The sequence below is a fragment of the Eulemur rufifrons genome, chromosome 28 (assembly GCF_041146395.1).
Source record: "Eulemur rufifrons isolate Redbay chromosome 28, OSU_ERuf_1, whole genome shotgun sequence".
NCBI classification, from domain to species: domain Eukaryota; kingdom Metazoa; phylum Chordata; class Mammalia; order Primates; family Lemuridae; genus Eulemur; species Eulemur rufifrons.
Genome location: NC_091010.1, coordinates 33168657 through 33457014, shown reverse-complemented (window position 1 = coordinate 33457014; position 288358 = coordinate 33168657). Strand labels below are relative to the sequence as shown.

Below are 288358 nucleotides of genomic sequence, written 5' to 3'. Positions count from 1 at the left end.
ATATGTCTTTTAAATAATCAGTACATGTGCATGTGTGTGTTTGTGCGTGTGTTCGTGTACACGTGCATGTACATGCACTTCAGGTGTTGACTAGTGAGGCCCACTGGCCATAAGTCTGCTTGTAAATCCTGGATGCTTACTGCATCAGTTTTTTTTCCCCTACTAAAGAAGAGCCTAATATTCCCCTAAGATTCACATTCATCTTTGTTGGTAGAGCCTTAGAGAGGTTTAAGAATGTTATACAGGAAGCCTGATAGATGAAAGAAGTTAGAAGGGAGTTTTCCAAGCAATCCTCATCCTCTGGAGATTATTTTTCTGTGGAAGAGAGAGGATAGTCTATAATACCTCTCCATCTCTATATTTGCAGGATATTGGACAGTATCCATCTATTTGTACTCTAGATTTTATCCCCTCACTACCAAAAGGAATTGCTGCAAACATTTTCTACTCTCTTTCTTGTATATTATCCCTTCTCCTTCCATCAAATTATCCAAACAATGTACAAATACAGTTATTTTTCCTTAATAAAAAAGAAGGTAAAACACTCCCTTGACCCATCTTTGTCCATCAGTTGTCTTCCCATATCTCTGATCATGTTTTCTACAAAACCACTCAAGTGTCCTCAGTTCCTCAGCTCTCATTCTCTCTTACATTCCTCTCATCAGGCCTTCATTGCTATCCATGAAATCTTATCTTGTCAAGGTCATGAATGATCCACACTTTGAAAAATCCAATGGTCAACTTTCAGCTCTCAGCTTAGTTAACCTACAGGGAATATTTGGCATCATTTATCACTGCTTCCTTTTTTTAAAAAACATGTTTTCTTTACTTGCTTTATGTTTTTACCCTAATTCATCTGTCACTGTATCTCTTTTGCAGGAATCTCTTGTACCACTTTTTAATGTTGAAGTGTTCCAGGATACTGTCTGAGGTATTTCTCAATTATTTAACATACCTCAATCTCCTAGTAGTCTCATCCACTTCATGCATCTTTAGGTCACTGACTCCAAAATGCCTATGTCCATCTCAGACCCGTCTCCTAAACTCCACACATGAACATCCAAAGCCTACCCCACATCTCTACATGGATACCTAATAGATGCCTCAAATTTAACGTTGCCCTAGCTGCACTCCTAGTAAACCCATCAAATGTGCTACATCTGCTATTGTCTCCATGAAATCTGTCAGACTATGTCCAGATCTGGCCAATTTGTATCATTTTCACTAAAAAACCAGTTACAAGTGATGCTCCTTTGCCATGTGGATTATTTCAGTAGGCTTTTGAGTGGTTACCCTGCTTCTTCTCTACTAAACACAAAACCCAGAAATGTCTTTTATACAGTGGGTGCTCACATGGTAGATAACAATATCATTCAGCGGTTATAAAAAACAAAACAGATATTTATTCAGCATCATATCTTTAAAACATAGTCTTGAACAAAAAAAAAATGTGAAAGAAAAATCTATAATAGCAGTTGCAGAAAGTGAAAATATACACAGCTCTGAGGCTCTGAGTATTTAGCAAAGATATGTCAATATGTACTTATCTAGAGGCATATATTAACACATTAAAGTGCTAATCTGCCTGTGAAGAAGAGAATGAGCATGAAGATTGGGAATACAGCAGGAGAATATTAAGACATACACCTAATTAGTAAGTGACATTTTTGGAAAAAGGCCAATCATGACAATGTGCGAAGAACTGAAGACTATGATTAACTCAAACCTCCAAATGTGTGGTTTAAACAAAAATTGAAATGACATTTCCTATCTCTTAAGGTTGCTGTGAAGATTAATTCAGAAAATGTGTTTAAAGGTTTTATCACAGCTTGGTATATAGTGAGTATTAAATAAATGATAACTACTATGCTGTTGTCATTGTTGCTACTAATAATATATTACAGCTGATATTCTTTTTTTACTCTCCTCAATGCGCATTTCCAGAAATACTGTTTTTCCCCCCTAAAATTAAATATCACATAAAGTCATTAATATAAAGCTGTGATTCATGCTTAAAAACATAATATGAAGTGTCTTGATCAAATTTTAATATTTTATTGGCATTCCTAGGACTGAGAGGGAGGCCAGTTGGAATAGGTTCACTTTGGAATTAAGCAATATGAGTAACTCTTCCTTAATGTAAAGAAAAAAAATTATTCAGGTAAGTTTGGAAGCTGGAACTTAGGAGATATCGCATAATGTGATATCTTACTGGATTTTACTCTGGAGTTCCTAAAACCTGAGAATAAGATGAAGAATAAACAGCTTTGTAACTTCAATCCATAATCAAAGCTGATTTGCTGCAGGTTGATTTTCAGAAAAGCAAAACCTGCAGTCTTACTTCACTCAGTCAAAAATAATGTGATGAGGCAATTCTCTCTGATGGGATCCATGCTGGAAGAAATCCCAGATAATACAATGCAGTATTTCCCACAGCACAGTTTGGTTCATAGTGCCAAACAATGGCTGGATCACAGGCTCTTATTGGAAAGCAGCAGTGCCAGCTCTGCTTTTGGGAGGTTGTCTGCTGAGAAAACAACTGCTGCTCAGTAATTAACTCCTCCCAAATGTCAGACAAGGAAGCAGCAACAGTGACCTCTTGTGCCACTCCCAGTCCCATTTCCCCTTGTACAATCCTGTGTTTGATTTTTCTGGGGCTATTACTAGATATGTACACATTATTGCTTTTGGTCCCACAGGCCCTTCCAGTAGGCACCTTCCCAGCATTCAGTAATTATTTTGAATGTACCTAACAATTTTACTGAACAAAACACCAAACACTGAACAGAGTGAACACTTACTATTTTATACACAATTTTAATAAAATTGGGAGTAATGAAGGTTGAGTTGAAGAAATGGAGAAAATTAGATTAAAGCAATGAAGAAGAAAAATAAGAAAACAAGATTTAGCATTCTTGGTGTAGCAATTCTAGGTGGTTAATCACACAGGATTTGAATTTAGAGACACTAGTTAGAATCTTGCCTTTCCTCCTTCCTTGGTACTTGACACTACATAATTAAGTTAAAATCTCTACATCTTAGTTTACTCAGTTGCAAAATTGTGTCCAGTGCTTCTCAATGATTAAATAAAAGTAAATGATATTATCTTTGTAGACTGATTACAATACCCAGCACATGACAGGCTTAATAATTATATTTACTATAATTATGAGCTAAGTTTAAATATTATTACTATATGCAATTCACTGTTTTACTGAGTAATAAATGGTAAAACAACAACTATTCCTACCATTACTACTACTTGGGGACTATAATTAGGTTAGATTTTGTCCAAGGCATAGTTAAAAATTCTTCCCCCAAAATACTATCTGCCTCATCAAGGAATTTTTTTCCCCAGTGGATACAAAATCACATTAAGATGCCATTCAGAGGGAATTTTCTCTAAATTCTACACCCCCTATTTTGGTCAGTTTAAACTCTTTCAATATGTTGTACCACATTCTTATAGGTAAATTGACTAAGAGGAAATAGATTTTCTCCAGTTATTCACTGCATAAGTGAAACCTGGATGATAGCTTAGTCAAAGAGAAAGTAGAAAACTGTCATTGATTAATTCAGCAAATAAGTAATGAATTTACTATGTCTTAGGTACACTTTGCAGCGCCTTCCTTGATAATCTCATAATTATGTAAGAATCGAAAAATTTAATAATTATAGGATAGCATAACTTAGGATAGATACATAGATAATAGATAAATTAGGAATCCCAATGGGAATGATGGGCCAGTTAGTTAATATAGAGAACATTTCACAGCTTTTGATATTTGAGATTGGAGGGGATGGAAATGTTTACAAAGAAGAGAAAAAGATCAAAAGAATTATGCTCATAGGGGAAAATGTGAAATCATTGGAGCAGCATAAAAGAGTCAAACAGATGGTGCTTTACGAAATTTTTGGATGGGCTCTCTTATTTTGCAAATCCTATCCCACATCAACTAACTATTTCCATAAGACATTTGAGTTGCAATTGATGAGCTGGCATAACATTAAATTTTGTAATATTTATATAAACAAATATTGATTTTAATTTTCTTCTCATCACTACATGTGGTCAATAGCTTATTAAGGACTCACATATTTTATAGGCCTGAACAAGCCATTGTACCCAGAATGCTTGATAGGCAAAACCATGCTTTGCACTTGTGAAATAATGAGTGTTGGTGAGTGCAACTAGGTATCAGGAGGTATACAAAGAAGGGTTAACAGAGAAATCTGAAAAAAGAGATTGGGTTCAAATTATGAATGGCACAATAGAGTATTAAAGGAATAGAAAAGCAATTAAAGTATTTAGGGGGATCAAAGTATATAAAGAATGGCTTTGTAAGAGAGATGGATTGATAAAATGGAAAAACAACTGTAATATGAAAACATGAGAGATTAATATAAGAATCTAAGAAATATTTCATTATTGTTGAACTACTTCGATGCCTATGAGGATAAAAAAATGACAATAGATCCAGAAAATATGAGACTTTAGTCAAATTTTCACTATTTTTTGGTAAAATTTCAATCATATTTACTTTGGGAATACATTTTGCTACGTACTTCTCTCTAAACTTGATCCCTGCCACAAAATTTAGTCAGTAATAAAAATAAAACACACACACACACACACACACACACACACAGAGTAAATTTATGTGGGATAGTGCCAAGCGTAATTAAAATGAAAACAAACACTAATTACTCTGAAGCTGCAGGAGAAAGATTTATACATTATAAATGATGACCATCACATATTATATACATCATTAATAAATAAAAAGAACCTTTATGAAAATCTAGATGATTTAGTTTGCTAAACACATATAGTCTATGTTTTAATACCACTAAATTTATAATTCTTACCCAGAATAAGCTTTAAAATATGTATTAATTATAGAATATCAATACCTTCTATAAATTATTATAAATCTGATAGGAAATAAAATTAATTTACATTCATCAATCTATTCACATACATTTATTGGGAAGTTAGTGTTTGTCCCACATCTTTCAAGTCCTGAAAATACATAAATAAACAAAAGTAATTAATAAAAGTAATGTCTTCATGTACCTTATGTTCTAAAAAGGAAATATTTATCTGGTATCTTTGAAAGTGAAGGACTAGCCAAGTGTATTCTAAAAAGATGCTTCTATCATCCTAGTGTTGATAGATAGCCCTAGTTTATAACAGGGCTATCATATTCAGCCTTTACATTTCAAGGGAATAGATGAAGTCTGCTCCATAGTAGAAAGGGACCTAGGAGGTCTATCTGGAAAGTATCCAGCCATGCAATATAAAAATACTATTCTCATTATATTAACGATACCTGGATACTTTCAGAACAGATCTTGTATACTTGTACAAATTTCTATGTATTTATATTTATGTATCTACATCTATAGTTATATGTTTCTTTATTTTCAGATTTGAACAGCAGAGACTCCCTTTCTCAAATAGTATATTTTTATAGTATTTCCTTCTGTTTCTCACAAACAATGATCTAGACAAATTTTCATACTAACTGATAAAGAATATTTCAAGTTACAAGGTTTATTTTTTAATTTTTAATTATATTAATAGGTACATAATAGGTGTTATATTTATAGGGTAGATGTGATGTTTTGATATAGGCATACAATGTGTACTAATAAAATCAGGGTAATTGGGTATCCATCACCTCAAATGTTTATTATTTCTTTGTGTTAGGAACATTCTAATTCCACTCTTTTTAGTTACGTTAAAGTATACCATAACTTTATGTTGACTATAGTCACTTTTTGTGCTATCAAATATTGTTTATCCTACCTAACAAGCTATTTTAAAAAGGAAGTGTTGGAATTGCACTTTAATACCTCTTTTGGTCTCAGTAGTCTCTTCAATTTCTGAGTGAAAATTAGACCTGAAATATTGTTTTAGTGTATTAGATTAGAGCAAGTTGAATCTAATTGAAATAAAAAATTCCATGAAAGGTGGTCAAGTTTCTATCTTGCCTTAAGTTAACTCATATTGTAAAATGACTGTCAAGAACAACCATGTGTTTGTGTAGACATTTGTTAAAGACATGCAAAAGGAAAATATTGCATGGATTATCAGAGTAAGAAAATATAACAGTTTACTAGAAAATAAATGTGTTTTTAGCATATTTTCATCCCTGATAACATATTTTAAAATAGGAAAAAGATAAAAAATCCTAAATAAGAAATAACGGTTACATAGTATTTAATTTTAAAATAATAGCTTTTATAAAGAGTATTATATTGCCTCTTTAAAAAGAATGCCTTTATATTTAAGCACGCTTTGTCATTAAGAGGACAGAAAATGGATTAAAGTTAAAAGAGCCAGATCATATTGGCAAAGACCCAAATGTTTGATTTCACTGTAGTATCAGGGTGTTTAGGCTGGTATTCTTATACATGACTACTAAGCTGTAGTGCAACCTAATAAAGAGTAATTCTAAATCCCACTCATAATAATAAATGTAGTATAAGACAATGAAGCATACCTCTTGATATCATTAATAAATAAATCTATGTTTAGTGCCATTGGAATTTTGATAGGAAATGCATTGAATTTGTATATTGCTTTGGGTAGCACAGACATTTCAATGATATTAATTCTTCCATGAACACAGGATATCTTTTTATTTATTATTGTCTTCTTCAATTTCTTTTATCAATGTTTTATAGATCTCAGTGTACAGATGTTCACACTCTTGGTTAAATTTATTGCTAAGTATTTTTTATGTTATTGTAAATTGAATTTTTTATTGGATAGATCATTATTGGTATAAAGAAATGCAACAGATTTTTTTTCATCTTTTTAGCTCACAGGTCAAAGTGAAGCAGATGCAACAGATTTTTGTATGTTAATTTTGTATCCTTCAACTTCTCTGAATTCATGTGTTGATTCTAACAGTTGTGTGTGTGTGTGTGTATGTGTAGTCTTTGGGGATTTTCTACATATAGGATCATGTTACTTGCAAACAAGAGTAGTTTCACTGCTTTCTTTCTGATTTGCGTGCCTTTTATTTCTTTTTCTTATCTAATTGCTCTTGCTAGTATCTAGAACTATATTGAACAGAGGTGGTGAGACTTGGCATTCTTGCCCTGTACCAGATTACTTAGAGGAAAAGCTGTGTTTTCCCCCATTGATTATGATGTTAGCTTGTAGCTTTTTATTAATGACATTTATTATGTTAAGGAGGTTTCTTTTCATATCTAATTTAATGAGTTTTTATCATGAAATGATATGGAACTTTGTCAAATGCTTTTTGTGCATCCACTGAGATGATCATGTGGTTTTTAGCTTTCATTCTGTTAATGTGGTATATAACATTGATTTACGTATGTTACATAAACATTGTATACCAGGGATGACTCTCACTTGGTTGTAATATGTACTTTATATTCCAGAGAAGGAATCCTACAGACTGCCTACCACCATATAAATATCACAGCACTGCAAAAATACTTCTTTAATTTCTTTCCTTGATCATAAAATCAATAGAAGATTATATAGTATAGTCTATTTTAGGATTCATTAGAAAATGTATATTTTACATTGTAGGTGTAAGTATTTAAAACTAGAGAAGATAAAAGCAAGTTTTGGAATTGACCCCTTTTCCAAATGCTTCATTAATATCATTCCTCAAATTTCCATTTTTCTAAGTATGGTAAACAATAGTTTACCAATTGTACCTGATAAGATAATGAACTACTAATTTTCAAGTTAGATCAAGTCAGAGGATGGGAGAACAGTGTGGCATAAAAGCTATGTTCCTATGAAGTATAATGTTGGAGTTGCAAATTGGCTGTGATATATTTTTTTTATCATATACACCCTCAAGAGTATATATTTCCTCCAACAGAAGGAAATAGAAATGACTTTTGTTCCAGACCTTGGTTTAACATCTCAGTGGAAAGATTGATTTACATATTCATGAATAAATTGCTAATTTAATAATAAGTTGACCAATAAAGGGTATCAGGGAAATTCAAGGTTAACCTATACAAAGTTTGTCTCAGCAATATCTGTGAAAAGGAATCTATATTTTCTCACATCAATAGGAAATTTCAAGTAGGAAAAAGAGGCTGAACATTTCACAGTTGGAAGAATCCACACTGTTAAAAGTTTTTAAGATAATAAAATGATCTTAGGCCCCTAAAGAAATACATATATAATATGCAAATAAAAATTAATACTAAAAAGTAATTTTAATAGATTTTATGCAAGATTTTTCTCTCCTTGGTTTTTCCTTTAGTAACAACCTTCCCACTACCAAAAAAGCAGAATAACAAGAAAAATACCTGGATACTCCTTGTTATGGGAACTTTAGCCATTATAATACCTTGTCTCAATTCATATGGATAAACAATTATAACTATGTCAAGTAAGCTTGCTATCTATCATATTGTCGTGGAAGAATAAGTCTAATTTAAATGAAAGCTTGTGGATTTTTATTTAAGATGACTGTGTAATTATAAGTGTGTGCCTTCTATCCCTTCTACGACCCTGGTGAATTAAAATTATGAAAGCACAAAAAGGAATAAATCAACAATAGTAAAGAGAAGTAAATGAAATTCAGAGCCAAGAGGTTATAATCAACACAATAGAACATTCAACAAACTTGAGGAAGAAGAAAAGTGTATGAAGCAAGTTGGTGGATCAAGTTGGCAGGAAAAGCTAAGCTAAGAGGTTAACAGGAGGGCGCAGTGGCAGTGAGACTTAAGCCCCCTTCTAAGAGCTACGCTGCTAGGTTAAAGCTGACCCATGCCACAGACAGTTAAAATGAAAGTGGGGCTGAAAGCAAATGAGGAGGTTCCACTGAAATTTTGATATAAAGTTTTGAACATAGACATCTATGCTAGTGTCCCTTATATGCAATATCACCGTGAAAAACAAAACGTTCTGCATTTTTTTGAGGTCTTCATTTGTGGGTTTAATGATGTTTTCTACGAAAAATTTAGAAAGGCTCAATGGAGAGACATACTGACACAGCATTGTGACAACTTCTAACAAGGACCATAAAGAAACATAGACAGTCTCAAAACAGGGATCAGTAAACTACTTCCTATGAGTCAAATCCAGCCCCATGCTGGGTTGTTTTATGGCCCAATAGCTAAGAATATTTTTAAAATTTTTGGAAGAAAATTGAAAGAATGATATTTGTGATACTTGAAAATTATATGACATTCAAATTTATTCTCCATAAATTGCTTTATTAGAACACAGCCACATCTAGTTGTTTACATATTATTTATGGTTGTGTTAGGACTATAACTGTAACAGCAGAGATTGCCATTCTGTGGCCTGTGAAGCCTAAAATATTTACCTCTCCCCCCTTTGCAGAAGATATTTGCCAATGCTTGTTACATAGTCTAGAACAACCAAACAAATAAAGCATAATGGAGAAAAAAATCAGATTTATTCAGCAGCAATATTAAATTCAAGAAGATAGTGGAGAATTGTCTTTAAAGATTTAAGGAATAAAAATAATTTTAAACTAGAATTCTATAGCCAGAGACATATCACTCAAATAGAAGGTAGAATATATTTTAAAACATATAAGGGGCCGGGCGCGGTGGCTCACGCCTGTAATCCTAGCACTCTGGGAGGCCGAGGCGGGTGGATTGCTCAAGGTCAGGAGTTCGAGACCAGCCTGAGCGAGACCCCGTCTCTACTAAAAATAGAAAGACATTATATGGACACCTAAAAATCTATATAGAAAAAATTAGCCGGGCATAGTGGCGCATGCCTGTAGTCCCAGCTACTCGGGAGGCTGAGGCAGTAGGATCGCTTGAGCCCAGGAGTTTGAGGTTGCTGTGAGCTAAGCTGACGCCACGGCACTCACTCTAGCCTGGGCAACAAAGTGAGACTCTGTCTCAACAAAAAAAAAAAAAAAAAAAAAAAAAAAAAAAAAAAAAAAAAAAAACATATAAGGACTCAGAAAATTTATTTTCTGTAACCCATTCTTAAAGTCTTATTTGAGAATATATTCCACCAAACTGAAAGGAAAAAACAAGTAGGTCTAACCAAGAACACCACAAAAAGAATATTTAGGATTAGAGTTTGTGCATCACTTTTAAAGTCTTCTCATTATTTTTAGCAAGAGATGAGTTTATGTTTAACAAGGTAAAATTGTATTTAGCAATTCAATAAAAAAATAAAAATTCACTAACTCATAATGCAAATATAAAGAAAACTAGAATGAGTAACAAATTATAAACAAAGAATGCCCAGTAGGAAAAGAGAATTCTTTGGATCTGGATGTAGGAAAATTCCCTTTTGAAGTGAGTAAGAGACAGAAACGTTTAAATCACAAAAAAGGAAATATAATTATAGAACACTACATGGTCAAAAATAAAGGGTATATAATCATAATTATAGTTATAATAATGTGATTTTTCCCTGCTGTTCAACTTTTAGAGGCAGCCTATGAACAAAACAAGAATGTCTTGTTTTTATTTTCAGTATAAAATTTAACTGTTAATATTCAAAATATGAAAATAAAAGTGTTGCTCACTTAGGGAAATTGAAGTTAAAAAAGAAGAGCACGAAGCTGATATTCTCATTCTACCTAGAATAAAATTAAAATACTGCCTTATGTGCAGAATGGAATCAAGATATTGGCAAAAAGTTGAAAAACAGAGACAAAAGTATATAATTTAAAATGGAGATTGCAAACTACAGTGCCTAAGGCAGGCTTATGAATGAGTAACAGAAAACAAATGTAAGAAAATAAGAACTAGACTATTACTATTGCAACCAGCCACCCGCCTAATAGTTGTATCATTTTTTAATGCATCATATGGACCACACAGAACATGTAGGCAAGATGAGTGTAACTCTGGGATGCCATTTTGTAATCTCACATTTAAGGTTATAAAATAAACAAAAGAAGTGGTAAAAATGACAATTTAAGAGTTTAATATTATTAGGAGAAAAAAGAGGAAGAGAAGCAGTCACTAAATCAAATAAACCTTTATCTTTCATGGGAAGGATTTAACAAGTTCTCTTTATTGTCCACTAACTAAAGAAATATTTTTGGAATACCAGAGGCAAGTCTTAAAAAATATTAAAATAGAAATTATTATAAAGTTTACCTTTGTGGATAGGGCTAGAGAATGCTGCTTTTCCTCATGAGTTCTTTTATACATTACAACTTAAAAAAATAACAATAGCTCTGTGTTATATTTGTTTTATATGTTTGAATTATTTTTTTTAAAAAGTATTTGTTAGCAAAACAGCAAAATGATTATTTTTTTTCTAACACAAAGAAATTTTTACCCTCTATCTATACAGGAACCTTATATACCTGTAAGTGAGTTTGTAAATTAGAGTCCAGCATAATCAACTTCCTGTAATATTGAGAATGCAGACTTACAGCTATGAGATATGTGAACAAATCTGAGATGGGGAGGGCAGGGAGGAAGATGGGTAGGTAGGTCAGTTTGATAGAGCAAAAGCAGAAATTGCTGAAGGTCCAAGAATGAAATTTGTTCCTGGGTCACCAAATAAATTTTCTATCTGGAAAAATACCATGCTTAGTTGTTGATTGCAGGGATTTTGATAACAGTAGGTAATTAAGCTGTCCACAGATCTTCCAGCATTGCAAAACCCCACACAATAAGGTAAGCTGTGAAACCATTTTTTAAACAGCAATACTAGGTGATACGAACTGTAACACCAATAAAAAAGAAAACATCTGAGGATCATTTCCTGTATTTCATTCCAAAAGTCAATGTTAACAGTGACTGAGTATGGAGAAAGAATTGCACCAAAGGGATACTAACAGTTATCAATGGCAGAAAGTAAGGCATGAGGAGGGAGTAAAGTCATTCTAACAATAGTGGTTTAAAGGCCTAAAGTCATGTTCATTCAGAATGAGTCTTTTGAAACAGTGGTACAGTCAGAAATAACATTTTTTAAAAAATCACCAATAAAGAGTAGGAAAACAAAAACCAATGGGATGGCTAATCAGCCTAGATAATATCACTAATGAGAGGCCAGGACAAAAACTTCATATTATTTTCATAACATAAAATTATTCTCATTTGTGCAGCCCTTGTTGTAATAGAAGTCTACAAAATGAATTTAAATTTTTTTTCCTTTCAAAAATTCTCCTATGCCCATATTTATAAATTACTATAGTAAATATTCTCAGTGGGGGGTGGGGATAAAAAAAAAATCAACCAATGCTGAAAGACAAATTATGAGATTAAACAGACTTGACTCTTAAAACGGAGATCAAATCCAGTTTTCGTACGGTCCATGAGCTAAAATTAGTTTGTATTTAATAAGATTAATGAATATTTAGTTATATTACTAAATATTTAACTTGCAAATCTGCTGGTTAGATAAGGGTTGATGGATCTAGGCTTCTGGGCTTTCATCTGTTCTACGTGTTGCTCATATACCTCATAAGACAAGTGAGTTAGCCTAGGTATGTTCATTTTCTCCAAAAGAAGGTTTAGGAACATGTGACAATTAAGTGAAATTATTGCTTATTGGCTCTTCCTTAATCTTCACAGTGATACCTGCAGAATAGTAGCCTTATCTGTATATATAGAAGGAGGAAGACTAAGAGGAATCTCAAGACATGACCTTGCTTTTTTATTTTATTTTGTTTTTAGCCATCTTAGACTGGAGCATGGAGAGCAGGAATTATAACTCAAAAGTCTAATCATTAGCATAAAAAGAAATTCTTGCTATTTCATAATTATATCTTATGTGTTATGCCTCATTGCTTACTCAATATAATGCATCAAGTATGACAACGGCTTAATAGAAGAGGCTTATCTGAAAAATATTACATCAAAATTTCATCTAATGAACAACTACAGATATTTTAAACACTTACTATGTGTAAAGTATGGGGCTAATTCCCAGGAATAATGATCAAGGAACTTACCGTGTAGCAAATAAAAAGCCCAAAAAGATATCAAAGAGATAAATTAAAGAATTCTCTGAAAAAAAATTACTTAAAAATTATTAACAAGTGGAATAAAAGGCTGTTTAATTAAAAACATAATAGGCTACAAACTATCGTAGTCAGAAAAAGTGGCTGAGTTAAAAGTGAATTACAAAATGAGAAGATGTTCTACTACTGGCCTAAGATAGTTGAAAAGGTGAAAGGTGATCTGAACATAACTGAGTGGGAGGGGAATTATATCATGTAGGAGTCAAAAGAAATAAGATGCTTCCGAAAAGAATTCAGAAAGCATTTAATAGTATGGTGAGAAGGCAAGATGATGATTCATAGAAATTTTTGAGATAAAACTCAGATAAATCAGCGCAATAAGACTATGAGATTATATTGTGAATAAAAACACCATCACATCAATTTAAACTGGATTCCAATAAAAATTTAAAAAAATGAGACAATCTGAAATATCCATAGAAAAAAAATTGGGAAAATTTATAGATATAAATTTTAATAAATACATTCATGTATATTTTGTATAATATACTAGCTTTGAATCTATCCATTTTCTATGAACATATCTCAAATTCAAATATGAAATGTAGAAATGTAGAATCTTACCAGAAAACTAAAATAATCTCCTGAGACTCACTGAAGAGAAAAAGATGTATTGTCTAATGAATGTTATTTCAGTAAAATGTTTCAACTTAATCTTTTCATCATTCTAAGATGTTATAAAAAAAAAACTGCTTGATATTTACTAGCGATCGTTTGATAGATAATGTGCTTATGTGTTCTTTTTATTGTGAATCATGTTTTCAAGTAAATATTCTAAATTATCATCTTCAGAATATTTTCTTAATTCTTTAGTATCACACAACATTATGACTTGGGAGTTGTCCATTTGGGGATTTTTTCCAATAAGTATGGATGACAAGATAAAAATTATGGTAATTGTAATAGCACAAAAATTAAAAAAAAATGATTAATGGATTTTTATAATACTTTAGAGATTTACTTTACATGCCATAAATTTGCTCTTTTAAAGTATGTACTTGTTTTTGAGTATATTTACTGCAGCCTTCACATTATCAAATTTTAGACAATATGCTTTACTCTAAAAAGAATCCCCATGCCCATTAACAGTCACCCTTAATTCCTCACTCCCCTCACCCCATATCAACCACTAATCTAAAAACTGCTTTTATAGATTTGCCAATTTCAAGACATTTCCCGATTATTGGTTAGAGAGTAGATATTTATTTAGTGAGAAGAATCTTGTGACTAGAATTACTCAAGAACATCTTAAAGAACATTAAGCAGAATGTTTTACAAAATAGATCTTTGCACAATGCTAATACAATTAAGAGGGGAAGGCAGCATATTTAGAGCTCTGCATGAGAAATCATCAAGTATTATTCCTATATATTCTGATAATGATAAACCATGGATTGATCCATATAGGCATGGTTTTAACAAAATAATCAGGGGATTACAAAGTAGGCAGAATAGTCTCCTCTGGGATTACAATTTGTAGGTCAAATATAATAACCTTCCCCTAACCTGCAAAAGATGTCTCATAATTAATCTAGTATTAAAAATAACATCCTATTTTAAGTCATTATGAGCGGATTAGACTGTGAAAATAATTGACAGATCTTTTCCAACATGGCAGCCTATTGAGATCAGGTTTTGTTAGAAAAGAAAAGGCAGAGAATATGAAAACAACTCAGTAGTATGTTGTGCTGTGAGCAGGAGGAAGAGGGCAATAGAAAGTGAAGAAGGTAGGGAACTGGGCATATGTGTTCTGATACCCATAAAAAGTACATGAGTAAATTTTTTAGATAAGACACATTACCAAAGATAAAAACAAATGTCACATAGTTTACAATTTTGCCTAAGTCTATCTTTATAAATCAACAAAGGAAAAATAATGATATATTACTGCTACACTTGTCAAGAGACTTATTACTCTACATAAAGCATCAAAGCATTACAACAATGTAAACTACTAAAAATAAGAAACATAGAAATTATCATGTATCTTATCTATCCCCAACTGCAAACTGGACCTAGGCCTAAATGTGATCCCTAAGAGAAGATACATTAAGCTTCCTAAAGAGGCCACAGTGAAACCTATCCTAAATTTGTAAATTAATCATTTTTAAATCTGCATTTTATTTATTATGCTTCCCTGGGGACTAAGGGTGGACAATAGAGAAACTTATACTTTAAATGACTTCCTTGATTAAACAGTAAGTTAAAATTTCTTCTATAGCAATGTTTATTGTATTTAATAAAAAATGATTTTTTTAACGTTTACTGCACTGTATTGTTGTTTAAATACTACGGTTGAGGTTGAGGTGAAAGCTCTAGTTCAAAATTCAGAAAATACTACTGCTATGTATCCTTAGTGTTACTACATATATTTGGGCATAGATAAGTATAATTTCAGTTTCTTCTGGGGTATATGGAAGCAAAAACACCTGAAAACTTTTCTCACTCACTAAAAGAAAAAAAGTAAGGTGGAATGACCCCCTACCCTCTACCCCTACTTCCTTCTCCCACTGGATTCTACTGACTATTCCAACTATATTCTTAGAGCAGTTCTGGAAATGAAGCAGAATAATATAAAGGAATGCAAACTAAGAAGTGAAATGGGATTGTATCCATCTCCAATTTTGCTTTATATATCTTGTGTATGTCAGAAAAAAATTCTGTGGACCTCTTGTGTTTTCTTTAATAATGGCTATTTTTGTCAGACCCTGGTAAAAAGAACTTTTGCCTGGATTTCCCGCCCTGTGTCTTTTGGATTGCTAAATCCTCAGTTGGCTGATATTTTCACCTTTTACCTGCTTAGAAATAATCCATTTTGCCTTAGGTGACTCTGAATATCTGTGCATCTTGGTTAACTTAGCCATATTCTACAAACTCTTTTTTCAAATTTACTTATTTATTTATTTTGTCTTTCTGTGCCTGCTTTATTTCACTTAAAATAATGTCTTCCAGATCCATCCATGTTTCTGCAAATGACAAAATTTCCTTCTTTTTCATGGCTAAATAATATTCCATTGTTTTACATACACCACATCTTTTTTATCCATTCTTCCCTTGATAAACACTTAAGCTGATTCCACATTTTAGCCATTGTGAATAATGCTGCAATAAACACTGAAGTACAAATATCTTCTGGTTACATTTTATGTCTTTGCCTCATCCAAGCGGGGTTTAGAGGCATGCCCTTCCCCTCTACAATGCTCACCATGTCTGTGACCATTAGTTGTGAGTTTAGCCCCCCAACCCTCTAATCCCTGGAGAATATTACTACCGTGTGAGCACCATAGTGTTGATCAGTTAGTACCAATTTGATGGCAGTACATGTGGAGGCTATTCTCCGATCTTGTGATACCTCACTGCAGATAATGCAGATAACCTCACTGTTCAATCCAGGAAAATATAAGAGGTGCTAGATCACTGTCATTTCTTATAATTGAGTAATATTCCATTGTATACATATACCAAATTTTAGTAATCCACTCATGAATTGACGGGCACTTGGGTTGTTTCCACATCCTTGTAATAGAGAACTGTGCTGCCATAAACATTCAGGTGCAGGTGTCTTTATTATAGAATGTCTTCTGCTCTTTTGGGTAGATGCCTAATAGTGCTATTGCTGGATCAAACGGTATTTTCTATTTTTAGCTCTTTAAAGTATCTCCAGATTCTGTTCCACAGAGATTGCACCAATTTGCAGTCCCACCAGCAGTGTAAGAGTGTTCCTGTCTCTCCACATCCTCGCCAGCATTTGTTGTTTTGGGATTTTTTGATAGAGGTCAATCTCACTGGGGTTAGGTGATATCTCATTGTGGTTTTGATTTGCATTTCTCTAATGCTTAGAGATGTTCAGCATTTTTTTATGTTTGCTGGCCATTATTTTATCTCTTAGGCATGCTGGCACCTGTTGCTCTTCTCACCCCACCTAAAGTGGTAACAGGGCTCAAGTAATGTTTTCTCAAATTTAAATAAGATATATTTAGAGATCTTATATTTTTAACCTTAAAACTCAATTCTAACCCTCAGATTTCCTAGCTCTCTCACACACGTAACTCCTTGGGCTTGCACTTTCCTGATGCTTTCCAATGCTCAATGGGACAACAGGTAACAGTGGAGAGACTATAAGACTGGCCCAAGGGGAAGGATGAATAAAGAAAAAGCAATGGGCTTGCTAGAGGTAGGATGGCTTAGAGACATCTGCAGAGTATTAGATATCGTTGTATAGACAGAATGATATCTTATCATATTAATTAAAAAAATAAACTAGCATGCCAGGCTATAAGGTGCCTGGTGAGAAACAGGGAAAACTATGTATACATTTAGTCTTTGTGGGGATAGAATGAAATAAATGGTGGGTGCTAAGCCAAAAAACATTTACATGCACACATGCATATCCATGGCCACTGTAAGACAAGCACCCTATTTCCAGAGCTAATTACTTGACTTACAAGGCAAATGAGGAAACTCTAAGTAGAGTTAACTGCTTTCTAGGTAGGAGCTTTTTAATGGAGGGCTCATTCAAGGCTAGAAGCCTTACCACCTACCGGACTACAAACGATAGAAATTTTCTGATCTTTCTAATGTGCATCAGGGGCAGACACATCTGGACAGATAAGATTTTATTTAAACAAGAGATTTACTGCACATAGATGTTCTATATTGCCAAAAATGTTAATATTTAAGTGTTTTAAGGATAAAATTAGCTTTGTTTTAAACAGTTTTGGGAGAAGTGTTCCTTTTTTAAATGTAGGTTTAAATAGAAAACAAATGAGCTTTACGAGGTTATTAGCTACATCCGTTTGTGCTTCCTTTCTGTTTTCAAAGACCTTTATAATCCACAATAATTCTGATATATGACTACCAGAAACCAAGAAAGAAATGCAAACAGACAGATCGTAAACTATTTTGTCCAGATCTATTTTTGCATGGGGCGATTATGTTTTGCAGCTAATTGAAAAATTCTATTATGACAAGATGTCAAACTCTACAAGAAAATATAAGAAGATGTTGGAATTCCCCAAAGAGGAAACTAAAAGTGGTAAAAGAATGCTCCTTTTTAAAAGATACACAAGTTTATTATGAGATGTGGTTGCTATGGCTATGGTTGGGATAGAATTGATTCCCCTTTGTGCTGGATTCTAGGCACTGGACTATATGCGCCTGTGATGTGAGTGGGTGTCATGAGACCCAACCTGATTTTTCTTTCTTACACAATCAAGATCAGAAGTTGGAAAGTGGCCAATGGCTAGTACCGTCCTCAGACCTGAGAAAGGATGCTTCTGTCCTGGATCTTACAATGTGAAAGGCCTCACATATTATAAACCTAAGCAAACATTAATTCATCAAACAGTCCCAGGGCTTCTCTGCCCAGCTATCATTTCTGTCACAATGCAATCCCTAACTCTGAATATCCTGTCTGCTAATAAACACTTTTGAGGCTTCAGATAAATGCTGCTCTCACTTGCCCTCTGTCTTCAAAACTCAAGACAACTGCATGAATGCCTGTGGGTTGTGCTATTGTTGATGCTGGGTATTGCTTTGAAGTACAGGAAAGATTTGTATAGTAGAAATGCTTATATAAGAAAAAAGGCAAATTGATTCGTCAAACTCTCATTCTCAAAGAATAGTTTTCTGGAAGTGCCAGACATTAATTTCCAGGCCTCTACCTGTGCTCTAATTAAGGTTGGAGGATATTTCTGAATTAGCACAGTAATTGTAACAGTTGACGTGGTAATTTAAAAAACTGTGATGTCAGAGAATATGAGTACATAGATATAAACATAGACATAACATGGTTTGAGATTAGATGGAAAATGAATGTTATAATTACAAATACTTTTATTTTAAAAATATACACAACTCAAACTATAGAATAGCTCAAATTATAGAAAGTGTTGAATAGATCTGAACAAATTGAACAGATGATACTCTTTTAAATGCTCATATCTCTATGTAGAAAAAATTAGAAAGAAGGGTTTAAATATTTTAAGACAAAGAAAAATCCCAGTATATATAGCATTACTTTATAAAACAGAATTAAAATATTTTGTAATATTATAATTTATCATGTATCATTATCATTTTATATATGTTTCATTTTTAATCTAAGTATTGTTTTTAAAATTTTATTGACAATCCCATTTGCTAATGGTGTAGTAGAGAAAATATTGTTTAAATTGAAATGCATTGAAAAAAATATCAAAGAACTACAATGACTCAAAATTTTACCTAGCATTACTAACCTTAGAAGAAAATGTGAAAATCTTCATTAAATCAACATAAATGGAGATTAACTAAAATGAATACCATACATTAAACAGTTATACTCACAAAACATACTATCTAAGGAAAAATGCTGTACTCATACCTTTTGGAAATCACATAAAAATTTTCCACAAATTCTCAAGTGTATTTCTTTGATCACTAACCTTACATAAAATCTCTTTATGCCATTTTTTTTAAATATGATGTAGGTCTAAGGAATGTTAAATGCTACTAAATTTTCACAAAAAAGGACCCCCAAAATAGCATTATTCATTAAAACTTCTGATTTCAGAATCAGTAGCAGCATCTATCCCAAAACTTTTTCAAAGCAATCTTCTGAATATTTGTCTTATTTGCTATTGATATGTGCTGTGAAATGGATGTTCTTAGGCTACAAAATGTATATTTTCTCAAATTTAAATTTTAGATTATAAAAATCCCACATATTTGTTCTTATTAACTGAGAGATTAATTGTATATGCATGTATATGAAATAAAATAATATAGTCATAACAAAATACTCTTTCTCTTTAAAATATCTTGAAGAAAAGTGCTAATAAATCTAGGAATGGTAAGAATAATTCACTTTTTAAAGAAGTATACACAATGGCAAAATAAAACTTTTAAGGTAGACAATGTCAAAAAGATGAGTAAGAACTATTTTTAAAGCCATAATTAAACACATTCTGTCAAAGCCCTTGAAGTAAACGTTTGTACTTAGTTTCAAGAGTTAAGATCAAGCACAGTTTATTCAAAGTAATAATTCAAATATGGATATGCAAAGTATGTACCACAATATTTTTCTTCATGTTACAATATCCAATTTTTTCAGTAGTTGATAAGAACTTCAATCAAAATAACCTAAAGTATCTTTATCACTAGCACATCAATGTTAAAATGTTGGATATAAAGAACACAATGCTCCAAGGGTGTCATGTACTAAAATACTACATAGATTGTCTATTATGTGTAATAGATCTATGATATTAAGTTATAATATTACACTCTATGAAAAATACAAAACAGTTTTAGGCATGGGGTCTCCTTTCATTCAAGGGCATAGTTGAAACCTTAACACTCATGCAGACTAAATGACACTACCAAAGACCAGCACATATATACATACAAAGTTTAACTCAAGTTAAGAAAAGGGAAATTTTTTTCTGTTTTAGATTCAACGTGATAGAAGATTTCTTGGCATGGTAGAAAATTTTGTTTACAAATAGGTCTATACAATTGAGAAAAAATCCATTACTAAATCTTTAGCTGATATTTGAATACTTTAGATTTATAGCTCTATAATCCTATTCTGTAAAAATTCATGTATAACCTACACTGACTATCTGAACTACAATAGATTAATAAAATGCACATCATTAAATAGCACTTTTCTTAAATATCCATTTCACATTGTTTTATTGACTTAACTTCTGCAACTATCATATTTTAGCATCTCAAAATAGTGTTTTAAAGAATATTATCTTTGCAGCAAACAGTAAATGATCTATTTAAAAGTTAACAGACTTATTTGGGCTAGTATCCATAATGTATAGAAGAACAATATCTACTTTTGAATGGAGGCAGATTATATTCTTACTCTGGTGAAGACACAATGGATTAGGTTGAACTTGAGTTGTATTTTACATGACAAATTCATCTTTACCCATTAATTTAAAAATTATATGTATATTTTATACTTCTGGCACTGGGACAGATTCAAATGATATCTTAAGAGAAAGATAACAGTTTCTGTGTGTCAGTACACTGTGAATCAGCTGGAAGCCTGATGCATTTGATAAGAAAATGAGTGATTATAAGGGTTGACTAGAAGGGACTAATTAGATTGAGATAAGGCAAGGCTCCAGTGCACAGAAACTGGAAATAGAAGTGAAAAATTCTCAGCATCAGGGAGTTCAGGTCTCATACAAGATAGAAGACCCGTCCCTTATTATAATGCCAGAAAACATCATCCTCTTGTATCAATGGTGCAATGCAAAAGGGGGAAAAAATAAGATAGAAATTCTGTATTACATTCCATGATATCATGTAAATAATATATGATATAGTGAATGTCAGTAACCTAATATTAACATTAATGAGCATCTCATTAATTCTCATAGAATATAAGAAATAAGAAAAAACTGATTTTACTTTGTGATAAAATCTAGTAGATGGCAATGGTTGATAAAATTATTTTAAATCCAAAACCTGGAAAAATCTCATTTGTATCCCAGGATTATAAGTGAAATAAATTTTTCTCTATTCTCACACAACCAGTTGGATAGGAAACAATATTAGAAAGGAAAAAAATATTTGAATTTAGATATAATACAGATTTGGGCACTCAAATATATATTATTAAGTTAAGAAAATATTAATTTCTAATTTATTACGTTTAATTCTTAAAGATATATGATATAATTTTGATTCTTTCAAATTTGTTGAGACATGTTTTGTGATGTGACTTTTTGTTCTCATAACAGTGTTTCTCAAAAGGAAGTGTTTTTATTAAAATGAAGTGTACAAAAGCAATACATGTCACCAATACGTTTGTACCCTGTAATATTTTGAAAATTTTAAAAAATTTAAAATTTTAATGAAACAGCAATCTCAATGCTGCATTTTAAACATTTTAGGCACATTACTATAACTTATTTATAAATGTCTTGTATAAATAATGTCTAATAGGCTCTGTGTTTATATTTGCTTTTGTTTTGTTTTCTCTTAGCTTTAATTTGCTTACAGAGAATTTTTTTATTGATTTTTTAGGAAAATGAAATGAAATTACCCTTAGGAGATCCCAACTATCATCACTGAGAAGTCTAAATTCAGTTCATGAAGACCCGATGCTTTTAAATTATAATGTAAGTGTATAAATGTAAGTAAATTTGCAGATACTAATTGTCTCCAAGTTTGCATAAAGATAATGCATTTATTATGTACTTATGGAAAGTATAAAGTATTTAAATAACTGGAACTTCTGTTTAGATAAGTAAATTTAGGATCTGGTAATTGTGGAGATAGGTGGTTATAAGTGGGGATGTTTACTATGTTTGAAACATTCCATTGTATCCTTCAGAAAGAGAAAACTTCGCCACCATTGTAGCAAATGAACACCCTTTAAAGGGCCATCTTCTGTTAAAGACAAAATGTGCTAATTTCTATCACATCTTAATTTCTGAATTCGATATACATGTTATATTTTACCTGAGAAGGGTTATTTGTTCCAATATTTTTCGGGTGCTTTGCACATGTGATTTTGTTCTAGTTTTGGTTTCACAATAATATCAAAATTAATAAGGATAGTGGTGGCCATCGAATTTGAATCCTTGCACCTACTTTTTAAACACTGTACACATCAACAAGGAAATCAAACACCATCATTCATATCCCAAGTTTACAGAGTAACTAGGAGACAAAAGGTCCACAAGTTTCATTATACCTGTAATTGGAGAAATACACAAGCCCAGCTGAGTAAGCCCCTTAGCCTAGAATCAGACAGCGCCTAAACAAAAGAAAGGAATATGGCGGACCCCTCAAAGTGGTTAAACCCTGAAAATATACCTCTGGTTTACGCTCAGAAGTTTATTCCTCATACCTAAGTGGGAGATACTAAAAGGAAATTTGAGTTCTGGTTGTTCAGAATAATAGTTATGAGGAAGCCAAAAGGAAAGAGCTTGGAAAGTGTGTAGGCTCAAGTTGACAGTTTTGGAAATGAGTCAACTTGGAGGGTGGTATCTTTAGTTTGGATGATGAAGACTAACCAAGAAACAAAAGGTTCTAATTATACAAGTATTAAAGATTTAGAGGATGACTTACAACACTATTTATTGAAGAAACTGCAATTCTCTTTATGAACAAAAGTAGTAGTAATAGAACCAAGAAATTAAATTGCATATGCCATCTAATCCCTCACCCACAGGATTTCCCATGACAGCTGATCAAGAGAAAAACAACACAATGCATATAAAGTTCTGGAGTGGAGAGGGCATCAGAATCAAGCATTGTTAACAAGTACCTTAAGAGAACAAAAGACAAATGGACCAAATTCTTTTTCTTTTCTATTTCTAAGCAACTATGTTTAAGGGGAAAAAAATGAATTATACACACACATACCACCTACATGCTCATTAAATACCATTTTGCTGTGCCATTAAGCACATGTTACAATTCCTAATGCTATTATACATAAAATGCAAAATACATTTTCCTCTAGATTAAAAAACATTTAAATAAATATCATTAAAAATAGAAGAATTTTAATTAATAGGAAAGAAGTTAAAGTAGAAACAATCACCTCCCTATCTACAGTGTTTTATAACTTTATTAAATAAGAATCTGCTGATTAATTTGAAGTATAATGAATAAAGCAAAGTATTTTTAACTCATGCCATTAATCACAATACCTAAAGCAAACTAGTACAGGTTTTTGTCTCCACAAGTTAGCCAACAACAGAAAGAAGTATAATATAGGTGATAAAAATACAGGAAAAAAATAGGAGAAAGAAGTGCCTGAGAATAAATAGATGTAACTAAGACAAGGTCAAGAAATAGAAATAAAGGGACAGATTAAAAGTGATCACAGACAAAGAAAAATATTAGATACTGAAGACATGCAATAGAACAAAATCTAAGGACTTCCAAGTAAAAAACAAGTCACATACAAATGAAAGAAAATAAACTGTGAATCAGAATTCTGGACAGGAACATACAGGTTATGACCGCAGTGAAGTAATAAGAAGAAATCCAATATTTCTTTCATTGGACAAGTATATAACCATGCAAGTTTATATTTAAGTAGAAAGGCTACAGAAATAGTTTTAACTATGCCATGCCACAATTCAATTAATATTGTGCCTAAATGCCACTCTGATAAGTCTACTAGAGAATGATCCATAAATGATAAGTAGAGAAAAATAGAGGAAAAACAATTGCATGAATTCAGCTGAAGATTTTATTTTAGGTTAAAAAAAAAGGTGGGGGGACAGGAGTAAGAGGAAGTATGTGGTATGACAAAAATAGAAATATATAACTAAAACATGGATGAAGGAGAGAGAAGAGGAAAACAAAAATAGCTCATTGATTGCTTGATAGGTAACAGGGATATAATTTCAAGCTGACAAGATAGCAGAATTGAAATAAAGGAAAAAATAAGGCTACTATATAAAAGCTTTGGTATAAAGGTAATCACTAGAAAAAATAGACTATTTTAAGGAAAAAATGTACAATAACACTCCAAAATTTAAAATTGGAAAGAAACTGACAACACAGCGAATGATGTGGTGTATATGGACCACAGTATGTATAGTAACATAAAATATCTTATTAAAGAACTGAGACAAAAGTCTAGTTGTACTCATGAATGCAAATAGGCTTAGCTCACCTATTAAAAGAAAAATTTCTTATTAGCACATAGAGGAAAACTCAACTCAGTTATGTAAAAGAGTTATATTTTATTGTACTTGGAGTAGATAAAAATAAATGAATAGTCAATGTCATGGAAGGCAAATGTGAACAAAAAATAAATTGAGAGTGGTGATATGGATATCTGAGAAGTTAGACTTTACATCAAAGAATAAAATGGAACAAATGTAGGACACCAAACAACGCAGCAATGAACAACACTCTTTATAATGTAAAACAATTATAATAGATAAAAGGAGAACGGAAATGCACTAATTATTGGCAACTTTTATACATCTCTTAGTGCAAAATAGATCATGTGGATGAGAAATACATAAGGATACAGAACAGCCAAATGACATAATTAATGAAGTAGTTCTTGTGGGCACTTTATTAGACAAGTAACTCAAAATTTAGAAAGGTGGCAAAGCAAATAAACAGGAGAGGAAAAAATAAAGATACAAGCAAAAATAGTGTTTTACTAGAAAAAACAATAAAGCTAACACATATGCTGTATCTTTGAAAAAAATCTATAAAGTTTTAAAAAGGAGAAATCAGAAATGTACACACACCAAAAATAAGGGGAAATAAATATTGGTTCTTAAAAGTTGATCATATGAATTTGGGTCATTCGTGCCACATACAACTAAAACAGTCAAAAGGCCAGGGAAGACAAGCACTCAGTCCGCATAACATTGTTCCAAGAATTCCATTCTCTGCAAGCCTAGCTGCTGAAAGTGCCTATCATAACCTGAGACCAGTTTTATCTAACAGCTACTAAAACAACCTGCTGCAACACTAAGACTAGTTTTAGCAACCACTGTTGTTTATCAGAACTTGCCAGTCCGCCAAAACTTTACTAGTGCCAATGAAGTTTCTTTCAAAACAGTATGTAACATTTCTCCTTTTTATAAAACCTCTAAACTTCTCTTTGTTCTTCAGACATACCAAAGACCACTGGATATGTATATATGCCTCGAATTGCAATTTTTGCTTCCCAAATAAAAAACATTTAAATTTAGAGATCCATCTCTATAATTTACTGCTACAGTACACTGGAAATTCAAAACAATAAATTTGGAAAGACCAAAAGGAAAGAAAGAAGGAACCTAATTAAACTAACCACTTTTCTAAGATTATAATTCACTAAAACTTAATACAGTAGACAGAGAAGTTTTAAAATCCAGTTTCTGAAGAAGTAGAATTTATCTATGACCTGTATCTCACCCATACTGAAAAAAGACACAGTCTCATATTTTCACAGGGGAATTCTACCACACTTTCAGAAACCAGATAATCCCAATGATACTTTAAAAAGCACAGCAACAGCAAAAATAACAATGGTACCTGTAGGAGGCTGAGTGGTGGTTCAAAAAAGATATGACATTTTAATCCTGGAACCTATGAATGTGACCTTATTTGGAAAAAAAGTCCCTTGCAGATGTAATTAAGTTAAGGATCTTGAGATGAAGAAATTATTGTGAAATATTCAGGTGGTCCCTAAATGCCATCAAAGGTGTTCTTATAAGAAAGAGGGAGATGGAAATAAGACACATACACAGAGGAGAAGACAATGTGAAGATGGAGCAGAGACAGATGAGCCCACAAGGCAAGGAATGCTGACAGCCACCAAAAGATGGAAGAGGCAAGAAATGGATTGTCTCATAGAGCCACTGGAGGTAATGTGGCTCTGTTGAAAGCTGAATTTTGGAATTCAGGCCTCTAGGCCTGTGAGAAAATAAGTATCTGTTGTTTTAAGCCACCAAGTTTGCGATAATTCATTAGGAGCAACAGGAAACTAATGCGGTACCTAACTCTTATAAAAAATGGCAAGAAAAGAGGAAAACTGTAGAGAAATATCAATACAAAAATCTTAAAAAAATATGTTAAAAAGAACAATGTGTCAGCAGATTAAAAAAATCATGATTGAGATTTGTTCTTGGATTGCATCTAAAACTCAACATTAGGAAATCCATTAATATGATTATGAGATTTAGAAGAAAAATCATATGTAGTCTCATGTTCCTCTTCTTAAGTTGCTGAAAAGGCAATAGAAGTTTATTTCTAGTTTAGCAAACTTAATGAATTAGAAATTAATATTTTTTTAACTTGATAATATATATTTCAGTGCCCCAATCTGTATTATATCTAAATTCAAATTCAAGGCAATGATTAAGAAAATCTACAATCTCTACTATTTTAAATTACTTTTTGGGTATTATTTAACTTAATCTCAAAAGAGAAAACTATAAGAAATGTGAGTAATAGGAAGAGATAAAAATAATGTAATTTCAGATAATATGATAAGTTAGATGGAAAATCAAACACATTTAATCAAACATTATTTTGAAAAATGAAGTATTTCAATTTAGTACAAGGATATAAATTTATACAAAAATTAAAAATCATCATATAAAAACAACAACAAGATGACATAGTGGAAAGAGTAATCCAATTTATAACAGCAACCAAAAAATAATTACTAGTAAGATCAGTTTTAAAATGTTTCAAACCTATAAGGATAAAGAGGATGAAGAGACAATGATATTACAGGGCTAAAGAGAATTTAAAGTTCTGAATACTAATAGACTTTAACAAATGGAATGAGATTACTCACTTCTGTAGAAGAATAAAAAACATCATAAAGATTCCAGTTCTCACCAATGTGATGATGATTTTAAGAAGAATGCAATACCATTATCAACAATATTTTGTGTGCATAGGCACATGTGTGTCATTGCTATTATTTTTACTATTTTCTGAAGCTAGACAAGTTGATTTAAAATTAACATTGAAAAGAATAATCATGAAAGGGGAGGGAACAATGTTCAAAAAAATGGAACAAAGTGGAGAAATGGAGCATAGACGTACTACCCGAGAGTCTGTAAATAAACCTAAGTGCATCAAAATTCAGTATATGAAAATGAACCTTTTAATAAATGATTTTAAAAACTTGATAGCATCTTATAAAGAAGATCAATTTTAACCTATACTCCATATCATACCCAGAATAAACTTCAAATAGATCCAAAATATAAATGTACACATACAACTACTATAATATCATGAGTGAATTTGTGACAAATTCATTGTTATCATTTTTATCATCTACTAATGAGGATAGCCCTTGTAACTATGACTCAAAATCAACTTTCTGTAACTTTTAATTAATTTTGCCAAAACTCAATCCATCTATTTACGTAGATGATTGTGCAAATATAGCAAATGCAATGATAGTTAAAACTAAATTGTGACTGTAAAGATGTTCATTGTGGTATTCTTTCCACTTTTACCTATATTTGAGAAAATCAAATTTAAAAAGAGGCATACTTTGAGATTATTTTGGTATCCACTGAAAGTAAGTTTAATGTTAACCTTATATCACACTTTACCCCAAGTTTAAAAAGCAGAAAAATGGAACTAACATTACAGAACAGGAGAAAAACAGGCATTTTTATTAAAGTACAAAATCTAGGATAGAACAATTTCCCTTTTAGATTTCATTGACAACTGAGGATGGCAAGACTAAGCTCCAAGTTACAAAGAGTGGCTTATATCTTTGTCATGCTAACATCACTCCTTGCAATAAATTTATCACCTGTGCAAGATAATCAAAGTTCAACCGTATTTTCAAAGTACTATTCTTTAAAAATATTTTTTCCTCCCACATCCTGGGAAAATTCGTGTTATATGAACAGTTTATACCCAAAAAATAATTTTCTATGTATAAAGTATGAGGCCCACAAATAATTACTGCAGCAAATAAAAATAAAATTAAATATATCTTTTTTAACTGTGGAAAATTTGAGAATTTTAGCTTAAGTAAGCCTATTAAAGTTTAGAACTTATTATTATTGTTGACATTTGAACTGTGAAAGGGTAATGGCTGGTTTTACTACAAGAACTTGTTTATATCTTCAGTTTCTGTTTGATGCAAATCTGCCCAAACATATTATTGTTTATATAAGCATTATTACTAATGTCTAAAATATAATTCTGAAGGTCCCAAAATGTTTGGAAAGTAATTTTTAAGAAAACTACTATATTCAGACTTATTCATTATCTGAGGAGATCAAACTTTGAAATTGAAAGCAATCAATTTAGTAGCTGATATGCTTCCTAAAATTTCATTTTACTGAGATCAAGATGCTACTCTATTCAGGAATAGGTAAATCTAAATAATTGCAAAATTAAAGAGAATGGTCAATTCTTTGACTAGTTTGATTTTATAATTTTAAGTAGATAATCACATGCTAACTCCCGTATTTTATATTTAACTCCAGTGTGTATTAATGAATATACTTCATGTAATATTTGTAATCAAATATGCACCATACTGATCTAGGGTAATGATTCACATTAAAAATTTCCTTTAAAATGAATAAAAATAATTGTGAATATTTTTAAACATAAGAAAATCACAAATGTCACAAATCATCTTCTAATTATAAAACCTCATTTTAAATCCAAAGCTCTGCTTATTCCTCTTCTATCAATGTTTCTACACAGAATGGTACCACTACATTTCATTACAGGATTTCAGGATTCTCTCTACTAGTTTGTACTGCAAATGCCGATTTTCAAGTACCCCAGAAATCAAGGCAGTACAGAGTTTAACATAATAAATCATAGGAGACTTATGACAATAGGTAATAAAATCCAAAGTGTACATGTACAATGCAGTGTCTATTTACATGTATTGAAACTATTAGAAAGATTACCCTGTCTAAAATTAGGTAAAAGTATGGTGGTTAGGAAGATATATGCGAAATAGAGGAATGCAATTTTTAAAGAAATCAAATTAAAATTGGATGGAAACAGACATGAGAAGATAGAAAACTTTAGTAAAAATTTTCTATATATCACAGAATCTATAAACAGAACAATTTTATGGATTTCTATATTACTTTTAAGAACCTCAGATACCTCTAGGACTACTGGCACATACTTTATTCTTATTTGATGACAACATTTTATATGTCTTTTAGGCTTCTCATTTTAAATGAAGGTGAACATAACCACCCTTGGTTCACAAATTTTGTTTTCTCCCCCAATTTTTTCTTGAAGAGAGTGTTTAGTTGCACCAGGAAAAAATTTCAGTAGACTATTTCACTCCTAAACCCCCAATATATTAGTGAGAACATGACATCACTATATAAACCAATCTTTTTTGACCATAGGTATTTCTGAGGCCTTTGGGAAAATATAAACAAAAAAGATACATATGGCCCAGATCTAGCTTAAAACATTTTCCCCCTATTTTAACCTTTGCTTATCATGTAGAAATGATATCTATCCCTTCTAAGGAACTAAGGGGATATACAAGTGTTCCATTACATCAAGTTAAGTGGATAATGTAGATAATGACATCTAATGTAATCTGGAAAATCCAGTTAGGCTACCAGAAGCTAAGGAAGTTCATCTCCCTACAGGAATGAAACCTGAGACAAACTGGGAGTGAATGGACAGCTCAGCTCAATGTAATCATAAAATATATTTATTTCTCTGGCTCATTTATACGGAGGAAAAGGTTATATTCTTCAATTGTCTGAAGGAATAAAATAATGAGAGACACTGTCACTTTGGATAACAGATTGCAGTCAGTCTTAGGAGATGCTTTGAGACAACAAGAAGAGCAAAACTAGAAATAGCCTGCAGGCATCTGCTGAGTGTGACAGCCTGAAACCTTCAGGAAGCACTTAATAGTGCAATACTGGTGCAGTCCAGCCCTCTTGGGCATTTACCTACATAGTTAAATGATCAGATCTCTTTTGGAACTAAATGCAAATGATCAAATACACCAAGTGTTTTGGAATTATTTTCTTCAAACAAGAAAACTGTTCAAATTCACTGGAAATTTTAGTAATTAGTTGTTATTATGTAGATATGAGTCTTGATGTAGTCAGTTAAAAAAAGTATACATGTTCCCCTTCAAGATTTTCAAGTGCACGTTTTCCTACTTGTTTGCTAAGGCATATGTGTTACTGCAGAATCTATTTTTGCCTTGTTTGAGCTCATATCAATGTTATTAACACTAAAAGGAGACTGGTTCTCACAAACTAGGAAAGCAATCTCACATGTCCCCTCAATTCCCTTGGCATACAATTGTTCTTCCAGATCTCCTAAATATCAATGAAAAATAAGCGAAGATTATAATATTTTTAAGAAACAGGTAGATGGAAGAAAAGGCACTTACTATGTATCTGATGTGATCCTAACATTCTACATAAGGTAGCACTAATGTTTACATAGAGCTTTGCAAAGGAGATTTTAGAGAGCTACAGTGGTATCACAGGCCTGTCAGTTCTCAGAAATGAGCACAACTCAGATCCAAATATAGGATTTCTGAATCTGGTGACCTTTTATTATATCACACTGCCCTAGCCTATGTGTTGATTCTCATCCCCTCTTCATCTAAAAGAAAACAGTTTGGGGTCATGCTGTGGCCCCTTAAAATTTGAACAAATACTGGAAAAATGAACTTATTCACATGCTTACGAATTAGGTGAAGTCCTACCAAAGATTGGAGATTAAACATAAGTAGTGTGGTTCAGAGTGATTTTGACAGAGAAAACCTATATTATTTCTAGCTCTGATTCTGAGTTGACATGCGTTACATGAAAAGCCAAACAAAGCATGCTATACACTTAATGCATCTGTCTGTCTGTCCTTTGTTTAATAATTATCCCGTTGTTGCTAAACACTTGGAACTATATACCTTTAGCTATCTCTCCTGACATATGTCTCTATTTCCAATTATATGTCTTTATTTACAATAAAAGTAATGAGGGACCGGGATGCAAAAGAACAACCTCCATCTTGCTTCTTCCTGAGCACAGCCATTTTCAACATTCCCTCCCACAAGATAAGCAATCTGTTTCCCACGGAAAACAAAGAAAAACCGCCAAAAAGGTCTCCACCCACTCAAGCCCCATACCGCCCCTCCGGAAGCCCTTAAAAACCTGCAGCCTGTAAGAGCTGGAGTTTCTGCCCCTCTTGTCAGAGGCCCTTCTCAGGTTTCCTTATTAAAACCTGTCTTCGCCTGCCAAAGCCGTCTCTTGCCTTTTCTTTTCTCCCTTTACCTGACATTTTGGTGCCAAAACACGGCTGGGCATCGGGAGGGGACCTCTTTGCAACCCAGGAAGAAGTGGGCTGCGGGAGCTCGCCTGGGCTTATTCCTGGATTCTAGAGTGTTCGGCCACCCAGCCCGTCAGACCCTTGGCTTTTCCATGGCCAGACCCCCGGCCTCTGTAGGATAAGGCAGTCCCCCCAGCTCTCAGACCGGTTCCTTCGGGGTCAGGTCCAAGTCGAGGGTTTATACTGACCTGCCAGTTGCCATGAGGTTTCTGGATTCTTCTTGTCCCTCCTCTTTCGCTTTCCTGGCTTCCGCAGCGAGAGGCCACCTGCTGAATCCTTCTCGAACATCCAACAGCCAAATGATTCACCCGAGCGCGGGTAGGAAGTGGCCGTCTACCTCGTCCCTCACGGTGGCTGGGAGGCAGGGTTCGTCAGTCCTTATATTCCCGGGGAGTTTTCGGGACCCTCGTCGCGGCTTGAGAACTCGGGGATGCCTGGTTCTAAGCCACCTCCTCTCCCTCTTTTCTGGAGGTTCATTTCCGGCTCTCGCTCCTCTAAAGGAGATGCCTTTTGCAGTCAGCGAGAGACCCTCCGGCTAACTTCACCACGGGCTCGGGCGCCTCAGCCATTCCGCCATCTTCCCTTTTGGGGCCTCATCTTCTTAACCTTTAAAAGCTGGACCTAAAAGGCGACCTTAAAAAGACAGGCCTCATTTTCTTTTGTAATACGGCTTGGCCCCAATATAAATTGGATAACAACTTATGGCCAGAAAATGGCACATTTGATTATCAGATCCTTCGCAATCTAGACAGTTTCCTAAATAGGAATGGTAAATGGTCAGAAGTCCCCTATGTACAGGCTTTTTCCTGTCTCCGTTCACACCCATCCTTCTGCCAGGATTGTTCCCTCACCAAGATCTTTTATTGGGAGAAAACCCTCCTTCTACTCTGTCCTTTGATCCCCTTCCTTATGTACCAGGACGCTCTACTTCTTCCTCCGTGTCAGCTCCCCATGCCCCTCCTGAACCACCATCTCCTGACACCATGACACCCCCACTCCCTTCCCACCGGCGGCCCCCCATAACCTGATCTAAAACTGGGACTCAGCCCAGTCCGGGCCCTCGCATCTTTTTCTCTTCTGGGAAATAGTGCGCATAGAAGGCATTGCAAGAGTCCATGTCCCTTTTACCATGACTGACCTTTTCTAGATCAAAAAGCAACTGAGTTTCTTTTCAGACACCCCACACGATATAGGCAAGAGTTCTTGTATCTCACCCAAACCTTCAACTTAACTTGGCATGACTTATGTGTCACCCTAACTTCCAGTCTAACACCGGAAGAAAAGGAACCCATCTGGCGTTTGGCCGAGGCTCACACTGATGAACTACACGCTGGGTCCCGTAATCCGGTCGCAGCACAGGCCGTTTGCTCTCAAGAACGTAATTGGACTTAACCCCAGTGAGAATGGCCTTTATCAAAAAAACCCAAAACAACACATGTTGGCGTGGGTGTGGAGAGACAGGAACACTAATACACTGCTGGTGGGACTGCAAACTAGTGCAACCTCTGTGGAAAGCATTATGGAGGTATCTTAAACAGATTCAAGTAGACCTGCCATGTGACCCAGCAATCCCATTACTGGGCATATACCCAAAGGAAAAAAGGTCATTCTGTAACAAAGGCACGTGTACCCAAATGTTTATAGCAGCACAATTCACAATAGCAAAGATGTGGAAACAACCCAAATGCCCATCAATACATGATTGGATTAGTAAACTGTGGTATATGTATACCATGGAATACTACTCAGCTATAAGGAATGATGAAGATACAACATCTCTATGGTTCTCCTGGAGAGAGTTGGAACCCATTATATTAAGTGAAGTATCCCAAGAATGGAAAAACAAGCATCACATGTACTCACCAGAAAATTGGTTTCCTTGATCATCACCTAAATACAAATCTGGAAACGACACCAATTGGACATCAGACTGAGGTGGGGGGTGGGGGAGGGGATGGGGGTATGCCTAAACAATGAGTGCATTGCGCACCGTTTGGGGAATGGTAACACTTGAAGGTGCTGACTCGGGAAAGGGGGGGTGGGGAAAAAAATATGAAACTATTGTTTTTAACTTGCACTGTTTACTTAATAATTTATCATGAATATTTCCCATATTATTTCATATCATTGTACAAGAAATAATGTATACATTATGAGGACATACTGTATCTAACAAGATATACTGTTAGACTCTTTGATTCTGTAAAATTAAATTAAAAAAAAAACAAAACAAAAAAAAATAAAAAAAAAAAAAAAAGAAGAACGTAATTGGACCTATCAGCAGGGTGACCCCGGCCTCCGATCATGAGATCACATGGTGTCCTCCCTCTTAGTAGGCATGGCCTGGATATCTAAGAATGATGTTATATCTGTAAAGTTATATGGATTCTGAGAAATTGTATTAAAATATTATTACTAGCTTCTCATCTTCTTAAGAAACATGGAGTATTAAGAATAAAGAAGTAATCTCTCTTTCCATTTTTGCACACTCTTGTATTAGACAGAACACTGAGTTAGACAGATATATTCAAGGATGTCCTTGAAAGAGGGTAAGTTTGAAAAAATTATTACATGCCTATTTAAAGTACCTATGAAACTGCATTCTATGAGTGCCTCTTCAAACCCAAAGACTGAAGTGCAAATTGCCATTATGCTAGTTTTTCTCTGAAGTAAACCTAATTATCCACATGTTTGGCCATCATGTCATTTTGACTCATAGCCAGAAACTAATTCAGGAAAACTTCAGAGATTACAGGACCCCAGAGGGCAGATGCAGGCCCAGGTTAGAGCACGGAATTTTTTCCCTAGGACTGTTTGCTTTAATATACAACTATGTTCCAATTTTTCTACAGGAATCTAGATTCTGGTTTCCTTTCTTATCCTGACACTAAGCCCACAGTTGAAAGAGTGAATAATTCATCCTATCCTCAGAAAATATTTGAAATCCATTTTTTCTCATCAGTATATTTTGTTCCTTTGTGGTATAGATAACTCATAATCTAAAATACTACAATTTAAAGTTTTCTTATTTTGAGTTTAAGACAACAATATTGACTTAAAAATACAACAACAAAAACCCAAACAAAAAATTTCAATTGGCAACATTAATAGTATTAATAACCACAAAAACACCCTAGCAATTTGTGTGTTATGACTGAGTGAATTATTGAAATACAGAAGTGAGAAACCTTAGGAATAAAGAAAAATGTCAAACAATCAATCTTGATATCTGCAATATTTATATCTATCTTAAAGGTTTAGCTAGATAATCTAATATATTGTAATGGCAAGTAAAACATAAATAATGCTAGAACACTTTTCAAATCTGCAAAAGTTTTGCCTTTCCTGAGCTTGCTTGATTGTGGAATAGAGTGTACATATATAAATACCACAGACATATGCACATATATACAAATACATATATACACGCACATACATATATGTTGCCATCCCAAACTTTACATAGTACTTTCAAATTGTACGTAGGTTTTGTCCCGTACCCTCAGTCACTGTTGAGTGTTACATGGTATGTTACAGTAAAAATATAAGTGGTTTTTGAATGAGAAAAATGTGTGTTCCCCAAATCCAGTAGGCCATTTTCTGTCTTTAGTATTATAGCTAGGCGCAAACTGATTTGGTCTTAATTACTCATACATAAAATGAAGATAACAACCCCAATCTAGCAGAATTGTGGTTAGACTCCAGTATAACTGTGTCTTGTGAAGTATGGAGTCATTATGGATTGTAAATCATTATTGATAGCTTACTGACTACAATCTGAAATATCTATGGAAGATAAAATGTCCTACTATATGTTTATACTATATCTATTTCTAAGCTTATTTCAAACTTACTGTTCATTTCTTGTTATATCAAACAAATTCTAGCATTCAGATCTTTAAAATGACACTAGAAAATTGCCTGGAAAGTACTATACTATATTAACATTTACCACTTACAGAAACCATAGCATAATTATAGTATTTAAAAATCATTATCAGAGCTGTTATAAAACTTTAAATCTTTTAATAATGTATTCTTTCCTCATTATCATGATAGATATCAATTTAAAAAAAAGAAAATTAATACTTTTGCTTACTTTCTATTCAATATCAAAGTAAGGGTAACACACTCTAATTCATTGAGCATAAAAATTAGTATAAATCTTTTTGAAGACAGTTTACATACATAAAAATATGAGTATTTATTAATGACTACTAATGCCAAATTAACCTATGGATACATTTATTGATAAAATATCCCACATAAATGATTGGATATAACTCTCCATCAGTAAAGGATCTGTTTTAAGAAGTACGAGATATCTGTGACACGAGTATTAAACGAGCAGGAGGCCATTAGTCTCCATACACTGAGGCTGTCTCCACACATTTAGTTCTTACATAACAAACTGCAACCTAACTTCACACATAAATAAACCAAAACTGAATTTAGGAATATAACAGATAGCTAAGTTTCAGCCAATTTCAAACAGCTGAGTTTCAGTCAGTCACAAAGAGCCAACTCATTACACCAGGCCAAATAAGGCAAATGCCTAGTTGTAGTCAATCAGGTGATTTCTCTACTTTGCTTCTTTGTTTGGCCAGATTCATGAACAGTTCTTTCTCAAATAAACTCTACTAGATATAATTTGTCTAAAGTTTTTAACATGAGAAAGGCAAAATATAAAATAGCATTTGTGGATATCACGTATTTTCATAAACAAATCATGAAATATGCATGTGTCTGTAGCCTCATACTTTCATTTGCATAAGTATTTTGAAATAAAACACTGGAAAATGTTGATAGTGGTTAGCTATGGTCAGGACTAGCAAGGAGAACAAGATAAAGTTTCCTATTTTTCGTCTGCACGTGTGGCTTGAATTTTTAAAACACTTATTTTAATGGTCAAGAAAAGATATCAACAATAGCTTCATTTATTTTCTTCATACATTCTATTTTGTTTGTGGTATAAGTTGTCATTCCAAGGAAGCATGAATCAGTTTGTTTAAGCTTGGGTGCTTCTATTTAAACAGGTGAAAAGAATACCTTCTTGAATATGTTCAAACTATAACACTAATCATGCAATATTTTTAAAATACATTTTAGATGTGTTTTAAATCAAAATACAATTACTTGACATTTTTATCAAACAAGACCTGAAGTATGAGAAATCAGTAAATTTAGGTATGCCTAAGCAGAGTCTAGAGTAACAGATTTTTTTAATTCTGAGAACAATTTGCTCTAACTTATTTTTAGAATTTAGAGGAAAAACTGAAACCACTGCTGATAATGTTGTGGAGTCTAGTTCTGTTAACATTTTATCTTGTAAAAGTCCTGAGTAGTAAATTGGTAATTAATATTTAAGGCTTTATCATCCTTGTTGAGCAAAATATCAGAAAGCTAATTTTTCTGAATGAAATTACATATTTTCCATGCCACAGCACTTAACATGCCCTGGTGAAACCATAAGAAGATGGGGGAAAGATGTTTTTTAATACACCATTGGAGGGCAATATCCAGAATTATATTAACATACAATGTGATAGTAAAAAGATCTAAAAAGGCATATCACAAACTTCTATTCCTAGAGGGAAGGTGGTAGGAAGCGGATTTGTACTTGAATATCCTAAAAAAAAACAAAAATGAAGTCATTTACTTTGGGCAATCCAACATTTTAAAATAAATTAGGAATTAATAACTAACCTATGCATGGTACCAGTCAAAATAGTCAACTAAAATTCAATAATCTTTGAATATCTTGCACTCATCTACATTAATATGCAATTAGACATAAACATTAATGACATACAATGTTATATAAGTTTTTTATGTACTTAATCACATACTCTTAATTAGCATGGCCGTGTGTGATACCTGTAGAGACAGTTTGTGTTGATGCAAAGAAGCAGCACTTTTCACTAGGTGGCAGATTTTAGAAACAGGCACAAAGTTTTTAGAATTAAATTTTACTCAATGCTTTTTGCCATCTGCTCCAGGTATCCCAGAAGGACCAGGCCCTTCTTATGCTTTAAGGAAAGAAAAAGCCATTAATAGCAGTTCCAGCAGGTGTCAAAAACAAAAGCACGAATAGAGCGAATGACCTGGTACCAGGATGCTCCTGAAGGTCTGATGGCTTCCTTTTATAAGCCTAATGGGTTTCATTATGATTCTTACAGAAAAAGGGCAGACATTCCCAGGCTAGACTGCACATGCTAAGTCAAACTAGAAATCCTGTCTCCTATTTCCCATAAATAATTATGAAAGTAAAAGTTACATTTGGAGTCTTTATACTGAATGTCACTGTATGTGTCACTGCATCAGTAGATCACCTAAATAACTATTTTCTTAGATTAGTACTTATATAGTGGCAGTCTGTGTTTTAGGCTTTTTAGATGCTAATAAAGCACAGGTTTACTAGATTTCTAGTTATCTAATAAACTGAATAAAACAAAAAAAATTCAAACATGAATATATAAAGGCATGTACCACTTTAGACATTAGATAATGTATCTGGTTCATTGTAAGCATTTTAGGATTTTTTATTACTTAATGAAAAATGAAATTTTCCATATTTGTTTTCCAGCATTAGCTTGCTTTAAAAGACTCATGTACACGGTAAATTTTTAAATGGCTTGATTGCAAAACCTAAACATTATCATGAATCTCTGAATATCTTCTCTCTTTCAAAATAACATACCAAGAATTCAATAAAGTCATATACAATCCTCACTCAGAAGTTCTGCTCATGACTTGAATATAATACAAAAACATACTAATGATACAGTAAGAGAATTTACCTAGTTTTGTCTCTACTTAACACTAGCCATTTGATTTTGAAAAAGACAATGATCTTTCCTTATCTCTAAAATGTCTATAAAGAATCTTCCGAACTCAGTCATAACATTTACATTTATCTGTTTTAGAGAAAAATATGAATTTAGAGCATGGCCTTGAAAATAACCTAAGTTCTTCCTCCTTCCCATTCAATCTGTTCTTATTAGGGGCAGATAAATCAGAAATCCCAGTGTCTATAACATATCAGGGTCTGACCCTAAAAAACAAACATGGCATATTTAGGTAAATCAGTAAATACTAGAAGTAAAATCCCTGAGGAGTTAAACCAATAAGTCAAGAATCACAAATAAGTAACCAATAGGTAAGGGATAAAGTGAACATAAAGCAAAGAGTCCTTTTGCAGATAAAATCCTTAACAAATCAAATTTTTATCAAATGTTAATTGTTAAATAATAGACAATCTAATGGTTCTGTAAATAGTATGTAAAGACTAGTAAGATAAAAATACTAAAAAAGTAAATGCTTAGAAATGGCATGTGGAGTGCACACCTTCAAAAAGTTTATAAGAACATGCAATACAGTACTGCAGGCAATTTGGACTGTAACATTGGAAACAGAAATGCCTTTTGAGATCAGCTGTACAGCGCTTCTGCTTCTTTTTGCAGGATAAGGATGCAGAATTGTTGGGGCTAGGTTTGATTTAAGACAAGAGGAAGTACGGAGATTATTATTTTAAGTTCTTATGGAATGATGATAAAAACACAAGCACAAGAGAGCACTGTTAAGGCAAGAATTTATTTTCATTCTTAAAATCCAATGGACCCTACATGAAAAGAGAGGGCAATTAGCAGCTAAGTGCCCTTGGAGTCAAGGAAAGAACCTTGCAAAATCTTCACTATATATAACCCCAGTATGTGCAAGCAGTTTCATTTCTATGAAGTTCTGAATTCTTAAACCAGAAAAATGCAGCTTTCCCTCACTTATCTAAAATTCAATGCAGTGAATGATAGGATAGAGATAAGACTGGAGTATTAAGCAGAGGACAGTTACTGTTCTAAACTTCATACGTAGTTCTGAATTTTATCTGGAGAAAAATAAAGAATATTTTTAATCAGAAAAGTATTGTCTCATCTGAGGTCTGTGTGAGCCAGGCTTAAGCGAGAAGAGACTGGAGCATAGCATGACCAGAAGTGGAGACCAATGAGAAATTGTGGCCTTGAGCCTCATAATTGCTGGTGATTACAGGGTCAAAGAGAAATTGAGGAAATGAAGAGATATTTAATTGGTGACTAGAAGGACTCAATGACTAGCTGAAAGAGAGGAAAAAAGCCTGAGGTTTAAGCAAATGGTTGATGTCGGTAAGTTTTAGAAATCTGAAAGACTTAGGGAGCACAAGGCTATAAATTAAAATGTGGACATATTTATTTTGATATTCTAAAGTGGCTATACAAGCAGATATGTTGAAACTTCAATTGGAAATATAAGGAAAAAGAGAGGAAAGGACTGTAGAATCACTGAATGATTGTACTGATTTCATACTGAGATTATGAACATATGGATGGTAATTCAAACATGAAAATGGATAATGTAGTCCAGAGAGAGCTTGAGTCATGAGAAGACCACAACAGAACTCTGTGAAACACCAGTAATCATGGAATGTGAACAAAATAGGAACTAAAAAGAGAAATAAAAGAGTGCTACAGAGTTAGGAGTACAAATCAGGAGAATGGTGCTATTTGTAATCAAAGGAAGACATTATTTTTAAAAAGAATGGAAGAGTATTAACATTATTTTCTAAATGCTACAGAAGTGATATATATATATATATAGGGATGGCTAAAATAAGAAAATTATTGGTGACATTATGGAAACACATTAGTAGGGACTAGACTAGAGTGAGTTAAAATGTTGTAGGAGAGAGTGGAGAAAGCCATTGTAGGAATACCTCTCAAAAATCATGTTTCATTTTGTATAGATTCTATTGATCTGTCTTCAATTCATTAATTTTTTCTTTGGTTATATCTAATATGCTGTTAATTTTTCACCTATATATTTCTCACTGGGCACTTTGTTTTTCAAATCTGGAAGTTAAACTTGGGCCTTTTTAATATATTCCATGTCTCTACTTAACTTTTTGAACATATGTAACACAGCTATAATAACCATTTTAATATATTTGTTTCCTAATTATGTGTCAATGCTGGGCTAGTATGAATTGTGTAATATATCACCTCAGTATGGGTCATATTTTCCTGCCTGTTGGCATTCCTATCTTTGAAGGCCAGAAATTATAAATTTTATTTTGTTCAGTACTGGGTATTTTTGTATCCTAATAAACATTCTTATGCTTTGTTCTGCAACATAGTTCAGTTACTCAGAAACAATTTGATACCTTCAAGTGTTGATATTAAAATTTGGTAGGTTGGACCTATGCAGTATTCACCTAGGATCAATAATTCTGCACTGCTGAGACAAGAGCCTTCTGTGTATTCTGCTCAAAAACCACCTGAATCTTAAGGTTTCTGGGGTGGTAGATACGAACAGGCACCATCCGCAGCCTTGTTTGAGTTGCAGATGGTATTATTTCTAATCTTTTCAGTGGTTTGTTTCACATTTCAGGTCATTTCCTCAGTTATGCACACTGATCAGTACTCATCTGGATACTTCAGGTGGCTCTCTGAAGACCTCTGGAGTTTTCTCTCTGTGTAGCTCTTTTCTTCAGTATTCTACCTGGTGAAATCTATGCATGCACCTTGGTCTCCTCAGTCTGTCAAGTCAGGGAGCTTGCTCAACTCTGCCTTGGTTACTCCTCCCTGAACCACTGCCTAGAAACTCTCTTTAGGCAGTAAACTGACTATTCCAGCCAAGAAGGTAAATACAATCTCTACTACTGTTTTAGCCAGGGAGGATTTCACATCAACATCTTTTAAACTATTTCTCTATCCCTTATAATAATGTAAATTATGGTGAGATTTAGGGACTTGATTATATTTAAGCTTAACCCTTTAGGAAGAAATATTTTATAGAAAGTGCTATACATTGACCTAGTATATAACCTTAGGAGACACATGTTGATCTTATTCTTAAATGCTTTCTGTGGCTCATTTTAAAATCATATATAAATAACACTGATACAAAAGTGTCTTCCATTCACAAAATACTCCAAATATAAGATCAGGATTTTAGTTTCTTATTTACTTTGTCAGGCATCATTGGAGATACTGATAACCAAGGTTTTCTAATTTTTAATATGCTAACACAACAGCCAAATACTAATTTTCAATGACATCTAGAACTTATTTTTTACTATGTTTTAGTTTTCAATTAGATAACATAATAGAAAACATATCAGGCAATGCTAAAAATACAATCCAAATCATATTGTGATATCATCATATTGTGAAATTGTCTGTCTCTAACGAAGCATTCACTATCTTACCATGGAAACATCATCACTATGCCATTGCCACCTTTAGAAAATTCAGTCACGCTCATTAATGGCCAAGATTACCATCATTATGGCTATGAAAAAGACATGGCTTCTTTTTTTTTAAAATCTACTAAATATGAGACAAGGGTAAATAGATACTGGCTTACATAGATTCAGTTCCACAGGTAGAACAACTTACTAATTAATACAATTCATTCTTATGAACATAAAATACATATTGTATTATAGAGTTTTATATATTTCCAAATATAACTAAAGTTTGCATAATAATTTTAACATATGTGTTAATCTCCTTTGCATATATTCATTAACATGCCCAAACTTGTATCCCAATTCATATTCTGTTCTTCTTACTTCAAAGAGGTTGATATCCCTTTAGTCAAATCAACCAAAGGTCCTTCTGGATTTTTCCTATGATACATTTCACACATAAAATGGGCAAGTAAAAACTTGGAAATTCCCTTTGCTTATTCTATAAAAATAACAATTTAAGGATAGAGTATAAGAATTGTTACAGGCCAGGAAATCTTAGAACTTCCAAGTATGGCAAGGAGTGTCAGTATTTCCATTGTTGCTTTACAGCATTCATAGTTTATGTCAAGTAGTAATATTGTCATGTCAGGTTGCTAAATGATATGAATCCAAATAAAATGCACATAACACTGTAAGGTTAAACTGTTTCAGAAAACCACACTACTAAGCATGTTGTACTATTCAATCTTAACTCCACTATTACATTTTTTTTATTAGGTCAAACTCAATTACATCTGCAACCTTGTGTGATCGGTACAACGATATATTTGTTCTTTTCCCTAGGCTTCCACAAATTTAATAAGCCTTGAAGGTTGCTGAGTTTGCCAACTATATTAAAAGAATATAGAGTATACTAACTCCACTAATATTTCTAGAATCACAAGTGATCCAAAGTGTATATTATTTTTCCTCAATATAAGCTTGTTTTAAATAAAGAGAAATTTGGAGATAATTCTGACTGTTCATGAATGTTTGTGTACTATGTGTTGATATGAAGCAAAATCCTGACTGTACATCTGCCACCAATATTTGTCTGCATGTGAGAAAAGACTAGCAATCAAGTGGGTAAATACAATTGGAAACAAAATATAGGAAGGACTAGGATCTTGGGATCTTAGAAAAAAAAAAAGAAAGAAACAAACAAACAAACAAACAAAGAAACCACCAGAAAGAAGAAAACTGGCAGTGACTTGAAATACAATTTAATAATTTTAAACTGAATGAGATCATCACAATTTTCTAGAAAAATATAAAAAATTCAAGATGCTCAAATTTGTAACTCTATACGCTAGAATGAGTAGAGTTATATTGATAAGACGTTTATTATAACATGTATCATCCTGTAGATATTTTATTCCATGATGATTTATATTCTGGCCTACTTGGAGTTAGGAAGAGTGGGAGTACTGAGATATAAACAGAGACTTTCTTTATTGGGGGTTGTATCAATCAATGTCATTTTGTTTAAGCATCATTTTTCCACCTTAGTATGTGAATCACTAAGTGTATTAAGGAGATTACTCAGAATTCCCCAGAAGAACCACATAGAAATATGTGAGAGACTTTGCTTTTATGTGTGCATGCACAAAAGTTTTCATCTCATTCAAAAATCTAGGTAGAGACTAGAATATACATATTGTGTTCCTCATATTGCCACTAACTTTACCAATTCACTTTTAATGGAGAGCACTTTTTTTTTTAAGTTTTTCACTCCTTTTTGGAACAAGGAGTGAACTTGCAGTCAATAGCTTCAACTTGGAGACTCTCTTTATAGCCTTATAATTAATTACAAAGCAAGTATTCATTTGTTAATATAAACATACATTCAAACAATAATGCTGAGAAACCTCAGAGGATGAATTGAGATTGTGCAATACTGTTATGATTAAACATTTTTTTCTCTAAGGAGCTGTTTTGGTTTTTACTGTCATTTTGCAGTTTAATAAAAATGTAAATGCCCCTCTGAGTGAGAACAATAGGGAAAATAGTAAGAAAAAAAGAAGAAAGGTAGGTGCCCCAGAGAACCTAACAACAGATGGCAAGGAAGATGGCCTGGTTCCACCTAGGGGATTGTAGTGTTCATAGTGCATAGCGTGGGTGCCTGAAAGAGGAAATTAGCACCTCTACTGCACTGTCAGCTAAATACAAGGCAGATTCTTGTTGGCTCAAAAGCTGCAAAAAGAGCCTAAAACAGCAAGCAGGAACAACAATATATATGTAAGCAAGCATATATTGGGAGAAGTTATAGAAATTCCATTAGTTCCAAGGTAGTCATTTTGTACTTAAGCATTTTAGGTCATTTTAACCGGGGTCATACCCACTCTTTGAGTTTTTTACAATTGATAAATTGGTAATAGAGGTAATTAAGGTGCTATTGTTAAATTTTTAAAAAGAAAGCATAGAGTTTTCTAAGAATAGGGATACCTTGAAGGGTCTTTTCTTCTAAATTAGTCACTTGGGTAAATGCAAACTCTTTTGAGGACCTGAGAGAGAAACAGAGATTTATTTTAAAGAATTGACTCATGCAATTATGATGGCTGGCAAGTCTGAAATCTGCAGCGCATACCAACAGGCTGGAGTACCCTGGAAGAGCTGATGTTTCCATCTTGACTCCAAAGCAGTATGGAGGCAGAATTCCTTCCTCCTGTAATTGATTTTGAATGGGTCGATTTACTAGGGGCCTATTTAACAGTTTAAGGAGGTTCCCAGGACAATTGTGTAAATTACTTGCACAGGTGTATTGCACTGGGGGTTAGGCGGATGGGGTACTGGTGTGCAGTGCAGTGAGTCTCACACCTGGCTGCAACTAGCATCACCTGCAGAACTTTTAAGCACTACTAACGCCAGACCCTTTTCCTCCGTTCTTAATTTGAAAGCTCCCAGGTGATTCTTATGTGCACCCAGAGTTAGAAACCACTTTTGTAGGGGGGGGGGCGGGAAAAGCTGTTTAAAAATAATAAGGAGAATTATGCCATCTCCTATATGTCAGAGATACAAACTCAAGCACTGCTCAAGCTCACAATTTACTATATAGCATCACATTGCCTTCAGTATTGGCCCGGGGCTACCAGAAGCATTCCTACATATAGGTGGTGGTAAATTACCCAAAAATAATTCTCTTTCTGACATTGATTTGTTACCTTGTACACAGAACAGCTTGTCAAAGCACCTTTTAAGTACAAGTAAAATTAAGACAATGCCAAACCTATGATATTCAATGATATTTCATATTTAGAATAATGTAGTATGAGGAAATTCTAATATCTATAAATCAGCAACTTTATATTCCTGAAGGAAAAAAACTTACTGCTTTTATGGTATCAGTGTCACTGAAAGAACTTCATTACATAAATCTATTGCATGCCTGTTGTGAGCTCTGCTTTGCACTAGACAGTAGTGACCTCTAGAACACCTGCCCTCCGGAGCTCATCATTTAATGGGGACCCAGATAATATTAAAGTATTTACAGAGATGACTGTCGTTTATCATATAATTAGGTAAACTATGTACATGAATTAAATGACAAATACAACTTTAAAAATATACCACATATCAAAACTGAAAATCAAACTAGAGTCAGGTTAATTAACATAAATAAAATTTAACAATAATTTATCAAGTCTCTATTTTAGCCTGATTCTTACATTAAAATTCATAAAGTGTATAGAGGTAATCCATGTATTCAAGGTGCAAGGTGCTTAATATCTCTTTGGAGGTGGGTGAAATAGCATGTGATGATGCCTTATAAATAATAATAATAATGATAATAGCTGTCATTTTTTTAAGCAATTACTATGTATTAAGCACTGTTTAAGCACCTACAGCTATTGGCTCAATTCTCATAAAAATGTATGAAGTGGTAACTACCATTTTCCAGATGAGAAAACAGGTATAAAATTAATAAAAAAATTGCTTAAGTTATACAGCTAATCCTTAGTGGAATTAGGATAAACATAGAAAATAGGAGAAATTGGAATAGGGAACAAGGACTCAAGAAAAGTGTCTGACATTGAAACGCTGATTTCAAAATCATTCACATAAAGATGAACGTGGAAGATGGAGGAATTGAAATGACCCAGGAAAGAATATAACAGGGGAAAGAGTAAAACAGTTCCCATTCTCCCTACTTTCTCTACTGTTATTCCCCCTACTTCTTTCTAGCATCTCACACTATAGCAATCTCCATCAAGTCTATAACCCCAAACACAGCACACCTATGTATAACTGCCTGGCGTTCCACCCAAGATGCCTAGAGAGAAAAAAAATTATCTTTTTTCCCATCTGTGCTTTTCCCCTTTCTTGCCCATACTGGAAGTTTCCTGATCTATCCATTGGGAGATTTTTTCAGGCTGTCCTCTCAGAGTCAGCACTATCTGCTGGCTTTCACAGCATTTTTCACATGCCACTCCTGTGTCACTAGAGTTTAATTATTTATGGTCATACCTGTCTCCCTCAAGGACCGAGTACAACCTTGACAGACTTCCTGTCTTAGAGATACTCACTTCCCAAGTTGCTCAATAAAAGAATGAATTTCCAGCTAAGGCAATGCCCCAGTTATGTTTTTAAATCTAAACAAATAAAACAAAATCAAAACAGAAAAAGAGGGGGAACAGTAAGCTGAGGCTAGTACAGCAGGATTTGTGGGCCTGGCAGCAGGATTGGAACAGTGAGGGTTATTGACCACTCACTCTCATGGAAAAAGGGAGAAGGAAAGGAGGAGGGAAAGAAAAGCACCAAAGCTGGGAAGTCCAACATTCTCGGTCTTTACAAAGTAGCAGAGCTCTGGACACTAAGATGTCTAAGGAAAGTATCTATCTTACCTGAAATGTAAAACCTTTCATAAATCCAGGGTGTGATAAACTTGAAATCTGAAAACTCAGTTGAATACCAAAATTTACTTTAAAAGCTATGAAAAAAAATACCACTCACTTGTCTAGACTTTATACATTTTTCTAAGCAAATTGTATAAATATGTGTATTAATAGATATAAACTTACAAGTATTTTTTGAAAAAAATTCGTAGATTTATTTTACAAATAAACATATCCTCTTTCCATGGCATCTACAGGTCAGCTACCTTCCCTCTCTTCCAGTCCTGTTGCCAGCCCCAGAAATGCTGTTTCAATGGTTCCAGCCTGCCTTCTTCCCCCCCTTTTAATTTTTTTTCAAACTAGGGCATTTCTCTGTCTGAATATTCACAATTGTATTGACTGATTTGGGACATAAAGCTCTATAAGGTAAATATACTCTAAACCTTAACTCTCAACTGTTTTAAATATATATTTTAATGCTCGAAATTAGGTTTTAGTCATATTCCATTACTGTCAAGTAAACCATATTTAAATTCCTACAAGATAATTACAGAAATAAACAGGAAATTTTAAATTTGAATTGTTTCCACATATGAACAAAGTTAGCAGAGAAATAGCAAGAGGTTTCACTAGGAATGAAAAATGAATCAGTCTGCCAGATCCTCCTCTGTCTACCCAATGGTGGTTTCTTAACTGAGAAAATTATTTTTTCAAACTATAAGTTTGGATCTTTGTTAATTATCAGAAATCAGTTATTAAAGAAGCATTTCTCAAGCACAGGAGAAAAAATCAGTAATAAAATATGTGTAAACAGCATGAGTCTTAAGGATGAGTTTATCAAGAAAACATAAAAATCAATTCTAGAAGGTTCCCAAATATACAATTCAGGAAAGTCTGCCGAGTGATTTTTTAAAATAACATTAGACCACTAAAAGGAAAGAGGGAAGTGGACTTTAGAATACTTTGATTTCTTTTCAAGCATGATCTAAATTTTTATTGGAATTTTATGCTGAATAGTATTTAAGTTTTATCTTCCAGGGAAAGGCCACTATAACTTTACATTTTAAGCTGTGAACTAGAAATTGAAAAGTGAAAATTATTTCAAGGCCCATTTTCTGTTGTGAAACATAGATTGTAGAATTTATCTTAATTTTAAAATGAAAATGCATTTAATTTACCTATTAGAATGTAATTAAAGCAAATATTTATCTAAACATTATAAATCAAGCATTTTTCATAATTTGTTATTATCCTCTGCTACAGATTTTATCTACGGTTTAATATTTAGTGACAACATAATAAAATACCTACTTTTAAAAATATCTGGATTTCATTTGAGATTTATAAATGGAAATCAAGCCAATAAATGTACTACCAAATTGAAAAGGCCTTTTTACTTGCTTAAAATTAAGCAAAACATTCTAACCTGAACTCTATCTCTAGCTTTAAAGCAAGAAAAAAAATCATAATAGTTATCTCTTATAGTCACACACTGTCACTTAATTAATACTTGCGGAACTGTTCTTTGATCCTCTTCTTAAGGTATTAAAATCTTATTTATGTCCATCAACTACAAGCTGTTAAAACAACACTTGTCATAGTGAATCAAAGAAAACATTTATGAATTAAAAAAAAAATAAATAAACACCTGATATACTGGAACCAAATTAACTTTTTAAGCTGTCATCTCTGGAACCAAAGAAAATAGAAACAATGAAAGAGAAAAAATAAAATGAAACTATAGATCTATAAGGATCAAAATACAAAGTCAGAAGAAGAGTTACTTGTGAATGATGCAACAGAAGAAAGGAAACACAATACAAAGGCCTCAGATAGCTTGAAAGAAATATTAATAATCATGAAAACATCTGTATTGAAAATTTACATTCTCCCGGTTTTGCCATATTTAGGTATTAAAGTATATTTTTATCTTCTTGTGCATTAACTTGAAACAATTTGCTTTATGATTATTTTCCAAATTTTTTCAAAGGAAATTGTTTAGAAATATATGTGTATGTACACATATATGCATATATACTGATATGAGCACATAACTCCTATTTTTTTAAAAGTAAATTTATAATTTATTTTGAAAATTGCTATTTCCATTGCCAGTATGTTAGAGTCTTTTCCATTACAATCCATATGAGAATACTTTATTGTTTATGTTCCTATTAAATATTAGTGAACATTGCTTAATTATGTATAATTATTTCCCATGGATGAAATTTAACTTACATCCTGCTTTTCTCCTTATACTTCATACTGTGAATTTTATTATCTTTGTGAAGTCAATATTTTCAAGGTCTCTGCTTTTACATTTGTGGTTGTGTTTTTGCCATTTAATTTGCAAGAATATTATATATATCAGATATTAGCTCTTTTTCATATTGCAACAACTATGATTCCATAAGTTGTCAATTTTCATTTGTTCAAATTTTTAATTTTTATTAATGCCTTTTGCTATACTTACAAATGCCAAGATATTAATATTAAATTAAATGTTCAATTAAAATTTTAATTATGATATTAAGACATTATTTGTCTATCTCTTCTCCTGGTGTTTCATGATTTTATTTTTTCCAGTCTTTAAAAAAATTTTAGTTGCTTTTTTACATAAAATATATTATGTTTTAAGACACCAGGTTTGAATTAAGTTTCTTCTCTTTTCTCCAAATAGTTATTTTCTCTACCCCATTTATTAAATAATCCATTGTTAGTTTGATAAGTGAACAGATATCCATATTTTCTTGAATTATTAATTCCATTTTGTTTAAGTAATCTATTATTATGGTATTTTGATTACTATACTTTGACAATAGGCTTTTTAAATAGAGTATTTTTAGAACCGTTTTAGGGTCACAACAAATTCAAGCAAAAGCCACAGTAATTTTTCATACATCCCCTGCCCGGACACATGCACAGCCTACCACATTATCAACATTCCCTCAATAGAGTGGTGCATTTGTTATAATTGATGAACCTACAGTGACATATCATTTTCACCCAGAGTGTATAGTCTACATTAGAGTTGTTCGGGGTATTGTACATTTCATAGGTTTGGATGAAGGTTTAGCAATACTTACAGTATCTTACAGAGTTCTTTCACTGTCCTAAGAATCCTCTGTGTGCCACCTGCTAATCCCTCACTGCCCACTAACTACTGGTAACCTCTGATTTGTTTACTATTTCCATAGTTTTGCCTTTTCCAGAATGTAACATAGTAGTTGTACTCATACAGCATGTAGCTTTTCAGACAGGCTTCTTTTGCTTACTAATATGCATTTAAGTTTCCTCCATGAATTTTTATGGCTTGATAGCTAATTTCTTTTTCTGATAAATAATAGTCTATTGTATGGATGTACCACAGTGTATTTTTTCATTCAACTACTGAAGAATATCTTGATGGTTTCGAACTTTGGGCAACTATGAATAAAGCTGCTTAAACATCTGTGCAAGTTTATGTATGAACATAAGTTTTCAACTCAGTAATAGGTTTTTATTTTTTATTTATTTATTTATTTATTTTTATTTCATCTTATTGTTATGGGGGATACAGAATTGCAGGTTACATACGTTGCCCATGTACTGCCTTTCCCCCCAAGTCAGAGCTCCAGGCGTGTCTGTTCCCCAGGTAGTGCGCGTTGCACCCATCATGTAGGTATATATCCCTCCCTTCCCCACCCCCCCTTCCCAAGTCAGCACCTTCAAGTGTTACCATTCCCCAAACGGTGTGCAATGCACTCATTGTGTAGGCATACCCCCATCCCTTCCCCCACCCCCCACCTCAGTCTGATATCTGATTGGTGTCGTTCCCAGATGTGTATTTAGGTGATGTTCAGGGAAACCAATTTTCTGGTGAGTACATGTGATTCTTGTTTTTCCATTCTTGGGATACTTCACTTAATATAATGGGTTCCAACTCTCTCCAGGAGAACCATAGAGATGTCGTATCTTCATTATTCCTTATAGCTGAGTAATATTCCATGGTAAGTAATAGGTTTTTAAAGCTCATAATGTTGCTCTTTTTTTCTTCAAAAGTTTCTTGAGTTTATATATTCAAACAAATTTTAATTTAATTTTAATGCATATAAAAGTGGTATTACTGACCTCCTAATATGAATTTTGAAGTATTCCCTTCTCCTTAATTGTTTTGAATAATTTGAGTAGGATTGGAATTATTTGTATTAAATACCCAAACCAGACAAAGACGCAGCAATAAAAAAAAGTATGGACCAATGTCTCTGATGAACATAGATGCCAAAATTCTCAACAAAATACTAGCAAACCGAATTCAACAGCACATTAAAAAGATTATTCATCATGATCGAGTGGTATTCATCACCATTGAAACAATTAATCTCATGGAAATAAAGAGTAGAATGATAGTTACCAGAGGCTGGGAAGAATAACAGGCAGAGGGAGATAGAGTGGGTATGGTTAATGGGTGCAAAAATATAGTTAGATAAAATGAACAAGATCTAATATTTCATAATACAACAGAGTGACTGTAGTCAATAAAAAGTTATGATATACTTTAAAGTAACTGAAAGAGGGGAATTGAAATGTTCCTAACGCAAAGAAATGATAAATACCTGAGGTGATGGATAACCCAATTACTGTGATTTCATTATACACATTGTATGCCTGGATCAAAACATCATATGTACCCCATAAATATATACAACTATTATGTACCCATAATAATTAAAAATAAAAAAAATTAAAAGTATTATCATTAACATTTGTTAATATATATTGAATTTATTTTATACTTACCCAGAAAACATGGCTAGTTAAGTATATTCAATGATAGTTTACATTGATATTAATTGTTAAAAGGTTTTTCATTATGTTTCCAACTGATTATCTTTGTAAAGAATATGCATTTATATGTGAATGTTGCCAGTGAGCTTATTAAACTAATTATAAGGGCATTTTAATTGATTACTATATTTTAAGATATTCATATGAAAATAACATTAACTTTTCCCACTTTTAAAAATATGTATTCCTCTTAATTTGTTATTTTGTTTACTTTAACTATTATAAAAACAATATGAAATATAAGTAGAATATAAGTCATCTTTCTCTTCCCTTGGCTTTAATTATGTTTTGTAGGGTTTTGTTTTGCTTTGTTCCGGGGCCACATATTGACTTGAGACATAGCAGATAGCATGCATATACACATTTATCTTATCAATTAATTCGATAAATATTTATTGAGTACTTTCCATGTTACAGGTAGTTTTAGGTGTTTTCATCTGGAACATCATTGCCCTCATTTATTGCCATGACCCAATGAAATCATATTCTAGTTATATCCGTGCTTGTTCTTTTTCAGCTGAATGTGACTTAAAAATCAGATGACTGTTCTGATTCTAAATTCATGATCAATAATAATAAGAAAGCTCTTTTTACTGCCCAGTTATCATACTAAATTGTCCTAGTCCATTATCTCTTCCACTCTTTGTTTCTGTTTCCATTTCTCATACTGTCAGCACCTCTTTTTTAAAAAATATGCTGTTTTGTGCTATTGACTCCCAAGTGCATAATTTCAGCCTGGACCACACTGAATTCAGAACTGGAGAAATGACTGACTACTCAGTGGCTCCACTTGGATGTCTACTAGCCATGTCAAGTGAATATGTCCCAAACTCAGCTTCTGATATTCCCTCTGATATTCCCTTCTCATCCTATCTTCCCTATTTCATGTAATGGCAGCAGCATTCTATCCATAGCTTAGGCCAAACAGGTAATCATCTTTTTGTGGTCCGTCCTTCATCGAATCCACAGCAAATCCTGTCAACTCTCACTTCAAGATATAACATAATTCCATCATTTCACACCTTCCTCACTTATCACATGTGATATATATCAATGTCAAATATTTTACATGTAAGGATCACATACATATTTCAAAGATTTCTATGCATATATCATATATATCATATATATCATATATATATTAAAACTTACATTATAGCATATATATAGCATATATATGAATATCATAGCATCTATATGTATAGGTAAAAGAAGTATCCATCTATTTCTATTTTACAAAAATATTAATTGAGAATCTCTGTTATTCTTTTGGCCTAGCATGCCAACTAGGAAGAGATCTCATGATTTTTTTCTTCATTTTATCTATTAGTATATTTAACCCATTTATAGATTTTCTGATATCAAATTAGATTAAAATAATTGGCTGTGCTTCTCACTCTCTAACCAAATCTTGGTTATTTTAACATACAGCTACAGATAATATAAATACGATTGATTAGTTGTATGTGTGCGTGTTTCTAAATGATATTTGGAACATATACTATAAATTCTATGCTGCCCTTGTGAAAGAAAATGGACAGTATTTCTTCTTTTTACTATACATGGGGCATATTAAAGAGCAAATTTTTTCTGGCAATACTATCAAGGTCTGTTGTTTTTAAGGGATAGTTTGGCTCTTGGGTCATCTTTTTTCCTTTCCTTGTTATAGGCTTGTTAATACTATTCATTTCAGGTCAGTCTGGGAAAATGGAATTCCTAAAACTGCATTCACTTTGAGTAGATATTTTTTGGTGTTACTGACATAGAATTATCTCTGATTATTTCTACATTATTACATCCATATCTCATGATGTGCTTATGTTTTCTCATTTTAACTTTCATTAGGTTAAGTAGTTGTTTATTTCATATGGTTTTTGAAAAAGCTCTTAGATTTGTTTAGCAGGTGTATAGTTCTATTTAATATTTATTTTGTTTATATTTATTATATTCTACTTTTATTTCTATTGCTCATTTATTATATTTTTTCTTAGATTTTCTTGGTGGATGAATTTGTTCTAATTCTCTCAGTAGAATGCTAAATTCTCTCTTTTTCTCTTTTTTTAATAATGTGAATTTTTAAGACTATGCTTTGTGTATTACCTCAGCTGTACCATGTTTTCATTATCTGTCTAGAATTCAATGAAGAATCTTTAAATTGAGGGATGTTTCAAAAAAGATTTTTAGCTTGTTTTTTAACTTGATTCATTTTGTGTTTTGTTTTGAGGATTTTCTTTTGGTGTTTACTTTTTGTTAACTTGCACTGCATTCAGAAAATGTGATATATAACAAGTCTACTCAAAATGTGCTCTGTAACGCGCATCGTCGTCCTCATTACCTAGGAACTGGCCAATTCATGGGCCCCATACCAGGCCTACTGAATCAGAATTTCTGTGAGTGGGGTCCAGAAATCTGTGTTTTATTTGATTTCTAGCTGATTCCTATGCATGCCCTGAAGTTTTAAGAAGAGGTGATTTCTGTGGTTTCTATTTTTACTTCCTGAATTTATTTAGGTTTCCTTTTCCCACTGCTTAGTAATTAGTTTGTGAACACAGAAAGAATGTTTTTTTTTTTTTTTTTTTTTTTTTTTTTAGCTTGAATAATTTAATATTGTAGCAGAAGCTGCTGATGGTCTATCCCAGGTCTCCTTGCCCACTTCTCATTTTGGACTTTACTTGCGTCATGGAGAGACAATTTCCTCCAAGTTCACACATTTTACTTAAATCCTTTTTCTCTCCTCTTATCTACAGGGCTGACTATGCAGAATCTTGCTAGGCTTAAAAAAGCCAAACTAAAAGTTAGGTGTATTCATGCCCTAGTGGGGGTGGGATGTGACTCACAACCAATTTAGGAGGAGGTTGGTGGATTGATATCCAGTTTCCCCACCCTTGTGTGAGATACTCTGAAGCAGGCTACCACAGGGTTTTTCAGAGTGTCCTCCAGGCACTCAAATCCCAGCTACCCGTAGAGGTAACTTGCTCATTAGCGCAACCTCACTGTTTTTCACTATCTTACTTTCCCCTCTCCTTGTGCTTCCTGAGATCATCTCTGAAATAAACTGTTTCCAAGTGGTTATTTGAGTCTGTTTTGGAGGGAAGCCACTCTATCGCGAATAATGATTAAATTTGCTTATATTCCATTTTTCAGATTTCTCTGTAGTGATAATTATGCTTTCTATTTAATCAGGAACATGTTGAAAACAGTGAATTAAGTTTTTCTATTATGAATGTGTTTCTTCCTATTTTTCCTACAGTCTTTAACTACAATTTATATTATATGTATGTTAATGCTATGCTATTTGGAAGATATTTTTTCAGAAGTATAGTTTTGATTTAGTTCTTTATTATAAAATGAATATAAGAATATTGGCTAACAATATACACAATCCAACACATCCACGTAAAAAAGAGACAAAACACCTGCAAGAGTTTTTCAATTTAAGTTTTTATGAAGACAACAAAAGGTTATTGAGAAATCACCAGATTTTCTCTATTATTAATAAAAGATAAATTTACTATTCTGGAATGGATAAAATTATCTTGAAAAATGGTTAATCTCAGATATACTATTATGGGATTTCTCTTTTATATAGTTGCCCTGCTATTAGTGTTACAAAAAAAAATTATCTTATAATATTACAATGGAATGTCCTAATCCAGATGAATAAAATAGAAATACTAAAACATAAATTTGAAAAGTCTCGAGTTATAGAAATGAAGAACAAACTTACCAGTTGGGAGCTGTTTACTTTTTCTCATTTTAATATGCAAGCAGACTAGACTCTGTGTTAATTCAGGTTGGTGGAGTTGTTGTAATTCATATTTTCTGACCACCTTACAAAATGTAATTCTGATCTAATATACATCTTTAAAAAATACTCCCTTAAAGGAATGAATACAAAAGCTCAAAAGATAGCAACATAAATAAGGTAGATTTGAAAAAACAAAATACTCCTCAAACATATACTCTGTTCTCTAAAAGTACAGAGTTGCACAGACCACAACCTTGTACAATCTCAGCAATAAGAATTTTACCTTGAACAAAAGGTTGGAGTCATGGAACACTGGTGCTACTATAAAGTATCTAACATAATCATAAAACTCTACATGGAAGAAGTACTTTACAGATTGGAACACCTTGAAACAGAGAGTTTGGATGTATTTCATAAATGATCACAACTAAAATAATTTGAGCCACTATTCACATAGAACAGTTTTTTCACTCCTAACTGAACTATAATCCCATAGCGAAAACTCTGATTGGAGATGTACCTGAAAATAGATCTCCTATTATGCAGCAAAATTTCTGATTAGTGATTCTATGTCCATTATTATGTTTCCTCCACTAGCATTGAGGAAAATTTGATGTGCTTTTTCTCAAAGAAATTATCATTCATTAGTTGAACACTTTTTTCAAGTAAAACACACTAATAGCTGAATTTTTTAAGAGAGAATTGCATACCAGACTCTATTTTTAGTTATGCATTATTTAGTTTTGACAGTTATCTTACATTTTAGATATAATTGTTAAACACATGTAACTAATAACCAAAATTGGGCCTTGGGAAAGCTGTTTATGAACTAAATCATTTTAATGGACAACAGTGGACAACTAAGAAAACTTCAGCCTGCCTGGCACAAAGACCATGCTATTTACCACCCTCATGGGGATGGTGGATATATTAACTATGATACTGAGTACAAATAAATAAAAAAAACTGTATGAGATAATATAGGAAGTATTAATATTAGGAGCATCCAGACAAAAGAGGAACAAATAATGTTTCAGGAGGTCAGGAATTTTATTGCATCAGTTTACACTACATTGAATGGAAGAGTACTGACACACACAGTAGAAAGTAGCATATTAATAGCAATTAAAATATACTAATAAACCCAAATACATATATTTTGAAGCACTAAGTTCTAAAACTAGAGTCAGGGAAGAAAAAAAAAAACAATACAATTTTAGCAATTTTCTGAAGCGTATGTATTTGGCAGGATGTTAACATTTAAAATTTTTAAATACACTTTTCTAGTCCGCTAACAGGAAGTTTCAAAGGTAGGAATCTATCCCTATCCTTGACTTTGTATAGTCCAGCATGGCTTTAGCTATCAAATTCTCAAAATATATTGAAAATATTGCATATAATTACCTTCAGGCTATGCATACAATCTGAATAAAGTATATAAATAAATTTTGTGTTTAGACTTGCGTCTCATCCCCAAGATATCTCATTGTGTATATGCAAATATTCCAATATCTGAAAAAAATCCTAAATCAGAAACATTTCTGGTCCCAGGCATTTTGGATAAGAAATACTCAATCTATACTGAAATAATTGTGTGTCTCAAACAATTGCAAGGCAGTCACTTCCAAATTGCCCCCTACCTCACTTCCCATCAATTAGAAAATCAGAATTTTAGTTCTCCTGTAGTGGAGAACAGGAATGGGCACACTAGCAATCAAGTTCCAGTCACATTATATCTGAATAGCAGTTATCTCAGGTGCAGTATTTCAGAGATTTACTGCATTATACAGTTACACGTTTAATTATTTGTTGACTTTAACCCCCACTATAATGTAGGCGCCATGAGGACAAGAACTTTGCTTAGTTCGCTGTTTAATATCCAGTGCAATAACAGTAGGGGAGCACAACTATTGAATTAATTTGATTGCTATGGAACATGCTGGGTTGTGAATTATGTTTCCAAGAAGACTTCAGGGGAATCTATTTCCCAGGCTTTTAGATCTTCTTCAAGCCAAAAAAATACTTGCAGATTTTAGTGAGTGCTTTTGAGAACAGAAAAACAGAGTTTTCAGTCATGGCTGGAGTTTAAAAGAGAAGCCTCTGAAGCATCAGACAAAACAGCAGTCAAATGACTCATTTCTCGTATTCCATCTCTCACTTCATCATCACACAGCCAGCTAACAACACTAGACTTCAGAATCTTCCGAAAATGCCATCTCTTAATTGACAACAATTGAAAATGTTCCAGGAATATATTCTCATACTTAGGAAGTTAAAATGAAATGGGAGAATACTCCAAACTTTGCCCTGCATAGAAAATATATTCCAGCCACAGAAAGGCAATAGACTAACTTTTGATTAGTACATACTTGGAAAATCCAGTTCCAAAAGGGACAATAAAGAGACATACAAGGGAAAAAAACAGGGGACTTGGTATATTATTTGGCTTTCAAAATATTTAAACATAAAGAAAAGCAATCCCACCTTATTTGATATGCTTTATGCTTACTCATCATGGCAGTTTTAAACTCTGTATGATTTTCCTTCTAAGCTGTCTTGTATTCAATATGTAGATATAGAGCATTACCATTTCACCTATTCAAAGCAATAAAATATTCTGTAGCTTGTCTTTCCTCACTATTGAGCTGCCTCACCCTTCTTGCCTGTACAAACTAAAACAAATAAACAAAAATACCCCCAAATCAGTTCTGTTTTATATTCCTGACTTCCATGATGGTGTTGGTCCTATACTACAACACTTCCTTAACAAATAAAGTATGTGAAGTTTCAAGCTTATGTTATATTTTGGCCGGGCGCGGTGGCTCACGCCTGTAATCCTAGCACTCTGGGAGGCCGAGGTGGGCGGATCGTTTGAGCTCAGGAGTTCGAGACCAGCCTGAGCAAGAGCGAGACCCCATCTCTACTAAAAATAGAAAGAAATTATATGGACAGCTAAAAATATATATAGAAAAAAATTAGCCGGGCATGGTGGTGCATGCCTGTAGTCCCAGCTACTCGGGAGGCTGAGACAGGAGGATTGCTTGAGCCCAGGAGTTTGAGGTTGCTGTGAGCTAGGCTGACGCCACGGCACTCACTCTAGCCTGGGCAACAGAGTGAGACTCTGTCTCAAAAAAAAAAAAAAAAAAAAAAAAAAACAAAAACAAGCTTATGTTATATTTTAATGCAGTCAAATGTGAGCAATAATTAATTATTAATTATATGTACTAGTATTTCCTGATAATTTGAACAAGACTAGCTAGAACAGACAAGTCAGCTAGGATAGACATTCCTTCCTTCTCCCCAACAGATACCAAACATAAGAGTATAACTGCCATTCACTGTGGTGCATGAATATTGCTTTTTCTCCTAAATGAGAGAAAAGCATTTGGTTGTGAGAGAGGAGCAGAGGATGGAAGTTGAGACTTTAATGTATTTGATGGCTTCCTTTCAATATGACTCCTTGGACTGGGTTTAAGCAACTGTGTTTAAATAATAAAGGCCATAACTCAAGCACACTATTTGCATAAGAGACAGTATAGGATTAAGGATAAGGATTTGAGAATTAGAAGTCAAAAGACTGTTCTAAAGAAAATTTTTAGACTCTGTCCTAATAATCCTCTAGGACTGATTTGGTGTCTAGAGGGTATAGTCTGGCAGAGATGGGAAAGGACCATTCTCCCTCTGTCAGTCCAAGGCTGACCAATGCTCCAGATATCTGCAGATTTTATGTTTGGAGAGCATGGTGAAAAAGAACCTGGCACAGGCACTTCTGATTTCAGAGGAGATGATATTAGTAGGCCATCATTTAATGTTCTTGATGTGGATTTTTGGCTTCAGATGTTGATTCAAATGCAATATCTATGAGGGCAAGGGCTGTGCCTATTGTGTTCACTGCTCTACTCATGCCTAGAACCATGCTCAGTATAGAATAGGTCTCCAATAAATATAAGTTGAGTAGATGCATGAAATGCAAACCTTAAGGAAAAAGAGTATGAAACATACTACATGAATGCTCTTGCTGGTTCAACTGGTGGTATGCACTATAGACATATGAAAAAATCTCTTTGCTGATTCCCAGAAATCACCAAAAAAAAGGAGGATTATGTTGAAGCACACATGTCTTCCTTTAATCAAATTGAGCCTTAGAATACATGTAATTTGTGTATCATAATAAATATCATGTCATTGTTTATGTATATACTTGTGAGATCAGGTGTCATTTGGATTTTGTACATGAAAGAAATAATGCGCAGAGACTAATAGTAATGTGACAAAGATGATAAAATGATGCCTGACAATAAGTTAGGATTACTTCCCATTTGTATTTTATTTGCATTTCCCAAACACACAGTAAAGATAGATATAAAAGAATCTTTAAAACTCAGAAAATGTCTCCATTTAAGATAATATGGTAACACTGTGTGAAACTCTTCTGTACCACTACTCCTCAAAACACAGATATAAAACCTGGGAAAATATTAAGATGATAATTCTCTCCACATTGATCTATAGATGCCATGTATTCCCAGTGAAAATCACAAAAGGTCTTTTTGAATAAAATGACAAAATGACTCTAAAATTTATATGGAAAGGGAAAGAACTAGAATGGACAAAATAATTTTACAGAAATAAAAGGTCTAGAGCACTTACAATACCTTGTTTCAAGATTTACTATAATCAAAACAGTGCCTTGTCTGCATAAGGATAAGCATATAGATCAATACAATAGAAGGGGGTCAAGACATAGACCTTCACTTATAGAATCAATTGATTGTTGACAAAGGTTCCTGGGTAATTTAATGGGAGAAAGATAATATTTTCAATAAATGGTTCTGGAAAAGCTGGATATGTGTTTGGAAAAAGACTGAACCTTGACTTTTATCTCACACCACATTAAATACACATACTCAGATGCAATGGATTATAGATATAAATGTAGGCACTGCAACAATTAAAGCACTGGAAGAAAATAGAAGAAAATGTGACATTGCATAAAGTAAATATTTATTTTAAATAGATAAAAAGTACAGTCCATAAAAGAAAAACATTGATAAAATGGACTTCATCAAGATCAAAAACATTTGCTCTTTGGATGATGCAATTAAAAAAAAAAGTCCAACTACAGATTGGGAGAAAATATCTGTAAAACCTATGTCTAACAGTGGATTTTTATAATTATATATATTTTATATTTAAATATGTATTTAAAACTTTCTTACAAATCAGAAATACTAATAAAATATAACATGAAAATGAGAAAATATTTAGCGTGACATTTCACAATGAAAGATATATGACAGTAATCACAGGGAAAAAATGCAAACTGCCAATAAAAACTATAAGATACAACTATATAACAACACCAGCATGAGTAAAGTTAGAGAGACTGACATTGTCAAGTGTAAGCTGGAAGGTGGAATGACTTTAACTCAGATTTTGCTGGTAGGAATGCAAAATTGTGCAGTAATATGTTCCTACAGGACCAACCTCCAATAAAAATCTTGGATTTCTAGGCTAGGTTAGTTTCCCTGGCAGGCCAAGCTTTGCACATTTTCAAAATTCATTAATGGATAAATTAAGTGTGTCCTTTGCAATTTCACCAGGATAGAACTCTTGGAAACTTGTGCCTGGTCTCCTCCAGACATGTTCCCTGCACTCATTTTCTTTGCTAATTTTGCTTTCTACTTTTTCACTGTAATAAGTTGTAACTGTGAGTACAATGACTTCCAAACTCTGTGAGTTATTTTTTCAAATTACTAAACTTGGGGTTGATCCTGGGGACCACTTTCATAGTAGTTTTTAGTATCAACGATAAAGGAAGGGACCAAAAAATCAAAAACTAAAACAAAAATAATACAGTTACTCAATCAGTCGAAATAAAATAATAATCAACCAAATATACCTATTTATACCATTTTGCACATTTTTTCTATGCCTATGGTTTTAAGCATTTCTGATATAGAATACATTTAATATACAAATCAGAAATGCTTAAAACCATAGATATAGAGAAAATACAATAATTTATATTTTTCTAAATTTTTGTGTTAATAACCAAAATATATAGGTCATTCTTATTAAAACATAAAATAAAATTAAGATTATTTTTTTCTGGAGACATGAATCATTCTTGGTCCATATAGAGTTCCCAGAAGGAGGAAATGACAATTGATCACTTTCCTTTCATTTCAGGATACCATTAAAATGAAACTCCCTAGGCTTGTTTGTATATGCTTGCAGTCTTTCTGGATCTTACATTCTTATTAGTCTGTTCTTCCAAACTGAGGCATCTCCCTACTGCCAATTTTCCTTTTAAGCAGTTTTACTGTGTATCAAGAACCAGTGTATTACTGGGCAAAAAAGGCTCTCCTACCACCTAAAACGTCAACATTTCACAAGATATTTGCCCTTCATGCTTGACTTCAATGGAACATGACTTTTCTTTTCCACAGAAAATAAAAGCTCATCCTAAAACTTATTTTTAAAATCCATACAAAATGTGAAGACTGCAAAAAAACACAACGTTCTCTATCTGCTTACAGTCATTTTCAGCAATGCCCAACTTTTTGGCACCAGGGCTTGGTTTCATGGAAGACAACTTTTTTCCATGGGGCGGGGCAGTGCAGGGGACAGTGGACAACTCAGGTGATGATGCTGCCAAGTTGCTAACAGGCCACAGATCGGTTCTTGGGCAGCGGAGAGTTGGAGACTGCAGATTTAAATTATTTTATATTTATAAGCCATATCCCTTTTATATTTAGGGTCACATTGTTTGACCAATTATTCTGATAGCTATGGGTCTTCATTATTGTCTCAGTGAAATTCTGATTTACTCACCCACATTCAAACAGAGCATTGAAATTTGGTTCGCAGATTTTATCTTTAGCAGCTTTAATATCTTCCCCTTTCAACCACTTCAGGGAAAGACACAATTTCGTAACTACAACTACATTCGTAACTACTTCTTTCAATTCACTCACCATTTTCCTTTCTTACCATCGCCTTGAATTCTAAAACTCTAAAACTTTCTCACCCATTGTTCACGTATAAAATAACATTCAAAGAATCCACCTGTTTACTTTGTGTATTTATTTCCTCTCCTTCCTTCAATTCCTTCCTCTCATAGAATCTCCCTGAGGCACATTTATTTAATCATTTTATAGCCAGCACTCACACATTCTTCTTATTCTGTCTCGTTGTTGAATGCTCTCTGAAAATAAACTGGTTAAATCCAGTTGTCATATTTACCACTTTTGATTATTGCTAGAGTGCTGCTTTACATTGAATGCTATAATAATATATAATACTTAATTTCAGTTGGCTACTTATTATTTGATTTTCCTATACATCCCTAACAACATACATTTGGGAATTAAAAATACACATTACAGGGTCCATGGCTAGAGCCTAAATGTCTTCTAAGTCTGTTCTGTGAGACTGACTATCCCTAACACATTATTATTTTAATTACCATACTTACTCCCATAACTCTATATAACTAAACATGTGCTTATGTTTTGGGTAAACATAAAATTTTAATAAATTCAAAGTCATAACCAATGATAAGAAATTTAATTTTAGAAATGGAATAATTAGCATCCAGAATTATTTAAAATATAAGTAGGTATATGCAATTTATTTTACAGCAGTTAATATCAAATTTAAGGTAAAAGTTCCAAATACACTGCTGACAATTCATGTTTAAATTAATAAATATATTGTAATTTTATACAAATCAGAAACATTCCACCCAACATTTTTTAACTGAAAGTACAGTATATATGTTTTTTGAAAATTGAGAATTCAAAATGTAGTTTTATGCTTTTTCAACAAAACAAGATTATTTTGGCTAATATTTATTTATTTTAAAATATTCTTACAGGTGAGGTTTTCCCCTCCCAAGAAATAACAACTGATTCATACATATGAGAGTGTCTATGTTATAGTGCCTCATGGAATTATCTAAACAGAACAGCTGTTAAAATACATTAGCAGAACTTAGCCTAGTATAAATCAATGCATGGCAAGTTAGGTAGTTATGTCAGATTCCCTTTGTCATGAGTACTGAATTCACTGGACATTTTCATTAGAGTCAGAAGAAAGCTTATTGATTTTGAATTTAGACATTTCAAATAAATATCACACATTTCATTTCTCTTGATGAAACTATTTCAGACCATATTATGAATTAAATATTGAATTTCATATGTATCTCAGTTTGAATTATTTTCCTAGAACTTTCAGACCTAGGAAAAAACCCGAAAGGAACTTAGTTTAACTCATTATTGGAATAATTTTTAAATTAAGAAGAACAATATTAATAGAATCATCCTCACCAAATTAAAATTATCATGAGAAATACAGAACAATTTAGTCACAGGTATTCTAAATTACTAATGGAGAAAAAAAAAAATAACTTTAGTTTTTTTTTTTTTTTAAGCTAAAGTATTATTATCCAGGAATGAGTTAAGAAATATACTAAAATAATATTCAGAAAATAATGCAATAAAAATTTGGTAATCATTTTTTAAAAAGGGGATATTTTATATAGTTTAGAATCACAAAAGCAGAGGTGGTTATGAATGACAGCAGTAATACAGCCTAAACAAATTGATTCTTATAATTTAAATATAAAATAAATTATTTTCTATGTACTCAAGTCACTATAAATCAATCATTTCAACTGAGGAGCAGATATACATATATATAAAATAAGAAAAATTCAAATATAAGTTAAAAAAAGAAAAGACATATAGCCCTTGAGGTACTTAAATTACCATGACTTCTGTTTTCTTTTAAAAGAAAAATAATTGCCTACTGTTACAGTTTCATAAATTTAGTTATAAAACAAAAAGTCAATGTATTGCTTCTTTTCAACATTCACAAAATATTGCCATTTAAATAGTGATTGCAGAATTTTATTTCTGCCAGTGATAAATGTGGCAGAAAGAGAACAGGTTAGTTTTACCACACCAGCAGTTAGAAAACTATCTCTGTCTTGATCTACCATAAAATTTTATTTAAAAGCCATTGAGAAGGAATAAATATGGAATCCAATAATGTCAATTTTACATTCGCATTTTCAGAGAACTTCACTTTAAAATATGTGTTCTTACACTTTATAAGCAGTACTTAGCTTCCTAATGTAAAACTCACTTCCCACTGTTACCCCATGAATAATTCTGGAAAGCTATCTCAGTAAATCTCTCACAGATCTCAAGTAAGAAGCACTTCCATTTGCATCTGCTTATCCAAGAGAGATGAGTAGTTAACATGGAGTATTGCTTTGAAAATTCCTAAAGCTCATATTTAACCATAGCTGAGCAAAAACAGTGCTTCTATTTCTTCTGCCACCTCTTAAGTATCAAAATGCTACAGTGGCTTGGATAGCAAATATTATTCAATGTATCAGTTATTCTTATATCAATTGAAAGATATACATATAAAGACTGAAATTAAACTTTTTTTTTTAACTTCATCTGTAATGTAGAAAATCAATGACTCTCAAGTATAAAAGAAATTAAAGCAAAGGAATCTAGGAAGAAGTGTTCCTAGAACACCTAAGATTAAAAATAAAGGAAACTAAAAGTTTACTAACAATTTCAAAATTATTTTTCTACTGAATACATGCTTTTACCCATGAAGTTTTAACTGTTATAAAACTTGTCTTCCCAAAGTAGAAAGAAACTTAAAGAAAACAACAACAACAACAACAACCTCTTTACAGACACTGGATAATAGGCAGCAGAAGACTCTGATCCATGTGAAAAGGGAAATAAACATGCATCTTACAAGTTCCTAGAATTGTTTCAGGAGGCAGTTTACCAACTGTAATTCAGAAAAGAAACACAAACTGAATCAGAGGTTTTGCCACATTGAGGAGGCAGAGATGAGAGTTGATGGACACTAAGGTACCTTGAATCTTCAAGACAGAGAATTGAAGAAGGGTCTATAAATAGAAAGAACTCCAGAAAGAGCTTCAGACACATAGGGCTACCCAAGTGTCTATGGCTGATTAATAACCTTCACGTGAAACTCCACGAGACTGGGCAAGGAACAAGTGCCAAAGAAAGAAAAATCACAGTGAACTTAAAAGCTAAATAATTTCGGGATCTCACAAAGTGATAAAAATTTTTTGAGTACCACTAGCTAGTGAAGTGACATCATTGAATACATGGGGATTTTCCTAGGGACTTCAGAAAGGCCACACATTGGTATTGGTGTTACTTAGACTTAGAATAAAAGCTACTCTAAACTTTCCTTAAGAAAGGTAAAACCACACATCAAAAAAAAAAAAAAAAAATCAAGTTGATCTGGATAATATCAGCCTAACCTATGTACAAAAACAACTGTGTTACCTGGAAGACAGTGAGAGGGAGACAGAAAAAATATTTGATGAAATGACAGCTGAGAAATAAACACATTTAATATTAATAGAAAGTATAAAGCAATGGATACAAGAAGCTCAGTAAAGTTTATGGAGGATAAATACACACAAAAAAATCACATCAAAACATGTTATAATGAAGTTGCTATAAACTAGGATAAAAAGATAAAGTGTCCAGAATACACATGACATTCAGGGAATGAAAAATAAGAACAATTACGGTGACAGGGCTTCTGGAATGGCAAGTAAAGAGTTTGGCTGACCCTATTCTTAGTAAAACAACAATTTAACTGGTGAAATTATTTTTTAAAAATAATACGAATTATTTGGAAATTTTCCTAAGACCATTCACTATATGGAAAAAGGCTTGCTCAAAAGCCCACGGAACTGCAGTATGAACAGTGAGTCCTTAGTGTTTGAGCCACAAACTGCTTCCTTACAACCCCTCCTTTATATCAGTTTTGGAAGCTCTATCCTGTGTGTTCTACTACAGACATGTGACAAGAAAACAAGGGCTCCTCCTAGCCCCAGGTCTCAGTCTACATCTGATTTCATCCTGGGAAGGGAAGACTGCCAGCATTTTTGATCCTGCTTCCAGCCTTAGTCGTAAAACGTTATTTTTAGAAAGTTACAGTAGAGAGGTCTGGGTCTAACTTCTCCTGCCCAACCAGTGTACATAGGATTCAGATTTTAAATCAGGCACAGCATGCAGAGAATACTGAGGTGCCTATGTCCACTGCCCTAGCTTGCTTTTAGGAGGGAGGTTCCACCCTGGCTGGGGAAAGTCAGAACACGAGGGCTGTCACCCTCACGCAGTCCCCTGGGAGTGTCACTACTGAAAAAACGTCTGGCCTTCAGCTCTTATGCAATGATGCAGAGGTTTAAGCCAGAGAGAGAGAGAGAGAGAGAGATTAGGAGGATGAAGGAAACTGCAGTGCAGCCTAAGGGGCTAATTTGCTTTGGAACAGAATATGGAAAGCTCCATGTCTAAGGTTGTTGTTTAAAATAGTGAGAATCTTGGTGGAGAGCAATCAAGAGGAAATGTTAGCTTCATAACACAAACAAAAATGTCAGAGCAGCCATTTTGATGAAAAAGAATGAGGGAGACAGCCAAGGAGAGGTCTCCTGGGATCACATTGCACTCCAGTAGTTGAGCAGGCTGTGCACATTCACTAAGCTACACCTACTTGGGGGAAATTAGAGCAGAATATGGACATCCTTGAGAGCATTCTCCAAGCCATACACAAAACATTAATACAGAGCAAAAACTTCACTGGCTCAAGAAGTTTAAGCACTAGGTCTGACCACACACTGACTGAATAACAGTGTACTCTGACCTAGAGGTAAGTCCCAGGAAGATAGGCTTAAAAAAAACAATAAAAACAACCATCCCTGGCAGTCTGAAAAAATGTGGGGCAGGGCCAAAAGTGCAACATATCAAAAATTATAAGAAAGGGAACCTAGAAGCTTCTAATCCTGGGCGGGCAACACAGAAAAAAATAAAAAAATAAAAACACCAGTATATACATCATATATATGAGGTAAACTTTAACAGTTTGTTATAATTATTTCTTAATACAATTTTATGTGTATATGTATAATTTTTTTAAAAAGAAGAAAAAAAGTTGGAGAATTCTCACTTCCTGATTTTAAGACTTACTGCAATGCTATAATAATCAAGGGAATGATGTCCTGTCATCAGTATAGACGCATAGATTAATGAAATAAAATTGTGAATGCATAAATAAACCCTAGCATTGTGGTTGATTAATTTTTGATGAGGGTGTCAAGAATAGCTTTTCAACAAATGATGTTAGTACAACCAGACTGCCACATGTAAAAAAATGATAATGGATCCCTCCTCAAACCATACTGAGAAAGTTAGCTCAAAATGGATCATACAGCTAAATATAAGGGCTAAAAATACGACACTCTAAGAGGAAAACACAGATGTATATCTTCATGTCCTTAGATTACCAATTATTTCTTAGAACATCAAAATTATAATCAACAAAAGAAAAAACATATAAATTGTATTTCATAAAAATTGAAAAACATTTATGCTACAAATAGTAACATTAAATAAGTAAAAGGGAAACATAGAGAATGATAAAACTATTTGAAAGTCCTGTATCTGATAAAAGACTTCTGTCTAGAATTTATAAATAATGTTTACAATTTAATAATAAAAAGACAAATAACACAAAGTAAAATGGGAAAAGGGTTTGAATAGACATTTATCCAAAAGAAGATATACAATGGACAAAAGGAGAGCAAAGATTAGTCATTAGGGAATTGAAACTAAAGACCACAATGGAACATAGTGTCACACTCACTAGTATAGTTGTAGTAAATTAAAAAACATGTAATAACTTGTGTTGGTTCATGGGGAGAAATTAGAATATTCATACATTGTTGGTGGGGATTTAAAATGTTGCAGATGCTTTAAAAAACAGATTTTCATTTCCTCAAAATGTTCAACATATGATCCAACAATTTCATTCCTACTTATATATTCAAGAGATATGAAAACATACACCCACACAAAAACTTGTGTATGAATCTTCATAACAGCATTATTCCTATTCGGTGTTTATCAGCCAATGAATGGATAAATAAAATATGGAATATCCACATAATGGAATTTTATTCATTAATAAAAACAAGTGATTACTGATGCATGCCATGACATGGAGAATGTTAAAAATTTGCTAAGTGGAAGAAGCTAGTCATAAAAGATTGTAGTAGGATTCCAGACTGTATTGTAGGATTCCATTATTATAAAATGTCTAAAATAAGAAAACTATAAGACAGAAGGTAGGTTAGTGATTGCCTATGGCTGGGGGTAGGGTGAGTTTGGGAGGGGACAGGAAGTGGCTGCTAATGGTTTGAATATTTTTGGAAGAGAGGAAAAATATTCTAAATTAGCTTGTAGTGATGATTGCACAATAGTGTGAACTTACTAAAAACTTTGGATTGTACATTTAAGTGAATGCATAAAGCTTTATTAAAAAAAATCACAGACTTCTCCTCAGAAACTCTGTAAACCATAAGATAATAGAAAATACTTTTAAAGAACTGCAAGCCGGAAAAAAAAAATTAAAACACATACGCATATGGGTTAGACATTTAAATAAATAACTATAGAAAATAGTAAACAAGCTTTTAACTGTCAGAGAAAGACATTACAAATAAGCAAGTGAGGAGAGAAAAACAAACCCTGTGCTGCTGAATTTAATTGAAGATATCAGTTTGAACTCATTTTAAGTTTAACATAAAGGAAAAACTATGCAAATATTTATAAATAGATGTGTATATGCATGGCTATACATGCATATGAATACATACTATATGTTAGTTAGTATATGTGTGTGTGTATATATATATATATATATAAAAATCATACTCTGAAAAAGTGATACAAAAAAGCAAAAAGTAGAGCAAGTTCAATAATCCCAATAGATTGTTTTAAACTAAAGTTTCAATTATTATTAACCACATTCACAGTTGATTAATTTTGAAAAGTTCAGGTTAATAAAATTAAACAATTTATTCATGATTTCTATTGACTTTAATAAGCTAATTTGTTTTATGAATCTCCAGGAAATAGACAAAATATGTAGTTTACCTGGATTTATTTGAGCATAGAATACATTTTGGGCAATTTTTCATAGGAAAAATATTCTCCAGAAAATGGCAGGCTAAATTAATCCAAATAAATGGTGAAATAAAAAAATAAAAGACATAATAAATATCAGCATACATTTCTGTACATAAAATTATGCACAATTTTTAAAAAGCTTTTATTTTGATTGGGTTGGCTTAAAACGGAATATTTTTAAATCTAAAATCAACAGCATTTACATTAAGAGAGCAAATCAACACAGAATAAAAAGTGTTTCTGAATGTTGAATCAAAATTATTTCTGGAAAAAAACAGACTTACTTTAAGTTTTCTTAATTCTATTTTGTAAGAATTTTACTCTCTGAATGCTGTTCCATCTTTCATACTGCCTGAATTCATTTTATTTTTACATAAGCTTACATCAAATATCTGGCAGGATGATTCTATCTACATGTAGATAAATGTAAGTGGAAACACCTGAAATGAACAGAGTGAACTCTTAAAATTCTATTAAGTTCAAAACGTACAAGATTAGCTGGCAATTTCTGGAGACTCTTGATTTAAATTCACTTTTACCTATGGATAAGTATAAATCTGTTGGGTTTAGCCTATATCTACTCTTAAGTGCAGCTTCATCAATGCTTATACTTTTGAAGAAGAAATGGATTCTAAAGAGTCCATGATCCTTATTCAAATATAGAATGACTGAGCAAGTGCAGAATGCAATTATCTCTACCAAAATGTTTCTAAACAGATTTAGGTAGGTGGAATGATTATGTTTTAAAGTCAAGATTATACCTGAGGGTCTTCCTTCTGGGACTTACTGATTCACTGGAGATACGCAACTGGTAAACATTTCCAAAAAAACAGGGATTATTTAATTCTCCATCGTGATTCCTGAGTCTAGGTAGCTTCTGATAAACTGAAAGACCTCTGCAGAGTTTGAAATTATTGTGCTTTTAAAATGGCATAAAATCCCACAGTATAACTGTGCCCAACAAAAGCAAATCAAGAGATCTGCATTTTATAATGTATGTCTATTTATCCCAAATCAAAAAATAAACAAATAAACAAACAAAACCCCTGAAAGTCCAAGTGGTTTACTTTTCTATATCAGTACTTTAAAATGAGAATTGAAACGTGTAATTATGGCACCAAGTGTCTGATATCTCCTGAAGTGACAAATGAATTTTTGTTATACATAGTGTCACTGTTCAATACTGCATTGTATCCTAGTGCAATGAAAACTGAGTTACACTATGCTAAATATTGAATATACTCAGTACCATATAAATTACTGCTATAATAAATAATTGCTATCTGTGGAAGGAACTTGTCCCTGAGTCTCCTGAACCTTCAGACAGAATTACTTTTGTAGTACACAGAATTCTAAGATGACTCCCCAAATTCCTACCCCCAGTGTGCATGCCCATATAATGGTCTCCTTACAAGTGCAGGTAGGCTAATCTGATGAAAGAGAGTCTATATATTAGAGATCCAAGTCAGAGAGATTCAAATCTGCAACAAATACTGTCCTTTTGGCCTTGACAGAGCAAACTGCCATGTTGTCGACAGGGCCACATGGCAAGGAATGATAGGTAGTCTCTAGGATTTGAAAATGGACAGCCAGAAAGCCAATGAGGGCTTGGGTCCCACAACTACAAGTAAAATAGGGAACTGGCAGGTCCTGCTCCACGAGGAAGCATAAGACCAGAACCAAGTTCTCTGATACAAGAGGTGGTAGAAAAGCCGGCCCAAACCATCTAGAACCAAGATGGCCATGAAAAATGACCTCAGGTTACCCTCACTATTCATTATATCCTGCTTATAATGTATTAGCACCCTACAAGAAACTCCCACCAGCGCCATGACAATTTACAAATGCCATGGCAACTCCCAGAAGTTACTCTATATGGTTTAAAAAGAGGAGGAAACCTCAGTTCCAGGAACAACCACCTCTTTCCCAGAAATATTATGAATAATTCTCCCTCTGCTTAACATAAAATTAAATAGAAGGTATAAAATGAGACTCTGGAAACTCACAAGGTGCTATTCTCTGTTGCTTTGAGAAATAGCCATTGCTCTGCCTATGGAGCAAGGCTTCCTTCTGTTTCTTTCTTACTTTAATTAACTTGCTTTTGCTTTGCTCTGTCAGCTTGCCCTTGAATTCTTTCCTGTGTAAAGCCAAGAACCCACCTGGCCTTCAGGCTGGACTCCAGTTTTGGAATCCACTTTCCTGTATCACAAGGACCTGAATTTGACCAACTAGTGAGGTTGGAAGAGGACTGAATTTTCAGATGAGATCACAGCCATGGCTATATTGATTTCTTCTTGGTGAAACCCTGAACAGAGGTTTACCTCACCCAAGCCTGTACTCCTGAACCACAGAAATGGACACACAATAAATAGATGCTGTTTTAAGTTGCTAAGTTTATGATGATTTGTTTGACAGCAATAGAAAAATAATATAATTTTGATATCAGGTTTCAAATGATTTGAAGAAAAAAATTACATTTGAAAACAAGAGTAAAATGCTATCAATCATCCTGAAATAATCATAAAGGGGAAATTTATATTGTCTTCTTTTTTCTATTTTTTTTAGACTCTCCATCTACATATATAAGTAATGTTGCATCTGTCACCATCTCATTATTCCATGTTTATGATTATCCATTCTAAAAAAAATTAATAATTTTACTTACATTTCTTTACACATTCTTTTTCAGTTTAATTATCCATATCAAACCCTGACTCAGCTAAAATAGATGAACAGTTATCCAATTAAAATATCCTGTATAATTTCTAGGAAAATTGCCCCCCAAAAATTCCATGTAGAAATATATTTTGTATTTCTGTTTAATTTGAAATGTTTTAAAATGGCAAGTTAATATAAAAATCCTCTAAAGTTAGTGGCTGTACAATATTAAAATGTGTAATTCAAATGAATAAAAATTTGGTGATAGTTTCTTTTAGAATAAAAGATTTCAAATGTTACATATCTTTGAGTAAATATGAAAGGGGTTTTTAAAATATACTTAATGTATTGAAATAGGTAATTTTTATTGTGTATATATAAAAATGCACACATTTTTCAATTCATGAGAGATTCCTGTTCCATCAAATGAGAAAAAATATTAGAAAATATAATTCAGTAAAGATGTTCAAATGGCAAATAAGCATATGAAAAGATACACCATATTATATGTCACAAGGGAAATTCAGACTAAAATAACAATGAGAAACCACATACCTATTAAAATCATCAAAATCCAAAACAATGATACCGCCAAATGTTGTTGAGGAGTAACATTATCATTCATTGCAAAATGGTACAGCCACATTGGAAATTTTTTGGCAATGTCTTGTATAACTAAACATAGTCTTACCATATGATCCAGTAATCAATCATCTTGGTTTTGCCCAAAGATTTGAAATCTTATGACCACATGAAAATGTGTACATGGATGTTTACAGAAGCTTTATTCATAATTGCCAAAATTGGAGGTAACCATGATGTCCTTCAATAGGTGATTGGATAAATAATCTGTGGTACATCCAGCAATGGAATATTATTCAGCACTAAAAAGAAATGAATTATCAAGCCATTAAAAGACAGGGAGGAATCATAAATTGATATTATTAACTGAAAGGAACCAGTTTTAAAGGTCTACATACTTTATGATTCCAACTATATGACATTCTGGAAAAGAAAAAAACTATGAAAACTATAAAAAGATCAGTGGTTGTCAGGACTTAGAGGATAGCAAGGGATGACTAGGCAGAGCACACATAATTTTTAGGGTAGTGAAATAACTCTGAATGACACTATATGGTGAATTAATGTTGTTATTCATTTGTCCAAACCCATAGAATGTACAACATCAAGAGTCAATCCTAATGTAAGTTACAGATTCAGGATGATAATGACTTATTAATGTAGGTTCTTCAGTTCTAATAAATGTATCATTCTGGTGAAAAATATTGATAATAGAGGAGGCTATCTATTCATATGTGCGGAAGGTGTTATATGAGAAATCTCAATTTTGCTATGACATTAAAGAGGAAGAATACACAGGTGACTCAAAAATGTTTAGCTGGAGAGATTCACAATGATGGACAGTAGAGGGAAGGTGAGAATATATGGCTTATGGAGGAAGCCTATCTCTTGAGTTTAGACCTCAGGAGTTTGAGATGGCAGCAGAATTTGAATTCAATTTATTTATACACTTCTATTCATTCATTCAACAAACATTTATCTTGCAATGTTGTGTAAGATGCTGAGGATATGGCCCTGAACAAGACTGATATAATCTATTTCTTCATGAAGTTTCCATCATCTGGACAGGCAGATATTACATAAATAATTATGCAATTAGTTGAATTTCATAGAATAAACTTAGAAAAATTCTGTTATCGAAGAAGCCTTTTATGAGAAAGAGATATTTTAGCTGAACCTCCAAATGGCATTAAAGTAAGTAAAGAGGAGATTAAAAAATAAACATGACTATGAAAACAAGGAGGAAAGAGACATTAAATGAGTATTAGAATATAAATGGCCTAAGATTATATAGAACCCTTAGACCATGTTTAGATTCAGGGCATTAACATAAAAATATCGTGAATCCATTAAAAGAGCTTTAAACAGATGAATGGTACAAGAATATTTTGGTGACATTGACATCATATTTACTCCAGTAAATATGAAAGAGCAGATTGGAGGTGGAAAATGAATGTAGGAATACCACTGAATAGTCTATTTTATTCCTCCAGATGAAAGATGATGGTATCTTAGCCTAGATAACTAGGTGGATGGTGGCACAATTCTTTGATAGACAGATACTGGAGAAGACATGGTTTAGAAGACAAATCTACCTGTTGTAAGTGTGGAATGTGTTGAATACTATGTTCCTGTGAAGTACCAGGGAACATATTTAATAGTTTGATATGTGACATAAGATACAATGCAAGGCTTCCCATGTGTACAAAAATTATAAAGTACAGTTGGTACTGCTGACAACTCTGTCATTTATCTAGAAGAGACAAATGAAGCTGCTGAATGACCCTTGGGTCAATGACAAAATTAAGATGGAAATCAAAAAGTTTTTCAAACTGAACAGAAAACATGACACAAGCATCCAAAATCTATGGGCTACAGCAAAAGCAGTGTTAAGAAGAAAGTTTATAACCTTAAATGCTTACATCAAAAAGACAGGAAGATCACAAATTAATAACGTAATGTTACTCCTCAAGGAACTATAAAAAGAACAAATCAAACCCAAATTATCAGGAGAAAAGCTACACAAGCAGAAAATGAAATAACAAATCTCAGAGCAGAACTAAATGAAATGGAAACCAAAAAAGCATTACAAAGAATCAAGAAAACAAACAAACAAAAAAAAGGCATTTGAAAAGATAAACAAAATTGATAGGCCACTAGCTAGAATAAACAGAAATAGAAGAGAAAGAACGCAAATAAACTCTGTCAGAAGTGAAAAGGGAGACGTTACAACTGATACTACAGAAATACAAAATATCATCTGTGGCTACTATAAAAATCTCGGCACACATGAATTATTAATAGAAAATCTAAAGCAAATGAATAAATTTTTGGAAACATGCAACTTCCCAAGTTTGAACCAGGAAGAAATAGAAATTCTGAACAGACTAATAATGAGTAATGAGATCAAAACATTAATCAGTACTCTCCCAACAACAATACCATCAACAAAAACCCAAACCATATGGATTCACAGCTGAATTCTACCAGACATACAAAGAAGAATTGATACCCATTCTACTGAAACGGTTCCATACAAGGAGGGAATCTTCCCTAACTGATCCTACGAAGGTAGTATCACCCTCATACCAAATCCAGAAAAGGAAACAATACAAAAAGAAAACTACAGACCAATAGCCCTTATGAAAATAGATGCAAAAATCCACAATAAAATACTAGCAAACTGAATTCAAAAGCACATTAAAAACAAATTATCCTTGGCTAGGCACTGTGGCTCACACCTGTTATCCTAGCACATTGGGAGGCTGAGATGGCTCAGGAGTTCAAGAACAGCCTGAGCAAGAGCAAGACTGTCTCTATTAAAAACAGAAAAAAAATTAGCTGGGTGTGGTGGTGCATGCCTATAGTCCCAGCTACTTGGGAGGTTGAGGCAGGAAGACTGCTTGAGCCCAGGAGTTTGAGGTTGCTATGAGCTAGGCTGATGCCATGGCACTCTAGCCCAGGCAGCAGAGCGAGACTCTGTCTAAAATAATAATAATAATAATAATCCACCATGATCAGGAGGGAATAATCTTAGGAATAGAAGGATGATTCAATATATGCAAATCAATAAATGTGATTAACCACATAAACAGAATTAAAAACAAAGACCATATAATCACTCAAATGAAGCAGAAAAAACATCAATAAAATCCAACATCCCTTTCATGGTAAAAATTCTCAAGAAACTAGTCATAAAAGGAACATACCTCAAAATAATAATAAAAAAAATCAACAATGGTTTAAAAAAAAAAAAAAAAAGACAAATGAACAGCCCAACATCATACTGAATAGGGAAAAGCTGAAAGCATTCCTCCTAAGAACTAGAATAAGACAAGGATGCCCACAGTCTCCACTTCTATTCAACATAGTGCTGGAATTCCTATCCAGAGCAATCAGGCAAGAGAAATAAATAAAGAGCATCCAAAAAGGGAAAGAGAAGGTCAAACTATTGCTGATGATATGATTTTATATCTAGAAAACACTAAAAACTCCACCAAAAGACTCCTACAATTGATAAATAAATAAATAAAAAGAATTTATAAGTAAGATCCCAAAAGCAAATACAGCAACAGCAAAAATAAATAAATAATACTTGATTAAACTAAAAAAGTTTCTGCACAGCAAAGGAAATAATCAACATAATAAATATATAACCTACAGAGTAAGAGAAAATATTTGCAAACTACACATCTGACAAAGGGCTAATGTTGACAATCTACAAAGAACTCAAATAAATCAGCAAGTAAAAAAAAAAAACAAAAACATGAAAAAGTGGACAAAAGTCATGAATAGACTATTCTCAAAAGAAAATAGACAAGTAGTCAAAAATCATATAAAAATGCCCAACATCACTAATTATCAGGGAAAGAAAATTAAAACCACAATGAAATACCATCTTATCCCTGGCAGAATCCCATTATTAAAAAGTCAAAAAACAGTAGATGTTGGTGTGTACGTGGTGAAAAGGGAAAACTTAAGTACTGTTGGTGGGAATGCAAATTTGTTCAACCACTATGGAAAGCAGTATAGACATTCCTCAGAGAACTAAAGGGAGACCTATCATTTGATACAGCTATCCCACTACTGGATATCTACTCAAAGAAAGCAAGTCATTTTATCAAAAGGACAGCTGTATCCAAATGTTCATTGCAGCACAATTCACAATAGCAAAGATATGGAATCAACCTAAGTGCCCATCATCTGATGAGTGTATAAAGAAAATGTGGTGATGTGGTGTATAGTAGATATATATATAACACACACAACATGGAAGACTACTCAGCCATAAAAAGGAATGAAATAATGCCTTTTGGAACAACTTGGATGGAACTGGAGACCATTACCCTAAGAGAAGTATCTCAGGAATGGAAAAACAGATACCTCATGTTCTCACTCTTAAGTGGAAGATAAACAAAAGATATATATGTTCATAAAGAGCAGTAATGGACATTGGAAACTAAGAGGGACAAGGGTGGGGGGAAAGGGGAGTGAGGGATAAGAATGTACCTATCAAGTACAGGATACACTATCCTGGTGATGGGTACACTGTAAGCTCTGACTTAAGCATGGTACAATTTATCCACATAACAAAAATCACTAATACTCCCTAAATTGTTGGAAATAATAAAAGTTGACATAGGTATTTCCAAAGGCATGGGCTTTCTAAAATGGTTGTGGAAAATTATTATTTAGCTTTCATTCAAAAGTTCTTTTTACTTCTATACTTTAGTCCAAAAAGATGTTAGACACACAATGTAATATAATAAAAATTAATAATTAGAATATAGAAAGCAGGTAGAGTGGGAAATCAACTTGTATCGTGCAGTCAGAGAAAAAACTAGTAAGAAAAAAATGCATGTTGGCCGGGCGCGGTGGCTCACGCCTGTAATCCTAGCACTCTGGGAGGCCGAGGCGGGTGGATCGCTCGAGGTCAGGAGTTCAAGACCAGCCTGAGCAAGAGTGAGACCCCGTCTCTACTAAAAAAAATAGAAAGAAATTATATGGACAACTAAAATATATATATACAAAAAATTAGCCGGGCATGGTGGCGCATGCCTGTACTCCCAGCTACTCGGGAGGCTGAGGCAGTAGGATCGCTTAAGCCCAGGAGTTTGAGGTTGCTGTGAGCTAGGCTGACGCCACGGCACTCACTCTAGCCCGGGCAACAGAGTGAGACTCTGTCTAAAAAAAAAAAAAAAAAAAAAAAAAAAAAAAAAAAAAAATGCATGTCAAATTATCCTTCAGAAGGATAACTGAATCCTGCTAGATCATATGCTACGTCCAAATAACCAAAGCAAAACAAAACAAAACAAAAATATGATTTATATTTCAACAGATAAAAGTTGACAATATATAAAATGCATATATAAATTTAATATAATATTACCTTAGAAACCTTAGTGTAGGTATATGACAGAGAGAAAATTGAAGAAAGCGATTATTTAAGAAATTGGGGTAAATTGAGAAGAAGGCAGTCAAAACAATCTGTCAAAGTATATACACATCTAAACATCTGGCTTAATTCAGAAATAAAATCAAGGATCAAGAAAAATGGCCTATAATGGTCCGGAATGCATTCAAATATTTTCAGGATCCATCAAGCAGTAAATGTGTAAAATTTCCTGCTACAAAAAAAGTGTTGAAAGATGAAGACTGTGATCAATAGTAGAGTACATATTTTTACATTTAAAAATAATAAGCCCGGAGGAGATCAAAGATGGCGGAGTGGTGGTGACGGCCTGAATCTGCGCTCCCGGGAAGGAAGGCATCGATCCGGACCTGCCATAACGCTAGAAGACCGCTCCCACACAGGAACAGCGGTGTGAATCCACGGAGAATCAACGTGGGACAAACAGAGCGAGTGAGGTCTGAGGTGAACGAAAATTGGGAACGCGGGACAGACACTAGCCAGCGGAGCGCGGGTCGGATACACCGGCCCCCAGCCGGGGCGGGTGCAGCCTCTCGGGAAAGCGGCTAGCCCTCCACTCCCAATTGAACAGAGCCCTGACCCAGGCCAGCACAGAATCACTGAGGGATACGTGGCGCATTGGAGACAGGAGGCTTTTTTTGAGAAATTACCTTAGAACCTGGGGGATCTCAGCTGAGACAGCGCTTGGCGAGGAGGGACGGCTCTGCCCCAGGGCAGAAAAACACAAAAGACTCCCGGACAGCAAATAGCGTTGTACCCCGTGCTGCCTTTTTCGGCAGTTCTCCAGCCGGTCACCCCCGGTGCGTGTCCTTGCTGGCCAGCCCCTGGGCAGTGGCGGTCTCTGCCTGCCGGGGAGCCGGTCCCCTCCAGCCCCGGAGCACGGCAGGCGCCATCTTGAAAGCGAGAGCGAAACGGCTCGGGAGCCAAAAAGTGCCCAGCGGCTCTTTCTGCTCGTGCTGCCTTTTTCGGCGGTTCTCCAGCCGGTCACCCCCGGTGCGTGTCCTTGCTGGCCAGCCCCTGGGCAGTGGCGGTCTCTGCCTGCCGGGGAGCCGGTCCCCTCCAGCCCCGGAGCTTGGCAGGCGCCATCTTGAAAGCGAGAGCGAAACGGCTCGGGAGCCAAAAAGTGCCCAGCGGCTCTTTCTGCCCGTGCTGACTTTTTCGGCAGTTCTCCAGCCGGTCACCCCCGGTGCGCGTCCTTGCTGGCCAGCCCCTGGGCAGTGGTGGTCTCTGCCTGCCAGGGAGCCGGTCCCCTCCAGCCCCGGAGCTCGGCAGGCGCCATCTTGAAAGCGAAGGCAAAACCGATCGGGAGCCAAAAAGTGCCCAGCGGCTCTTTCTGCCCGTGCTGCCTTTTTCGGCGGTTCTCCAGCCGGTGACCCCCCGGTGCGCGTCCTTGCTCGCCAGCCCCCGGGCAGTGGCGGTCTCCGCCTGCCAGGGAGCCGGCCCCCTCCGGCCCGGAGCTCGGCAGGCGCCATCTTGAAAGCGAAGGCAAAACCGCTCGGGAGCCAAAAAGTGCCCAGCGGCTCTTTCTGCCCGTGCTGCCTTTTTCGGCGGTTCTCCAGCCGGTGACCCCCTGGTGCACGTTCTTGCTCGCCAGCCCCCGGGCAGTGGTGGTCTCTGCCTGCCGAGGAGCCGGTCTCCTCCAGCCCCGGAGCTCTGCAGGCGCCATCTTGAAAGTGAGGGCGAAACCGCTCGGGAGCCATAAAGTGCCGAGCGGCTCTCTCTGCCCGGCGCCCTCCGCTGGTCTCTGAACCAACGCCAGGAGTGCGGGATATGCCGGGGCCGCGCTCGGGGTGAAGGGGCAGAGCTGCGCTAAGGCAAAAAAAAAAAAAAACAACACGAACAAGAAGAATAGGCTCGCCGAACTGTATATTTTATTCTTGGTAAATTTCTTCTGGGTTTTGTTTGTTTGTGCTTGTGTTTGTTTTTGGTTTTTTTTGGGTTTTTTCTTTTTTTTCTTTCCTTTTCTTTTCTTTTTCTTTTTTTTTTCCGGCGGCGGACAGCCTCGGCGGGCACCTTTGCCCTCTGGGCCTCTGGCTGCCGCGCCTTTTTGAGCGCGGAGGTTGGATCCCCACCACCCTCGGAGCTGTGTGGGCGCGCAGACGCCATCTTGAAATCCACTGCGAAACCGCCCGGAACCCAGCCGGGCGGGCGTGAAGGGGCGGAGCTGTGCTAAGGCGTGAAAACAAAAACATCTAATGGCCGCTCCGGACCCAGCCGAGCGGAAGTGAAGGGGCAGAGCTGTGCTAAGGCGTAAAACAAACAAACAAACAAAAAAACATTGAGTCGCTGAATTATATACTTCAGATTTGTGTATCTTTCTGCCTTGCAGTGTGGTGAAGTGCTATGTAGTTTGTTTTTGTTCATTTTTGTTGGCGTTTTTGGTGTTTTTTGGTTTGGCTTTTTGCGTTTCTTTTCTTTTTTTTTTTTTTTTTCTTTTTTTTTTCTTTTTTTCTTTTTCTTTCTTTCTTTTTCTTCTTTTTTTTCTTTTCTCTTTCGTTTTCTCCTCTTTCTTTTCTTTCTTTCCTTTTCTTTTTTCTTTTTTTTCTCTTCTCTTTCTCCTCTCTTTTCGCCTTCTAACTGGGGACCCACGGTGAGCTTCGGAACGGGCCAGGTCCCTGGCTCTGGTACATACCGGATCCTGAGTAGTCACCCCCAGGGCCGGAGATCTGCGGGCACGCAATTGCCACTCTAGGGCCCACAGCCAAGTCACTGCGGAGCAATAGGGTACCAAGAGGCTCCCCGGACGGCCCTCTCCCCTGGTCCACGGACCTTATATAGGATCCCTGCCCAAGTGTAAACACTGAATACTTCTCCAGAAGCGAGAGTGTGGAACCTGATCCCTGGGGACATTGGGCCAAGACAGACTTTTGCCCGTGGGAGCTACAGCAACTGGGGCGCTGAGCAAGCAAAGTCACCGTCCTCTCCCCATAGCTAGTATCTTGCTGGCAGATAGAGTCAGAAACCTCCCCTATAGAGGAAGAACCAAAGGGAAACAAACAAACAAACAAACAAAGAGAATTTCGGTCTACTATTAGTGTGGACCCTGCCTGCCTTCTGAAAGACCACAACACAGTGTCCTAACTCACCAAAGCGGTCCTGGATCACTCCAATCCTCTAGGATTGGACCCATCGGAAGCAGTCCCCCAACGGAAACAGAAAAATCTCTGAACAATACACAACAGTCTCCCCCTCTTGCCAAAAGAAGCAACATACCTAGACTGTTTCACAGCCTAAGAATAGAGCACAAAGAGTCCTGTTAACCACACTAAACCTATAAGTAAAGATCCATCGACAAATCTAGATGGGAAGGACCCAGCGAAAAAACACGGAGAGCAAAAAGAATCAAATGGAAAGCTCATCCCCAAAGAGAAATACCAGCTCCCAACCATTTGACACAAACCAGACTCAAAACACCAACATGTCACAGGAAGAATTCCAATTATGGATTATAAACAAGCTGAATAATATACAAGAATCAATGGATAAACAACACAAGGAAAACACACAAAAAATACAGGATTTGGAGGAAAAATTCACTAAAGAAATTGAAATATTGAAGAAAAACCAAACTGAACTCCTAGAAGTGAAGAATTCACTCAGAGAGCTACAAAACACTGTGGTAAGTCTCAAGAGCAGGGTAGATCAAACAGAGGAAAGAATCTCAGAAATTGAAGATAACTCCTTCCAACTAAATAAGTCAGTCACAGAGATAGATCGAAAAAGTAAAAGAAATGATCTGAGACTTCAAGAAATGTGGGATTATGTGAAGAAACCTAACTTGAGAGTTATTGGCATTCCTGAGGGTGAAGAAGATAACAAGCAAGGGTTGGACAAGCTATTTGAAGACATAATCGAGGAAAATTTTCCAGGCCTTGCCAATACTCTAGACATACAGATTCAAGAAGCTCAAAGGACCCCTGGGAGATTCATAGCAAATAGGAAAACACCACGCCACGTAGTCATCAGGCTGACCAAAATATCCACTAAAGAGTCACTTCTCCGAGCTGTAAGGAGAAAGAAACAAGTAACTTACAAAGGAAAACCCATCAGAATTACGCCAGATTTCTCAGCTGAAACCTTACAAGCAAGAAGAGGTTGGGGCCCCATTTTCACGCTTCTGAAACAGAATAATGCCCAGCCTAGAATCTTGTACCCAGCTAAGCTAAGTTTTCTATACGAAGGAGAAATCAAGACATTCTCAGATAAACAAAGGTTGAGGGAATTCACCAAGACAAGACCAGCCCTCCAAGAAGTACTCAAAAGAGAATTATACACGGATCAGCACAAGAAAGATCCACGAATGTAAAACTACTCAAGAGCTAAAGATGAAATTCCAGATACCACAATGGCCCAGGAGAGAAAACATCACAATGAAGTTCTACCCAACAAGCTGAACAAAAAACTGTCTCACCTATCAGTTTTCTCAATAAATGTGAATGGCTTGAACTCCCCGCTCAAGAGACATAGACTGGCCCAATGGATAAAAAAATACAATCCAAGTATCTGCTGTCTTCAAGAAACTCACCTAACCTGCAAAGATGCATTTAGACTGAAAATAAAAGGATGGAAATCGATATTTCAAGCAAATGGTAACCAAAAGAAAGCTGGTGTGGCAATCTTAATTTCCAATAACTTAGCTTTCAAACCAACAAAAATAATAAAAGACAAAGATGGCTACTACATACTGATTAAAGGCACAATTCATCAAGAAGCCATGACTATACTCAATATATATGCACCCAACCTAGGTGCACCTAGATTCATAAAGCAAACCCTACTAGATCTCAACCAAATGATAGATAACAATACTGTAATAGCTGGAGACTTTAACACCCCACTGACAGTACAGGACAGATCCTCTAAACAGAAAATAAACAAAGACATAATGGACCTCAATAGAATGCTAGAACAAATGGGCATGGCTGACATCTATAGGACATTCTACCCAAAGTCCACAGAATATACATTCTTCTCATCAGCTCACGGGACATTCTCTAAGATTGACCATGTCCTAGGACATAAATCATGTCTTCAAAAATTCAAAAAAATAGAAATTATACCATGCATCTTCTCAGATCACAGCGGAATAAAAGTAACAATGATCACAAACAGAAACCCTCACTCTTACTCAAAGTCATGGAAGCTAAATAACCTTCTCCTGAATAATTATTCTATAAAAGAAGAAATCAAGATGGAAATCAAAAATTTCTTTGAATTAAATGACAATGGAGATACAACTTATCAAAATCTATGGGATGCAGCTAAAGCAGTCCTGAGAGGAAAATTCATATCCATAAATGCCTATATCAAAAAGACAGAAAACATGCAAATAGACAACCTAACGAATAGACTCAAAGAACTGGAGAAAGAAGAACAGAACGATCCCAAACCCAGCAGAAGGCGAGAAATTACTAAGATCAAATCAGAACTAAATGAAAAGGACAACAAAGAAACTATAAGGGAAATTAATAAAACAAAAAGTTGGTTCTTTGAAAAGATAAACAAAATAGACACACCTCTGGCTAGACTAACCAAGAGCACAAAAGTAAAATCTCTAATAACCTCCATTAGGAACATGAAAGGAGAAATCACAACCGATGCTACAGAGATACAAGATATCATCTATGAATTCTACAAAAATCTTTATGCACACAAACTGGAGAACGTGGAGGAAATGGACAAATTTTTAGAAACACATAGTCTTCCCAGGCTCAACCAGGAAGAAATAGAGTACCTGAACAGACCAATATCAAGAAATGAAATCGAAACAGCAATAAAAAACCTTCCCAAAAAGAAAAGCCCTGGTCCAGATGGGTTCACACCTGAATTTTACCATACATACAAAGAAGAACTGGTGCCCATCCTACATAAACTATTCTCCAATATTGAGAAGGATGGAGTTCTCCCCAACACGTTCTACCAAGCCAATATAACATTAATACCAAAACCTGGAAAGGACACAACAAAAATAGAGAACTACAGACCAATTTCCCTCATGAATATAGATGCAAAAATTTTCAATAAAATACTAGCAAATCGAATCCAAGTACTTATCAAAAAAGTAATCCACCACGACCAAGTGGGCTTCATCCCCGAGATGCAGGGGTGGTTCAACATACGTAAATCTATAAATGTAATTCACCACATAAATAGAAGCAAAACCAAAAACCATATGATACTCTCATTAGATGCAGAAAAAGCATTTGACAAAATTCAACACCCTTTTATGATAAAAACGCTTAACAAAATAGGCATTGATGGAACCTACCTAAAAATGATACAAGCCATATATGACAAACCCACAGCCAACATCATACTGAATGGGGAAAAACTGAAAGCACTCCCACTTAGAACTGGAACCAGACAGGGCTGCCCATTGTCTCCATTACTTTTCAACATAGTATTGGAAGTCCTTGCGAGAGCTATCAGGCAAGAGAGCAGAATCAAGGGAGTCCAAATAGGGAAGGAAGAGATCAAACTCTCACTTTTTGCTGATGATATGATGTTATATCTGGAAAACCCCCAGGATTCAACCAAGAGACTCCTGGAATTGATTAACGAATACAGCAAAGTCTCAGGCTACAAAATTAATATACACAAATCAGAGGCATTTATATATGCCAATAACAGTCAATCGGAAAACCAAATTAAAGACTCAATACCCTTCAAAATAGCAACAAAGAAAATAAAATATCTAGGTATATACCTAACTAAAGAGGTAAAGGACCTCTATAAGGAAAACTATGAAACACTGAGAAAAGAAATAGCAGAACTTGCAAATAGATGGAAAAATATACCATGCTCGTGGATCGGAAGAATCAACATTGTTAAAATGTCTATACTACCCAAAGTGATCTACAGATTCAATGCAATCCCTATTAAATTACCAACATCATTCTTTACAGACATAGAGAAAATAATTATACACTTTGTATGGAATCAAAGAAGACCCCGTATAGCAAAAGCAATTTTAAGCAACAAAAACAAAATGGGAGGTATTAATTTGCCAGACCTCAAACTATACTACAAGGCCGTGGTTCTTAAAACAGCCTGGTATTGGCACAAGTGCAGGGACACAGACCAGTGGAACACAACAGAAAATCCAAATATAGAATCATCCTCATATAGTCACCTAATTTTCGACAAAGCGGGAAAGAATATACTCTGGGGACAAGAATCCCTATTCAATAAATGGTGCTGGGAGAATTGGTTAGCCACTTGTAGAAGACTGAAACAGGACCCACAGCTTTCACCTCTCACAAAAATCAAATCACGGTGGATAACAGACTTAAACCTTAGGCGTGATACAATCAGAATTCTAGAAGAAAATGTAGGAAAGACTCTTACAGACATTGGCCTAGGCAAAGAATTTATGAAGAAGACCCCCAAGGCAATCACAGCAGCAACAAAAATAAATGAATGGGACATGATTAAATTAAAAAGCTTCTGCACAGCCAAAGAAACAGTCCAGAGAATAAACAGACCACCTACAGAATGGGAAAAAATTTTTGCATACTACACATCAGATAAAGGACTGATAACAAGAATCTATTTAGAACTCAGGAAAATCAGCAAGAAAAAATCAAGCAACCCTATCAAAAAGTGGGCAAAGGACATGAATAGAAATTTTTCAAAAGAAGATATAAAAATGGCTAACAAACATATGAAAAAGTGTTCAACATCTCTAATCATCAGGGAAATGCAAATCAAAACCACAATGAGATATCACTTAACCCCAGTGAGAATGGCCTTTATCAAAAAAACCCAAAACAACACATGTTGGCGTGGGTGTGGAGAGACAGGAACACTAATACACTGCTGGTGGGACTGCAAACTAGTGCAACCTCTGTGGAAAGCATTATGGAGGTATCTTAAACAGATTCAAGTAGACCTGCCATTTGACCCAGCAATCCCATTATTGGGCATATACCCAAAGGAAAAAAGGTCATTCTGTAACAAAGGCACGTGTACCCAAATGTTTATAGCAGCACAATTCACAATAGCAAAGATGTGGAAACAACCCAAATGCCCATCAATACATGATTGGATTAGTAAACTGTGGTATATGTATACCATGGAATACTACTCAGCTATAAGGAATGATGAAGATACAACATCTCTATGGTTCTCCTGGAGAGAGTTGGAACCCATTATATTAAGTGAAGTATCCCAAGAATGGAAAAACAAGCATCACATGTACTCACCAGAAAATTGGTTTCCTTGATCATCACCTAAATACAAATCTGGAAACGACACCAATTGGACATTAGACTGAGGTGGGGGGTGGGGGAGGGGATGGGGGTATGCCTACACAATGAGTGCATTGCGCACCGTTTGGGGAGTGGTAACATTTGAAGGTGCTGACTCGGGAAAGGGGGGGTGGGGAAAAAAATATGAAACTATTGTTTTTAACTTGCACTGTTCACTTAATAATTTATCATGAATATTTCCCATATTATTTCATATCATTGTACAAGAAATAATGTATACATTATGAGGACATACTGTATCTAACAAGATATACTGTTAGACTCTTTGATTCTGTAAAATTAAAAAAAAAAAAAAAAATTTTAAAAATAAAAAAAAAAAAAAAAACCCTTCTGAAAAAAAAAAAAAAAAAAAAAAAAAAAAAAAAAAAAAAAAAAAAAAATAATAAGCCCCGGATGACTAAAACCAAAATCAAACCTAAATATCAAAACAAATCCCAAAACAACAAACAGATCTGGAAGCCAAATGAGGCTGTCGGACTTATAACATCTCCTGCTTTAGAAATGAGGCATAGCTCAAAAAAGAATTCAAGGTTATATTTACTAATAACATTCTTTTGTCTATATATGTTCTGCTTTTCAATTAGGGAAGAATCTACCCTTTAGTAATGTGAAAGTGATTTATATAGTTGTCCCATTAAATTAATTACACCAATTGAGAACTCTTTATACAAATATTTGTTTTACAAAACCATCATCCAGATAATTATGGTAAAGTATGTATTACCTTTTCTTTTTCCCTACATAACTTTTCAAATTTTCCCATATTCGATTTGATAAGGACTTGGCAGATAACTACATTTAATTTTAAGCTTGCAGAAAATTGGGTTCTAAGTATGTAAGCCATCAGGCAGCAACAAAGCATTATTTATGATTCTTGAAAAACAGCTGTGCTTTTGAGTCACAAATCATAGAACTATTGAAACTCCCAGCTGGAACAAACCTTGGAGATAATCTAATCATTTTACAGATGAAGAAATAGCTACCTAGAAAGATCAAGAAATTGACGAATGGCTGTGCAGTTTAGTAGTGAAGGCAGGATTAGAATTTAAGTCTCCCAACTCCAGAATGAAAACTTCACCACTATCTTCCCATATGACTTATTGCTGCTCATAACATATAACAGGTTAACACCAAGACAATTTTTTGTATTATGTTCTGCTAGATATGTATTCAAAGATTCTACTGAACTGAATATCTTAATTCTAGGAAATGTAGTTGATTTTCTCTTATGGTAAATCATAGCAATGTTATTTGTAAAGCTTGTGTTTATTTCATTACAATATGTTTTTTTAAAAAATTGGAGGAGGAAAAAGCCAAATATTTTCTTCATATGATAGAATAACATATCAATTTGGGACAACACTCCTAAAGCCAAAAATAAATTATTGGTACTTTTGGTTACCCAAATTCAGCTTCTCTGAGTCACAATGTTTATGTGTTTATATTTCAGGTAAATTTATAAAGGCATTGTGAACATATGGAATGTAAGAGTATGAAATTTATAGAGAAAAATATCAGAAAAGCAATAATTTAAAATCACTAGTTAAATGATTTTTTCCTCCCTTTATTCTTTAAAAAAATTTCTAAGGTATAAGCATTTCGCTCCTAATCTTAAAAGTCTAACTTCTTACTGAAAGACTTGATCAGCTAATTTCTAATAAATCTAGATTTGGGGGGTTTGTTCTGGTTATTTACCTTTTAAAATTTATTTATACTTATAAGAAAATTGTTCAAAATTCAAAAGCATAAACAATGTAGAACAGGAGAAAATAAATTTTCCTTCCATTTGTACCCCAAACTATTTAATTTTCTTTCCTAAGTCAAACATTCATTTAGTATCTTGATTATTATTAGAGAGTTTTAATGCATTTGTAAGCATATATATTCATTTATTTTGTATGTTAATAGCAGCATAAATTGATATTTTTCCCCCTAATATTTATTGTCTCAAAAACTGTTTTGGGGAGAAAAACATCTGATACACCCTTTTCTATCTTAGACGTTAACAAAGTCAGTATGTGCTCCTGAATATCTCCCATGTGCAAGGTAATGTAGGATATGTACACACAAATCAGACACAATGTTCACATCAGTTCTTTCTTTCTCTTTATTTCAAAAGAGCATTATCAAAACACTGCTTTGATACTAAGAGACCATTTGTCCTTATACATTTTCATCTGATATTAAAATAAAAATGTCATTTGGGCAAAATTAATTAAATTTTTAGGGGTTTATCTACATGTTTCGAAAATTGTTCTTACATTCAGCAAAGATATAGTGGGACCTTAAAAACCAATTTTGGCCTTTTTATGGCAAATAAGCAGATTTGTTATATTTCTGTTTTCCTTAGTGCAAAGTTTTCATAAACCCATCTCTTTTATTAGGTTCAAATCCAAAACTTCACAAGATTCAGTTATGTATTTGCTACTTGCATGTTCATGAGAATTAGATGGAACCTTAGAAATGATGATATTATTAGAACCTAGAGGAGACTGAATATTAAATATTAATTCATTTACTCAAGGAAAGAATATAGGCCAGATAAATGCCACCCACACAGTTTTATTGGTGATTGAAAAATCTCTGAAACAGTGGCCATTCTTAAGGAGATTTGGAGATAGGGCTTACAACACACTAATCCAACAGCTAGTGTGCTTATGAATGCCTAATATCAGAACTCTCTTTGAGGGGGAAAACATTTTGAGAAGGGTTGAAAAATGTTTTCATCTACTTTGAGAAACTTAAAGAAGAGGCAATAAAAGGGGGTGCTGAAATGAGAGGAAATAATTTCACATAAGACTAGCCGTTGTCTTAAAGCAAAATGGTGTTTATGAGTACACTAGCTAGTAGAAATTTAAATGATATTTTCTTATAAAAGTCTTAGGAATTACTAATTAGACACTGTTAACCTGGCTACTTTATTTTAGTGTTTCTAATTTAACTTAATAAGATATTTTGCATTGTATTCTCTGTGATCGTGACCTAGAATACATTTGTCCTACAAATTCTTTTGTCATTATAGGCCATCCTTGTGGGATTAATGTGGGATTAATGTTCCTAGAATGGACTTCATGGACTTCATGAGATGTGGCTCAAGACAGTGTTTGAAACCTGGATTACAGCTATAGAATCATCCTACAGGCAGCTAACACATAGTACTCTAAGGGTTCCCACTTTGATTTTTGCGGACCATCTTTCTTCCCCTAGGTCGTGACTAACAGGCATTTGAGAATCCTTCCAATGAACATAGGGGAGAAAACTGCTGGTTTATCCTTGCCACAGAGAGCCTTTTATTTTAAGAACCTTGACACCTTTTGTAAATACAATTGACAGTTGGAAGAATGAAGTGTATTAAATTTAAAGATTGTTTTCTAACCACAGGGGTCCAGGCCAAGCCACTGGAAGAATTAGTATATCCCAGTTCTTCAGACTTTTGGTTCAGTGTTTTATCATCCTCAGTCACTTGCTTTCCCAAAGCAGAAAGAACAGGGGGAGAAGTAATTAAATACAATTTTTTCCTCCTCTGCAGGAAACCAATATGACAATAGTAATTTGTTAACTTCTGGAAATAAGGGAGCAATTAAGGGAAAAATAAATCTTTGAGGATTTTCCTAAATCTTTCATTCTTTTTACAGCAGCCTATTACCAAGTGCCGGTGTGTGTATACTGGCTTCATTTGGAAGGTTGTGTTACCCATATTTGACACATAATAACTTTGGTGATTAATTGATTGACTAAACAACATTGTCTAAAAGAGGAATAAGGAATAAAAATTAACAGTTGAGCAGATTCCAAGACAGTGTGATTGATGTTCTTTGCAGAAACTTAGAGAAGCCAATAGTCCACGTTCATAGAAATGTGAAAAACGAATAAAATAAATAAAAATATAAGAAAAGGCTTATGTTTGCTATAGTCAGGCTTTGACTCAGTTACCTAGGTGTGTATGTTGTGCATCTGCCTTACTGATGATTTCACATCCCTTGTACAAATTCTTGTAGTCGGCTCTGGGGTTCTGGTAATAAAACCTAAACTTGTTTCCCTCTGCTTGAAAACTGATCCTCTATCTGTCTAGTGTTCTCTAGTATCAATTATGACTTGTTTTTGCTATACACTTTTGCTTTCCATTCATGATTAGAATGTTATATCATATTAAAGATATTTTAAAAAACTGAAAGAAACAAATATCAGAAATGTTTGGAAATAAGCAAGCATAATTACATCCCAGTCTATAAAACAGATGGATAATGTTTGAGAAAGTAAATTGTATAATATTTGGATCTTTATATGTGGTGGAATTTAATGGTGAATAAGCATTCTATTATAACTGCAAACTTTTTATTAAAATGATATTTTACATTAATACATAGGTATGGAAATGATAGTAGCTATAAATGTTGCTATTTCTTGGCATTTTCTCTATTTACGAGTATGCTTTATATATTTGTATAAACAGAAGACATTTAGACTCTTTTATTATTAACTCTATATTATTACAAGACCATTATTTTGGGCAATACTTTATATATAGAGAATCCCACTGAAACGTCAGCTAATTTCCTCATCTCCCTCAATTATACTTTAAAAAATGTATTAAAACATTGAAATATTTACAATTCACATTTCACATGCAAAAGTTTATCTTATTTCCTTTAAACCAAGTGTACTCAAAGTGTAGATTGAAGACTCCTTGGGTTCCTTGATATTCTTTTAAGGGGTATTCAAAGGCAAAATAATTCCAAAATATTAATAAGATGATATTTTTCTTTTCTCACTACCATTCTTTCAAGAGTGACAATTTCCTGAGGATTCATAGTGTGTAATGATTTGGTATAATAAAATATTTCAACATATGAAATATCTGTGATTAATATTTTCCAAATGACTTATATATGATGTTATAAAAATCATTCAAGTTAAGAGATCCAGTCAAATTACAAGATTGATGGGTACATTTTAAGAAAACAATACAAAAAGTTTTTGTATGTAGTTTCATACATACTCATTGCAACTACCTTTAAGAAAACACCATTTGATGACTTTTGGTATAGTATCTAAGAATAATATTCTCTGTTATCCAAAAGGCTACTAAATATTCCTTTTGTTTTCAACTATAAATCTGTGGAAGGCTGAATTTATTTCATAGACCTCAAAAAAAAAGGAACAGACTGAATGCAGAAGCATATATGAGAATCTAGTTGTCTTCCCTGAAGTTAGATTTTCCCCACTATTGTTTTGAAAATATCATTTTTTCATTAAAGTATGTTATCTATATTAATAACAGGTTTAGTATTATCATTAAATTAATAGTTATAAAAGTTTGTGATTTAAATTTTTCATCTAGTTAATATAGATATGTATAGCCCTCATAAACAAAAGTTCTTTGGGTTCTTCAATAACTTTTAAGAATGTAAATGTCCTGAGACTAATAAGGTTGAGAACTGTCCCCTTAAAAAGAAAGTGGTCATGCAAATTAAGGGATTTCAGATGTGTATATCAGTATTCTAATGTGGTTATTTCCCTTGTGTTTAAAAAACACAATTGTTTACATCCAAAAATTTTTGAATTATTACTTTCTGTTAGGCATTTGTACAGGTTTCTTTCAAAAAGAATCTTCAAAAACATACCTATATCTTTTATTTGCTTGTATTGTCAGAATTCAGATTTACAAACTACTGAGCAACCTTCAAATTTTAAGCTACCTAAAAAGTATACTTTTTCATCTCATCCATGTAGATAATTATCTCTACTCTTTATACTACTTGCCTTCTGTAAGCCTTGCTTTATGCAGGCTTCTTTAACCACTCAACAATCAAAAATTAAAGGAAACAATTTCAAGTGGTCAGACTATTGCCTTTTTGCATAGCAACATCTGCCTGATTTTCCCTTGGATACTGCACAAGGCTATTAAAAGCATTTTTTTTTTCCTAGTAGCTTTACAGCATCTGTAAATCATACAGTTGTTAACTTTTTACCACTCAACTCTTCTCCATAAATTTTAGGATCTATTGGCAAAAAGAAGAATCAGAGGTAATAAGTTCTTTATGGTAACATTTGACCAGATGCCTTGGGATTCATAATATTTGATATTTAGTGCTTTGTGACAGCAAGTTAAGCTAAAATTTAAAATAATCAGCTAGATCATCCATTCTAGAGAATAATGACTTTAGAATTTTTTGTGAATTTGATCACATGGGCTATGTATTTCAATAACCGCTCCTGTGTAATTTCATATCAGCTAAGGGAGACTATATAAATTGTTACCAAGTACAATTACTCAAATTTAAAATGACACTAAAAAGTTGATGATTGTCTCCACAATGAGTACAGAATAGAAGAACAAATCCTGCGAAGACAAATGAAACTTAGAAAGAAATATTATAGAAATAAAGCTAAATTAACTTGCTAAAGAACTACTAAGGGTATGGGAAAGAGACAAAGGATATAAATAAAGAGGTTGAAGAAAAGTAGTTTAACATGATTTTAGAGGTAAGAAAGAGGTGAAGGTGAAAAATTCATAAAAACTAGCAAGTCAAATTTAATAGTCAAATGCCAGCAAACTCCTTCAGGTAACATTTTACTTGTGAATTGGTCAACATCAATCTTTGTTACTGTTTGCTTGTTTTACCTACAGAAGAAAGAAGAATATAAATTGACAAAATATTAACTATTTTTAGCATTTGGGTCCTAATAGCTTTTAGTACCTTAGGATCCATTATTCTGGCCCAACATTTTTGAGTTGAGAAGGGAATTTGATACATTTCTGTACATGTATTTAACTGAGTTCAAAATAAATATTACTCTTTCCATATGTGTTATGCCACATTCTGGTTACTTGGAACACTTGTTTAAATTAGCTCTATTTTTTAGAAAGTCAAACAACAAAGTTTGGTAATGTGAACAGAAAAGTAAAAGAGGCAAGGGATGGTTATAGTTAGGTAAATTATTCCTTCCTCTATAATTTCATAGTGCTGCACTCTCCAACAAAATGGCTACCAGTCACATGTGGCTACTGAGCTCTTGAAATGTGGTTGTAAGAATTTGAAAGTCATAGCATGTAAAAATAATGTAAAATATCTCAGTGATAGTGTTTATAATAATTACATGTTGAAATGATAATATTTTGGATATTCGAGTTATATACATCTGTTCTTAAAATGTATTTCACCTATTTATTTTACCTTTTTTTTAAAAAGGGACCCAATAGAAATTTTAAAATTACGTATATATCTCATAATAGATTTCTATTGGGCAGTGCTGTTGTAGTGCTTTATGCATATCCTTTGCAAATATTCATCTTATTGTAAGATGAAAAAGTGTATGTGTTTCTTCTAATACCTCAGAAAGCAATGAGTTTTTTGGAGTCATTGATTGCAGCTTATTTATTATTCCCAAAGCACAGCCATATGCCTGGCACAAAACGGACACTCAATAAATGCTCTTGAAGTGGTTTTTCATTAGCTTCTCTTTTAAGGTATCAAAATAAATATAAATACCCATCAAAGCAATTAGTTAATTTACATCAAAATTATTTCTAAAACATCTTTAAATTGATATCTTTAAACAAATAAAACTCAGAATTTTAAAGTTAATTGCAGACTTCCATTAAATAGTTGTTTTATGTTAAATGTCTCTACTTTTGCTAGATTGTACATATTAACTCCCATTGCCACTCTAATGTATTCCATTGGTTTGAAATTATAAAAACAATTTGGCCTAGATTTGGAGCCATCATTCACCCAGAGAAGAAGAATGCATTGCAGGACTCTGAAATGTAGAGTAGATTGATTTTAGAGGACAGTTTGCACTAAAATAGAAAGGCATAGGAAACAGTAAATATATTTGGATTTCTGTATTGTGAGTTTATGCAAGGAAAGTAAAATTATGATTCATATAGAATATTGTAAATATCTCATAATTCTGACAAATAAATAGATTTTACAAAAAGATTTTTATTATAAACCCTGAAGCCAACTATCTCATCTATGGACAATAAGTGAAGATATGTTTCATTTCCTAGGTAAGTTAGTCTCATTATAATTTTCATAATAGAAAAAATCACTAGATAGATAAATAATCTGAGGAAAAACATTTATTCAAGGTTCAGGCTTATACATTAATATATTAAAGACTTTAAATTGTTCATCTATCATATTAAATCATGTTATCAAAATATGCATTGTAATATCCTTCAATTTAAAACAAAATGGCCCATAAGGAAGTCTACTTTTAGCTTCCATGTATTTCTTATTGTAAATTAAATGACTTTTTATTTATGGCATATTAAAAAATGTCAAACCCGTCTAAACTTCCAAAGCCCAAAGAAATACAGCCTTTACAATTTGGCAGACAATATAATTTTTCCTGAATTAAAATACATTCAGGAATATAGCTTGCTCTTTTAAAATAGTTTTGTATTATGGAATCAAAGTAACTCCTAAATTTGTCTTCATAATTTCACTATTCATCACTGCAGAATTAAGGTGAAATCAATAACGTGGTGACAGCAAGCAGCACGGGAAATCAGAGAGAAAAGCAAACTAGAGGTGAGACCTTCATCATTTGTATGATTGACAGCGTTTTGCAAAATAGCTAATCATCCTGAGAAGACTCTATTTCGTGAAAACGTGTCTTTAGATTGAGAGCTGTCAGGATCAATGAATGTGATTTTAAATTTATAGTCAACCTAATTCCATGTGCAATTTATTTAGAATTATTTCCTTCTAAGATACTCAGTGTCCCTCACTTAATGGCATTACTAAGTTATAATGAATGGCTCTGGATTGATATATATTTTTGCTGCTAATCAACAAGACAGTGGTTGTATTCAACTAATAAATTAGCTATTAAACTTTCTAAGTATTTACTTATTAGGGATAATTAATATGGTTCTAATTTATTCATCTATTTTTATAAAAATTAGCATCATTATGAAATTTAAGACATTCATCTGTGTACGTTCAATACTTAGAAAATAGGATATGCTTGATAAATCTTTGTAGATTTAATGGATGACAAATCTCAAAATATTACTAGCATCTTTAATCAAATACTTACACAGTGATTTATTTTTCACTTGTCATTTAATTTGCAACTGGCCCTGGAATATGATAATTAATATTTATCTCTGCTTCCTCAATATTTGGCAAGGTCCTTTTTAAATATTTCTTTTTAGTACATATTACTGTGGGACTCTCCCTGAAATACAAAATCATGTTATACGTGAATGCTTTCCAACTAGCAGTGTTTTCTCATCTTCTACTCAAATACATCTTTCCACAACTCTGTTATTACTGATCCAGGCTCTTTGACAAACTATCATACTCAACACAATCAGGTTTATAATCTATAATTATATATATGATCTTTAATGTGTCATTAAAACCTGTTGCTAAATTTTTTCTAACTTGTCATTTTCTAATTAAAGTTTCATAAGGGAATACTTGTAGAGTTCAAAGGAAAGGACTTACAACTTCTCAAATTAGGTATTAAGCTACAAAGCAAGCCATATAATTCAAATGAATTAGATATTGCTAAAAATCTTCTACTATTACTGCTAGGTTATATTTCCAGGCACATGAAGTGGCAGGGCAAATTTGTAACACTTGCCTATACATTATCTACCTGGTTTTATGGTGTATGTAGAATAAATACTGCCATGGGCAAGCATTGCTTGAATTAGCATAAATGGTTTAGTTAATACAGGTTTTGATTCTGTTTTGATCTGTTTGCACTTCAATTGAGCCAAAAGAGCTAGATAGGAATTTTTCTACAAGTTAAAATTTGAAGCAGAAAGCAATTAAACATAGAATAGATTCATTTTAAAATGACATTGTGCATGTGTGTATTGGTTTCCTAGGACTGCCATAACAAAGTACGGAAAACTGGGTGGCTTAGAACCAGAGAAATGTATTGTCTCACAGTTCTGGAGGCTAGAAATCCAAGATCAAGGTGTCAGCAGGGTTGGTTCCTTCTGAAGGCTGTAACAGAGAATCAGTTCCATGCCTCTTTCTTAGATTTTGGTGATTTGCTGGTGGTTTTGATATTCTTTGGCTCGTAGGTGATGCATCATCCTGATTTCAGCCTTCACTTTCACAGAGCATTATTCCTGTGATGTGTCTAGGTCTAAATTAACTTTTTTAATAAAGACTCCAGTTATATGGTTTAGGGAGCCACCCTACTGCAGTATGACTTCGTCTTAATAACTAATTACATCTTCTATAACTTATTTCAAATAAGGTGACTTTCTGAGGTACTGATGGTAAGAGGGACACTATTCAACCCATAACAATATGAAAGTAAGAACATATCTGAATTTTCTCTGTTATTAAATCAAATTTATAAAGAGAAAGAGAAGAAAAGCAAACTAAAACAAAAAATTTTGCTTTTATGTATGACTTGAATTCAATGTTTTAGCATGCTAACAATCCTTCAACTACTGTAAATGTATTTTTCAAAGTGCACCCTTCATTGAAGAAAATCAAAATAAAATATTTGATATTTGGATAATAGATTTTTTCTTCTGACAATGAGATAGCCAATTTGCTTCTTTATACAAACAAGATACACTTCTTAGAGCTTAACAAGTGCCAAAAGGACTTAATAGCATTTTTGGAGGATTGAAGAGAGAGAAAACTATGCTAATATTGGTCTCAACTAGCTGCTAACTGGAGTGCTTGAGCTAATCCATATAAAAGATACAGTGATAAATTTTCTTTCAATGGATGCATTTTTGAATCATTTTACTTACAGGGTTACAGATATGGATACTAAAGTTGATCTTATAACTTCTCTTGCTGTTTTTTAGTAACATTGACACCTGGTCTCCCTTTTTGACTACTGCCTTATAAGCATCAAGGTATGTATTATCTATGTGAAAAGCCTACACATATTTTGATAATCACAGCCCCTAAAACTGTGCTGGAGATACCGTATTCATGATTAAAGATAAAGGGATTTGAGTTTTCAATTATGGATTTTCTATGTTAATAATGTTCCTCAGGTAATTATTCACATGATTAATATGAATAAATCAATCAACTTTAAAACTGACAAAAAATATTGTTCAGAGAATCCCAAAACATAAACTGGCCACTCCTTTGTGACTTCAATAGGGTTATAATAGGTGAAGGCATCTTTATTAAAATAAGCATGTCTTGTGACTTTTTATCTCTTTCAATCTAATTCATCTTATTTCATCATTTGTATATAATAATGACATTCTTTTTTATAATAAAGAGTCTGATTCCATTTTTTTTATGTTTGACTGTCATCAGTTTAGAAGCCTAATCCCTATATTTGGTATGGGCTAGAAGTTCAAATCATGTGTGTCTCTCATCCCTATACTATCCCCTGACTACCACTAAAAAAAAAAAAAGTCATTCTTTCCTACTCCTCTCAAGCTAATTTTGAACTCAGTTGAAATTCCTGCCATTCTTGCCTGAGAAAACTTCAAGTATGAGCAGTAAACATTTCCTCTTGTATGTGTGTATGTGGCATAGTTACTATGATATCTGAACCAAATCTTACCCTCTTGTGTGTGTATATGGCATCATTAGTATGAGATATGAGCTGAATCGTGAGTGAGGATACATCTAATTCTGCAATTTATCCTGATTCATTGAATTATTAGACATCTATGAGTGAATAACTATGCCTTTTTATGTTGAACTAAATTTTGATGCTCTAAACAATAACAATTATCAGCATATGGCCCTGAATTAATAGAATAAAGTATAAGGAAGTGGGAAACTGTTCCCAGTGATCCAAATTTTCTTTGCATACTATCTCTGGAAAATTAATTATTTTAAGCTAGCCAAAAATGTTTAATTCAATTCTATGCATGGAAGAAGTAAACATGTTTCTTTTAGAATATAATTCTATGTAAATTAGTTGTAGGTCTGGTGGTGGAGCTGCTGTCTCTTACAGTTTTCAATAGTTTGTGCAGTTATTTTCACCTACACATTCAGTGATGCCATGCTGGTAGCTTGTTATCAGCTGTGGTGGGAGTATTTGCACTGTCAAAATTGGAACTTCTACAAAGTAGAGGCTTTTTTTTGAAAGCACAGTTGGATTTTAAAAATGAAAAAATGATTTGATATTTGTCTCAACAATAATGTGTGTCTATTAGTTGCTAACTGGAGGGCTTTTAGCTATTTTTAAATCTACTAAATTACAATTTGCTCACAAATCCAAGAAAGAGAGGTAGTGACAAATTTTTTTTCAATGGATGCATTTGTTAATGCTAATATTAAGGTCCATTGGTGTGCAAGCAGAAAACAAAAGTAGACTGAGGACACATTAGAACCAAATGTTATCTTCCTAACATCAAATTGGCTTGAATTTATTAGCTAGAGAACAGTTTCCTTCAAATGTGTCTTTCACAATAAAAACGATGGATAATGTTTTATATAAGTGGCTCTTACTTATGGCTATATATTAAAATACTCTAAAGAGATATTTACCAGTCTGTGAGTACCATCTTAGAAAAAAAAAGGAAAAAGAAAAATAATCTCTGGAAGCAGAATCCCAAGAGATCTTAATTAGAAACAAATTCCAAAAAAACACATTTTTTTTTTCCTACAGGCAACATTACTGCCTTTTATTTCTTACAACTCAAACATAACCTTCTGAGTATCCTTCATTAGGAAAATCTTACCCTGATAAGAAAGGACAGCAACACCTGTGGAAGTTACTAAAGATATCGAAATCCAAAGAAATCATTTCTGGCTAGTAAGTGAGTAACAGATGCTGTAGCCAGATTGCCAGATCATTCTCACATTCGTGTAAATGAGAAACTACTAAACACCAGGCATTATTTTGCAAAATATGACATCACCTGATTAATCTTATGTATGTTAATTAATAGAGCAAGTAATAGCACTCCATAAAGTATTTATAGGAGAGCTGTAGAAGACATCCCTTAAAATGATTAGTATCCTGAGAGAAAAATGTTTATACCTAGGAAGGAAAAGTAACAGAAAAATTCCTGGAGGCTTTCAGTGAATATGAAGAAGTGAATAAACAGATACTTTTTGATCAAATTAAAGGTCTGTGTTTTTGCAATTCTGTTTTGGAACTTTATCAAATAAGAATATATACTAAAACTTAATGAAGAATCAAATATCCTGAATAACAGTTGCACATGGCTATTTATAATTTGCAAATTTATTATTTATCTTAAAGTGGTAAAAGAAAAATCCATAGAACACCTACTATATGACTCAAGGACTAGGACTACCTAAGATACATGACATATATTAATGGTACAAAGTAATTTCTTAAATACCTCATATTAGGAAACAGTCTCAGAAGGGTTAATGCAGCTGCTCATGTGACTCAGCTAGTAAGTGGCATACCCCTATTTAAATTTAAAGCTATCTGATTGCAAAGTGTATCTCTTTTCCTCTAAACTTTAGTACCTGGTGTAACTTGCATCACAGTCCTTTCTGCTTTTTTTTTTTTTCATAATTAGGAGTAGCTACACTCAGTGTCCTCATTAGTTCAAACATGAGGCAGAATTTGTATTCATTTATTTATTCAACAAATATTTTCCAAGTGACTTCTATGTACTATGATAGATGCTATGGATTCAAAGGTGAATAATATAAAATAGTTGTTCTTGTTGAAGCAGGAGACTAGTTAGTTATTGAAGCTATTGTTTTAATATTTTTAGACTTCCTAACGTCAAATGTAATTAAGGAAGAATATAAATCCAGACAGATTTGATGAAGTAGTTTTATCTTCTGGCTGCCCCTGAAGCTAGTGGGTAGTTGTGGTAGGGTAGGAGGTCATGGCTAGACTCATGTAGTCTTTGACAGATTGGTGTCAGGGTGGGAAGAGTTATTTGGCTGAACAATTCTTGCATATCAGGCTCTCTACAGTTCTTCTGGCAGGGCAAAACATCCTTCATAACCCTTCTTCACAACACCTATGACAGGAAGAACATAAACTAGACATCATCCTCATCAGTTTATATTCTTCCTGTCATTACTAGACTCATGATTGATCACGAGGCTTCAGGAAAACAGAATAAACCACCATTTGGAACTTTGTTTTTTTTTTAATAATTTCAGCACATTAAGATTACCAATTCGTACATATCTCTTTCTTTGTCAGTCATGGACCAAATCAACTCCTGTCAAAGTAGATTTTCAAAAAGTGTAAACATGATCTTGATATACATGTAGAATACACACAAGTGAAATATTAATAAAAGATCAGTAGTGACAGAAACAGTAAGATTATAAAGATGCTTTCTTTACCTCTCAGGAACTGGATATTTATAGGAATTTAAAAATTTATGTGAGAATAAGATTACTAGATTAGGTGCAGAACTAGATAATATTGTGGAAGGCAACAAAATCGTAACCTGTGGGATCAACTTTTCTACTAGGCAGAGATCTACATGTTAACATTTAACTTCACAGTGTCTGGGAAATAATCCATTAGAAGAAAGCAAAGTGAAAGTAAACATATTGTCCAAGAGAATTAAATAATCCTGGAGTAGAACTATTGAAATATGCTCCAGGGTGACAATCAAAGAATATTGTATTCTTTTTTTGCTGTATTTCCAAAATTTGGGTAATTTTTCTCAGTTCTTCACATCAAATTAATATCTATTTCTACTATATTCAGAAATATACCTAAATATAAACTGCCATCTTTAAAAAGTGTTGATGCTAAAATTTATTAGACCATACATTACCTATCATTTACATTGTGCCCAAAAAACTAAAATGTAATGCAGCCAAATATTTGGAATCTCAGCATTGTTTTTTGATATTGTTTGCATTATTTTTGTCTTCCTACACAGATAAACTGTAAACAACTGAGCTCATGTGCATTTTATAGAGATACAGGATATACACTAAAAATAGCTATATCACATTTCAATTGATTCTATTTTTCACCAATATTTCCTAAGGTTTCTAAGATGCTTAATGGGCATATTTATTTCATATCCAAGCATATGTCAAGAAACAAATTAAGAACTTTAAAACACCAAATATGAAACTATGTGTGCCATTAATCTTCTAATACTGTTTTATTTCTATATCACATAAATGATATTTTGCATAGTTTCCTTTTAAATGCTTACTACTAAATTTGCTGAAAAGCACACATTATGCCTCAGAACTTGTCAGTACCAGGATCCTACTGAATAGTTTTAATCTACTTAATTTGCCCTGCTCCAGCCCAAAGGATTCTTTCAATACATATTTGAAAGTGTTTCTATCTTTAAATTTGGAGGACCTTGAATTTCTTTGCTGAATAATTATATATTAAAAAATGCAAATGTCAGCACCATTTGTATATCTACTTTTCTCGCCATTTTTCTTAACCAGTGAGAATCTTCTTGAGCTCACGAATGGTAGAAACACACAAGCATTTGGAAAAAGCACTTCTCATTCACTTTCTTCCTCTTTTGCCTGGAGAGATTATGGTGAAGAAATCTGACATTGGCAATACCAGATATTTATATTTTCACTGCTTTCTATTTTTAAATATCCAGGTTTGAATCTCTAACTTTGAGGCCAAAGTCAACTTATCTAACACAAAATATGTCAGCTTCTCTCCATTTTTTAAAATTTACTGAAATTGTAGTTTCTTTCAACACAATTTCAACTTCTATCTCCATGTATCCCTTACTCTTGAATAAAAATTAAGTCTCTCTTTACAGTCATGAGCCTTTGTTGACATTATCCTTCCTCATTGTCATAAGCTGATGATCACTCTAAAGTTACAGCTATGTTATTTTTTATAAAAAATGAATTTTTTTTTCTGTCCTGTCCTTACCTAGGAGCTGCTGACTATCCTTATCATCTAAACCCAAATTCTCAGATGTTTTTCTTTTAATGGTACAGAATTTGCACCATTTTTTAGGTTAGGTTTAAGATCATTTTTGGAAAAATAAATAGTATTATTAACAGAGAGTAGAAATTGAATTATTAAAACAAATAACTTTATTGGTCTCAATGCAGACAGACCAGAAGGTAAAACTAGCAAAGAGAAGGATAGTGAAATATCTCAAGAAGTCTTAGATGGTAATAGATATACCTAATATGCTTCCGCATATAAGAAGAATATAGGTTTTCTGAATAATTTTATGGTTAACCAAATTGTGTGCCATTATTTTTGCTCTTGCTTAAATTATTTTCTACCTGGCTACATACCAATACTTAACATCTACTATTAATAATCACTATGTGTTTTTATTATTCTTGGCATCACTTCTTATCCTGTAATAAAATGATATGTAAAAATAAACTTTCAGAGATTCTACACCTGTAACATCACTGACCTCCAGCAGATGTGAAGATACCGCACACTTGTGTTTTATTTTCCTGTTTGTTCTATCTTTAAGAGATATGGTTCTCACTTTAAATACAAGTTAAAGCTATGTGGGTTTTAAGAAAACCAGAGACCTCAAGGCATCATAATTATCAAATCACAGTTGAATGAAGTATTAACACTGGAATTCAATATTAGAAAACATTACATAAAATCATGGTCTGAGAAATGCTTATCTGGGATCTGATAATACCCTCCTATCAAGAGCTGCACAGTTCAAAGCCCTATCATATCATTCTATAGGATCACATATGTCACTGTTTTTACCTTGTACGCTAGGATTCAACTCTATAGTTAAAAGCCTCTAAGTTAAGTCACAATACTTTTATCAGTTTTATTTGAATACTTAGTGATAGAACTATTGTCCTTATCAAAGAAGTATTTATTATATATGTACAGATTTACTGGAATCACACCCTTCCCTTCCAGGATAAAGACATTTTCATAGATAAAAATGCTCACATTAGGAATAGGAAAGCTCTTCCTTCCCTCCTTCCTCTTTCATTTAAAATGGACACTATTGTTTCCATTTTTATTTATTTGATATCTCATTTCCTTTAAAATCTAACTCATAATAAATATTAACCAAGTGATTCTGAAGTAATAGTCAATTTTTATTCCTTTCACCCACAGTAACCCTAATTGGAAATCTGAGATGCATCAGTTTCTTCTGCATCAAAATGGGATTTATTACGGTATCTATATCAATATCATCCTTATTATCGTCATTGTAATAATCATTATCCTCCTCCTGATCATCATGCCTAGAACATCCACTATGTAATTGTCTTAAGTTCATTGTAATGCTCTCATATTTTAGTCCAAAATATACTTCATGTTGGTAAAATTTTTCAAAATTATACATAAACCATCTTCAGGCAGTATCTCAAAAGGAAATAAAATGCTTTTGTAAGATTCCTCCAAATAAATTGAAACGTTCTCTTGTAGTTCATACAACTTCAAGCACTATATGCAAATAGGTATTCAATAATGTTTTTGACATTGGTCATTAAATACAATTTTATTTTCAAAGCTCATTTTCAATTGTGTCACTTTTCAGAAAGAATTTGATCTTTTAAAGACTAAATGAAGACATTTAGAGTTTTCGCATTACACATCTTAATTTTTAAATACTTTGTTACAAATGTATTTTAACATGTATAATTTTCAAATAATAACTTCAGTAATTTGGGATGATTTTTTTTCATATGTTGCATAATGAAAGCAAACCTATTTAGTACCAATTCTGACTCAGGTACTGCTGTATATTCCTTACAGAAATTAACTTTTTAAATCTTAACAATTCTTTGAGTTTAGGTTCTGTCATTATTCTCATTTTGTAAAACAGGAAACTGAGACTTCGAGAGGTTAAATATTAATACACAGGACAGGCTTTCCTGGAACAACTTAAACCACAAATTTATTTCAAGACCAAAATGACATATGAAATTTGAACTGAATTATCTTATTATTGCAACTCATGAATCAGAAAAATCATGCTTAATAATTTATGTAGAAGTCTAAGGATTAAGCTCCAAATTTTCAGACCAACAGAATTCTGTATTATACTTAAAATTCTAAATATGACATCTATAGAATTGCCACTATGGTTAATATAAAGCTTGCATTCAGTTTTTTCTGTGATAACATGTAATGTCCAACTGCCTATATTAGACCCAAACCCATTAATGAAATGAAATTTGCCTTATTTATTAATTTTTTTGTATGCCTCATCTAGGATTTTGTACAGGAGCTTGCACAGGGTGGGTATCTGATAAATATTTGTTAACTGATGAACAGTGAAAGGTTTATTACCATAAGTTATTACAACTTGCAAAAAAAAAGTTGTAATAGACAATTTTCCAAGTAAAGGCTAAGAATAATAGATATTCATTACTTTGTTTTTGAAAGTAATCTGAATGCAGCATATAATTTACACTAATAAGCCTCGAATCATTCTTTGTGGAAACCCCTGCTGTTCTAATCAAGAAAGCCAGCATTAAGAAGAAAAAAAATCAAAGATGTAGGTATATTGACTCTGGTGTAAACTATATCCCTGATGATTTCTTCTGTCATTTAATTTAATTGTATCCAGTAGTCTTATGATCATATTACAAGTTCCTTTAATGAAGACAGTAAAGTAATCTACATCTTATTATTTTTCCAAAAAATAAGAATGAAAAACAGTTTAAGGAAAACTAAGTAATCACTGAAATATCTGATCAAGTTATTATATTGTTTTTTATTTAACATCCTTCTAATCATTATATATATTTTATATATTTACTGTCCTTTAAATTTTCATGTAATTTACGTTTTTCTTCATAAAAATGTTTATTATACTAGGAAAATTACCAGCCATAGTTTTACTTTTAACCAATGTTGTTTACACTTTCTGAAACAACAGAAACTATCAAAAGATTTTTCAGTAATGCAAGGCTAAAATTAGATGCTCTAAAACAGCAAATTGACATTATTCATTTTTTATTTGTGCATTCATTCATTTACCAAATTTTTCTTTTTGCTAGATGTTCAGTAAGGATTTAAGATGGTTCAAAGCTAGTGCCAGGGTCTAGGATCTTATTACAGCCACTTCCCTCAAAAGTTAGAGCTTAAGAACGTGATTTCTCCAAACCACAGAGGGAGAAAAGTTTCCATTGTAGGATTGCAAATATCAAAATACAGATTAATTTATATGAACTATGCTACAATAAATGAGTCAGAAGAAAACAATATATAAAGTTGAGATGAAACAACACAACAGATCAAAAGTTGTGTTTAGAGAACTACAATTTTTTTAAAAGCATTGTCTTCAAAGAAATGCCTATTCAATTTCTCTAAACATGATTTATTAGTTAATAATCGCAAGAGTTGGTCAACATAAGTACGCTGTCATTTTTTCTCTTTACGTTTCAAATTTATTCAGCACAGCCTCTTAAGAATTCTAGATAGTACTCAAAAGAGGATGGCACAACGAATTTTAAATATTTTGATAACTACAAAGATTGAAATGCCAAAAGCAAAATGAAAAATAAAATAGTAGGAAAAATAAGGAGAGAAAAAACTAAAAATGAAGAATGCAATGGTCAAATTAGGAATATAATAATATTTAAACCATTTAAACCACCAATCATCAACAGTTTTACAGCAGCTCAAAGTGTGTCTAATTATCTTATTTTTTCTCAACATACATTTAATTTTAATTCATATTAATTTAACCCAGAAATCATCTAGCTTGGGAGGAAGTCATGGAGAAGGGAGAAGAGGATAGTGGGCCAAGGAATCATATGAACTGTTAAAGAAGACTATAGTGCCAGAAGTAGCATGGAGCCAAAAGTTTCATTCTGTCTAAATTTGGGTCACTCAAAGTCAAGACAGTTGGTTCATGTAAAAAGAGAACAGGGAGGTGGATACGAATTCCTACTAATGAAGAAAAATAATGAAGATGCCCAGTTTTAAGATCTAATTTCACCTATTGGGAGAGGTAAAATAAATATAATGGAGATTTTTATTTTGAATCTTTAAACAATATATTTTGCTAGGATTATGTGTAAGACTTTTATCTATATCTCTCATCCTCTCATTTTACCATATCATATCCTCTTCTGTCTAATGTTTCATATTTTATCATACTGGAAGGAAATGAAATTGATGTAAAGGGACATACATAAAGTTTACAGAAAGTTTTTAAATACAATTAATAAAATAAATGCCTGAAAAGAGAGTATCAATAATATTGTCTCTTCAGGCAAAGTTTCCACAGAAGATACTGAATGACTATTTTTAATTCTGAGTAGAAACATAGCAGATATGACATATCACTTACTTCAGCAACTAAAATGATAAATACACAAAATGTTTTATTAAGATTATATTTAGAAACAAAACTCATTTTGATATGGAAGAAAAATGTGCATGGAAGAAAAAAGTGTACAATTTATCTTACAAAATAAGGACCATTATTTTTTCACAATCTGATATTTCTGACTGCTAATGGTAATATTTTTTTCTGATATGAGTTAGTGAAAGAATACATTGTACTACTTATGGAGATACCATTTCTCATTGTCAGAATTTGATGAAGAATTACAAATTTATGTAAATAAAATGGAAGATGGACTTAGCTGCTATTTTTAAAGAATATGTATCTACCCAGATTATTAACTTTATTGTAAATTATAAACTATCATGAAGGGTATCATTTATCTTTTTATTATCTGTCTTAAAGAGAAGAGTTTCCAGGATGCGAATGTAAATTCAAAAAAACTTTAAATATATATGATATAAAACTAGAAGCTTTATTTACAAATATAGCACAAGTGTAAAAAAACGATCTGAACATGTTATCTGCCTCAACTTCCCTGTGGTTTAGGATATCAGAGTGCTTCCTCAGACTGGGCATCATGTAGATGGTGCAGGAGAGACATAGTCTTATCTGTTTGTGTATTCAATCATTCGTCTATTTTTATTGATAGCATTAATTGAACAGTACCGGGAACTAAGATACCGTTCTGGTCCTCTGAGATTCAGATGGCCAGATGGAATTAGAAGGACAAGGAATGCATTGAGAGCATTGAGAGAATCAAGGAAAGATGAAGGAGAAAGGAAATAAAAGGTAGAGAGAACTTTCAATCTGTGATACAGGTCTCATACCTGTGAAAGAACCAGAAAAAAAAAGGAAAATTGAATAGGAAAAGAATCAGAATGTAGAATAGTTCTGGGGGAAAAAAAATCCCAGAAAGGCTGATAGGGAGCTTCAGAACTAAGAATATCCATTAGAGGAATCTTGTTCAGGCAGCAATAGCCTGGCTCTCATACCCGCTGTGATCATGCACTGGCAAGGAGCAGCCCCAGGGATTTGGCAGGGAGGTTTGCTGCAGTGGATCCCAAAGTTACAGCAGCTGAAAGTTTTCTATTAACTACACAGCAGGTTCTTTCTTGAAGGCATATCAGAGAGGAGTCCCTCCATGCTTATCATAGATGCTAACCAAAAAGTTTCAACCCACTAGTTCACAGTGTAGTGAGGAGATCCTAGAAATAATTATATTATAAACATATATGAATTATGGTAAAATACTGTGGGGATCCATGAAATGGATGCCTCATCCAGATTAAAAAGAGGTAATAATTCAGAAAAGTCTTACTTTCTCTGAGTTGGGAAGGATGGGACAGACCTGTCCAGATTAGCAAAGGATAGGGAAACCTATCCTTTGGCAGACAGCACCAATAATATATCTAAAGACTGTAGCATGTAGAAAAGCAAGGCAAGTTCTAGGAATCACACAGTTTCCAATTCTTTATTGCAGAAGGAAAAACAAAAACAAAAACATTGTGCTATATTAAACATGGCTACAGATATATTGTTTCTCCTTCTACTGAGAGGGGAAACCTAATTCTCCTCTCTTTGAAGAGGGATCGGCCTTATTGATTTCTTTGACCAATAGAATGCAGCTGATGCAACGTTATGGGATTTTTGAGGCTAGGCTATCAACATCATTACAAATTCATCCAGCTCTCTTAAAATGAGGGAAGCCAACCATCTTGTGTGTGCAAGAGGTCCTGCTACCTTGCTGTAGCCATGCAGGAAGGAAGCCCAAGCTAACTATGTGGGAGGCAAGAAAGAGACACAGAGACCAAGACAGAAAAAGAGAGAGACCTGACTATTTCTAGCTACTCCAGCCATCCCAGGTTACTTGCCAGACATGTGAGGTGGGAAGTCAACTAGTCATTCCAGGGCCAGGATCACATGAAAAAGGATGAGAAAATCAGATGAAAGCCAGATGGAGAAATATCATACCAGCTATCTCCAGCTGTTTGAGGCACCTTAGCTGAGACTCTGGTCATCACGGAGCAGAAACAAACCTCCCATATTCCTGACACACACAAATGTGAGCCTATTAAAACAGTGGGGTTTTTTTTATGTCATAAAGTTTTGGAGTACTTTGTTACACAGCAATAGACAACTGAAGCAGACAAGATGGCAAGAAGAAAATGTCTCAAAGGTCACCTAAGGCTACATTGCTAATGCTTTGTTTCAAACCCAAAGAGTTTTGAGTTCCATATAGAAAGCAAGGGAGAGGTATTAAAGGATAAACTAAAGTATATAAATTTGAAAGTCCACTCTCTATATAATCCACCCATAATCAATTAGAAAGAAGTGAATTTGAAAGGGAGACTACTCAGGAGCCAGTTCTTGTTTTCATGTCTACTCTATGAACGGCAGTAAGTTTGGTGCCAGATGGAAAACAGAAATCAATTTTAAAAGCCTCTGCTTTCAAAAAGCGTACACTCTGACAGGAGTGCACAGCAAGTCTTTCGCAATGGTACTTCCTGCACAGCAAAGAAAGTCTTTGATTAAGTGGAATTTGTCGAGTAAAGATTGAAGAATATGTAGAATAAGGTGACAGCTGAATTTAGGGTAGCATTAAAAAGAGAAGGAAGATTTGATTAAAAGAGAGAAAATGGCTGGGCATGGTGGCACATGCCTGTAGTTCCATCTCCTTTGAGGTTAAGGCAGGAGGATCGCTTGAGCCCAGGAGTTTGAGACCAGCCTGGGCAACATAGGGAGATCATAGCTTTGAAACACAAAATTAATAATAATAATAATAAAAGAGATGAAATGGTTTTAAAAAAGAAGAATAAATTTTAGAATACTTATTCAAAAATTACTTTCAGTATTTTTAACCTATTTAACACATTGATTAGAAATGAAATGGTACCAGAGAAGCTAAAATATAAAATAAAAAACATATTATCTTAAAATAACATTGGATAACACACATTTCTGTCACATTGTTTTAATTTTAAAAATGAACATAGCTACCATTCAGTTTGCTGAAGAAGAATTGACATATTTGATGGGGGCAGAGAAGGTTTTTGTCCCAGCACACATTTGAATTATTTATAGTCCTGTTTTTCTGTGCTTAAATTACCAAAATATATTCTCTAGTAATATTGGTAAGAAACTGAAGTTCAATATGTTCTCATGTAGAAGGCAAATTAAGTTACTTTTTATATGTCTTTATATATAAGAACATTATTATAGAAAACAAAATATTGTAATTTTGCCTACATGAAAATCAATACAAAATTTCAGCTTCAAGATTATGTGGATGCATCGACTGAACATCACAGTATATTTTCTTTTTAACCACTGTAGTTCAGGCTCTGTGTTGGACTTATTACAGGGGAGAATTGTAGGTAGGAAGTTGAAGTTGGACACCACAAACAACAAAGGGAAAGAGAATGAAAGTGTGATAGAGGTGGGGTCTACAAAGTAGAAGCTCTTTTTCTTTCTTGTATGTATTTTTCTTTGCCTTTTAATTTAGGACAATTGTTTGTCTTTGGCTGGTACACTGACGTGGTGATGTTTCCTTATTACCTAAAATTGTCATAAAAAGAGAACACGTTTCCTACTTTAAATCTCTAATATTATTTAAGGGAAGGGACTTAGGTGCAAAATAGTCACCTCTATCATTATTAATGCTGTCAGTGAGGGAAAGACATGAAAAAAGGTCAGCTGTTGTGTTCTCTGTCATTGTCAATTGGTGTTGTAGGTAGAGGAGAAGAGAACAGAGAGTAGATAATAGAGAAATTCTATGTATCACTATGTATACATTTCTGGGAGTGTTTATGTGTGTGTGTGTGTGTGTGTGTGCACATGTGCATTTTAGTGGGCTCTGTATTTTTTTTCTCTCAAAGTCTCAATGAATTTGTATTTTTTCCTGTCTTCTCCGAGGTCTGGCCCATTATATCACTTGATATAAATTCCTATCTACTTTATTTTTCTTGTTTTGTATCACAATGTTTTTCTTAATCTCAATGTCTAGTATAATGTCTGATACATATGAGAGGGTGCGGAGGAAAAAATATTGCATATATAAATGTATGTCTTCTTATCTAATGTATTATTTCAATCATAGTTTCGTATTTCTGTCTTTGATTAATCTGATTTTAGTGTAAAAATGACAGATGGTGCAACTGACTCTACTATCTCTCATTTAAGGAGATGTTAGTGATACGTTAATAAAAGCTAGAATTCTTTTCTCTTCATAAAATCAATCACCATTATGACTTGTCCCTGGGGACAATAAAAAGATTTATGGTTTCATTGAAAATGGCTATACTGCGTGGGAGTATGAGTCAGAGTATGGGCTCGATGTTCTCTTGGAACATGGCCTCAGGACTGCAAACGTGCCTTTGAGCACACAGGTCTCTGACTAACAGCTTGAAACACTGGATGCAAGTATTGATTGGGTCACCAAGTGTCTAAATTTGAACATGTTAATTTTAAACACATCTATTTTTTCACAGTTTTAAAGACAAAAAATCTTTGGCCCTATTGTTTGAAATGGATAGTGTAAGAAATCTTAAAGTAGTTGTTTCACTAGATCTGTTCTCAATAAAGATAGATTATACATCCACTGTATATTCCAAGAAACAAACAAGAACAAACACACTTAAAAGAAAAAACATGCTATCCATAACACCCTAGAAATATTTACCATCTCTAAAACCTTTTCTTTTGCTTCATATGTTTCAAGAATAAGTGCCCCTCCTAAAATACATAACTTGATGTTCAATTTTGTAAATATAATAAAAAAGACATGATCTTTCTTCTAATATTTGAGATAAATGGTTTGTGACGTATTCTGCATTCTATAGAGGAGTATGTTAAAATATAATATTTTGTCACGTTTTGAGGGAAGGACAATCTTGGCACAAATCTTATTTCTGAAACAAAGAAACACAAAGCACACACCTATCTAATATTTGAAACAAAACAGTATATAATCCACAACTTACTATTAATATGTAAGAACATTACATATTACACTAATATTAGTGTCATTATAATGTAAAATGTCAAAATTCCTCTTTTTGTCTTTTAAGGTCATTATGAAAATAGAAGCTAGGTGTAGCAAGTAGTGGTTTTAACCACAAGATCTTTAGTTCATAAGAATGAATCACGTTGCTAAATTCAATTCAGGTGGTAATTCCGTAGTCAGTCAATTACTGTTGACAACAGCAAGTTTCTGGTTACCTAATCTAGCTTACAGTTACATGCATTCTATGTGAAGAGTTTACGAAAAGTTCTAGATAATCTATTACAATATTTTGTAATAGCAAAAAGTATAAATAATCTTTCATTCTAGCAAGAAGAGATTTATTTATTCTATAAATAATTTTACAATTTGAGGAAAAACTATATAGCCTTTAAAATCAGCTTGTAAAAAAAGTATTTAGTGATATGTTCCCCATCAAATTGGCAATATTGAGATGTGAGGAAAGCAGATTACAAAACAAATTAACCTCAATTTATAGAAATAATAAAAGGATATATGAATAGAAAAAAGACTGAAAGAGTAGACATTATCAAAGTAACTATGGTAATTTCTGAGAGCTACTATTATGGTTTACTTAATTATTATTTTTAATTTTCAATGTTTTCAAATTTTCTGTAATGAGTATATATATATTGTGAAATCAAAAAGGAATAGTGCTATTTTTAAAAGCAAAAAATAGGCCGGGCGCGGTGGCTCACGCCTGTAATCCTAGCACTCTGGGAGGCCGAGGTGGGCGGATCGTTTGAGCTCAGGAGTTCGAGACCAGCCTGAGCAAGAGCGAGACCCCACCTCTACTAAAAATAGAAAGAAATTATATGGACAGCTAAAAATATATATAGAAAAAATTAGCCGGGCATGGTGGCGCATGCCTGTAGTCCCAGCTACTCGGGAGGCTGAGACAGGAGGATCACTTGAGCTCAGGAGTTTGAGGTTGCTGTGAGCTAGGCTGACGCCACGGCACTCACTCTAGCCCGGGCAACAGAGTGAGACTCTGTCTCAAAAAAAAAAAAAAAAAAAAAAAAAAAAAAAATAAAAGCAAAAAATAGAAAAATTAGCCAGGCATGATGACACATGCCTGTAGTCCCAGCTAACAGGCAGGCTAAGGCAGGAAGATCGCTTGAGCCCAGGTATTTGAGGTTGCAGTGAGCGATGATGGCACCACTGCACTTTTCCTAGGGTGGCAGAGATCCTGTCTCAAAAAACAAACAAACAAACAAACAAACAAAACGATTCATTAACTTTGAATTTGAGTTAAACTTGTCCTTTAAAATTTGAAAATCCTTAGCAGTAATAAAATGTCCACTTTTTCTATACTTGTCTAAATGTAAAATTTAGCTTTCCTTTGTCCGTATGTCTTCTTTCAATATCTGAAAAGGTTTTCCTATTTAAATCTAAACCTCCTTTAAAAAGCAAGTAAAAATTAAAAAGTAGTTATCTAAATATGTAAATAACAGATTTCATGAAAATTTATTCCTTTTTTATCTTTGTTCTGCATACTGCATAGATTCATTCAAAGAAAGCTAAAATGCTTTAAAGTATCAAACAAGATTGCCTTCTTGAGGTGCTTAATTTCAAACTTCCTTCAATATATATTGATCATAGCAATATAATCCCATTTTTTTCTAACTAATAGAGAAGATTTGGTAGGTTTCAGTCCTAAGGTTTATGTCAATGAGAAAAATGTTTACATATTCTTTAATATAGTGAACCTATTTTCAGACTTTCTTGAGATAGAAACTTACTCCTTTAAAGATCTTAATGGTACTGCCAAGATTTGTGCAATAATAAAATCTTTTATTGTGCGGTAAAAATAAAACCACATTATTAGTTTAAGCTGTGCTATGTAAAGGTAAAACTGTATTATAAATATAAATATTTTACCATAATTGTAAGCTTAATTTATACATTTGTGCTCCTAATCAAAAGCTAAGAAAACTTTCAAAATAAGCAGTTAATTGATATTTCATAATTTTAAAAAATATTTAACATAATTGTGTCAGTCAATATTCTATTGGTGAAGAACATGGTTATAATAGTTTTCGAATGCATTCTTTGAGACTTAGTGAGGGAACTCTAATTCCAAATATGCTGTGAAAATATTAACTGATTCCTAATATACATAAACTATTAATATAAAATGTAATGACTTATACACTTTTATAAAGACATGCACTATGTTTTTACCCATAAAAAATGACTTTGGTTTTGTTTTGTTTTTTTTTTTTAAATCTAGGGAATACTGAGCAATGTTTATGTTTTTAGGAGTTATTTAAATTTAAATTTGTTAATCAATGTAATCTGGTGTAAAATTACACCAGTCACTTTGGTTTTTTCATTAAAAGCCTATTAGGGAGAGAAACAAAACAAAAGGTGAATAGCAAAGAAAGACACAGTCATTGAATTATCCATAGTGCATATGAAAGTTATAAAGATTTTAATTATATGACTATGTCCCTAAACTTTCCTTAAACTATCTCTTCTATAATTCAAATACAGATAATCATTGACCACAGAATAAGTTATGGTTAGACTCTTTAGGCAGCATAATTTCATTTACTCTTTTCTACCACTATGGTAATGATAAAACATTAAATACAAATTCATGGTGATTTGTATGGTTTGCCTCTGAATTTATAAACCTTAACTGATGCACAGTACATGTGAGCCATTCCATAAATAGCTATTGAATTATTAGGTAAATAGAATCCCTAAATTTCATTAAATTTAAACTTTATATATCATCCAGTAACTTAAATAAATCATTATAACCCACCAAAGGCTTTGAAATAGTTTGCTAATACTGTAAAAGTTTTTTTATTTATTCTTTAAGCAATAAGTTATTTTATCACAATGTTAAAAAGCCTATTTGTAATGAACATGCACTGACATTTTTTAATGTTTCCTTCTATTTTTTTCTCTTATGTAGTATCTAACACAGTGGTTACCACTAGGCTCTGAACTTCATTTTCTCAGCCTGAATTTTGATCGTGTCACACTAGCTGTGAGAACAAGGATAAATGACGTAAGTGTCTGTAGCTCAAATTTTTTCATCTTTAAAATGGAGATAAAACTGTTATTTACATCACAGAACTATTATAGGATTTCATAAGTTATATTATAGGATTTCATGAGTTAACTCATGTAACAAGTACATAGTTGAGTGTCTACTACAAAATAAGTGATCAATATATGTTCCTTGTAATTAAGATGATTACGATGATTATGATGATAATGATGACTTTGATGTCTACATGTCCTTAAAAAGCCTGACCATAAAAGACATTGGAAAACAGATTGAATTTGGAAAATTTAAATATAAGTTTTAAGACCTGGCTATGAAAACCAGAATTGAGTTTTAACATATGGTTCATACAAAGTACCATCTAAAATCTTTTGGGGATTAGAAGGAAGGCTGTGGACTCTGTACAAAGGAAAATTTTCATGTGCATAAAAAATGGTGCGTAAAACTTGTGCTGTTTCACACACTTCGATCCTGCCCACAAACTTTTTCAACTTTTGTTCAGAACCAGTGATCTAATAATTCTGAAGCAATTTTCAGGAAAACTGGGGTACATTCTCCACTGTCAACTTTAAATTAGGAAACTGGAAGCTGTTTTAGCTTTAAATTTCCCAATCTTTAAATTAGACATAGCTATGTTTTTCTTAGTTATTGCAAGTATGGAAGAATGCATGGTAAGTCATATATGAATACTCTAGAAATCTTTTTCAGCTTCTTAATAGGCTATATTAAGAGACAGTTTAAGATTTACAGAAAAATAAAGCAGAAAGTACAGATTTCTCATATCCCATTCTGCTCACTATTCCCTCCATTATTAACATCTTACCTTAGTGTAGTACAATTGTTACAATTAATAAACCAATATTGGTACATGTTACAATTGACCCTTAATGCAGGTTTGAACTGCTATGTCCTCTTATATGTTGATATTTTTTCACCAAACATGATCGAAAATAAAATATTCAAGGGCTGCAAAACTCATGTATACTGGAGTACTTTTCCTATGTGGGTTCCACAAGGCAGACTGCAGGGCTTGAGTATGCATGGATTTGAGTATACGTGGGCCGTCCTAAGATGTCCCTGTGTATACCAAGAGACAACCGTGTTAACTAAGTCCATAGTTAATTTAGATTTCTTTAGCTTTTACTTAATGTCCTTTTTATGTTTCAGGGACCCATCCAGAATATCATATTAAATTTACTTGTTTTGTCCCCTTAAGCCCTTCTTGGCACTCTTGTTTTTGATCACCTTGACAGTTTTGAGGCACACTGGAAAAGTGTGTTGTAGCATGCCCCTAAATTGATATTTGCTTGCTAGTTTTCTCATGAAAAGACTGGGATTATGGGTTGAAGTGAGTCTAGAAAAGTTAATTAACTCTTTTCTCAATACGAGATATTCATTACTGCTTCCTTATTATTTTCAGAAAAATCAGGGTTTTTATGATTAATAAAGTAATTTTCTATTTTAAGACAATATTTTAAAATGGTACATTAAAACAATCTTTAGGGACATAGTAGATATTTCTAAACTGAATTAAAAATAATAACTACTATTTTTAAGAATCTATTAATACTATGAACTTAGTGCTTCTGTTTCTAATACATTTAATCTTCATAATGATATAAAAAGATAAATAAATTTTTTCCTATTTTCAAAAAAGATGAGAAAATGGGAACTTCAATGTAGGTAGTTTCCTCTTGTTCATAAAGCTCGTAATTGATAGAGCTGAGACATAAAATAGTTTCCTTCTGTTTTCAAGTACATTACCCAAGCTTTCAATATAAGCAAGCTTTTTATTTCCACTCAAGGTTCTTCTGCTTCCTCAATATTTAAAACTCATTTAATCCTGAATTTATAAGGCTATCCTTCACAGGTAATGGGCAATGGTTATGTGGTATAGTTTTCCTCCTCAAGAAGAGTATTCCTACTCTCTAGAGATACTCCTTCTCAGTTTTTTATTTAATGGAAGAAGAACAAGTGAATGAAGACATGTACTAGATTGACATGTACTAGATTTGGAATTAATTATTAAGGAGAAATGGAAATATAAATGTAGAACTATCCTATTTTCAAGGTTCTGAAATCTTTGATAGACAGATTGGATGTAATAAGGGCGACTGATGGATTTGTTTTTTCCATTTGGATGATTTTCAAAGACTGTATCTAAAATGATGTAGATGCATAAAAAGGTATAAAAGTAATATAAAGAACACCAAAGTATCTACCAAATAATGATGAAAAAGTTATCAAAAATATACAGTTCAATGGTTTTCCATGGTTGTATTATTCTTCCTCCCCATGATTTGCCTTACTCCACCTAAAGAAATCACTTCCAGTATTTGTTATCTTTCAGATACCTTTCTTACTAAATGCGCTGTATGCTTATGTATCTCAAAATGTTTATTTTTTCATATTTTAACTTTTACAGGACTTCTACATCTGGTGCACTCGCTCTCTCTCTCTCATTCTCTCCATGTATATACACATCACGTAACTCTGGATCATTAATTTTCATCTGTTATTTATGATTATATTTAATTTATGCATTGCCTCGGTGGTGGACATTTAGGCTTTTACAAATTTTTGATATAAAACAATTTTGTAATAAAAAGGATTGCACATCATTTTGTTTTCATGGAATAGAGTTCCTCTAGGTTCTAGGATTTACACTGAAGAATGGAATTGCTAGGATATCTATTGCCTCATATCTTTGCATGTTTTTGGCTCTACCATATATTATAAAACTACTTTTCAAAATTCTTATTCAAATCCACTTCAAAATGCCAAATCGCAGTGCCAACGGAAGTGAGAATTACTGTTGGTTTCTGATAGTCTATGCTCTTTCCTAAACTTAGAAATATGAGGTAATTTTGATTTTATTTTTTATAAACTCAGTCTAAAAATTATATACATTGCATTTTTCTGATACCTAGTAAAGTTGAGTATTTCATCATATTTTATTAATCATGTGGATTTCCTATTTATTGAACTGTCTTTCATATTGCTTGGCCATTTGGCAGAAGGGAACTTTCTTTACATCATAGATTTTAAAGAGTTCTGTGTATACCCTGCTCACTAAATCTTTGTTGCTTACATTCTATGCAAGTAAAGTCTTCAGCATTTCTTTTCACAACTGTGTAATATCAGTTTTAATATAATCAAATTCATCCATCTTTTTATGGTTTGTTACTTTAATTTCCAATATTTGGTACTAAAACACAAATCTAGCCATAATATATTATTATACATCTTGGATTTGATTTGCTAAAATATTTGTCAGGTTTTTTGAGTCAATATTTATAAGTAGGTTGATCTGTAATATTTCTTTATCATATTTTCCTAATATAGAAACAATAGGCTCAGACAATGAATTTTAGAGTATTTCCTATTTTTTTTCTCTTCTGGAAAGCTTTGTGATAATATACCACGTGATCAGAACTGGCTATTGTAAACTGGATTTGGTCAAAGTCAACAAGTCAAATGTAGGCTTGGCCACAATAAACTGGAAATAGTGCATTCAAGATGAGGCAGAAGGCCGGGCACAGTGGCTCACACCTGTAATCCTACCATTCTGGGAGGCCAAGGTGAGAGGATGCTTGAGCTCAGAAGTTCGAGACCAGCCTGAGCAAGAACGAGACCCGTCTCTACTAAAAATAGAAAAAATTAGCAGGGCACCGTGGTAGGTGCCTGTAGTCCCAGCTACTCAAGAGGCTGAAGCACAAGGATCGCTTAATCCCAGGCATTTGACATTGTTGTGAGCTAGGCTGACAACATGGCTTTCTAGCCCAGGTGACAGAGTGAGACTCTCTCTAAAAAAAAAAAAAAAAAAAAAAAAAAAAAAAAGATCAGCTTACACAAGTAAAGTGTATGAGCAGATAGCCCCCATGACATCCACTATTATCACACTGTGGTTTTTGCCTCAGCTTAGGGTTATATTATGACCAAGTAATGGAGGAGAAAAAGGCCAAGTTAGCTTAATAGATATGTTTGCTCAGTATGTGATGCAGACTAATGAAAGACTGCTGCTGCACTAATGCCAAAATCAGTAGTAGTCCTTAAGGAAAGAAGTAAGGAAAATCCTCCCAATTAAATTCATCCACATTGTCTGGAAAGGAGAGTGGAACAAGATGTACTGACATATACGAGTGGTGAAGATCGTAGTGGCATAGATGGAAGCTATTCAAGGACCCGCCACAGGATGAGATTTTATTCACCAAGGCTGATCTCACTATAGCCACTACTGGTCACCTATTCCAACAGTCACAGAGACAAATGCAAAACTCCTCCCCTGGCACTATCCTTTGAGAGGACAAATCAGTTTTGTGGGGGCAAGTTGATGATACTGGGATCATTTCATTTTTGAAAAGGAAGTGATTTCTATGGATTGGAATTGACGCACATCATGGGTATGGATTTGCCTTTGTTGCTTGCAGGTTTTCAGCTAGAATTTCTATCCACGGCCTTCAGCGTGCTTGTTCTACTGTACAGGATCTTGCACAGTATTGCATTGAATCAAGGAACACATTTTACATTGAATCTTTATTCTACATAAGACAATCAAAAAAGGAACTGTATAAAATTAATTACAGACTATTTTATTTATAAAAATAATGTATAATGTTTATGCATACAATAAGTACACGTTATAAAAGTACATATTTGTTACCTTTGTACAGTTTTTAATCTAAAAACTATATATAATATCATTGAGCATTGTCATAAATTTATTTCAAATGTAGAAAGATTATATAGGTTATAACTCAATTGACCCAATAATGTCAAGCATTTCTGCTTTCAGAATCTCCTCTTAAACTCTTGGTACATTCTTCTTTCTATTTTACCTACTTTGAATATAAATAGTCTTTTAGTGTTGCTTGTAAGGTATTTGTTATTTTTGCTATTATTTAACATTTTATTAAAGTATAACATACACAAAAATAAAAAAAGTGATAGGTATATGGCAAATGAATTACCACATAGTAAAAACATTCATATAGCACACACACAGGTAAGGGAATAAAACATTAACAGTTCCCTAAAAGTCTCTCTAATGCTGCCTCCTTCAATGCCAGCTCCCTTTTCATACTCAAAGACCATAGATTTCCTATAAGTATTCAAGTGAAGAAACTATATTCATTCTCGATTGGGGCCCCTACCTCCACCTCACGGCTTACACAGCACTATGTAACACACATCACAGATATCCAAGTAGGACAAATACCACAACCTGAATAGAACTGAATGTATACCACTATAGCTGATGGGTCCCTATTTTTATTCTAAATTAACACTAAATATTTTCCTACCTTTATTCAAAGTTCACCTTGAATAATAGTATTTCAAATTTTGAAAAGAAATTCAGTATAGAAACTTTTATTATAATAATATAATTAAAGTGCAATGTAGCAAAATTTTATTTTTAAAGAGAAGTAGAATCTAAGATAAACTGTTTTCAACAGCAAAATCATACATGGCCATCACGAGTGACAAACACTATAAAGCTAGGTAAAGAATACTAATATCTCATATGTGAGACATGAATAAAATCATGTGTTACGGAGAATAATATCAGAGCATTATTTGCTTTATCACCCGTAAAAGTTGTGACAACGTATACCAAAGGACAGGCATTTTGAAAGACCTAAAACCTTTACCACTTATCAAAATGTAGTGAATTGTCAATTGTAAGTTAATGCAGTAATGAAAAAGAGTAATGCTGGTGTATAATGTCAATGATCCTCAAACTTTCCCTTTTGTTGATATTGTAGTCAGTACTCACATTCCCACTTTCAAGTACACTGACATATCTGCCAACTATACTCCATTGCCATCAATATATCTTTTCTAGACAATGACAATACAATTTCATGCTAATAAATATAAAATAAAATGTATATGTACAGGCTAACATGTGAATGTAGGTAAACACGTAGGAAGATACATGTAATTAACTGTAACATTAACTTTTTGCCACAATAATTAAAAATGCAAGTTTAATTTCATTTTAGTTTTAAATAATAAGACATACATCTTCTTTGTTGAGTTTTTTTTTTTTTTTTTAATTCAGTAATTCATTTAAGATACTTTCGGTAGATCATTTCAAAATGCCCTGAAATCATGAAATATATTTAAGAACAAACTCAGGTATTACTTAGGAAGTAATTTGAAAAGTTGAATAAAATACTTTCACAGAACAAAGCTAGGAAATTAATCTTTAAGAAGAAATCAAGGAAAAAGTATAAGTCTGTAATAACCATTGAAAATTTTGAAATTAACAAGGCTTCCCATGATTAAACATTTTATAAATTTTTTTTTTTATAGCTAGGTCAAGAATGTACATGCTACACATTTCAAAACTAGATTAATCTGAAACCCTTGGATGTTCTAGGCAAGTAACCCTCTTTTTCCCTACTATAACAACAAACAAAACTTTGTCATCATAATTGCTTAAGAAGTAATTAAAATAGCTAGACCATATTTATTCAAAAGCACTTCTATGTTTACACTTTTGAAAAGAACAGAACAATAATGAGTTTCATGAATGATAATCATGGTTTTTTCTTAAGTGTTTTAATGGTAGTGTTTGAAAAAGTGCAATTCTATATAGTGTGATTTCAGGGCTGCTGATAAGATATTTCTGTTCCCTAATATGCTTCTTAATCCACTTATTATATAAAGAAAATTCATAAACAGAGTATCATTTGTTTTCTTTAAGACAGAAATCTTACTAGGTACATTTTAAAATCAATTATATCATGGAAACACCAGAAACCTTATGGAAGGAGGAGAGAGATTTATGTTTTTCGAAGTGCCAATATCTGCCACTTTCAAATTCTTAAATTTTGGGGTTATTTTTGGAGAAAGAGAAAAAAAAAAGAAGCAGCATGGTTAACAAAATAAGAAAAAAGTCCATTATTATTAATAATACAATCAGAACATCTGCTTGTAATGGAGATTGCCCCAGTATAAAATTAATTTTGTCAATTAAAATATTAAATGTCATTTTGCAATTTTTTAGTCTGGATGGCATTTCAGGAGACTTTCCTTAATGGTCATTAATTGAAAAAGCTTCTACAGTTGTGTTTTTTATTTAATATTATAACACATTCCCCAGAGATACCCTTTGATTTTCTGTCATAGATTCAGTGCTCTGTTTCTACATACTAACAGTCTCAAGACTGGTAGCATTTGTGATTTTATTTTAACAATTTATGATTACTTCAGTATTTTAAGGATTTACTCTTCATTGGAGACATTATAACAAAGCACTGAAGAAAAATACTTCAGTTTAGTTGCAAATCTATATCCCAATGCCATTACTGCCCCTAATTTACTACATTATAACCTATTTATCAGTAAAATGAAACAAGATGAGCTATTTTATATAGTTGTTGTAAGGATCAAATTAAATATTTTCAAATATTAGAAATGTAAAGTTTGCAATAAAAATTTACATCATACTATCTTCTAAAACATATATTCAAAAAAGTTGCAAAACTTTTGCTCAGAATAATCTAGAAATAATTTTTCAAAAAAAAAAAATGTGAGGCATCATGACCAACAAAATCAGTGTAGAATGGAATAGACCTGGATTCAAACCCCAGTTTTGGCACTTAGTTGAGAAATACATCATACATCTATAAATTCCAGTGTCCCCAGGGGCATACGTGGGTATACCAGGTCACTGAAATATTTTATTAAGATAATATATATGAAATCCATGCTCAGCAGTAAGTAGGTACCCAAATACTGTGACATCAATAACTGAAAAAGGTGTGAATCGAGATATTATAGGAGAAGAGTTTTTGTATGTTATTCAAGTTAAGGTGGTCTAAATTCAAATTAGAGTATCATAATTTTGGAATGTTAAATATAATCCACATGGTAACCACAAAGAAAATAAGTACATATGTAAGAAGACATGAGAAAGGAATTTCAATGTTTCACGGTGAATTATCAACTCAATATTTAAAAAGACAGTAATACAGAAAATGAGGCATTAAAAATCTATAAGACGTAGAAAATAACAAAATGACAGTGGTAAGTCTCTCCTTATTAGCAATCACTTTAAATATAAATGGTTATTCTTAAAGCAAAAAAAAAAAAAAATACAATCCAACTATATACTGTCCACAAGAGACTCAATCTAGATTCAAACACACAAATGGGTTGAAAGTGAAAGGATGGGAAAAGATACTCCATATATAAAGTAACCAGAAGGAAGCAGTGGTGGTTATACTAATACTAGACAAAATAGACTTGAAATAATACAAAAAAGCATACAAGAGACAAAGGAAGGCATTATATACTAATAAAAGGTTCAATATTCCAAGAAGCTCTAACACATATAAGCATTTACATAATTAATAACAGACCATGAGTATATATGAAAAAATTGGTAGAATTGAAGGGAAAAATAGGTAGTTATACAATAATAATTGGAGACTTCAATATCCATTCTCAATTATGGATGGAACAACCAGACAGAAGATAAGTAAGAAAATAAATAAAAACGGAGGATTTAAACAGCACAATAAACCAACTAGGTTTAATAGATAATTATAGAACATTCTACCTAACAACAGAATAAACATTCTTCTCAAGTGCACATGAGACATTATGCAGGATAGACCATATGTTAGGCCACCAATTAAGTCTCAATAGATTTAAAAGATAGATATTATACAAAATATCTTCTCCAACAACAACAAATTAAGTCAGAAATCAAAAGAAAAGCTGGGAAATTCACAAATTTGTAGAAATTAAACACCTAAACTAACAATGTATCAAAGAAGAAATAACAAGACAAATTAAAAAGTACTTAGGGAAGAATTAAAAACAAAAACAAAACATATTCAAACTTAATTAAGCAACCCAGAAAAAGCAGTGCTAAGAGAGAAATTTATAGCTATAAATGCTTACATTAAAAAGCAAGAAAAAATTTTTTTAAAAATTTACAAGAGCAAGAAAGATTTTAAATCAACCACCTAAATGTACAACTTAGGCAATTAGAAAAACAAACTTATTGAAAATAAGCAGAAGAAAGGAGATAAAGACTAGAGCAGAGAAAAACAAAATAGAGGATAGAAAAATAGGGAAAAACAGTGAAACCAAAAGTTGGTTGTTTGAAAAGATCAACAAAACTAGTAAACCTTAAACTAGATGGATTAAGGAAAAAAAAGAGAAGACTCAAATTCCTAAAATGTGAAATGAAAATGAAGACATTGCTATCAATTTTATAGAAATAAAAAGGACTATAAGAGAATATTATGAAAAAATGTATGACAACAAATTTAATAACTTTGATGAAATGGACAAATTCCTAGAGACACAAAACCTACCAAGACTAAATCATGATAAAATATAAAATGTTAATAGACATAACTAGTAAGAATATTGAATCAATAATCAAAAATCTTCTGATAACCCATTATATTAAGTGAAGTATCCCAAGAATGGAAAAACAAGCATCACATGTATTCACCAGAAAATTGGTTTTCCTGATCATCACCTAAATACACATCTGGGAACGACACCAATCGGATATCAGACTGAGATGGGGGGTGGAGGAGGGGATGGGGGTATACCTACACAATGAGTGCACTGCGCACCGTTTGGGGAATGGTAACGCTTGAAGGTGCTGACTCGGGAAGGGGGGGTGCGGAAGGGAGGGATATATACCTACATGATTGGTGCAATGCGCACTATCTGGGGATCAGACATGCCTGGAGCTCTGACTTGGGGGGAAAGGCGGTACATGGGCAACGTATGTAACCTGCAATTCTGTATCCTCCATAACAATAAGATGAAATAAAAAAAAAAAGAAACAAAAACAAAAATCTTCTGACCAAAAAAAAAAAAAAAAAAAGGCCTGGACCTGATATCCTCACCAGTGAATTCTATCAAACATTTAAGAACTAACATCAATCCATTTCAAACTTTTTCAAAAATTTTAAGGGAACACTCCTAAAACACATTCTATAAGCCAGCATTACCCTAATACCATAGCAATATCCCTTATAAGCACTGATGCAAAAGTTATCAAAAAAAATACTTGCTAACCAAGTTAAGCACCATATTAAAGGATTATACACCATGGACACATGGGATTTACTCATGGATATCCAAGATGATTCAACATATGAAAATTGTTTAACACGATACAGATTATTAACAAAATGAAGTATAAAAAGCATTTGATATCTTAATTGATATGGAAATAGCATTTGACAAAATTCCACACCCTTTCATGATAAAAAAAAAAGAAACCCTCAATAAATGAGGAATAAAAGGAAACCACCTTAAAATAATAAAATATATATATATATATATAAATATAAATGACCACAGCAAACATTATACTCAATATTGAAAACCTGATAGCTTTTCCTCAAACATGATCAAGCACAAGGAAAAGATGCTTGATTTCACTACTCCTAATCAACACAACACTGGAAGATCTAGTCAGATCAATTAGGCAAGAAAAGGAAAAGGCATCCAAATTGGAAAGTAGGAAGTAAAATTATCTCTGCAGATGATATGATCTTATTTATATAAAACTCCAAAGATTCCACAAATATCAGAACTAATAAATGAATTTAGCAAAATCACCACACAAAAATCAGGTGCTTATCTACACACTAACAATGAACAACCTGAAAATGAAATTCATAAAATAATTATATTTGCAATGGCATCAAAAAAGGTAAAGTACTTAGGAATTAACTTAACCAACAAGGTGAAACACTTGTACAATGTAAACTACAGAACATTTATGAAAGGAATTAAAAAATACAAAAACAAATTGAAAGACATCCCATTTATGATTGGAAGATTCAACACTGTTATAATTTCAAGACTACAGATTCAATGCAAATCTACAAATTCAATACAATCCCTATCAAAATCCTAATGATTTCTTCCTGCAGAAATAGAAAAACCCATCTTAAAATTTGTATGGAATTTCAAAGGACTCAAATAGCCAAAACAATCCTGGAAAAGAACAAGCTGGAGAACTCACACTTCCTGATTTCTAAACTTACTATGAAACTACAAAACAAAACAGTGTGGTACTGGCATGCAGACAGACACATAGACCAATAGAATAGGTTAGATTGCCAGAAATAAATGCTCACATATATGGTCAAATGATTTTTGACTAGGGTGCCGAGACCATTTGGTGCGGAAAGCACAATATTTTCAATAAATGGTGCTGGGAAAATTTGATATCCATATGCAAAATAATGAAATTGGACCCTTATTTAAGGTCATATACAAAAATTTAGTCTAGGATGGGCAAGGTGGCTCACGCCTGTAATCCTAGCACTCTGGGAGGCTGAGGCAGGAGGATCGCTTGAGGTCAGGAGTTCGAGACCAGCCTGAGCAAGAGCAAGACCCTGTCTCTACTAAACATAGAAAAATTAGCTGGGTGTGGTGGTGCACACCTGTGGTCCCAGATACTTGGGAGGCTGAGGCAGGAGGATCACTTGAACCCAGGAGTTTGAGTTTGCTGTGAGGTAGGCTGATGCCATGACACTCTACTCAGGGAAACAGAGTGAAACTCTGTCTCAAAAAATAAAAATAAAAAAAAAGACCTTGTTTTTCTCTCTATTTTTTTTGATTTATAAAAAAAAAAAAAATTAGTCTAAATGGATCCATGAGCTAAATAGAAAATCTAAAACTATGAACTGTTAGAATATGGTAGGGAAACACTTAAACACTTCACTACTTTGGATTTGGCAATAATTTGTAATAGCAATAATTTATAATAAGCAAAATTAGATAAATGAATTTCATAAACAGTAAATAAAATAAAATGTCTACATCAGCAGCAAATATCAACATAAAATCTATTTACATAATGGGAACAAATATTTGCAAATCATATATTTGGTATGGTAAGGGATTGATGGCCAGAATATATAAAAAACTCCCAAAAGTCAATGACAAGAAACAGAACAACCTGATTCAAAAATCGTATTTCTCCACAGAAGGTATACGAATGACCAATAAGCACAAGAAAAGCTGTTCAATATCCCTAACTATTAACGAAATGCAAATCAAAACCACAAGGAGATACTACCTCATACCCATTAAGATGGCTGCTACCAAAATAACTCAGAAAAGAATAAGTTTGAGGAGGATGTAGAGAAATTAAAACCCCTGTGCACTGTTAGTGGAAATCTAAAATGGTAAAATTGCTGTGTAAATTAGTGCAGTGATTCCTCAAAAAATTAAACAAAATTACCATATGATCCAGAAATTCTACTTCTAGGTATATAGTCAAAAGAATTTAAAGGAAGTTCTCAAAGAGATATTTGTATATCCATGTTGTTAACAGCTTTATTCACAATAGCTAAAATGTGGAAGGAACCTAAGAGTCCACTGACAGTAGAATGGATAATCAAAATGTGTTACAAGCATTCAAAATTATTCATCTTTAAGAAGGAAAGAAATTCTAATATATGATACAATATGGATGAATTTTGAGGGCATTACACTAAGTGAAATAAACCAGTCACAGAAAGGCAAATACTGTATAATTTCACTTCTATGAAGTACTTAGAGTAGTTAAAATCCTACAGTCAGAAAGTGAAATGGTGGTTGCCAGAGGGGGACCACAGGTTGAGTGGTTGAGGGAAGGGGGACTTTTCAGTTTTTCAAGATGATAAGAGTTCTAGAGATGGACAGTAGTGTTGGTTGCACAACAATATTAATGTACTTATTGCCAATGAATTGTACACTTAAAAATAGTTAAGATGGTAAAATTTACATCATGGTTATTTTACTACAATAAAAAACTATGTAATATTAAAACATAAATATAAATAAATACAAAAGCAATCAAAATAAACTAAAGAGCCTGGTTTAAAATGGTAAAATTATGAGTTTGTCTTTGAACTAGCTAATTGGAGATGTTATTCAGACATCAAAAAAGGAGCTCAAGTATCTAATGGAAGACAATGAGTTTAATGGCACTTATTATTGTTGTCACTTACAGATTGCAAGGTCAGAAGAGAAGTTTAAATAGAAAATATAAATTTTTGAGTCATCTGCACTCAGCCTTGATCGCAAGGGATGCTCTGGAACTGAAACAACCTCATATCATCCAGCATTGGGCAAAGATGGCCAAGCCTTTAAAACATGGCCTCCTCCCATTAGCCATTGCATGTGGTTTTCCTGGGGTGGGGTAACTTTGAGCAAAGCACTCTCTGATGCTGATGGAAATCTCTGAGGGAGAGAAGGGTGGAGGTGGTGGTGGAGCTGACAGCTAAAAAATGTCTGCAGAGAGCATTCACTAATGTTAGAGCAATATGCCTCCCTTGAAGAGGCATGAAGGCAACAAATTACCTTGTGCACCACTTTCGTAGTGATGCATCACCATATCTACCATAGCCCCAGGTAATATGTTCAACTTGGTCCCTCCTAAGCTACTAATGACCTGGGTCTATGAGATGTTGAGATGTATCTTTGGGAGGCACTATCATAAACATTTATTTAAAATATGTATATGGTTTATGGATCATGAAGACAGTAAAATTACCTATGCAATAAGATGCTTCAATGCCTTCTAAAACTATCAAACGAGATGTGACAGATCTTTTATTGCAGATGGAAATGTAGCAAGATAAACCTTTAACTTCCCATGTCATGTATTACCATCCTTTTACGTTATTTAGTGTTATGTTCCTCCACACTCTGTCCACTTCCATGAAAACAAAGGCAAAAAGTGTTCATTTTTTCACTTGTGGAAATTTCCACCCTTCAAAAAATTGTTTTAAAAAACCCAAAACAAATAAATATTTCCAAATTATATCAAAGGCCAAAAAAATGATCATTTTTTTACATAATTTTAGCAAAAAAACCCAGAAACTCAAATGTAACACTGCCATCAGAATATCTTCAGAACATTTTACTCTGTTTCTGAGGAAATGAGTGAACTGTTCTGTTCTACATTTCTGAAAGTTGTCCTATTTTCCTCAAAATAATCTATTTACAGAAATAAGAAAACACAAACCTCAGAAAAACACAGTAATGATATTTAATGTAAACTCATTCAGAAGGGTCTTGTAAACATGGCCCTATTTCTGCTGATGTCTATGAATCATCACTCTAACACCAGTAAATGTATTTTAAACTAAATATTACACTCCGAGGCAGAGAAAAATACAGTAATCACTATTCAGAAAATAGCTACCTGTTAACACTGCTATTTTTATAATTAATAGTGCTAATTTTTTTCCTCCGTAGTGTTAAAGTACCAACAAAAACCAAAAAGCAGGTATTTGTTTCAAGTTGAGCAAAACAGTGTTGAGCCTAAGAATACTGAATTATAGAAATGCCCCCTGTATTTCTGGAGACAAGATTTGATTTCAGAAGTCAAATAAGGCTTTGCCTTAAGGAAAAGATAAATGTGTTAGTTCAAGAGCTGCCTCGTCTCAGGAGGGCGTCTTGCTGGTCAGTAGAAGCTGCATCTCAAGGAGACAGCTGTAAACTGGGCCTTTGGTTCTCACCTGTTTTGAAAGACAAGGCAGGCCTCCCTTAGGACCAAAAGTTGCCGGTGCTGCTGACAGGTGGACCCCCGGAGATGAGAGCTAATCAGATAGATATGCTATTGCCCAAGCCGGGCCCAGATGGAACCATGTGGTTAAAGTAATTAACACAAAGCACAGCCCATGTTGACTTCTGGGATCATCTCTGTCTCCAAGAACACAATCACCAGAGCCAAGATGTCTCTGTTTGTTGCTAAAGTAATAGCCTTATCATAAAACTTAGAAGTTTGCCCCAAGACGATTTTATAACCCATTGTTCCCCTAGTTAGAGTTAGTTAAAGGATCTGTAGTAGCCTTTTAGGAGACTTTGACCCTAAAGCAAACTGCCTGTTAGTATCAAAATCCCGTTGCCCTTGGCAACCAGAGCCTGTATGTACCCTATATAATACCTGTGTGGAGTTTCAGTCGGGGAAATATTTGATGCGGGTAAAATATTTCCATCCGGATACCCTCCTTTATCTATTTTCATAAACTTTTACTTTATAAACTATATCTTTGGCTCTGTGTATTATTATTGCCATTACTTTGTATTTTTATTTCTGTTTCCTACTATATTTTTCATCCTTTGCGATGACCCCTGCCTGAGAGACCTGATCGGAAGAAAAAAAACCTCTTTGCAGGGAGCCTAGCTAACTGCCTGCAAACTGGCGTAGTCAACTTAGAGATCTGATCAGAGCAAAGAGAAAAGGACCTCTTTGCGGGGAGCGTAGCTAACTCCCCGCAAAACAGAGCTCTTTTTTCTCCAACATGGGATAGTAGGAAGATTTTTCATCTTAATTTCTTACAGTTAGTTGAATTATTTATACCAATATTGCATTTATAAATAGTTTCAATTGTTTCTTAAAAATACTAGAATTATATATTGCATTTCTTTGACAGCTTTATCATCTGTAATAACTGTCTAGAAAAGACCTGGTTGTAATCAAATACAACTACTGTGCAAGAGAGAGACAAACACTGTTAAGAGGTTCTTTGATAATTTTTAGAAAGACAATAATTTTATAAGAGTTAATGCTGCTTTCTTCAAATTTTAGAACCAGTCTATTGGACTAGAGGCACAGTTTTTCATTTAAATGTTACTGTAAATAATTTATTATAAAAATATTTATTTATTTTTAAATTTAAGATTGTAAGAGGTTTGCTGTATTCTGATATGACATTTTATGAGGCTCAGGAGCCAATGTTTTTCTTTGGGAGCACATCTCTGAAATTACATTGTCAGTCAATGGGAAATATGGCTTGATATTCAAAGAGCATAAAATCTGATTTATATATGACTTTTAAGAATGCCTCTTTTGTATAAAGCAACATATATTTACTTATTCTGGGAATATAGTGATTTATAATATAATGTAGAATTTACTATGAGATACACAAACACCCAAATAAACATATTGGCAAAGTAAAAAAAAAATGTTTTCACATGCTATTGATTTCCATCTAGACTTAATACAAAGCCTGACTTTTTGAAAGCATAATTTTTGTCAATGCTTCTTTATCATTTGATATCAATTATTTCTTCTTTCAAAATGTTTTCATCTCTTTTCCTTGGCATTAGCAAAGGTAATAATCATTACTTTTAGTTGCCCCCCATGTTAAACTTTTTTTCAAAGGACACTATTATAAAAGTAATAACAAAAGCAAAATCCTCTAGATATTTTTTGTAAAAGAAAATGTAAATGAATTTACAAGTATGTTAGTTCTCATATAAACACTAAACATATATCTTTTTTTTTTTTTTTTTTTTTTTTTTTTTTTTTGAGACAGAGTCTCACTCTGTTGCCCAGGCTAGAGTGAGTGCCATGGCGTCAGCTTAGCTCACAGCAACCTCAAACTCCTGGGCTCAAGCAATCCTCCTGCCTCAGCCTCCCGAGTAGCTGGGACTACAGGCATGCGCCACCATGCCCGGCTAATTTTTTCTATATATATACTTAGCTGTCTGTATAATTTCTTTCTATTTTTAGTAGAGATGGGGTCTCGCTCTTGCTCAGGCTGGTCTCGAACTCCTGAGCTCAAACGATCCGCCCACCTCGGCCTCCCAGAGTGCTAGGATTACAGGCGTGAGCCACCGCGCCCGGCCTAAACATATATCTTAAACATAAAAAGGTAATAAGTAAATATTGTTATTAATAGAAAATACTTTGAGAAGTCCACATTGAAGAATTCTTTCTGCATAACACATCAATCTGCACCACAGAAGCCACTCATAAAATACTTACTAGAACAAGTCTCTTCAAATTAGTTACTAATTTTTCAAAATCAGTTATTAGGTTAAAAAATTATTTTTGAAGTAGTACTTTGCCTTTGCTTTAGACTGAAGTCATTGCACATATGTGACAACTGTATAATCTGAAATACAAATGTAGGAAGTAAGTATGAGCTACAACTCGATAAATACTAAGACTGAGAAAGTCAGGAATTGGACATAGACATTCCAATTTATACCAGCCTTAGATTAAATAATCTAGGCCAACTTGCCCTAGATTCTGGAAAATTTATACCCTATCATCTTATGAATTCTACTTTTGCAGATCAGTAAGAGTATATGCAGGGACCAAAAATGATACACATCTACTAGGGTATTCTTTATCTACCAATTGTTTTGCCATAAACCTCTTTAAAATAATTCTCATTGTAATTAAAATACCAGTTTAATTGTTTTCAATATTTTATTAAGTTATAAAATATTTCCAATGAATGATTATAAGAAAAATACTTGCTCTGTGCTCTCTTTAGAGCAGTATTCTATCTTAGGAAGATGATTTTGAGATCAGCAAAATACAACTGCTGGTATATTTAGAGACATAGAGTAATGTTTAGGGGATTTTGCTGGTTTCTTCTGGGCCACAGGGATTTTGGAGCTATTTAAAATTATATTCATAAAAGGAATTCCTTATAATATTTAATATGAAATGAGTGTAATTTGAATTAAAGTATATAATGCATGCCAGATACTTGAAAAGATCCAGTACATTCTATGTTCCTCACACTTGTTTTTAGTTCTGAAACTAATATACGAATTTAGAAGGTAGGACCTTTTTATGCAATATAAACCATATAAAGGCTAGTATATTAATCTATGATAAATTTTAAACATTAATTAAAAAAAAATTATTTAGTGCCTTCAATATGCCAGACACTGTTCTAGGTAGTCGAAAAATGCAGTGACCAAAACAGAATTCTGTTCTTTTGGAATTTATAGTCCATGTAGAGAGGATGAGGAGAGATAAACAACAAAGAAACACGCAAATACAGAATATGTCAGATAGGGATTTCCGCTGTGATGAAATATAAAGCACAGAAGGGAAAAAACAGTGATGCAGGTGATGAGAGCAATATATCACGTATTGTGAGCAGGCAAGTCTCCCTGTGAAGGTTCCATTTCAGCAGAGAGCTGAATGAAGTCGGGTGAAAGGCATGCTGATATTAGGGAAAAGAGTGTTCATGCAAAGGGCGATGATGAAATTGAAAAGGTCTAACATGGTGTGGCTAGGTGTGCTTGAAGAACAGAAAGACGACTAGTGTGGCTGATGCAGGAAAGGAGTGCATGGTAGGAAATGATATCAGAGAAGTAACTAAGGCAAACACATTGCTCTTCTGTGTGCAATGAAACCATTCTTAACGTTTTCGTAATTATAATATTATTTTTACTCTATTATACAACATCACAAGAAGAATGAATCATTAAACCATAAGAGGAAAACACCTGTTTCAAGACAGGTAGTTCTAATGATAGATAGCACCAAGGGAATACATTTTGAAAGCATTAATCTGCAGCTGCAGGAGTAATGAGTTTCTCTATTATTGCTTCTTCATAACTGAAAAGCAGCTGAGAAAAAGGAGATGATAAAAATTCCAAAAATTTTAAAGCAACAAAGGTAAAAGTAGTTAAATGGCAGGAGGATTCAGCTGCCAACTGGCAGTATAGGTGTACTTGAAAGAAACTGATAGACCGTCTACCAGATCTACTCCCTTATTTTGCAGCAGTGGCTGCCTGTTAAAACAGTCAGTTGAGTAGGAAGTGAGACACCTTGATCTGGCTTTCAAGATGAAGGTTATTATTGAACCCTCTGCTCTCAACGCTATTAGCTCAAAGGGAAGTTCCTTGTTTCCTTCAATAATTCATTATTTTTTTATTGTATATTAGGAAATTCTGTTATTTGTAACAACATGGATTCATTGAATTTTATGACCTTATTGAAAAGCTATGATATCTGAAAAACAATTAAATGTAAGAGTTTATTTGAATGTTGTTGACACTTTAAAGGTTTATACAAAAGACAATCATAATTAACATAATTGTCATATGCAATATCAAATTATGTAGTAACTTGAGTAGTATATATTTCAACAGTAAAGCCAATAAAACGCGCTTACTGTTTTTGAATACTTTTATTTAAAGGTGTAACCTGCTAATGGTAATAAAGTTTGACCCATTGTCTGTGCAAAACAACGTATGTGATATATCTACTGTGATGTTTCCATTTGTTGTCTGAAACCAATGATTTGTAACATTGTTTTAATTATTGCATATCATTAAGATACATATAAAATTGCTTTTAAATACATTAGTAAATAAGCTAATATTTCATATTAATATCATGATATGAAAAATATGTTAGGTCATACCAGGGTATCCTTATTAATAAGAGGTAACATTGCTGTGAAATTTGAAATTTATCCTTGATGTTAATGTTGCTTACAAAAAAGTAAATTTTCACCACTACACAGAAAAAGGGACAGATCTTGTTTTGAACGTTGGTTTGCCAATCAGCAAATACTAACCTTGAATAAGTTTCCTTAATTTTAAAATCAGGAGGTCGATTCCCTGTCTCATAGTGTAAACATCTGTACAAACTCAAACTCAATAATATTAGCTACTCTGAATAGGTAAAATAAATGAAGTGAAATGATTCCTCTTTATTTCTAACTCTAATAGACATTTCCACAACAAATTCAATAGCTGTATATTTAGATTTTGAAATGTTTGCTTTTCACATTTTTGTATTATTTGGAGAATTTTTATTACACACCTATAGCTTAAAATAGTTCTCCTGTTGATGCTTTACAGCTTAACTAAAATACAAGGAAGAATGAAACAACTGTATTCTGAGTTAATATATTTAATGCAGCATTTTCACTCTAAGATCCAATAAACATTCTTGGGCTAATATATGCTACTTTATGCACTGCCAAATGATTCCTTCATCATGAGCTTTGGCAAGATATGGATTGAATAGTTTTCTTTATTGCAGAACTTTTTTGAGTTTTACATATCATATTGTACAAGAAGACAATGCAGAAAGTGGTAAATGGACATAGAATACTTTTCTCTGAATGAACTTATTCATATCTCCCTGAAATACCATTCCACGGAGCAGGACAGGGAAAGAGATGTCTTAATGTACCACAAATGTCTAGAGACCACACCATAGATCTTACTCTCCTAACTTCTTCCTCCTTAGAACTGAACTTTCCCAGAGTAGGCAATGAACAAATTTGGAATAATCAATGAATATCAAAAAACAATGTCAGAGTTTCTTTCTAAGCCTTCTGCTACTGGTAACATGAAGGCTATTCTAGCTAGAAATTGGGAAAACCACTATTTTCCCCTTTATAATCTGAAGTCTATTATGAGACTCAAATATATAAAATTCCCAAACTTGAATTAAGTAACGACTTAATTTCATGGTACTTTATTACAAATTGTAAAACTAAGATTGTAATGAGAAAAGAAAGAAAAAGCATCGCAATGATAGTTTTGACAGCACCAACAATGTAATGGTCAATAAAAATGTTATGTCGCTGGGTCAAATGTAGCTGCTGCAAGAGGCAACCTGCAAACTCTCTGAGGGTAGGTACTATACAAACTTGGCTAGAGCAGTACCATTTCTTCTCATTGTTGTATTCCCAGCTTCCTTTATAGTACCTCACTTGTAATAGGCTTTTAGTAACATCTATGGAAGATTGAACCTAGAAAATGTATTATTTTCAAAGTAATTGTTTCCATATATACTTCCAAGGAGAAAACTCTGTAGTGATAAAAGGTATAATTTCTCCAAATTATACTCAACTCAAAGCTTTTACTCATGAAATCATTATTCTTTCTTTGCTCTCTGTTTTGACCTCTGGTTGTAAAGATTACAGTGGAAGCAGTTAACCACCATTTATTGTACATGATCTGAATTAGTCTAGTAATATAACTTCCTATAACTTCCCAGCTCATTAGTATATGAAAGAGTTGAACTCATATTGATCCACATTTGATATTTCCAAAGCAAACACTTCTAAATGGTTCTTCATTAATATGTTGGCTTTACAATCTTATAAGGACTTAAAACCAGAGGCAAAATAAGATTGATTATATTTTCATAGAAAATCATGCAGATTCAGTTATGTCAGAAACAGCTCAATATAGAATCTTTTGTCAAATAAAAGAAGATATTTGAAAAAAAATAAAGCTTATTCTCCCATGTTTGAGGTGGGGATGGTAAATTTGGTAGCCAAATGATACCATTAATTCACCCACATACTGGAAAAAACATAAAATACTTAAGCAATTTCCAGAGAAAAATTATGTCCATAATTTGAAGTGAAGCACCTATAAAGAGTACTCTCTCGGGAGTAGTCTTTTCCTAATTGAAAAGCTGAATTGTCAATAAATGTTCACATTTTCAAAGCTAGAATTGCCACTTTCTGTTCAGTTGTCAAGTGTGCATGACCATAGTGCAATTTCTCTTCAAGATGTGGTTGTCCTTTCCTAGTAGTATCAAAAACACATTGAACTTTAAAATTGTCAGACACTTGAAGGAACACATGTGAACAATTTCCTTTGGATTAGCAATGAACATACTTGAATATCAGCCTTACTTCTTCAAGGTATTTAGAAAAGGTTATCCATTCAAAAAGAACAAAACAACATCAGATTAGATACTCTCTGAGAAGAGATTGCTTTGCAAGTTACATTTGCATCTTCAACATTTAACATGCTCAAGAATGAGGCAATCCAAGATAGTGTGCTTCACACTGAATTATTCACTTTTATTCTACTAACAACCTCATTGAGTACTGTTAGTTTATTCAAATTGCATACATTTGAACAATGTGGGGATGGCCAACCCTCAGTGCAGTCCAAAATTTGCATACAACTTTTGACTTCCCCAAAATTTAGCTACTAATAACTTACTATAGACCAGGAGCCTTACAGATGATATAGTTGATTAACAAATATTGGGCATGTTATGTGCATTACATACTGCATTCTTACCAAAAGAAGGTAGAAGAAAATGTAATTAAGAAAATCGAAAGAAAGAAAAAATATATTTACTATTAATTAATGGAAGTGGATCATTATCAAGGTCTTCTTCCTTGTCTTCACATTGAGTAGGCTGAGGAAGAGAAGGAAGAGGATAGGTTGATCTTGCTGTTTTGGGGTGGCAGAGGCAGAAGAAAATCCTCTTATATGTGGACCCATGCAGTTTGAACCCATGTTGTTCAAGGGACAACTGTATTACAGTTTGTGATAAGGATGATGTGTGTTGTGCATTTGATACAATGCTACGTGCAAATTAATACATCAAAATGTGTTTGATGTTAAAGTCAGTAATGGAAACATTTTCTAGAAGATTTGTAATCAGATTAAGAAAATTCATCTACAAGATGTTTTTAGTTTCAAATCAATATGGACCATTAGAAAAAAGTAAATATGCCTGATAATAATATTAATTTTGTCATAATCTATCTTTGTATACCAAAACCAAAATAACAGACATCTAAAAAAATAATGCCTAAAAGTGAAAACATGCAGTTCAGCAAGAATAACAAAAGCACCATTATATGTTGTTGAATGTTTTACTAAAACTCTATTAAAATATGACTTATTCTCATCTCATCTCCAAAGCAATTAATTTTTTTAAATTCATCATAATATAAAACTATGTGTGTACATATTTCTAAGTATATTTTAGAACAAGAGTTCAAAAATTGTTTTAAAAGGATTTTAAAGTTCATGTTTAAATTTGGCCAAATTTATTCTTCAGATTTTATTTTTATATATACAAATATATTAAGGTCTAGAAATATTTGTAGGTCCTTACATTTATGCAGTAGGTATATATTTAACATCAGTCTTAATATAATATTATACTAAATTCTGTGGGAATACCTAAAAACAGTAAGAGTAATTATTTTAAGTCAATCATTATATAGTTATCCTACAAATATTTATTCTAGCCCTATCTCCTAGAAATTAGCACATAAATTACATGTAAATAAATAATTTTTAGGCACTTGGAAGTAATATTTTAAGTCATAAGCAGTTTTTTTACCCCTGGGAATTTTTGACATTATTAATTTGTTACAGAAATCCTTATTGCCTAGCAAGGAAAATTTTATCATGGTCTAGTCAGATGATGGATAATTATGCTATATTATTAATATTATTTATAAACTAACTTCTGTTATCTATATTTATGGAACTTTTGTAGACTTTTTTTTTCCTTCCTATGAGCATCTGGTGATAGTATCAGTAACTCTTTGTGACTAACTAAAAAAATAGTAATCATACAGCCTCACAGGACTACTGGAAGTGGTTTTGTTCACTCTTCCTGGGGGTAAATAATTATTTGGCTGACAGAAACCAAAATGTCCTTAATTAAATTTAAAGCTTTCTTGGCCTCTCAAAAATCAGATTCTCAGCTACCTCTTTCTTTACAGCCTCAGAATACGATAAACACGTTTTCACTAGATACCAAAATTCTATCACCACACTTCACTTCTCTAGGCATAATTTTTCTATTGGAAAAACTGTTCCATTGATTTTAAATAGAATACAAACATCATAATTGAGGAGAATTTGCTTGACAAATTATACATAGAAGTACTATTCTGTTAGTCAATCATTGATCTTAGTTTGCTATTCTCACCTATAAGGTTGCTATGTAGCATAGATCATCTCTACATTTTAGACTAAATGAAAAAGAATCTCTATCAAGGTCTTTTGGGCCTGAATTCAGTCCAATCTGGCTGGCGATCATCATCATCATCATCATCATCATCAAAATAGCAGTACTCAAATTTGACAACTGCTTTCTATATTCCAAGTCTTGTGAAGAAATGGTCATTTCATTAAATTCACACAGAAATGCCATGGCAGGGGTACTCTGATTATCCTCATGTAATAGATATAGAAAGAGACTCCAAAATAACTCACTCAAGATTATATGATTCATAAGTGGTGAAGCTGGTTTTTTGAACTTTCTGGTTTTTGAACTGCAAACTCCAGAACTCAAATATTATTTTATATTGCTTTTAAAATAAATTGATTATAGACAAAATGCCTTGCCGCCTTTCCTAGGATAAATGCAAGCTGCCAGTTTCTGACACTACCCTGGGCCAGTCTTCTAACTGAAACCCAGTGGACTCAAAATCTATTCTGAGCACTTGACTTTCTGGTGAAAATTCTCTCATCTATAAAATTGAAGGTCATGATAATTGCAGAGACGCCAGAAAAAAAATTATAATCATTAATGAGCTAAGCCATTTGAAAATATAAAGCAGCATTAAATGTTGATATTACTAATCTTCTTAATTAGATAAAGTAGCAAATGTATCCAGAAAAGTCTGTGACTAACTTCATTACTTTTTCATTTATTTGTAGAACTAAGCTTAAGTTTGACAAAATGTGTGTTTTAAGTTGATTAAACATATAGGTGGCTGCACTTACAAACACTCATTACTAATGTGCTATACTATGGTAAATATGATAATATTTTTGTGGTTATGACTAGAGAATGACATCCTTCGGTCAAAAAATTTACATCTCGATAATTATATGCTCTTCCTCTATTTTTATTTGTGATAAACATATTTATTCATGCATTTATATTGTTATTGAATAAAGAATATGAAGTGACTTATACTGAGAATATAGGGATCCCTTTTGACAAAATCTGAATCTAAACTACAGAATCAGGTTAAAGTGGGAGCAGAAGTACAATTATAATAAAGGCCAATGTTTTGCCACTGTTTAAAATAAAATTTATTTTTAATCTTTCTGTTATCTTAAAGATAAAGACTTCATTACGTAAATATGTCTTTGTTGTATTGTTAACAGAGAGGAAACATCCTAATATGAAAGTTTTTCATACATTATACATTTTATGCAAAAGAAGAAAATTATACGTTAGAGATAGACTTTATTTTAATCACAATTCTTCAGTATTAATATGCTCATATGGAGTATCCACAGAATGTATAATTTGTCAATTAAATTATTTTCAATTAAGATGTTTGTATTTTATTTAAAATCAACATTAATGGTGACAATGTTCATATTTAAGGTTTTTAAATTAAATGGGTTCTGGGTTGCTGTATTCAGTATTACTAGTAGCAGAAGTAGGCTCTGGTATTCAGATGTTTTTTAGCCCCTTTCCTTCAATGTTGCCATTAAATGCTATGATCTCAGAATTTACATACTTCTCACTATCCCACTGACCTTGTTGCCTATAATATTTCATTAGTTTAAGCCTTCAGACATAATTTTGGTCATTCAAATACCCATACACCAAAAATCTCATAGTGTGAACAAAGGAAAAATTATTTGTGAAGATTAAAAGAAAAAGGAGACTTCTCAGTTTTAACAGCTTTAAAGAATACATTTCACAATGGTGGTTTGATAAAAAGATAATTTATATCCACTTACTTTGAAAAGAAGCTTATTGATTGTTGAAGATTTTTCAACTATTTTAAGTATTCTCCTTAAGAATTTCTTGTTAAGAGGTCATTTGTTAGCTTTCAGGTTCCTCGAGGCCTGGATCTGACAGTACCTGAACAGTAGGTGCTCAGTGTATGTTTGTTGTATTGAACTGAAATAATGTCAATCATATCAAAAGAAGGATAAGGAAAGAAAAAGAAATAAAGCAGAGCAAAAGAACAGCTTTGATTTTGACACTTGTACAAGTGCTGAATCTACAGCATATTGTCAAGGTATAAGCTATTATGTGAGTGGGAAGGATAGATTAATCTGGGCTGACCTTTTCTAACGGGCAGAGGAAACTTGGACCCTCTATTTTAAAGCACTTAATACTTTTTATGTAGGAGGTGTTCTGTTACTTGGTCTTGCCTTGTCATAGGCCTCTGGCACCATTATTAGCAAATCAAAACTGGGGCTATATTTTTTGACTATCTGGTAGATATTTATGGCAAAGACAGCAATAAAGTAAGAATTCCAGAACAAAAACTGCTGGCAGCTAAGACTATTTTACTTTTCTGAGTAACCCCCTAACTCACAGATTTGTAAGTTGCTTATTCCTAAAGATTTTTACCATAGAAAGCTCATATTAATCCAGGATCACCAAGTATTATAAATGGCCCACCAAAATATTCTATGGATGGTGGTTTGTAAAAAAAAAAAATATAAAAAAAAATAAAAAAAAAATACACAGAACAAAGCCTGAAAAATGCAAGAGGCCCATGAGACTGTGTGTTTTAGTTCTGGTATAATACTAACAGTTCAGTTTAATATAAACTCATAACTTCATTAAGATAGGAGTCATCATCATCATGTGCCATGTGAGAGCATTTGAGGAAGATCAAATAAGGGAAACAAGACAAGACACCTAATATTACAAAACCGTGGCCACAGTATAATTTCTGAAAAAAATATTTTTGTAAAACTAAGGAAAATAGGAGCATTTTAAAGAAAACATGGGAAAGGTGAATAAAAAATTTTGCTCTAATAACATTATGAAAAACTGTTAGAAAGAAAGAAATAAAGTACTAAAATCTCACAAAGATGTTCCATTGCCTTGATTTATCTTATTACTAAACAGTAACATTTACTTTCCCATCAAAAACACAAGAGACAATTTACTTTTTAGAGATTTACTTGCCTGGAACTTACATACACTGCTTCAGAAAATCTTGAAAGTTATAATAGGCATTGACATTATCCACATTTTTCATTAAAGAAAAAAGCAAAGAATCAACAATTAAACTTGATTATAATAAAATCCAAGATTTAAAGGAATATCCTATTTTACCAAATTTTGCTTTTCCTTTCTTAAAAATTTCACCTGAAGAATGTGTGAGTTTGGGGGAAGGAGTAAACAGGAATAGGTAGGTAAGGCTGGCTGGATGAACTGATGTTACAATGTAATTTCATTTATTTTATAAATAATAAACATAATAATCCAGCAGAGTATGGTATTTAGCCTTCATTTAACAAAAATTGCCATCAAACTGAGTCCTTTTCCATTGCAAACAATTACATAATACATAATGAAAAAAATAAATGAAATTAGTACATGTATATCCTTAGTTTATATATTGATTGGATTATATGATGATTTAGATTATAATACTTAGATTATATAATGTATTAAATATGTAATACTCACATATTACATATAATATATAATGCATATATGCTAAATTTGTTTTCACAGATATTGAATTCTCTCCATATAAATTAAAGTGATTAGCATTTTTAAGACCTCTCGGAAAATAATATCCATGAATGTGAAGAACATATAAAAATATATGTAAAGTATTTCAAGTAGGAAAATGAATTCTCTATCAATTGAGAAGGAGTCATGAGAAAAAATAAAAGAGAGAAAATATTTACTGCAAGTCTAACCACTGTTCTTCTCAACCTACTCTGTGCACCCAGGAGGCTGAACATGTAAGGTACTACTTCCCATGTTCGCTTATTGTCTGATTTCACTTGGGTTCAGCCAATGCGAAGCCCTAGCAAGAGATGGGAGGGAGAGGTACAAGTGAAAGGGATAGTTACGTTGTTGGCTCTCTCCTCCTTCTGGGATTGATAACATTGACTATGTCCCTTGACCAAAAGTCACAGATTCTGTGAGGCAGACCTTTCCTCACAGCCCTCGCTGTCTATGGATTTTGGTTATTTCTTTATCTCTCCTCTGTAGGATTGGGTGCTACTAGTTCCCACCCGTTACTAATTCAGAGGTGCTAGACTATGTGGTTTCCTTATGTGATGCCCAAATCTTTATTTCATATTTTTTAAATTACTACATTTGATTGTATTAATAACATCAGTTTTCTGTTGGGAACCTGAGTGTACACCTACAATATCTGGAAATTTAAGTACTTTGTTTGCTGGATCTTTTTCAAGAATTAGTTTAGGTGCTGATGTGATAAGGATTTACCGCAGTATTTTTTGAAAATACCATTAAAACTATGTCAACCTGTTATTTAATTAGGTAATAAATTTGTTGCTTTATCTAATAACATTTGCATTCTTTGTATCTAGCATGCATATCAAAACATATTTGATACAAATTATAATACAAGACACACAAAAATTGGACCATTAGAACAACAAAACATTTTCTACAGAGGATTTTATTTTATTTTATTTTATTTATTTATTTTTTTTTTTTGAGACAGAGTCTCACTCTGTTGCCCAGGCTAGAGTGAGTGCCGTGGCGTCAGCCTAGCTCACAGCAACCTCAAACTCCTGGGCTCAAGCGATCCTACTGCCTCAGCCTCCCGAGTAGCTGGGACTACAGGCATGCGCCACCATGCCCGGCTAATTTTTTCTATATATATTTTTAGCTGTCCGTATAATTTCTTTCTATTTTTAGTAGAGGTGGGGTCTCGCTCTTGCTCAGGCTGGTCTTGAACTCCTGAGCTCCAACGATCCGCCCACCTCGGCCTCCCAGAGTGCTAGGATTACAGGCGTGAGCCACCGCGCCCGGCCTCTACAGAGGATTTTAAAAGCAAAAGTCAAATTCCTCAACATACCACTTCTGGAAATATATTCTAAAGAAGTAATCTTGGATGTGGTTAGATTTCACTACAAAGATATTCACTGTAACCATTCTTAAAAAGTGACCACTGAAAATTGAAATCAATCTAAACGTCTAACTTTATAATTGCTAGTAATGGAATACTAATGAATAAAATCTATACATTTAAAATAATGTTTAGTAACCCACATATATGTTCAAAATACATAAAATGGAAACAAAGCTATGCTGTTAAAGAGAATGGGATTTTTAAGAAAATTGTAATATTTAGGAAAACTAAAATATTAACATGCAATATTTTCACTATAATAAAATAAAATTTCCATTGGCTGAAATTGTATTTAACATTTTCCTATTGCTTATGTATGCTACATGCACTAAACATGTATAATTTATATACCAAGAAAAAATAAGTAAGTTCAATTTTTAAAACCAAAATGAAAAGTCACATTATAGAAGTGAGGAGATAAAGATGAGTTACACTTTTTTCATAATCTGATAAAAGAGAGTGCATGGTTTATAGAGAGAGACTTTTTTTCCCCTCTGATCCCAGATTTAAGATATAAAACGAATTTATTGCATAATTCTGGAAATAAATGGCACTGAATGCTATATATATATTAAGATAAATCATTATTTTAGCTTTTTGGACTAAATAGAAGTATTGTCTGATTACTTATCAACCACTGGGAAAGAAATTTTCAAATGATTGCTTAACATTGTAGCATTCCATGAAGACTTTTCACCTAAGCATTGAAAACTATTTAAGATTAAGCAAATAGTGTTCTACGCATCCTTATATGATGGCATTAGGATAAAGATCTGGATAACTGGATTGGTATTTGGAGATGATCATCATCAATCATACAGCTCAGTCTGTGTCAATTTCTATGCATATATTTAGTATTCATTGAACGAAACATACACATTAGATCCCAGACATGAGAACAATGTAAATATCTTTAGAGTGCTTGTGTCTGTCCTAGCCTGAATAATATGTGTTAGGAGTCTGGAATATAAAATCACCTCTTTTCCATTCTTGCCAAGCCCATGCCATTCCAGTCACTGCCTTAACTTCCATAATATATTAATCAATACGGATAGCAATGAGCAAATTTATATGAAAATATGATTCTAGCTTATAGATAGTATTAAATACTCTTTTCAGAAGAAATGTGTGTATAAATTTTCTAACTGTTGAAATGATTAAGCCAATTTACAGTTTTGTTAACAATGTTTTTTTCATGTAGCTAGTGTGATAACATATATTCTGTTTTAAAGTGGTTTTATAGCAGATAAGAATGAATTCAGATGTTTTGTTGAAGTGAAACCCTATAAAGATAAAAGAAAAATGAAACTATAAAGTAAAATGTAATTAAAACATTTCAACTAAGAGAAAATTTACCCTATCTCAGATAATGTTGGAGGGTGGGGCTGGCTAACTGCAATAGCAAAACTGCTAATTATTACAAATAGTAATTTGGAGACATCAATACTATACAGGTGTGGCTGTAGGAAGTTGAGATTAATCAATGCACTTGGAATTTTCAGTGCTGCAAAAATTACAACTGTAAGCATTTTCCTAGTGAATGGTAAATGAGTCTGAATAATTTATATGGTATCAAAACAGAATTTTTACTATGGATCATAATTGTTAATGTGTTTTACATTCAAGGTTGATATATAAATCAATTCTCTCTATTATTTGGTTTGGTAGTTTAAAAGGATAATTCATATTTCCCTTGAGATATAGTCTACCTCACTGGACTGATGATATGACAAGAAAGGTCTTCTGTAGAACTGAACTGCAATAATATAGAGATTATAAAAAATTATATATGCATATAACAATATTGGCTTTAACAGTCTTTTTCAGCTTGCAACATTGATTTGGAGTTCTGTTGGGAATTGGCTGCCTTACTTAATAAAACAGTGTTGGCAATAGAATAACCATATATATCATCCACAGATTATTGATTTTTAATCAGTAAAATTCACTGAAATATGTTGAACATAAAAATTATACAAATACAATTTTGTATGCTGGGATATCTTTCAGATTCTTTGGAACTTCACTTTAACCATGGAGTAAGATCATATAGCGTGGGAAAGGTGGAAGATAATTATAGATTCAGTATTCTGAAAAGTTTATTTTCTTTGCTTTCTGATTATCTTAAAATGATCTTGAGTTCTACAAAGTGTTAGTATATCTGCAAAGTAAGAGTCTATTTCCTTTTAAGCTTCTATTTCCCTTTAAATTGAATTTGTATTAATCAGCTTTAGGTGACCAAAATGCTCCCTCAAATTTAAAGCCTTGCATATTATTGCCTTATACTTACACCTGGCCTCATTAAACAAGACTAAAGCAGCTGTTCTCAAATTCAGCTGCACATTAAAATAAACTGGAAAACTTTTTAAACTCTGGATTACCAGCCCACATCTAAGACTAATCCATGCTGAATCATTGGCCCTAGGACTCAGGCATCAGTATTTTTTACAATTCTTGTAGGTAGAGCCAAAGTTGAGAACCACTGCACAAAATAGTAAATGCAACTTTTGTGTAAGCAAGTTAAAATAAAAAAAAAATGAGAAAAGAACATTGAATTGATACTGATCTTTGTTACATTTTAGTGTCAAGCCAGTAAACTACACTGCCCTTCTTTTTCCTTGGCCCCATCCTACAGACTAAGCCTGGGAGTTGTGGTAAAGATTTTTTTAGCCATATTTATGGTAGTTTCCCACCTCACCTGAAGTCTGTGTATAATACAAGAGAGATGTCCTTCTATTGCTTCACTAACCTATATTCAGTGAACTATTTAGGAGCTTTTACAATGCCTTACATTGTACCATGTGCAAGAACTTCACAGAGGAATTATACACAGCTGCTCCTTTCTGAGAGCACTCAGTATATTAGTGAGACCAGTTGAGCAAAGGGAATTTCAATGAAATGTTGAAGTACTATGATAGACTTGTGAGAGAAATGATATGAGAATACATAAACTTACATACTGAATCCTATTTAGAAAAATTAAGAAAGGTTTTTAGTAAGAGATGGCATTCAGATTGAATCTTATAGGAAGAGAAGTAAAATAAGAGAATTAGAAGAGGATTCTCTGAGAACAATGTAACCAAAGTCACATTAACAGTTGTGATTTTGATAAACAGTCAATCCTTAAAGAAAAGAGGTAGACAAAAATAATGAGAGACACGAGCTGGGAGAAGTGGGTTTGGGTTAGATCATGCAGACCCATATATGAGACTAGCATTTTTAAACAGTATGCTATGAACAATTAGAAGTAAATGGTGTTACTCAGGTTGATTGAAATAGCAATCAAGAAAGAGAGATGAGAGATACATGATAGATAAATTATCATGATGATATAAAGAATAAACTTTATGTTAGGAGACTTAGGAGGCTGTTAAACAGACCAAAGAAGAGATCATTAAGGGTGAATTAAGATAGCCGGGATAAAATGAAAACAGCATGGTATTGGAACAAAAATAGGGAAATAGAATAATGGAACAAAATAGAGAAGCCAGATATAAAACCACCTACCTATAGCCAATTGATCTTTGGCAAAGCAGACAACAACATACACTGGGGAAAAGAAGCACTATTCAATAAATGGTGCTGGGAAAATTGGATAACCACATGCAGAAGAATGGAATAGGACCCCTATCTCAACACTCACAAAAATTATTATAATTCAAGATGGATAAAAGGTTTAAATGTATGGCATGAAGCCATATGAATTCTAGAGGAAAATGTAGGAAAAACTCTTCTAGATGTTGACCTAAGCAAAGAATTTATAAAGATGACCACAGTGGCAATCACAGCAACAACAAAAATAAATAAATGGAATTTGATTAAACCAAAAAGCTTCTGCATAGCTAAGGAAACAATAAGCAGAGTAAATAGACAACCTACAGAATGGGAGAAAATATTCACAAGCTATCCATCTGATAAAGGGCTAGAAAAATACATATCAAAAATCTAAAAAAAAAAAAAACCCTTCATCGTGTAATGTCTTTAACAGTAAACATATGCTCAAGCATATATAGAAAATAAAAAATAATTCATGAAATAAACCAATACTTTATACTATAAGTAATCTTGCTATTGTATACAGAGATTTCATGTGTAGAATTGCTCTGAAAAAGCACTGCTCTGTAAAGGTAAGATTTAGAAAATAAGCACCCAATCATACATTGTTAACTGCAATACAGAAGCAAGTGGGAATAGCTCTGTAAACAATATCTAAATTGTCACAATAAGGAGCAAAAAATTCAAACTATTTTTTATTGGTATATGTCTTTATTACATTTTCATACTCAGTTTTGTATTTATTTTTTAGCTTATTAAAGCTATACATGAATATACACACAAATATGCACAAACACACCTGTGATATACAGGAAAATTAGTAACCATCACCCAAAGATAGCTAATGCCTTCTGTTCTTAGAGATACTATTAGGGAGTATTATTTTTACTATTATAACGAAATCATCAATCTTTTTTAACTGAAGGTGTCAATTAAGGTTAATAACCCAATAACCTACCGAGACAATTTGGAAATTCTAATCTAGAAGAGCCATGATGTGACCTTTATACAAACTCTCCTTATATAATAGGCAAAAGAGAATGTGCCTTTCAAACACTGTGCATTTTATACTGAAAACTTCTAGAGCTCTCTCTCAGGTAATTATAATACCAAGAACAACAACAACAAAATTCCTAACTTGAATTTATCACTTGGAAATTTCATGGCTGATTGTATGTCAAGAGGAAGTTGCAAGCTCTAAAAGCTGCAGGCCAGTCAATATCAGGGACTCCCCTGAAGTGAAGCAAACGCAGTTCGAATTTGTTTAACAAAACCATGTTTTTAAACTAAGTTTAATTTATGCAGGAGGGCCATTACACTTGTTCCTTTTTAAAGGAAACTTCTTAATTGGAACTAAATCATTCATTATTCACTGTGATACAAGTTTTATACCCTTAGGCCCCGTGTGATTATTCACATGTTCAGCTGACAGAAAGGAGAAAAAGCTATTCTAATGACTTAGCTTGGCTTTGACTCACTGGTTTTATCTCACTTTAACTTCCAATCTCAGTTACAGAGAGTGTTAAAGCTAGGGGAAATAACATTTTGGTAGATGGTAAAGGATAAGTACAAGTCATTTCAAGTTGTTGAAGCTTTCATTAAATACAGCAAGCTATTTCAAATTCTAAAGCTATTTAAATAAAAGGCTGAGACTTTTCTGTTGTATTTACTTAAGAGCTTAAAAGGTACTGTTGAGAATCCAACAGTCAACCTATTGAGTGGTGTGATTAGACATTTATTTTGACAGTACTCACTGAAAACTCAATTATGCCCCTGAGTCAAACTTGCATGTCATCAAAATGTCTAATGATCTGAGTGGGGTAACAACAACCCACCTACTGAATGGTTGCCAGAATTCTGTTACTGTGACATCAAAAGGGAACACTTGGGTAGTTGTCTAATGTACCTAAACTGTATGTGGAATTTTAGCTAAAAAAAGTGAAATTATACCTGAGCACTTCATGCAAGTTAACAAAAGAGAAGATAATCTTGAATAATAAAATGCATATTTGTCTCCCCATCCCCTTAAGTCTGAGGCATGGGCAATGTATATAGCCTGATGTTTTGTACCCCCTTAATGAGCTGAAAAACAAACAAACAAAAAAAAATGTGTATTTGTAAAATCAAAGAATATTAGTGCTGGAAAGAATGTTTGAGATCATTTAAATTAGGCTTCACATTTTTCTAAGTTTGGAAGTGAAATTGAGATTGAAAATCTAATAAAAAACAAATCTGATCCATGACATTGGTCTGGGCAATGATTTCATAGACATGACAAGAAAAGCACATGCAACAAGAGCAAAAATAGATACCTGGGATTTCATCAAACTAAAAAGTTTCTATACAGAGAAGAAAACAGCAGTGAAGAGACCACCCACAGACTAGGAGGAAATATTTGTAAATGATGCATTTGTTAAGGGGCTAATATCCAAAATATATTAATACAAGGAATTCAATTCAATAACAGGAAAACAAATAACCCTATTCAAAAACGGGCAAAGGTCCTGGATAGATATTTCTCCAAAGTAGACATGCAAATGGCCAATAGGGATATGAAAAGGTGTTTAATGTCACTAACCATCAAAGAAATACAAATTAAAATCACAATGACATATCACCTCACTACTGTTAGAATGGCTATTGTCAAAAACATGAAAGATAACAAGTGTTGATGAGGATTTGGAGAAAAGAGAACACATGTACATTGTTGGTGGGAATGTGGGGAATGTAAATTAGTGTAGCCATTTTGGAAAACAGTATGGAGGTTCCTCAAGTACTGAAAAGTAGAATTACCATATGATCTAGCAATCACACTTCTGGGTATATACACAAAAGAACTGAAATCAGTATGTTGAAAAGATATCTGCATTCTCATGTTCATTGCAGCATTATTTACAATAGCCATGATATAGAAATTACCTAAGTGCCTATCAAGGAATGAATGGATTAAAAAAATGGCACATATACACAATAGAATATTATTCAGCCTTAAAAAAGAAGGAAATTCTATTATGTATGACAACATGGTTCAATCTAGAGTATATTATGCTAAGTGAAATAAGCCAAACACAGAAAGACAAATACCTCATGATCTCACTTATATGTGAAATCTAGAAAAAGTCAAACTCATAGAAGTAGAGAGTAAAATGGTGATTACTAGAGGCTGGAATAGGAGGGGTAGATAGAAACAGGGAAGGTATTAGTCAAAGAGTACAAAGTTCACTTAGGAGAAATAAGTCCTAGAGATCTATTGTACCACATGGTAATTATAGCTAATAATAATGCATTATATTTTTCAAAATCACTAAGATAATAGATTTTTCTTTTTTTGAGACAGAGTCTCACTCTGTCACCCTGGCTAGAGGACAGTGGCATCATCATAGCTCACTGCAAGGTCAAACCCCTGGGCTCAAGCAATCCTACTGACTCAGCTTCTCAAGTAGCTGGGACTACAGGCCCACGCCACCACATCCAGCTAGTTTTTTTCTATTATTTTGTTGTTGTTGTTGTTGTTAGTTTTTTTTTTTTTTGTGGAATTGAGGTGTTACCCTTGCTCATGCTGGTCTCAAATTCCTGACCTCAAGCAATCCTCCAGCCTTGGGCTCTCAGAGTGCTAGGATTACAGGCGTGAGCTGCCACACTTGGCATTAAAAGAATAGATTTTAAATGTTCTCACCAAAAAGGAATGATAAATATGTGAGGAGATGGATGTGTTAATTATCCTGATTTAAATATTCCACAATGTATACATGTATCATAACATCACATTTTGCCTTAAATATATACAATTATTTTCAATTAAAATTTTTTAAAGATGGAATTGAGCCTGGAATCTAACACTCTGGAATCAGATTTTTAATTTTCTTTCTATCATGTCAAGATGCTTTCTGGAAATTAAAATTCAATGATATCCAAAAGAAAACATCATAAAAAAACAAGAATTTGAGGGACTGCTGAATATAATCTTATATTTTTAAGTCAATGTATAACATCTTATTAGAAGATGAAAATCCAGATATTCTAAGATGTTTCTTAAAATTCTCATAATACTGAACTTCCATGACTAAGCAAATACCCTCAAAGTATAGGGTTTGATTTAAAATGAATGAGATCCATACATAGGTTCTTATTGAAATTATAAAACCAAAAATCTGTCAAGCTAGCAAAACATAAGTATACCTTTTAGAATCTATTATGTAGAGTGGCAGAATGGTGGCAAAGGCAAAAAATTTTTAAAAAGAAGTGAGAAATCCTGAGGTCTCAGTCCAGCTCAACTAATTTATATCTTTGTAACCTTGTGTAATTCATATAAATTCTTTGAGCATTGCTTTTAATGTATCTTCATGATTTCCAAATGATTTCATAAAGTTCAGATATTCACACTTTATACATTGAAACAATGTATAAATTTCATTATTAATAAGCTATGGAATGATGCTCTCAAGCTACCCCATCAGGATACTGCCCTCTTGTTGGAAAACTCTCCAACACATATTCACTCCCAAGTTCTCCATCAGGGTTCTGAAATCCCCAGACTGTGTTGGGCCAGTAATCCCTGAATAGTTTTGCCTCATCTCATGTGTCCTAACCTCCTTCCCCTTACCTTCTATCTCAAGGCCCAAGTAAAGACTAGTATTGGCTCTATTACCCAAATCCTTTGAAGGAAACTGGTGACACCACAGCCTATTTTTGGCTACCACCTTAGAATCCAGTGTTCCTAAGTATCTGTGAATATTCCCGTCAGGTTATATGGCCTTCATAGAGGCAGTACCAACAAAAAGCCTAATTGGGATATATTATATGCTACTTTTATACTTTAGACTATATCCCCCATCTTACAATATGTGAATAGATTATTTGCTTCCAGAAATTCAACTTTCAAATAGGTACCCTCTATATTAAACAACAATATCCCCATCCCTTCCACTCAAAAGATTTGGAGAAAACCAAGATGTAATGCACAAGAGACACATAAAAATAATTATTTTTGATAATGGTGAAAATGAACTTTATTTCTCCTTCTGTTTTTCTGAACTTGCAGATATTCAACAAACTAAGTGTCTTGAATGAATCTACAGAAGTTCATCTATTAAGTCCCGAGTACTATTCTTTCCCACTCTTTAAAAAGTCTTACCAAGTAGCTCAAAGCAGAATATAAAAGACTAAAATCATTCACAGGACAAATGTTGATGCAAGTTTCAATTATTAGATATATTTTCATCCCTGTTTTGATATAAATGGCATGTAATCAAGGCCTAACATATATTTCATCCAATAGGAAAAGCAAATAAAAGGTAATTTTTTTTAATTTAATAATGTTTATTTTAATTTTGAAATGTCAGGTATATATCATTTAACAGTCACGAAGTGTAAACGGTAAACTCAATCTCTGAGCAGGCACCTAAAATAAGGATATTCATTTTTCTAAACTGATGTCTAAAATGGAGACCAGCAGACAGGGGGAGCCATTCATTTTAGAGATTGTAATAAATTCAATGCATTCCTTAGTTTTACAGCAGCTCTTTTGGTTTTACCTTATTGGAAAGAAAATTAAATAGCTGTCTAGGTACTTGATGAGAAGGAATTTGTTCTAGTGTTTTAAGTGCATGAGTGATAAAGCAAGACTTAGAAATATTTTTTAGACAACTTCATTCTAATAGTATCTTCTATAACAGAAATGACTTACAGTAAAGTAATTCAAAATACTTTCTTCTGAGTGTGATTTCCACATAAATTTAAACATAATTTTATATAGCACATTACTATGATATGAAATTTAAATGACCTTTCAAGGAATAATATTTTCTATTGATGTTAAAAGTTTGATAAAATATAGTTTGTTAAATTGATTTGGTCACCATTTGTGTATGGCTAACCTCAAACTATAGATGTTTAAATGAACCAAAGCGCTTGGTTTATTATTAAGCACTAAGAACCATTCTAGGAAAATTCTGCAGCTTTTTGTCAAATTTAATTTAACTGGTATAGTAGTCATACTAATAAATTAATATAACAACCAAGGTTATCTTGATAGGAGAGTGACATTTGCCCTTTAATACCACCTGATTAAAATATACAAGATGTCCTATTAATATATGAATAACAGCAAATTCTGCATTCCAAAGAAACATAAAATAATTTCCCTCTTATAGGAAGCCCTCAGCATTAATTTGGACCTATAGTTTAATATTATAATTTGAAGTGTTCAACAAATGGTCATTACATAATTATTTGAAAAATTATAAAAAATAAGACCCCTATCTATATCTACTAATATAATTAACTTGTTGGAAATAAATGTAAAACAAAACTTAAAAGTAGAAGACATAATGTGAATAGTCAAATGATTGTATGGTGGGAAAACTTTTTATGCAAATAATCAAGAGTAGTAACTATAATCAGAAAGATTCCAGCCTGAGCAAGAGCGAGACCCCATCTCTACTAATAAATAGAAAGAAATTATATGGACAGCTAAAAATATATATATAGAAAAAATTAGCCGGGCATGGTGGTGCATGCCTGTAGTCCCAGCTACTCGGGAGGCTGAGACAGGAGGATCGCTTGAGCTCAGGAGTTTGAGGTTGCTGTGAGCTAGGCTAACGCCACGGCACTCACTCTAGCCTGGGCAACAGAGTGAGACTCTGTCTCAAAAAAAAAAAAAAAAAAAAAATTAAAAAAAAAAAAAAGAAAGATTAATAGATTTGACATAAACATTTAAAGAATAAACATTTACATGTATTCAAATAACCCATCAAAAACTTGAAACTGACAAATTGTGAAAAATATTAGTAAACAATAAAAATCAATCACTCATTAGAAAAACAGCAAGATGGCATGAAGTAATTTCAGAAATGGAAGTACATTAATGAAAAATAATATTTTTGACATTAATATCACCTTAAAAAATAGAAAACAGCAATAAGATGGGAGAATATATTACTGCAATAAAATCGGAAGGTATATATTACATAATAGCTTACTGTCTTCATTGTATACTTTAACCTAATAATTTTCTAACACTATAAATTTATCATAAGAAAATAATTGAGGATGTAAACAAAGCTATATAAAGACATTTCTGGAAGCAATATTTATAATGCTACAAAATCGATGTCACATTAAGGCAAGAATACCAAGATTAAGGTGGAGTCACCTGTGAAATTGTAATTTGGAGTTACTATGCTATACTGAAGTGAAACAACTGTTTCTTTGCTATAGCCCACCATTACCATGCAGCAAAGGTGCTCTATTGTATCTGAATCTTCCACAGTTTCAAAGTAAAGCAGAAAATCCAGTTTTTAAGATAAAAAATATCCAAAGTATAATTATTGACAGAAAAAAACAATTGTGAACACTAACAAAATATATCTGTGGATCTAATCCATCTTAATACCAGGTTGTAACAATAGATACAATGAAACTGCATACTATTGTTAAAACCACTGTCTGGTAAAAAAAAAATATTGGCATAAAACTGTTGCTAGTAAATTTATAAATGACAAAAGTAATTTATTTTATTTAAATAAAAAGAAGGTAAGTGAAGAAGTACAGACAACTAAAAATTGGCAGAGATCTATTTTAATGGTAGAATTAATGACATAGTTATTTTTTATTTCTTAAAGAATATTATTATTATGCTGTGTTTTGCTGAAATTAGAAAAAAACAATACTCTTCTGAGTGCTATAGAAATTTGTGCTAAGAAGTGAGGTATGTTCTAACAAAATCTCAGCAATGAATTAGTTTGGTGGACTGCAAGGAAACTGTTATCAGTTTCTAGGAAAATGGTGACTTGTAATATTTGGCAGTGACACATTGATAACACTATGAGCTGAGGTGACATGGTGTGCCTAACGAAGGTCCTCGTGTTAGAAAATGTAGATGCAAATGCTACATATTAGTATTGTATGATAGTTTTTCTTTTCAGTGAATGTGCTGGTTAGGTGTCCTAAGGGATGCCTAAGGGATGCCCAGATAGTTGGTAAAATATGTTAAAGAAAATTATAATGATGACCAAGCCTGAAGAATCTCTGAGCAGATAAAGCCAGTCAAGTCTCATAAGTGACCACAACCTCGCTTGCTTTGCAAACATAAGCAAAACTTAATTTGAGGTATTTCTTGTAAATGCCTCTATTAAAAAAAAAAAAAAAAAAAAAAAACAGAATTTAAATTCAACCAATCAGAAGTAGCCAACAAACTTATAATTGTGTAATTAGGCACTTTTGAATCACATAGACCAGATAAGGAGACGGTACAACTGTAACTAATCAACAAAAATAAAAACAAAAACAAAAACAAACCTTCCCTCACTAATGTAGGCAAGTATCATCCAATCCATTGAGGAGTAGAATAGACCAAAAGAGGGGAGAAAAGATGAATTTGCTTTCTCCCTGAGCTGGACATCCATCTTCTCCTGCCCTTGGGGAATGGAGTTCCTGGTTCTTGGTCCTTCAGACCAAGACATCCACTCACAAACAATACTCCCTCTATTTCCTGGCCTTTGGCCTCAGACTGAACTATACCACAGGATTTCCTGAGTTTCCAGCTTATAGACTGCACATCATTGGAAATACTGGTCTCTATAATTTCATTAGCTAATTCCCATCATGAATTTCCTCTTATATTTCTACATAAAACCCTATCAGTTCTGTTTCTTTGGAGAGCCCTGACTGATACAGTGAGTTATTTCAAGGAAGAGATGAGCTTGGAAATAAATTATCAATTTGCAAGCAGGAATGCAATGGAATATATTTCACAGAGATCATAGTTTCATTCTTTGTCTCTCAAAAATCAGGATGTTTACTATAGTTTGCCTTCTCCTGTTTTACACTATACATTGAGCATGTGATAGAGCAGATGGATTTTATTTACAAGTTCTAGATTAAGAGAGTATAATGAGGTCCCTTGTAAAGACTTAGCACTACAGAATACTCATATTAATGACACTTTCTTGGCCAGGTGTAGTGTCTCATGCCTGTAATCCTACCACTTCCAGAGGCAAGGTTGGGGGATTACTTGAGGTCAGGAGTTCAAGACCAACCTTAGTAACATAGCAAGACCTCATCTCTACAAAGAATAGAAAAATCAGCCAAGTGTGGTGGTGTGTACTTGTAGTCCCAGCTTCTCAGGAGGCTGAGCCAGGAGGATTGCTTGAGCCCAGGAATTTGAGTTTGCAGCTAGCTATCCTGATGCCACTGCACTCTAGCCTGGGCAACAGAGTGAGACCCAGTCTCAAAAAAATTATATTTTTATAAAAATTTATAATTTTCACTATGATTACTGCAAACAATAAGTCTCTAAAATAAATAATAAATTTGTGAGTTCATGAAAGCCCAATATTTTGCTCATATTTTTGCTGTTGAAAAACTACATAAAAGCAAATGACTAGTTCAGTACATCAATGAGTATCAGCAGAATTATATCACCAAAAATTCCACTGGACTTGCATATCTAACATAACCAGATAATTCCATAGCAGGGCAATTTACTGCATTTACATTCTTTTTCTAACAATTAGTGTACACATATCCAGAGACACAGTATTGATTCCATATTGTTTTAGAGTAAAATCACCTAATAACTTCTCCAGTGCTCTTTCTTTTAATACTTATTCTCGTAATTATCTGTCTGATAAGGATCATTTAAATTGAGAAAACTGATTACACTGCATCCTTCAGTTCAGAGTGGCATCGGATAAGACATGTTGGCTTCAGTTGTAAGGCTGAAGACTGAACCTCACAGACAAATCTGTCTTTCATAGTCATCGGCTTTTAGAACTGAACACAATTCCAAGACTTTATTTTCCATGTAAACTTTTCAGTTAATTTTACTCTAATTTTTAAATGATGCTACTGAATAGTAGAGGAACCTGAAGGACACTGCTTTGTTCTAAAAAGCAAATGAAAAAAGAAAGACATGTCATTCCTATAAATGCGATTCTAATAAAATCAGGATAAAATATAGAATCTTTATCAAAATAAATGCAATTAGTTCTAATAACTGTGTTTTCATTTCAAAAACTTTTTCAATAAAAAGTGATGTAAAATAAATACAATTCCAGAAGAATTCCTACATTTCGTTTCATTATGTTACTGTTTTTTTGTTTGTTTTACTTGTAGATGTTCAAAGCCAAAGAAACACTGAACACAAGTAAAACTGCCTTCCTTTTGTTACCTATGTTTTGTTTTGTTTTCATTTTCAATTAAACTAGTCATTCACTAGGAAAATTTACTTAGGTGAAACTTTTTCAGTTATCCTTTCATAGGATTTAAGGCAGGTGCTATTTGTTTTAAAATCAAACTCTATAAAATAAAACACGGAGTCCACTTGCTCAAGGATTCTTGAGCGTGGCTCCAGTATGAAAAAAAAGAAAAAAAACCACAAATAATGATATCACCTCAAATTTATATATATGTCTTCACACCTAAAAACTTTTAAAACTAAAATTAAAAATCATTTTAAATATTCTTGAACACTTATGAAACCATTTAAAAGAACATCAAATGTTATGCAGATACTAATTTAATACATAATGCATTAACAAAAATTTTTCCGAATATATACATATATAAATTTTAGTAAACTATTTTTGAAATAGCAATTAGATTTTATTGATTCATCAAATAATTGAATCACAACATAGGTAAACTTAATTTTTACTATCTTAAGCAAATTGAAATCTATGAGAATATGAAATATAAATAATAATTTGAATAGCATTTGAATTACGTGTTTACTTTAGCAAAGAATAAGAACTGGAATATCATAGGTTTTTAATTATTGCCTATTTGATGGTTAGTTGACCTTTTAAAAATGTTCTTATAAAAGAATTTTTGGTAAAGTCCACAGGTCATATAATAATATCTTAGTTATTCAGAAAGGCTGGTCCTTGCTGAAAATGGGGAAAAGATAGGAAAAATGATAGAGGTAGCAATTACAATAAATAGTTTAATAAATCTCAAAGAAAACTCTAATATATATGCACATATATAGATATATACATATATTTATTATTATTTAAAGTATGCATAAAAATAATATGAGAGAATAATATAGAAAGTCCTTTTTTTACATTATTCATAGTTAAATATCTTAAGTTAAAACTGATAGTTGTACTTTCTTTCTCTTCCTTGCTTCACTCCTGAAAGGAATTCAACACTGAATAAAAGACGAGTATTTAAGTGAGTAGTTCACCAATAAGAATTGTAGGAAAGCAAGAAAACATCTAAAGTCACATAAATCATTGCTAGTGCTTTATTCATCTTTAAAACATAGGCCAATATTTCTATTTTACCCTATTTTATGCAGCTGTAGGATGTAGTCCAGAAATATCTCAGTGTAAGAATATTTTTGTTTAAGTTGTAAGGTACTTTAGTTAAATTATGTGGTTGACCAGCCACCAGATGCCTGACCAGCCACAGGCATCTTGCTGTCAAGTGATCAAGGAGATGCAATTCTTAGAAGACAAGTATGTACTAGTTTTAAGAATTAAAGGAAAAATAATTCACTTTTCAACAGGAGCCAAACTTTTTCTTAATATACTCTAAAACAATCTCTCAAGTTGTCTAACAAAAGAAGAATCTTGAGAAACAGGCAGACAAATATCCTCTCCCCCAACTCCCAAAGAAAATATGGACTGGACCCAGGCCCCGACGGTAATTTCTCCTGCCTCTTGGATTTGCTCTCTGTAAGACAGATCTGTCTTCTAGTCCCATCCCACTCAAACTTGGCCAAATGGGCATACCAAGAAAGACAGAAGATCTAACTTGTGGTCCACATTTATGATGTATCTTTAGTCCTTGGATTCTACCTCCTCTTCTCCAGATTCTAAAATGTTAATGCCCAGTTCTCGTTGCTCATATCTGAGTTTCTATACAAGTTCTTGTTTCTTGCTCATTCATACCTGAAGACGTTGAATAGGCTCTGGCACTCCAGACGTGGGATGTCAAATTGGCAGACCTCGACTAGGTCATAGAAACGTTCTTTACATTCAAGTAGTTGTGGTTTGTGAGACTAAGTTGCAGTGGTTTTTGTCTAAGGACATGACAATCTTCAGGGGGGACATGTGTTAAGATTTGCCTTCTCCTAGTGGTCCTCTTTTAAAGCGCAAAGCAATCCTGAATCCATTTAATCACTGACTATTAGTGTGAATGGAGTTTGTTTTGTTTTGTTTTAGGTAGCATGGATGAGTCCAATGTAAATGTAAATGGAATAAGTGGAAGAGGAGCTATTCTTATTTTATGAACATAGGACAGAGATGAGAATATATGTAACACTATAGTTGATGAAAAAAACATATATTTCTGATATATGTGAAATCGCCTTAAGAGATGGTATCTTCTATAGATATGATGTGATTGATATGAGAGCATAGAGGGGGAGAGGGGAAAAAATATAGAAGTAGTGGCTACCAGGTCCTCTTGGACAGAGATTGGGGAATTATTTTTTAAAAAGCAGTCTTTGGCAATAATGGGCATTCAGGCCTTCTAAGAGATATCTATTGGTTTTTGGGGAAAAAAAAACTGTCAGACAACTTATCATTAGAGAAAAGTCCAATGTGTCCATTAGTACAAATGTAGATAAAGATAGTTTAAGGGTAGAATTATTCAAAATATAATGCATCACAATAGTGCCACCATGTGGGCTACTTTCTCAACCCATGGGAGAGGGGTTATATGACAGAAAAAGGAGTTTCTAGAACTCCAAAACAAAATTCTTGATACTTTTATACATAGAAATGGATTGTGTTTGCTATCAGTAATGCAATTATTTTACACAAAAGTCCTTGAACTATGGCAGTAATTTTGGATGCTGTGGCACTAACTATGTCTCAATCTCAATATATCAATGGTAACATCTGTGATTTGGGGTTAATATTAAGCAAACACATACCTCTTACGTTAAGGATTATTTTGCTAGGATTAAGCTTATTTCATTATTTTCTTACCAAGTTTTCAACTTCTTAGGGTATCACCAACCAAATATCTAAAAAGATTGCTGGAGTTTCAACGAAAAACAGAAACGAAACTAAAAAAATATGTTTTTAATTCACATTAATCTGTGTCATGTATTACCTGAGAGGACATATTTCCTTAATGTATGCAAGTTGCATTTTTATTTTATTTTAACATGCACATAGTTTAAAATAGAAGCCAGCCAACACTTTGATATAGCATAAGACAACCTGGGAAAAGCCAAGTGACTAAAGTGATTGTTTTTAGAGAAAATAAGCAAATACAAGATTCTTTTTGTCTATCCAAATGTGATGTTGTACTGTTATGTACAAACTTTTTAAGTAATAGGAAATGCTAAATACTCACAATTGCAATAACATGTCCTGTATAAGTATGATTGTATAAGAAAATATACAAAAGAAAGAAATTAAACTTGGATACCACACTGCCATGAACACCACACAAATTGAAGAAGTTATGAATGAGCAACCTTCTTTGGCTGGAAAGAATAGGGAAAATTAAGAATTTCATGGATATGTCACTTTCAAAAAAAGTCCCAACAAAATGACCAATCTCACCATTGGGTTGAGAATTTCATCAATCATTTCCTTCACTTTAATGTTAGCTTTATGAAGTTTTACTAATGGAAATGAAGAGATTTACTAGAAAAAAATGGTTGTAGGGATTGCTAAATTTACTTTCTCTTTGTAATTTCATGGAAACTACCTGAATTGCTTTGCATTAGTAGGAAAAAAATGATAAATATGTAAATACATGAAATAAAACAGGTGAGCATTTAAAAAAAGTGTTCTCCTTTCAGTGAGGAAGTGATAATCAAAATGTTTGGCTAAAGCTATCATCTAACCAAACCCATCAGTACATTGATTTTTTTTTTTTTTTTACACTAAGATCTCAATATTGGTGAAGCATTTCTACCATCTCAGTATTAGTGTTTCCTGGTTTTAATCTCAAACTGCCATCATCCGAGGCTGCAAATACAAAAATGATGGCATTTGAGAATAGCCATCTTCTAACAGGACAGATATAACAATAATAGCATTGATACAATAAAACAAAGAAAATACAGGAAGATAAATACTAGGGGAAGTTTTCAGATTAACCTGCTAGTATGACATCCTACCTCACAAAAGCAAATTTATTAATACTGAGCCTATAATTTTCATAAGATAATTCTTGAACTAGGAGAATTGGAATCATCCATGGTATCAAAGGTCCAGTTAATTGGACCCCCCTGAACCGGTATCTTGTGTGTTGGGAGTTGTAAATCTCAATTGTTATGCATCTTCAGACATTAAAATTTGAGAAAACTCTTCTAGCCCCTGATACTAAAGAGTTTATTTGGAAGTCATTAACTACAAATGAGAGCTGTTTATTTTCTTGAGATTCTCAAGTTTTTCAAAGCAAACAATTTACCAGAGAATCTGTACTTTGAGATAAACTTGCTCATGCAGATCTAAGACAAAAGTTGATCCCGCTGAAGATAATCCATTTTCTACACACACACACACACACACACCCCTCTCAGATTTTGGCTTTATTTCCTTGTGTTCTACACTGCTCTAATTCTCCTTAAGTACAGTTCATGTTTCTTAGTATTACTACCTCACCACTTCCATCATAGTCTAGTATCCCTATATTCTCCTTGTCCCTCCACACACTTGGCCCAGCAGGAGGCCTCGGCAAATTCCATATCTACCCCACATCTGCATAAAATATACTGTCAGGGGACTAATGTATTCCAATTTAGGACAATCCCAACTCTGAGCTGCCCTGTGAGGAAGAACATGTGTAAAAAGGCCTGTTACACAGAGGGAGATTTAGGTCCAGATTGGAAGCTTTATGTGTAGAGGACTAAGAGAGAAGGGAGGAAGGATGGACCAGCAGTCCAAGTTTCGGATTCCACTAGTTGCAGTTCATGTAAAGGGTTCTTTGCAGAGGAGAGATGGCAATGTTTAATGAGGCCAGACCTTGGACCTTATCTCCTTTCGTTTTACAGGACATCCTGGAATCTATAGCACACGTATGTGAAAAAGTGGCCAAATCCATCCAACATTATTCTGTTTCCACAAATGATATCGGAAATGAAATGTAACAGCAATCTCTCTATGGAGCCAAGTATTGCAAGCTTAGAATACTAACTGGTTCATTTATTTCAGATTACCATATGTAGATATGAAATTCTAGGCACTGATTTTCAATAAACCACCCTTTTAAGGTTAACTTGCCTTTCTGTTTTCATACATGAATCCATATTCTTACCACCTAAGTTTTAATATTGATTTTTAGAATTTCCCCACAGTTCAATAATATTGTTTTCCGAAATATCAAGGGCTGTTTTTTTTTTTAAATGATCTCATGCAATTCCTTTTACTAATTTACGTGCAAGAGTAGGGATCAATTACACACACTGTATACAAAATCTTATGGTGCTGAATTGCACCCAAGACATTAGTTCATTCTTACTCCAAATTACCTCTCAACTAGGAAGGATCAGATATTTAAATAAAAAACTTCAGGCAAGCCTGGAAACAGAAGTCTTTTATCGTTCCCACACATTGTAAAAGTGTTCCATTCTTTCTACAATCACAGTGCGTTGCTAATTAGCAGCATAGGGGAAAAAAAAAAAAAAGAAAGAAAGAGAGAGCAAGGGAGGGAAGGAAGGGAAGGAAAAAGGAAGGAAGGAAGGAAGAAAGGGAAGGAAGAAAAGAACGAGAAGGAAAGAAGGTAGGAAGGCAAGAGATAGAGGGGAGAGGGAGGGGGAGATGGAGTGAGAGAGAAACTACAATGTCTTCAAAACAGAATGGGGAGACCACCCCTCCCGTTTACATATAATGGAACAAGCCAAGTCGCCATTGACTGTATCTGGACATTAAGAAAACTTGTATGGAGAAAACTTTTGGGGGGAAATGAAGGTGATTTCCGAGATGCTATTGCAGTTGCATATGACACTGACATTTATTTCCCATAATTCTTGCCCACAGGAAACACATCCTTCAAGAAACTGAATAAAATCAAGTTGGACATTCTCAAAATCTGTAAGCTATCAACTTCCCTGAGAAGCTCAGATTTCCCCCAACACGACCATATTGGTAAGGAGCAAGGCATTCAAGCAATGAGCTGTGAAAGGTAATCCACCTTGTCGGTGCCATGGATTTGATTAGTTCTGAGCCCGAATCCGAAAAGCGGGGGTGGGGAGGGTGCGATGACAAATGAGGGTGAAAAGAACGTCTGGGCTCCATGAAACCAGACACCCTTTTGGAATCTGAGCTGAGAATCAGGATCCCACCCCCTTGCCTACCTCCAGGCTCCAGTAAGCATCCGCTGGTGTCCTCCCCTCTGCTCCTTCCGCAGCAGCGGACGCAGGGATCCCAAGCAGCCGGGGAGCTTAGGTCCCGCAGAGCGCTCCTGCCAAGCGCTTCTCTCTTGACTAGTTACCAATTGAGAAAAAGGGACAGAGACGCGCAACAAGGATGGTGATTAAAATCCAGTGTTCAGGCACCAACGTCCCGGAAGGTTCCAGCTCCTCTTCAGCGCCCTTACCCAGCTCTTTCGCCCGGCTAAGGGTCATCCAGGGAGCCCCCAGCAGCAGCTCCTTCCCTTTTGCTCCTCTTTGATCGCGCCAATCTCCGCTGCCGCTGCCACACTGCGCGCCCGCTATCCACTCACCGCACAGCGAGAAGGCCTGGCGGAGACAGCGCGGGGGGAGGAGGATGGATTAAAAGGATAGATTTTTCGGGTAAGGTAGAAAAACTTTGATGTTGTAACCACACACACAGGACTAAGAAGAAACCAAAACAAGTTAAGGTTCAGGGGCAGGGAGGACGTTTTCACTGGCTCTGAGAAAAATCACCCCCCCCCCCCCCCACCAAAATCAGAGAGAGGAAGCTCCGTGCTCCTTGAGCGATCCCCGAGCGCACCTCGCAATTCCTGATCTTCCAGCCCACTAGAAAAGCACAGGGCATGGGGAGCCCTGTTAGTTCACTCCCGGGGTGCGAGTACCAAAGGCGCCTCCCGCTGGAGAGGCTGGCGGGAACCCGGTGCAAAGACAAACGCAGCGCGGAGAAGAGCAAGGGGAGTCGGAGCTGCGGTCTGCAAGAGCAGAGACGCTTCTCCCTTCGGGCAAAGTGACTGCTACACAGTCTGTTTCCTCCTGCGTAGAGACAGAGACATTTAAAGGCCTGAACGGACGTCAGCACCAGCCGAGCTCGCTGGGTGAGCGCCAGCTCTCCCCGCCCCACGGGTTGTAGAGCGCATAGGGCGATCTGCTGCTCGCGCGGTTGAGAGTGGCTGACTTGGGGAGAAGACAGCGCTGGTGGCGCTGCGGAGTGTCAAACCCCCGAGCCCATCATCGAGACGTTATTTTGGTGGCATTTCTACCTTGAGTGGCACTTGCCGAATTGCACAGAGCCACAGCAGCTTGGAGAGGGTTCTGGTCACTCTGCGCCCGCGCACCCAATATTGGGTCACCCAGGCGCTCAACACCTGGTTTTTAGAGAAATCGCTTTTCTCTTTGGCTCTGGTTTGAATCATCATTATGATTCATTCGCAAAGTTAGTTGAAATCCGCTGAGACATCTTTTACATAAAAGGGTAAAAAAGACTTTCCAATCTTGAAATTCCAATCAAGACAATATTCATCTTCCCGTAACCTCCACTGCCTGCTTCCTAATTCAGAGTCACAATGGAAGAAAGAATTCCACGTCTTCAAAGGACCCTTACCCTGTTTTCTAAGGTGATTTGCATACTTAACACATTAGTAACTTAAAAGCCTTTGCATAAGGAATTAGTATTTCTTAAAGTAATACATTACTATAAGTGATGTATTACTAAGGTTTACTAAGTGATGTTTTCTAAGGTTTTTATAACTATTTCCAAGTTGGGGGTGAGCAATTATATTCTCAATCTCAGAAAATGTAATGAAAAGTGGATTTTTAAAATGTTTCTGTGTAAAATGCCCAATTCTGTTTCCAACTGATTTTTGCATGATATAGCAGCTACATTTTTAAAGGTACAGAATCATATTAAACAGAGGTGCAAATTATTCAAAAAATACAATTCACATTATGGCGGTACTTTACTACAATTCCCTTAAGGGAAAAAAAAAAAAAAAAAAAAAAGACAAACCACAAAACACCAAACATCTTAGCTCACTTATTAGAAACCCTGACTGGGCACCTTGAGCTTGCATTTTAGAGAGTAGTTAAAAGGGAGAGTCTCATGACCAAAGGAACCTGTGGCTGTAAAGAGCAGATACCGCCATATATTTTTTTCCCTTCTGGAATTCCAACCTAACCAGAATAGAGTCCCCTTGATCAGTCACTTGAAGTCTTTTAAAAGTAACATTAGGTCAATTTAATCATTCTACTCTTTATACATATACAAGACATCACAGTGTACTCCATAAATGTATACAATTATGATTTGTCAAATAAAAATAATATTTAAAAAGTGACAAATTCCTCCAGAGAGCAGGCTCCATATTTATTCCGTCTTGCACAAACGCCCAGCGGTCCTCCCTCTAGCGGCGATCCAGGGGTCAGCCTCTCTCTTTTTGTGTGTGTATGTGCGTGCGAGGGTGTGTGCGCGCTCGCGCGTTTGCGTGTTGGGAAGGTTGACTACTAAGAGAGAACCTGCCAGTATCTGTCAGCTCTCCTGCGACACCCTACTCTTCCCAGCGAGGGCCATTCACTTGGAACCATCTTACGTGCTACTTCTGGAGCTTCCTGTGATAATTGGTCCTGAGCTGGGAGGCTCTGACCAAACTTTATGGAGAGACATTACGGTAAAAAGCCGTTGGAAACTTTGAAAACTGGCAACGTTTTTGCTCTGTGACAGCATTTTTGTTCTGTGCTGAGTACACTCAGAAAGATCAGAAAAAAGTGGGGAGGGGAGTAAAACACTGAAGGAAAAGCATCAATAACATAGGATCGACTTTCATTTTTCTTCATATGAATAGGTTTCCAGTGAAATTCCCTAAGAAATAAGGAGATAGTTAATCTGTTTGGCTGACACTACTTCTCTCCCTCACTAGGTTCCATGTCTTGCAAACTCAGTACTCCCTCAAAATGCTTTCGGGTTGAAGGAGAGGGCTTCACAGTAAAAGAGGGAACAAGGCAGACGTCCGCCGGACTTCTCTGGATTCCCCGACCACACCCCTCCCCCATCGGCCACCCCTCTCCCCCATCTCCCCGATTTTTGAGGCTTTCTGGTAGGTCATGACTTTAGGGAATATCATTGTTTGCCAGTGTAACCGGGGACTCTCCCAGCTGTAATCCTGACTCAGAGTCTGGGTGCAGAGCGAGGGGGAGCAGGAACGGAGGTGGAGACGCGGCCGCGTCCAGAGCAGCCGAGGAAGGCAAGCGTCAGGAATTCACTTCCTGCCTGGAGGCTGGGGCCCCAGGTGGGCTCAGGAGACGAGTCGGAGGTTGGTTAATCCGGATCATTCGGGCATCAGGAGGAAGGCGTCACCCTAACCCCCTGGGGACTAGATCCGCACAGGCTCTACGGCCGGACCCCAGAGGCGCCCTTTACAAGGTGGGCGGATAAGGGCTCCCTTGTCCGGGTTGACTTTGCCCAGCCCCGCAGGATCAGTCCCTCGCCCACTCGCACGTCCGGACGCTGAGAACCAAACCCGGCTCGCTCTCCGCCGAGCCATTGACTCGCTTTCCCAAAGGAGGAACACCCCTCGCATCGGGCAAATCGCTTGTGGGAAATTTTCTAGCAAGAAATGTTGCTTCCTTCTCTTCCCCTTCTCCCCCCGCCCCCAGGTGGGTCTCACTCAAAACGACGCAGAAAGGGCCACGCCTTCTGTCCCTTCTGACCGGCCCGGGACCGGGCGGAGCGCGGAGCTGCCCGGGAGGGGAGCCCCGGCGCCCCAGCCTCTGTGCGCCCTGTGCCCGTGGCGGCCTTGGTCACCGACTCCTGGGCAGAGGCGCGCGCCGCTGCAGCGCAAATGTCTTGGCGTCCGAAGCAAATGTTTCCGCTCAGTCTTGGGCAGCTTCCACAGTGGAACAGAGCGAGAGGGCGTTGGGCGACCCTGGGTCTTATAAAAGACCAGGAGCCGGGCGCACTGGGCGAGAGGGGTCGCCATACACAGGTGAAGGGCTCCCCCGGAGCTTCCGGGCGCGCCTGGAACTGCAGCTGGCGCGCCCCCGCCGGCCCCGCGCTTTATTCAGGAGCTCCTGGAGGAGGAGCTCGGCACACAGGCGTTTCGTGGCTCCCCCACCCCAGTTTCCGTTCCAAGAGAAGGATTCTCCCCATCCCAGCCCGGCTAACAGGCGACTTTAGAGACAGTGGCACAGCCGGATGGATACTTACTAACACGGTGTTTGCACGGACACTGACAATCCAATAGTCAATATTTATAGTGTAAGTTTTAAAATAAAAGAAAAGATAATATTCTTTCTGTTTTTCTCTTAAAAAATTCTGTTAGAGTTCAATGAGAGCAATTGATTAGAAACCATATGCAATATATTTATTCACAAGTAAACGCAGAAAAAAATTCTTGGTAGCTTAATAATTTATATTTCCTATAAATTTCATTTCTTACAGTAACTTTTTAAAAGTGCCATGACAAGCCAAATATGTTCTTGAATATTTGAGCAGCTTGTGTTAAAATGTAGATTTTTTTTATGCCATCTTCAGTGATTGTCATAGAAAACAGATGCAAATAGCATCTGCTATGAAGCAGATGCCAGGCTGGTATTGGCATCCTTAAAATGTCCACAGAGTTTGTCTGGACAGTGATTATCATTTTGTGGACCCATCCGTGCTGTGCCAAGCTCTACAGCAGTAGTAGAAATACTGTTAACCTAATGTTTTTATGATTATCAATTATGTCAACAGCAGTATAATGTAATAATGATCCTAATGGCATTCTTCTCTAAATTATATTTAAGCATTTTCTAAGTACATTTACACTATTTATAGCCAATCTATAAGTTATGAAAATTCAGGAGGAATAGATAAAAATATACCCTTAAGGATTTTTTTCCTGAGTCTATTCCTCTACATTTATTTATCATCGGAAATAATATAACTAGCTTTTTTTGACTAGTTCTTGTTTGCTTAGTACTACATTAAACTCTTTACATACATTACCACATTATCTCCTAACAACAAATCAGCAAAGCCAGGACAATTATCTTTACTTCATAAATAAGGAAACTCAAGCTTTTAAAGGTGTAATACTGTGGACAGATTCTAAGAACTGGAGAGGTAGTATGCTGATCCAAGTCTGGAGTCAGGATGTGACTGTGATAGGCAAAATAATGGTCACTCAAAGATGTCGATATATGAATCCCTGGAACCTGTAAATAGGTGAGATTATTAGGCAAAGAGTAATTAAAGTTGCCAATAGAATTAATGTTCCCAATAAACTGACCTTAAAATGGGGAGATTATCCTAGATTATTGGGATGGGCCTGAGAAGTAGAAGAGAAACGCTGAAGAGGAGGTCAGAGTGAGGACTCAACCCACTATTGCTATTGCTGGCTTTGAAGATGGAGGAAGGGTGTATAGGCCAAAGAATTGGGGCCTCTAGAAGTTAGAAAAGGTAAGGAAACAGATTTTGCATAAGAGAAGGTCAGCATCCTGTGGACAATTTTAGCCCAGTGAGATCTAAATCAGACCTCTGATGTACAGACTAAGATAAAAAATATGTGCTGTGTAAAGCCACTAGGTTTGTGGTAATTTGTCACAGCAGGATTAGGAAAGCAATACACTGAGACAAGTCTTTCTGATTCAGAACCCACACTCTTAACCTATGTACTTTTCAATCAATGACCAACTTCTGGATGAGAAGAGAGTTATCTACAAAGACTAAATAAGAAGCCCTTGGGTGTCAAAAGAAAATAATCCAGGGGAAGTTTGACACTGATTCTATTTCTTCTAAACTAATAAATACACTTACATCTTGCAGAGGAAACAGGTCAAAAATATACTTATATGCCCTCTGTGGTCACTTTGTAAAAAAAAAAAAAAAAATCATTTTAAGTAAATTCAAATGGCTTATTTACATATTTAATTTTCTAGTTAATTAATTATCAAATTGTCTTTTCCTTAAAAAATATATTTAAGCACAAAAGCTAACAAGCAAAACAAACTGCTAAAATGAGAGAGGTCAAGTGAAAGTAAGAATGCAAAAGTAAGGAGTCTGGAAATAAAGTATGTGCCACAAGACATTGGGAAGCAGTTGGCCACAAATAGTACTCATTTTTTTTTTTCTAGATAGCAACTTTAATAGAGAAATGTGATTACAGTACATAACAATATTTGTGTTTTCTGTACCATAACCCTGAATCTTCTTCTCTTGATAGGAAAGGAAGAAAAGGAAGAAGGAAAGGAGAGAAGGAAGGAAAGAAAAAATGAAGAAAAGAAGGAAGGAAGAAACAGAGGGAGGGAGGACCAAAGGAAAATAGCATACAATTTCTAACAACAAATTTGAGTCAAATATAACAAATGTTTCTTCTGTTAGACTAAAGCCCCTTTATAACTTACATTATTTTAGATGTCAAACTACTGAGCCACCAATTATAAACCCTTCTTGCTCATGAATAATACGATACTCAGAGGTGAAAAATTAAAGTGGTAATTATTTATCCTCACAGCTCATCCTAAGTTACCATTTTTTTCTTTTTCTTATCTTTTGGGTATATTATAATAATAGCACTCTAATCTTTGGACTAGGTGTTATGGACAAAATCTATATTGGAATATGATTGATTATAATCAATGGGAAAACAGAAACAATAGTCTTTTTTCCTTGAGAGTTTTTAATTCTAAACCTATTATTTTGAGAAAAATATACATGTAGTACAAACAATACAGTTCAAATATTTCTATGAGTACATGAGTATATAATAGAAACTTTGTTTTTCACAACCAGAGCTTTTCTCTACCATTACTTCATGTTATACACTTATCCTCTATTACAATGATACAGAGAGAATAGGTCCTACCAGTTTCAATGAATGTCACCTGTTTGACACTGGATCAGACATAGTACTGAAATGAGCTAGGTCAATTGGAGACTTTTCCTGGGACTTTTTAATGAAAGCAGTGAGATCAAAGGTCTATTTTTCTCTGATTGAGAATGTGAAGCCTTGCAGCCATAGGCTATTGTACTATATGGGGAATTCTTGTTTACAGGAGGTGATAATGAAGGCAAAGGTAGGTACAAAGTGGAAAAACAAACAAACAAACAAACAAAAAAATTAGGTCTTCTTGTAAGATTCCTGAGGCCTAATTGTATTCGTTTATATTATTCAATTTCATTTTATGAGCTAATAAATATTTAATACTATCCATCAATCTGTCTATTTATCTATCTGCCTTTCCTATTTTCTATTATCTATATTTCTATTTATTTTTTTACCAAATCAGTTCAAGTTGAATTTCTGCAATTTTCAAATGAAAGAGACAGTGGCTAATAGAATACCAACCACACAATTCCATCATTCAAAGATACCATGTGACAGAGAAAAAATCAGAGAATCTACTGATTCTAGAAGAAGCAGGTTGGAGTCTAGGAAGCTGAACAAGGTCTTTTGGCAGACACCTATAGGTAGTAGGGCAAAAATTGGATATCAGAGCCTACCAGAAAATGGGGCCATGGTAACCTTATAGATGTTGGTTTTGGAGCCCCATGGATTCTGGGAAACAGAAACATATTACTTATCACAGGGTCTAAAATTCAAGTATAAATCATCCACATATCTGACAAGCCACCTGCCAGTAGCAAATACAGTCTCTCTATGTATGCAATAACATCTCCTAGAGGCACCAGTGATTTCTGCATATTTATTGAAAATATGTATACTTCAGTCAAAAATAATATGGTCTATCTAGAATGAACATACCTCAAAATAATAAAAGCCATATATAACAAAGCCACAGGCAACATCATACTGAATGGGGAAAAGTTGAAAGCATTCCCCCTAAGAATTTGACCAAGACAAGGTTGCCCACTGTCACCACTTCTATTCAACATAGTACTGGAAGTCCTAGCCAGAGCAAACAGTCAAGAGAAGGAAATAAAGGGCATTCAAATTGGAAAGGAGGAGGTCAAACTATTTGTTTGCTGATGATATGATCTTATGTCTAGAAAACTCTAAAGACTCCACCAAAGGACTCCTAGAATTGATAAATGAATTCAGTAAAGTCTCAGGTTATAAAATTAATGTACACAAATCAATAGTATTTCTGTATACTAATAACATTCAAGCTAAAAGGCAAGTCAAGAACTCAATACCATTTACAATAGCTACAAATAAAATAAAATACCTAGAGATATACTTAACCAAAGAGATTAAAGATCTCTACAAGAAGTACAAAATATCAATGAAAGAAATCACAAATGACACAAACAAATGGAAAAATATCCCATGCTCATGGACTGGAAAAATCAACATTGTTAAAATGTCCATACTGTGCAAAAAATCATTTACAGATTTACCTCAATTCCTGTCAAAATATCAATGGCATTTGTAGACAGATCTACAAAAAAAAATCCTAAACTTTATATGCAACCAAAAAAAAAAAAAAAAAAAAAAAAAAAGAAAGCTTGAACAGCCAAAGCAGTCCTGAGTAAAAAAACCAACTCTGGAGACATCACATTACCTGACATCAAATTATACTACAAGGCTATATAACCAAAACAGCATAGTAGACTTGTATAAAGGTAAACACATAGACCAATGGAACAGAATAGAGAACTCAAAAATAAAGCCATATAGCTACAACCAACTGGTTTTTGACAAAGCAGACAAAAATGTATACTGGGGAAAGGATACCTTATTCAATAAATGGTGCTAGGAAAATTGGACAGCCACATGCAGAACAAAACAAGATACCTATCTCTCACCATATGTAAAAAATTATCTCAAGATAGATTAAAGACTTAATGTAAGACCTGAAGCCATAAAAAAATCCAGAAGAAAACACAGGAAAAACTCTTCTAGACACTGGCTTAGGCAAAGAATTTGCCTATGGTGTGAGGCAAATGCAGCAACAACAAAAATAAATAGATGAGACTTAATTAAACTAAAAAAGTTTCTGCACAATAAAGGAAACAATTAACAGAGTAATTATACAACCTACAGAATGGAAGAAAATGTTTGCAAACTACACATCTGACAAAGGGCTAATATCTAGAATCTAATAAAACTATTTCCATGAATACATGACTATATAATATAAACTTTGTTTTTCACAACCAGAGCTTATCTCTACCATTACTTCATGTTATACACTTATTCTCTATTATAATGATGCAAATAACCATATGTAAAAAATTATCTCAAGATAAGTATGCATATTCACCTCCTCTAGTAAGCACTAAAAATTAAGCCAAATTGGTCTAAATAAAAAGTCTACAGAGAACAAAAATTTGAATGATAAAAATCCTTAACCCAAAATAAGACACGAATGAAGAAACAAACTAAAATGGTACATAAATAGAGGCACAATAACTGGAAACACATAAAAGAAGGAAATAACTATTTTATTGGCCACAATACATATTAAATAATTAAATACTTTAATTAAAAGCATAGATTTTCAAATTAGATTTTAAAAAAGAAAAAGAACAGTTATATTCTGTCTATAAGAAAAACTATTTAAATATGAACACACAGGTAGAATTCAAAAGATTGGATAAAATATACTATGCAAACAGCAAGCATTAGTATGTTGATGTGACTATATTAATATCAGATGAAACAGTCATCAAGAAAAAGAATATTTTTGAGATGAAGAGGAATACTACTAAAAATAAAAGGGTCAATTCTTCAAGAGGGTATAACTATCTGGTATTATTATGAAACTATCAACAGGAATTCACAATATGTAAAGCAAATGTTGATTGAAATAAAACAATATGACAAATAATAAAACATAGCTGGAATTTTAACACCTTTCTCTTATAGTAATTGATTAAAGGAGACAATATGTAAGTAAAGATATAAACTATTTGAACATTATCAATTTTAGCTAATCGACATTTATAGAACCTATTCCCAACAACTGCATAGTTCGAATTTATTTCAGTTACTTATGAAACATTCACTATAGGTCATCTTCAGAGTTAAACGTGTGTCAAAATATTTCAACGTGTGTCAAAATATTTCAAAACAGACATGACATACAGTAAATTTTTTTATCGCAAAGCAATTAAGTTATAAATAATTTCAATAAGATACCTAAAACTCCAAAGAGAATAAAACTTCCATGAGGCTATTTAAAAGACACTCTTCTGAATAACTCATAGGTCAATGAACTAATTACCAGGAAAAATATATGCAGTATATACTTAGAATATACTAATACTAAAAACATAACATATAGAGTGAAAACATTTGTGAAAGTCTGCCCCCCAAAAAGTGATTAACTGATTAATGTGAACTTTAATGATTTTTCCAAAGTTTTTGTTCTTTCTCAGATCTCTTTTGCAGATGTAATTAGGTTATCTATCCTCAGATTCTACTCTTGGTCATTGCCTATTTAATCGCAGATATGTTTCCTATCTTCCCCCTGGTTATTACTTATATTGCAGGGTTGACTCTTGAAAATTACATTTTTCAAGCTCCTCTCCCAGCTGGCTTCAGATCATGTCCAGCCAATGGAAGCCATATGCAGGAAATTGGCAGATACAAAAGGAGCAAGAGCTTGGTTATTGCTACTCCCTCCCCTCTGTTACAGGTGGCATCTACACCATTACTTGTCTCCTATATGATTCTAACTCCCTGTTTCTGGTAGCATGAACCTCCCTTTTTATACCTTCAACCTCTTTCTGATTATGATTTGACTTCTCGGGCAGATTAATGAGGAGATAATTTACTACTTATAACCAATTAGTATTCTCCATAATACATTTTATTTATGTATCATACTATAAGTCTACATTTTATATATACTTTAAATCATGACTCAGCCACTCAGAATTTGACCAGAACCAGCATCTGTCTTCAGTGTGAAGAGTCAGATCCTGATGTGTGGTAAAGAAATTAAAATGAGATCTACCACCTATAGGCTTGGGGTCTTACATTGGTGGCTCTTATTTTTATAATTCTGAGCACCAGTGTTCAACATATTTGATGTCTACACTTATCAATCAAATGATACTCATTTATTCAGTCATTTATTTATTCTTTTAAAATATGTGTTGATATCTTCTGTATCCCTGTCTTCATACATCTTCCAATCTTGTTGCAACAGAGGGAAGCATATTGTGAAACAGGGAGTTAGACACCTCTTAACAACTCGTGCAGATACAAGGGCTTTGAAGAGGAAGAGACTGGGAATATAATCTTCTTAATGTGGTGAGCTATTCTGCAATACTATAACATATTCAATATTTAAAGAGCTATAATTCAAAATGAATAAGACAAATTGAAGTGTTATGATTTAGCCACAGTGGTAACATCTAGGAAAGTGATTTAAGTGTGAATTAAACTTTCAAAATTTCTAAAATAAAGGTTTTCCATGTAATTAATGAAGCAAAGACAGAGTGTAAATATTATGTGGTAATTAGATTGGTCTATGGTAAAACTGAGGTAGCAAGTGATTTATTTCTCCATTTCAGGCACAAATTTATAAACAAATGTAATAAACAGCAATTACTGTCTTATGATTTGTAAACAAAGTCATATATTTAAAATTTGAAGCCCACTTACCATTCTTAAAAAGCCATTGAAAACCTTGAAACTCTCAACAGTGCTTTAGCCTGAATTAGTAGAACTTTCCATTTTGACAGCATTTTCCATTTATTCAAGGTATAAGTTGTACAGTACCATATTTTCAGTAGCAATTACTTTGATTTTTATGTAAAATAAGTGTGGACAAAATATTAAATGATAATTTAAAAATATTATTATGACTAATACAAGGAAAATGATGATTATGTGCCAAGACAAAAGAGAAATGCCTGTTAAAATGATCATAAATCAATCAAATACCTTAACATCAAAATGTATAAAAAGTAGAGTGTGAATTTTTTCAATCAAATGACCTATTTCTACTTAAAAAAAGAGTCTTAAAACATTAAATTAGAAGCTAGGGATCATCAGTCAGACTTTTTTCTGTTTTTATGAGGAACATAAAACAAATACATTTAAAACCAAAACATGACGGACTCCTTATAATATATTCTCTACCTACTGATTCCATGTCACTTCTGATCTTTCCTTCCATGCACACTGTGCTCAAAACATTCTAAATCTTTGAGTTCTGGGTTTTTAACATACTGTATCATCTTTGCACTTGCCATTTTCTCTGCTAAAACAACTCATCTTCTTTCTTCCATTTTAAGGCTTAACTTCTCATCTTCTTTGGATTTTCTAAGGTTTGGCTTTTTCGTGTAAGTCTGCATTAGCTGCCTTTCCTAGATGTTACCACTGTGCCTCAAATTTTTCCCTCTGCACCTCTTACCCTATGCTGTATTGGCACACATACTAACATATCTAATCTATTGCAGAATAATATCTGTGAGGAGAGAATTAAGATAAAAAGAGTAAGGATAGAAGTAGATGTGAGACAGAGGATACTAAAAGCTGAAAGGGTAGGGGGAAGCGAAGAATAGGAAGAAATTTTTTACAGATACAAAATTATAGCTAGATAGGAGGAATAAGTTCTAGTGTTCTATAGCACTGTAGAATGACTATAGTTAACAATTATACATGTTTTCAAATAGCTAGATGAGAGGGAATTGACAGTTCCCAACATAAAGAAATGATACATTTTTAAGATGATGGATATACTAACTACTCTGATCTGATTACTACATTATATACATGGAAACATCACTATGTACCCCATGGGTATTTAAAATTATATGTCAATTAAAAAGTAAAATAAAAGAAAGAGTAAGGATAATAGGTAGAGTTCAGGTTTGGGTTAGAGTACCAGTTATATCTCAATTATCTAGCATAGTACACATACTAGGCACCATATATATATGTATATATATGTTTGAATACATGAATAAATAAATCAGTAATAACTTTCAAATTATAGATCTTTGGTTTGTGTCTTATAAATAAGCTTCCCTGTCTTATATCATAGTTCTAATAGACTGTATGAAGTATTCCTAACTCTGATTTCTTTGGTTTCTTAGACTATGCTTCTTAACATTCAAAGGTACCTGAAGGGTTCCATGAATCGTATTCTTAAAAAAATGTATATAGCACAGCTTTGCATGCAATTTGTACAGAATTTTGCAAAATGTATGGAAATCTCCAGGCTTTAAATCATTATTTGTGATTAACAACAGAAGTCTGTGTATTGCCAGTCATTCTTCTTGAAAGAAGCAACCCATAACACTGAGATAAATCTCTCCAGCAAGAATGGCCTTTATCAAAAAGTCCTAAAACAATAAATTTTGGTGTGGATTCAGAGAGATAAGGACACTCATACATTGCTGGTGAGAATGCAAACTAGTACAACCTCTGTGGAAAATAATATGGAGATACTTCAAAGAGCTACAAGTAGAACTACCATTTGATCCAGCAATCCCATTAGTGGGCATCTACCCAAAGGAAAAAAAAGACATTCTATAAAAAAGACATCTGCACTAGAATGTTTGTAGCAGCACAATTTGCAATTGCAAAAATGTGGAAACAACCCAAGGGCCCATCAATATATGAGTGGATTAATAAAATGTGGTATATGTAGTAGAACATGGAGTTCTACTCAGCCACAAAAAAATAGTGATCTAGCACCTCTTATATTATCCTGGATGGATCTGGAGCCCATTCTACTAAGTGAAGTATCACGAGAATGGAAAAAGAAGCACCACATGTACTCACCATCAAATTGGTATTAACTGATCAACACTTACCTGCACATATAGTAGTAACATTCACTGGGTGTCGGGCAGGTGGGAGTAGGGAGGAGGGGATGGGTACATTCACGCCTAATGGGTGCGGTGCACACCATCTGGGGATGGGCATCCTTGAAGCTCTGACCTGGGGGTGTGGGGAAAGGCAATATATATAACCTAAATATTTGTGCCCCTGTAAAATGCTGAAACAAACAAACAAACAAACAAATTACTACAAAAATGTAGTGCCTCCAAAGCAACAATCGTTATTATCTCAAAGTTTCTCAGTGTCAGGAATCTGAGCATGGCTTAGCTGGCTCTGCTACCCCGGCTCTCACAAGTTACAATCAAAGTGTTGGCTGAGCCTCTAGTCATCTCAAAGATCAACTGGGGAAGGATCTGCTTCCAAGCTCACTCACGTGCTTGTTGGTGGATTCAATTTCTTGCTGCTGTTGTCCAGAAGCTTCCCTGCTATCCAGTGTCTTGTAGGCCTCTCCAGCATGGTAGCTTTCTCCTTTAAAATGTACAAAGCCAAATAAGGCGATAAAAGAATGCAGCAAGACAGAAGTCACATCTTTTGTAACCTAATCAGAGAAGTAACATCTCATCATATTTGCTGTGAATATATTTTACAGAAGCAAGTCACTAGGTTCAGCTCATACTTACGGAGAGGATATTATACAAGGGTTGGAATCCCAGCAAATGGAGATCATTAGGAACTACATCAATCTGCCTATTGCAGTAGTGCAAATTAAGACTATTTGCAAAGAATACTAAGGTAATAATTCTGGGCTTATAAATTCTCATGGGGCACTAAGGCAGAATAATAAAGGAGCAGAAAGACAATACTATACTAATATTAATTATTACTAATATACTAACATACAAATATAGTATGCCAAATTTGAGGTCGTTTGTTACAGCAGAAATACAAACTAACAATAAATATTAAATATTAAACCATATTATAACTAAAGCATATTATGATAATTATCTATAATTTTAAAAGTCTAATGTAATCTACATAAGACATTTTTAAAAATAAAATTGATTTTTTATTTATTTTATTTTATTTTTATTTGTATCAAAATAAAGTCATCACAAATTAAATTAATGAAATATTTTGACCTAATGATTTCATTTTCAGTTTTTCACTAAGAGAAAATTTTAAGCTTATAAAAATGTTACATACCAAGAAGTTTATGACATGTAGTTGTAGTCAAGATAAATTTGAAATTGAAAAATTTGTAATAAATATCTGTGGAAACAAAAGAATACAGGCATCCAAATAGTCACATATGAAAAAGCAAATATAAAATCAGAAATTAGCATTAATTAAAGAGAAACTAAAGGATATCGCTTGATTCTAGATTTATTAATACTTAAGTTTTCTTTAGAAGAACATTAAAAATAATTTTATTTTCTAAGAAGAGAAGGCAGAAGATTATTTGAATATTTATTTTCAGAAGTGAAAGAAATAAAATATTAACTAAGTAATCAGGTTGAGACAAGGAAAAATAGCATTGAGTCAAACTGTCTATTTATATGCTTTTGGAGAAAAACAAAACAGGTATTTTTTTACAGAAAATAAATTCAGTAGGAATGGCATTGTTTTGTTACAAGTAGATTCATGTTACGTACTTCTTTCATAATTCTAATCTGGAGTTCAGATATGGTGATTGTATTAATCAGGGTTCTCCAGAGAAACAGAACCAATAGGAGATGATAGACAAGTAATAAGGAACTGGCTAGCATGATTATGGAGGAAGAGAAGTCCCAACTCTGCAGTCAGCAAGCTGGAGACCCAGGAGAGGTGATGATGTAGTTCTAGTTTGAAAGCTCCAGGTTTGAGCTGCAAGAAGAGCCAATGTTTCAGTTTGAGTCTGAAGTCAAGAAAAGACCAATGTCCCAGCTCAATGCAGCCAGCCAAGAGGAAATTCTCTCTTTTACTCTCAGGAGTAGAATAGAATTTTTGTTCTATTGTGGCCCTCAATTGATTGTTTAGGATCCACCCACACTAGGAAAAGCAATTTGCTTCACTCAGTCCACCAATTCAAATATACTATAGAAAAAAGATATATTAAATATATAAGATTTCATTTTAAATTCTTTTGTCATCATTTCTATTTAAAATACAGCATTTTGTTTTTGTATTAGGAGTTTTATAAATGTCCTTATTTTTCCAGCTTTATTCTAAAACACTCAATTTTATTTGCTTCAAAAAGTCCCTTTCTGAAAACGTTGAAAGTATTAAATGGTGCCCTATATAACTTCAGACTTTACATGTTTTTTGATGAATATAGCATTAAAAGTGGTATGTGTAGTAATTTAAAATATATATAAATGATGCATACATAATTACACACCTGAGGAAATAAAACCACCAAAAATCCTGTTTTAGTCAGCAATTTCCAGAGAGGTAAAACCAATAGGAGCTATATCCTATACACATCTGTATATAGAGAGAAAGAGAACGAGAGTGAGACAGTGAGGGAGTGAGAGAGAAAGGAGATGGGATTTACTAGGGGAATTGGCTTATTTGGTTATGAAGACTGAAAAGTCCCATGATAGGCTGTATCCAAGCTGGAGAACCAGGGAAGCTGGTAGAGTGACTCAGTCCAAGTCTGAAGACCTCAGAACCGAGGAAGCCCATGATGTAATTCTTACTTTGAGGAAGAAGGTTTGAGAGCCTGAGAAACTGCTAGTGCAAGTTCTATGTTCCAAAGCCTGGAAAACCTGGAGTTGTGATGTCCAAGTGTAGGAGAAGAAGGGTGTCCCTGCTCCAGAAGAGAGAACAAGAAATAATTATTCTTCCACCTTTTTGTTCCATCTTGGCCCCCAGTTCATTGGATGGTGTCCACTCACGTTGAGGACACATCTTCCCCACTCAGTTCACACACTGAAATGCTGATCTCCTCCAGAAACACAGTCACAGACACACCTGGGGCAGCCTGATCATTCTAATCAAATACCAAACTCAAACCACCTGATTTTCCCTTTAAGCAGAAAAAGGATGGGTTCAGGGAATATTTAAGCACTGAGATAATTAATGCTTTATTAGCTACCTTGGTATCCCTTAATCCAGTCATGTTGACACTCTAAATAAACCATTACAGACTTTATATAGTTTTTGATAAATGTATGTAGTAAAATAGAATGTGTAGTAATTTAACATACATATATGATGCATATATAATTATGCAACTGAGAAAATAAAACCATCAAGAAAATGTAAGAAACATAATATTGTTAGAGGATTTTTAGATTCACAAACATTGAATAATATGAAAGAAAAAATAAAGAAAAAGCATAAATAGAAATACATTTATTAATTTACTTTTTTACACTCATAAAACCTTAGGAAATTATGTGAATAATTGTAGTTTGTGTCTAGTACTCTAGGAGAATATATTTTTGCAAGACATACACATACTATATTATTAAATTAGTATATATTATATTTTCATGAGTTTATTTTTATAGTAGCTTTAACTTATATAATTATGTTTTTTTTTAACAAAGCTCTTTTCAATTAAAATGAAGACTTTTGTTAAAAAACAAACTACAGGGAACAATTGCATTCTTTGTATGTTTAACATCTTTTTCATTTCATTTGAGGTTTAAGTTTAGAGACACTTTGATAAAGAATTAACAAGAACAGGCCGGGCGCGGTGGCTCACGCCTGTAATCCTAGCACTCTGGGAGGCCGAGGCGGGTGGATCGCTCGAGGTCAGGAGTTCGAGACCAGCCTGAGCAAGAGTGAGACCCCCGTCTCTACTAAAAATAGAAAGAAATTATATGGACAACTAAAATATATATATACAAAAATTAAGCCGGGCATGGTGGTGCATGCCTGTAGTCCCAGCTACTCGGGAGGCTGAGGCAGTAGGATCGCTTAAGCCCAGGAGTTTGAGGTTGCTGTGAGCTAGGCTGATGCCACGGCACTCACTCTAGCCTGGGCAACAGAGTGAGACTCTGTCTCAAAAAAAAAAAAAAAAAAAGAATTAACAAGAACAAAACAAATGTCTTTCCAGACTTCACCACTGGGCGACACATTATATTATGTCTGGAAAGGTAACATCCATCAATTAAAATTCTATATTTTGGAAAATAAATGAAGGGAAAAGGGGCAAATTTTACAAATTTTATAAATATTGTGAAAAGAGATTGTAGAAAAAGATCCCACATGATACCAAAAAGAAGAAAGGACCATCCATCTAATGAGAGGGAATTAGGAGTGATATCTCTTGAAATATGGAAATAAATAATATCTATGTTTGAGTTCAGGGACTAAGACACGAAAGTCAAAATGTGAAATATCCTCTTTAGAATGTGTCTGCTTATTTATTTGAAATAAGTAGACTAATTTTCAGTACCTTATCAATAATCAAAGTTTTGCCAAATAATATAGTGAAGAAACTTGTTAAAATATTTGGAAAGGCCAGGCGTGGTGGCTCATGCCTATAATCTTAGCACTTGGGAGGCCGAGGCGGGCGGATTCTTTGAGCTCAGGATTTCGAGACCAGCCTGAGCAAGAGCAAGACCCTGTCTCTACTAAAAATAGAAAGATATTAGCTGGACAACTACAAATATATAGAAAAAATTATCTGGGCATGGTGGCACGTGCCTGTAGTCCCAGCTACTCGGGAGGCTGAGGCAGAAGGATCGCTTGAGCCCAGGAGTTTGAGGTTGCTGTGAGCTAGGCTGATGCCACGGCACTCTAGCCAGGGCAATAGAGGGAAACTCTGTCTCAAAAAAAAAAAAAAAAAAAATTGGAAAACAGACTTAGAGCATGAACTGTAGAGAAAAGACAAGCATTACCCTGAGAAGTGAATAACCCTTTTATTTCCTGTTGTGAGGTGTTCATAAGCACATCTATTTCAGTGAATTATGCCAGTTCTTGCCTCACTTTGTCAAACGAATTAGTAGATACCCCAAATTTAAATGAAACTTTTCTCCTTTAGATGAAAGAAAAAAGAAGAAATAATCTAATTAGGTTCACATAAAATATAGGTTTGAGAAAGAAGATTGGGATGTCAGGCAGAGTGCTATTCCCATGATCATCGCTGGCCTATGTATATGCTCACAAGTGGCCATTGAGCATTTGGAAAGTGGCAAGTGTAAAAGTGTAACAAATAAGTAACTGAAATTTTATTTCAATTTTAGTAAATTTATATTTAAAGGCCTTCATGTAGCTAGTGGCTACCATATTGGACAGAGCAGTTCTAAATGAACGAAAGTGTTGAACGTTCTGTCAGTTTCAGTGCCTTTGACTATTAGGGTAAACGTTCACTAGAGTTTTTCTTTTTCGGCCTGGAGGGTTACAGCTGCTGAAACAACATCGCCCTCTGCTGGAAATAATTCTGTCTGCTGCATAGAGAGTGCCATGGTCCAACAAGAGAAAAGTAAAATATTGTTCACCTTTGTATGAGAGTATGTTTATTCTCATCCATTGTCTTTTAAGGCATCGATTATATATGGTTTTGTCAAAGTCATTTGTGAATAGACTTGGATGGAATATCACTTCCTTTCTTCTTTGACAATCGCTGTTGTTTCAGTAATTGGCTTTCTATGCAGTGAGCAACTGAACTTAGGGAAAACCCTCCTTTGCTGGTTCCTTAACATTAACTAACTTAAAGCAAGAATTACAAAGGATACAATTAACATGTTTAAAAATATGTGTTTGTTTCTTGGTTAATTTGTGCATTGATCTCTTCTGCAAAATTGTATCTCCTGGAAAGCTTTGTTTCTTAGACAGTGGGAAGACTATCCCTTCCATTCTGAATTTATAAAGAGCTAATCTTTTGGAAGAGTTATGAAGAACGTTACTCTTGTGCCAATACTCAAAGAGAAAAAGGAAAGGAAAGTATAAGTTTTTTTATTAATAATCTAGGATAAAATAGAAAATGTATGTCATAAGCAAATAACTACAATGTTATAGTGAAATTATGTATAGCATAAAAATTTCTTTAAGTAAATTCCTTTAAAAAATAATGAATAGATGGATGAAACATCTATGGAATATCACTGTGTAAAAGGAAATCAAGGAATACTTTTGAAAAAGTGTGTTTTGTCATCAACTCTCCAACTATTAGATAATCACATAATTCTAATTCTTTGTATTATAAAATATATTGAAAAAATTATTTCCAAATTTACATATATTTCTGGACATTTTCAATTTCATTACCCACTGTCTTTGCTAACATTCTATAAAGTGAACTGCTTTTGTGGCTGACTTTAATGCTCTACTATTTTAGAAAATTGGACTTGACTCTCCTTTGAAACTATTTTGTCTACATAAGGCTCCTTTCTAGGCATAGCTTATTTATTGTGATTTCAAAGTTAGTTTTAAAGTTGCTATTAAAAAGCTATAGAAATAACTATCTCTGAATTGTGTGTTGCCTTCTGAAGTCATTTAAAGAATATTAAAGAAAAATAGCTTTATCAATTTCTTCTAAACCTAGTTTTGTAGCTGTGAATGCATTGCAAGACAAAACACTAAGAATAATGAACAAACCAGAAATAGAATCCCACATGGTCAGGCATGGATTAAAGTCTAGGATACTAGTGGTTTCTGCCTCTTTTACCTATTCATCTAAGATTTTTTAGTATACTTTCCACAATCAAATAAACAATAAAGCTCTACTCTTTCTCTTCTAGGGATAGGTATGTAGCCCAAATTCTTCCATTTTCAAATAATTCCTCTTTTAAGTGCCCAATTCATATAGTCTTGAAAGGTTAGTTCATTGTTTCAGCATACATTTATGACTATGTATTATAAATTTCTTTAGCACTGATTTAAAGTCACAAAATTGAATGAATAGAGATAGAAAAGCTTTTCTGCTTTTATGTATGCATTTAAACTCATATTTATTGAATACTAAGCTGTTTTCTTTCAAACAAGAACTACTATATTATAAGCAACAGAAAATGGATCTTTCAGTCAGAAGAATTGATTTATGCATTTTAAAATTGGGGAGTGCTTTGCAATATAACTTGATGGCCCTGATGAGATATAAACTTGTATAGTTAAATAACATTTCTCATGCACCTATGATACACTCTTCATCGGGCTTGTTAATGAGGATACCAAATGAATAAATAAATAATAACTTCATAAAGACTTCCAAGACCCTTGTTAGGAAGATGAAACAAAAATATAAAAAATAATTTTAAAATTGTAAAAGATATACACAGTTTGCATGGGAATTTAGAAGCAGAAAAAAAATGGCAAATGCTCTTTCTTTATATGTCTTGAGCCTATCACAAAAAATATTATATTATAACCATAAATATAAAATATATACAGCATATGATTTTTTAGCATATATATGTGTGTATACACATAGTAATATAGCACATATTCCTCTGTTAATCTGTATTTATGACTCTCATCCAGGTAAATCTACTGTTTTTTCATGGTACCTGTAACATTCAGCTACAACATCAATATCACACCTCTATTTACTAATATTCTTAGTTTAATGTTTTTTTCAATTTTAAAACCTTTATTGGGTCCAAATCTAATGTTCTAATTAAGTATATTTGGAAAATCCTACTCTAACATGTCTGGGAAAATACAAAATATTACTTATCAGAAAAATGCATAAAATTGACTAGAACTTTTATATACATATGTGTGGCCTTGAGGAAAAGTATCAAATGATCACTCTGCTTAGATATTTTATATTTCATATTTTTGTAATGTTTAAAAGATGTTAATTAAAAATAATTAGGAAACAAGTAATGATTACAATGCATTTTTTAACGTCAGGCAGAATTTGTGATTAAGATGTAAATAATCAATGTTGTGGGTTTAGGATCGAATACTATTTTTTGCCAAAAGCTTGAAACTTCTATTTTTTTTTCCTTTTGTCTTTGTGGAACATCAATATGGATAGGGATCAAAGAAAGGAAAATTCAGTGGAAATAAGAGTTGGCTCATGAATTTTAAAGTTCAGGTGCACCTTGCAAAATTAGAATACTGGTACTGCTGATAAAACTCAAGAAATACTTTCTGTTTTCAAACACAGGAAGACTTGCAATCTAGTATCTATTGCTCCTGTGCTACAGATAAATTAAAGACAAATAAACAAAACTTGAAGTCATCAAAATTGACATCGTTTTATAAACTCTCCACAGGTCACTTACATGGTTCAATGAGTTCCTATCCCCTCAAAGACTCAAGTGAATCAATTCACAAGAACTATCCTTAAAATACTCATCTCAATATCTTTGCTCCTGGGACTGACTACAGAATTTAAAAAATGATAAATAAAATGATACTTTCCAATAGTATCCAGAGTCATTGTTTGAGATCAAACATAATTTTATGACATTTTGTTACTTTTTCTGAACATATAGAGATTAAAAACATGCACACACATGTTTTCAAAGTGTATAATTGAATGATTGCTTAAATGTGGGTTTGTGGACATTCTTATTTCTTTTTTTTAAATGAGACTTATGGAAAGGAAAAAAAGGGGATATTTATTCATACCTACAGAATGCTTAAAATGATACAGGAGGAAAACAATAAATATTGATGATCACGTGAAACAACCAGATCTTTCATACACTGATGATTGGCAGTGTTAACTGGTATGGCTACTTTGCAAAACTGTTGAGCCATATCTACTACAGCTGAATATATATACTCTGAATGTACATACTCAATGTTTCTTCTATCCCTAAGTATATATTTGACAGATATGTATACAGATGATCAACAGGAACAACAAAAAAGGAACTGGAACAGTTGTACCAGCCTTATTTATAATATCCTAAAATGGAATATTACTAAATGCACATCAAATGCTTATATAAATTGTTTTAGATTCACACCACAGAACACTCTCCAGAAATGGAGATCAAGCAATCACCATTCGACACACACAAAAAAGAAATCTTACAAATATATCGTTGAGTGAAATAATTCAAATAACATGATTCCATGTGCATAAACTTTAAAATGAGATAAAGATTATAAAATAGCAATACAAGTCATAATAGTAGTTATCCTTGCATGGAGGCAGCTAGAGACTGGAAGGGAATTTTGAAGCAGCATCTTAGGTATAGAGCATTTTCTGTATCTTATATTCAATACACATTCTGTTGTTAAAAAAGTATTGAGCTGTACACTTACAATTTGTACATATTTCTCTTTTAAAGTAATTTTTTTACAAAAAGCTGAACATAAATATCCAGATTTTCTACAGTTGTTACAGGAACATGAGACTTGAAATGTGTCATTTCAAATAAAATATATTTTTTAATAAATTAACCACTGAAGACTCTTCTAGGAACAAAAGTGGGTGCCTTGCCTTGGTGCTGCCTTAAACAATTGCCCCACCGGGGAAGAAGGACAAGGGTGCCTCCCACCTTGGTGCTGCCCCCCCAATCCTGGCCTGAGCAATTGTCACACCTAGGCAGGGGAGGAACCCCTGCTAATCTGCAAAAGAATGCAGGGAATCCCCAGCCCTAAGGCCGGGCAGTCCAGCCACAATAAGATTTGGAAAGTGACCTAGAGTAACCTAAGGCTAATTATCATGTCCTTAACTGTCCATCAAAGTGATTCAGTGGTGACATCTGAACCATGAGGATGGCCCAATCCAGACAGTATAAAACAGGACCCCAGACCATAATCAAGGCCCTTTGTTACAACAGAGGGGTCTGTTCATCTTTCTGTGGTGAACGTGTATTGCTCTTACTCTGTAAACTCATGTCTTGCTCTTGCTCTGTAAATCTATCTCGTCCTTCCTCAATAAACTTGGTTTCATGCTTGCCTTGCTTGGTGTGTCTGGTCATTCTTCGGCCAAGAGCACACCAAGAACCAAGAACAGAACAGAAGGGACAACTATGACCCAATAGTTACATTAATTGTAGATGTCATATCTAGCCTAAATTTCTGGATTTAATACATTAAGCCTACATAGATGACTTCATAATGAGAATACGTGAAAATTCTTGTGTAGTATTTTCATAACTTTTCCTCAAAACACAAGTCTGGAAGAAAAACCCAATGAGAGTAACGCTGTGCTCTAGTATTAACCTTCACCTCTGTTCTCTGTCATCAAGATGCCAACTCAGCAGTGACTCACACCTGTAATCCCAGCACATTGGGAAGCCAAGGTGGGAGCATCACTTGACACCAGGACTTCAAGACAAAGCTGGGCAACATAGCAAAACCTCCCCGTCTCTTCAAAAAACTTTAAAATTAGCCAGGCTTGATAATGTGGGCCTATAATTCTAGCTCTTCAGGAGGATGAGGTGGAAGGATTGCTTCGAGGTTGTGTTGAGCCATGATCGTATCACTGCACTGCAGCCTGGGTGACAGAACAAGACCCTGTCTCAAAAAAACAAACAAACAAAAAAAGATACCAACTCAAGAGTAGATTTACATAGAAAACAGAAACCTCATATCACATCCTGGAATTTATATGCCACTTTTACATGAACAGTGGTTCACCATTACATTACTACTATTGGTTTCTGTGTGAGGAGTTTTTGGGTATCAGTAGAGATAAATTTAAAACTAAATTAGCTATTTCTTTCCTTCAGTTCTTTTGCTATGCCTATTTAAAAAGACAAACAAATGTAATATTATATTTTTTTCAAAATACTAAAAAGGACTTGATAGCTTTATGCCTCTTTCATAAGCTAACTCTATTAATTTGTCAAAAATATTGCAGTTCTGCATTTCTTATTGCAATTTTATGTATATTACATATATAGATAGATATGCATATATATAGTTACTAGAGCAGCACCACCAGATTTTAAAATGGAAATCAAACGACACTCTGTAGTACTACATGTAAAACATCTCTAAAATTATGATTGGGAGGTTTGTTTTCCCTTGACTAATGCTACTTTTTATTACCATGAAATATTTTCACTAGGAATTGCACGCTGGAGAGTTCTTTGACAGCAAGTCTCTTTAAGGCAACCCCTACGGGCTCTCCATCTTTTCAGGGCACTGGGCTGGGGCAGTGAGAATGTCCTTTCTCTCAGAAGCCACAAGATTTTACACCTTCATTTTATGAGAAAAAAGGCCCATTTATTTCCTTGTTCTCAAAAACATTTGTCATTTCTTCCCCTTCTAAGACATCTAAGATCATTGTTGCGGGTGATGGGTTTGTTTGTTTGTTTTGTTTTGTTTTTCAAAGAAAAGAAAAACCAGACACTTTAGTCTACTTACACTTCATCCCAGAAAAATAGGTTGGTTTTTTCTTTTTTACACAGAGTCTTGCTCTGTCACCTGGGCTAGAGTGTTGTGGCATCAGCCTAGTTCACAGCAACCTCAAACTCCTGGGCTCCAGCAATCCTCCTACCCCAGCTGGGACTACAGGCTTATGCCACCACGTCTGGCTAATTTTTTTCTATTTTTAGTAGAGACAAGGTCTCTCTCTTGCTCAGGCTAGTCTCGAACTCCTGAGCTCAAGTGATCCTCCTGCCTCGGCCTCCCAGAGTGCTAGGATTACAGACATGAGCCACCGTGCCCGGCCAAAAGTAAGCTTTTAATCAGGAAAGACTGAATATCCAAGGTATCATGAATCATGAATCTCATTACTGTTTTTTTGATTGTAATTTTCTAACTAGATAATTAGTTGGGTTTTTTGTTTTGTTTTGTTTTTTACCGTTGAAGTTTTAAAGATTTATGTATTCTAGGTTATTAGTCCTTTGCCATACAGCTTGTTTGCAAATATTTTCTCTCAGTCTGTAACTTACATTTTCATGCTCTTAGCAAAGTCCTTTGCAGAGCAAACATTTTAAATTTTGATGAAGTCAACATTATTGAGTTTTTTCTTTTATAAATCACACTTTTGATATAAAGTCGAAGTGTTTGCTGAACACTACATCCCAAAGATATTATCCTAAGGTTTTTCTGAAATATTTATATTACTATATTTTACATTTAAGTCTCTGTCCTATTTTAAGTTATTGTTTCACAGAGTTTGAGACATATGTATCTATCCCTCTGCCAGTACCACACAGTCTTGGTTACTGTATAAGTCTTAATACAAGATAGGTTAATTACTCTCCCTTTATTCTTCTATTTCAAGATTGTTCTGGCTAGTATAGTTCTTTTGCCTTTCTGCATAAGTTACAGAATAAGTTCATCTATATTTGCAACAAATATCACAGGGATCTAGATAGGAATTGCCTCATGCAAAGAATTAGGGGAGACTTAACATCTTCACTATGTTGAGTGTTCCTTTCCATGAACTTAGCTCGTCTCTAAACTCTTAAATTTTAACTCTCAAATATTTTTATTTCTTTCATTAGGTTATATAACATCTAGTATGCAAGTCCTGTACATACTTTGCCATATTTTAAAGCTAAGCATTTTGTTTATTTGAATCATTTTAAATAGAATTGTATGTTTAATTTTGGTGCCCATGTGTTCATCGTTAGGTTATAAAAAGACAATAATAGACTCTTTTATGTTTATCTTGTACATTTGACTTTGCTGAACTCCATTATTAGTTTTAGGAGGTTTTTTTTTTTTTGTTTTTTTTTTTATAGATTCCTTGGGACATGTGTACAACCATATTATATCCAAACAGGGACAGTTTTAGTTCTTTTAGTTTTTGCTCTGCTGCACACCTTTTATTTTTAAGCTTTCTAGTCTGAGTTTCAGATGTCTCACTGTTATATACAATGGATTTCACTTCATTAACAAATCTGAAAGTATTTTTGGTAAGTTAAGCTTTAAATTTATTAATATGAAAGTTATATTTGGATTCAATTATGTAATAGGTTTTATGCTTATGTAAATATATATGTGTGTATATACATATATACACTATATATATATGTATTCAAGTGATCCCTCTGTGATTTTTCCTTTTTTTCCTTTTTTCCTAGTTTTTCTTTTTCCTTATTATACTTAGAAAAGTAGTCTATTCTTTTATGATACTATGTGTTTCTTCCTATGAAGATAACCTGAAACATCTGCTGCCCATCCTCATTAACATTTTATAGTGATACCTATATTTCTCTCTCTTTATGAGCATGAAACTGTTAGCAAACTTATTCTAATTTCCATATAATCTCATTTTTCTCTCATCATTTTTAAATCATTCTGATCTTTATTTTAGAGCATGTATCATTTTTATATTATATTGACTCTTTTATTCTCATCTTTAACAGTTCTATTCAAATATATTCTTGCCCACCCCTAGCTATTATGTCAAGGCTTATCCTGCCATTTCTTATTCACATATGCTCATTATTTAGACTTCTCAAAAAGAGCTCATGGAAATAATATGCCCGTAATTGTTGCAGGTTTTTATAATCATTTGTCTGTGTACTTTATTTTTGGAATTCTGTTTGATTAGATAGCAACCTATCAGTATGTCTCACATCATATTTTTAAGTATGTTTGCTCCATTATCTTCAGCCATGAATTTCTATATGTCTGATGTTAATATGCTTTTTATTCTTATAATTGACTGTGTCTTTTTACCTAGCTGTTTCTCCTTTTTCCTTCCTTTCTATTTTTCTTTGTTTAAATTTTGAGTAATTTTATTGGAATATATATCAGTGATTTCTATTCTTCATTGTTTTTTCTAGTTGACCACTCTATAATTTCAATATTTAGGTTTATCTTCTATTATTTCAAAGAAGTTTTCTTGAATTGTATATTTCAGAATTTGTTATGCTTTATTACTTTGATTTTCTCCATTTAAATTCCAATTATATGTTCATTGTTCTAGGTTACCTATATTCTGTAGAAATTTTGAATCTTTTTAATTTTACTAAATTTTGGTTTGCTTGTTTGCTTCCATTTTCCTTCTTTATATTCTATCTTTAGCCTCTATTTTCCTTATTATTCATTTCATGATGAAATTAATTCTCATTTCTTCCTATTTTGGTTACCATTTCTGAAATGATTTTTTTCCTTTAGTTTCAAAATATTTCTTATGTTCTAACATTTCAATTTTCAAGCCCTCTATTTGTTTGGTTTTCTCATTTCTAATTTTTGCTGTCTTTAATTCATGTTTTTATGCATATGCCTACTATTTTACTCAGAAGGGAGCCCTCAATTTGGAAGTGAGTCTTTTATAGTGACTTGTTAGTCTGCTATAACTATCATAACTCCTGTTTCTTTCCTCTTGTTTAGCCACAGAGGAGACAAAGTCAATGTGATCCTACCCTGGTCCTGCCCAAAGTTAGCTGGGCACCATGGCTTGTGCCCATAGTCCCAGCTACACCAGAGGCTAAGGCAGGAGGATCGCTTGAGCCCAGGACTTTGAGGTTGCAGTGAGCTATGATGATGCCACTGCACTCTAGCCTGGGCAACAGAGTGAGACAGTCTCAAAAAAAAAAAAAAAAAAAAGGTTTTATTGTTTAAAATACCACCCAAAGCATAGTGCTAAAGTGCTGTCTAGTATTACTAAGTGCAAGAAGGTTATGACCCACCATAGGAAGAAAATACGAGTATTAGATGAGTATTGTTCAGGCATGAGTTATAATGATGTTGGTTGTGAATTCAATGTTATGAATCAATGATATATATTAAATAAGGTGCCTTTAAACAGAAATACACATAAAATAAGGTTATTTGTTGATTGGTTAACCAAAATGTATGACCAGACAGGCATAGGACACTAACACTGCATTTCCCTTAGTGGCTCAGTATTCCCTCATTCAGTACTTCTAATGACCTTATAGACTATAACTACTATGCATAATGAAACTCAATCGTGTGTGTATTTTTCATAATATATAGGTGTGTGTACATATATGAACATTTTGTATTTTATGCTTTGTAATTATATATAATTTATTTATTTATCTTTTTCATGAAATGTGTTAAATTTTGGGAAAAAGTTTATGTTAGTTTTTTGTTAAAGTATTCTCATATTTATGCAGCTTTTTTCTATTTAATTTTCATTTGTAGTTTTGACTAGATTGTTATAATTTAATTATATGGATTTTCTAAATTATTGCTGTAATGGTTTACATTTAAAGATTTTCTAAGATTGTAACATGTTTGAATTCTTAGAGTAAACACTAGTTGGAAATATATAAATTTTTTACATAAATGTTTATTAAAATAGAAATAAAAAAGAAATATATGGAAAGCATTATACAAATGGTTTAATTTATCACAGAATAAAAAAACACATAATCAATAATCAGATAAAGAAAAGCAATATTGGTGGGACAACAAAAAGCCCCTCTTATGCTGCTTCCCAGATGTTACTCCACACCCAAAATAACTACGATCTTGTCATCTAGGATCATAGTTTAATATTGCCTGTATTTAAATTTACGTAAATGGAATCATGTGCTATAAACTTTTTAATGTCTTTCTTTCTTTTTTTTTTTTCAGAATTACACTTCTGAGATTCACCCATGTGCTTTCAAGTAATTCATATATTTTTTTCAATTGTAGCTCATCAGGAAATTCTTGAATCTTTCCTAGAAGATAAATAAGAGCAAGTTGCCCATTTTTCTATTTCATTCTCTTATGTAACATTAAAATCTAATTTAATGAGAATGAATCTTAGTCCACAGATTCAGTTGTGCAATAACAGCAACATTAAAAATATAACATTTTCTACAAGAACACAAGTTCTAAATTTGTGCTCACTCTTCCTAGATCTGTTTTATTTCATTATCTTTGGTCAGTGCAGCAAATTATTTATGAGGAGAGTTATATCTGAGCCTTAGAGACACTTCAACAAAGGGTGGTTCAAATGTTCATTATCTATGCTCACATGGTATGCCTGCTCTGATGATAAACAGTAATGCCATAATAGCTGGGGATTTCAACACACCATTGACTGAATTGGACAGATCCTCCAAATAAAAAATAAGCAAAGATATAATGGACTTAAACAGAGCTCTAGAACAAATGGGTCTAACAGACATCTACAGAACATTCCACCCAAATAAAGCCAAATATATATTCTTCTCATCAGTTCATGCAACGTTCTCCAAGACCAATCACATCCTAGGCCACAAATCAGACCTTAACAAATTAAAAAAAATAGAAATTGTACCATGTATCTTCTTACACCACAGTGGTATAAAACTGGAGATCAATTCCAACAGAAACACTCACCACTTCATAAAGTCATGGAAATTAAACAATCTATTGCTGAATGACTACAGAGTCAAGGAGATACAGAAAGAAATCAAAAGACTCTTTGAACTAAATGATAATGGGGGCACAAGTTATCAAAATCTGTGGGATACAGCGAAAGCATTCCTGAGAGGAAAACTAATAGCATTAAATGCTCACATCCAAAAGACAGAAAGCTCACAAATCAACAAACTAATAAACTGTCTCAAGGAACTGGAAGAGGAAGAGCAAAGTAATTCTAAACCTAGCAGAAGAAAAGAAATAACTAAGATCAGAGCAGAACTAAATGAAATTGAGAATAAAAGAACTATACAGAAGATCAACAAAACCAAAAGTTGGTTTTTCGAAAAGATAAACAAAATGGATAGCCCTCATGTTAGATCGACAAGCACAAGAAAGGAAAGGACTTTAATAACCTCGATAAGAAATGAAAAAGGAGAGGTCACTACAGAAACCACAGAAATACAAAACATTATCTTTGAATACTATAAAAATCTATATGCCCCAAAACTACAAAATGTGGAGGAAATGGAGAAATTCTTGGAAACACACAACCTCCCTAAGCTCAATCAGGAAGAAATAGAATTCCTGAACAGACCAATATCAAGTGCAGAAACTGGAGCAGCAATAAAAAATCTTCCAAAAAAAAAAAAAAAAACGAACCTGACCAGATGGGTTCACACCTGAATTTTACCAAACCTACAAAGAAGAACTCATATCTATACTGTAGAAATTATTATATATTGGTTTTATAAAAGGTCAACAGTAAAAGAAGAACTAGAGTTTACTTAAGCTAACCCTTTCATTTAGAAGAAAACACTGGGATTCAGAATACATAGATGACAAAACTGAGTTGAAAGTATTAATATTAGCCTCAGTGGTATGTCTTTTTATACATTGACCTCTGTTTTGACACAAGGTATGTTGGAATTATATCAACTTAACTTTTAAAGAATGAATTCTTAATTCTGGATACATTTTTTTAAATCATATTTTATGATCTGGAGCTGAAGAAAATGTTATTCTCAAATATGTTAACCATATTTTTCAGAGAATAGAAATCTATTTCTTTCATTAATAAACAGTTATAATAGTTAATAAAGTAATAAATAAGTGACAATTAAATATTATAAATATGTCATTTTAATAGTATGCTCCTAAATTACATATCATAAAATTTTAACGAGTTATAGAAATAAAAATAGTATCATATCATTTCTTTATATCTCAGTTACCAAATGTCTTAGACAACCATATTATAAATATGCGATTTTATAACTAGCTTCCCTTAAGATACATATGCAAATGATACAGTTGCTAATCAAATAAAACTCCATCCTTTACTTCTTGTTGCATGACAATTTAAATGCAGGCATAATTTTGTTTTATATATCAACAAAATTGTCATTCTGGGAAATAGCATTCATAATATATACTAAGACCATATAAAATGAATTACTATTGCAACTAAGTATGCACTGTGAAATGGTTTAGCAAAACACTAAGTTGCATACCATATTCTTGTTCTGCTTAACAATTACAATAAAATAGAAATGATAGGGCTGTATAGAACTGTGTAGAATTAGAAACAGAAATTGCTGTGCATTACATTGCCATTTGGTATGATGAACTGTAGCTTGCTGACAGTAATCTTAATGAAGATTACACTATATATATTAAAAATATATGTGGCTATATAACAATCAGAGATTCAAATGCATTTATATTGTGTCTATATTTCCATGCTACTTTTCAAATGCTCTTATTTCAATTAACAGGACTTTGAAATTCAATTTAATAAGGAATTTGAATGCTTAATTAAACTACCAATAAAATTAATCAGAAACAACATACTGAGGAAATGCAGACAATTTGAATGGTTTTGAAATTTTGATTGTGAAGGACAAATTAAATTCAACTGGGCTGATGTATCATCTCGTGCTGACATTCAGAAAAGTATGCAAGATTTAGTCATTGGCTCACAAGCTGCATAACTTGCTTTTATGTTCATCTATGCCCACAAGATTAGCAGGACATGTAACTGTATTTAAATACCCCAGCAATCATATAATTAGTGCTATATATTTGCTGTATTACCACTGAAGAATCTAAATGTATCTTTCATTATTTAGGATTTTTTTTCAGTTAAATATGTCAGAAATACTAATCTAATTAAAGTAGGGCTAATGTTTAGGAGAAAGAGGTTGAGTTTTGGCTTAAAAATCCAAGAAATCAAACAAATCAACAAAAAGGCAGGGAGGAAGCTGGACCAAAAGTGCATTTGAATCTCATACACTGATTTGTGCATCTCATACATTTTTCTCTATTTATGCTGGTTTTATTATTTTTTTCACATTTGTTTTCCTACATGATAGAAAACTTGGCAAATACTAGCTTCAAAGTTTTTATATCTTACTTTCTCTGATTTCAAATTTTGACATCTGAGGTAAAGTTTCTAGTTTCCAGCTTGTGTTCAGTTCCTACATATGGCCCGAGTTTGGTTGAATAATTGAAGAATGAAGAATTTCTCCTGGTTGCAAAACTGTAGCAGGGAAAGTTTTATAAAAGGGGCTGTTCTGAGAAGGAGTGATAAGCAGAGAAAATAACTGTTGCCTTGCACACATTATTGTAATTGCATATGAAATGTAGCTCTCAGTTTAGGTTAATTCAATGAAAATTAGTTATTGAGTACCTACCATGTGCTAGAAGTTGTGCTAAGCACCTGGTGTTCCACAATGAAAAAGACTAACAGCTTCTTATACCTCACATAACACACATTCCTGTGTGAAGATAGTTAGGCTACAGGTTAGCAAATAGAAAAACTCAGTTGTCATAGGTATCACGTGTGAAATATACAAGGGACTGAGACAGAGAATGATATAGGGTGGCTATTTTAAATAATGCAGTCAATTAAAAACTTTCTGAAGAAGCCATCCTAGTCAGAGATAAAAAGTAGCATGTGCAAAATCACTGAGTTGGGAAAGATTGTGATCTATTCTAACTAATAGTCTGTCATTAGTGAAATGTAGAGTAGTCCTAGTAAAGGTTGGAGAAACAGATACAGAAACTCAAAGACCTGGAGTTTGGGTTTTATTTTAAATGCAATGAGAAGTTTTTTTGAAGCATTTCAAGATAGAGAGCAACAAGATTTCACTGATATTTTAAAATGATTCACTTGTTGTTATGTAGAAAACAAGTCGGGAGGCAGATGAAAAATCTTACTTTGTGATATACTAGATTTGGGTACGAAGAAAAGTGAAGATTGGAGGGTAGCGCAAAATTTTGGGACTTGAGTATTTAAATAGGTGTTGCTAGTAAGTACTAAAATGAAGAAGATTTGTGTATGCACAACCAACTATCACAGGAAGAAATCAAGAGATTATGGTAGTACCTAAAAGGGCTGAAGTGACAGAAAGCACACAAATGAAAAAGAAGAAATCACATAAGCAATGCCCTTGTTGAATGCCTGTGCATCCTCCCTCCAGAAACAATGCATTCAAACAGCATCAATCTTCTCCATAGCTCTCTGAAGCTGGGCCCCTTTATCTACCACTCTGTTGTTGCTGCTCATTATAAGTATTGTGGCCACCTGGCTTTTGACATTTAAGTGCCACCACCTGGCCTCTCACTGTACCAATTCCTTTACAGTATCATCACATATTATTGGCTCTGGCCTACAAAAGGGAGCCACCACTGAGGTTCCCAAAGATCATGGTGCCCCTCTCACCAGCACATTCCTTATCACTTCGGTAACTGAAGTGTCTTCTAGGCTCATCGATGATGAATAGAGTTGGTTGGTGGGTTTTCTAGCCTTATGTTGGATATGTACTTTCCAAGCCGTAGTTCTCTAAGCCTATGCTCCCTACCCTCACTACCACAGCATTTTTGGCATTGCTCCTTCACTTAAAATGAGTTATCACTTTATTCAAGCTTAAAAAAGAGATCCCAATAGTATGATAGCATCATCTCCTAGGATTCTTGTCACGGTATTAAATCTTGTATCATAGAAGGATTCTCTTACATCAACAAACTCTCCCTTCTTCAATTTTATGTTCTCTCTGCTATATCAAACAGCTTCTGATGATACCTGTTAATCAAATTCTAAAACTTCTTTGTTTTATATTACCTCCTCTCCCTTTAAAAACTCAGCTTCTATTCAGTTAGACTATGCTAGTTGAACTAGATTGAGGTTTATTGTTGGTCTGGTTGCTCAGAGGGCACATAAGAGCGAATCCTGAGAAAGACAAACTTTGATTTATAAAGCACGTACATGATCTTCAAACAAGAGGGGAAACTATCTTCCATCAAGGGTAATGTGCCACTTTTGTGGGGCCAGTTTAAAGAGGTCTTTATTTTTCCAGAGTGATAACAATACCTCATTGTCCATAGATTCCTTCCTGTACACTCAGAAAACAACGGCTTGTGTATAATATGTAATATCCAAATGAAATCCTGTAGAAAAAATGATCTTGCAAAGGTATATATAAAGAAAATAGAGAAAAGAGAAGTGTTCGCCTAATGTATAGCTAACTTGTGACATTATGGTGGTATTTAGAAAATTACTTCAATTCTCTGATTCTTTGTTCATTGACTGGAAAACAGCAATTAAAAAGAACATGACTGCATAGTGGTTTGTTAGGAATATTGGAAATAATATATGTTAGGCTCTCAGTATATGGCATACAGTACTTAACTACTTCTTGAATAAATAGATTCTAATCATTCTGTGCAAGATAACAACCATGTTTATGATAATTACACATGACATTGTGTCTGTCGGATTCTCAGAAAAATACATTTTGCTGATTATAGTGGGGGAAGGGATATAAAAAAAGACATGTCTTTTACATTACTACTGTAAATGTCTATTCCTAAAATGTCTAAAGTTTCTAAGATCTGAAATATATTCTGAGGAAAAAGAATTAGTGGTTTCAGACCTTCAGGCACTGAAAATTCAGTTGACATGTTTTATCGATTTCATAATAAAAAATGGATCTGCAAAGAAATAAGCCGCTTTAAATGTAAGTTTGAAATATTTTATTTATTTAACAAATTTATCAAATCCTATGCATGTGGATGACTCTTTTCTTTGCAATAACCTTGGTGCTGCACATTGCTTTGATGATATTTTCTTTGTTCCAAAATTTTTTAGAACCCTTCTTTGCATGTAAATTTAGAGCCCATATATGGAGTACACACTACATGTGGAAACATATGCAAATACATTATATTATTTGGTAATCAACCTTTATTTCTTAATAAAAACTTTAATGTCCCATTTAGTCATGTCACCCACTTTATTCACAGACACAGATTTGACAAGATTGGGTAGTCTCAAATAAAGGTGCTATAAAATTTGAGGGCAAAGCCAACAGGAGAACTTCAGAACTTACTTTGGGAAATGTGGTATCCCCAGAATAGATGTGTGATCAGCCAAGGCAATACCTTGAAAGCCATAATGACATTCATTTTCACACATAAAGTGCAATAACGTGAATGTTTGTGTCTCCTCCAATATTCTTGTTGAAGCATAATCTCCAATGCAACAGTATTAAGAGGTAGGAACATTAAGAAGTGATTGGGCCATGAGGGCTGTGCCCTCAAGAATGGATTAGTGCCTTATAAAAGGGATCAATGGGGTCAGTCCACCACTTGCATCCTTTCTGCCATGTGAGGATACAGTGTTCATCCCTTCTAGAGCATGCAGCAACAAGCTGTCACCTTGGAAGCAGAGAGCAGCCCTCACCAGGCACCAAACCTGCCTGTACCTTGATATTGGACTTTCCAACATCCAGAACCATGAAAAATAAATTTCTGTTGTTATAGAATTTCGATTGCTATGGTCTCAGGTATGTTCCTATAGCAGCAAAGCAGACTAAGACATAAAGTAAATACTTTTTTAGGTTAGTTTGTTCAAATATTCTATATACTCTTTAGATATCTACCATCTTGTTAATTTTCTTCAAGAGTGAGGAGCCCTTGAATGCTATATATTCTTTTAATATGCTATTTTAGGAATCACTGGTTTCTTAATGGATATTAATGCAATATTTTTCTTAATGTAATATAGATTTTGAACAATTAAATTGATATGATATATAGTATATTTTGTCAATAGCAAACTCAAAATATCCATGCTAAAATAAAAATCTATGTAATGATTTCATTATGGTAAAGAGAAATTTTATCTCAGGTCTTAAAGTGAGCAAAAGAAAACAAACAACCGCAGGACATCTTTACAATATTATGTCTTCCTATGGATGAATATAAAATGTAGTTTTATTTGATGAGTTCTTTGATTTTTTCATCAGATTTTTGTAATTTGTTTCATTTAGATTTTGTATATATTTTTGTTTGAGTTATGGTATTTCATTTTTTGGTGATAATTTAAATGGTATTGTGTTTTAATTTCAAATTTCAATTTTTCATTGCTGAATATATGGAAAAGCAATTAACCTTAGCATTATTATCATTGTTTATTAGTTGCAGGAGTGTTTTTCCTTGATTCTCTGGAATTTTTCTATGCATAGATAATCATATCATCTGCAAACAAAGTTTTTTTTTTTCTTTCTTCCCAATCTATATAACTTTTGTATTATTTTCTTATCTCGTTGAATTAGCTAGGACTTCTAGTACCATGTTGAATAGGCATGATGAGAAGGAATATGCTTGTTTTGTTCCTGATTTTAGGAGAAAGCAGCCAGTTTGTCACTTTTAAAAATAATGTTAGCTTTAGGTTTTTTGTAGATGTTCTTTATCAGGTTAAAGAAGTTCCACTTTATTCCTAGTTTGCTGAGAATTTTTCTTTTTGATCATAAATGAGTGTGAGGTTTTTTCAAATGCTTTTTCTGCATCTACATATATGGTCATAGTTTTTTTTATTTTTATTTAGCCTCTTGATGTTATGGACTACATTAAATGAATTCTGCATGTTGAACTAGTGTTACATATTTGTACTTTTAAAAATGACTTAAGAAATGTTTCCTTCACCTCTATGTCCTGGAACATATTGTAGAGGATTGGTATCATTTCTTCCTTATCCTCTATCTACAAGATCTATCCATTTCCAACAGAGGAGTGTCAAATTGTCCACCTATAATAGTGGATTTATCTATTTCTTCTTACAGTTCTATCAGATTTGCTTTCATATTTTGATGCTCTGTTGTTAGACACATACAAATTAAACATCTATGTCTTCTTGGACTATTGACCCTTTATTATTATGTAATGCTCATCTTTATTCCTGATAATTTTCCTTGCTCTAAAGTATATGATATCCTGAAACTGATATAGTGACTCTTGCTTTCTTTTGATTAGAGTTAGTATGGTATAACTTTCTGCATTTCTTTACTTTTAATCTATATATATATCTTTATATTTAAAATTGATTTCTTATAGACAACATATAGTTAGGTATTGGTTTTTGATCCACTGCAACAGTTTCTGTCTTTTAATTGGTATATTTAGTCCATTCACATTGAATGTAATTATTTATGTAAGTAGGCTGATATCTACCATGTTTGTGGATGCTTTCTGTTTCTTTATCATTTTGTTATTTCACTCTTTTTCTCTCTTCTCTGTTTTTATTTTATCTTATTTATTTTATTTTTTGAAACAGAGTCTTGCTGACAGTCTTAGTCACCCTGGCTAGAGTACAGTGGTGTCATCATAATTCACTGCAACCTCAAATTCCTGGGCTCAACTGATCCTCCTGCCTTAGCCTCCCAAGTAGATGGAAGTACAGGCCCATGTCACCATACCTGATTAATTGTTTGTATTTTTGATAGAGACGGGATCTCACTCTTGCTCAGGCTGATCTCAAGCTCCTGTCTCATGCAATCCTCTTGCCTTGGACTCCCAGCATGCTGCCTTCTCTGGTTTCATTAATAATTGAGCATTATTGTGATTCTATTTTCTTTTTCTATTGGCATATTAATTATACTTCTATTAATTTATTTATTTAGTGGTTGCCCTCAAACTTGCAATATATATTTATTATTAATTTATTTCATTTTCAAATGCAACTATACTGTTTGATGAGTAGTGCAAGTACCTTCTAAGAATGTATTCCCAATTCTTTCCTCTCAATCTGTATAGCATTTCATTCATTTGAACAAAATCACTTATTTATAAGTTATATGTACCCAGTGCATTGTTGCAATCATTAATTTGAACATACTGTTATCTGTTAGGTAAATCAAGATTGATAAAATATTTCATTTTACCTCATTTATTCCTATTAAAACACTTCTTCCTTTATGTAGACCTGAGTTTTTGATCCATATCATTTTCTTTCTTTCTGAAGAAGTTATTTTAACATTTCCTTCATAAAAGATCTGTTGTCAACAAATTTCATCAACTTGTGTTTGTCTGAGGAAGGCTTATTTCTACTTCACTTTTGTAGGATAATTTTACTTTATATAGAATTATAGGTTGTTGAGGGGTTTTCCCCCTTCTAATACTTTATATATTTCACGCCACTACCTTCTAGCTTGTGTGGTTTCTAAAGAGAAGTCTCATCCAATTCTTATTTTTTATCCTCTATAGGTAAGATGGTACCCCTAACCCCATGGTTTGTTTAAAGATTATTTCTTTGTCTTTCATTATCTACAGCTTGAATATGATATTCAGTTTGTTCACATTTTTCTTGTGTGGACGTTTATGATGTCTTCCAAGTTTTTACCTGTAAGATCAAAACTCAGAAGACATATTATCATGATTTTTGCTATAGTTGTATTATACATGCATGTTAATATAATTGTGTGTATGTGGGACTGTGTGTATATAATTAATATGTTGTATTTCAGTTAAGGTTTTGTTTATAAGTGATACTATGTAGGATGCATTTTATTCATTACATTTGTTAATTTTTATTATTCTTATCCGAAGTAATAGTTCATTCATTTGTACTATATCAACTCATAATATAAATATTTAAAAATTCATTAATTTTGTTGTAAAATATTATTATGTTTTCTATTTTAAAGAATTCCATTTCACTAACTGTATATGTGTCTATAAACTATATTTTCTAGCTTGTAGGATATGCTTAACAAGATAATGCCAACCTATTTTCCCAAGTGGTAATAACAATCTACATTGTACCTGGCAGTTTATAACACTCAGTATGATGGATATAAAATGGTATCTTGATGTGAAAAAATTGCATCTCCTTAACTAATAATAATATTGAATATGTTTTTCCTTCTTAGACACACATATAAAATTGTGTGTGTTTCCCCTTTTGTAAGTATTATTCCTCTCATCCACATTTAAATTGGGTTGCTTTTCATTGTTCTATTGCTAGGTGGTACTTCCTATATTCTGGAGACTTATCTTTTGTTTATGGTCACTGTAAGTACAGAAATATACAATTTTACATTTCCTTTTATTTTAGTTTTGTGTCAGGAGTCTCCTGTTAACGTATACCATTTTTTTTATAAGGGGCACACTCTCCCATTTTCTCATTGACATTAATCCACAATATCTGAGTAATTTTATTAGCTTTTGCCTCGAAGACGTCAATAATTTTAAAATTTGCACTTGTTTAACTTAACCCCACTTTCTTCTAAGAGTTTTTGTATACTTTCTTGAGAATCTACAATGAATTCAATTGTATGTGTGTTTGTGTATGTGTTGTATCTCTGGATGTTTGAAAGAGGCTAAGGGCTTTGAGAATTTTTATCTATACACCTGGAAAAGTAACATATAATATCATGGTATAGGTTTCCTTCATCTAAGTAATATACAATGTTGATTACTCATTTCTCTCACAACATTGTTGTTAAATATTCCAAATAACAACTTTAGACTAGGCCTCAGTATACTGCATTGTTTGATGATACCTTCCCCCATTCCAGATCACTTTTTTTTTTTAATTTCAAAATATTATTAAAGGGGTACAAATGTTTTTGTTACATGGATAGTTTTTGTAATGCTTGAGTCAGGGCTGTAAGTGTGCCCATCACCCAAATTGTGTTCATTTGTACCCGTTAGGTAGGTTTTTGAATACAGATTTTGCTGCACTTCACTATAAACACATTAACCTTTGCAGTAGCTGAAATATTCCTGACTCACACTGGTCTTGGATAATGTGTTTGTAGCCATGTCTGATTCTTTCATTGCAGTCATTATACTTTAATTTCTGACTTCTTATTCTTTTGGCAGGTACTAGTCTTGGGTTTGAACAGGAGAAAGTTAAAGGTAGTTGGAAAAGATAACCTTTCGCTTCTTATGTGACAACTCCCTGCTCCTATCAAATCTCATCCCCAACTCTATGGCTGCCATCATTTATCTTTTTCCAGGAAGAGTTCCAGACTAAAATGTTAGGGAATTTCCCTATAGCATCTACCACACTGGATCCCAGAACTTCTATATGAAGCAAGTAGTTTACTTATTTATTTTTGAGATTTATCTTATTGGATATAGCTTATTACTGCCTCTTATGAGACTGCACACAACCTACAAATACACATGGGAGTACACATGCAATCAATCAGAGTTGGCCATTATCACTATCTGTGGCCTCAACTGTGAAGCATTGCACTATAAGACATGATTATTATTATTTTTTTGTTGTTTAAGTTAACCCTTTATTGAATGAGAAAGTAGAATTAGCCCAGCAAAGCTTTTGATAGTAATTGTTTTTAATGACATATGTACTTTCATTCTGCTGTTTATATAGTTTGAAATTTGAGGAAATAAAATATTTTTTTCTATTACTGAGTTATAATATGATATGTTAAGCTTTATTACTAGTAAATATAATTATAGAATAAAGGTTAGATCTATGACTAAGCAGACTTCTTAAGACTTCCTCCAGAGTTAGACTTATCAAGTTACTATCAAGGTAAACACCCACAGATCTGTAGAACAGGGACAGATTAGCTAACATAGGTAACAGAGAAACATGGAGTCTGAAGATACAGTATTTATAAACAAGGAAAAAGAAGGCTGACCCATTCATTCTCATATTATCTTCCAAAATATCTAATTAGAAGTATCAATGAGTGAGGAGGAAAGACTAGAGTAGTTCCTTGCTTCATTTTTTTTCTTTCTAGAATATACAGTGAAGTTTCCATTGCTTACGGAATTTTGAGGTGTTAAGCTTTAACAATAGAGTATCTGACAGGTATTAGTATCAGCTCTGCAATTACTCTGTCACCTTCCATCTTCATGTCTCAGGATAGCATAGAAGTACTTGAATTCTCTAAAATATGCAGCAGTAATGAATCTACAGCCTCTGGTTAAATTTGCAGAGCAGATAATATTATTATGAATGTTTCTAATATTATTAGGGAGGAACTTTTGAGATTCTGCATGCTTCACTATTTTTGTGCTGGTGATTTTTAAAGACCAATAAAAATACTTACTCTTTTGAATATTGCAGGAAAAAATTCAACTACCACAAAATAACTTACCTAGTCTACTGTATATATAACCAAATAAATAGTAAATAACTTTATTATTTTAATATAACTAAGATTTTCTTATATAAAACTGTTACCCTCAAAGATGCTGTCAATAAAGTAGCAAGATTACCTTAAGTTAATTAGGTATTTTCAATGAATGCTTCATGGAATAGGGAAATTGTCATGATGTAATGTTAAATTCCTCAAAATACTTATTTATTTTGTCAATACTAATCCAACACAGACATGAAAACATACACATATGTGCTCAATAATACATTTTTAAGAAGGAAATACACTTGCATGTTAAAAATTATTCTTCTGTATGGTGAAATTATGGGTGAATTTTAGAGCTGTGTCATATCTCTCTAGATTTTTCGGTTTGCTCTATGTGTCTATCAATTTAACCTAAGCATTCTGAGGGGATTCTCTGTATAATTAACAATGAATCTCCTAGTTTCAACCACAACTCTAATTTTGTTTCAAGTGTCAAAATTATTTTTGCATGTAAGCAATCATAGAAGAAAATTTTAATTATTTTAGAGATAGTTTTAATTTTGTTCCAATATCTTTGATTCAAGTTAAAAGAAAATACCCCTTTTAAATTTGGAATAAAGGCATCCAATGGAGATTAACTGTATGTTTTCATTTATTCATTTAATTACAACAATTCATTTGTTGCAAATGACTTACAAAGGCAGTATGAGAAGAGTTTAACATGCCCATCTGGAATCAAAAAGATCCAGTCCAGAATCCTGATATTGCAGATTATAATTATGTGGCTCTGGGCAAATGACTTGATCCCACATATTGTTTTGGCGAACATTAATTAAGTCAATGTATTCAGACCAAGTTCTGAATCTTATTATCTTATTCTCATTAAAGAAAATTAAGATTAACTGAGAAATATTAGAAAGTTTCTTTAATAATACTTGTGTTCATCATGTAACATTTTCTCATCTACAGTAAAAAAAAAAAAAAATGTTTCCCAGTAAATGTACATGTTACAATATTATTTTTCAGGTAACTTGTATTATAATATATTAAATATTTATTTCCTCATTTTTTAGAATGTATAGTAGATTCTTAAAGACACGGTTGTTTGATTGCAATTTGTGGGGCTGACAATAGTTTTAAAATTGCTTTCAAAAGATTTTTATTTTTCTATCATCTCATTTTTGCAGATGTTATAATCAGGTTTCAACTATTTTGTTTAATTGCACCAGCAAATTACTTTATTACAGGTATTATCTGCAAAATTTGTGTTTGTACAACAAGCAAATATTACAGTCTAACATGTTAGAATGTTTTACAAAAGAGAATCTAGAAAAAAATTTATGCTGCAGTAAATGTTTGATTTTTTTAAATTATCAGTTTTATTTATATGCCTTGATAAATCCAAATATATAACTGATTTAAACTTGTGAAATTGTATATCTGAATAACAGAGAAGTGAATATACTTTAGATACTTAGAAATAAATTAAAAATATGCTATATTTTGAGGAACAAAGGATAGGAAAAAAGCCATGGTTTAAAAATTCGGGATACTAGTAAAAAGTTTTATTCTGATGTATTAAAAACTTACTCAGGCTAAATTTTCCATCCCATTATCCTAATAACATATGCATTTCACCTTGTGGATATTTGTAGAGGGAAGACAAATCTAACTTCTAGACGAGGTATTGCCCAATGATATGTACCCAACACCTCATACTATTTTAATCAATTTTAAGTTAAGTATTATTTATTTGCATTACAAATTGCCTAACTCATAGAAAAGCAGGATATTGTCTAGTTTTAATAACATTTGAGAATCTATTTATTTTACCTATATTGAAATCACTAAGCATCTCCAGAAATAAATTTCTCTATACTAATACTTCAATCAGTTAAAATTACTTTACAAACATGAAAAGAAAAAAATAAATTTTGGTATTCACACATTTTAGTTTAGAATTGAAAGCCAATAGTATATGAATATAGATGAAACCTTTTAAAAAGGTAAAATTTCTTTACAACATCTTTCCTTTACTGTGAAGGTATAATTTGGAGAAAATCTTTTTTATTAATGTAATATCCCTATATTTCTTAAATACTCAAAAAGATATTCAATTGTTAATTTCTATCTTCTTTAAGTCACTATGTCAATTGATTTTGATTTTTGTTTAAATTTTTTGTTGTTCCCACAAAAATGAATACATTTGGCTTTTCCTCGACTTAAATTTATTTTTCCTTTGAATTGACTACATTGATTGCAAGGTTTATTGTCACATACAGATAATGTCTCCTTATGAAAAAGTCATAGACATATCATCATTTAAATGATTTCTAGGTCATGATATATTACTGACAAGGGTGAGTTGCAGCTGCTAAGCTATGAAGCATGTACTTCCTAACCGCTTTCATTATTTTCCTGACCCCAGAGATCTCTTTGTTTACAACCAAGCCATGAGATATTATGCTACAAATGACTGAGAATAGTAAGAGGGACCAAAATTCTGGGTGTTTTGGATAGAATCTCAGAGTGCCCACATGCTTCTCATTCAACAATGTGAGGAGTTCAGGTTTATAAAATATGTTCAGCAGAGTTTCCACTCTGGAAATAGATTCATGTTCATTAACTCATAGTAGAATGGTTATATATATATAAAACAAAAATATACACTTTACAATGGAAGTTGTGCAAATTTGGAACATTAGTCTATGATTTAACCACCATCTTAACCATGGCAACCACCTGTTAAGCATTTAATAAGATTCAGTGAAACTTGGAGTCTGATTTCAGCATCTAGAGTTTGCTTGCCCAACAGAAAGAATTCATTGGAGCTAATGTGTTAGAAAATGAGATTTTAACCCAACGATACTTGATCATCTAAAAATAATGCCTTTAAAGAGAAGTGAATAATCATGTCTGTTCAAGAGAATCTCTCCCTTAATGAATGCTAGTTAAACAATGTTAAAGATCTATTCTTCAATATTCCCCAAAACTCCATACAAATGGCACTTTACCATTTGTGTCTTACATATTTTATAAAATTACATAATTTCTTTACATTAGAGATTGCTGACACCAATCTATTATTAACACTAATCTATTATTAGCAACACTTTTATAAACAATCTTCCACTTCATGGATGGTTAATTCTATCCCTGAAATATATCCTAGAAGTTTCTAGTTTCACAATTTTCCCAGAATCTGTCAATACAACCCATGTAGAACATATGGCACCTCTACACAGCCTAAAGTATTATTTTCTTATAATTTTACTCCAAATACTAATAATTCTTCTTCTGCTTTTTCCCCTCAAGTTCAGAAGTACATTATGAAGGGCCTAATAGAAGGTTTTACCCAGGGATATTGCAAGAAATTCAAATATAAATGTTCTAAACCAAGTTTTGCTTCTATTCCTCTAAACTTCTCTTCCCTACTTTCCTGGGATGGGGGTATGCCTACACAATGAGTGCATTGTGCACCGTTTGGGGAGTGGTAACACTTGAAGGTGCTGACTCGGGAAGCGGGGGTGGGGAAGGGAGGGATATATACCTACATGATGGGTGCAATGCGCACGACCTGCGGAACAGACACGCCTGGAGCTCTGGCTTGGGGGGAAAGGTGGAACAGGAGCAACGTATGTAACCTGAAATTCTGTATCCCCCATAACAAGATGAAATAAAAAAATATATATATATACATTTTAAAAAGCTATAACCATCAAAAAAAAAAAAAAACTTATCCATAATTCCACCATCCAAAGATAGCCAGTGTAAACATCCTAATCTAAAACCTTCCAATTATTTTTTTGTTTGCACACACAGACACACATATATTCACAAAATTGATTCATAATACTATTTTGTAACCTGATTTTATTCCTTAATGAATGATCATAAATATCTTTTCTTGCCAATAAAGGTGTCTTTTAATATGTGTAAAAAAAAAAAAAAGATTTTAACTTTATTGCATGTTATAAGAAATTTCCAAATTAATTACAGATATTGATATGCAACTGGTATTTAAAATTCACAATTCTATTCCTCTTTTTACTCTATTTTTGAATAAAACTGCAATAACCATTTTTCATAATCTTATTCAGATTTTATAATACCACAGTACCATTTTGTGCTAGATTTCACTAGAATAGAATTGCTTTTAAAAACAATTAATGAGGGTTGCAGTACTTACACTAGATGAGAGCACTTCACATGCTAGTAATTCTGAATTTTTATGCTCTCTGCACCAATCAAATTACATGCCAACTTCTAATCCTAGCATTCTATACCCTCTGTACTACGAAACATGGTTTCTTTTCTAAACTTACTTGACATGATTCATCTTTGGACAGTACATTATATGGAATCTAGATTACTTCCAGGCTGTCATTTTTGTTGTTGTTGTTTTAGTCTATCCCATAGTTACTAGCTTTTGTTCACATTTCACCTCCCTTTTATTATCTACCATTTTACATGTTATGAAGAAATTCTATATGTCCACAAATGTCCATCTGAAGTGATTTATTTTTTCCTAAAAATGTTTTTGTTTAAAGCAATTTCTCCTTCCTCTGAAACAACCACGGGCTCTGAATATTCTCTAATACATTTATTGCATTATATTTCATTCATTAACATCATCTCTACTAATTCTATGATCTTCATAATCATTCATAACTTGATCAACTGCCCATATTACTTCCAATATAGCTCCATATGACTTACATGGCTTCTGTATTTGATACAAGTTTGTTGAAATATTGACATTTGTAAGATGGTAATATTCTTTATATATTCTCACAGTAAAGCATTATTATTCATAACTTTTCTGAGATCAAAATTTTATTTTTTCAAAATATCACATGTAAATTAGAAGTCTGATTCTCCAACTATTTGAGTCCTTTGCTTTTTTCCTATCTCTTACCTGATTCTTTAACCCTCCTATAGTCAGATTAAGTGCTTTCTTCCCATAGCCTTCCAGTAACTTTTGACAACATTTTAAAATGACAAGACAATCATTGTCTTCTACAGTCTAAAATTCACTTGATAGGATGTTTTTATTATAGAAATAAAGGGGGAAGCATATCCAGAAAATGTTACATTAAAGAAATGCAGGCAAATTTGATGAGTATTTGACAGGTACTTGCAAGGAAATTTCGCTAAGATTCAGAGAAAACGTTTACTATTTGGAGGTAATTACCTTACTGAAATGTTCCCTTTTTTAAGATGCTTACTTATTACCAGATGTTATGCCCCCATTGTTATCAGACCAGCTCTTATTTATTGCTCATCTAAAAAAGCTACAATTAACATTGACTGTTGAAAATAGACTTCCTTCTATTTTGCACAATAAATTTTGTAAAATATGCATTACTCTTTTCCTACCAATGCTCTCTGAAAATCAAAATAGTAATCTCTCATTTTAATAACAGTTAAGATGTTACAATAATAAACATTTAATATAAATATTGAAGCCACTGCTGGAACCCTAAGACAATGAATTGCTATAGGAGGCAAAGTTTGAAAACTCAGATAATAAATATAACAACTTATGCAGACAAAAATCAACATTTGCAATTCTTGTCTTGGAAAAGCGGGAGGGTCGGTACATATATGTGAAAAAATATTATCAGAGGATAAATCCAAGGTTGCTAGTAATAAAGAAGGCTATATCAATAAATAACTTAGTATTGAAATTGAGGCTTTAGATGTTAAGTTGGAAAGCAGAGAGGAGAGTAATATAAAATTTATGACCATAATGCCAGCTGTATATGAAAGATAAAATTATTGTGTAGAAATTAAACTTTATGTGGGCACTTTTTAACTGAGATCACAATTTAGTAACCACTAATTTACTTTTTTTTTTTTTTTTGCAATGCAGAAAAGGATTAATACCACTCACACTGCCACTGTGTAGAAAGGTTGTACATTTCCAACTTAAAAAAATATATAGGGAAATGCTTTTAGGCTACATAAGTGTAAGATATTAAATTTTAGTTCTCAAATAATAAAATTCATATATAAATAATTGCTACAAGAACTCATTAGCAATTTCATAAAATTTCAAGCCCAGCTATGTATGTACTTTTTTCTTTTTGCTTATATTCTTTCAGATGGTCAGAGGTAATTTATTGTAGAGCATTTCATTTTCCTAATGGAAAATATTGAAAAGTTAGGAGAAGGAAGAGTGGGAAAATGGCACATGGCATGGATAGACCTATAAAATGAGGTGGAAAACATGAAGATCCTTGCATAGTAATGCCATCCAGAAGCATTCACCGTGAAGGGATATTAAACAATCAGGATTATTTGGCCAATATATCTAAACTACTTTCTGGCATAACTCATTATAGTACAGAACCCAGGAATAGTCATGGTGGCAGTAGGCATGAAGGCTATATGTGGGCCCAACATCATGGCTTCCCTTAATCAAGAAAAAACACCTGCTGATATCCAATCATTCCAGCAAGAGAGATCAATTCAACTCTTCACTAGTACAAGTTGTGTTTTCTTTCCACACAGACTGCTATTGTTCTTACCAAGGTTCAGTAATATTCTTTTAAATAAACACTATGCATTGGCTCAGTTTCCAGAAACTTAAGTGATGATTTTTGTCATATTTATTTTGAGTTTTATTATTGCTGTTTGGAGACAGAATTTTCCAAGTTCCTCACAGAAATCCTGCTCTGTTTTTACATTTCAGAAAAAAATATTATTTTGAAACTACATTTTTATAAATGGCCAAACTATCAATCAAGTGTGAAAGCAAAATAGATTTTTTTCAGGTATTAACAGAAGAAATATTTTATTCACAAACTCTTCCTAAGCAAATTATTTGATGATGGAATCAAGAAACAAGAAAGGATTACATTTAGAAAGAAGACATAAGATAACAGTGAATCCAATCCAAGAGAGTTGGAGAAAAATCCCAGGATGAATTTGTGAAAGGGCTGGGAGAGTAACAAATCTAGACCAGAAATGAATGTGAGAGGCAGTAGTGTTCATGATATAGGAAGTGCTCTAAGAATAAGAAAGATTTGTGCAGAGAATTTAATATGACACATACTTGTAAAAATTGAGAGTATGCCAAAGGAAAATAGCACAAGAAAAAGAAAAACAAAAGCTGGGCACGGTGGCTCACGCCTGTAATCCTAGCCCTCTGGGAGGCCGAGGCGGGAAGACTGCTTGAGCTCAGAAGTTCGAGACTAGCCTGAGCAAGAACAAGACCCCATCTCTACTAAAAATAATAATAAAAAAAATTAGCCAGACAACTAAAAATAGAAACAAAAAATTAGCCGGGCATGGTGGTGCATGCCTGTAGTCCCAGCTACTTGGAAGGCTGAGGCAGGAGGATCGCTTGAGCCCAGGAGTTTGAGGTTGCTGTGAGCTAGGCTGATGCCCCAGCACTTGCCCCGGGCAACACAGTGAGACTCTGTCTCCAAAAAAAAAAAGAAAAAGAAAAAAAGAGAAACATATTTACAAAGTTAAGGATCAACAAAATTAAAAAAGAAGAGTACATACTATGATGTGTCATTTCACATTATAATGAAAATTCTTATCACAATAATATAATAATTTGTTGATTTTCAGTTTTGATAGTTAAATTATACACAAAATTAGAAAAGATAACCATCTATGTGAGATTTGGGGCATAGTATTGCATGAGAGTTATGATCATTATTCTCATGAATTTACAAAATGAATAATGAAGAAATTTATTTTATAATTATTAGAACAAAATGAATGCTTCAGGTATATTGCTTAGCAAAGGAAGTAATTAAAAATAGTAATATTTTGGGTGGAAGGGAGAGGGAAGTCGTGTAGGGAAATACGTAACAGAATTAAATCTACATTATCATAGTTTATCCATGGATAGTGTCTAAAATTCATAGATCAACAATCAAAAAAATTGCAGAATATACATTTAAAAAACTAAATTCAGTGTTCTAAGGAGTGGAACTAGGGATCAGGTGAAGTGTGGCAAAGGATTTTACTTCTCATCATAAGATTTTTGGTATTTGATTTTAAAGTATTAAATTTTCAAAAATGTGCACATATGCTTTAATAAAGGCATGAAAAGAGCAACAAAAAAATTAACTAAATTAAGAAGATACAGATCAACCAAGAAATGTATCAATGAATGTGCAAATTATGTTTCAGCTTAGCCTAGTGGTTAAGGGCACCGTGTTTCAAACCATGCTACCTATGAGGAGTCCAGGCTCTGCCACTTAGCTGTATGACTATATTCACATTATGTTAAATAAATTATTTCAGTTAGTGAGCAAAGAAAAGCAAACATATATGATTTAGAAAGAGAGAGTGAATAATTTAAAAGTAAAAGCTATTCAAACAAAGTATTATCACTAAAGAATTATTTTCCTTTCCTATGGTGATGTGTGCATAATCATTTACCCTATTTCTTCTACGAAGAGTTTTTGTGTCTATTTGTATTGAAAGATGTTTTCTAGTGATTTCTTTAGATTTCTTTAAGAGCTAATTCATAATAAGCCTAATCCCCCATGGCAACTTGTAACAATTTGTAGATGCTAATACAGTAATCTCTGTCAACAGGAGGTTAGGGGTTTCTGAAATAAAATTAGCACACTAATGATGACTAGCTTTTGGTTAGGCCTGTTAATAAAATGGATGTTCAGCGAGGTAGATGCTATTGCTAAATGTGCTCCCCTTGCTAACAATGATGCCGTGATGCCTTCTAAATTATAGGAATGCACCTAAGAGGATACTGGGATTAAGGGGTGGTAGAATAAAATAAGAAGAAACAATTAAAAGGGAGTTTCTGTTAAGTTTCTCAAATATACTGTGTGGTTTAGAACAATTCTACAAATATATTTAGATAATGTAATAAGTGGGAAGGATTAATTTTCTCATTAATAATTTCAGTTCAGATAACTGACTTTGCCAATGCAACTGAGCCAATGCTGCTGATATTCTGTGATCACATCTCATGGAGGCTTATAATAAAAGTGAAGTTGAATTGTAACACTCTTTTCCTATGACTTGGACATATTTTTATAGCTTCTGACATGTAATAAAAGCTCAGATGCAAATGCAATTCTATGCTTTTATAATAAATATGCTACTCATTAATCCTGAGCCATTGTCCTTGAAATAAAATTGGCACCTTTTGTCTTTTTCCCTCTAAAGACATCTTTCTTTGACCCTTCAGATAAATACACTCCTAATGAGCCTGCCTCACCAGTGCCCCAGACACATCCAGAGATATTGACATTTTGATGTAAAAACAGGTTATATTCACATTGCTCACATGCTGCAAACAATTATGCTCATATGTTCTACTGTATGGGGTTATTAAAGGATTCAAATGAATAAAATGTGTGAAAGCATTTTGAAAACCATGAACCATGTACACTATGAGGGATTATTATTAAATTATCCATTTTATTTTGCTGCTTTACAGAACTAATCCATCTTCCCCATACTGATGTTTGGGTACTGGTAAAAACAGAGAACTACTTTGCTTAAAAAGCTGCTGGCCAAGATTGAAGGAGAGGTTCACATTTTCAAACTTCAATTACTTATGGTAATAATCATGAAATAGCCTGAGACTTTCCTTTCAACTCATGATAAATATGCTCAAGAGAATGCATTGTGTCCTACCTCTTTGCTCACAGATCAGGAATAAAATGCATACGGGCAGTTTGACAGACATCTATTTGGGCTACAGAGATGCCCAAAACTACCAAACAATTCTGTACAATTTTTTTTCAATGGAGTAACTTAGGGCTACTCGCTTTTCAGAAATTATCTGTAAGGTATTTGCTGACAGTCTGTAGGAACTGTGGTTGCAGTCAGTGCTTCCTTTTACTGTACAGTGCTTTGCACAGTACTGGATAGACTGGTTTGAGGCCTCTACTTTTTGGGTGGTACAATATGCATGAGTGCTTTTTTGAGTGGCAATCACAAATTGCTCAAAAAGGGCAATATAAAAACCAGCTTTCAGATTTCAATAACTGAGGTCAGTTTGACATTTCAGGATGGTGGTCTTGTTGATGGTATGTCAGCATATTTTTGCATGATTTTAAATACTAAATAAGGCAGTCTGCAAACAGAAAGTAAAAGTTCAGCAAAAATAGAATTTCCTGCTTGACTAAAGAGGTGGATGAGGGCTTATACTTTCATTATCCTAGAGATTATTTAAACATTTGTTTTAATTAAGATGAGATGAATGAAAAATAGACAAAATAACATTTAAAAAATATATCAGCACTATGAAAGTATAGGAGACTTGAATCCACCTTGTGACTCATTTCCAGTGAGTCTTCTCAGTTCAGGAAACTATCTCTGTGTTATTGTATCTTCAAAACTGCCTTAAAAATAAGCATTTAAACACACCCTCTCTCCTGCAGCCCTCCCCCTTACTCTCCTTATTTAATAACCAGCTACTCTCCTTTATGACTCAAGGCCTTACTGTGTTGCTGGCATGATGCACAGTACCCCATGGCTCTGGCTACTTGGTACCAACTCTTCTGATTGTTCTAGTCCTGAGCACCCCCACTAGATTGACAGTCAGCAAAGTAGCATTATCTCTGGTGTTTTGATACACTTGGAAATTTTATCTAAGACAGTTAGTTAAAACTTTAATTATACAAAACAGTATTTTAATCACTTTGTAGTGTCATTTAAAGAAGAATGAAATTAAGACAATGTATCAAAGAGTTTGTGATGAGATAAGAATGCCCCATTTGATAGCAGTTAGTTCTTTTTTTGTTGTTTATTTTTGTTTGTTTGTTTTTTTAAAAAAAACTCAGAGGCAAGAAGCAGTTACTTTTTCATCATTTTTCTCATTTCCACCCCTGGTACCCAGAGAAGACAAGGTCTTTGTAGAGGAAGGGAGACAAACAACATTTGTTAGATCTGGAATTCTGCTATGTGATTTACTATAATTTCTATTACTTTTGCTGTTTGTTTAACAAGCCAAAAAAAGGAATGCAAAAACTAGGAGTTGAAAAGCCTACCTACACAAATAAGAAAGAACATACTCAATGTTAGAGAGACAGCAATCTACACTTACAAACTGAGCATTACAAAGCAGCTATATTAAACTGCACTTCCCTAATATTTGCACTGAATTACAAGTACAAATATTTGGGTTCCAGGTCTACCTGTTGTTAATTAGCTCGGAGTAAGTCACTTAATCACTCTAGGAATTGACACAATATACACATTTAATCTGTCAATAGGAGGTTGGAATGAATGAATTTCAAAGTTTTTTATAGCTGAGCAAAATAGTTGTTTTATTTTGAGCAAATATTCTCAAAAAAAAATGACTGATATTTAAACCAAGATCTCTCCAGTTTCTGAGTCCTCTCACTTTTAATAAGCCAGACATCATAATAATATAACATCTTTGATGTCAGTACAGAAATAGTATGATTGTGATTGGCTTCCAGCCTCTGCCCAAAATCTGTTGTCAAATAGAGGCTTGTTCTGTTAGGTGGGGCAAGAGGTTTTCATGGGGAGGAAGAGTGAGCACAAGAGTGATACTGCACCTCCACATTTCATTATCCTTAAGGCTCAATCTCTTTGGAAACAAGTGTATAAAATGGGAACCAACTAATGCGGAAATTCTTTTACTTTCTACCACTTTCTTCGACATCCCAGTCTGCCATTGGTATTGCCCCTACTGATACTTATCGGAGTATATGTACACTAGCAGGTCGGGCCAAACAGAAGTTCTCCTGGACAGATTTGAATTTGCAATTGTATCCTCAAAATCTAGACCAGTTAGCTGTGACTCTCTCTCTTGTCATTTCATTATCCTCATAATCAAACATTCCTGCATTTTATGCAAATGAATTTTGGTTCCCACTGCCACAAGATGATAAGGTTTTACTGTAATTGTTTTGAGATGTACAAACTTTTTAATCAAGGAACATAGGTTTGATTTAAATCTTGGTAAAGTTGACAAGAGCTGGTTAGTGTATTGTAGCAAAGGCTGATTTATTTAACAATGTGAAAAAATGCAGCCTACTGGAAGCACGCAAGGTTTTGTAGAATTAGAATGCCCTGTTTCATTTAGGAGTCCATTATAAGAACCTTTTTCTGTTTCTCACTTTTGTTTTACTGCTTCTATTCTTGGTGCAAGCACACAAGCAGCCCTCCAAACAACTGTGATTTGGGGCTAACAAGAGAATTACCTATCACTAGCTACATTGGGCAATTAATTTTTCTAGGAAGAAGTGTCAAAAGGCTTTCAGAGAAGCATCAGTCAAGGGATAGTCTGGTATACTGTGTACCTTAAAATTATCCAGGATGTTTCTTATAATTTTGATTTCCTGGAACTCACTCTAGAACTGCTCATACAGAAACTGTGCAGGACCAAGGGAATATTTATTTTATATGAATTAACCACCGTCTCTGTTACCCGAGAAGTTGATAATCACTGCTCATTGGGGTGGGGGGGACCTCTTGATTTTAATTGAATTTATTTCTGTGTTGAGTGAGATTGTTGGTACTGTAATTTTTACCTACTGAACTTCAATTTTGAACACTAGAAATAGTCCCTTATGCTGAACTTTACACTCTGTAGAATTTTCACTTGTTTTCTGATGCATAGGCACTTTAATATTTCAGATTAAAAAATAACTGTAAATGTAATTCCAAACAATCGTATGTATTTTGTAAGAAAATGTGTTAGTGAGACAATGTTTGGCATAAATACTTTGGTGAAAGAGAAAAATATACAGGTGAAATCATAAAGAATTTGAATACAATTCTGTCATTTTAAATGAGAATTAGGAATAGCAGTAGTTATTATTTTATTTTTAAATGTATAATTTATAATTTTGTCCATTTAAAGTGATGACTGTGAAACACATACCAGTAATGATGTGCACTATTATCACATATATTTTGGTTTCTAAATTCCATTTTTAAATATAAGGATCTAGTACTTCTTAGAAAATTGGCTGAATTTAAGTCTAAGGCCAGAAACATACAAGATGGGCCTAAAACAGAACTTTCAGGCCAGAAAGCAAAATATCAAAGACTAATGGGTCATAACCAAAAAGATATGGTGGCAGATCAGAAAAGGATCCCACAGGGCAAAGATGTGATTATTCTTGTAATAAAAATAATCATATCTATAATTGATTCAGGCACAACAATTATCTAAAATTCCATTAGCTCAAAATTATATTTGAAAAAAGAAAACAAAAAATAATTTGGTGCTATTTGAAATAGCTAATGTACCAATATCTACTTCGAAAATTAATAAATTAGCAATACTGTGGGGATTAGGCTGTCACTACTTGAACCAGGTGATCAGTCACTAACCCTGGACTTTTAGTGCCTCATAATACAATGTAAAATGAAATAGCTAGAACCACCACATTATATTGTTACAAAAAAAAAGGCTAAGAAAATTTAAAATGAATGAAGTAACTATGGCAAATGTTGAATGTTCAATATTTATGAAAAGTCTATTTTAAAAGACATAAATAAAAATTTTTACTTGAATAGATTAAGGAGGTACAAGTGTTTTTGTTACATGGATGAATTGTATAATGCTGAAATCAGGGCTTTTAGTGTGCCCATCACCACAGTAGTGTACATTGTACCCAATAGGTAAATTTTTATCCCAATCCCCCTCCCACCTTCCCCCCTTCTTAGTTTCCAATGTCTATTATACCACTTTATGACTGTGTAAACCTATCATTTAGCTCCCACTTACAAGTGAGAACATGTGGTGTTTGTTTTGCCATTCCTGAGATAATTAGGATAATGTTCTCCAGTTCCATTCAAGTTGCTGCAAAAAACATTATTTCAATCCTTTTTAGAGCTGAGTAGTAATCCATGGTGTGTATATATATATATATATATATATGTGTGTGTGTGTGTGTGTGTGTGTGTTCATGTATATGTATGTAACATTTAATTTATCCACTCATCTATTGATGAGCATTCAAGTTGATTCTACATATTTGCTATTATGAATTATGCTACAGTAAACACTTGGGTGCAGGTATCTTTTTTTGTAAAGTGATTTCATTTTTTATGAGTAGATACCCAGTAGCAGGATTGCTGGATTGAATGGTAGGTCTACTTTTAGTTCTTTGAGGAATCTGCATATTGTTTCATGATGTATGTTTTTATTTTAACATAAGAATAATTATCAAATGCTTTGGTTCAATTTGTCTTTGTATGTTGAAATAATTTATAATTTAGACTATAGCTCTATTTAAAACACTATGGCTTATTTGATATAATTATGAATATGTGGCTCCAAACCAATTCCAAGTACATTTGTGCTCATAAATTTCCCAATTTATGAACATTTTAACCGCGATATTATGTTCTACTCCAAACTGATTATTTTATCACAAAAGTATTTTTCCTCAATATTGACTTTTAAATGAATTTATAATAGCATGTATAATTATGTCAGGTGTTTCACATTTGTTGGGATAAACTTCTAAAATCTTTATTTGTTTCCATGATTTGTATTAAAGCAATGAAATCCTTAACTGGAGATAACTTGAATTTGTATTACAAACATCTATTGACACTATTATAAATCAAGTATAATTTCAGTGTTTGGATTGTTCTTCTGCTAATGGTGCTAATATATTAAATGCTATCATTTCACTTAAATTTGAGCACAGGATAAACAGTAATTTTTTTTTTTCCCCTCAATAAAAAGTCAGGCTTCTCAGAGTAATAGGTAAACCTAGGCTTTGAAGCTGAATGTGTTTCCATTGCTTTCAAGCATAATCTTCTAATTTTCTTTCTTTTTTTTTTTTTTTTGAGACAGAGTCTCGCTCTGTTGCCCGGGCTAGAGTGAGTGCCATGGCGTCAGCCTAGCTCACAGCAACCTCAAACTCCTGGGCTGAAGCGATCCTACTGCCTCAGCCTCCCGAGTAGCTGGGACTACAGGCATGCGCCACCATGCCCGGCTAATTTTTTCTATATATATTTTTAGTTGGCCATATAATTTCTTTCTATTTTTAGTAGAGACGGGGTCTCACTCTTGCTCAGGCTGGTCTCGAACTCCTGAGCTCCAGTGATCCGCCCGCCTCGGCCTCCCAGAGTGCTAGGATTACAGGCGTGAGCCACCGCGCCCGGCCCTAATTTTCTTTACTTTAGAGGTAGATATTGAGGCTTCTTCAGCAGTTGTATCTTCTGATTTTCATGGTTTCTGTGCTATTACCCTAATCACTTTAGCCCTAATGATAGGTTTTAAATATCAATGAATATTTTATTCAAATTATACTTTAATTGCCACATTTTTGCGTATTTAAAATACAGTACCTGAGGTTTCATTTTTGACTTATTATTTCAAAAGGGTTTCTTGTAGAATAAAAATGTGTTCAAAAATTAAAACATAACCCCCACTGCAAGAATGTTCACCTAGTCTCTATAAACTCTGTGACAGAAATGTTCAGCCTATTTCTGAGTACATTTCATGTACACTTAATGTACAATTTCCCACATTTATTCTTAATGTGACCTACAAGAGATCTAGAATGGAGGGCATTTTGAGAGCTGCAGGATAACCCATGACAGCATTACCAAATGTTCAGGAAATGCCTAGCAGAGTTAACAGCATTGGATACTTCTCTAGCCGTCCTTCTGTACTCACCGTATATAATGTCCTTTGCAAGAAAAGAGTTATGCTGTGTCTACAACAGTTGTGGGAAAGAGAGTTGTTGCTATTAGCCATTTTTCATATTTAAGCATAGTAAATGACAACCATCTTCACTGAGCATGCTTAATTAGACAAAATCAGAAGCTGGAAGTACAAAGTGGAGGCCCTTGAAACCCCAAATTACTTTCATACATTTTTATTTATTTATTTTTTTTTTACCAATAACACATTTACTCAACCACAACACATTGTTAAAACATGGAAATTTAGGAGTTGCTAAATTGGATGGCATCCAAGACTATTGCTGTAATTGGGGCTCTCACAGACAAATGTCTTTTATTGAATTATTTATTATTAGTGGAAAAAAAAGTAAACTCCCTGAAGATATTTAATCAAACATGGGCACTTGATTACAAGGATACATAATGATCTCATAGGATTGAAAGTATTCAGAAAACGGAGTTGTACCTCCTGAGGGACTAGATCTAAGATGTGCTTTTCTTTGCCTATCTGGTCTTTTTAGTCTTTCATTATTTAGTAATACTCTACTGCTGGACCTTATGGGGGAGAAAAGAATAACAGTGGTAAAAGCTAAGGCTCTAAGGAAAGGATTGACTAGATAATGAAAAGCTTTATGAACTAAGTTTGGGTGTTTAGAGTTTAGGCAATGAGGAATTAAAGGAATGTAGGCAACATAATATCATAAGATTTATATGTTAGAAGATGACTGTGATGACAGAAAGAAAGTCTTCAGACTGTCTTTTTCCCTCTTAAAATTTCAAGAGAAGGAAAATATAAAACCTTTGAAAATTTCTTGTGCTTTACTAGCAGTTGCAGGCTTCCAGAACATGGTTTGCTTGTTGATAAAATGCATCTCAAGTGTATACATTAAGTATTCCTTTCAAACCAATCTCAGACACTAAAAAAAAAAAGTCCTTTGAATTGTACTTGTATTTCTCATTATGCTCCAGGTGCTCAAATTAGTGTGGAACAACTTCCTCTGTGAATAGTATTTTGGTTAGTACACCAGGGGAATACACCACAAGGCAATAAATGCAGATGTTTTCTGCGTGGAAGCTTCTCCTAAAGTAAGATCATATTATAATTTTGAGCAAATTTTTTCATTACTTTAAATATAAGCATTGTCAGAATACAAATAAAATGGCTTAATTTGTATAAATACTAAATTTTAAAGGCCCAAATATTAAGTATAAATGTATAGGTTTTTTTTCTTTTTAGTATTTTCTTTAGAATGTGTATTTCAATGTAGTATTTATGGAATATTTTTTATGTTTAAGGAACAATGATAAGTCATGTAGATCTGTGTGCCTAAGTCTTGTCTATAGATCAGTGACAGTCTGGCTCTTTTAGATTCTTCTCTAGAGCTTATTAAATACAATTTTCAAAACTCTCCTCTTCACGTCTGATTCAGTGAATCCAGGAACCATTTGCATGAGTATTATAAAGATGAATTGGGGAAATTCTGTATCTTCAAATATTTACAGGTTAGAAATGTTTCACATCAGCCCCTTGTATTCCATTCTCCCTGCTCCCCAAATATACAGTCATTTTTATTCCTGCCTTCACTATCAACGGAGCCTTCAAGACAGCAGTCCTCCTGCCCGTAGTTCAATTCTGTACTATCTATTCCTATGCATGATATAGTTCACAGAACTTTATATCAATTCCTATCAATTTTACCTCCTAATGAATCCAAATACTCCTCACTGCCTTGCCTACCACCACTCTCATCTAAGCTATACTTATCTCTTTAATAAACTATAGGTGTAGCTTCCTACTTAGCCTACCTCATTCATGCTGCCCTCGTTCCAATCTCTTCCTCATTATATGGATGTAGCCAACTTTTAATATGCAAATTGAATCATATCATCCCCAGCTCCCCTCCTTTCACATACACACATTTCCCCCTTAAACATTTCTTTCAATAGCTCTTCATTGCATTTAGGACAAAGTCAACCTTCCTTAAAAGAACTACACTGTCTACATATCCTAGCCAATATTACCTCTCCAACATCACCTCACACCAGGATTTCAGTTTCATTCTCTGCCCTACCCTTCTTTTATAGCTCTGGACTGTGGTTGGCAGAATAATGTCCCCAACCCAAGATGTCCACGTATTAATCCCTAGAACCTGTGAATATTTTGCATTACATAGTAAAAGGATATTAGGGTTGCAGATGCAATCATGTTGCCATTAAGTTAATTTTATGGTAAGAAGATGATCATAAGTTATCTTGTTGGCACCAATCTAATCATGAGTTATTAAAAGCAGAAGCAGCAAAGGCAGGAGGGTGAGTCATAGACAAGTGACTTTCCATTTTAACCAAGGAACATGGCTCCCTCTAAAGGCTGGGAACAGCTCCTAGCTTACAGCCAATAAGAAAATGGGTCCTTAATCCTATAACAAGGAACTGAATCATACGGATAACTTGAACGAGCGAGGAAATGGATTCTCACCTAGAGCCTCCAGAAGGAAACACAGACTGTCAGCACTTTGATTTTAACCCCATGAGACTGTGTTGTATTCTTCACCTACAGAACTGCAAGATAATTAATTCAGTTTGTTTTATGCCCCTAACTTTGTTGCAAATTATCGCAGTAGCAAGAGAAAGCTAATACATGTACCCAAGATTTTAGCACATGATGTTCTTCGCCTGGAATATGCTTTCCTCTCATCTTCACTTACTTCTATTAATTTGTCAGATTTCAACTTCAAAAATTTTACTCATCTACTTTTTCTATGAAAACTTCTCTCTCAGTTGGAAGGAATCCCTCCTACTTCTGAATAATTTGGGCAGCACTCTCCCCTTGCAGTTTTGTCCATGTAAATACCTCAGTGCTATTATTCATAGTAGATTGCAAATCCTGGAAAGCCAGATCTACAACTCAGTACTTTTCTGCATTTCCTCTTTCTAGCAGTGGATTTTAATTTTGTTTTCCTGTATTGAACTCCTGGTATCCTTTATCTAGTAAGAACCAGAAGAAAGGACAGTGTTCTTTTGGAAATAGATATTAAGGAGAAAAATATCCACCTGCTCTGCCCCAATCCTCCTCACTGAGCTGATCACTGGGCACTTCCTGGCACACTTGGAATTCAGGGAAGGCATTGAGAAGGAGAAACACTCTTGGGCCCATATATTAATAGAACCTCTATTCTTGCCACCATGGTTACTCTGTTATGAAGCCTGTTATGCAAGGATTGTGCAACTGCCTGGCTGTTTACTTTCTCTTTTCTGGTGAAGCCTCTGTGATCACTGAGCCAAGACACTAAAATCGACATACTTTTTCACCACTCCCATAAGGGCATCCAAATGATTCTTTCTTTTTAAGACTTTTTTGTAAACGGTTGTCTAAATTTGTTCCTTCAAGTCTCTCTCAACCAATAAAGCCACTTGCCACTTTCCAGGTTCCTATATGTTAATTAAGATGTTCTTTCTCCAGTCACTCTCTGTAACTCACTTGTATCTTCCAGACATAATCAAAACCAATCCTAAAAATGTCATTTCTTTATTAATGTCCCTATCTTATGTTATGACAATACTAAGTTTATGATGTGAAATTCTAGATATAGATATATGATTCATGTATTGATAGCATTCAGTGATTTTTAGGGCTGAATAGCATGCCAAGAGCTGTTATTCAAACAGTAAATATTTCTGTACTGTATGTGACCTGGCTATATTCTACAACTCTAGAAGCTTATGAAGTGACTCTCTTACTATGGTTCCCAGAGATTTCATACAGTGTCTTTATCCACTACAAATACCTTTAATAATATGTGATCTGCCAGATCATATATGAGCCAATAGGTAAGGTCACTTGTTTCACAGCCTGAACTTTCTGAAGAGGCTTCATTTGCTACGGACCTCACTCAACCTGATAGCCTACTGTGTAACCTTTCTGTGTAGGTGGGATGAGCATTCCCAAATGTGGCATATATCCAAAATCTAAAGTGGCCTGCTAAGAGCTTGTCTTTCTCTTAGTGCATTGAAGATACAAGATACAATAAACTGTCCTTTATTTGGAGGGGGTGTTCTAGCATGGTTCTGAAAATCTACTTATGAGAACAAACAATATGACTTTCCTCTGCAGGCAGAGGAGCCTAAAAAATCTTCACTAATGTGACTTGTCCTGAAACTTTGGAGGCTTATCTCTCACCTTCTGGAATGTGTGGGTCTTATCAGGGCAATCAGAGTACTTGTGTTTTCTACTTATCAGGTGCACTTATGTGGATACCAGATTATCTCTTTTGACAGAGATACAGTTAACAAAGAAATGGGGCAAAGCCATGAAATGAATTACTGACCTGTACAAGTTAATGTTGATTTATCTTCATTGTTCTATCACTTGAGAATTAAAAATAACATATTTGCTAGATAGTTTAACACATTACAAGTCCCAAAAGTTGTGTTGAGCTAGTCTAGTGAAAATACTGCATTGAGCCTAGGTACTGTGTGATTGGGACTAACAGTTAGTTAAGGTTACCGTGTCTCACTGCCATGCAACATGACCCATCTGGATTTCATAGGAACTAGGATGATGAATTAAACAGAGATAAGATTGGTGCCACTAATCTGGCTTCTTTTTAAATCATGTTGTATAACACTAATCTCTTCCAGTCTATACAGGATGAAGTATGGTTTCTAATTTACTTAGTTGGCTAGAGATGAGGGCAATTCCGTAGCTTTCAACTGACTGTCCTTTTTTAGTGTCCCTTGTTCCATAGATCTGGAAACCAATATAATGATTTTATATGGTGCTGACTATATTCTTGCTGATTATACACTCAGGGACCGGAGTAATAACTGGAGGGTGGCACAGGACACTTTGGTCTCACTGTGAGATGGATTTTTTAGATGGACTTTTTGCTTTGTATAAGCCTACTCAAACAGGGTCTATGATGATACCATGTATCTACTGGTATCAGTATCAGCTCAGAACCTGTATATAATAAGCCTTTGGCAGCTGTATATTTCTTTTTCTACAGGATTCAGTGTTCTGGCAAATGATCATGGGTCTCATTGACAAAAGGACTAATGGATTTACTACTGTATATACTTACTGTGACATTGCTGCAACTTTGCTTAAAATGAACAGGGCTCCCCTTCCATGGCTAGACTCTAGGTCTGAACAGGCTCAAGTCTCAAAACTGAAAGAAGTTTTGATTTTCTATTATGATGGATGTCATTGGTATTCTGTTTACCTACTTTGGAGGATATTCACATAATCTAATTCAAGCAATGCCCTTCTTAGCTGCCATCTATCTCACTCACAGGGCACTATAGGTTTATTAGAAAATGCCACAGACATTGTAGGTGAAGATCTGAATGCCATTCTGACCTTGCTACTCAATACAGTAATCATGTCACTTTGCCCTGGTCATTTAGGTACTGTCATCTGTCTTATACTATTTTGGAATGCTACTATTTTCATTAACAACAGTATCATTCCTTGAAAGCAACCTTATTTGCAGAAGAGTCATCATTGTTCTTATAAACAGTATCAGTAACCCCTCTGTTTAGTAAACTCTTTATTGCTTTGGTAAAGAGAGTGTCCCTTGGATCTTCCCAGAATTGGTGAAGGAAGGGGCATAAAGGTGGGGCACCAGTAGCTTCTGTTGCATTATTCTCTGTTCCTTCATCCACCATAGGATAAGATAAACTTCTCAATATTACTTTCTTCCTTATTTCATGAAAATAAGACTATGTCTTTAAACTTTATTTCTGAAAACTTTTTGTAAACAGACAACAAAATGGACAAAAATAATATTGGGAAGTTACAAAAGACAAGCATATACACAAACTTAAAAATAATATTTGTCACTAGTCTTCTTTTAAATGTAAAATCCCTGGTATGCCTGATTCACATATCTTGGATTCCAATTGCATCAGGAACAGATTTATAAAAAATTACTCAGATTTAGCCCTGGGGTAATTTGGTTGGCATAGTAACTAGATCCGGTGGGTTTCTGATTCTCCCATTTTCCACTTCGTAGATTTCCCCACAGCGTAGCTGCAATACTTTCTTTTAGAGTTACGTTAATCTGTTGTTATTTAGTCATTTCTATTATGCTTGCTACCCTCACACTCACACCCAAGGTCTGAACCTAGAAGGCAAGGCCAGAACAAAGTACCCTGTGTGGTTCTCTTCCCAAGAAAGTAATGATCGAAAGAAGGCTACACTATCATATTTATTTTGTAATAATATTGTTAGAGGCATATGTTTCTAATTGAAGTACTTAAGAGTAATGTGCCACATCTCCAGGAATCCTTCCACCCAAACAGTAATCAGTCTGCTCTACTTGCCCTTCACAAGTGGACTTTAATATTTCCAATAGCCTTTTCTCTATTCCAAGGAACTTCTTCCTCAGGTTAACCCATATTCCTACCAAATTGGTTTGTTTTCAATGTCTCCTGTTACCAATTCAAAGCAGAACGATTTTCTAGAAATTTACTACTGCAGCTATTCTGCCTAAAAACAGAAACTTTCTGTCATCACTAAGAGAAGAGTCTTATTACTAAAAGTACCATATGTCAACGTGAACTTTTCATTTGTTAAATTAAAAGATTATATTCCCCTTTGAACATTTGTGTAATTATTGAAGTCATCTGGCAAAAAGTGTTTATATCTTGATTATTAAACCAAAATAATAAGGTTTATTAGACTCCATATAGGATCACAAATTAATCCCATTTTGACCATCAGCTTTTATATCTGTGCTATTAGTGAGTCTAGACTGTTTATTTAAAACCCCAGCTTTCTCTTAGTCATTCAGTAGCAGGAATTAGTGTCCATCGAAGAGAATACATAAATATTTTGACTAAAATATTGAAATATAGTGCAGAAGGATAATAAAGAAATGATTTCCTTATAGCTGGCTATGATTTTCAAGAGTTTCTCTTCCAGAAATTTTTTTAAGATCTTGAAAGTTTTCGTATCCTACCTATGTGCTATTTACTTTTATAAGAACATCTTCATCCATAGGAGTGGACAAAACAAAATGTTGATGAGGAAATTACACTGAGTATATATATTTGTTGACCACATCTTATTTCCCAGCTTTCATAGATCTCATATCCTAATGCAGTCAGTATCATAACCAACATTTATACATAATTCAAATATGCCTAAACTCTTTGATATTACTAAGGATTTACCCTGGTCTGTCTCTCCATGGAGGGTGTGTAGTGCATAAGAAATGCCATGGGCTTTGCAATTTGACAGAACCATATTTGCATTTGGCTTGAACATTACCAATTTGTTTGAACTTCGGAAAATTGCATAACCATTTTGAGCTTCAAAAGTCTACTCTATAGAATGGTGGTAATACTTGATTTCATTTGATTGTTACGACAATTAAACACAAAGTTGATTAGAATAACAAGTTTATATTAAGATATATTTAACGGTAACTGCAACAGGTCTGTATTGCTGCTTAACAAATTACTGCAAACTTAGCAGTCTAAAGCAGCACAGATTTATTTTAAAATTACTTTGGGTCAAGAGTCTGGGCATGGCTTAACTGGGTCCTCTGTGCAAGATCTTACATGGCTGCAATCAATTTATCAGCCAGTTTGTGTCCTTATCTGAAGGCTTGACTTGGGAATAATCCATTTCCAAGCTCATATGGGTTGTTGACAGCAAGATGAAGGTTTATATAACTTAATGTATCACAGAAAAAAAATCATATCACTTTTGTTGTATTCTCTTGGTTAAATGCAAGTCACAAACACCTCCCACACTTAAGGGGAAGGAGCTATCACAAATGTATGAACACGAGAAGGCAGGAATCATAGGGTGTGCCTTTAGAGTTTTACTGTCACAGTAATTCTGTTATTATCTCTTCAAGTCCTAGATCTCTTAAGCTTTTAAAGCCTTTTTGGCAATGATTGCACAGAACCAGGATCATAGATTATTGCTCGTGAAATTTCTTTCACTGCTTCTGAATGAAAATGAATGAGTGTGAGTTTTGTTTTCCAGTAGGTTCTTATATGTAAAAACAATTTCTAATAGCTTATGAAGTATGACTTCAACTTCTTCCTCAAGATTTCAATACTAGAATAGCAAATTCTTCACTTCTGAAATTTAATCAGATGTTTTCTCTAGTTGCATATATGCTTCTTTTATCTAATTATAATCATTAAAATTAATATATCACATTAATCAAAGAACAGCTTAAGGGAAAATATAGATTTATTTAAATATAGATATATTTAATATATATTAAATATTATAGATTATGAAAATTATTATTAAAGATAAATAATTAAAGACTATAAAATATACATATTTCTCTCTATATATTTTGCCAGAAGACATATTGAAAATTGTATAACAGCATTGGTTATCAGATGAATACAAATTAAAAATCATGATGAAATATCACTATATACCCACAAAAAAGGTTAATATTTTTCTTAAAAAGATTGGTAATGTAAAGGCATAAAAAGATTATGGGACAACTAAACTGTCTTATATTGCTGAGGAGGGTATAAATGTGTAAAAATACATTAGAACATTTAAATAGTATCAGCTTAGGCTAAACATATATATATGCTATGACAAAGCAATCTCATTACTAGATGTAGAGCCAAGAAAAAAATAAGCATATATGCCTACCAAAAGACAAGTGAAACAATGTATTTTATAATTTTATTGATAATAACACCAAATGGGGATAATCCAATGAATATCAATGGGCAAATGGAAATATATATTGAGATATTATCATACAATGGAATAATAAACAACTAAAAAGAGCAAAATATTGATATGAACAACAGATGTGAATCTAAAAAATCATTATCCTAAGTGAATAAACCAGATAGAATAGAACAAATACTGATTTGTATGAAGTTTAAAATATGATTTTTTTTTCTGTTATACATTAAGTTATATAAATCTTCATCTTGCTGTCAATAACCCATGTGAGCTTGGAAATGGATTATTCCCAAGTCAAGCCTTCAGATAAGGACACAAACTGGCTGATAAATTGATTGCAGCCATGTGAGATCTTACACAGAGGACCCAGTTAAGCTGAACTCATGATAAATAGTATAAAATGGTGATAGATGCTTGAATGAATGTTTTCCTCTGAGGCAGGTAATAATTGGGAAGGGGCATGAGGCACTTTCCAGGGACCTGAACATCCTATATATTAATATGGATTTTTTTTACATGGGTCCATACATATACAAAATGTATTTAAGCTGTATACTTAAGAGTAACACAGTTTTTGCACTTTACAGTTTGTATGTTATATTCAATAAAAAAATAAAGGCAAGCACACAAACAGCTTCTTCTGCCTTATGTGGCTAAAGGAGTGTGGAGATGAGCCTTAGGTGTAGTAGCACAGAACTAGGCTCTTATAATGTCTTCTTTAAATAACCCTTTTTCCTACCTTGACTTTTGTTTCCAGATCTTAAATTGCATGAAGTCTGAAATCCTCTACTATTCTGCCTATGGACTAGGGAGTAGCTAAAGATGTTATAAAACCTTCTTAGTTTTAGCACTGTTAATATTCACAAAAGAGTTTAAGTTTGACAATTTTACTATTTTTACATTTTACTAAATGGTATATTTTACTCATGTACAATGTAGACACAAAATTTCCCTTACCCCATCTCATTTCACTCGCCCCAAAATATATAGGGAGAGATATATATTCTGATAGCTGACATTTTGGATAATCAGAGTCAATAATTACTAAATACTTCCCCCCCCATTTTAATACCATATTCTAGTAAAACTTCCTGATTATATTCTCTGCTCTATAAAAGAGGAAATTAGCTCTAGAAATCTACAATAAGATTGATACTTACATACCAGCATATCATGATAACCGACATAACTTATTGTACCATTGAAAGTGTTTCTCCAGTCCTCAGTTTATCAACTAGTAACTAAACCACATAATATAAATCAAAAGAGTATTTAGCTATAGAAATGTCTAATAATGAAGTCATATTTTGTGACACTCAATACAGAGAAATATTTAGCTATCTTACTCTTACACTCACATTATATTCTCCCTGTTTTAATTTCTGTGAAAATAATTGATATATTTTAAAAGTGTTGGCTTTAAATATTCTATATATTTATGCCTTTGATGGTTTGAGAATTCAATTAAAAGATTTGATTTTAAATACATTCTGAACAACAGTGGAATTTATCAGATATTTTATTTAATTCTTTGAAATTAAAATTTGTCACAAAAATTGAAATTGTAAAACAATGACAAATAATCATATTTCTTACCTCATAAAAACTTTTCAATGGCTCCTTACTGCTCTGGGGACAAAGTTCAAAGCACAGAAGTATGTGTTGTGTTTTCCCTTATATTAATATAATTGAGTCTCTGCTTCCATATCCAGCCTCAACTCACACTGTTCCCAAATACTACCACTATGTTTAGCCATTTTAATGTTTTCAATTTCTTAAATATAAGCTTTTCTGTTGCCTGTGGACATTTGGAAATTTTAATGATATTATAGTCCATTTTAGAAGATACATTTTTTTTGAAATATTGCAATTATATTACCACATAAGAGCCGTTTGAAAATAAGAGAGTTAAATTGTATTATGCAAGAGAATGGAGTAGAATCTAAGCACTACCATTTTCTCTAGCAATATGCCTGTTTTTGAAGAAACATTTTTTGTTATTTTTCAAACTTTTCACATAATGATAAAATACATGCAAAAGAAAAAATTACACATAAATGTCCTTCCATTGATCTATTACTATCATATAAAATATTTCATCAGTTTTAAATATATCTAATTTCTGATTATAATCTTACCTTTTTTCTTATTTAGTGAATAAATAAGTGAAGTAAAAGATAAAGATACAATATAGCTCTTTCACTGCCTAGCTGTGTGATCTTGGGTGAATGGGGTGGAAATGAAGATGTGTGTCATCTGATACTGTATTATAAGAAGTATTGCTGTGCCGTTGGTCTGTCTCTTGGATTATACGGTCTGGGAGATGCCCTTGACATGTCATGAGGACACTAAAATAGCCCTACAGAGAATTCCATGTGGCAGAATTGAGACAGCATTCAATGTCCATATGAAAGCGATGCTTGGAAATTGATCCTCACGTTTCAGTCAAGCATTGAAATGAATGCAGCCCAGCCAGGGAACATCTTGATTACAACCTCATTAGAAATCCTGAGTTAGAGCCACCCTGCTAGCCAGTTGCAAATTCCTTAAGCTACAGAAATTATGAAATAATAAATGCGTGCTCTTTTAAGCTACCTAGTTTTGGGGGAAGCTTTTACACAGCAAGTGATAATTAATTCAATATGCAAAACAAACAAAAACCCACAAATAAAACAAACATGGTTTACAATTCATATCATACACAAAACTTAAAAAGATCATTAAATTAAATGTAAAACTTAATAGAACTCTAAGAAGAAAATATAGAAAAAAATCTTTATGACCTTGGGTTAGGCCACCATTTCATAAGTAGGACTATGAGCAATAGTCCTTTTTCTCCCCCAAAACAAAGAAATGAAACATTGAAAAAAATCAAGAGATATTGTGCTTTAAAAGACATGCTTGAGTGAATCAAAAGGCCAAATATGGAAGATCTTTGCTGTTGCATATGTGAGTCTTGTAATGATACTATATAAAGACCTCTCAAAACTTAATAAGTTAATAAACAATCCAATAGAAATGATGAAAAGATTTTAACACACACTTCACTGAAGGAAATATATGTCACTAAAAGAAAGATATGGATGATAAGCACATGAAAAGATGCTTAATGCCATCTCACTAGAGAGATAAACATTAAAACCATAAAGAAATACTCCTATAAGAATATTTGTGTTGCTTAAAAACAAACAAAAAATGTGTCCATACCAAATGCTGGCAAGGATGCAGAGCAAAGAGAACTCTTCCACATTGCTGATGTGAAGCACAATGTAGTAATCACTATGTGAAAGAGTTTGGTAGTTTCTTATAAAGTTAAATACCGAATAAATGCAACCATTTGATCCAACAATTCATTCTCAAGGTATTTACCGAAGTAAAACAAAAGCTTTTGTTCATACAAAACCTGTAGGTAAATATTTATAGTGGCTTTCTTCATCATTGCAAAAGCTGGAAAAAATTGAAATGTCCCTCAACTGGAGAACGGATAAAGGTAGTATTTATGAAATCAGCAGTAAAAAGGAATGAACTATTGATGCATGCAACAATATGACTGAATCCCAAATGTATCATGCTAAGTAAAAGAAGGCACACTCAAAGCACTACATATTATATTATATTATATTATTCCACTTGTAAGCTATCATGGAATATGTACAATTTTTCAGTTTTGTGTATTATACTTAATATAAAAAAAGAAGTAAAAAAAATCAAATGGTTAATTTCTCAAGCATCATAAATATTTATTATAGATGAACTTATAACATATTAGAAAATGTTTACATTTAGAGGTCAAGTTTCATTTAGGCAATTATTTTTTATAACACTTCACCAAGTAGGCAGACCACAAAAAAGAATGTTTAAGAAAAATCTAGGAAACAGCTTTTTACTTATGCTTTTCTTCCAGTTTCCTGCATTTCAAAAACTTACATTTGTATCCTGGAGAACAATTTTGGCTCATCAAAGAATTAGGGTCAGATCAGATATAAATTGTCTCAGGATGTTCTGAATTCTAGTTTAGCTTTTTCCTAATTGTTATTCATTAATTTACAGTATGTATTAAAAAATAGTCACTTCAACCATTTATGAGATTCAAAGCAATGAAAATAAGACAGCGAAAATATCAGAGCTGTTGTTTGTTAGTCCTTATACTTTACACTTGTTAGTTCATTCATTCTTTTTTCTAGGTATTCATTCAGAATTACTACCTATTTAGAATCAAATTATTGTTGAAAGAGCTGTGATTTAAGGTGAATAAGATGCAGAAATTATCTTCACATAGCCTATGGGATAAAGGAAGAGAGAGGAAAACAAACCATATCCTATTCTGTTATTAATATATTATATATTATATTACATTGTACCACAGCATACTGTATTGCATTATATTACATTTCATTATTTTCTATTGTATTTTAAACAAAATTATGATAGATATGCATGTCTTTTAATGAAACTATAAAGGAATGTGAAAGTACTATATACATAGATGCCTTGATGAATTCAGTTGTATAAAATAAATCTGCTTTTATTATTTCCATAGTTTTTTGCTTAATCATAATAATCACAATGAATGGATTATACACATTTTGATATAATTGCAGATTTTATGGATAAAATGGGGTAAGACATTAAGATCACTTTGAGAAAAAATGTCAAAATCATATTAGTGTCACTAGAGTCATTTAACTCAAGTTATTATAAAACATAAACATGCTTGATAGATCTAAGTTTCATTACCAACTTAATTAGCTAGGATTTTATTCTGTAGGAGAAATGTCTTTAACTTTTCATTCTATAATAAGTAATTTTGCATCCATTCAATAGAAGAACTTTCATGATAGGTAAATGTAGGTTTGATACTGGTGAATGATTAATGATTTATTTTTTTATAATGCCACACTATTAAATTAATGAGATTATAGATAACCATTGAAAATGTCTTGGGGAAAAGGCCAATAGTGATACCCCAGAGACGCCAGATGTGATAGCCAGGAAGTGTAATGATGTCACATTTTTGTTGTTGAAGAGAGGTAACAGCTCAGTGTGTGTGGTGCATGTTAATCACTCCGCCATGGCCTCTCACCTGTCTCTATGATGACCAATCCTGGGAGGGAGCTGAAGAAAAATGAAATAAAGGTAAAACTATAAAGAGAAGGTATTTGATCAAACACTCCACATCTGTTAAGTTGGTCTGACTGACTGCAGGACTTGAGTTTGCATGGATTTTGGTATATGTGAGGGGTCCTAGAACAAAGCTCCTGTGTTTATTGAGGGATGACCATATGGTAAACAGTTATCAACTTTATATAAGAGGGAACTAAAACATTTCTCAAAAAGTCTACATAAAAATTTAAAAATTAAAAAAAAAAATTAAACTTGTTAACAACATTCTAAGCAGTACATTTTTCCCTGGGAGGAATAAGAAACACAGTGAAGAATAAGTGGATAATGGATATACTTAATCACAATGTTTAGGCCAATAGAACATCAGAGGCACTTTTTGATACTGAATGGATTGACTAGTCAGATGAAACTAATTACCTGAAAATTCAACTTTCCAGCACATTTTTAGTCTGTGAAGAACCAAGCAAAACTGAGGGACCCAGAAAATAAAATTAAAATTTCAGCAATAAAATAAACTGAAGCTAAAATAGCAATAATATATCTCAACACTGAGGCAGGAGGAACCAGAGGGCATCTTTTCTATAATTTATCACCAGAAGAGGCCTGGCTATTAGATATTGCCTTCTCTCTCTACTTCACAGCAACTTCTACCTCTGTATGTCTTCTTTCCTTTTTCTTTCTCAATGTCCTTGTTGCCACTGTAAATCTTGCCAAACAGAATTGGTGTGGATTTTGTTTTCAGACTGAATACTTTGGGAAATTATTCAAGCCTTCAATTACTAAGTCAGGAGAGAGATAAATTATGTATGTTTAATTTATCAAGTGGCAACTTTTGCCTTTCTTTTGTTCTAGTTGTACCATTTTTCACCTTACACATTAGTGTTCTCAGAATGAAATAGCTTATGAAATTGAAAGTTGGCTCATAACCAAAACACTCTATATTTTTGACAATTCTTTGTTGAGAAATATTACTTTTACAGATCAATGTCAAATGACTGAGCTCATAAGTGTTGTTTCCTAAAGCTTAAAAAAATCAATACTTATATCCTTCTGGATTTCTTAGTACAGTCACTGACAGCTGAGGTATTGTAAAGCAGGTGGTTATAAATTGCAAGTAGGCATTTAGAGCCACCAAGATCTCAATGTTAGTAACCCCACTGACCAGCAATTGTGCCAGCCTCTTATGGATGCCAAAGGTAAACCAACCAGACCACCTACCAGTAAAACAAATTAGAAAAATAAAAGGAATATGCCAAACTGACTTGTTAACATGAACTCTGGTTTAACATACATTTTAAAAATAGAGATTTTCTCTCCTCTGAATGTATGCATCCTATACTCTTGTTCACGGAATAACTGTCAAAACTTCTTTACATTGAGTCTAATGGACTAAATTAGAAAATGTGCCTGATTTCTAAATTACACATTTACCTTTTACCAAGACATCTGTTTCATCAGTAAAACTATGTCCTTATCTACACTATGTCCTGTAAAGAGATGTATGCACCGAAACACATAGAGATTTAAATGAAAATCAATTGCACCACATATTTGTGCTGTTAAAAGCACAGGTCATGTTGATTTAAGCCATTTAACTATTGATGGAAATTATAGCAGAAGACATAACAAGAAATTGAAATGAGGCATCTCATTATCTATCAGAGAAAAACAAAATATGTTCCATCTTTATTTGTGGCAAAATTACCTGTTTAGCTCCTTACATGCAGGAGACTAAAATATCACCATAAAGTAGATCTTAATGAAGACCTGGGATTATATCAATGGTCACCAGATTTCCCACTCCTACAAAACATCATGGTCACAAAAGAATTAATAGACCAGGATGACAACTTCCATGTCAATGTGTGAAAACCCTAGTGGCTTCTGGCATGGAACTTACAGGTACCACAATCTTTTTGTCTCTGTGCTCTGGTGTTTAATAAAAGTGTTCTCTTGATTCATGGAACTTATAGCATAAAAGATATCTGGAGAAATAAGGAATGTAGTCAATATATTCTTTGTTATCAAGTGTCATTCTTCAGTTATAGTTTCCTCATCTATAGAACTTAAATATTGAACATAACTTTTAGGTTTTTCCTCTATGGGGCATTCTCTATAATTACATCACAAATTCTAAGGATACTTCTATAAAGTGATGTGGCTAATGTTGTGATTTATTCTACTTATTTGGATCTTTTTGTCTCAGTAGTGCTGAAAAGTTTGTCCTAATAAGGTATTCATTGCTTCTCAAGTTATCAGTGCTCTGTGGGATCCAGTAGTTGGAAAAGAAGGAATGGAATCATCAAGAATAACTTTGGGGCTTTATTTTTGACTTTTTTTTGACCTTGCAGCAGATAATACTCCTTTAAAAATAGGAATAATAATGCTTAAATGTCAGTACCTACTGATCCTATTAAATAAGGTATTCAGGGGTCTTAATCTATTTGTGTTGCTATAAAGGAATTCCTGAGGCTAGGTCATTTATAAAGCAAAAAGGCTTATTTGCCTCATGGTTTTGTAGGCTGTACAACAAGCATGGTGCCAGCATCTACTTCTGGTGAGGGCTTCAGGATGCTTCCACTCATGGTGGACGGTGAAGAGGAGCTGTCATGTGCAGGGATCTCATGATGAGAAAGAGAGAAAGCAAGAGAGAGGAGAAGATGGTGCCAGGCTCTTTTAAAGAACCAACTCTCATGGGAATTAATGGAGCCAGAACTCACTCGTTACTGTGAGGATGGCACCAAGCCCTTTGTAAGGAACCTGTCCTCATGACCCAAACACCTTCCACTAGACCCAACCTCCAACACTGGGTATCAAATTTCAGCAAGGGGTTTGGGTAGGCAAACATCCAAACTGTAGCTCCAAGGTTATGCTACAGATATGTTGAGATTATACCCATTGTACATTTTTACCTTAATGTCTATACTTTGGGGTTTGTGGTAAATATAATAAATTGTAGTTAATAGCCTATGAGGACAGAGAAGTTTTCCTTTTGCATCAGTTGCCTACAATAAGCAAAAAAAAAGTGCATGGGTTTTTTTAGTTAGACATAAATGAACTTTAAAGGTGATCTGAAATATAGGTTCTTTTTTAACATAAGGATTTAAGGCTTTTTCTTTTTCTGAATGTGTGATTAAAAGTAAGATTACAATTCAATAGAGTCTTCTAAATATGTCTTATCTTCCTTAACCATTGTGTCCTTATGTCAGTAGAGTGCCTGTATTACCTGGCAGAGAAGAATACGTTTTCCTTCTTTTCATGTAATAAAACAGAGAAATTTGGGAGCTTTGAAAAGCCTAGAATTGTGGTGTATTATTTAAAAACATACACTTTCATTCAAACTGAATCTGTAAAGATCCTGGCTCCATCTCTCAGCAATCCCTCTGAGAGTCAGTATTCTTATTTATGAAGTGGGGACAATAAGAATACCTTCCATAAAAAGTTTACTTTTATGACTGAATGCATTAACGTAGGCAAAAGCCTTAAAACCACATCTGGCACAAAATAAATTATCTCTAACAACTATCTTATACTAAAATGCAAGAAAAGTTTGAAACATTTAAACAAACCAGGAAAGTCACATATTTGTGTTTGCTATTAATGGCTTGAAACAATGAAAAGTACTTAATTTGAAATCATCAAATGACAACAGATACGCAAACTAGTCTTTTATAAGTGTGTTATTTTATCTGTCTTCTATTGGACAAAAGGATGTTCTGAGTGAGCCTAAGTTAAGATACAGAGTTAGGTTCCTAATTTTTTTTTTTTTTTTTTTGAAAATATAATGGTTGTGAGGGGAACTTAATTATCTACTACACTATGCAGGCTATTTTTGATTTCAGAGGAAGAGAGAAGGGTCTGGTTTCTTTAAAGACTTCACAGGACTCAAGGCACAAGTAGCATTCTCTTCAGTGTCTAGGTGAGAGGGTGTGAGAGGTAACTTTGGGAACAGGCCATCACTCACAGGCCTGACAACTTGACAGAAGGCTGGGAGCTGTGCAAGCTTCAGGAGACATGGCTAGTGACATTCAAATCTGAAGCACTGTCAACAATGGCTACGATGAAACTCTCCCAAGCAGCTTGCCACATAGAGAGATGTGACAAGGATGAGATGAAGTAAAGAGAAGAATAAAAAAAGATGAAAGATACTGGGTAATAACTACCCCCCACCAAACACACACACGTGGTTGGTGAGCAGTATGAGATATGCCTTGGAACCCGCTCCAAATCACTGGAGGCTTTAGAAAGTAAGCACCTTGCAGAGCAGCTGGCTGTTCCTAAGGCCTCATTTGAATTCACAGACCTGGGAATCTTACCTCTGCCTACATCTTTGTTTAGTGATTACCGACTCCACAAAGGATGCTGCAATTTTGAACAACAAACAACAAAAAGCTTTCTAAAGTCTGTCAGAGGCAAATGGTAAATGCACTGGTTGATGCTGTGACATACTAACCATTTTTGTCGACTACTGAATCTTCAGGAATAATTAATAATTGTCTTGTCCATTGATGGTTTTAAGTCATTCCTTAGTAATCTTTTCCATAAATTCTCAGCACGCAGAAAATGATAATTTTTCTTTTCTAATGTGCATTATTAATCCATATTTAAAATTATAAAATGGTCTTACAAAACGTATTTATAAGCACACTCAGACACATGTAGATATTTTAAATAAAATATTCTCATACTATTAATATTTCTTTGCAATTTCTTTTCTTACTTAAGTGTAATAAACATCATCTGGAAGAAGAGGTATACATTTAATATTGCTTTTTAAACCTACATGTTGTTTCATAGTGTTATGTTGAAGGTCAGTAAGCATTTTCCAACTTGTATATATTTTGGCTCTTCCTATCCTGTATCCTATAATACCTATCCTGGTATTATATTTTTATAAACTGGATCTTCTCCTCTATTATCTTCCCAGAAAAACATCTGCTGGGGCAAAGAATAGGGGATTTTAAACACTAACAAATTTTCCCAGATATTTTTTCTATTGGGCTGTTTGACACATTCTCATAAATTTGTAAGAGTTCTTTGTTTATTATGGTGTTTTATCTTTTAGAACTCTTAGTTTTAAGAAACAATTAATTCAGGCTGAGTTAAACACCAACAACAATAAACATTATTAAAGTATACTGGATAGTTCAGCAGATCATTGAGGGGCAAAATAGTAAGGGAAAAAACAGACCAAATCATTTCATTTCACAGAATTATAACCAGTAAGATAGTTACCAAAAAAAGAAAAAATAGCTATCTGTCCCTTGCACATTAGGTGACTAGCTTTGTAGTTAAAGTTTGAAAGTGGTTTGGATATATCTGATTGGGGAGCTTAGGTGACATGCTTGGGTCATCATTGCGAGAGAGGCTGAAAAACAAGTATAGAACATTTCTAATTCCTACAGTTTGTCACCTTGTAGATAATTGGGAAAGAACTTTCCAGGCAGGAACAACCACCATTGCAATGACCTAGAGGAAACAGCATGCCTGGCCTGTCTGCCATCCAGCAAGCTGGGCTAGGCAAGGGGAAGTGTAAGCAAAGGATCAGAAATGGAACAAAGGCCAGGTGAAATAGGACTTAGGAGATCACAGTAGGTACTTTGGATTTTCTCTGAGACATAGAAGCACAGGAGGACTTCAAGCACAGAAATAAAACTAATTGACTTACATTTCCAAATGTTTATTCTGACTCCCGTGTTGAAAATAGACTGAAAGGAACAAGACAGAAAGTAGAGATGCAGACAGAAGATTCAGATGATTGGTAAAGGTACCCAAGTGACAGGAGAAGTAGCTTTAATCAGAGAAGCAACAGGGGACCTGCTGACAAATGGAGGGGTTGTGGCTGTGATTGGAGGGTAGAGCCAATATTACTTCCTAATGAATTAAATGTGTGTGTAAGGAAAGAAACATGAGTTAGAGATAACTTCAAATTTTCTGCCTGAACAAACAGAAAGAGTTGCCATCTGTTGGGATAGGTGAAACTATATAGGTGGATCAGGTTTAGGTGTATGTGAGTAGTGGGAAGCCAGAAATTCAGGTTTTGGAACTTTTAATTTTGAAATGTACATTGGATATTCAAGTAGAAGTGATAACAGGAGTTGGAAGGTCAAGAAAGTGGCCTGAGACGAGACAAATCTCTGAGTTACTTTCAAGGGTTTTAAAGCCATGATAATGAATGAGGTCATCAAAAGCAGTAGCATGGAAACAGAAGAGATGTCCAAGGCCAAATACCTGGAATACATCAATGTACACAACTTGGGGGCAAGCAGAGAAACTGCCAAAGCAGATTGAGAAGGAATGACAAGCAAAACAGGTAAAAAATCAAAAGCATGTGATATCCAGCTCTAGGAAGCACAATGGCAATTTAATGCAAATCAAAAATGTGTCCGTTCCTCATGGCACAGTACTGCCATCTGCTGGAAACGATTTGTAAAAACTATATTAAGACTATGGCCCCAAGGTAAATGTTCCTCATGTGCTAAGCTGTAAGCAATGGGGAAAGTGTGTCAAATAGGTTAAGGCTTGTAAGTATTGAGAACTAATTATAGATTTAGTAAATTGAAGGACGTGGTGTCCTTGACAAATGTAGTTTTGAAGTCATACAAATGAAAGTTTAATTACTGTGGATTTAAAAGAAAATGAAAGGAACGAATTGTATACTTATTATGTAACTTTTAAGTTATGCAAAGGATTGCATAACTTATTGTTGACTATAGTAACTTTGTTATGCCATCACATATTTTTCTTTCTATCTAACTATCCAACTACATTTTTGCACTCATTAGCCAAAATAACTAAAAGAGTGGCATTGGAATATTCCTGATATAAAGAAATGATAAATCCTAGGAGGTAATGGATACTCCGATTACTCTGGTTTGATCATTACACATTGTATGCCTGTATCAAAACATCATATGTACCCAATAAATATATACAACTGTTATATAGCCATAATAATTAAAAATAAAAACTAAAAAAATGTTAAAAATTGTAGATACAACCCTTGACAATTCTGTCAAAGAATTCTGTTGGAAGGGGAGGCAAAGTATCTGACAGGGAAGTTGCTTCAGTAGAGCAGAGTGGAAAAATTGGTGATGAAGGGGAAAGGAGGAAAAATTAAGGCAGTGATATTCTGTCATAAATGAGAGAGAATGGGATCTAAGGCACTAATGAAGGAATTGGCTTTAGAGAGAGGAAAATATAGTTCATGCATAGGAAATGCTGAAAAGCAGAGCATGTGGGTAAAGATGCCAGAAGGAGGGTAGATGTGGTGATTAAAGCCCATGAACATTTTCTTCTTTCCATAGGATAATAAGCAGCAAGGTTAGCAGAAGCAAGTGAGGAAGAGAAAGGAGATTCAAGAGCTCTCTGGCTAGCATCGTCTCACTGTTACTATTGCTATGGGAACTACGAGGATCTCAAAAGTGTCCACCTGTATCTTGGAGAATACATTTTTCTAGTGAATACTTAAAGGGACTATCCTAGGCAATATTATTTAGGAGAAAATGCTAGTATTTAGTAATTCTCTATCCTCACAGGACTATCCCTTCTACTCATATACTGATGGATGATCATTTCTTCTGAGTACCAACCAACAGGTTTGCATCACTCTCTGACCTTGGACAGTGCCACACGTTCCCAACCTGGTTTCCTCTCCCTATTGAAGAGACTTATTATAATTCAATCTCCAAACTTTGTCAACGGAGTAGGTGACAATATAGTCGTATGATAGAATAATGACTGTGCACTTGCAATACGTATGTAAGAGTGTGACTTGTACCTCATCTGTGCTGACACCCAGTGCAATTCTCAAACTCAGGCCAAACTTCCATCATCCTCACAACCCTACTTGTTTTCGTCTGTTTTCTTTTCTTATAACAGAATATATAAAACTGGGTAATTTATAAAGAAAAGAAATTTATTTCTAAAAGTTATGGAAGTTGAGAAGTCCAAAGTTGCAGGGCCTCATCTTGTGAGGTCCTTCTTGCTGTTGGGGATTCTATACAGAGTCCCGAGGCAGCCAGGCAGCGCAGGACATCAAAAGGCGAGAGTCTGAATGTGCTAATGTGCTCTGTTTGTTCTACTGTCCTGATAACCTATTAATCCATCAATTGTTTATCTATTCACGAAGGCAGAGACCTTTTAAAAGCCCCATCTCCCAATACTGCCATATTAGGGATTAAGTTTCTACATGACTTTTGGAGGGGACAAATATTCAAATCATAGCACTATTCTTCCCCATTTCCTGACCAAGTCCTTTAGACTATAAATTACGTATTCCATTCTATGCCTTTCATATTTTCCTCTCCTCAGTTTTTGTCCAAGAGGGATATCTTTCATAGTTCCAAACAACGCTAACAGTCCCAACTGTTTTGCTTTATAAGATCAATATGGAAAATTATATGAAATAAATGACAAAAATATATATTAATATTAAACTATCAGATGCTAGTCAATATAGAACTTCCTGTCTCCATTGTTGCTGGGGTGACTAAAATTTCAGTTTAGTTTCTATATAACTTAAGCTTTGATTCCTGAATAGGTGATTTCCCCATTCTGAATACTATTACATTCAAGAAGCCTGTCAGAAAAGATATTTAAGGATAGTGATGGTTATTCCCTTGTCCAAGATAGACATTTTGCATTTCCAAGTTTCCAGACTAATTTACGAACTTGCTGCCTGTAATCATATTTTTCTTTGTTCTTCAGTTACAAAATTGAAGCAATATAAAGTTAAGCCATTATAACCAATCTTTGTCACCTTTTGCCTTTCCATCACCACTGAGCTATGTATACATACATGCATAGGAATGTATGCAAATAAATGGTTATTCCTGAATCTGAATAAATATAAGTTAATCACTTAAGAAAATATGGCCTCATTCCCCTCAGTTTGCATTTGAACTGGAATCAGAAATTCTTTCAAAAGGAAAATAAAATCACTAACAGAGCTGACAGTTGTTAAAATAAAGAGATATCAAGCAGAATAATCATAATGCTCAATTGTTAATATTATCAGTTACTTGTTACAAATGTATCAAGGTACAAGTTGGGCAATAGCACCTTCTGGATTGGCAACCAGGCTATTAGGATGCTATAATGGAGAATCATGATAAGAATAATGTTAGCATTTATAAGTGAAGAAATAAAGGATATATATTAACAGCTCTAGAGACAATTCAGGAAGAAAGAATTCAATTATGTGTGCTATGATAAATTTTAAGTGATATACACTTAGTAATATGAGGAAGCAAAAAGTAGTTGAAATGCAAAAAGATAGAAGGAGAACACTCACTTGAATCCCTATATTACATGGTTAAGTCCAGTACAATGACAAATTTCATTTTATAATATGATAGACATATAATACAGTGAACTCGAAGGACTCATTTCACTATTCAAGTGCCATTAAAAAGGCACTTTAAGATGTTTAGCAGGATCTGTTCTATTAAAACCATTACATTTTACCTTTGCTCTCACTTTGAAAAGAATGTGCTTTGTAGCTTTATGTGAGAAAACTACAATATCAAAGTGAGGACTCATAATACAGAATCACCTTATTAACTAATTGGGATTACCTAAAAATGGGTCTGCAAAAAGTAAACCTGGTAGTCAGTCAATGTGTATAACTAAGAGGAGAGTGAGATTATTTATCCAGTTAAATCAATGGTCAGTCAACTGAAGAGAAGAATTTGGGATTATATTTCAGAAGAAAAAATCAAACAATAATGGATTTCTGCTTCTACATGATGGTATAAACCTTCATGAATCACTTGCATAAAATATTTTTTCTTAAATTCCTGTCCACTAATTTCTAAGGAGAAAGAAAAAACATGACCAGATAGGAAGCATAATGCTATAAGAGCACAGACATAAAGATATCAAATGACATATCTTTCTCTAAATTGAGATTATTAACCATTCATTTTGCTGTTTGAAGATATGAAGATGACTCCTCTTTTCTCGTTTGATATATTTAATTCAGAATTCACTGATATAATTGTTTCTCAGGCTCAAGGTCAATGTATTAAGACCATGTTAGAACTTGAAAAGAAAGAAACAAAAGATAGCTGAACGTTTTCAGTTTTGGTATATTTATTATGGACAAAAAAAGTGAATCTCAAAGATACCTGTTTTTATGCTGTCTTAATGGGTTATCTAATGATGTTCTTAATGGAATATCTAATGATATTCTAGAAAACTGAGATAATCTCAAAGGATTCCATTAATACAAAGGTCAATGTACTAAGTTTAAATGAGGTGACGCGGTTATCTCAATTAAATTATACAATAGTTATAAGACTATAATCTGCAAACTGCTATCACAAAACTTTATGAATTACAGAGGATAGAAAAGGATAAAAGAATGCATAGAATCATAAAACTAGTTATATCTTATCACTTTCTCTTTAGTAGAAACAGCCAGTGTCTGCCTATTATAATATTTAATGACTAGCTGTCATAATCACAGCTTCTATCTTGTCATAAAGCTGTTTATCCTATTATAAACCTAGATTCTGGTTGATCAACCATTGGTCTCAGGGTAAGGGAATCAGTCTTATGTGTATTAAATGAAGCGTACAGTATGAAATTTAGCCTGAAGATCAAGCAATGTTGCAAGAAAATCTAACTATAAGTACAACTGACTTTGATGCCTTTATACAACACATTAATGCATCTTTGGTGTGGGCATGATTTGAGACAATGCTATTTTAGTACTTTAGTTCTATGTGGTTGAATGTTAAGAGATGATTTTTTTACAAAGAAAATCTAGGCCGGGCGCGGTGGCTCACGCCTGTAATCCTAGCACTCTGGGAGGCCGAGGTGGGCGGATCGTTTGAGCTCAGGAGTTCGAGACCAGCCTGAGCAAGAGCGAGACCCCATCTCTACTAAAAAATAGAAAGAAATTATATAGACAGCTAAAAAATATATATAGAAAAAATTAGCCGGGCATGGTGGCGCATGCCTGTAGTCCCAGCTACTCGGGAGGCTGAGACAGGAGGATCCTTTGAGCTCAGGAGTGTGAGGTTGCTGTGAGCTAGGCTGACGCCACGGCACTCACTCTAGCCTGGGCAACAGAGTGAGACTCTGTCTCAAAAAAAAAAAAAAAAAAAAAAAAAAAAAAACAAAGAAAATCTAGTCATATAAAAAATCTGGTATAAAAGAAAGATTTTAAATTTTAAAGAATTCAGAACTATAGTTAATAATACTGTTCGACTGTTCGTTTACTTGAAATTTGCTAAAATAGTAGATATTAAATGTCTCCACCACAACACTTACATGCACACACACACACACACACACAGGATGGTAACTGAGTGCCATGATGGCTGTGTTAATTTGACTGTGGTAATCATTTCACATTTCGTAATCATTTCACAATGTGATGATATATCAAACCATCACATTTTACACCCTGAATATATACATATTTTGTCATAGTTATTTACTATACCTCAATAAAAGTGGAAAAAGAAGTCAGATAACTGATTCCCCCCTCATTTATTTATTAAAAATTATCCAGCATTTATTGTATGCCATATATTCTATATCAGGAGCTGGTATTGTTCCTTAGTGGCTGAATGCCTGTAAATGAATGGCAAAATATCCTGAACCTCAGATTCCTCATATTTTAATTGGGTTAATAAGCCTGATTCAGCAAAATTTTGGAAGAGAAAAAAAGTAAGATAAATGTCAAACATATTCACCAAATAAAGACTATGTTTATGCTTTTGTCTTTACAATTTTAACTTTAAAACTTCCCATTTTACTATTGTATTTGTAGTCTTAATTGTTCTTGCCTCTCCGAGGCATTTCATAGTGATTCATCCATTCAGTTATTGAATAAATATTTTTTCAGTGTATAGCTTCTGCCTATGACTGGACTATATCATGCGACTACAACAGTGAATACTTCAGTTGTGTCTTCTACCTCCATAAATAGCTCTGCTTCAATTGCTCTCTAGCACCTCACTGTCCAAACTCAAACAGTTGGTTATGCATGAAATGTTGTAAAACTCATGTGTAAACACTGTAATCTGTCTTTTGATCAGAAAAATGATGTAAAAAAAATGAACAGAATCCTACGAAATCACTTCTTGCTCTTACACAGTTGCTACCCTCCCTCTCCCTGTCATCCTGACATCTGTTGGTATTTTACATCTACTTCTTTCAGTCAACATGATGTTTGTGAGATTCATTTATGTTGATATGGGTAGCAGTGGTTCTTTCATTCTTGTCACTGTAAAATATTCCATTGTGTAAATGTATCACAGGATATCTAGTTATTCAATTCTTGTCTAAACTTATAAAATGTATAATGCCAAGAGTGAACCCTAACATAAACTATGAACTTTAGTTAATAAAAATGTATCTGTAATGATCCATCAATTGTAACAAATGTATCACACTAATGCAAGTTGTTAATCGTGGAGAATGTGGAGGGTGAGAGAGGGTGTATGGGAACTCTGTAATTTCTGTTCAATCTTTCTGTAAACCTAAAATTGCTCTAAAACTAAAATCTATTAATTATCAAAAAACGTGAATGATCTATTGTTACCTGTATCAAGGTGGGTGAATCTAAAAGTAATTATGTTGAGTGCAAAAGACAGACAAAAAAGAGTAGATATTGTATGACTCCATGTATGTAAAATTCTACCAGTGGCAAAATATTCTACAGTATCAGAAATAGATTGAGAATTGCATAGAAATTGAGTGGGGGAGAGGAAAACAGATTACTAAATGCACAAGAAAACTTTGGGGAAATGGATATGTTCATTATTTTGAGTTTCATGGCATTTCCTCATGTGTCAGTATGTCAAAACTTTTCAAATAACATAAATTAGATATGTTTGGCTTATTTTATACCAATTATACATCAATGAAAAATATTTAAAATCATTTATCTTGCCTTTATATTTATACAGAGAAATTTTATTATTCTATATCAACTGTATGTGGTTTTTGGCATAGTATAAAGATATATAAGTACAATGTTTGTAATATTATTATTCATATGTAAAGTATAGATGGCATTGAATTTTCAATCTTCTATTTTTATTCTGTATCCTCTGGGCATTAACACAGAGAACTGCATATAAAATTAAGTATTTAAAAGTGAATCACTTCTAGTATAATATGAAATTTCAACAATGTGTTGTGACATGAACAAATATAAATGAAGTTGCCTCATATAGATTTATTTTTTCATTGAAACATTTTCATAGCATGAAGCACTTATTCAAAAGTTTTAACATATACAAGGGTATATGTAAAGCAAAATCATGAAATGGAGATCATATTGATGCTTACTGAAACATAAGTTAAAATATATTGAATTTTTTTTTTATTTTTTCCATGAAATTTAATTTCTAATTTTTTCATCTCAAGGGTGAGGTACAGCATAATTTCCAATGAATTTTCCAATATTTCAAGGAATCCATGGCCCCATATAACACGTTTACAGATCACTGAATTTAACCCTTAACTCAAACTTTGATTTTTTTTTTATTTCATTTTATTGTTATGGGGGATACAGAATTGCAGGTTACATACGTTGCCCATGTGCCGCCTTTCCCCTCAAGTCAGAGCTCCAGGCGTGTCTGTTCCCCAGGTAGTGCGCGTTGCACCCATCATGTAGGTATATATTCCTCCCTTCCCCACCGCCCAGTTCCCGAGTCAGCACCTTCAAGCGTTACCATTCCCCAAATGGTGCGCAATGCACTCATTGTGTAGGCATCCCATCCCCTCCCCACCCCCCACCTCAGTCTGATATCCTATTGGTGTCGTTCCCAGATGTGTATTTAGGTGATGACCAGGGAAACCAATTTTCTGGTGACTACACGTGATGCTTGTTTTTCCATTCTTGGGATACTTCACTTAATATAATGGGTTCCAACTCTCTCCAGGAGAACCAGAGAGATGTCGTATCTTCATCATTCCTTATAGCTGAGTAATATTCCATGGTATACATATACCACAGCTTACTAATCCAATCATGTATTGATGGGCATTTGGGTTGTTTCCACATCTTTGCTATTGTGAATTGTGCTGCTATAAACATTCGGGTACATGTGTCTTTGTTACAGAATGACCTTCTTTTCTTTTGGGTATATGCCCAGTAATGGGGTTGCTGGGTCAAATGGCAGGTCTACTTGAATCTGTTTAAGAAACCTCCATAATGCTTTCCACAGGGGTTGCACTAGTTTGCAGTCCCACCAGCAGTGTATGAGTGTTCCTGTCTCTCCACACCCACGCCAACATGTGTTGTTTTAGCTTTGCGCAGTGGCAGTATCGTAGCCAATGAGGTTTATCCGAGGCGCGATTATTGCTAATTGAATTATTATTTAGTTCTTCAAAAGTAACCTGCACGTGTTCCATTAAATTAACAATTTATATATTCCTTTTAAGATCTCCTTTTTAATAATTTGTTGATAGCTTTATACTGTTTTTTATGGGAAATACGATAAAAATAACCATATTATGTCAGAAATACATAGAATGTTTTGGTCCCTAGGTCATTTTCTGTAACTGTCCAAGTGTTTCAACACCTTTTAAAACCCTGGCAAATGAGCGAGGAATATAGAAATGTTCTCTAGGTTAACTGTGCTTATATCTTTATATACTTTGTTCTTTCCCATTTCAATCCTTCCCAATGACTTGTCTAAAATTGGTCTTCATATTGTCTTTTTTTTTTTTTTTTTTTTGTTGAGACAGAGTCTCACTTTGTTGCCCAGGCTAGAGTGAGTGCCGTGGCGTCAGCTTAGCTCACAGCAACCTCAGACTCCTGGGCTTAAGCGATCCTACTGCCTCAGCCTCCCGAGTAGCTGGGACTACAGGCATGCGCCACTATGCCCGGCTAATTTTTTCTATATAGATTTTTAGTTGTCCGTATAATGTCTTTCTATTTTTAGTAGAGACGGGGTCTCGCTCAGGCTGGTCTCGAACTCCTGACCTTGAGCAATCCACCCGCCTCGGCCTCCCAGAGTGCTAGGATTACAGGCGTGAGCCACCGCGCCCGGCCCATATTGTCTTTTATTAAAATTCTACGAGGTCTTATTACCTTTAAAAAGATCTTATTTCACAGTAAGTATGTTTTAGACATTTTGAGGGAAATAAAGCTCTAGGCGAAAGAAATAACACACTTCTTCCTTTCCCTAATGGGAAGTAGTTGAATATATACATTGCTGTATTCCGCTAAAAACATATTAGAATGTGCTTTTATTTACAATAAAAATGAAATAAGGCAGTGTTGTATTGGCAAGCTGTAATGGGAAATGTATTTGTCTCCCTGGGCAAATTGAAATGACAGGTATATTGAATTCAGTAACCCTGAGTAATTAAGGCTTTTCTTATAACCCTCATATTAGAGAATTCTACTTAATAAGTTAAATTATTTTCTGAGTGTTTGTTAATCTATCAAAAGGATTTATACATTTCACAAGGGGACTCAAGCTAAGCTGAAGATTTATAAACACCACCAATTCCCTAAAGAAGGAATTTTAAGCTTGTTTTTTTCCCCAAACCTAACTCTTTCATGAAAAAAAAAAAAAAAAAACAATATACAAAACAGATGAAAGTAGAGGGAAACTGGCTAAAGTGACACAGAGTGGCCCAAAGCTCACCTGATCCACAATACCTGATTATCACCTCCTGTTTACCTCCACAATTCCCTTAAACGTCCAAGGAGATGTCTGAATACCACTATTTTAGAATATTATGTTTTTAAGGTAGCCTAAAAGAACCTCTTCATTGAGATCTAATACATACACCACATTTGAAGGTTCGCTTGTATGTAAGATTCAAGCTCACCTGGTCCTGTGGATTGTACTATGGAAAAACAACTGATTCAAATGAAAGCTATCCATCTACTAGTCAAAAATCAATAAACCTCTTTCATTAAGAATTCTATTAATAATTGGGGTGGAGAATATGATAGCGATGTTTACTGAATGAGCAAAGCCATGTGACCTCAAGGAAGACAACATTGTCGAACCACATGCACACAGTGGGTGCGGGCTGAAAACTGGATATACAAAGAATACAAAAGTAGAGGGAAAAACTGCTGCCCTGGAATGAAAACAATGGATGAAAACCCACTGCCCTGATGCTGGACAGTTCTTCAGTTCTCTACTCAGCTTTCACTTTTTATTCTTGGATTCAACAGCATCCATTCTATGCCACAAACAACATTTTTACACATTTAACTTTAGTTATGTTTATTAAACTGATTTTGACTGAAGCAAAAGCAAACATTCCACTGAGTATGTCATTTATGAAATATTTTGGGAGAAATAAAGTAAAAATCATTAAGAGTTTTTCAGAGTAGTTTCTGAGATATTTGTAAAAGTAAGATTAAAAATTTTAGTAACGGCTCTGCAGCTTTCAAAATTAAGTGGCCAGATTTCTAATGAGGGTGAGAATTTCTAAGTCTCCTCCATCAGAATTTGCCATTTGCAAAATGTCCCATGCTGTACAGTTAATGATTGATGTTTGAGTAATATTCAGTTTGAAAGTTTATTTTGAATTTTTCCTCCCGAGGGGAAAATATTCTTAGCATTTTATTTTAAAATTATCTAAGCTTTCTTCTCTTTTCTATGTTCTAACTCAAAACATCCTAAAGCTTCTTTCTAAGCAATTTATATATTTGCCCCAGGAGTTCAACTAGTTCTAACCTCAGAGGATCACTTCATCAGAAAAGTTATGCAAAAGTAAAATGGAATATAGATTCATTCTGCTAAATTGTCATGTTGGACTTTGTGATAAATTTAATTACAGTGACATTCCCAAATTGAAATTAATTACAATTACAATTTTTTCTAGATATTTAAGTAAAAGTGAAACAAAAATATTAGACTAAATCTGGAGTTATGGCTATCAAAATAAATTACAATAAAAATAATTGAATATTGACCTAGGGAGTCATAGTATTTTGTTCAACAAAATGTGATTTTTGGTTATAACATAAGAATCATAAATTAATATTTAGAAGTAGTTGTTTCTTAAATAATAGGTTGATAAAAATAATAAATAGTTGAAAAATAAAGCTAAATAAGATGATTAAGTGTAGAAAATATATATTAAAAATGAAAATAAATCACCTTTGGAAACTAGTTTTATTTAAAATATCAGGAGTTCTAGAAAACTGTCCTTTTTCAGATCTACAGAATCATTATTACGTGACATGTTTTTCAAAATGCATTTGAAAGAGTATTAGGCTTTTAATAGGCATAATATTATTTAAGAATTAAGTATCAAACATTTCCTGAGAAAATAATTTTGAATACAAAACACAAACTAGAAATATTATTTTCTGAATTTATGTATGCATAAGCTACTTTCTTAGATTTTTAAAATATGCTCACTGATTTTCTTTGAATTTAGTCTGCTTGAAATTTCTAGAGTTATTCTGGTTCTTGAAGTTATTTTGTCCAGCACTTCATTTAATTTTGTGCATTACCTCTCAAGAAATACCCTTTACTTTTTTAAAAAGGTTAGATTATTTTGTATTGATTATAAATTTTAAGTCTTCAAAAAAGTTGCTACATTAGGTTCACAATAAAATCACCTGGGAGATATATATATATATATATATTTTTTTTTTTTTTTTAAATGAGTGCCTGGATTCCATCCACAGACTGATTTCTTTGTTCTTGGATATGGCCTGGATGTCACTCTACTCCCACTATCTGGGCTCAAGAATCAAACTCCAGGAAGAAGCACTGGAACTGACATATTTGGATACTGTTCAGTTCAATCATGTCCTTACTGATTTACTGCTTGCTGTGTTTGTCTCTGATAGAGGTGTGTTGAAGTCTTTAGCTATAATAGTGGACTCATCTATTTGTTCTTTACCCTCATGCATTTTGACAGTCTGTTAGGTACACACATATTAAAGATTGTTCTGTTTTCTTGAAAAATTAAATCTGTTATTACTATGCAATACCTCTTTGTAACCCTGACAACTTTTTTTCTTTGAAGTCTACTTTGTCTGAAATTAATATACTTACTCCAGCTTTTTAAATTAATATTCTGTTATATCTTCATCCAAGCTAACTCTCAAGCCTGTCCACACTGAGTGGCCAGCAATTAATCAATTACAGTTTAAAGTTTTCATCTCTGATACTGACTCCCATGGTAGTTTCTGTTTCTATGCTTCTCCACTAAACTCTGATTCTTTGTATTTTCCCATCTCTCTAATTTGGAGGGGGGGTTCAGTAGTTTGCTCTGTAACCTCAAACCTCTGATGGATCTAACAAGAGTTGTTGAGGATGAGAGCAATGACTTCCAAGCTTCTTAGGTGTTAGATGGAAAAACCGGTATGTTTTCAATTATGCTGCCACCCTTGTGGTGGTAGAATGATACTAGGATATTTGCACGCCCAGAACTGAAGTACTAGGGAAGAGAATTTCCCACAGGAAAGATGGTTGCTATTGCTAAAAAACAAAGCAAAATAAAAGGGTCAAACACAAAGTTTCCCCTGCTAGCCTCTCCTCCTGCCTCCGCAGTCCAGACACACAAGCCTTCCTTTAGTTTCAGTTTTGAGCACGTTGTATGCTCTTATCGTGAAGATCTTGCCTACTGTGTCTTTTCTGCTGAGAAAGTACCTATCCCCTCAATTACCTAGTCAGCACCAAATCATACTTCTGGTTGAAGGCGTTAGTACACCTCCAGAAGAAATTTTCCCTAAGGACAGCCTATACAATCAAGTGAGCCCTCTTCTTGGATCCCTCTAATACTCGATTACCCTTCCTTCACAGCATTATCGACAATGCATTACAGAAAAATTGGGCCAATGTGACTTTGCTCACCATCGAATTTCACCTGTGCTTAGTCCAGTGCCTGGCATGTAGCACATTCTCAACATATATTTGTTGAATGAATTAATAAATCCAAGTAAAATAATAGATGTTTTGAAAATTATCTAAGACTATTAAAAATCATTTAAATATAATTAAAATGAGGTAAAAAACTATAAATAAAAATTAATTTAATATGCATGCTGATGCTGCTGTTTTTAGAAAAACTTAACACAACGAATTACAAGATCCTTTCAATAATACAATTGAGGTTTATGAGATTTGAAGGAAGAAAAATCTATCTCAGCAATCTGTGAATGCTTTGTGGTTAAGTAAAAGGTAATCTTAGGAATAAACAAAAATAAATTAACATTGACAATGTCAGTTTACAGAAAGATAAAAAGTGATTATTTTAGATGAAAGAGGGATTATTAATAGGTGGGATAAGAAATAAAAAAGTAGTTTCATGTGGAAATGTCAAATATTATTATATTCATATGAAAAAGTAAACAAGCATTTCTGCAAATGAGTTCCCACCCCTGATGTGAGTCTTTATGTCATGCTACAGTTCAACTTGTTATTAATGTCTCAAAGACAGGAAAGATCAAATCCATCATTTTGTACTACTACACCAACCCCTCCTGTAGCTGTCTGAGAGAGTGTGATTTACAGCATGTAAGTTGTGCTGTGGTGCTTGACAAGGTGAGTGTGATTTCATTTAATATTTTATTTAAACCATATTGGATCTCCTCTTAGACAAGTATTTAATCTGCAAGTTTTCTCAGAATATAACATAGGGAACTTAATGAAAGAAAAAGTTGAATACTAAGATATTTTTGCATTATTTACATATTTGGAATTAAATCTTAACTATTCAAATATACACATTTATAACAGAGTCTAATAGTTTTCTACTTTAATTGTTTTAGACACCAGAAAAGTTTAGTACTAATAGATAATGTTTACCTTCCTGGTCACAACCCAAACAGAGAGTAAATTTCATCAGAGTTTAGAATGCTTGAAACCTGCATAGTTACAATAACCATTTTTGTTTTAACACTTTGTTCAATCAGTCAGTAAATCAATCAGATAGATTCACAAACGAAACTTTTCTGATTGGCTAGTAGTGATCTGTATTCATGCTATAGGTTCTGTCTAGCTCAAAGCAATACTATCAATAAATAAGTAGAATGCCTTCTATATTAGAAATTCAAACATTATTCTTCATGCTATTGTTTGTTTCTCCCCTATTCTCATCTGGGCTAGTTTACTCAGTACATTAACATAACCAAGACTTTATTTGATCCTCATGCAGGTCAAAGAATTGACTTTAAAAATCCATGACAATAAGCAAAACTTTAATAATTGACAGTTTCATAACACATTCTATTGGTCACAAAGGAAAGAAATAATCTGAAGAAAATAACAAAAAATATGTGTTAAATAGTAAAACCAATTCAAATCTTATTACATGATTAGGTCAGTAGGATTATATCTGTATTCATGGATCTATATTTTAAATAATATTTATACATTAATAAATATAACATTTATCCTTTGTGAGCCATTGCTACAGGTGCTGTGGTTACAGTGGTGAAAAGATCAAAGTCTCTGTATTAAAGATGTGTTCATTTTATCTGATCTTTTTCTGGAAGGAATTAGGGTGTCACAAATCATACACAAAACAAGATGTTATCTATTAAGTCTGAGCATTAAAAGAAAGAATAAGCATAGAAATATAAAATCTTAATAAAACAAGAAATATGAAAATGTTAGCATTGTGGTGGGCATTATTATTATTTACCAAGAAGCAGTTCTCTGCTACAGCCATGAACATGGGAGCATAGCCCTTGTCAGCCACAGAACAGAGAAATGAAGTCAAGGGATTGACTTTGGCCAACATAACATGGGTTCAGAGGTGTGTATTCCTTAAAGGTAAGCTGGCTCATTATCCTTCATCCTCTCTCTTACATTGACAGAATGATCAGGGAATGCTTATTAATTAAAGGTGCCACAAAAATCTAAGCCAACTAGAATACTGAGTTTGACGCATGAATTACACCTTCCCTAGAGGTTGTTGCCAACCTACAGTAAGCTTTGTGGGAGTAACAATACACATTTTCAGCCTATGTTAAATCAATGAAATTTTAGGGATCTTTGTTACTACTAACTAACCTAGTCTATTTTGAATAATACAAATATATTTATGAAAAGATCCTAAACCTGTCTATAAGATTTCAGTAGCTAGTAGAGTTAATTATTATGTAACCCATAGACCTTAAGATAAAAGAGATGTATCTCTCTGGAGATAACTATCTATATATTGTCTAAGGTCAGCAGAAATTATCCTGAAGATCATAACAAAAAGGGCATTATGTGATTTAGTAAATGAAAATAATAATAGTCACCAATATTTATTGCTTATTATATTTCAGAAACTGTGCTAAGAATTTTTTTAGTATTATTTTATTTAATCTACACAATAATCCCTTGAGGAATACATTACAATTATTAGCTTTAATTCATAGTTATTGAAAACAAGACACAGAGAAGTTAAGGATTTTGTCTAAGGTCAGGCAGCTAGCAGGGGTTAGCAAGGGTGTAATTAAGAAAACGTATATCTTTCTTATCTTAAGGCAAATTTGGAAAAGCAAATATCTAGGTTCCTGTTTTAATTAAGAAAAATATAAAATCTGAAATATGAGTCTCTCTTAAAGCAGGAAATCAACTTTAATTAAATTGAAACAATGTACAATATTTTGTTGTTCAGGCTCTGTATTATGAATTATTGTCTCTGCTGATAGCAAAAGCTAAGAATAGAAAATGTTTATGACCCAAGTTAGTAAATTGTGAATCTACCTACTAAATAATCTGGATAGACAGAGAAATGAAACTAAAATGTAATTTATCTTGATCAAATATATATGTAAGGAATATAAGAAAATTCTTATTGTTATAATTTTAATAAAATTGATAGGTACAACTGCAATAAACATTGTAAGTCAAAGCTTAATAAAAGTAATTGGCATGAGATGTTTTCATAGAAAACAGTGGCAATTCATATTATTTTTTAGTGTAAATTACATCATAATATATTATTTCTTTATTTCATTTTCCTTCAAAAGTTTAAAAGTTTTATTTTTTACTTTTGATAGTTATTACTTATCTCACTACCATTACTAATCTCTTTTGAGTGAAGTTTCTCAGGTAGATTAATTTTAAAAATTATGAGGAAACTAAAGTATTTGAGAAAGTTTTTTAAAGATAATAAAATAGTCATCTATGTTACAATAGATAATAAAAATGTGAATATAGATTGTTTTTACTCTCAGAGTACGTGTTCTTAGCAAATATTGTCTGAATGTTAATATATGACTTAGAATTCCCTGGGGGACAACATGTAGGAATACCAAAATTAATAAAAACATTAACTTATATGATATTTTTCCTAAGCATCAGGACACTCTCCAGTAGATTCAATAGAAATGAAACACCTTCAGATGTTTTGCTGAACAAAGCTTTCTGCAATATAGACTTATGGTGTAGGCTTACTGAGTCACTTCCTTTATTCCCCCTTGGTGCTGTGGGAGGCATTTATGAAAGAGCTAGTGACTCTAGTGACTGAGCTGTATTAGCCTGAGGATTTTAGTTTCTCTAGGAGAATCAAATTTACTTAAATATGGAGATTTAGAAGGTTTCCTTGCCTTATTAATAAAATACTAATACCACACAAGTTTTCAATATACCTGAACATTTCTATATTTACTGCGTGCTATTTAGTGATGCAAAAACACAGTTTGTCTTATATTGATCAAATTAAGATGCCATTTTTGTGTAGCAAAATCCTTTACTAAACACTAGCTGCAAATCAAGTGAAATTGCCTTGGCAAGAGGTAATCATACTGATCTGCCCTCCTATCCAACCCCCCAACTCCCAGCCCAGGAAGAATATTTGCTACAAATGTCCTTTTATAGGAGAATTTTGTCCTAGGGTGTAGAAAAGAAAAGGAAAAGGTCAGAAATAAATGCCTTGTCTGAAACTTAAATCCAATACCAGCACAAAGGCCTAAAAGGACAACTTTTTAGAGGGCCGTTTCGCATGAAACCATTTGCTGTGCTATCATAGATTTTAAGCTACTTTCATACATTATTTATGTATTGAGCTTCTACACTGAAGTTATTCAACTGCAAATGATATTTGCTGTATTGTACACTCCAGCACCTTGAACAGTTGCACTTAATTATCATTTAAATATATTAATAATTCATAAAAGGAATAGCATTTTTTTCAGTTGTCTACATTGGATGAAAGCTTTGTTTGGAAAAAAATAAATGGAAAAAGAAAATAATATATTAAAAATAAAAATTGCATATTAAATTTTTAGGGCAAATAAGCTGTAATCAGGTAAAGCAAATTTTAAGCACTGGAATGGACTTTCATAACCAAAATAACCATTTAAAGAAACATGAGTCAAGTCAGTGATTTGTTCCTTGAAAATAATGGAATATCTGTTGTGGATGATATATAAATTTCTGTTATTGAAAAATAAGTTTTTAATAGTTGAATTCATACATATTTTTTGTGCAAATAATAATGCCATTTTAAACTTATTTAGGGATTAGGGTTTTTTAAAATATGATTTTGTTAGTTCTTTAATTCCATTGAGGAAATAATTATGACATATGTAAACCATCGTAAAATTGGTATAGGATAGTATTCAGATTGCCCTCTAAAATATATTTGCATTTAATTTCAGATTGGATACAATTTAGCCAAACACTCAATATATTTACGAAAAGAGCACTACTGAGAGTTTATACAATGGGAAAAGTAGCAAAATATGCTGACAGAATTTTTCCACTCAAAACTGTATAATTTTTCATTCTATTTAATTTTTTCTTTAACTGATTTGATTTTTTTACCAGCCAGTGGTGGGGAAAATTACTAGAAGCATGACTATGGATATTATAAAGTACATAAACCATTTGGTACCAACTTTCTCAATTAAACCTTAAACTCTACATTGTTTGTAAACTTTAGTATGCCAGAATATTTTTTATTATTATTTCAACATATAATAAGGGTACAAATGTTTTTGCTTACATAAGTTTTTTTTTTCAATTTCAGAATATTATAGAGGTACACACGCTTTGGTTACATATATCACCTTTGCACTGCCAGAGTCAGAGCTACAAGCATGCCCATCCCCCAGGAAGTGTGCACTGCACCCATTAGGTGTGAATTTACCCATTCCTTCCCCCTCCCTTCCTGCCCAATGCCCTATGAATGTTACTTTCATACGTGCGTAGAAGTGTTGATCAATTAGTACCGATTTAATGGTGAGTACATGTGGTGCTTGTTTATCCATTCTTATGATACCAAAGCCAGGAAAGGACTCAACAAAGAAAAAAAAAAAAAGGAAACTACAGACCATATCCTTTATGACTATAGATGCAAAAATTCTCAGTAAAATCCTAGAAATCCAAATTCAGGTACTTATCAAAAAAAAATCCATCATGACCAAGTGGGCGTCATCCTAGAGATGCAGGGATGGTTCAACATATGCATATCTATAAATGTAATTCACCACGTAAGAAGTGAAAACAAAGACCATATGATCCTCTCAATAGACTCAGAAAAAGCATTGGACAAAATTCAGCACCCTTTTATGATAAGAACCTTAACAAAATAAACATAGATGGGACTTATCTCAAAATGATAAAAGCCATATATGATAAACTTATAGCCAACATCATACTGAACAAGGAAAAATTGAAAGTATTCCCTCTTAGAACTGGAACCAGACAAGGTTGCCCTCTGTCACCACTTCTATTCAACATAGTGCTGGAAGTCCTAGCCAGAGCAATCAGACAAGAGAAACAAATCAAGGGCATCCAAATGAGGGAAGAAGTTGTCAAACTATTGGTTTCTGCTGATGATATGGTCTTATATCTAGAAAACCCCAAAGATTCTGCCATGAAACTACTGGAATTGATAAACAAATGCAGCAAAGTCTCAGGTCACAAAATTAATTTATACAAATCAGTAGCATTTCTATATGCCAACAAAGTCAAACTGAGAACCAAATCAAGGACTCAATAATTTTCACAATAGCAACAACAACAACAAAAATACCTAGGAATATATTTAACTAAGGAGGTGAAAGACCTTTACAGGGAGCACTATGAAAAACTGAGGAAGGATTTAGCAGAGGACATAAACAGATGGAAAACCATACCATGGTCACAGGTCGTCAGAATCAACATTGTTAAAATGTTTATACTACCTAAAGTGATCTACAGATTCAAGGAAATCCCTACTAAAATACCAATATCATTTTTGGAGGTCTAGAAAAAATAGTTCTACGCTTCGTATGGAACCAGAGAAGATCCCGTATGGCAAAGCAACCTTAAGCAGAAAGAACAAGTTGGGGGGGCATCAATTTACCAGACTTCAAACTATACGGCAAGGCTATACTAACCAAAATAGCATCATACTGGCATAGGAACAGAGATATAGACCAATGGAACAGAACTGAGAACCCAGATATAAAATGATCCTCACATAGCCATCTGATCTTGACAAAGCAGACAAAAACATACACTGGGGAAAACAATCCTTATTCAATAAATGGTGCTGGGAAAATCGAATAGCCACATGTAGAAGACTGAAACAGAACTTCTCACCTCTCACAAAAATCAACTCACAATGGAAAATAGACTTAAACCTAAGGAATGAAGCCATCAGAAATCTAGAAGAAAATGTTGGAAAAACTCTTCTGGATATCAGCCTAGGCAACAACTTCATGAAAAAGACCCCAAAGGCAATCACGGCAACAATAAAAATAAATAAACGGGACCTGATCAAATTAAAAATCTTCTGCACAACCAAGAATCATTGATAATCTCCAGAAGCCTGGGAAAATATATACATGAAGATAGACATTAGTGTTACTCTCTCCTCGGACGAAAACACTTGGTAAGATTTATTTTTTCTTAGAAACAACATTGAAAGCAGTTGCCCTGCGTCTTTGCTCTGCGTCTTTGCCCCATTAGCCAATGCAATCTTGAGTTCTGCTCAATCTCTCTATTAATTCATGTAGGATGAATAAATACATTTCCTCAATATATAACTTATATTAAGAAAAATAAATATAATATATTGTAATGACCCAGCAAATATTGTGGTTGTATTATACTCATTTTACACTTGGGGAAAATTTAAGGCACATTTAAAATTTCTCCTGCTTTATTTTCTTAGAAGAATTACAGTGAAATAAATACTCTGTAAGTCCACATTATACTACATTACAGTTTTTGAGGAAAATACTTTTTTTAGTATTTGATGATTTTCAAACACAGTGTGCTGTTGTTTAGAGAAAGTGCATGCCTGAAAAGATTTTAAAATAAAATTTTTAGCACTGACCTAGATACTTGTTAGACACGAAAGCAAATGGTATTTATATATTTATTTGTAATAAACTATATTTTACATTTAAAAACCCATCAAGCCTTTTCTACAGGAAGCTGTTCTACCATTGTATAAGAAATTCTGGAGCCTTTATCTTACTTGATTGATTCTTGCCTTATTCAGACACTACTCATTTTCAAAACTGCACAAATACCACTTCTATAAGGAACCTCTGTAATATCAGCTCACATGGCTCTCATGTTCATCAGTATTATCTACATTTTTATTGTTCTGCATGGGCCTTTCCCTATAAAATGGGAGTAGAAACCTCAGAGTAAGGATTTGTCTCAACTCGTTTGTAAACTTCACAATGCATAGCATAGTGCTAGGCATGGGAAAAATAAAATATTTGTTATTGAAGTGGGTTCACATGCTTCCCACTTTAAGAAACATTCTTCTTTTATTGTACCTTTTGTTATTCAGGACCGAAGACTCACTCTTTCTCTCCTCCAGAGTTAAGGTCAGTAATAAAGCATATATATGAAAAATTTAAGGTACATGGGGAAACAAAGTATTTATAAAGGTCAAAACTGTGAAATCGATTTCACTTAACAGCTATTTGGTAGAAATACTAAACTGGAGTGTATGTTTTATATTTAAGGGCAAATTAAGTACTGGAGTAATGTCTTTCTTCCACACTTAATTGCAGAAAAACATGCATTAAAAATCTGGCTTGATCCAAAAGGCTGGCTTGCTCTTGACAAACACTACTGGGAGCTTGAGGGGAGGGAGACGGAGTGGGAGAGAATAGGCTACATCTACTTCCTGGGAGAACCATTTCTCGCCAAAAGACACCAGAAGAGAATCTGATTAACTGAGCATAGTATAGTCAAAGAAGAAGAGAATCAGTATCCTGTCATTGAGGACGATTAAACCTGATCACTAAGAAGATACAACTGAATAAATATCATGATCTGATCAATTAAACTGCTATTCCTTTTACACTGAAGAAAAGAGACAGACTGGAAATTTCTACCTCATCTCCCCCTCTCTACACAATGTATTAGAGTGGAATTTACTTTCTCAAATGGAAAGATGGTGCAGAAGATGATATCTTGCTTTCAAATCATCCACTTCATATTTAATGGTTCCATATGAACTTAAAGGCCAAGGTAGTACCTGAAGAGGTTTTTCATTTCTTTTTCCCGTGACTTATTGGGTTTTCTTCAATCATACCACATTTTTATATGTCAAATATATGATTGCATGGAGACATGTTGATCAATGTAGAATGCATTTCTCCTTTCAAATTTTACACAATCTTTATCCAAATCTTAGAATAGACATTTATGTAAAATGGAAGTCCTCAGAGAACCACTTTTAATTTGCTTCTCAAAAAGCCCATATTAAAATAATTACTTTATGTATAACTAACAAATAATTAGCTGTGAGGTTCACAAAAGAAAGATTTATGCTACTATGATAGGCATCATAGCAATAGTAATAAGTATATAGATCTATTTTGGGAAAATAACCAGCAAAACAGTAGTGAGTCTTCCAGTTGATGATCATGGATTGACTTTCCATTTATTTAGATCTTTAGTTTTCAGTGTACAAATCATATATATACATATATATATTTTGCTAAATTTATTTCTGTGTATTTTATTTTTGAAGTATTATGAATAGAATTCTTTTTGATTTTATTTTAGGATAGTTTGTTGCTAATATATAGAAATATAATTTATTTTGTATATTAATCTCATATTCTGAAACTTTGCTAAACTAATTTATTACAGTACTTTTTTTTGTAAATTCCTTAGGATTTTCTATATAGATAATTTTGTCATATATTAATATAAATAAAAACAATTTTACTTCTTTGTTTTCTATTGGGATTGCTTTACCATCGTACTCTTCATTGTACTGACTAGAACTCCCAGTAGCATACTGAGTGAAATTGGTGGGAGTGCACAACCTGGACATCCTTGGAAAATCATGACTAAATAAACTACGGTACTAATGTTTTACTCCTTTGAAATAATGTATGTGATTACTCAATGGAGATTGTGTTGGTGGGAATCTTTGTGTTGGTTAAGTCCTTTGTTACCTAATAGAGTAGATCACCATTTGGGGCACAATAATAATCAAATAAACCCCCTTCCAAAATGCTTTTCCTTTTTGAAACTTTTGTTCTCCTTCTTGTATGCATCTAGGCTTTCTTCTAGAGCTGTGGTCCCCAACCCCCAGGACATGGACACATGCCAGGGTGTGTGGCCTGTTAGGAACCAGGTGGCACAGCTACAGGGCGAGTGAGCAAGGGAAGCTTCTTCTGTATTTACAGCCACTCCCCAAAGCTGGCATCACTGCCTGAGCTCCACCTCCTGTCGGATCAGCAGTGGCATTAGATTCTCACAGGAGCCCAACCCTACTGAAAACTGCACATGAAAGTGATCTAGGTTGAGCGCTCCTTATGAGAATCTAATGCCTGATTATCTGAGGTGGAGCTGAGGCTGTGATGCTAGTGCTGGGGAGCAGCTGCAAATACAGATTATCATTAGCAGAGAGGTTTGACTGCACAATAAATGTAATGCACTTGAATCATCCTGAAACCATCCGGCCCCATCTGTGGAAATATTGTCTTCATGAAACCCATCCCTGGTGCCAAAATGGTTGGGGATCAATGTTTTAGATCCTTAATGCAGTGCAGCCGACATTTCATTGTCACTTGTTAGATTCATTGTACATATGGTTGTGAATTGGAATAGATACTACTTAATGGGAATTTCTAGCTATCACATACTTGTCACATTTTTTCTTGTTTACACTTGACTCATACTCAGTCCTGTGTATAAATGAATAAATATTCCTCTACTGTGCCAATTAAGCAGCAACAATTTAGTAGGTGATATTATTACACTAGTACATTGAGCAAAAGAAGTCAGGTTTGGGTTTTTTGTTTGTTTGTTTGTTTGTTTTTCTTTTACTTTTCAGGTTTTCTTTTTTTCCTAAGGTATGTCCTCCATTGAAAATGAGTTCTATTACTTTTCATCACTTGTATCCATCGCAATCATACTTTTCAAATCATACTTTTCAATCAATCCTTTTCAAAATTGTACTAACATTTATAATTATTGTCTTGAGAAGAAATATGGCATGATGGTTATAAGCATAGCTCTGATTCCAGAGTGCCTGAGTTTGAATATCTATGATCATAAGATGGAACTGTACAGTAGCTGTCGAAAATACTCTCTGCCTCAGTTTCCTCTTCCATAAACTGAAACTAATAATAGTGTCTCTCTTGTATGCTTTTCATGATAATTAAATTAGTTGATACATACATGTCACTAGAATAATAAGTATTCAATAAATGTTAACAATTACTATGATCGTATTAGAAAAACTTCTTTATTTCACTCAATTACTATGATCAGATTAGAAAAACTCCTTCTTTATTTCACTCAGTGCCTCCTCTGTAATTGTTAATATTTATTGAATACTCAAGACAATAATTATAAATGTTAATAAATGTTAGTATACATAAATGTTATTCTAGTGACATGTATCTATCAAGTAATTTAATTATCATGAAAAGCATACAAGAGAGACACTATCATTATTTTCAGCTTATGGAAGAGGAAACTGAGGCAGAGAGTATTTTCGACAGCTACTGTACAGTTCCATCTTATGATCATAGATATTCAAACTCAGGTACTCTGGAATCAGAGCTATGCTTATAACCATCATGCCATATTTCTTCTCAAGATCCTTGGAGAGTTGTCTTCCAACACCTATCAAGTGCAAAGTATTACACTAGGTATTAGGAAAAAGAAAAGGAAATTATTCAGGATTCATGGAAATTATACAACTTACTTAGGAAAAAGATGAGTGAAAAGATAGTTAACAATCCAATAAAAGCAAGGATTATCATAATGTTTAAAACAGGAAGACATTTAGCCCAGCCAGGAAAATGAGAGAATGCTTTTCAAAGTATTTGAAGTAAACATTTTCAAAATACATTTATGTACATGCACTTTCCTTAATTTCTTAGCAGTTCTGCCTTACCACAGTAAAGGATTTTATGGCTTTGCATTAGCAATTGCTCAACATGTACTTATACAAGATTTTGCTATCATTATCCTCTTTTAGCCAAAATTTCTTGTTTCTAAGATTTTATAAAAATACTGAAAACTAATCTGACTTACAATCTTTGTGGCAAACTCTTGGAAATAATCTTGATGACTATAAGAAAATTTCAAAAATGATTTTATTCATATACTTCCATAATGCTAATGAATTTTTGATCTTTCTCTATGTATTATCCTTTCTACTATTACTTGAATATATAATGTATAAATAAAGTCACTTATAAAAGAAGCAGCAATATAGGAATAACATATTTTGCCTTTAGGGAATCTTATTTCCTATCTTGTTTTCTAAGGTATCCAAAGAGGGGTTTGTGCACTCCTATCCCCTACAAGATGATCCAGTGGGTGGATTGTAACTTCTGTATCTCTTATTTTATCTTATGTTAAAAATGTCCATGTTTGCATATTTTGATGTATGAAATATATCAGTATAGTTACATATTTATAAAATTTAAGAGTATACAGATAAAGATAGTCTGATCAAAGTTATATTATCAATATAAGTAAAAAATATTATTTAGAAAATAAAATTATTATTTAGAAATAAAATTATTGACTCCTCAGACTATTTCATTCTTACTAATATTTATGGCAATTATTTAAATGTCCTTTTATTTCCCAGCAATAATAAATAATAGCAATATTAATAATATGAATGATGATATCTAATTCTAATTGAGTACTCACTATGGTCCAGATACTGTACAATAAACTCTATTAGACACTCAGTGAATCATTACAGCAAGTCTGTAAAGCATATAGTGTAAGTAGGTCAGTATCAGAGATAAAAAAATCTTGGGAAGGATATGTAACTTGCGCAAAGTTATCTGGCTAACAAGTGGCTGAAAGAAGATTGAAACCAATATAGTTTACTCTCTTGAGCTCAAGTTCCTAAATACTTGGCTACATGACTCTTCATTCAAAAGTCCTAAATTGGTAAAAATTTATATAAGAGATGATTCATACAATTATGACTTTCTACTTTTCCACCGCAGGGGCTCTTAATAGTCCCAAGCAAAAGGGCAAAATTTTTTTGTACTTGAGATAAGGAAAATAGAAAGTGTAAGAGAAGGTATTCTGCAAATGTAGAAACACTTAAGTAGGGAAACTGAGACAGGGGCTGATAAATTTTGGGACAAATGTAGGACTTCAGTGGATTCTTGGTAAAGACAAAAAAAAAAAAAAAAAGAAGAGAGAGAGAATATTTTGGTTTAAATGCCTTCTCCCTTTAGCAAAATGCATTCTGATTCCATTATAATGGGCCACTATGTAGTTATAATTAACTCCATGTGTTTTTTAGCATTCTTAAACATCCAACACATAGTCATTTGGAGAATGAATAAATTCATGAATGACTAAACAAATAAAAGTCTATTCTTATATTATTTTCAATATTGGTAAGTCATGCATAATTCCTTAAATCTGTTGCTTCATTCTTAAAACATATAGCCAGTAACTCATAAAATGAAACTCCTGGCTTGATGTCTTTAGTCCTAAAATGTTTGCCCTACCCCATCATGTAGCATTTGTTCTCACCTGCTCCTATCTTTATTGTGTCTGTCTAGCCTTGTAAGTCATCTTCCTAATTTTGGACTAAGCTAATCCCTTAAGGGCATTACTAATGTTTCAATTCTGAATCATTTCCTCTTTTCTGCACCATGTTTTGAACTCTTCCATTGCTTAGGCTGCCTTCAACATCTCTTACTTGCTCTGGATAGACTCCTATACCACTCTACTTATCATCATAGGTTGTTTCAGTCACGTTCCATCCAAAAAGTTTGCAATGGTTCATTTAGTATGGGAGGGTATGAGAAACAGAAAGGAAAGAAAATCAGAAAGACTAGCAATAATCTCACATTTTCATAAATTTGTTAACCCTTTCTTAGATCCACTTACAGTGACTTTCCCATTCTTTCCTGCACATTGACAATCCTAAGTCAGAGATCAATTCAAAATGTTGTATGTGCTTACATTCCAGAATTAATAAAGGGAAAAGAAAAGAGAAGGAGCAGGGGGGCAGGGAGGAAAGAAAAAGAAAAAAAAATGAAAGAAAATAAGCTCAAAAGGAAAAAAAAAAGGCTCATGTGAGCTGGTGAACTTATACTCAGAATTCTTATTGAACATGATATCTTTTCGGTTTTCTTAATTTATTTATAATGAGAATGGAAGAGAGGAATTATGAAAGATGCCTTTATCTGATATCATTAGATGAGAAAACTGGTATCTATGATTATGCATAAGTCCCTGCCCATAGGCAGAGACTCTGTAACTTATATAATGGAGTCGTCCTTTGTACCTTCCACATGGTTCTAATAAATACCCACCCCCAAATCCCAAATGTTTACCAACCACTGCAGAAGAACTTTATTCTGTTCAAGGCCAATAATGTCATGAACACTTCTCTTACTAATTGCTTGCTCCAATTCATCATTTCTTAACAAGTGACAAGAGCAAGATAAAGCACTCCTAGATGATACTGAATGACTCTTGAATTACTGAGGGCAGGGCTAAGCCTCACCTCACGCACTTCTGTTACCATGGGCTTCAAATTAAATGCTTCCCTGATCAAAGTGTACACATCATTCTTTTATTCATCCATCATCATTTAACTAAAAATGCCACTGTGCACATCTCTGAGCTCTATCCCTCATGATGGAAGAAAAAATTGAATATAAACAATTAGAAAACACCACCTGCTCAGTGCTTAATGCAGAGGAAAAACATGGCTGTACAGTTTGAAATAAAAAATCCGTTAGCTTAAGCTCAGTACCTCACTTATATTACCAACCATGGAAGGTGTAAGGTACTGAGGATGTGAAATAAAATATTGAATGACAGACACCTGTTTTCTCCTGGCGATTTCCGTCTGAAGACTGTCAAGCACGGAGTGTGACTGATGAGGCCACTGTAGGCTTGTCTCTATCTTCAACACTTGCTGTTTGCAGCATGATAACAGTTGTTACAAGTAAAAATAATGTCATCAATACAGAACATCAGATGGCTCAAATGATGGCCTGTTGAGCATGCATTTGAGGCTGACAGCTGCCCTGATGTAAAAAAATGAGGGAAAATGTGGTTTTCAGCAGGCTTATGTTGACGCTGAAGCTCAAAACCCAGAGAATTTCAATTTATCTTTAAAAATAAAAGGAAAGACCATGGATCATGTGATCTCATATCTGTTTTTGTTTTGTTTTGTTTTATTTAGCAAACAAAATTATAGAGAAAAAGAGGCAGAGTACTGCAAAGGGTCATAGGACTCACAAGTGAAATAGTGTTTGTTCTGTCCATTTCCTATTATTTAGCATCCTGCCAATTACACAAATGATTTCTCTCTCTTGAAATTTCCCACTTTGGGTTTGTTTGTAATCAATTTTCTTCTCGTTGGTTTTTAAATTTTTTTTTCAATTGGGTAAGTAATATTTAATAAGACTATTTAAGAATAAGTAATATTTAATAAGACATTTGTATTAATAGTAGGTTTTGGTTTACACAGAACATGGGATGAAACTTTTGAATTTAGCTGAATAAATATTCACAATATAAATTTTGAGAGTATACATATTTAATATTTTAGGAAAAACAAAATGCCAGATTCTATCATGCTTTAACCTTAAACTAAAGTAACTAAAATAATAACAGTCTATTTCTAGACCTTTTATATATAATTGTGACATTTCCATATTTCTGGAGTTTAGGACATAGGAACCATGTAAGGATAAATGGTCTAGGTGCTAGATTTGGGACATGGTGTTATACTACATTTTCACAGGAGCTGAACCGGGTTTCAAGGGTGATGTAGAATGCTGATGATGGAAATAATAATGAGTGCCAGGGCCAAAATGTATGGAGTATTTATTATATATCAGACACTTCAATAGGCATTCTGTGTACAATATTTCTTAAGATCTATGAAGACTTTAGTCAATTTTGTATGGTAAATGGTTTTATTATCACCACTTTCCAAAACAGAAATGCTAAGGAGGTTATATTAACATAGACTATGAACCTAATTAGCTGTGCCCTTAGAACAGAGGCTATTAGCACTGCATGGAACTCTACTGTGCTTGACAGCCTTCAGATGGCAATTCCCTGGGAGAAAATGGTATCTATCACTCAATATTTCATCTCACACCCTCAGTAACTTGCATCATCTATTTATTAAATATCAAAGCAGATAGTCTAATAGAAAACATGTACCTAAATGGCCTGGGCAGGGAAGCAGATGCCAAATAACAGGCAACAGAAAAGATCTGAGACTCTAGGTTTCAGTGAGCACTTTTAGAATGGACAAAAGGAAAGTTACTATAATATAAGCTCAGAAAAATGTTGTAAAGCACTGAGGGCCTCGGAGTGTTGGGAGCTGATGTAAAGGACACCCAGTTCATTCAGATAATTGTAGAATAAATTACTGATTGTAAATGGAGTCGTGGACACAAGAAATAATTATCACTACTTTAAAATATGTTTATTCTATTCTGGATAAAAGAATGGAACTATGGGTTCAGAAGGAGCTTATGAAACAGTGAGACGACAAGTGGGAAATGCCTTTTTAAATGCCAAAAGTGTATTTATACTCATCATGGTGTGTTTTATTTACTTTCTAGTAAATAAAGTTCTCAGGAAACTAAAAAATAAATCTTAACATGACAAATGCAGGAATTACCTGAATAATCAGATATTTCCATAAACATAAAGATTATTTACATTTTGCAGTGGTTGTGATAAATTAGTAAGCCTTCTGCACACGGTTTAGCTCTGTAATTCTAAGAATATAGAAAGATTCTATTATGTCACAGAGATCTATCTGGATGGTGAAGAAAATCTAATTACATATGTGAAATAACTGGAGAAAAAGCAGGTATTTTGGTGGGATAGCAATGTGATACATGAAAACAGGAAAATGATCAAATATCTTCAGTGATACTTTAAGAAATGGAACTAGCAAAGATGTAATTATAGAAAGGAGGATAGTTCTATGAAAATAGATAAAATAATTTCTTTAAGAATTTTGCAAATGTGGAAGCACTTGCTAAAGTAAGTAATAATAATTCCATTCATATACTCATTCATACATAAGCAATCACCTCTTTGTGGTGTCCTAAAGAAAATTAAAGTATCAAATGGAAAGGCAGGTTTTGGTGGATCACAAATTGGTGGTCTTTAGGCTAACAAAATATTTGTTGACTAAAAAAATTACTACTTTTTAAAATAATGAAATTGGCCTGGAAACAGTGGCTCATGCCTATAATCTCAGCATTTTGGGAGACTGAGGCAGGGGGACCGCTTGGGTCTAGGAGCTCAATACCAGCCTGGACAATATAGTGAGACCCCATCTCTACAAAAAATAATAATAATAAACAAGCCAGGTGTGGTGACATGTGCCTGTAGTACTGGCTACTTAGGAGGCTGGGGCAGAAGGATGACTTGAGCTTAGGAGTTCAAGGCTGCAGTGAGCTATGATCAGGCCATCGCCCTCAAGCTGTGCAATTGAGTGAGACCTCCATCTCTAAAAAGTACATAAATAAATATAATCAAATCAGTTACCAAAATATTAAAAACCAGAAATTTCACATGAACATCTGAATTTATGGTTTTTCTTGGAAAAACAGAACATCATTTGTTCATATTCTGCATAAACACAGTCTTGGGTCTTAGTAGCTGATGACATGTTTAGGCAGAATGTTTTTTGAACTATCCTCAGTCCCCACCATTCCATAGCATCCCTAGAAGTGAAATTGGTGACATCTGTCAGTTATTGTCATGCTTTAGCTGTTGTTTCTCACACCCAGTTTGCTCCTCTCATTGTAATTTTTTACAGGACACGTAGACATTTCAGTTCTCTACTCTTGCTCTGAGATGGTCATAGATCCCTTTTGACTTAGAGTTTTCTGTTCTCTTTCCTTTTAAAATTATTTTCTCTGAAGAGACTAGAACTTGTGAGGCTCCAATTAGTGCACTGAAACTCAGTCATATCTAGGAAAACAATGCCAAACTACTAAAAAAGAATGAAAAGAATAGATGAATTGCCCCCAAGCTCAGAGGTAGTGAGTACCAGATCTGAAAATAAAGTTCTTGATTCTTGACTTCTGGTCTAGTGTTCCTAGGAAATAGAATCAGTTTATCTGATTCAATCTTTTCAATTATTGAAATAAATTTGCTTACCAGTTAGATATAATCAAATAATTCCACTTTTTAATTTCAAGTAATGCAAGTGTTTTATAGTGGAGTGTTAGATCTTTTATGAAAGAAAGTTGTCCCATAAATCTAAGTAAAACTTTGAAATGTAAAATAAAACTGATCAAAGCAGGAATGAGATTTTGTAATAAATATTTTGTATTATAAATATTACTTATAAAGTATCAATTATTCAGGCAATTTTTAGAAGAGCTCTATCAGAGCATTTTTGGTATGCTCTGATTTTTTTCCTAGACAAACTCATCCAACAATTATTAAAAAAAACCTTTTTATAAAGGGAAAAATGAGTGAAGCATGTATCAAATCCTCACTATATACCCATTATTATATCAGACTTTTTAGATTTATTTTACCATTTAAGTTTTCATGAACATCCTGTGGATAGGATACTGTTATCATCCCTATTCTTTGGTGGAAACTGAGGTTTACAACAGATTAAGTAAATTTTTCAAAATTGAAAATTAAAAAGGTACTGGCAGACCATTTCCAAACTCACAAAGTAATTGCTGTCTTAGTTTGGGCTATTACAACAAACTACCTTAGACTGGGTGGCTTAAACAATAAACATTTAATACTCAAAATTCTGAAGCCTGGAAAATCTAAGATCAAGGTACCTGTACATCCAGTGTCTGATGAGAGCCTGCTTCCTGGTGCAGAAAGAGAGCGGGGAGAGAGAGAGAGACAGAGAGAGAGAGAGAGAGAGATCAACTCTCTGGAATCTCTTTTTATTAAGGCACTAATGTCATTCACCAGGGCTCCACTCTCATGACCTAATGACACTCACCTCTAAATACTATCACATTGGGGATTAGGGTTTTACCATATCAATTTGGAGGGACAAAAATAGTCAGTTTACAACAATTGCTAATATTATTCTTACAAAATTATTTTCTCATTCAAATATTTTCACTCAATGATTTAATAATTAGAAGCAGTGGGATTACACTCGATATGCCCATGAGGGTGTATTTATGAGCTCTATGTGTGTGTGTGGGCGGAGGAGTTTGTGAAGTAGGAGCACAATTTCTAGATTGTGAAAATTTAGATAATGATGACATATACTATTGATCCAGGTGATTTTAAACTAAGTTAGGAGCTGATTACCCACTGATTCAATCAGTGAGTCAGTGGGTATTTCAGTGTAAGGCATACTTGGTGACAATAATCTTCATGTGGTAAACTGAGATTAATATTGACATAGCATGAGAGATGTAATTTATAATCAGAAATGTGTTTATATTGGCTACTGATTTTTATAAATATATTTGAGCAATAGAGTTTTGGTGATCAACTTTACCCAAGGATTTGTAAGATAATTAGATGAAGTCACCCAACAATTACAAAAATAAGAACTAAATAGCGAGTACATATTCTAAATGAGAAAAATTATTCAAAGTAATGAAAGCCTTATTTCTTTGGTCCACGTTATCTATTTTCCTTTTCTTCTTAAAATAAAAATGTTGGAGGTTAAAAAAAACAAACAAAAAAAAAAAAGAAAAAAGCCATAACTAAACCAAGTACAATTAAAGAAAATAAGAATGAGATATAGTGTTTTACAATAGCAATTCATTCACGTGTGTGTGCATGTGTATATGCATGTTTGTGTGTGTATTTGGATCGTTACTCATTTGTACAGAAAGTTCAAGTAGAAAACCAAAAAGCATTGCCAACTATATTGCATTAAGAACCAGAGAAAAGTCACTTAAGTTACCCTGACAGAAATGTTGAAAATAAATGCAGAGAATTATATTTAGAGTTAGAATACCCAAGTGTCTTACAGTCTTGAAAAAGCAATTAAATTGAAGAAATTGCTTTTAGAGCTTGGAAGGATTTAAAGTATTACCATTAAAGATTGAGTTGGATATTATGCCATTAACAGAATACATCCTTAAACACTGCTATCCTGTGCATCAGAACACACTTACTGTGTATACAAAGACATAAAGGCTCCCATATTGGACTTACTGCTGGTTAGAAAAATCATCTTTAATATTTCCCATCTTTTCTAGATGTAAATTTATTTATTTATTTTTTTTCACATAAATCAGACTTTATTTATTTATTTATTTTTTTAATTTCATCTTATTACTATGGGGGATACAGAATTGCAGGTTACATGCATTGCCCATGTACCGCCTTTCCCCCCAAGTCAAAGCTCCAGGCATGTCTGTTCCCCAGACAGTGCACATTGCACCCATCATGTAGGTATATATCCCTCCCTTCCCCACCCCCCTCTTCCCGAGTCAGCACCTTCAAGCGTGACCATTCCCCAGACGGTGCGCAATGCACTCATTATGTAGGCATACACCCATCCCCTCCCCCATCCCCCACCTCAGTCTGATATCCGATTGGTGTCGTTCTCAGATGTGTATTTAGGTGATGACCAGGGAAACCAATTTTCTGGTGAGTACATGTGATGCTTGTTTTTCCATTCTTGGGAGACTTCACTTAATATAATGGGCTCCAACTCTCTCCAGGAGAACCAGAGAGATGTCGTATCTTCATTATTTCTTATAGCTGAGTAATATTCCATGGTATACATATACCACAGCTTACTAATCCAATCATGTATTGATGGGCATTTGGGTTGTTTCCACATCTTTGCTATTGTGAATTGTGCTGCTATAAACATTCGGGTACATGTGTCTTTGTTACAGAATGACTTTTTTCCTTTGGGTATATGCCCAATAAAGGGATTGCTGGATCAAATGGCAGGTCTACTTGAATCTGTTTAAGATACCTCCATAATGCTTTCCACAGGGGTTGCACTAGTTTGCAGTCCCACAAGCAGTGTATGAGTGTTCCTGTCTCTCCACATCCACGCCAACATGTGTTGTTTTGGGATTTTTTGATAAAGGCCATTCTCACTGGGGTTAAGTGATATCTCATTGTGGTTTTGATTTGCATTTCTCTGATGATTAGGGATGTTGAGCATTTTTTCATATGTTTGTTAGCCATTTTTATATCTTCTTTTGAGAAATTTCTATTCATGTCGTTTGCCCACTTTTTGATAGGGTTGTTTGATTTTTTCTTGCTGATTTTCCTGAGTTCTAAATAGATTCTTGTTATCAGTCCTTTATCTGATGTGTAGTATGCAAAAATCTTTTCCCATTCTGTAGATGGTCTGTTTATTCTCGTGACTGTTTCTTTGGCTGTGCAGAAGCTTTTTAATTTAATCATGTCCCATTCGTTTATTTTTGTTGCTGCTGTGATTGCCTTAGGGGTAATTCACAGTTGTAAGCAGCCTGAATTAGAAGTTTTTAAGAAAAAGCTTGAGTCTTTATATGTTTTAGATAATTGTGTTTATATGATATAATACCTACAAAAACAAATAAACAAACTGCAGAGCTTTTTCTGTTATTTGCCAAATTACACTTTTGTTAATTTAATTGATTTTATTATCTTTATCTCTCTCTCTCTCATCTATTTATCATCTATTAATCCATTCATCCATCCATTCATCCATCCATCCTTCCTTCCTCCCATTCAATCTTCTATTACTTTTAATATTATTTTTACTAGAGTGCCTAGTTGCTTTGATTTGTATTAATATTAATGTAGACTGGTAGAAAATGGAACTATAGAAATATTTTTGTTTGCATGAAATTTCCTGAGGTCAATAAAGAATTCACTATGGACTATCTACTCAGATTAATATTAATAACTATGCAGAAATGTAATTAGCTGAAGAGCAGTGATCTAGGGACAGATAGAATTTTAATCTTGGACCCTGACATTGACTGACTGCATGACATTGGTTGGTTAAATAACCTAGACTTTTGTTTCCTTCTTTATAAAATGGGAATGATCACAGACTTTATTTTATGTTAAGCTACATAAATTGCTTTAGGTATTCAAAGAAGAGCATTGATTGTCACTGGATTAGGTGTCTGAAATAGAAGTTTGAATTCCTAGGAGTGAAACAAATTTCACAATACTTGCCTGACTACTGAAGAACCAGGCTACTTGGTAGGTATGCATGTGCCCCTCTGCCTACCTCGTAGACATTTTCCCTCATGTCAGCAGTAGGCAGAATGTTGGTTTGCTTCATGTCTACATTATTTACATGTGGGAGCTCAAACAATGTGATATAAACTAGGAAGACAGACACTTCATGCTTACATCTGTTCTTCAGTCTCCCAACTAATAGGATACCTCCAACTGTGAAATGAAACTCATCAATAATATAAATTGAGGAATAAGTCCAAGCAACTTGCATTTTGGAATTATATATACATTACACTTGCCAGAACCCTCAGTTGTGGATTAATCAAAGAATCCATCAGGTGTCCGAAGCATCCATCTTTTATACATGCCCATCTAAAAAAATACATCCATTTGTTTTAATTCAATGGTTCATCTTATAAAACATTATTTTAATGGATATTTTATGATACATTATGCTAGTATTTACTATTAATATTTTCTTCCATAGTTGTATCAAAGAAAAAGAGAATACAAATTCCTTGGCCTGTCAATTATTTAGTCATTTCAGATGCGGTATTTATTTCCAGATGTCAGAGAGGACACTTCTCTCATAAAAGTGATTATAAAACACATTTGATTTATAAACTTTTACACTTCTATTTTCTACAAATTGGCTCTCTTCTGCAAATGGAGTAATAGCATATGCATTTGATACTAAGTTTCCTTAGAATTGTCAAAACCTCACCATTGATTTTTTCTGTAGGAACTGAACTTTGAAAAAAGTCAGACTCAATAATAATTTTGACATTAACACTCTTCTGCAAGACTCTCTGAATGAACTATTCATCTATACTCACTGATTAAAACCAAGACAAACTTTTTCCTCAGTGTACCACTTTTGATTTATCTAATTTTTTTTTTCTTTTTGAGACAGAGTCTCACTCTGTTGCCCAGGCTAGAGTGAGTGCCGTGGCGTCAGCCTAGCTCACAGCAACCTCAAACTCCTGAGCTCAAGCGATCCTCCTGTCTCAGCCTCCCAAGTAGCTGGGACTACAGGCATGCGCCACCATGCCCGGCTAATTTTTTCTATATATATTTTTAGCTGTCCATATGATTTCTTTCTATTTTTAGTAGAGGTGGGGTCTCGCTCTTGCTCAGGCTGGTCTCGAACTCCTGAGCTCAAACGATCCGCCCACCTCGGCCTCCCAGAGTGCTAGGATTACAGGCGTGAGCCACCGCGCCCGGCCTAATTTTTAAAATTTGTTTGCAAATACTATTTCTCAGGGATAGAAGCGTTTCTCTGGGACACATCTCTATACATGCAACTGTAGAAAACAGCTTTTATATTTACTTTGTCTCCTGAAGGAGTTGTATAGTAAGTGAGAATATTCTAATGCAAGGACTACATTATAAAAACAGCTTTGCTATATGTGTTGTGTCTCTGTATATTTATATACAGCCAATGCATTCACTACTGATCAATGGCACATTCTATGGTAAAATGATGGAACTAGTACCAATTAAATGTCAATTTGACCTATGAACACTTTACTTGCACTACGTCATAAGCATGACACACTAGAGAATGTAGAGACTTAAATACACAAACCACATATGTCAAAGCTCACATATTACATTTTTATTTTACCTGTAACTGCCTGTACAATTTAATTTACAATTGTTTCTTTAAAAAGAAAATAAGGCTGAGAAAGTCTACCACAATCACATTTTGTGATTTAAAAGAAAATAAATAGCACTAATTCATGCCCAGGAAAAAAAAAAAAAACAGTGTGGGAACTTTATTACCTTTATCTGCACTCTCCCACTTGCTAGGAAAATCTGTGATTTCCTCCCTAATGTAAAAAACTAGGTAGAGAAAATATCGCTGCTTAGCCTTAGAGGGAAAAGAGAAAATTATCATGAAGCATTCATATGATGCAAATAGAAGTACTCGAACAGTCTGAGGGGAAAGGTAGTGGAGGATAGAGAGTGATAGAGTCTACCCCAGGGAGGGAGACATAGCCTGGCAGGCACACAGCTACTGTATCACATTCAGAGCCATCTACCCAAAGGTAGAAATGAAAGCAAATGTAAACCAGAAAAATGATTGTCAATATGATATCTTTAATGTCAAAACATACCTTTTTTAAAATATATGAACTGCAATCTTGTTTTGAGATGTAATCTAGGATTATGATTATTTTGGAAACCTCATTCTGTTTGCCTCATTAGGTCTATTTGACTTGAACATAAGGTTTGTGATATAAAGCTAAGACTTAAACATAAAATGATATAAAGCTATCTTCAAATAGGTTCAATGACATTTGAAGTTATCTGCTGGGAAATAGTCAACTTTTCCAAATGCACAACAGCTTTGCTTTGGGGAAATTACTTTTGATATGGTGAGTAAATGAATCAGTAAGGCTCACTGAGGTGGGAAGCAGTGATGGGAAGCAAACATACAAACCACTAGTTAGCACATGTTGGAAATAATGATACCATGTGTTTAAATGCTAGTGTCAGTGAGATCAATCATGTCAGTGAATTTCAAACAAAATCAACAACAAATACTTTGAGCCTATTATAAAACCAGATCGATTAACCTTTGTTAACTACTATCTATCTACTCACCTGTCTATCTATTGATTGATCGATCTATGTGTCACTGTGTGTATTTCAGAATAAAATGAGTGAGATTATATTTTTTCATGCATAGATACTTGTAGAAGGCCTACTATGTGCCAGCTATTAAGCAAAGGCAGTTGAGCAAAACAGTATTTAAAAATTACTGCCTTCAAGGAGCATAGTGTCTGCCTAGGAAACTGAGGCAAATAAATAGACAATTGCAATGTAGGTTAGTGAGTTAGATCATAAGGTCAAATAGAGAATGAAGCCACAATAGGGCACATAAAACTTGGGAGGCTTATTTAAATTATGGGATTTACCAATTCTTTTTCAACTAAAACAATCACATGTAACACATATTATATTAAAAGAGAGACAATATCTTCCTACACATTAATTTTGTCACTGAAGAACCTAAAACACATTGGTTATTACTTGCCCTCAAGCTTAGGAAGCTAATTATTATCAGAATTGTGACTAGAATCCAAAACTTCAACTATAGTTTCAGTGCTCTTGGCATTAGTTATGCTGCTTCTATTTAAATATCTTTTTAAAGACAACAGAAATTAGTAGAAAGAGAATATTTCCAATGTTATTTCTTAGTCACTTTTCCCTTATATTCTTTTGTCTGATTTGCTATTAAATATGTATAACAAATACAGATGAAAATAGATAATTAATCAAACTAATGGCTTGCAATATATTTTGATTTGGTGAGTTAATGAAGAATAATGTCATAAAAATCCTTATAAAAGCCACCAATGATCTTAGAAGTTCCATCCATTTCAATGAAAGCTATATTTTGAGACTCTGATAATTCACTTCACCTTTGTTAGGGATAAAGGGAATTGTGTTTCTGTATCTGACCAAACTACTATGGAGTTTGGATTCAATTTGTTAAATTCTGTACTTTAATATGATGTAATATAATCCAAAATAATACATTTATACTATATACAATGTTCCATTAGAGATTTAATGAACAGACACTCAGATGCCCATCTGTGTTGTTATGAAAAAAAAAAAAAAAAAGAGGCTCATTATTATGATTCAAACTAACTTCAGGCTCAGGCTGCCCAGGTTAATAAAGATGAGGTGACGAAAATAAATTCGCCATTCTAGAACTCTGTGCTCAGCTGGAGGAGAGGCGATAACATCGGTAACAACATAGGCTCACTCTTGGCTCTAGTTAACACTCAGGATAATAGGATTGAATGAATACCAAAGCTCATCTAAACCAAAGCGGTATAGTAATAATGCCTTTATAGCCACAACAGATTTAAAGTGTAAGCCCAGTGCTTTTTTTATGGAGGCAGATCAATTTTATCCAAGACATATGTTTAAACTGATTAGAAGTTTGCTCTGGCATCAGTCAAACCTGTAAATCTTAGCGCTAAGATACACTAGCTTGCTGGGCCAGAACATGTTTGAGATGCTCATAGTTCCAGTTTTGTTTTTCTAACCATAAAATTGAGGTGAATTTTAAGGAAGAGATCAAGAATCTTTGATATATACCAAGTACTAAGAAATGTAACTCTTACTAGATTTAAAAGTGTAATATAAAAACATAATTATCTACATCAGGGGTCAGTAAACTTTTCTGCAATGGACCAGATAGTAAACATTTTAGTTTTGTAGAATATATGATCTTTGTTTAACTTAACACATTGTAGCATAAAAGCCATAGACTTCATGTAAATAAATTGGATGTTTGTATTCCTATAAATAATTGTTTACTAAAACAGATGGGGTGAGTGACATCAGCAAAACATTGCATTAGACAATTCCAAGTTCCTGTCCCTCCACAGAAACACCAAAAATGAGCAGAAACTGTCAGAATCAACACTGTCAGAACACCGGAAAATAGTCAAGAGTTTACCACATAAAGTGAACACTAAATCAAGAAAAAGTAAATGTAAAAATGATAGAAATCTTTGTGGCATTTTCACTTTCCCTTTCTATGCCCACTCCCCAACTAGGGAGCAGCCTTACAGAGAGCTGCTCATGTTCCCAGTGTGAGAGAACAGTCCCTGATTCCAGAGTGACAAGGGCCAATCTTATTCACAAATTATTGTGGTCTCTTCTTACCTCTCTGGGGACTACCTGAAAGAATGACACAAGGTACTTTGTTTTGTATAATGCACAACCCATTTGGCCAGAAAAGTGTCAGGAATTTTTTGAGAACATTGCAGGACTTTTTAAAAACCTACAGATACCTGAGACAAAGGAGAGTTGAGATATACAAAAGACCATCTGGGGGCTTGGAGGAAAGGCTGAACAGAGGGTTTCCTCGGAAAATTAAGGTAGTGAAAAATACCTATGAATTAGGAGAGATTTGAAAATTCTCACATGTGCCAATTACAAGAAGCATTATCAGAAAATACCTGAGAAGACCTTAAGTTTCTTTCACTTGAGACTGAGCCCTAACCTCAATGTAAGCCTGGCTAAGTGTTTAGTACAGAGCCAGTTTTGTCATTTGTTTTAGCTCTTGGTGTTCAAAGAAAACTTAGCCAAACACTAGCTGAACAAAAGCTAAGGAACAGACTTCACTGATAATACATAAAAACAAATATATTATCCATAAAAATAGTAGGAAAAAAATCACTAGACAGATTATTACAGCCTTCTACAATAAAAAAAATCAGCAAACCCTGAGAAGAGGGGAAATTTGATTTCCAGATTTATAATAATATTCAAATGTCCATTTTTAACAAAAATCATAAGGCATACAAACATAGGAAGTAAGACCAATTTAATGGATCAAAATGAATTAGTAAATGCTGTCCCTGAGGAAGCCAGATACTGGACTTACTAGAAAAAAATACTTTAAAACAACTATCTTAAATATTCTCAAAGAGCTGAAGAAAAAAATGAAAAACCAACTAAAGGCAATCATAAAAATGATATGTGAACAAAATGAGAATGTCAATAAAAGGAAATTATGCAAGGAACAAAAATTCTGGAACTATAAAGCATAAAAATTGAAATAAAATTTTAGATAGAGAAATTCAGCACAAATTTGGGAGGGAGAAGACAGAATTAGCAAATTTATGATAGGATAATAGAAATTATCTAGCCTGAGGATCAAAAAAAGAAAATTGAATAAAATAAAAGTTAATGGGTACCTAAGGGACTTATAAGATGCCATCAAGAGGACCAACATATGCATGATGGAACTCTCAGAAGGAGCCGAGAGAAAGCAAACAACAGTGGGAGTTCATAGACTATATAGATGACATTGCCACCATCATATGTGATGGAGCACAATTGAATGTTGCTTCTTTCTATCCCTTAACTAGGATGTCCCTGATACAGGACAAGACCAAAGGGTTAGCACAATTAGTCAAATTTCATGCACTTATCACTGAATGTCCTGGCCAAAATATGGCCCTATCTGTACATATTTTGCAAAATCTGGGACCAATTTCTAAAGCATAGCCTAAGATTTGTACCCTTTTCCCTTGTTTCTCCAGGTAAAGAACTATAGAAATCTCTTGCCTCATATATACATAAAATACAAACAAAGGTCACATTTTCTCTACATATACTAAGATCAAAAATACAAAGCCCCAGTATGAGACTTTTTATACTCCTTATCCTTTCAGAGGTATAGATAATACTAATAGTATAACCAAGGCACACATTTTACTTCTCAAAATATACAATGCTGGGCTTTTGAAAAAGGCATTCAATAAAACTTTGAGGCAGATGGTTTAATTAGAGAACATAATGATGTTCTCAAACAACTCCTTTTAAAACCTCAGTCCAGCAAATAGACCTGTAAATTGGTCTCTATCTTGCTCCAGGCCTTAATATCTCTTAATTCAAGTTCCCTTGGCAATTATACCTCACATTAATTTAAAACAAAGCAATACAAAACAAAACAAAAGAAACAACAGAAAAAAAAAAAACGTTCTTATCATCCTTTCACATATTTAAAGGTAGATATGTCTTACCTCAATGCATATAAAGACTCATGATGCATGGTGCCCTATAATAAATAGATTTTCCATCCTGCCTCTATTCTCTAAGGCTAAAAGCCAAATAGAAGGCATATATTCTCTTCAGATCTGTTCTCTATAGATTGTCCAAGGGGCCAAGCACCTGCCCATCTGAAATGGAATCCACTGAGCATTAATTTCCATCATTCCAAAAACTTCCTTAATATTTGGATCATAAGGGTTAGATAATTAATATAAAGTCTCCCTATGATTTTCTCCCAGAAATTTCAATTAGTTCTCCAGAGCCATATCTACAAACCATATAGATGTGTAGACTACAAAGAAAGAAGATGGACACAAACAAACAACAACAACAACAAAGAAAAAAAAAACCTCACTTAGTAAATAAATATCAGATCAGAGATGATAATGGGATCAACACCATGTGCCATAATAATAAAATCAGACAATCCCTCCTTGGTAATAATACATACTGGATAAAAATTAATATCAGCAACAAAAGCCAGTCAAGTACAATTGCACATCATTCTGTTGACTGTTGGTCTTATTACTATTACGGGTGTTTTTATTGGTTTGCAATCCAGAAGCCCAAACCCTCCATGTAAGACATTGTTTCGAATAAACATAGCAAATGCAGAGGCCCACATGCCAGCAACGTTGGCTGAAGCAAGCCCTGGAGCCCAAAGATGCTGCTGGCTTGTCTGTCAATAACTGAACTGGCAACTAAGGCAGAAGTCCTTTTAATAACTGCTCCAATTAGAGGGCTAGCATACTGGTTAATACTGAAATTTCAACATTAGCCACAGATTTTTATTAGCAAACAACCTGACACCCTAATTAACAACATGCGCCCAAACCAGGACATATGATTTAAAGCTTATTTACAGCAGAGCCTCTCTCGTCACCCTTCTGGACAATCATTGCATTGTTGAGCACTTTCAGATTTGTCTACCCTTAACTGAGGTTCTCATTGTACCACTCAGATTCTGGCATTTTGGTCCATTACAAGAGTATCATGGTGCCAGCATCACCCTTGTTAGCTGTGCACCCACAGAACCCCTTGACTGAAAGCATTTTGCCCATCAAGCTCCCAGGCCCATTGTTGCCTTTGAATTCTAGAATCAGCTCATCTGCACTAAAGTCCCATAGAGCCACAAAAAATATGACCCACATCAACCTGAGTGGGTATCCACATGGGATGGATACTCCGGTCCCACATAATAGATGATGTCACCTTGGCACAGGAGATTTCCAGAGATCACATTCCCTCAGCCTCAGACCTCACTGTTGGAGATAACTTTGTGCCCTACATAGGACACGACTTCAGCAGGGAAACTAGACCCCAATCCCAGAGATGCCCCCTCGGCCCTCTCTCCTAAAACACTTACAAATTGGACACTTAAAAAAGCATTTATTGATTTCTTTCTTTAGTATTTGGAATTCTGTTTCCTGAGCTTAGCACATGATCTTGGTGTTCTCTGCTCCCTGCCAATTATACACTCCTACATTACCATACATAAAGGCTGATTTTGTAGAAGTTATTACTATTTGTGCCATTCTAAAAAATAATGCAAATGATTGCTTTTGCCAAGAGGCAAGTGTTGGTTCTACTACTTAATTTAGGCATGCATTGTGATCCTAAGGAATTTACTAATGTTTTCATGCCACAGTTTTCTCATCTGTAAAATGGAAATGCTAATGATTTCTACTTTAAAGATGGATTATAAGGATTAGATTAGTTAATATATTTAAAGTGATTACAACAAACCTGACCAGCATTCATGAGTACTCAATAAATGTGCGCTATTATTCAGAATTGCCAATATAAGGAAAATATAAATAGCAAAAGACATGTAAAAACAACTGCTCAATATGTTTCAAGTAAGATACAAGAAAAACCAGTCAAGTTAAAAACAGTAAGATATAATTTATGAACTATCAGATAAAATATTTTAACTCCTACCCCAATTGTTAAATGTTTGCTTATATTTACATAATGTTTCTGAAAGTGTTACTTTCATGCATTTTTGGTGGGAATGTAAACTGTTTAGTTTCTGTGGAATATAAGTTGGTAATATCTGTCAGCATTTAAAGTGCATATATTCTTCCACTTAGTAATCCTTCTACTATAAATTAACCTTGAAAATGGAAACATAAAAAATGTCTTAGTGGAAATGCTTGTATACACACCTAGTTTTTCCCTTATGCAATCATGCAAAAACATTTAGTTTCTACTTGTGAGTTAAGAAATTGGGAAGAGATATATCCATCTTTTATTATAACATTAGACACAATATGAATACACATGTTATGAATATACACACACATACACACATACTCATATGTTTGTATGCAATAATAATTATGATTTTTTATTTCAACAAGTGTTATCTGGGCAAGAAAATTATGTTTTCTTAAATACAGTTCACTCCTTTTAAAAAATAAAATGAATAAATATTTTACTTTTCAAATACTGAAAGATTGAAGTTGTAATCATTTTGAGAGGAATTTGAAGTAGTTAAAAGTAAGAAAGAAATTGAGGACAAATTGAGAAATAGTGAAATGGAATATATTTATGTTCCTTTTCTCACACACACACAAACACACACACACGCGCACGCTCAGACCTACACAAATAACCTAACCAAGGAATATATTTATGTCCTTTTTTTCTCTCTCTTTCTCACACACATAAGATCTATACACACAATCTAAATGAATGAAACTGGGATCAATACTGTCGTTATTTCATGTACTTCCTGGTACATAGTCAGTGCTCTCTATTTATTAACTCTTTTAGTTGTTGTAGCTGCTACAAAGTTCAGTGTTTGTATTGATTTTGGAATAAGGGTGGATAGGGAAGAGAAGTAGATGTGTTTACAGAAAATAAACTTATTTTTAACACAGAGACTAACTCCATGAAAGAACTGGCCTTTAAAATATCTTTGAATGAAAGTTTAAAGCAAGATTACAACAGATAGAAAACTTTTCAAATAACATTTCTCTTGTTTTGTCAGACAATGAGCTTGCCTGTGGGTTCTTCAGAAAAAACCCTATGGCCTATAATCTACTATGACTGGATGCTAAATGTTTTGAAAAACTACAGGATTATGAAGTTCACAGAGTAAGTTAATTGTCATAATAAATCCATATTCTCACTGTGAGATACACACACACACACAAATATACATATATATGTTATGTATATACATACATATTACATACATGTGTATATTTGAAGCCAACATAGGCAAAACTGAAGCAGAAGTGCAAAGTGGACATTTCCTGAGGAAATGAGGTGGATAGTGAACTTTGCTCAGGAATTAAGTTATTTTAGGAAGAAATGGACCATATGAGCAGCAGGTGTGTATGCAAATAGAATGACTCTATGTTTTAATTAAGCAGCATTTCCCTACAGAGTAATTACATATGTTGTTTACTCAACTATTTTTTAAAGGCCATTAACACTTCTGTAATGTACTAATGTATTTTCTTCCCAGGCTACAAGTTAAAAGCTTTAAGAACATTTGCTTTCATTATATGTAATAGGCACTCTGCTTATTGCCAATGTTTGTTCCCTATAAAGGCATCCAGATATCAAAACAAACATATTAATAGCCTAACTTTCAGAATTTACTTTAAGTTTATAAAATTTGTCATAGTTTTTTGTAGGGAATTATGCCTTGGAATGTACAGAAGAGGAAAAACATTTTACATATCCTTAAATGAATAATACTCTACCAATGGAAACTTCTGTAGTTCCTATTAGTTCTCATAGTTGCTGTAGGGAAGAGCAGAGTGGGAGTGCCATTGCATGCATAGCCAGAAAATTACCCTGTGTTATCATTTGGACTAAATAGTTGTCAACTGAATTTAAACCTTCCACATGGAAACACTCAGAATAGAAGTGATTGTGTTTCTTTGTAAGTCTCTTGAGCAATTACTACAGAATAGTCTTATGAACAGAAGAAATCCTATATATTCTAAAGGCTTACAAAAGACTTGACAATGGGGAAAGTATAATTGTCTTACTTGGACTATCCTAAATCCACACAAGTTTTTGGAAAAAAGATTCTATGATACTGTGTTTCTCATCAAAGAAAATCAGCTAATTGGATTCTCTGAAAGACAAGTTCATAAAAAGCTCCTGGTAGAGCCTATAATATTATCTTCTAACATGTTGAACTTGGCTTCTAAAGTTTCTGTCTTTTAGGGCTTCTGATTTTGGTTTTCTATGCTGGGATAGTAAAATCACTTGAATCAGGCTCAATATATTCATTGTGAACACAAGAATCTTAAGGAAAGAAGAGAAAGTGATTTTTAGATTTAATTAGGGGATTGAAAAGAGAAGTAGGCTACTTTTTTATCTTTACCTATCTATTTTATAAATTATTGTCAAAATACTCATAGTCGTGGTTGGAATAAAATGCTTGGCAACAAGCACTTTTGACAAAAATAATTCTGGACAAATCATGCTAGTTTTTCTAGGAAGGCACTAAATGTGAATGACTGGTGAGTGGAAATGTCATGGTTGGTCAAATTCAAATATCTTTCTCTCAAAACATTGGTCCCTGAGGCTATTGAAGTCAGAAATCCAAGGACATAGCCTCACACCATACAAATAGATATTAATTTAATATGCATTTTAAATGCAAATGTCAACCATAACAATAGGCATTATATCCTCTTTTTCTTACACAAACCATGCCCTGAAAAATAAACACCTGGCTCCTCAGAAGTGAATTAAAAGCACAGTTCAAAAGAAAGAAGGTCTCCAGCATAGACAACCCAACAGGGTAGATTTTAGTATAAATAGGTGCAAGTGTTTTCCCCAAGCAACTGTCTAACATTGTAGAGTCACACTTTCTTTCCTGATAAAAAAAATTTAATAGGGTTTAAATTCAGTTGTCATTTAATAAAGCAATAACATACAACTGAATTTTGGTAAGCCTTTAAGTTTTCTTATAATTTCATAAAAGAAATGATAGTGGCACTGACCTCAGAGTAGAGGTTTTTTCAAGTCCTTGGAGTTCATTGGGAAAAGAATTTCAGAACATGCCATGTAAATCAAGCTAGTAATAGCTCTTACTGAAAGCGAAAATACACTCTTAGGGAGGAACACAGGCAGGCTGGAAAGAGAGCAACTGTATTCGGAGGAAGTGGTTTTAGATATTTTGTAGTCTTACTAATTGAGAGGAGGAATATTCAGGGTCAAGGGGTTCGCTTTTACTAAGAATTTGGGTAGCAATTCCCAGAATTGGGTTCTCTCCCATTTTCATACTTTATATGATTGCCTTGGAACTGTCATGGTGATTTCAGGTGTGGAGAAATTTTAAAACCACAATGTAAATGATATTGTAATTAGGAAAAATTTATGTAGGGTGGAAGAGATAGATGACAAACTGGTGGAAGTCAGTTCTAGCCTGAGGTTGTCAGCCCCTCTAGTTAGCTTCTGCTTAAAGATGGTTTAACACCTGCACCTGATCTTCAAACCCAGCACCTGGTCTTAGCCTTATCTCTTAGTTTCTTACTATAACAGTAAGAAATAGATGAGCATCCTGAGTAAGCACACTTAATTTGATGTGAGAGTAATATCCCTCCATGCAGTAAATTTTTTTAAATTGATGAAAATATTCAATGTATGTAATATCACTGCACAAATAGATGATACCAAAATTAATGAAATTAAAACAAAAGTAAAATTGAAAAAAATCTTGACAAAAGTATACAGATTTTTAAAAATAGAGCCAGAAGGTATTATAGATATTCATTATCTTCTCTGGGATGTGTCTGTTTTCTATATCCTGAAATGAATTATATCCTTTAACAAAACTTTTCTGTATGTCTCCAATCCATCAAGACTCTTTTCAGAGTACTTTTTTCTAGGTGCAAAAACATGATATGAATTAATCAAACCTTCTGGGAATCTGAAGAAAGTAACTGAAAGGACTGTGCCAGGGGTGCATATTGGCTTGGGTCTGTAATTTAGTTCAAGTAGCTTCAAAACCTAGTTCCACGGAAGGAAACCAATCCCCTATGAAAATCTTCTGGACATAAATGCAACTGAATTTAATTGGAAAAGTCTTGAATTTGGGAGCCAATCATCCAGAAAATGCCAAATTAAATGGAAAATTACTCTGGTTTACCATGAAGATAGCTTCACACCTTAGGAAATTGTCTTAAGAAACTGCTTCTTTCTATAGTGATAAAGCACTCAGCTTTAATGCTATACACGTATCTTTAAAACCCCCAAAAAACAATATCAAAATGTAAGTTGCATGACAAAGTTACAGAAAAAAATGAGATAAGTAATCATTAGACTAGCTTGAGTAAACTTAACTGCATTTCTCCTAAAATAATAAGGCATAAAAATATAATGGTTTTTCCATTTTGAAATGATCAGAAATAACCCCATAGCTTTTTGTTTGCTTGTTTTGTTCTTTTATTAAAAGTTCCTTTGATGCTCCAGACATGTAGTCATGCATAAATGGGAGAGAAGGGCCATGAAAATTCATTTCCCATTGTATTGAGCACATAGAAGTTGGGGGGCAAAATATGTAAATTGAATGGCTTGTAATGAGAAAATATGTTTTCTTCATGAAAGAGAGCGACCTGAGTATTTGTTTGCTCCTCACAAAGTCTTGGAATTGCATCTTCTCTCTGAAGCTCTTTTGGCCCTATCAACAAAATCTATCATTCCTTTCTACCCTATATCCATTCCTGCTGCACAGCATTATCATGACATGCACAGTCTTAAATTAAAAGTATTTTATATTCCATCCAATAGTGTAACAAGATGGGGCGGAAACTGTTCACCTTGATTGCAGGTGATAAGGAAGCATAATGTCAGTAAAGAGTTAAAAAATACAATAAAATATACTGAAATTCAGTCTGCTTTTTATTATTACTATTAACCAGAGATTTCAAATAATTAAAGTGATACAATACTTCTTTCCTTCAGAATGTCACTTCTGCCCCATTGTCACCCTCAGTCCTCAGACCCACAACCTTCATTCCTGGTTGGAACACCATTGATTTTATCTCCCCTTAAACTATCATATATTTGAGGATAAAACAATGTTTTAATATAATTCATCTTTATATATCTGTGACAACATAGCAAACACTCAGGAAATGTTGGTAGAATATCTTGATAAAATGATACATAGCACAGGTAGAAGGTCTCAAAGGGGAAAAATGCTGGCTTTCTTCCTAAATTAAATGGATATGGGAAAATATTCTTTATATTAAATAAGAGAGAGATAGAACATTAAATAAAATAAATTATGGAAAGATTCTATGAAGTTATTTTACAAGTTGTTGTGAAAGAAGTTTATCAAATTATATAGCAAAGAATAAAATAAGCAAGTACTTAACAAGAAGACTTGAGCCTCACATCCACCCACATGACTGACTGCAACCACCTAAGATGAATGTTAAAATAATGGCTCTCCTTCTCATTAAATTTCTAAATCTCATAAGTGTGACCATTATTGACAGAAACAAATTCAGAAACATGAGAAAATTGATTTTGAAAAATATAGATTTTGGCTTCTCATCATGGTATAGTGGAAACTTCACAGTGGAATGATATTGATGCCAAGTTGAAAAAAGTCAACTAAGCAAAATAAAACCATTTTAAAAAAATGACTTTGACAAAATTCACAGAGAAGGCAAATAGCAGGAGTGCATAAACTTCTTTAAAAAATGAGGAAATAAAGGACTTGATACCACCAAAATAACAATATACAGAAGGAGGTATTTACCTATTTATATATAGATAAATAAATTTGGGAGGAGTCAAAAAGTGTTGGAAGACGAAATCAAGGGAAATGCTAAAGGAATATAAAATTCCTATGGAATAAAAATTATATAGGTATATGCAATAAAAATATGGTATACATCAAATGGTGAAAAAGTGGTTTTGAAATTAAATAATTTAGATGTCATTTTATCTGAGAAACAATACATGGCAT

At 33.6% G+C, this 288358-nt stretch overlaps 1 non-coding gene across 1 annotated transcript; it reads left to right on the top strand.

Annotated features, from left to right (window-relative positions):
- Nucleotides 1-247589: 247589 nt before the first annotated feature.
- Nucleotides 247590-247727, top strand: LOC138376779 (U4 spliceosomal RNA). The gene has a single exon (XR_011231744.1). It is a non-coding gene; the product is annotated as a U4 spliceosomal RNA (small nuclear RNA).
- Nucleotides 247728-288358: the final 40631 nt, after the last annotated feature.